Here is a 207,500-nt window from a genome sequence, read left to right as displayed (position 1 = left end):
CATGCTTCAGTTTTTCTTTTCTTTGTACTGTCCACTTGGCTGCTGTAACACTGCAAATTTCCCCACTGTGGGACTAACTGTGGGATTATCTTATCTGTCTTATCATTATTATCAGAACAGCTTAGGGATGTAGTTAACACAAGATTGGCAGCATGAATGTGTAGCTGACAAGGAAATGCAGAAATGATGTGATGTAATTATGTCAACATGGAGCAGAATCTGAAAGGAAAGTTTCCAACATCTTGTTGAATCCATGACATGAAGAATGGAGGCTGTTTGAGAGCAAAAGGAGGAAATACCCAGCGTTAGTATGGTGTTCCTAATAAAGTGTTCAGTGAGTGTATATCAGTTACTGATAATAGTTCTTGATCGAGTACATTTAACTCATAATAGTTCTGTATTTTTACTTATATATGATTTTGAATACAGGTATTTACTAATACACTGGTACTTTTACTTTAGAAAAAAGTTGCTGGATCCTTCTTCCATCACTGAAACTACATGAGAATAAGCAAATACAAGTACCACATTCAGCACTCAAGACTCGCTCGGGTGGGCGGACTCAACAACTCAATGTTAAGCCCATGCATGTACTCCCCCATGCACTGGTTGACCTGCTCCAAACTGAAGGTCAAGTAAGTTTCTACCTCATTCATCCCCAGAGAAACAAACAGCAATGCTTTAAAGGAACACTGAACATGGACTTGCTGCAAAATGAATTGCAACAAAACATTCTTCAACTATGTTGTCCATGTTTTACTATTCAATGCATGGTTTTCTGCACGCCTGTGGTTGTTGTGAAGTATGTAATCCTCTGCTACTAAAGCCACCACAGTGACAGAGAAGGGGTGGGGTGGGGCAAAGCTGTTGAATGGAGGGGGGATCCAACCAATGAAAGTAGGGTGGGTTCATGAATGTCATCCAATCAGAGACAAGTCACCTTTCACCTCAAAACCTGCAGTGTGCACCATACATTCATGCCTGATTCCTACAGGCATCTTATACACTCCGTGTTCACTTGCCTGACGTCTCTTACGCATAATAACTGTGTATCTGAAAATAATCAATATTATTTTATCTAATAACTGCTTACCACAACACACATACACGCACAATAACCAGCCACCGGAGTGCAGGTGTGTGAAGAGCTGGTCGTTAATCTATAACACCTCACTAACAGACTTTAAACTCTAAGATGGACATTGAACATTATTGTACTACAGATTCTTTCATCTCAAAACTTCCTCTTTCCACGCGCTCCAATAAAACACGTCTGACATGAGTGACTGTACCTACGTTACGTTACGCTACGTAAAGTTAGTGGCAAACCCCCTTCAAAGTTTTCTCAGTGACAAACAAGTGGACACATTAATAGAAAATGCGTTAACTTGGCTGGAGCCATTTTCACGTAACATCAGTCACTCCTGTATCAATTAAATGTCAACTATTACAACTGTGTTAGCCGTGCAGTCTCCACGGTGAACTGTAGTGACTGAAGACTAGAGAGAAACAGTAAAGGTACGGTCTTAAAGAACCAGCCATTTAATGTATTAATTAATGTTGCAAGTGCGTAGGACAAAATAAAAATGTCCCAGACTTTTCTTCTGTGTTTTTGCAAGATACCATTAAACTGACCGATCTTTGAATGGAATTCTGCCTGACCTTTCGCTCAGTATCAGTTCAGTAGTATTTGTACATTTTGTTTCACATGCATAACAAAAACTATTATTTGGTTCAATATTAATAAACCAAAAATGACTAACTTGTAAACCTCCCACCTGTTAGCGGCAGTTCTCCCCGGCTTCTTGTTGCTGACCACGCTCACTTAATTGTAGTGTTAAAAATACAACTTCCGGATTGAAGATTTCAAAATAAAATCCATGCTATATACATAACATTCTTCGGAATACACAACCCTAATGCTGAATAGTAAAAACACAAAAACAAACAAGTGCACTCTTTCTTTCTGAATAATCTTAACAAAAACAAAACTTTAGTCTTTCCAGATCGTCTTTCGACGGTGTAACGATTTTATGATACTTTTACACTACAATTTGAAGGCAAACTTGCCTGATTTCCGGTCATCATATAGACCGTAGACTGCAACACACGATAGTAAGATTAAAGTGTTCCCAACTGATCTGACACTGATAGCTTCATTAATGACTAAATTTACTTATGGCTCAATATGAAAACTATGTATAAACTTCAGCAGTTACTTTATATATTAGTGCAAGACAGGGTCCAACTCTTGTACAGTCACCTAATCTAGGCCACAGTGTTCTTTTGATCAGCAGTTTTACTGACAGGGTCTTTCAATCCTCCTCAGAGTCTGGTCAGTGTAGTTACTACTTGCTCAAAGTTTTTGAGCTGTTTCTGAGGAAGCGGATCTGTCTCTGGTTTGGAGTTGCTGAGAGGAAAGTAAACGATAATATTTAACCAGGCGTGCCCTGACTTGTGTGCAATCAGTTTTAAACTTTGAAAAATACATGAATTTTTTTTGTGGTAAATTTACAGAATAAACCGACTACTCATGTTTTCACCATAGTTTCACCATTTCGCCAGAAGTGGGTAGCATTTGTTAAGTAATGAAGTAATAATTTTTTTTTCTAAACTTGTTACAAGTACAAGCTGCTTCTTCAGTGTAAAGCTTTATAGCAAGATCTGCTGGATGACAGCAGCAGCAGCAGCAGCAGCAGCAGCAGCAGCAGCAGCAACAGCTATAACTGACAGTGATGTGAATTGTGGGTTTATTGTACATTAATGGACAAAATTGGGAGACTTAAATCCTTGACTCCTAATTTTTATAGAAAAAAAAACAAAACAAAAAAAAGATCACTTACTCACTTTGTATTCATTTCCATTGTATGTACATGTTCATAATAACAACAATAAATTTAAATTGTTAAATAAATCTTCTAAACTCAATAAGAGTCATGCAGGTAGGTGCGTTCATCTCATTCTGCTGCAGACAGACAAACTGGTGTCGATTTAATTCATGACATTTCTTTTAAACTCCTTGGAGAACAGTGTAAAATTCACATTAGAACTGCGTATATTGCTGTTTTTAATCTTTACATCTGATTTGTTTTACAATTAACCCATCCTGGTGTCAGGGAATGATGAACGCAAAGGATGACATTTAAAGCTTCGGCTCAAGAAATACAGCCTAAGTACATGTACATTTTAAAAGTAACCACACAAATGTGTGTGCATCTGCAATGTCATTATTATATACAAACTACATAGAAAATTACACAAATAATCCATGTATTTAAAAATAAAGAACAATTTATGAATAACATTTCATCTTTCACAGCTATTTTGGAAGATCACAGAATAAACAAGTTGCAGATGTAAAAAGAAGAAATAAATAAAAAAAATACCAACGAGACTATTTTGTTTAACAAATTGCATCAGAACTAAAGCCATAAGAGCTGGGTGAGCTCCATGGTTTACTGTAATACTATGAGGACAAAGTGGTATTTGGGGTCCATAATTGTTGGTGTTTAAAATACCTGTAACACATTGGATATCTGGAGAAATCTGCAATGCTGATATTGAATAAAGTTAATAAAAATTGTGAAGATATAGAGTATATGTATGTGTTTGCACATATACACTATGATATGTATGTTCTTTGTTCTTCAAGAAGCACTTTGTGACCAAAAATAGAAATATTAGACCAGATTTCAGTCCCTTTCCGTTTCTTTTCTTTCTTTCTTGTCATGTTTGTAAATCCTTTGCTTTTGCCGTTGCTCTTCTTTTTTTCCAAACAGGATGTACTTTGTGCTCAAAAGTAAGCACTTCACAACAAAAAGTTGCTTTATAGTGCTTTATATTCAGATGTGTGGAGGTCAGCTAGGGCAGAAGGAGCAGTGAATACCCCCCGTCAGGTCAGTGATGGTTCCCTCTCTGACAAGGCTTTTCAACAGTTCAGTCTCTCTGTCCACATTGTGCATGTTCTGCTGCAGCATGGCGCTCATGGGCTGGTTGTCATAGTAGTGCAGTGGCGTCCCCTGTTGGGAGAGGTTGTAGCCGAAGCCTGCCAGGCTGACCTCATCACATAGCAGACTGGCTAAATTCAGTGCAGAGACTCCCAGGGTAGGCACATTCTGCAGACAGAAACAGAGAAAAACATCATTCTCATTCTCAGTTTTTAGTAACATTTTCCATTCTTGAATTGTATCTGTGTGGTTACTCCTGTTTCAACAGAAAACCATCAGTAATAGTCTTATTTTCCAAAATCTCTCTTGCTGTTTCTTGTGTTTTATTACATTGCTGTATTTTCTAAGTAAACACTTTTGTACTTATAATTATAAACTAGCTAAATAATACATTTCCAATTTCAACTTTATAGTTTCCTACACCTAGACAGATCATTAGTCCGGATTTGTCACAGCAATAATTTAGCATACATTACACTAACTGATTGTTATTAAGTTTTTAAATACTAATTTTAGCTCTTTTTCTATCAGTTTAGATCATAAAGAAAAGCTGGTAAAATTTTGAAAAAGGTAATACAACTAATGTCCTGAGCACAGTCTATAAATATGTGGTTGCTTGGTAAAAATACGCATAAGTCATTCTCAGTGAACATGGTATACACTAAACCCTAAGAGACAAATATCCTGTATTAGAGACACACAAATGATTGCAATGTTATTATTCTCGTCCACAAACAGTTCCCCAGAACTTTGCCTTTAAATCTTCAATATGAATACAGATACCATGAAGTAGGGAGGGGGCCGTTACTGATGACAGTATAATTACAATAGCGACTAGAAATGGTAACAGAAAATCATGGTGGGTGCCTCTCCTGCGGGCACAGCTACAGTACATATGATACTGACACACACTACACTTGAAACTGTCAACAGTTTGTTTTGGTACCGCTTAAAAAACAGCCAAAGATGATTTCATGATGTCTTTGTGGCAACCACACACAAACTTTTTCACATTGTCAGAACAGCCCTGTAAAAAGAGATGGATGTGGCCCAGATAATCATCCCTATGACATGTCTTCTTCATGTAAAGGGAGAAGAATTGTAGAGTGCCTCATTAGATAAGAATATAATGTATGTGATACAGTTAATATTTAATACAATTTATTTTGTTTTCATACCAAATATGGTTTCTTTCATTTGGCCATGACAAACACATAAGTCAGTGTATAACTGTTTGTCTGCCTCGTGATTTGAGAAAGCAAACCAAAGCAATCAGTAATCAGTTGATAAATAATATAAGACAAGATGACCCGGGTAAAAATATTATGAATCGCTTCATTTAGTGGTTGCTTAATATTTGTCATTTGAGACAGACAGACAGGTCAGCAGACAGACAGAGAGACAGACAGACTTAATTGCTGGTTTGGGAAATGTGTGTTACCTTGTCCCAGCCCAAGATGCGTGGTCTGGGTGGAGGGTATTTCAGCAGGTCTAATGCAGTCTCTTTAATGACATGTGGATTCAGAAGTCTGAACCTCTGGGGCTCAAGAGGAATTTGATGTGGAACCTTCTGCCAGAAGAAGAGCTTGTCCCACAGAGGCTGCAACACAAAGCACAGATGTGTCATAGCTAGGATCTGACAAAGACTACGTTGGATAATTTGTATCAGAATTAAATGATGAACAGGTCAACATGAAAGAGTTGTGACTACAAATTTGATTACAAAGACTCATTCAGAGAAGGAGTAATATGACATGATCATCCAGAGCGTTACATCTGCATAAACCAAGCGAAGGAGAAATTGTTGGTAAAGGGTGGTTTACCACATCCTCTTGCAGTTTTGCTTCAAATGTTACTTAAAATATGTCCATATGCCAGTTCATTTTTGGCAACACCTGATTATGTGTATTATTCTTATAAACAGTTTAAAACTTTAGCTATATTTATGATTTAAAGATGATTTTTTTTCTTGTTTTGCTCATTTTTTTACATTTTGAATATTTGCTTTCCAGTTAACCTATAAGTGCATTCAATAATTTCTCTCAGTTCTGTGTGTTTTATCATTTTTCATATTATTCCAAACCCAGATCAGAGTTTAAATTTATATTCTTGAACATCATCTTGAACATGATCTTGAACAACATTATATAACGACACCGATAAAATAATTTTAATTCACATTTACAGATTATTTTAATTGTTTTGCCTCTTGGAGATATATATTGACTCTTTTCTGCTGATAATGTAAGAGAAAAACTGAAAGTTCACCCAACTATTGCTATTTTACCTGGATTATTTCTCCATCTTTTCATTGACATTGATGTAAGTTTTTTTTCCTTTACTTTTTTAATGCAACAAACTTGTAGTAAAACAGCTGCTAATTCTCACTTCACGCAAGGGTCCAGCCAATTTACGGTGGGTTTCTGAAGCTCAAAATCAGCTGACATTTCTCGACAAGTTGCTCAACGAGTGTAGTATTGCTGTTATTCAGAACTCATGTTTAAATAAACTGCATCATAATTGGATACCTACTATTTGATAATATAAGACAACATGACACAGCAAATCATTTCAAAACAGGCACACACCACCACCACTACTCACCACAGTGAGCTTGTTGATCATAGCAGACGTCCAGCTGATGTCTACACTTTTATACACCACAGCAACAAACAGAGTGTGTGGGTCTGTGTCGACCCAGTGGAGGGGCGTGCCTTCTGGGTAACTCATCCTGATGCTGGTTCGATTTCCAACGTCAACACTGAACTCTCCCAGAGGACCACTGTTTAATCTGAAGGAGGGACACATAAAGTAATTGACTGACTAGTTTGTAATGTAATAATAATAATTTATTGATGCTACACAGTGGTAAGTGCCAGTGATGATGATGATTAAGTGCATGCATTTCTTAGTCGAGTGGTTTTAGTTTACATGTTCCAGTATCTACAGTCCACTGATCCTTGTTCATCATCATGACAACATACAACAAAAACCATTATGTGTAAACTGAATTAACAGAGTTGTATCATGCATTTGTGCTTCTAACCTGATAATGGTGTCAAAACGGTCTATCAGCGGGCCAAGCTCCAGGCCTCTGAGAATTCCTCCATTTCCCATGACCAGACAGCGCTGACATTTATCTGATGTCTTTTCCAGCTGTGGTTTGAAATCAGAGTCTGGCAGCTTTTCAAGAAAATCCACAGACAAGAATCATTAAGATATATGTCCCAAAAAGTGCTGCACTGAAAGGAACCGAAGGAAACTCATTGTACATTTATGATCTTTTAGTGGGCTGCACAATGTAGACATTAAGCATGAATTTTATTTAAATACACCTTTCAGATACCTAAACGAAGTTACCCTGAACTACCCTCTGCGAATTTCAAGTACAGTTAAATGCTCCACAATTTTCTCAGTCTGTCAGTGCCCAAACATTTGTGGTCATCTCAAACTGGTTTCATGAACATGACAATGAGTTCAGTAAACTTCAGCTGCCTCCCCAGTCACCAGATCTGAATTAAACAAAACACCTTAAGAATGTGATATATTAGGAGATTGGCAGTACGAATGTGCAGCTGACAAATCTGCAGAAATGATGTGATGTTACCATGTCAACATGGAGCAAGATCTCACAGAGCTCCAACATCTTGTGAAATCCATGACATGAAGAACTGAGGTTGTTTTGGCCTAGTACTCGTATAGTGTTCATAATAAAGTGCTTGGTGAGTGTATTAACAACTAAACATAAATATATCAAAAATATTATTCCACTATCTTTAGCTGTAAGAAATTGAAGGTATCTTTAATTGAAATATGACTAAAATTAAATTGAAAATATCTAAAATTTGAGGTCAACATTAGCCAGTCTGTGGGTTAATGGCAAAAGTAAATTGTGCCCTGTTAGTTAGAATGGAATAGGAAATATTATTAATTTTTGTTCTGAATCATACATGAAATTTATCTGTAATGTGAATCCAGTCAAGCTAAATTAATAATGTTTGTACTATGGACTAGTAGTTTGTACTAGTGGAACTGGATCTTGCTTTATCAATAACATTATCATTATTGATGTCAAATATCTTACATTGTCATTCTGAGGAAGATATTACAAATTCATTATTACTAATCAAACTACATTTATGGTAATCATGTTAATCAGGTGTCAAGGTTTTTTTTTTTTCCATAGTTGTACCCAACTGTTGTCATGTACCACTGTGCTATATCTGCAGGTATTATATTTGCAGAGACAGCTTCCAATCAAGGTTAGACTCTTCATATGACACACTAAGCTTTTGGTGTGTTTTACCATTTCCATTTGTTACATGTTCAGGAACATACAACGTGCCATTAAATAAATACGGTTAAGCTGTATACAATTGTCAAATACTAACTTGACTAGACAGAAGAAATAGAATGAAAGAGAAAGAAGTTGTACTCACCAGCTTTAGCAGGTCCTCCACTTTGCCCCGAAGCCCTCTGAAGCCAAATGGAGGTGGACGCAGGAAAAGGTCATCAGGAAGTGGAACATCCTTCCACAAGAAGGGCCTGGCCGCGTAACCGGAAGCAGGGAGTCGAGCTAATAAGCTCTGCCTAGTGCTGCCGCGATGACACTGCCCATCCAGAACTCTGAGCACATGCTCATGCACCAGCTGCAAGCAAAACAGACAAAACATGAAGACAAAATGTTGAACATTCTTTGAAAAGTATCTTTATGTTGCCCGAGATTCATTACCAATTAACAAAAAAATGTTTCCCTATTTGACTAAGTAACTTCTTAAATGGATCAGTTGTTTATATCTTAACGAAAACAGACATAAGAATAAGCAAACTTAAGTACCTAAAAAGCAACAGTTGTTGGCAAATAATCATTCATTCTCAGGAATAAGGGGATAATTCACCTCTTCTTAAATGCTAAATTGTAACTCATAAGTTCAAATCATTTAATTTGTCTTCTCAGATCAATCATTTATATCTTGAAAATATGTGCTTATAGCCCACTGTGTGACTGTGCAACCATCTGTAGCTATTAAGTGCACCAGAAACTTGAAACTGAGACATTAACAATTTCATCACAGTTGTAAGAACATGCGAATATCCTGTTTGATATGTTTAAAGTCAAGCTGAAAAAAAAATATATATCTAAGTGTTTTTCAAACTAAGTTATGTTCTTTTTGGTTACTGTTAAAATTTTTATATATCTGTTGAGATACAAGATAAACTCTCCTTTAGCCCTAACTAATGTTAGCATGGCATTTTGCCCCTGATGCATGTTTGTTTAGTTGCTGGTTATATACTAACCTATTTCAGACAAAGATTTAAAAAAAAAAAAAAAATCATGCTAGCTGCTCTGTGAAACTCTACATAGGCATACTGATGCTTTGAAGTACAGGTTAATGTCAGCATGCTAACATGCTCACAATGACAAGCTGACCATGCTGATGTTTAGGTACATGGTATAATGTTTACTCTGTTCACATCGTAGTTTGGAATGTTAGCATTCCAACATTCACTAATTAGCCCTTAACACGAAGTACAGCTGAGGCTGATGGGAATAAGTTTTGCAGGTGAAGGGGTAACCAAAGTTAATAGAATAGAATTCATCCTGAGGGGAACATGAAATTCTCTACCAAATGTCATGAAAATCCATTCAACAATTGTCAAAATATTTCACACCAAACCCTATCGTGGTTCTAAAGAAGACGTCAGGGGAGGCTCCATAGAGGCTATTAAATTCAGACAAGCGTGTCAGAGGAACAAGGTCAAATATTACATGGCAACTATAATTTAATGTTATGGAATCATTAAAGCTTGGAGGCCTGTCATGAGCAGAATTGCTATTATTATAGATACTGTTCACTTCAGTCCCTCTGTTACACCTTATTGCACATGTCACATAGTTGTTAGTGTTCTGCTAAACTCAACCACACCCAAATAACCACCAATCATTCCATATCTGCAGGATGCCACTATATCCTACACACTGGTCCTTTAAGGGTGTTTGATTAAAGGCATTTATGAAAATATTCAAAAGAACTGGAGATCATACAGTTTTTGTGACAGTGACTCAGGACCTTTGGTTTCTCCAGCTCCACTCTGAATTCTGTTTCCATTTTTCTCTATTGTATTGAAACATCAGGGTACAAATCATGGTTTTATTCCATTATAGATATTCCTTACCACCCTGTCAACTCAACTTTCACCTCTTAATACTGGTAATAAATTTACAGTAAATGTAAAAGCTCTACCTGACTCTCACCTTTTTATGTGCAGGGTTGACGTGCCAGTGCAGAGGTTTGTTTGTCCCTGTTTCGATCAGTGGTAGGGAGACCATCACCAAAACCAGCAAACCTAAAACTGCAACCACTACAAACACACGCCTGGAGACAGACACACACACACACACACACACACACAAATAGTATGAACCATTGTGATTAAATAACACCTACAAAAAACAAATAGGAGACAATGATGAAGAAATCATCATTAGGGCTGGGCGATATGGACCAAAAATCATATCTCGGTATTTTTAGGCTGAATGGCAGTACACAATATATACTGTATCTTGGTACCTTCTACAAAGAGGGCCAAGTGTTCAGTTGTAGGTAAAGCAACACGGGAGATCACAATCACTTTTATTAAAACAGAACATGGTAAAAATAAAATGCAAAGACAGGGTTTAATTCCCTGTTTGAAATCATGCAAATGAAAAATTATATAAAATATACAGCCTATGTTAAATAAAAAAGGCCAATCATCCATTCATCCATCTATCCATTATCTATACCATCAGAGGGCGGACATATACAGACAAACAACCACTTGCGCACACATTCACACCAATGGGCACTTTAGAGTCACCAATTGCCATGTTTTGTGCATGTTTTTTGGACTGTGGGAGGAAGCCAGAGTACCCGGAGAGAAATAGGCCAACCACTGATAATGAAAATAACAATAAAAATATTTTAAATCTGGACCATCTCCAAATAGTTGAACCACTGTCAAAAAGTCAACATACCGCCCAGCCCTACCTGGCTGATATTAACAGAACAGATGGCAGACTGTACTATCAGAGTGAGAATGTCTGTGAAAAGTTTCATTATATAAATCAAAAGTACTGTGACAGTTTTGCAAGTTACAGGCAGGATACACAAAGCCACATGTAAAGCCCGTCTATTGTAATGCTACTGGTTATCACAGTTTGATGTCAAGCTCAAATTAAGAAATAAACAAAAAGCTGTCCAAACACAACAAATCAAATGATTGGAACTGTGTTGAATGAGAATTTTTTTTATGAAGTAAATGTTTAAAAAATATTTCACTGATGTGTGAGAACCTTTTGGATAGCAGAGAGCATTGTTTTGCAAGCTGCATGGTTACCCACCAATGACACACACAAACCACAGTGGGTGCAGAGATGCCGACTTTCAAAGCGATAACATCTCTTTATAGGTAATGACACTTTAATCATACTGTTTCTAGCCAACTGCCGGCTTTTATCTACCAATCTACCAGGCTAACTGCAGTATATGGGGTTGAGCAGCACTGTGTGCCATATCAAGTTGAATTAAGAGCATGACATGTAATACAGTGCATCCTGTACATACAGAGGATGGGTTAAGTAATATCAGCAGTTAAATGCTTACTGCTTGCAGCTTCAGGTTTTAGCCATGTTAAAGGTTAATGCAGCAGAGCATGAAATTTACAAACACAGTTGTGGAAACTTTCAGATATGGCGATATTTTTGCAAATGCTGGAGACAGTGACTTATGAAGAGTTGGCTTACACTTTGAGCAAAATTAAATAACACTGGATTCTGCAGGGAAATGCCATCCTTTTTGTTTTAAAGTTATATGGAAGAGGTTTTTTGTTTTCCAGCAGGTTAGAGACACAAGACAGTTTTTACTGAGCCAATCTTGGGTATGTTGTGAACAGGAAATAACAATAAAGGAAATAACTGCAAGTAGTCATTAAGGGTCAGCGGAAATAGCATCTGAACACATTACCTGAACTTACTCTTGTCAAGAAATATCTCTCAACACAAGCCTGTTCTGTTTAGTGCTGAGGGGATTTCATTTTTGTGTCAATATTGACTAGTTTATGAGTCTTTATTAAGCTACTCCTTGATACTGAAAAAGTCACAGTCTGAACTAAATCAAGACCATCACAGACACACATTACAACATTAAATCATTTGTAGGGTGATAAAGTGTGTGTGTTTCTTCAGTTCCCCACATTTTAATACCTACAATAGGTTCTGTTTGTTCTGAATGCACAAAAGTATAATACAGTGAATATACAGAAAATACAGTGATAAAACAAAGAATGAAAAAATGAGTCATACTAATTTTACTTTCACAGGTTAAAGTGGGGTGACAAGGAAAGAAAAGTATGCATGTGTCAGTAGTGCACTGGCATGCTGAACATGTTGCAGCATTCATACAGGATATAACAAGTCTACATTTAGTATGTTCAGCCAAACAGTCTGTACAGTGTTTTCTCACTGAAAACACAACTGAATGAGGCTGTTTAACGTGACCAGTCAGGTCAGTATAATGGAGGGAATAGAAACTGTTGCCATGCTATGAATGGCTGTTGTAAAACTATTGTACACAAGTCTAGTTAATGGCAATTTTCTCTCGATATAGAGCAATGAGTCATTAAAAAAGATACTCTACACATGCAGACCCTGACCCTGAAAAACTAGAGCTCAGGATTAACAGGCAAACCAAGTTCTGGCTGTCACTGAATGTGACTTACATATAACTGTTATTTAATTTGCATAGTATTCTGGTTAAATCGTTTGTCATTTCCAACTTGAGACGTGGTTCTACAGCTGACCCCTTCAAGCTGCTCAGCTTTATTCATTCCAACAGAAAACGTGTTGTTTCTGGATGAAAGTAAAATTTATATGTGGTTGGGAAAATAGAGCGGTGAGTAAAGCTATCAAGAACACACAGCACTATGCTCACTCCACAACATTCCTGTCATCTGTTAGCAGATGTCATTAAACATAGCTCTTAATCTTGATATACTATGGCCGGTGGATGGGGGGCAACTTTTGGACATTTACATACACATCATTTACTCACCTGCAGTTCTCTTTCCTAACAACATTTATTCTACCTTCAAACTTGAGAATTGAGGCCCAACAGGAAAGGCATATTTAGTGGGTTAAGAGTACACTGCACTCAAAAGAAGGGGAAGTGGTTAAGAAATTGATGTGAAGCATTTTGATTATAGTAGATTTTTAATTCAGGGAAGAATTATTGATAAATCAACAAGAGAGCAGAGAAAAAATTTGTACCTAGATTACTTTGTTGAACAACATCTCATAATATTTATTACAATTGTAATTATTGTTATCATTATTATTATTATTACTACTACATGTTATTAGGTTGTATTTATAGGGATTCACACTTAAATTTCTTGCATTTACAATGATATCTACAGTGGATTTATGATGAGATTCATGTATGCCTCCACTAACCAGACAAGTTGCAGTTTACATCCATGTCTGTCCAGGCTCATGTACAATATGTAGTGAAGACTGTGAAGGAAATTCTTAAAAGGTATAAAGTGTATTTTGTCATTATTAGTGTATGAATTCTTGAGTTATGGCCATAGGTCACAGTAGCCTTGACCTTTGACCGCCAAATTTGAGTCAGTTCATCCTTGAATCCAAGTGAACAGTTATACCAAAATCAAAGAAATTCCCTCAAGGTGTTCCTGAGATATCGCATTCATGACAATGGGACAGGCGGACAAGTGGATGGACAACCAGAAACATAATGACTTACAGTTTTGACGCTAACTCAATTGAAAGCTTTAGCTTTTGTCAGTGTGGTATCTTGAGGTGCTGATGTGAAGAAGTGATCACCGCTGACACGTCTTTACTTGCAATCAAAAAGAAGTTTATTTACAAGAAAGAAACAGTGCCAAAAAATGCCGAATCCTGGAGCATCTCTGCCAATGTGATATCTCTCTTCTACCGTCTCACAAACCCCTCTATCTATCTGTCTCATCCCACCTTTGGGATGTGCCCTTCTTTTAATAGAAGGAGCCTTCACCCAAATGGTCGACCATATCTGGTCGACGACCTCTGGTCTCTGGCCTTTTGAGCTTTTAGGCCAGAAAAAACCCACACATCCTGAGTCTCTTATATCGTAGGAGACGATATAAAAACCGATGGGTAAGCAGGTTTACCCCCTAATGCACATTCCTTAAACTTAACTTATAATGAGTGGTTCAAAGTAACCTTTGACAAAACCTTAGTTGACACCCTTCCTTAACTTATGAATAAAACATACATAAAAGAAGAACATACAACAATTTAGAATGTTGAAATAGGAGGAAATGAAGTGGATAATACACTAAATCAGTTCTTCTTTCTGTTGGTCTGTAGGCACAGTCACCACCCCTTTCAGAATCAGCCGTTAGCCGTTAACTGTAATTGATTCTCCTGTGGCAAACAGGTTTCCCAGAGTAACATAATGCATCACATGACAATGCATCCATATTTTCTCCTTCTTCTTTACCAGCTGCGACAGCCTGGCTAGTATTGTTTTCACCTTGTGAGCTTGTGTGTCGTCTGTGTTTGTGTGTGTGTGTGTGATCGAGTACAATGTGGTCTTGGAAACACCTAATGTAGCGAGAACAACCACAGAGGCAGGTGTTTATATTTTTGAATGTTTGTGTGGTTTTCACAAATGTGCAAGCTACAGTCACTAAACTTGAAATGAAGGCTGAGTTCTTAGATGAATGTGGTCCAAAAGACAATCTTATATTTCTGCTGCCTACAGGAAGCTTTTGCTAGTAAATATTCTATAAGAGACTTACTGTTACATCAGTGTTTGTACTGTAGATTTGTAACATCTGTATTCACTTCAAGTTATTTAAATATTAAAATATCTTTAAAAGAAGAACTGAAAGGCACTTGCACTAAAAACAAACTAGACGTAAGTTTTACAGTAAATGACACTGTTGTTCTCCTTTAAGACCTTAAGGACACTGGAGAGCGAGTTAACTATGTGTATTGAAACACTGTGGTTCACAGAGAACAGCAGAAGTCTTTGTGTTGTGTTGAGTGAATGCCACCTGTGTGCTGCCCAGCGAAAAGGAAGCCTCATGTTGTTCTCATTCGCACTGGACTCTGGGAACTCTTCTGGTGTCTCTGCTGAAGCCTGAAGCCCTGTGGCTCTCAGGGGTCTTGCCCTGGACACAGAGACAGTCAGTTACATTTCACTAGATGTCAGCTAATCATTAGCCCCACTAGTGAACAGTGACTATGAATAACTGCTGTTCTAGTTTTGAGATACCATAAAGCTCAATGACAGGTAATATCTGTTATGTTGCAGCAGTGCAATTTCTAATGTTGGAACATATAAACTATTGCTATTGGGGAATGTACTGTACAGTAAATTACTGTATTGTCATAGGAACATGGCTGCATTACAGCTAATGCCTGCATATCACCATAAAGATTAAGACACATGGGCAAAAGTAAAAAGTGTATTCTAATGGGTTACTTAAATAAATGTTGCAATACCCACAATGTAAAATTACTGTATTACAAATCATAATTGTATTTATGTAAAAGCAAACATGTATTAAAAAAGCAAAATGTACTTAAAGTTTTACTCATTATGCAGAAAGGCTCCTTTCAGGGTGTTTTAATATTGTTATATTACTCAATTTATTATTGATGTCATGCATGCAGCCACTTAATGTTGTGCCTGGTTGAAGTGGTGCTAATTGTAACTTCTTTTTACACTAAGTGGCAACTTAATTAGGTACACATGTACAGTTTAATGGAATCTAACACAACCTTCTGCCATACCATGTTCTTTTATGATGCCATGTATGTTCAGGGTTTTTTTGACAATGTCATGGAGGCTTTAAATATGTTTTAGCACTGAGGTCATAGTGATGGCGTATCCTGGACTGCATTATATTGAGGTGTTTCTAATACACCCCTTTACTACGTTGTACAGTATACTAATGAATACAGTGTAATAACAAATTAACTTTCACTTTCTTAATATATTTTAATAGCTTCCACATCACTCGCTAAAGTGTGTAATAACATGGCCCACATGGACACAACCCTTTCTCGACAATTTAAAACTTAAATTAGAAGACCCTGCTGTATCCAAAATATACGTCTGTCGAATAACTCCCTCTAAAATATACTGGACTAGAAGTAGCATTACATTAAAATACTCGGTACATACAGTAACCTACTTGGAGTAGATGTTGTTAGATTACTTTCACTATTGCCTGTAGGTTGATAAATTAGCTTTCACTAACGTTATTGTAGTCTCACAGGAACTACTCATCCAAATTTTATAATTCTTTATTCATGGCTGTTAGAACATAACAGCTGCTAATCAATATTTTTGGTAGTTTTGGGACCGAAGTGGTCCATTAAAACAACCCTGAGCTAAAGTCTTGTCGACAAATAAATGCCTGCATACCCTTCGCTACTGACCCGCACAGCGGTGAGGTGCAGACGAAGCATTTTAGGATATTCACTCATAATGCGCATTTTCGGTAAAATGCTGCTTGGCAGCTGCTTGATGCAAGACATTGTTACTGGTTAATAATGTATGATTTTCTGCCATGTTTCCACTTTGGTTGATTAGCACAGGGTCACTTAAACAGTTTTCTTAATAACATGGCCTATGGATATAAAAGAAAGTCACGCAACCGGGAGTAGACTGTCAACTCAAATAACGTTGCCGAACCAAACCGTTCCAAATCAGAGAAAACGACGTCCGGTGACTTCGCAGACCCGACAATGAAATATAAAAACGCAGCTCACCTATGTAAAACCGTTACTTCTTCGTACCATTTAACATACTGGCACGGAGGGTTACCGTTAGCTGATTATCTGCTTTAGCGGACCTAACGATAAGCCGTTAACCACAACCGTTAGCCCGTTAACACTGTTTGCACTCAATTCTATTCTTTAAACTCCCACTTCTGCATCATCATTTACGAACTTATTTACTTACCCTTCAGTGGATACGACCGCTGCGCCATTGCGGGGCCTCAAGACAGAATAAACGATGAGCTACTCGGCAACTATTCATCCCCACAGCTTCTTTTTTCCCATCCTTACTGCAGATGACCAGCCAATCAGCAGCCAGCTCCCTCACCATCATTTCCGCTCAATCGTCATAAGACCCCCCCATCACCCCGATATGAACCAAACACGTCTAATGACACTGAGGGAGGGGGAAATTAAGATACAATTTTATAGATATCTTAAAAATTTATTATTAAATACAAAGACAAAAATAACAACTTTTAAATTGTCCGTCCACTAGCTTTTATACTTCTAGAAATTACACCATTGTGTGTATACTGTGTTGACTTTGGTGCTGTAAACTCCTGCAATGCTTCCTTTTACAGTATGATACAGTGCTCAGTGATTTCATTCATCTCAAAAAAACAAACAAAAAACAAACATAAGTCTAGCCATGGATGGGTAACATTTGATGGGAATCTGATGAGAAGACTGTCCACATTTACTAGGAACTGAAATACAAAAATTTATTTATTTATTTGTCAGAAGTTTTAAGTGGGAGGCAACACATCTGAAAAACACTCCCCTCAAACGTTAATCAAATCAGGTCATGTGTGGTTTCTCCTTTCCTACTGTAGAGGTTGTTTGAGTTCAAACAGCCCTGTTCCACCTTTGACAACTTTCCCCACCACCAGGCAGGCTGAGGGTGACACCAGCTGATCGTGTGACCCTAAAAAAGGAAGAAAAACAGCCGTGAACAAAGACACATAGGGCAGCAGTGGCTCTAGGGTTATAGACGAGGACTTGTGACATAAATCCATTCATGCTCCAAACTCCCTGAAGCACTGTCATCAAGTGTATTAACTATTGTCCTGAATAATGACTTTTCACTGCAGGAATTTGACCTGTGTCGAATACATTGCACAGATTAAAATCACAATCATAGCCTTTGCAAACAAACCCCAGAGGGTACCCAAGACTTGAATACAGTGTAATCATCCAAGAAGCGTCAAGTTTTAGTTAAAGGAAATCATTCCCAAAGCAGCCTGAGTGGAATAACAGCAGAACATGTGAGAAGGGCGACATTTCCAAATGAGGATTTATCTATAGTCAGGTTTAATGTTGTCCTGTTTAGCATGAATTAATCATGAAACTCAATAAAAAACCCCACTGATGCACTGGTATCTGACTAGAAAACTTGATACTCTCAAAGCTTTAACCATTAACTACCCTCTCCAAACAGTGCAATTTCCCATCTGCTGAGTAGTGTCAGAGGTTTCCTCTCACCCACAGTCATGGCACTACGCAAGAACTACGAAATCAAATTATATATCATTATTTTTGAATTATTATTGTCACCCTTTTCTCACCCAGCATGGTTGCCTGTTTGAGGAATTTGTAACTGGTCTCGAAGGTCATCTGCTGCAGCGGGGAGGAGTTGGACCTGATGGCATGTCGGTTTAAGGGCTTATATACACCTTCAAAACACATGTAGTCTGCTACAAGAGACAGATGTCTGGGGTCAACCTCGATACCTGGAGAAAGAGGAATACAGATAGAGACCAAATGTAAGTGGTTCAGAAAGCCCTGTTGTCTGTTTATTAATTACGTGTGTGCGTGTATGTATGTACCATAGACAGCAAAGACATCTTTGATCTCCTTCTCTATGACCTTCAGAGCCACTTCAATCCCATAGGTGTTAGCCATGGCATGGACCTCATTGGAGTACAGCCTGTTTATGTCTAAGATCTAGAGAAAACACACAGTCTCAATGTTGGGATTATCACCAAACAATGATCAAAATAAACAATCTCATAACATGCATAAACTTACTAGGGCAATTAACGCCTTGATTATGAAGTAAATGCATTTTTTCAGTATTTAAATCTAAATTCACAGTAATATCTGTTTTGCAACACTTGAACCCACCCCAAAGATTAGCATGAGTCAGATCATGACCACAAATCTAAGTCAGATACCTGACATAAAAAACCTAAACAGTCAAAACGGAATTTGGTGGTGAATTTCTTAAAAAAAAAAAAAAAATGCCCTTAAGTCTTAGTAACTGTCTACGTACATCACTGTACTTGAACAATTCGTGCATGTTGATGCCCTCTGTGTTGAGGACCGTCTCTTTTTCTCCAGTCTTTTTTGTAGTTTCACTCAGCAGGCAGCGAGTCAGGCCTTTGGTTTCCATGATGACGGCGTTCTGGGCCAGTGTTGACAGTACTGAGGTCAGGTCAAAGTGCACCTTGCTGACCGGTAACACAAGATAAACCTATAAACAAGGAACCAAGAGGTGCATGAAGGAATGACTGAATGAATGGGGTAATTAAATTGAGGTCGACTTATTTTAAAAAGAAATGTCAACAATAAACTCATGAAATTATCTATCATTGATCATCTGCCTATGTTGAAGCAAACTGTGTATTATGCAATCAATATTTTTTTTACCATGGCTTCTGGGGGTTTTCAATTTTGACTGGCTGCATTAATATCCTGTATGATGTCTGACATGAGTTTGTTCAATTGCTTTAACACTAGGACCGCCAGCATTCTAGCGCCCCTAAAGCCGCCACAACAGTCTCCCAGACCGTCACGTGTATTTACATTGTTTAGGTTTACAAGCAGCTCTTGAAGTGGAAAAAAGTGAGTGAAAAGTGTTAGTACCTCCTCTTCATGTAATGTTGTGTTGGGGGTCGGGGGTCAGGGGGTGAGGGTGGGGTAGATTACGTTAGAGAATGATTGACTAACAGTGATCGCGCAGCACCGCGTGACGCACCTATGGCACACACCTGCATCTGGAGACGGTGTGTGTGCTCTCATGTCAAGAACCGCTGTCGCTGTTCGCTCTGAGGTTTATTGGATTGTTATTTTTCATTATTGTTTATTATCAACAGCCAGGTTGTTTTTTTTTGTTTTTTTTGGGGTTTTTTTTTTTACAATAGTTCCACCTGGATCTGACCTTGCCTACAAGCTCTCACAGAGACCGGTGTGTACTGGACTGGACAGCCGGCGGCGGCACAGTTAGGATTTATTAGGCTGTATTATAATTCTTTATTCATTATAAATGAGGGTGATTTTAGATGCTTACTGTTTAGAGCCTATAGGCTGACTATAAAATCAAGGTCTAGTTTGTACTCGCAAAATAAAGTTTGCGAAGTGGCTGCGTCATGAGTGGACATGCTGACAGACGTGCCAGCCAACAGCACTTTTCTCATCACTAAACCATCAGCTTCCCCCTCGCTAAGGTCCTGAGAAAGTGACTCTTACTCTCTTTCCAGATCCGCATATAAAAATGTAGGCCTAATGTTAAATGAAAACAATAAGTGAAAAAAAATAGACGCACGAAAACTGTGAAATTGTAATAATTCCTATGGCCACAGCTGGCGGTCTGAGGAATAAATGCTCAGAAATCTTTTGTTTTTTATCTTAATACCTTCTAGGCTTAAGAAAACATCAAAAACATATATTTAGGAAAAGTCATGAAGTGAGAGACCTGACTGTCTTGGCGGTTCTAGTGTTAATGAACCAGTATTGAAGTCTGTTGACCATGCTGATTTGCAGAGCAGCAGAAATAACTTGTAAATAACTAAACCCCTTGTTTTGGATCGCTAGCATTCAACTGTCCCTTTCAGCTCACCTACAGGCCCTGTTCAGATCTGGATTTAACATCTGTCTTGGTTGATCCGATCACAAGTGATCAGCAGTGGTCGGTTTATGTGTGAACGCACCCAGGACGCATTTGAGATCCGATCACTCAGACCACATTCTGAAGCCACGTTTCCACTGCAGGAACTTTCTCCAGGAACCAGGAACCTTTTGAGGAACTATGCGCGTTTCCACCACAGGAACCAGTGACTAAATTTAGTTCTGGGGTAATTGATCACCCCCCAAAAAGGTACCTGGTTAGGGGGTAGTACATTCCAAAGGTTCAGGAACTTTGGGGGGTGTGGTCTGCAGTGCTGAACATTTCTGACTGGTCGAGTCCTCACTGTATTTTATTTCACCCGCAAAGTTTAAAAGTCTGCAGTGAGCGAGCACAGAGTGCTTTTTCCACACCGCGAAACAGGTCCGGGAGAAGGTAAAAAAACTGAAACAGGACTTCAATTAAATAAAGGACCACAACAACCAGAGTGGCCAGAGTTGCCACCCATCACATATAATACGGGATCATCCCGTATTTGAAAATAAAAAGCTGTGTCCTCTATTGAATGTATACGGGACACAATTTGTCCTGTATTTTGGTTCATGTTATGTCCTCAAAGAAAAAAGAAAAGCTTCTTGGTCAAAATGCAGCTTGAGATGCTCTGGGCCACATGTGGCCACATTCTTTTAGCAGTGTGATCGCAAATGCGTCCTGGGCCACACTGAAGGAATGCCGACTCTACAGACGTCCTCTGCCACAGTCTAATTAGTCCCGCCACAGTTTCACAATGAACCGAAAATATTTTACTATTTCAAATGGCTAAAACCTTATTTCATTGTAGAGCTGAGAACCGCATGCACCTCATTTCAAACTTTTTGCTCAAATCAGGACGTCCAATAGAAGAGCAGGAGGAGGAAAGAGACGGCTTTTGGAAAAGCTTCAGCAAAGTAGGTATACTGAAGGTTTGAGGGAACACTACAGGGGGAGGGAAAGAGGACATGTGGCTAAAACTGCACAGAATAAGAAGAGATAAGGAAATGTGGTTATAATTAGAATTAAAGCAAAAATTTCAGTTTTTCGATGAAACATTTATAAACAATTGTAACACTTAAAGTATCTGTGAAGTTTACCACTTTCTGCTATTAGCTGGTTGTTGTTTAGCATGTGCTCAGATATACACGTACATTTGGTTGTGGGTTGAGTGACGTAAGTTATTTTCTGCAGCTACAATTTACAGATGTAAAATGTCTAACACGCAGACTATCAGGAGATGCTACAATTTACCAATGTTACCTCAACACCTCACATGCAGGCTATAGGTATGTTAAAAGGGCATGATTACAGGACATCCATTCCATAAAATCATGGAAAGTAAAATTTGTAACACGCATGAACTCACCTCACACCAGAGTTCATGCTGATGATCGTAGCAGTATTTCTCTATCGCCGGGTTGGACTCTAGAACAGAGTTGACTCTCATCTGACTCAAGGTCGCTTCTCCTTCCCTTCTCTTTGCTCGTTTCTTCTTCCCCTCCGGTCTCACTCCTGCAGACTCTGGCAGGGACTCTTCCTGAGTGTTCTGCTCCTCATTCTTCTCCTCCTCTTCCTCCCCCTGATCTTCTTTATCATCGCCGTCATCACCTCTATCCCCCTCTTCACTCTCATAGTCCACCTGCAGAGGAAAACAAAGATGGGCATTAATTCTATTATAGTGGTGATGGGCATTAACTATCACATTTGTTGTGCCCACAGTTTAATAATTAATAACATCTATTTATTCAAACAAAGCAGTGCATGTAACCTTTTATGAGAGTGGTACTTAACAGTGTTCAGAATGACAAATGTAAAAATGGATTGGCAACTGCTTTAATAATTGATTGTAATTTCTCAAGCAAAAATACCAAACATTTGATGGTTAGAGGTTCACAAATGTGAATATTTCTGGACAAAATGACATTATGGAGTGCAGGAATTAGATCAGCTGTTAATTGTAGCAAAATAATTATAGAGGAAAAGATAGAGAAAAAAGGAAAAAGGTAAGAAAAGAAAAGGTAAAGAAAAAAGCATTTGTAGATCTAATTTTTGGTCAGTTGTAATGCCTTTGCATTCACTTCAGATGGAAATGTTCAGACAAGTCTAAAGCTATGTACTAACTAACAGTTCAGGAGATTCGTTCCAGGAACTAGAATTTAGCTTTAATCACATGTGACCACATAAATCAATATCAAGTATTTTAAAATTTAGAATTGAGGATGCAGCCTTTGTTAGTTACGGCCCAAAACTATGGAACACACTACCTATAGATATCAGAGAGGCCAGGTCACTAAGTATTTTTAAAAGAAAGCTCAAAACTTATTTCTTCACTTTAGTCTTTCACTGGCTCTGATGTTTTGCACTTTGCTCAGCATTTATGCAATGCTTAGCACTTCTTTGAAATGTCTTCTTATTTATGATTTATTGTTTTATTTATTATTTCATCTCATTTTACATTCATGTTTTCAATGTTTTTCATTTTAGTTCAATGCTTTTAACATGTTTTTATGTTCATTTTATGTGTTTTTGCACTTGGGGCATGTAACTTCTTTGTTGTAAAGCACTTTGTGCTATATTTTTTGTATGAGAGGTGCTATACAAATAGAGTTAATATTATTATAATTATCTCTCTTCATACCTCCTCCTCCTGTTTGCCTTTTCTCTTGGCGTCTGAGGCGTCTGCATCTCCTTCGTTCCCCTGGTCATCAACAATCTCTCTCTCCTCTTCTCCTTCCCCGTCATCTAACTGATGAATATCAAGATGACAAAGAATTTCAAACTCGATACTGATACCCAGGAAAACACTCAATACCATTTTCGATATCACGGGGAGAAAAAATGACAAGAAATTAAGATGCATATATTTTTTTTTAAACAAAGATTAGAACAATACAAACAATAACATCAATGACAACACTACTTTTAGGTTGTCTGAGGTAGTGCAAAAAAAACTAAACAAAAAACAGTAACCTTACTGTAAGGTGTATATATATGACATGCAAATGTATTCAGCTATAGCCCTGTTTATTTTCTGTGCTTCTGGTGACTTGGCACCACATTTTTGTTTCTGATCAAATATAGTTGGTAGCGTCGGTTGCTGCTGTTTCTGTCTAGTTGCTGGTCAACTTTTCTCAGCTCAATCTGGGACTTTAAGAGAAAAATAACACTTTTTAGACACAAATATTTATGTTATCCTGTTAAATTAACACTGTCTATTAACATTAAAGATGGGCAGGACTTAAAATGTTTGCTGTCTAGCTCCCAAATTAACGTTAGTCGTTTTAATCATTAGCCATAGCTGCTAGCTTAATCATAACTTAGAAGACGTCTAATGTGGCTACATGGCTAACGTTAATGTGCGCCGCTGGCCAGGTAAAATAATAATGCAAAATAATATTGAATAAATTTTCATTTTCAACTAAAACAGGTTGCGAAGGTCCTTCAGCAGCAGCACTTGCCATGTTAATTTAGTTTTATGTTGGCGATGCCAGCTCTGTGAACGTCAACTAGCGTTCATGTGTTCAGCTGCTAGTGAGGGGAGGGGCTGTGGTGCTGTATGAAGTTGTGTTTCAACTGGAGCAGGCGATGACGGCACGGTTGGTATTGATACTGTTGAAAATGAGTATCTAATCCGATACAAATTTTTAGTATCGATTAGTATCCGAGTAGCGATTTTTTTGACAACCCTATAAGACAAGCCAATTAAAAACATACCCCTGCTGTGTCAGCCGTTCCATCGCCATCGAGGTCTTTATCTCTAGGGGTGGCCCTCCTCGTCTCCACGGCGATGGAGGCCAGCTTGGCGCTGCGCTTTTTGATAGCCTCCAGGAGGAGACGGAAAAACCTGGGAGGACAGAGGTGTGAAGTAGAGAAGATGTGAGGTTGATATCAAGTTATTTCTTACTGGATTTTGGTAGGGGGGGCTAAATGTGGTTATACACACCCACCCAGCCACCCCCACACCCATCCCCGCACACAGACACACACCCACACCCACACACCCCCACACACACACCCCCACGCATACACATACACCCACACACACACACACACACCTTGTTTCCATGTAGTGGAGGATCTGTTGGGGCGACAGTAGCTTATCATCAGAGTAGCGGTCAGGAGGCAGGAAGTGGAAGGCGACCTTGAAAGTCCGCAGCTTTTGGTGATTTTCAATCCTCAGTGATTCTATCACATCCACTTTCTGCAGGACCTACCCACACGCACACACATACGCACACACACACGTACACACACACACATATACACACACACACAGAATTATGGTGAATTCACACAGGTCAGCACATCTCCAACACATTGCCAGAAATGAGGAAATGATATTAAAAGGGGGAAGGACAATGGCAAGTAGACACATGAGAAAACCAAATACACCAAACCAACCAAATAATGAAAATGGTAGACAAGGGAAGGTAAGAGAGACAGGAGATGAAAAGTAAGAAGATAAATTCAATATAAAACACAGGGTTTATCCTTACCTCAGCCAGACACACCCTGGTGAGTTTCTTACGGAGCGTCTTGGCCCTCTTCAAGGCCTTCTTGGTGTTCAGTACTGGAACGCTCATCATGGGAGTTTTAATGTTGGAGCTGGCCACCATCAGGATCTCTCTTAGTCTGTGAGACAAACATATACATATAGAGAGTGTGAGAAATAGAGGGAAAGTATGGTAGAAGGGTTGGATGAATGAAGCAGGGAGAGCGTAAGGTGAGAGGAAATCAATTGAAGGGATAGACATATAGAAGTGGACATAGACTAGGCTGCTCAGAGAGAGACACAGCAGTCTACCGCTGTTTATTGTGACATAAATGTGTAAGTGTATGATCACAAAACAACCACAAAATTAAGCTCAAAGCCCCTTAAAATAATAAATCGTACATAATAATAATAATAATAATAATAATAATAATAATAATAATAATAATAATAATGATAATAATAACAACTAGTAAAGCACTCAGTAGAGCACATACCTCCGTTAAGGCCAAATAATGCAATGTCTTTTGTCCTCAAGTATAACTTTAGTTAATCCTTTAATCCTTATTTATGACAGCTGTGTGGTTTTATTAGCTGCCTATGTTATTTCATTTATTTCATTAGCTGCATGTTGAACTAAATACTGATGTAAGCATACCTAATTCTGCTGGTGGCTTATGCTCTGTTACTATTAATAAGAACTGAATTTTCTTCATCTGCACCAAATTGTACAAATTCATAGATGTCATTTTACATAAAGATTCAAACATTATTTCACATTGAAACGTTAAGGAAAGTGACAAAATAAAATTCCTGGATCCGCCCCTTTAACCAAATCAGCACCTAAATTTCGTGTGTTCTTCCCTGGCCCCTGCCCCATGCCTCCTCAAAGTTTGGTGCAAAACAGTTCAATACTTTTTTGCATAATGCTGCTGACAAATGAGCAAACAAACAAACAAACCAACAGACACAGGAAAAACATAACCTCCTTGGCAGAGATAATAACAATCTAAATCTAAATAATGAAGGATGTTTCATGTCTACTAATCAATGAGCATCATCGAGGACTGCATTTAACTCTGTTGATGAGGAGCTTTAATCAGTGCTGTAGAAAACGGTTGTACAGGACAGGTCACAGCTAGAGAAAATAATGATACATCCTTTCTTTTGTTTCCTCTACATTCCTCTGTATCCTCTCTGTATTCAATCTTCTCATCCAGCAGTCAGACATGTATTTTCTATACCAAACCATTGCTGGGTTGTATCGTGCATTTTGCTATTTGCTTTTTTTGTGGTTTCACTTGACGCTTCAGAACTGCTTCTTTAACACGCAGACTGTGGTGAGTCTGGGAAGCATTTTGCTCTTTATTCCAACCACCTCTTTCATTTCACAAGCTGCTGTGGTTGAGTGAGACAGAAATCCTTTTACATTAACATACAGGGGTTGGACAATGAAAATGAAACACCTGCCAATTTAGTGTTGGAGGTTTCATGGCTAAATTTGACCAGCCATTGATTGCACATTGCACCAGTAAGAGCAGAGTGTGAAGGTTCAATTAGCAGAGTAATAGCAGTTTTGCTCAAAATATTGCAATGCACACAACATTATGGGTGACATATCAGAGTTCAAAAGAGGACAAATTGTTGGTGCATGTCTTGCTGGCGCATCTGTGACCAAGACAGCAAGTCTTTGTGATGTATCAAAAGCCACGGTATCCAGGGTAATGTCAGCATAGCACCAAGAAAGACAAACCACATCCAACAGGAGTAACTGTGGACGCAAGAGGAAGCTCTCTGAAAGGGATGTCCGGGTGCTAACCCAGATTGTATCCAAAAAACATAAAACCACAGCTGCCCAACTCACTGCAGAATTAAATGTGCACCTCAACTCTCCTGTTTCCACCAAAACTGTCCGTCGGGAGCTCCACAGGGTCAATATACACGGCCGGGCTGCTATAGGCAAACCTTTAGTCACTCGTGCCAATGCCAAACGTCGGCTTCAATGGTGCCAGCAGCGCAAATCTTGGGCTGTGGACAATGTGAAACATGTATTGTTCTCTGATGAGTCCACCTTTACTGTCTTTCCCACATCCGGGAGAGTTTGGAGTGTGTGGAGAAGCCCCAAAGAAGCGTACCACCCAGACTGTTGCATGCCCAGAGTGAAGCATTGGGGTGGATCAGTGATGGTTTGGGCTGCAATATCATGGCATTCCCTTGGCCCAATACTTGTGCTAGATGGGCGCATCACTGCCAAGAACTACCGAACCATTCTGGAGGACCATGTGCACCCAATGGTTCAAACATTGTATCCTGAAGGCGGTGCCGTGTATCAGGATGATAATGCACCAATACACACAGCAAGACTGGTGACAGAGTGGTTTGATGAACATGAAAGTGAAGTTGAACATCTCCCATGGCCTGCACAGTCACCAGATCTAAATATTATTGAGCCACTTTGGGGTGTTTTGGAGGAGCGAGTCAGGAAACGTTTTCCTCCACCAGCATCACGTAGTGACCTGGCCACTATTCTGCAAGAAGAATGGCTCAAAATCCCTCTGGCCACTGTGCAGGACTTGTATCTGTCATTCCCAAGACGAATTGATGCTGTATTGGCCGCAAAAGGAGGCCCTACACCATACTAATGAATTATTGTGGTCTAAAACCAGGCGTTTCCGTTTCATTGTCCAACCCCTGTTTATTCAGGGTCTGAAAATAGACTTATGTATTAGAAATGTGGGGAACTACCATCACACACAACGGTGATAGCACCTGTCAGACTTCCTTTTTTTATAGAATGACTGTGTATTCACATCCTTTGTTCAAGGAGGCTCAATTGAGGCTCCTGCTCACTTACCATTTGTCACTGAGTTAGAAGTACATCTACAATATGGACACTGGTTTCTCAGAAAAAAACGTATTCTATTTTCACTAATTTAACTTTAAAAACTTTGTGGAGAATTCGAAAGAGTAGTGCACAATAAAAAGGTGCATCAGAAAATTGTGTTTAGTTAATTGACTTAGACATTAACCAAAGCCCCAAACAATGCAGAGAGAGGTAAAAATATTTCATATTTGTTATGCTTTAACCCAACGCCACTATATGCAGCATGTGTGCTAGTCATGCTTGCCTGAAATATATGCTATATATGCTCACTGCTAATGGGTCAGAAAAGTGCTCTATGTTTATAGTTTTATTAACAGTGAGTTTAATATAATACATAATAATAAAGGCTGAAGTTGAAATTGAATATGTATGCTCTGAATGATCTGTTAATATCCACATAAAAAAGGTAAATAAGGAGGGAGGAGGTGACATTACCGAGGTATTCCCAAAGTGACGTTCATCTCTCCTCTGCCAGCAAAGTGGAAGGTGTTGAGGGTCATCTGCGTGGAGGGCTCACCTATGGACTGAGCTGCCAGCAGACCAACCGCTTCACCTGGATCACACAGTGAACGCTGCCATTTATAGTACAACAGCTGGCGAAGGCTGAGGACACACAGAGAGAGAAGGATGATGAGTAAAATCAACCTCTCAACAAGACACAACAGGTAGAGACACATATATAAATAGGTTTTTTTATTTATCAGGAATCATTATTGTATTGTGATGTTGTCAATTGTCTTGTCACACTGGTTAAAATATTAAAAAACACCTTGTGAATGTTCTGCAAGTGTTGTGTAGTAACGGCACTAAATTACAAGCTTAATTTGTTTCTGGCTTTAGGAAACAAACAGTGCAGCGATCGACTGAATGAGGAAAGAAACGTAATTTTATCTATTGTTATGTTTTCAGCACTACAAGACTGCCGTGTCGAAATTAATCTCATGTATTTATAGAATTGATCATGTGTAAAGGGGATATTTACTCTTGAGTATTTGATGCTACTATTAATTACTTCTATATTTAAAGACAATAAAAGACACCAAACAGTTGGGTATTTGTCATGGAAACTGCAGTGTAAAACTAGCTTAGCTCATGCCACTTACTGTTTGTGTGTAGTACATATTTATCCCCAGCAGCCATGTTTGAGAACAGCGGGGCCCATGAACCACACCTTCACTGTGGCAGCCATTTTGGCCAGTGGCATCCACTGAGGAGGAGGCACTGAATTTGACAAGGCTGCAATCTTTTCAACATCAATTCACCATCAGCTGTGGACTAATCCACATGGGGCTGTTGCTGTTGTCATTCACTTAGCTGTGGATTAGGATTTAAACCTGTCTGTGACAAGAATCATGTGCTCTCTTAAAGCACATTGCTTGTTTTGTTTTTTTAGCTTGGTTCCACAGAAGCTGTGGTTGGATAAAACAAAATAAGGACGGCGATGGTAGGTGTATGATAACTTGTGAAGTGGGGAAAGTGTTGTGTAGCAACTGAACTATATTAAAAGTTGAATTTATGTCTAGCTTTAAGAAACAAATACAGTGCGGTGGTCGACTAAATGAGGATTTTATTTTATTTATCATATTCTTTCAGTTTTGGGAGTTACTGGCCTGTTTTCACATTCAGATGAAGGTGTTGTATCATTATTTTATGTATTGTTACGCTTTCACCACAGGAGGACTACTGAAATTTGTCTCATTTATTTATTTAAGTGGTTCATGTGTAAATGGTAGATTTAAGCCTGCATAAATACATACATATATTTAAGCTGAATTAATGCATCAAATGTAGTAATATCCTCCGTTTAATCCTAAAAACACGCACACCTGCAGTGTCAGACACTATGCCCTGTGGCGATGAACCTTTCCCACAAATTTGAGTTATTTAAAATGAGACCATTTAATGGGCTGGACTGTGAGCAGCAGCTAGTCAAATTAGTCAAATCAAGTAAAAGCCTGAGGCCTTTTTCCATCGATCCCTTGACCTTATTGTCTTGCTGAGGACCAGAAGAGCTCACAAAAGCAGAATACTAAAAATCCTCATATGCAAAGGTAAAGTATTTTCTTTGATTTTCTGGCTTCATAAAATTGCATTAAATGTTACAATGTAGAAATTTCTTTACCCATGTGAAAACGCTCACGTTCAGTACCTGTGGGTGTCTAGCGTGTCTTTACTCATGCTGCCTCTGTTCTGCAGATATTTCTCTGTGATGTCATGAAAGGTTTCAGACACTGATCCGAAGCAGACATCTGGCCTAAACGAGCCGAGCGAGGGCTCAGGGCAGCGAGAGGACTTCCTGCTGTATTTTAATCTGCTAGCTTCATCCAGAGAGTGCCACTGCTGTGCAACCTGCGGAGGGAGCACAGTTTAAGTTACAGTTTGGTTACACTAGGCTGGAGATAAGGACTGTTTGCACTAAGGCTGCAGGAACAGAGTCTGGTGCCAAATCTGACCGATGCTTTGTACACTTTAACTTTTCTGTGCATAAATACCTGCAGCATGACAGCATTTCTGCCATTGACATCTGACTGTGTTGTTTGCTCAGTCTGTTTTAGTTTGGCCAACTTCTTCTGGGAAAACAACAGGAACGCTCCTGACACAGATTAAAACACACAAATACACACAAACATTACATGGTATATATTCACAAAAGCAATGTTAATATGTCTCGTTAACGTTTCACTTAATTGTCCTGATCCAATGATCCTCTAATACAGGTGATGTACTAGAAATCTACTTTGTGTTGGAGGGGGCCACTAATTGTAGTAGTGGAGGAACAAGCCTCCCTCATTTTAAAAATCATGTTTTTGTCGCCCCAAATTTAAGTTTGATTTACTCACTGAAATCTCTCTTCACTGTCCAGCCACTATCATAAAGATAAGAGAAGCCTGGAGAGTTCATAAAATTACTTCATGTAGGTTGTTCTAACCTTCTAACTGGTGATAGTCTGAAAAATCTGCTGACGTTCAAGGCTGAAAAAAATACCACAACTTCTCTTACAGTTTTTCCAGAACAAAAATAAACCATCAAAGATGAGGCAGTAGAAAACAATGTCTATCACTGAAACCTATTTATGTAATTAAAAATATTTAAATTCAAATACTATTTTTCTTCGATTAAAATGATTATGTAGAGCAGAATAACCAGTTTCATCTTATTGTGTTATTTGCTCCTACTTTCCGCACATCATACACTTGATCATACATTCAAGTTAAATTATTTCATGGGCTGTTGATTTTCTGCTGAGCACATCCACGGATTTCTTACATAACTTAAAAAGGCAGTGAAACCACAATCACTCTTGCTCAATACTGAACTCTAACAAGAGGGTTAATGATAAAAATCTTCACCTTTAATATAGCCTCAAACTTTGAAAAAGACTTAAGACAAAAACTATTTAGATTTTAGTCAACAAATGATAATAAATCTGATTAAACTGATTATCAGTGGTTTGAGCAACTGAAGATGTGAGAACATTTCACTGCCTTGACACATGTTGTTATGTACCTCTCCGTGGACCTGCATTCTCTCTCTTTGCTTTCCAGCGCTGGATGGCTGCAAAGTGTTGACTGGCGGTCTGAGGGTCCAAACGTGCCAAAACCTTGTCCAGGCCCTGGGACCTCTGGATGACCTAACAGGCAAAGCACATACATGGTTGTTTCCCTTCGACTGTTCAGCTCTGTGGGGAGCCGTGTGGTTATTAATGTGTTATTCAAACACTAGAGCTTCTAATCTATGTGCTAAAAGAAAAAGCTTCAACTGTGAGAAAGCACAAGGTCAACAGTTTCACCAACACCAAAAACAAACATTGGTTAGGGAGGGAAAGTGGAAAGTGTGTCAGAGTGTGTCACGCTGAAGTGCACAAACAGTGTATCATTGATCCATTCTACTTCTACATAAGATACTTCTTACTGGAAAATAAAAAATGTACAAATATTTTTTGTAATTATGTGACACTATGGGCTTTTCTGAGTAGGAAGATAAAGTAAAATGTGCTTTAACAGAAGGGATACATTCAGCTAAGCCACATTTAAGACACAAAATTGTCAAGATTGGTATTATCAAAGTATGTTCAACATTCTGGGAAATACACTTATCTAGCAAAGAGATTTACATGAATATCACGGTCATGTCTTCATGTTAAGAACGGACTAGAGCCGGCTAATTTACAGAAGCACTTCTAATGCAGACGAATCATCTTGTTTAATCCCTACAAAAAGGCAAAATGTAAAAAGGCTATTTGTAGATTCAGAGGTAGTTACCTGCTGTAACTGTTTCAAGAATCATCAAGTTAATTAGTGAGTTTTAGACCTTCTGGTAGGCATGTTTTTGTTTTTTACTTTGGAGAGAGCTAGGCTAGCTGTTTCCCCCTACTTCCAGTCTTTAGGCACACTGTCACCTGGCTGTAGCTCATGTGTGTAGTACATATTTATCCCCAGCAGCCACGCTGGAGAGCAGCGGGGCCCATGAACCACACTTTCACTGTAGCAGCCATTTTGGCCAGTAGCATCCAATGAGGAGGAGGCACTGAATTTGACAAGGCTGCAATCTTTTAAATGTGAATTCACCATCTTCTGTGGACTAATTGACTAATCCTCATGGGGCTGTTGCTGTTGTCATCAGCAGGCATGCAAACTGGTCAGGGGTGAAAAAGGTGAGAAAGATGCGGTGAGCAGAGAAAAACACAGATCCACTAAGAAAATAAGCTACTAAACGCTAATGTCTAATGGGTTTTTGGATGACTCCTGTGCTGCTGACATGTCATGACAGCCTCGACTCACCACAACTTCCCCCCCAAGTTTTTTCAAGTTGTCAGTTGACTCCATAGTGCTCTGTTTCACATGAACCACTGACTGCCTGATTTACATCATGCATGCAGCACGTCAATCAGCTCGATATGCTGTGGTACAGTGGTCACACAGCGCAGGTCACAGCAAAAGTTGGGGGATCTGCCTGGTAACAGATTATCCGACAAACTGAGAGGACATCATTATCTCAGATGTCCATTGTGAATGAAAATACATAAATCTGCTTAGAAATCATAAAAAAGATGCTGCTTCTAGCTCCAGAACTCCGTTTTATGTTTTAAAGTTTAATTTAGTATCAATGTAATCCAGTGATACTTGTCTGGAAGTACACGAATGCACTGCAAATAGCTAACCAATTTGCCAAAATGTCACCAAATACAGACTAAAAAGACACAATCCTAAAGTTAGCCTCCACATTATGGGAACTCCAGGTCGCTCTTTCCCAAATCAATGATAAAAAAGGGGGTCTCAGATGGGACAGCTCTCTCGACCCTTCCTGAAGAGGGGCCCACGTTGTCAGATGTTGAAAACCCCTGTTATAAATGATAATTTTTCATGTAGCTTCATGTTTTAGACCTCAGTTACACTTCCTAAACCACAGCTAAAATAATCCCAATATGTTCTCCCCATGATTATTTGTTTGAATAACGTGTGGTGCACCTGTGAGGGTGTCAAGGTAAAAAGCCAAAATAAGACAACAACATCAGACATTCAAACAAACTACGTATATACATACAAAATGTATATAATCATTTTCTCACTGCCTAAAGTTCCATCAGCATTATTTATATACACGTAATTATTTACAACATGTTCACGAGGCTATGTTGGTGTTTTACCTCATAGTTGTCCTCTATGAAGGGGAATTGTCTTGGCTGCAGGAACTGAGTCTTGGGGATATCCAGCCCATCTTCACCGTACAGGAACTGGACCACAGATCCATCGCTGTCTCTCACTGTTAGATCGTACTGCACTACCAAACCCTCCAGATGCTTTATGACACATCTGCAGAGGAGAGAATGTGAGGGAGGATAGAAGAAAAAGATAAGTGAGGCTGAGGGTGTATTTTGCACTACTAAAATTTAAATGAACAATTCCACAAATGCCAGAGCCATGTTGAAGCAGAGTTTCCTTCGTGAATCATCTGAATTTTGGTACAAAATATCTTTCTGTACTTAACTTGTCAGTGTGTTTGAGTCAAAAGTAATAATACTTCCAGGAGTTGAGTGGGCTTTACAGGGTTGCTGTGACTAAAATATACCAAGACAACTGCAAATCTTTTCTGGTTCATTGAGCAGTGAAGTTTACACTACCTTTGCAGGTATCCTGATCTAGAGGTTTTCACAGCTGTGTCGACCAGTCCTTCTCTGCCAGCCATACAGTGGAAGAAAAACTCCTGAACACAACAGATTAAACACAGACAAGGAAGAAAAGGTATCATGATGAAACGAGAGTCTTGTAAAACCTCTGAAAGAGCTTAAGTTAAAAAGTCATTCTCATTTAAAAGACTTGCAAGAGTTACTTTGGAAAAGCAGCTTTTAAAACAAATCCTCTACACAACTCAGACACACTCACAGCTCTCTTCATGTACCTGTGGTTTGATGCCTGTGAGGAATCTTCCAGAGACAAAGCCTCCAGCCCCAGGTGCAGGGTCATATGGTTGGAAGCATGGCAAGAATTTCCCAGAGGGCATCAGTGGAGGCCTACGGCCCTCCAACTCGATCTGACCTAGCAGACACGAAATCTGAAACACAGTTAGTGAGTTAGTGAGTTGTGTGTGTGTGTGTGTGGCAGTCTGCATGAGGCTCACATCTCTTTACTGTGAGTGTGTGTGGTAGATTGCATTTTATTGTGTGTATAAAAGTGTGTTTTAGTGTATCTTAAATTGGGCATGTTGGTGTATATGTGTGTGTGTGTGTGTGCGTGTGTGTGGTGATGGGGGGGGGTTTACCTGCATGGTGTTAACAGTAGATCCCTTGGCACCTGACTGGACCATCAGCTGAAGGTTGTTGTCTGGGAAAGATGTGTGGAGTCCGATGGGCATACACACCTATGGACACACAAGACAGTATTTTCATCATGTCTGACCACATGCATTACTTTCGAAAAAATATCAATTTCTATTTCATTCATCTTTGGAAGAAAAGAAAAGAAAGCTGACAGAAAATGAGAAGAAATCACGTGACACAAAAGTTGCAAGCTGCTCTGTAAGTGACCATGACTGATGAAAAGATGTCAGTACAGGAGCCAACAGGACGTTAAAGTACATAGATCAACTGACTTCTTCAATCAGGAACTATGAATCACAGGAACCAAACTCAGGAGCTGGACTAGGAGCTGTAGAGACCGTCTGCATGCATTTTCACCACATGTGAATAATTACGACACACACATCGTTCAAAGTACTTTCCATGGATCAGGGACATTCTTGTTTTTGGAACGGACTGAGTGGAAGTCAGGAACTATACTCATTTCCACAAAAAGTTCATGATCCCCTGTGAAAGCTTCTGTGGTGGAAATGTCTATTCCATTTCACAAAGTGTTCCAACATGAGTAATGTTCACTGTACTGACTGTCAGCAGTTGCAGTAGTGTTGGTACCAGTAGTAATAGTGACCTTGTTGATGTCATTGTTCACTTGGTTGGCCACTTCTTTGAACTTGTGGTCGGCCATGCTGAAGTCTCTCTGGTCTGGGTTGAGGTGAGCGTCCTGCCAGCGGCTCTGAGCCTCAGCTTGATCCACGTTGGAGGGCAGGTTGAAGGCTGCCTGGAGGGCCTGAAAAACAAGGAACAATTAATTTACCCCTTTCCACTGAAGATTATTTCATTTTAGGTTGTTTTTAAAGCCACGATGTGTGGAATTTGAAACAATTAGTGGTAGTTTCGATGAATTCGATGATATTGGGCCTAATGTAAGAATAACTCAAACAAACTCAACAAAAATAATATAACCAAAAGAAACTTAATGCTAAATGTATATTCAGTTCAGCACATTACCATCATCATAGCTTCCTGTATTTGTATTCTCTTGTATTAAACCTCTGCAGCTGTCACATCCCATATTAGCTAAGGACACTTAACTTTAGAAAGATGTTTTTTAGTGTCTAATTTCTTTTTTTATTTCTGTCACAGTAAAGCTGTGCTCTGTTCAAACATCATTGGTAGCTATAGCCTTCTATTAATATTTTCTAATTGTTTTGGAGCATTTGCATCAGAAAACCTCACAAAAAAATAAGAGATTTAGAAAAAGATTTTGCATGAGGCCCACTGTGGCAGAAAGTTTTGAATTGAAAGTTTCTGTTTATTGGAGAGGCTGAAGGTAATATAGTTAAGACTCCAGCAATCAGTCATGACAGCATAATAGTGCTCTTTGACTGTAGCAGTTTATGTCTGTGTGTAGTACATATTTATCCCCAGTGGCGATGTTGAAGCACCGTGGGGCCCATGAACTACACCTTCACTGTGGCAGCCATTTTGGCCAGTGGCATCCACTGAGGAGGAGGCACTGAATTTGACAAGGCTGCAATCTTTCTAAACACTCATTTACTGTGGACTATTCGTCACGTCTTTTATTGATAAACACAAAAATTGTGCCTTAATGAAGGCGCTCTATGTATTTACGTTTAATAGATTTAACGTCAATAATCAAAACAACATCAGGCTTTCAATTTCAGCAGAACGAGCTTGTGCTCAAACTCACTTTGGTGCCGATCGTTAGTGATTTTTGAATGATTTTCTTCCTCTGCTTATTGGCACCCGGTTTCACCAGAATGTCCTCCACACCTACACACGCAGACAAATAGGGCTTAAACATGACACTCATCTTCTATCTTCAGTGAATTACACACAGCAGCTGACAGATTTAAGCTGATTGTGCCTGTCTGTAATATTTCAGTGTCAGGCGTGTGTCTCATATTTACTGTATCTGGGTTCTTACCCAGAGTGAAGCCTCTGTATAGCTGCAAGTAGGCAGTGAAGAGTCGAGCCAGACAGCTGAGCAGTTTGCCGCTGGTCTCTCCTCCGTACAGCTCATAGCAGCAGTGGACCAGACCGTAGGCTGAGGAGCCATAGTGAGCTTTGTCTAAAACCCCCACCAACAGCTCCCCCTGGCGAATCACCACCTGGGAAACAAAGAAAAAGGGGAGAGTTTGGACTTTGCCTGAAATATGAATACTTCTACCCCTTGCTTTACCCAGTTTGCTGTCCATGCTTGTTTCAAAAATCTTTTTTTTTAGTAATTTATTTCATTCTCATGGAGACAAGTTTCAGTATGCCAAACAAAAACAAAATGACGCATGAGTTCGAATCAAGCTGTATCTATGCTGAGACGTCGATTTGGATTGGAAGGGGAAATCCTTGTGTACCTGTGAGTCACACATGCTGTCAGGTTTGTATCCCGGAGCAGCACGTGGGGGGTCCTGGATCCACGCTTTGCTGGGGATTTTTGATTTGCCAACCAGGTTGAGAGGCACTGCTTTCCGTGGGATAACATTCAGCAGGAGCGTAGACACCACCTACGAGATATATCAGATTATTGACACAATAGTATAACTGAGCTTGCAGAGACATTCGTAGCGTACATACCTGGTCTGGCATCAGTCACAAGCCATTAAAATTCATTGTAAGGACTGCAGAGTTATGACCCGAAATTGACACTTTGTTACTCTTCCCACCATCAAACTATCAAATTGATAGGAAGCAGAGACAAAGGACCCTTATCTCACAAACAGACGAGCTGTTAGCATGCCAGAGGGATACACAACCAGACCATGGATCAAATATGGTCAGCTCCAGAGGACACTAGGCAAACTGGAGAATATAGGCAAAATTTCCAGTCCGTAACAATGCAACTCTGTCTATTGATATTTCTTTGTTTCTTATACACAAAAGTAAAACAAAAAGGACTGATTATCACTAAAGGTGTGAATCCTGGCCTCTCTGTGCTGTGCATGAACACACACACACACACACACACAAACTAGTCTTTCCCCCTTTTGTTCTGTGCCTCTTTAGAGTCATAAACTACAACCCACGTTCCAACCCTGGGTAGTGACCAGCAGACCACTCTTCACAGACACAGATCCGAGGAAGAATATATAATTAAATATCTAACTTTTCTGTAAAGCATGTGTTGTTTCTATGTAATAAGTCAATCCCCATATTTCTATCCTAGAATGGTTGAAATGTAACATGCAGAGAAGCCGAGCAGAAATCAAGAGTGCCACGAGACAGAAAGTCTCCTGGCAAACTCCACCAGAGCTGAATCGCTGAGACACCGGCAGAATCCGTCATCGTGATAACGAGACACGGCCTCCAGGAGAATCCACCTAGATCCTGCATCTCTGGGGTTACCACGGCAACCACAGCCACCTGGGTTCCAGCCGAGGGTCTCCAACTACAGCGCAACTCACAGTAGGAACTTAACACTCTGCTCATGACTGGGTTGACGTTGAAATATAGCAATATTTAATCATCAAACCGAATTCGTAGATGTAGTATCATTAGCTGTATAGTCATAGTGTATAGCCATAACATATTCTCTCCCACCATTGCCAACTCATCACACTGCTCATTTCATTATTATTTTCATCTTTATGATTATTACACCTTGCATTTACTCTGTAGATAGTAGTTTAGTTAATAAACTCCTTTATTTACACCCAGTTGTTGTCCTGTTGTATCCTTTTGACGTAGAGACTGGAGATCCATTGAATCGAGAAGTTACGGTTTCTGATATGAGATTGATCACATTAATCAATGAAATAATTCATTGTTGTCCTCCCTGAGGACTGGTGCCCCCTTATCAACGAGAGTAAAATCTAAATTGTGGTGTTCACACTACACATTAAATTCAACGCATTCATGTTTCTGTATCTGAACATAGGGAAATTCTAACTTCAAAATTTGGGCTAAACAGACTTATTATTACTTTTATTTATCTTCAAGCTAAGCCAAGCTAAAGAGTTTTTACTGAAACAGGGACCAAAACGACACAAGTTCATTCACCTGCTTTCCTGTCCACAGCTGCTGTGGTCGGAGTATGGCCGGCGGCAGCAGTTTAACTCTGCCTGGTTTGTCGGTCAGTCCTCTGTACACCAACTCAGTGTACTGGTCTCGGGTGAAGAAACAGCCTCGTATCGTCATTCTCGTCCCTGACACCATATGGTCCTGGATCAGCCCTGCTAAAGGTTTACCATCCTAAACAGAGAGAGGGAGAGAGAAGAAGAAATACTTGAGCGCTCCCTCTGTGAGTGCATGTGAAAGAATATATAAGCTACAAAACTAAAAAAATGGCTTCCCAGTGTGAATTGGACCAGTGCTCAACAATATAGAGAACGAGTACTTAATAATTTTTGATCACCTGTGTGCTGTTTCCTCATGTTTACTGTCACTTACTGGTGAATGTGAACTCTGACAGAGCATTTAAATCACCCTACAGCTTGAGACTGAAATACATATCTGCATTTAATTAAATAGTATAAATGTAACTGCTATATGACTAGACGAACAAATTACACATCTTAAAAAAACTTAAAACTCAACCAACACATTTTGGAAGACAACAAAACAATAAAAAACAACAAAATAAAAACAATAAATCCTCAGTTTTGTAGTAATGTCCGATCGCTAACCGATTACATTAGCTACTGTGCAGTGTCACATGAAAGTCCCGCACCTGCAGTGTGTATATACCCACCTTGGGGACGAGGTACTGCTGGTCGGTGCTGACTAACATGTAGGCCTCCGCTCTGCCCAGCTCACTCTGAGGGAAGTGAGCATTCATCTCGTCTCCATCAAAGTCAGCATTGTATGCCTTGCAGTTGGCATAGTGGAGCCTTAAAACCTGTAACATCAAGCAGAGATAACGTAAAAAAATGTAGTTATCATATATTTAAATACAACTTCCACTGTGCTCATATAATAAATCACAATAAACAAATCAGCCTGGAGCGATGAGCTCTCACCTTCTCTCCTGGGAGGATGCGGGCAGAATGAGCTTGTATGGAGGGTCTGTGCAGAGTTGGTTGTCTGTTGAGTAACAAAACATCTCCATTCTTTATATGACGATTCACCTGGAGACACGAAAAAAAACAGTAGAGTGAAGAGTTATACCACTGACAGTAAAAAGTTAACTCACACTGCAGGGACCACAAGGTTTTGTATCTTTAAGTGTACAACCAGAGTACTGAACTCACTATCTTCATTGGCATCTTATGGGGACCAGGACAGGGCGTCAGCAGTTGCTTGGCAACCGCTTCTCTCTGTGCGAGGCTGGAAGCCGATAAGATGGTTCTCCTACCATCCTCGTTTATCACCATGGAAGCCCCGGGGTGAACGTTCGGTCCATTAAGAACGGCCTGGCGGAGCTCCTTTACATTCCACGGAGTGACGGGCTGAGGGTAGGTCAGCTTGGTGGCAAACACCTGCACAAAAACACAAAAGAGACACAGAGTTTGTTTAATTCTGGCTCAAACTTCAAGCTCTGGTTATTCATGTTCTTCATTCTACAAGAAAGTTAGCCACTCTTTCTCATAGGGAAAAATCCATCAGAGTCAGACGTACCATAGGTATTCCTATCTCGTTGGTCCCTATGTACATGTCTGGACAAATGACAGATCGTGCAGCATAGTCCACTCGTTTGCCCATCATATGTTTCCGGAACAATCCGTCCTTCTTCTCCAAGATCTGGCAGAGGAGAGGAGACAATCAGCCAGGTTAGGTTGATTACACTGTCACATGCTGATCCGCTACACTGTCACAGATTGTTATACTATGGTGAGAGGTATCTGGAAAAACATAGTAACCTAATATTAACAACACAACATGTCACACTGTGTATGATGCGATACCTGTCTGATTCCAGGGTATTTTTCTGTCATCATTTTGTCCATGTCACTGTCAAAGACGATGTTGACGTGGCTCTGCAGTCGGATCCAGATGTTGTAGAGTTTATCTGTCAATGTCTGCCCAGGGATCCCCGACAGGAACGACTGGTCTGTCTGTTCAGCAGCCTGAAAAAGACGATGAGTTCTTTTCAAATGCTGCCTTTCATTTACCTCGCACGTCAGATGTCAGAGCTGGGAATGACGTCACACCTGAGTCAATAGCATTCCAGTTGTAGCTTGCTTGTTGTTGTTATTATTGTTAGCAATACTAGTTAATAATAACGCATTACACATATGTCCAAAAATAGAAGTTGGACAGTACCGTGTGTACGACTGATTTAATGAGACAAAAATAAGCCAGAAGTGTTAATAAACAGTATATTACAACAGCTTTCACTTTTGTTGACGCACAGAGCAGCCATCTTGGATTTTGAGGTCATGGTTGGTCAAGTTATTCCAACTTTCTGAGTCACTAACCCGACTTCAGTGGGCGTTCTAGTTGAAATTTCCAACTGGGATCTTGGAAAATCCAACTATCCAGTTGAAATGTAACACACCGACAATCACCATGTGTCTGACTGTACCACAGAAATAAGACGCTTTGACTGGACTTGTGCAGATATGTCTTTTAATACGTGAATCACAGGTCATCACATTATCTCACCTCTTCTTCTTCCTGAGTGTTTTTCTCGCCGGCTATCAGAGCCAGAAGTTTCCTTATGATTCCACAGTCCTTCATGACAGCCTGCATGTTGACTGTCTGACCGTTAGTGAACATCTGGTCACCCAGTCGATTGACTGGACGATACCTGACAGGCAGAGCATACATTTGGTGTTTGGCTCTATTAGCACAGAAAATAAATTCTACTTACATAGCAATATAAACCAAATTATGTTGTACGCATATGTTTTGCTTCTGATTTCAAACAAAGTATTATATGGACCTTTGCTGTGAAATTTTAACATTTTTAGTTTTACATTAAAAGCTGTACCTGGAAGGTGGGACCACCAACAGCTCCAGGAAGAAGAGGTCAGGATAGAAACCTTTCTCTCCCTCCTTTGATGCCGTGGCCTCCTCAAGCCCAGAGAACAGACACTTCAGGAAGAAACCTGGAAATAAAAGAGGAGAGAGGGATTAGATTTTGAAAACTATTCCTTCTCGTCACCAAAATGGTTTCTTTTCCTATTTTGAATTCTCAAAAATGCCAGGGAAACAAAACTGTGATTATTACATGTTTAAGTGATTATTATGTATATCACATTATTGAAAATGGTTTAAACCACTTCAAAAAAAGGTTAAAAGTAGTAAATCAATAAAAATAATGTAAGAAACAAACATAAGCAATAGTAAAACTAAATCTAGAGGGTATGTCATCAATTACAAATGATTCTGTACAAGATCTTTATTACGTATTCTATCTTTAGATATTTACAACCTATAATTCAGTTTTTAATGATTTTTTAAATGTTACAGTTTATTCATGTGCTTCTTTTCAGATGTGATAGTACTCAAGTCCTGTGAACCATATAATGAGACCACACTTTATTTAAATGTTCATCTTCAGTAAGGGTAAGGAGCCCTCAGAGGACGGTACTGTTGACCTACCTTCTTTCTCCCACAGTTTGCTGGTGTGTTCTCTGGCAGTACTAGCGGTCAGGTAGACTCTCTTCCCAGCCACCAGATCTTCTGCAAAGAGATATGAAGCAGAACAAGGTCAAAATTATTTATTGTATGTACATATGTATAGGCAAGGGTTGCCCTGTTGGTGTAGAGTTACAGGTTATACACCACCTCCACAAAAAGAAACAGGCTCTTTCCTACAAATTACTCCATCACTCAGCAGTTAACAATATGTTATATAATGAATAATTGTTGTCCCAATAATGAATTGCATAGATTACAAGATATTCTCACTTTATTAAAAAAATATATTACTCACCATCAGTACTTTCACTGGTCTGTACTCCTGACGGCATTGTGATAATCAGCTTGGTGTTGTGCTCACGACGCACTGCAAATCTGCCACTCCTACACACACACACACACACACACACACACACACACGACTATTAACAACATCTAGGTATAGAGATACTACACATTATCACTGTGCTACTAAATAATCAATCACTAATCACTAATGGTGATTCCATATTCCATTAGAATCATATATAACACAAATAGAGTGGCAGACATTTTCTGTTAGTTTATGAATGTAGAAAACAAGGCATAGAGGTCAGATTAATTCACCTTGGTCATAGACGCCAATCACTTAGTTCCTAATTTAGTGTTTCATTGTCCAACACATATTCAAACCAAGACCACCACATTTATATACAACTACATATATATTTATTTCATATATATATAATATTATATATAATATTATATAATATATAATATATATAATATAAATATAAATATCTGTGAGTACTGTACGGCCGGCTCCACAAGAGGGTTAAGGTTAAGGTTAAGGGTTAAGAAACTATCTCAGACCTAAATTAAATGAGAATTAAGTTTTGTAATTTTTTATCCAGTTACCTGCACCATGGACATTTCCTAGTTTTCATGTGGATCCTCCAGAAGTCATTTATCAGACTGCTCTTCTTTTCAACGAGATGTTTAATCTGGAAAACACACAAAAACACATTAAGCCTGGTCCGGCTGAAATCAGTGTATATTACAAAATGGTTTAAATCATATTAAAAAGTCAGAGACTGATTTGAGTTGTGTGTATGTGTTTGTATTTGAGTGTCAACGCTTCCGCATGTCTGTGTACTTGTGTGTAGAGTGTGTACTCACTGGTTTGGTGCTCTCTGAATCTTCAGCGTTCACTCCGAGTACTGTGTCTGTAAACTCTTTAAGCACCTGCTCAATCTCATCTCCAGAGGCTTTGGGATTCTCCTCCAAGTACTAACAAACACAGTTCACACACATTCATAAATAAATTATAAGCAAAGAACTGATCACATATTTACACAACACCATTAACCTCCATTAGTCAGTAGAGCAACCCTCCTCAGGTGAAAGGCAATAGGTTACACTTTCACTATGAATAAATACCTAACCTTATTCAACAAATTCACAATATAAGAACGTCACCATTCTCTCGTCCTCCAGATTAATCAATCAAGTATTGAAACGATAAACAGTAGTTTTATTATTGGATAAAGTGTGCTTCTGTCTGTAAGGTCCTGCTAAAATGAGTTTCCACATCAGGTATAAACACACCTGGCTGAGAACTTGCTCTATCTGGTAGACCTCCTGCATGGCACCATGGTCCACTAACTTAAGCTGGTTTAGCAGCAGGTGGATGGCAGCTCGGGGACACGTTAACATGTGACACGCCAGACAGGAACCACGAATCAACAGGTAGAGTTTCTGATGAAGGAGAGGAGAGAGTGATTTAAAAATCAATACTCATTTATCAGACATTAACCCCTCAGGTGGGTCCATGATTGTCATTGTTACGCCCAGTAATAATCCACTGTGAACATGTGTGTATTTTATGTGTATGTACGTGTTTATAGTGTATTTGTGGACATGCTTACATCAAAGAACAATGGGTTGTACACAGGTAGAGGTAGCTCCACATGCCCCAGGTGTCCTGGACAACTGTTGAAGTCCTGACAGCAAGTGGAACACACCTGGAGAAAACAATAACAGATAGTAACATGAAAAAAAAAGACTTTCTGAAACTTAATGCTCACAATCTTAAATACAGAGAATGGTAAACAGAGGTACAACCAGAACTCAGGAACAGACTGGTGTATGGCATGTTACAGATGTGTCATTAGAGTATTGTACAGGTATGTAATACAACTTCAGTAGACATGTACCTCTTTGTTATCTGCTGGTCCCAGTGCCAGATCATACAGGCTGTTTGGGGCCACATTCCCAACTGCATCCAGGAACCTTGAGTTAGTGATCGCCTTCACACTCAACTTCCTGGACAGGAGATAAGACAAAAGCATTATATTATCAACTGCTTCCCAAAACGCATTGGATTCTTTGCAGCTTTACCACTACATAAAATAACTTATAAGGCTTTTTCATTGTGTCAACTTGATGAGGTCCTTGTAGGGTCAATCCAGGGTCCTCAGACCTCAGAATAAATATGTTAGAGAAAGGTTAGAATGACTTCTACTCCTATCAAAAGGGCACTCCCCATATTTTAGCATCCTGATGTGGCTGGATTTATGTGCAAAATTAATGACTACGACACATGACTTAGTTATTACGAACACTTACACAACAACTCCTAGCTACAGTTTGTGTGTAATTTGCAAGAAGACCACTGGAACATAACATTATAGCATGCTACCATGAGCAGGCATGTTGTTTTGAACGCGTGTTTAGCATTAAACCAAAAGCTAACAAGCTGTCTCTCACCTTATCTCTTCGGCAGAGTACATGCCAAACGACATGCCCTCCAAACGCCTCCATGGCACATCTTTTCCAAACAACATGTTGGAGAATTATCTTGACTTTTAACGTTTATTGATTTAAATTCATGGCGTCCACTAACACCACACGCGACACACCAGCTGCCCCACTATTACACGTGGGGCCGTCAGAGGTCAAACCAAACCGAGGGGAGACACAGATAAAGATGAGTAGGCTTTCTATCAACTCGATACATTTTCACATTTAAAATATCATATCTAATGAAAATTGTTAGAGTTTACTTATGGTAAAGTGTGTGAAAATCATAGTGTTTCTCCAAAGGAAAAACTGTTATTATTTTCTTCTCCCCCCTTTTTTTGGCCCGTATGGTTTCTCTCTCCCAGCAGCCTTCAGTGTATGACAACATGGCGGCGTCCGGGAGGCACGTAGGGCATTGCATCCAGAGAAACGGACGATTTGTGATAAATAACTTGGAGCAGTTGTGGGGTTACAGGTAAGAAACGGTTTACAGCTATGTTTTGAACCAGACTGTCATTCAGTCGGCTTTTATATCATTTTATTCGTTTGCTGTACGAGTCTGGCAGCTGCAGCTAGCATCATTTGACAGGAGGTCATTTCTTCATGAAGCTAACTTACATCACTGCTGCAAACTGATATTTAAGTAGATATAGCGCGAGACATTTGAACGGTACCTTACCTCAAATGGTTCATACAGTTTGTATTTATCAATGTGTTGAACACTGGACTTTTTTTAATCAAAGAACGGATGCTGTCTGTCATCATTCTGCTTTTCCACTGTATTGATGTCAACAATGTTGCAGTAATGTTTGTCATTATCTTTTTGTCTTGATCAAGTCCTCCAACAATTGGACCTAACCCTTTCATAGGTTTAATCTTAAACAGTAGATACTAAATGTGCAACAAGGGGATCTATGAAACACTACAGCCAACCAGAGGACTGTCAATCAAGTAGTCTTTTCCAAAATGTAACAACTTCTTCTTCTTTTTAGCTCATTAATGTTTCTTCTTTTTTCAAGGAGCTTTGGTTGGACTCCAGCACTGCGACAGCAAGTTGTCGAGGCTAATAAAGGTAAATTGCAAAGAGAGTTGTGATCAATATTTAAAATTTGGCACTGCCAATGTGAGAAATTTCTAACTGCTTTAAGATATACACACAACCCAGCCACTTCAGGATTTAACAGTGTGTTAAGTTTGCTAATATCCTGCAGAGTATTCTCTATGGAAGACTGATATATCAATGGAACTTCATTGTTGTCCAGAAACTGTTAAAAATACATCAGTGAGCTTCACTTTTGCACCGGTTAACATGTTCCTTCATTACTATAAATATGGTCACTTTAGATCATATTGATTTAATCCCACTTACACTGTCATACTGTCTCTTGTCTACCAAATGTGTATTTATCCACAGCTAAAAATAGTCCCCAACAAATGCACCGTTAACTCCTGTGAAATTATTTAAACAGTTTTTTTTAAATACAATGGTGTATTTGTCTTATTTTTAAAGATTTGTCCTCAATAGGAATGAATGAGCTTGGGAGTGAGAGCCAGTGACAGGGTAGAGAAGTCAGAAAGTGGTGAGAGGTGAACGAGACCATTGTTGGTTTTGGTCTGTTGTGGTATTTGTTGATGATAAGAAAAATACACAATAAAACCAGTCTTGCTGTTTAACAGAGTTTGTCAGAGCAGGAGATACTCTAGATTTTGGATTTGACTTGACCAAATCACATTCTAGTAGCAAAGGATATTTCATCAGAGGTAGAGTGTTATTAATAATGATTGTAATGTAATTTACATTAAAATCATACCTCTTCCTCCATGGTGTTGCAGAATCTACAGAGAATATTGTCATCCCCAGGAAGAAAACATGGTATGTGTCCACATCAGTAATGAAGTTTTAGGTGTCATACAAATCAAATCAAGATAGTGAGTATTTATCTTTGCATGAAGTGTCCTTAAAACAAGTCACTAAATTCATGTTACTTAATGAACAGGAGCAAAGAGGCGGTGCTGGAGGCTCTGGCTTCAACTGTCGGCAGGGTGAGAGCTCTTTCACTTCTGTCAGATAGCTTTTTAACCCTGTGGATATGAAGCTGTATATTAGTTTGTCTGTTTTCTTACTGTCTCTTCTTTTCATCACTAGGATCCTACAGCATATCGCTACCAGTTCCAGGATGACTCTTACCTCTCTCCCAGGACCTCCACTGAGTTTGTACGTCAAAACATATTACATTTTACATTGACCTTGCTCTGCTGTCTTTTCATATTGTTTGTCATTCATTGTTTATATTGACTTCTTTAGGGACCACTGGGTTATTACATAGTTTTAACCACCAGTTTGATTTTATTTTTTTGAAGTCTTTTTGAAATAGCAGTTAATTTTGATGGTACTGTATGAAGACTGGGTCTCAGATCTGGTATCATGTGTAACAGATATGTGATGTGATACATAAAAAAATTTGCCTCCATTTTTCAGGTACTTCTTAATTAACTTGATGTTGTAACTACTTAAATCTTTTGCATCAGAAGACAGAAAGATGAAAGCTAAAATAGGCCCTCTCCATTGTAGACATAGCAAGGAAAGCACATGTGTAATTAATAACATCTCATTTACGTCTACTCTGTTGTAGGTATCATTATCTCCCCTTGTGGTTTCAAGCCTATTCTTTTCCATATATTTCTGTGTTGTTTACAAGTAGCAAAAATAGTTTTGGATTAAAAAAAAAGAAAAAAAAGAAGGTTATATCATTGTTTTAACACCAACTATTTATTAATGATAATAATGAGAACATATAAAGTTCAGATCACTGTTGTATTCATAATTAAAGACTTCCCTCTGTGCTATAGTTGCTGTAAGAAACAATATACAGTCTGTCACTGTGAGATATTTTGTAACTGATGAACTGTTCTCTCTCTCTCTATCTCTTCTCTCTGCAGAAGTTGTACTCAGTGTCTCAGGAGTCCGGCAGGTCTGCAGCCAAATACTTTATCAACAGTAATCCCAAGTTCTTCACTAAAGACTTTGCTGAGCCACACATACCGGTAAGAAACCATCTATACCTGCTAATGAATGTACAGGTGTCTTTAATGAGAGAACTAAAGATCAGAGGCCAGTTGCACAAAACACTGTAAGTTTTCTACTTAAGTATCGCACTAATTTCTCTTCAGCTGAGGGAGTTACTTAAGGGTGTTGCTCAGAATCTCTTAAAAGGTTTTTCTTACTTAAGGAGAAAAGTTAAGGAATCTGCAGCAGTGAAAGAGATTTTACAGCTGTAAAATTCTATTGCATAATTAGAGGTGTCTCCTGGTCGGGGTAACATCATCATCATCATCTTCCTGGGATGAGTTCATTTTCTTCATTTATCACCATAAACTCACCATGTTGCAGTTAAGACAGAGTCAGAAGTACCTTTATTTTTTCCCTTACTGTGGTCACGAGTCTTTTGTGCAGCGGTTTAACTGACTTTTAGTGATTAATCAAGACTAAGATAAGGAGAAATCCTTAAATACTTAAGTGAACGTTTTAAGAAAATCTTAAGAAGACTTGAGGGTGTTTTGTACAACTGTTTTTGTTCTAAGGAAAACTTAACTCAGACTCAGAGGAGAATCTTAACCTAGGTGTTTTGTGCAACTGGTTCCAAATATATAAACACAGCAGGCTTGAACAGCTTAATTCAACACAGTTCAAGCAACATCAATTTTAGCTGTACTCTAAACGTTTGGCTTCATTTTGATGCTTGAAAAATGTGTAAGAAGACTGGATAGTTAATGTATCCATGTAAATTCAAGTCACCAAAGCAGCCTGTAGTGAGCCGAGACCTTCAGTCAGAGCTGTGTGTATGTGATGGCTTGAGTCTTGGACCAAAGTATTTTCGGTTTGGCATTGCGNGTCTTTTGTGCAGCGGTTTAACTGACTTTTAGTGATTAATTAAGTGAGCCGAGACCTTCAGTCAGAGCTGTAGTGATGGTTTGAGTCTTGGACCAAAGTATTTTCGGTTTGGCATTGCATATTTTGTGAACATTATTTTGCATTGCATTATTTTGTTGTTTTGTGTGTGTGTCTGTGTGTCTGTGTGTCTGTGTGTAGTGTCTGATGCCAGAAACAGTGTCACTACAACTTGAGGAGGTGAGCGAGGAGGCACTGAAGGAACGAATCAGCCTAAGGAAAGTTACAGCTGCAGTGGACATGTATGACCAGCTGCTGCAAGCTGGTGAGATCACACACACCACACAACCACACACACANCACACACACACACACACACACACACACACACACACACACACACACACACACACAAACACGCAGCATATGTTCTCTCTCTTACAGATGTTAGAACGTAAACCCTACTACATTAATTTATTTTTTTCAGGCACAGCAATCTCCATGGAAACAACCCATGACCTGTTAGACCTGATCAGTCTCTACGATGACAGAGACCCTGACATGGTGAGTCATCCCTGATCCAAACCTCAGGGTGATGTTCAGTGACAAGAACAGGGTGGGTTTCTGCTGCAGAAAGTGAAACGACCCATCAGCCACATTCATCTGGAGACTTCAAACATCATATTAATACTCCAGTATTATGTATGTTTACTTTTGTTTATCTTTGTTTATTCAGCAGGACTTAGGAGAGGAGGGGAAGCGGAAGAGAGTCAAGTTCCGTCAGGCTTCGGATTTCGTGAACACTACCTGGAAAGAAAACAACAACGCTGAGAGAATCTTTAACCTGCTGCCAGAGAAAGACACACGGTGTTACTCTGCTCTGATCAGAGGCATGGTGAAGGTATGGCCAGATTCATTACTGCTGTTAGTAGTGGTGGAATGGCCTATAGTGTAGCTTGTTCATTGTGTTGTTAGAGAGAGGCTCACATTAGCTACAGTTACCTGCTTAAAATAATTTAGCTGCAGGTATTAAGTGATATCAGTTTTGATGCATGCTTTAATTGCTGTGTCTGTGTCTTCCCAGCATGAAGCCCATGGAAAGGCCTTCAGCATGTACACAGACATGCTCAACAACAAAGTGACTGGTGGGTTGGAAAAAGAAATACAAAAAGAAATGCGCATTGCAATATGCAAACACACTTTTAAAGGCAGTATTTGTAGTAGAAACGGTAGCTTTAAGTGATATATTTGATATGATTGACTGTGAGCATTGATGTTGATCCTTGTTCAAATATCAGTGTATTGGAAGCAGATGACTAATATCCTAACACTCTGTCTACAGCTGACATTCACATCTACCACGCGCTGATCATAGCAGCTCCAAATGTCCAAGAAAAAAGCAGTGAGAAATGGGACCTGATCGCTGTAAGACCCTTCACACTGTTACAGAGCTTTTGTGCTGATCTTAAACACATCTCCAGGTTTCCTCATAAAAACACCTTTTCATGTCAGTAAAAAATGTAATTGTGCTGTTTATTTAAAGTGTAATAATTTTGTATCAGTCAGTCACAGAATGATAATATGATATATTATCATTATTATTATTATTATTATTATTATGTAATTATAGATTACATTATAATATATATAATTATATAATAATGGATCCAGAAAGTTTTCAATATCACATAAATAATAAAAGACATTATGAAATACATAATTTTCAGAAAAAATAATGTGAAATATATAAATCAAATGTGAAATAATTTAAGAAATAATTCATATTTAACCTCAATATTTGAAACATTAATTCCTCATTCTTAGTCTTAGTCATTCTTGCATCTTGAGATAAAAATTTCTGTGAACTTTCAAAAACAAAACTTCCAAACCTCTGTTTCATAAGTGATTAAATAATATGTTTAGTAATTGTTGAATTAAAATGGTTTAACTTAAATTATTATAGTATTTTCACTGTTTATAAAATGAATTTCAGAATTATTGATTTATTTAATATTGACCTCTTTGGGACTCCATATTCCGTATATTGATGATAAAATCTAATTTTGAAGTATGAAAGCCTCTGATGAGATATTATATCATAATTTGGATATTATTCAATCCAATGTGCTTATATATTGATATTAATCTCTTAGAATGACAGATTACAGTTCATTAAAAATTCATGTTTTACTGTATGAATTTTCAAACAGTAGTGTGAAATGTTCAACCATCCGTACATCTTTTTTGCCATGTATGGCAGTAAAAGTTACCAATGTGGCAGTTTCAGAGGTGATAACTCAGACCAGAACTTTACAGTGAAGCCAGCTGTGTGTCATCAGGTGAAATATTTTTACACATCGTCACCCTGTGAAGACTTCAAGTTGTGTGTCTCTCTTTGTTTGCAGGAGTTGTTGACCGAGATGAATCAACAGAAAATAAGGCCCAACCTGACGACCTTCAACTGTGTCCTTAAATCTCTGAGACGCTGTGGCCCTCTGGCCAGAACAAAAGCTCTGCAAACTCTGAATGAGATGAAGGCCTTGGGAATCGGTAACTATTAGCACACACACACATGCACTGTGTTACAGTAAGAGGCTGTAAACCCAAACTGACTTTTAACTTGAAATTTTAATAGAATCCCAAAATGTTTCATCATAATTTAACATTTTTGAGTTTTATGGTGAGCCTTTTCCTGTTTATCTCTACACTGACAGTTTTGTGTGTGTGTGTGTTTTCAGTTCCCAGCCTGGGCTCATACGACCACATCCTGTCAATTGTTTACAAATCAGGTGAACACAGCAGTGGCGTTTAATATTACAACACACTTGATCATTACAGTGCAGTCTTTGATGGAGGTTGAGTTGTGTTTAATATTTTAATGTTTTCTTTCCAGTCTTCTCTGACCAAAGGAACACTGACATCTTACAGGAAATCATGTCAGAGCTGGAAGGTCGCAGCTTCACCTGTCAGGACCCTTGTGATGGTAGGTTTTAGTGTCTCTGTATGTTTAAGAACACCTCAGTTTTTCCAGTTTTTTTATTGAAATTTACATATTTTATCTGAAACCTTGATGTTTAAAATGGATCTAAAAAATGTATGAAAAAAACATGGACAGTTATACTCACCATCACACAGCAGAGAAATGCATCTCTGTATGTGTCTCTATTACTGACTTATTATTCTCTCTCTTCTTCTTCCCAGTTCTGTTCTTTGCTACTGCAATGAAAATAGTAAGTCTTTTTTTATTACTTGTTTTGTGTAAATGTTTGTCTCCGATGTGTTTCTGCAAAGTGCAAGTCCTTTTTTTAGAATCTCAAATGAAGAGTTTATTATCAAGTACTTGTGTTTCTTCGCCTATTTTTAGATTTATACAGCAATTACTGTCAAAACATATTATATTTTAACTATGTTTAGCTGTATTAAATTAGATATAGGCTGGTTTTGATGGTTTTGTTTATTTCACTTGTTACATGAGCCTAAAATTTAGTTTTCAGCAGAAATTAAGTGGTATTTTAAAAGTCTTTAAATTTGTCTTAAAACATGCAGATATGCTCATCCTCTCCCTCTATCCACTGTTACTGTTGAGCTGGTGTAAATCTATTCATTCCCCTCACCTCTTTTCCCCCACAGTGTATCGGCAATAAAGATCTGGAGCTGGGTTATAAAGTACAGAGTCTACTAGAAGTAGGGGAGAACTGGAGGCTGCTGGGAGATCCCTACCAACAGAGTATTTACTAGTGAGTAAAAAAACCTACCACCAACATGAAACACATACCCTGCACGCACATTATTGAGCCACATTATCATAACCCTGGTATAACTGTGTCCTCCAGGGCTGAATCTCTGTTATAAATACATCAGATGAATTTCCACACCTCTGTCCTTTGTAACTGAACCTGTGCTCGCTCCTCTCCAGTGGTCGCTTCTTCACCCTGCTGTGCCTGATGGAGCACATCGATGTAGTGCTGAAGTGGTACAAAAAGCTCATTCCCTCGGTCAGTACATCACTGCACCTCTCTCCCTGTTCACTTCAACCAGATGTTATATGAGGAATCAGTAATACCTCTTTAAGATATTAGAAGCTGCAGCTAGTACCTCACTGTGTGACCAAACCCCAGGTTATCACAACAGGGTGTTAATCTTTTATTTAGTGGGGGTCACATCAACTGTTCTCATAGATGTACAGGTAAGACTGATGTTTCTGTCTACAATTTAAAGGTCCCATATAGTATAAAGGTAGATGTACATGTGTTGTTAGTTTATAAAGCAGGTTTAGGTTCTATATTAACACTGTGAAAGTATCAAAGCCTCAGTCCACAGAGAAATGCACACAGCCTATATTCAGAAACTGAGCCTTAAAACAAGCCGTAAGTACTTCTGTAACTTTGTGATGTCACAACAAAGCAGTCACTGCTCTAAGCCATGCTGCAAGGCACGCCCACCTAGACCCACCATCCAACCTTGAGGGATTTGTTTTTTTTGAGAGTTTTACCTGGAATCTGCTATATTTTTAAGGGATCACTCAGAAAACAGTCAGCCAATCAGAAGAGAGGCTCAGAGCCTCCTCTCTTCTGATTGGCTCACCTACCGGTTGTTACTAGAGCTCCAGAGAGAAGCCTGAGAGAGGAGATGTGAAACTACATTGAGATGGTTTTTGGTTCTTAAACCCACAAATATATCTTCTTAAAACTCAATACTGGGCACTGTAAAGTTGTTATGGCAAGCATGTAAGCAAACAGCTTAGCACATATTTAGCGCTGAAGAAAAATATCAGGCTCTTTAGCTGCTAAATGCTTCACTGTGTTCACCCCCTAAAGAGCCTTAAAAGCTCCATATAGCTGACAGAAACTGTAGAGTCTGGTGATAATTCTGTGTGGGTTCCTCACTACAAGTGACACCATTACACATAGTCCATTTGAGACATTGCTAATATTAAAAAAAAAAAAAAAAAAAAAGATTATTGAGGCTTTAACTCTTGGCCTTCAACACACACATCATTTAACATATTTGAAATCTTTTTCTGTGAATCCATCCAGGAGGAAGTGAGATGATACTTAACTCTGACGTACAATCACCTTTAATTGTGCTTTTCATGATGTTCTCTGTTTTTAGTTGTTCTACCCGAACTCTCAGGGACTTAAGGACCTGCTGCAGGCTCTGGACACAGACAGCCGCCTTGATTTGCTGCCCCATATATGGAAAGGTGAGGTTAAAGCTGATGTATCTAAAATCACTCAGTACATGTCTTGATGTGAATCTGTCCTCCAGTTAATGACTCAGACGATGTTCACGCAGATAGAAACCCTGCCCTCTCCGGCTTCACTCTGCTGGTTTAAACTGGATGAATCATGAGAAGTCATGAAGTCAGGTCATCATTATGTGATTCCAGCTCTGTTTTATAAACCGGGTGTTCTCTGCTTGTTTTCCAGATATCTGCACCGTGGGTCATTATAATAAGTCAGATCTGGTGGAGGAGCTGCTTGCCCTGATGGCCAGAGAGAAACACAGTCCCGAGGTCAGTGAGGGCAACGGGCAGCCTGGTTTTTCATCATGGTGTTCAGTTCTAACACAGTGTGATCTTCCCTCTCTGAGACTGTGGAAATAAATCTATTCATGTCTGCAGGTTCAGCAGTCTTTTGCAGCGTGTGCTCTTGATATAAAGAGGGTGTTTGATGGTGACAGAGGGAGGTCCAGTCTAGAGTGGAGCACCTCCTCTCTCTCAAACATCACCTCCGTGCTGCTGCGAGCCAACTTGACCCAACAGGCCTGGTGAGAGAGACGTCTGTCTGTCTGTCTGTCTGTCTGTCCTTCTCTCTGTCTCTCTGTCCATTTACTGGAGAGCTTGTACTTTAATCTGACTGTAATAATGCTCTAATGTTTAAGTGAAACATCTAACTGCTCCCCTCTATCCTTCTCTCTGCAGGGAGATGCTGCAGCTCTTCAAATCCAACAACAGAGTTCCTTCGTAAGTCTCCACCCAAACTACAACCACAATTTTGACCTTGAAAAACTCCAAAGACACAGAAAATCTATAAGTGACCACAGAGCTCTGATTTATGACATGTTCATCATTTGGGGATATTTTATGATGACATTCTCCAGGTAGTAATTACTTGTGATAAAGTTGGAATCCTTTTGTTTTCTTGGCTCCAATATCTCCAACTTGTCAACACCAGCAGTAAACATGTCACTAGGACAAGGTTATAAAGATGTAATTAGACATATTGGTGCAGTAAGTTGTAGAAATGAAATGTAATGCTTTTTAGAACTTCTTCTGATGACACAAATTTGGCCAAAATGTTCATGTTGACTGAGCAGTTTATGACCGTGTGTTTCCCGCTGTATGATTCTCCAGTGAGCAACTGTTGGAAGACTTCCTGTCGGTGTGTCTCAGCAATGGCTCTCCTCAGAGAGCAGTGGACCTTGTTCAGCTGTCTGCAGCCTTCTGTCTGCCAGAAACACCAAAGCTAGCAAAAAAAGCACTGGCTGAGTTTGATCTGAACGAGGAGCAGAGGTGAGGAGTAGAGAATTGTTGTATTACTGCAGGAAGCATGTTTTCATCTGAGACAGTCGCTGACAAATATATATGTCATGTACACATTTTTTGCACTTTTGGGGAAATCAGCAATCAGACTACATCTGTTGCACACAGCTGTCAAGTTCAGCCATTGAGGAGACACTATAGCTGTGTCCCAATTTTGGGGCCACATCCTTCAGCAGCTGCATTTGAAGACCAATTGCGTCAAAGCAGCGTGACTAGGCTCTCCCATTTCAAAGGCTCCTTCAAATGCAGCCTTTTCTTGGGTAGTCTCATATGGTCAGTATGTGAAACTGAGGACATAGTTGTAAACTGTTGTGGAACCACTAAAAACAAATACTGTTTTACTGTGAAAATTCAGTGAATAGCGTAACAATACAAAAGACTTCAAATCTCAAGTGTGCAGTGTTTTACCTCCACAACTTTCATCAAAATGATATGATGAATTAACAATAGTATGATATTGATAGTGTTTGATTCAGCTCTCAGGGACAAAATTAAGAAGAGCAGTTTTTTTCTTTTAGAAGTTTTCCAGAGAAACTTTCCACAAAGTCTCTGATAGTGGCCTGATAGAAGTAAATCCGATGTGTTTGTTACATTGCTGGGAAATACAAAGAAAAAGGTTTGAGTAGTAGCCTTTGATCTTGATGTCATGTATATGTATGTACATATTTTTACTGAATCCTAATGTTCACACACAGTATCTTGGTTCTCTGTCCCATCCAGAGCCGTTTTATCTGAACTGGAGTCTGCAGGAGAGTCCTCTGACTGAAGGAGACGACACTGGGTGAACCGCTGTGACGCCAATAACTCTCTCAACTAAATAAGAATACATCGATAACAAAATCTGACAAATCCATAGACTCTACTTATTTCTGTATCTGTGTAATAAAATTATGTGACATTGATCAACCTCTCATAATGTCTTCCTTTGGGTGTCAGCTAGAGGCCGCTATTCCTCCCCTTCAGGACATTGTCAAGTAGCTCACGTTACAGGGTTAAAACCATAATATGTCATATTCACAGTTTCTCTCCCACTTTTTATGCTTTTAGGTGACTTTTTTCAACTTGCTTCTATGGAAACCAGACTGTTTATCACTTCAATAAAGCACAATAGATAAAATCAGGAGAGAAAAGCATCTCCAGCTCATAAGGGGAATTTTGCTATCAGTGAATCCATGACTATAAACCCTGTGGCCTAGAGGAGAAGATGCAGACACAAATTTCTCTCTGCGGTCACTGACCAACTTCCTCAAATTACTGATAAGCTGCTTCCTCAACATGCAGCGTATATGTGACATTTAAGGGTCTGGAACGCTGTTTGGACTTTTCAGTGTCTTAGTTGGTCCTCAGCAGGTTTTGAAGAAACCTGCAGTTATAAAGACAGGGGTGCCTGCAGAAACAGGTATGTACTGTGTGACAATTTTATGGACAGCAGGTCTAGACAAGACAGTGCCTGGGGTGTGAGTTTGTGTGTGTGTGTATCCTTAATTAAATGAATCATATAGAATAGTAATTATGTGTATTTCAGTAGTTTAACATCGTTTTTAGCAGCTGTCACACTCAATAAATGAAGAAGAAACATTGGTATTGTATGAGTACAGTATGTGTTTATGTGTGTGTGTACTCAGGAGATGCTGGGAACTAGTGTAAGTGGGTGTGTGTGCAAGCCTGCACAGGTGTGTGTCTACACCAGAAGATTTTTTTCCTCAACCAATCATCAGCCGAGCTGGCAGCATGACCAAATAAGGACAAGTGGGCTAAAGTGAGTGGAAGTAGGGGGGGGGGGGGGGCCCTTAAAGAGGGGGGGGGGGGGGGGGGGGGGGGGGGGGCACTTTAAGATGGGTGTGGTCTGAGGACAGAGTGTATTGTTCTCTAGAGGACCTGCCTAAAACACGCACACAACTATACTCCCTCATACACACACTAGTGTCAGCTTTCAAACAACACACAACTGTACAGGCTGCTACTGTTTTCTCTCCTGACCTGACCCAACACCACATGAAAAAACACACCCACACCACACCATTCATAACTCTACCTGCTCTCACAACAATTTTAAGAAAACATCCTAAATTTGCTCTTTTTTTTTTATTTCTGGACCAAATCTTCAAATTACTCATATATTGTGTGATCACACACAGTCTTACCTGTATGAGAAGTACTATAGGTGTAGTTAAGGAATAGAAAGGAGAGCCTGAAAGACCTGCTATAATGGTACAAGTGTAAAGTTACCAACAACAGTGGGGAGTTTCTTTTGCCTGGATGAAAGGCAAGCACACAAAATAGTTTGTATCCAGCAAGATTGCAAAAAAAAAAAAAAAAACAGTGGATGTGGCTGGTCAAAGGCATTCCTTTCTCCCACTCCTTCATGCAACATGAGTCTACTGTACTGGAGCGGAGGTCAGAAGTCAAACCTCTTCACAAACACAGGATGTGATGGAACATCCTCTAATGCTTCTACTACCTCTCCCACAAGGTGCGTTTTAATTGTCCTTACTTTATGTAAGGTTTAGATAAAACTCTGGTTTCCAGGAGTTTTAGGCTAAAAAGTGGATGTTTTTTTCTCTTCAACGTTGCTTCCTGAAAGGGGAGGAAGAAAGGGAGAATGGGGGAAGAAGATAAACGTGTGGTAGTGGTGGAAGGAAGGAGCAGAGAGAGATGGCAGTGAAAGAAGAGGAAAGGGGCATTAATGAAATTGTAGCAGGGTAACTGTAAATCCCTGTGGAACCTATTCTTTCAGACAAAGTAAACAAGAGGTTGGCAGCTCAGGTCAAACAGCATGCAGTGGCATTAGAAACAACTGACTGACAGCTAGTAATTGGCAGCCAGCTCTGCCAATCCCACACAACTGGAAAGAGCAAAAGATGAAAATATTGTCTTGAGGTCTGACCTCGCAGCATTATTTCATCCCTAAATTGAGTTTTTAGTCTCAATAGCCACTTAAATGCCACTATTATTAACCTTTAATACCACGGTTCTTTCACACCTACCAGCATCATGTTACAGCCACTAAGAAGCCGTGGAGCCATTTACAGCTCGACATGTAAAAAAAAACTCAAGTCTTCAGACAGTTTCTTGCTGAAGGATCGCCCGGCAAATGCACAGAGGACTGGACCCTAGTGCTCTGACTGTGGTAAAAGAGATGACTTCACTAACCACTACGCCAGCTTGCTGTCACTTTATGAGTTTGGTTAAGTTGGCCAACAAATAGTTCCATATATAGGCTCATTCAGAAAGCATGGGGTGAGATTTGAGTGAAGAATTCATCCATGTCAGCTTCTTGAATCTCGGTTTGGGGCTGAACCAGTGAAAAATGTCTTATTTTCCATCATTGAGATGAATGAAGCTGGAGTCACCACCACTGCCTCAGCACAACAACCCGACCACAAAACCACCCGCACTTTGAACTGGTGTGAGATTTACTGCACGGTCGACACTTACCAGAGAGGGTCCCATGCACACCTTATGCTGATTGACTAAAGTTTGTTTCATGTAATAACAGACACAGGGTTTTTGAGACTGATACAAATATTGATATTTGAGAGTTTAAAATATAGGCCAATATTAATTTTCCTTACACAACCCCTCTCATAAACATTTTCGATAAGGTACCCTTAACTTGTTTTATTTTTATTGACCAAGAAATATACTGGGCAGGACATTTTATATATATGCTATACTCTCTCAAGGAGAATCAGACAGTGGGTCAAAAAAGAAATGAAAACAAACAACAAATGCTGCTTTGTGTTAAACATAGTGTACATTATTCCTCCTCTGCTTTATGTGAAAGGCTGTTATAATGTGTCAAAAAATCAGCATCTTTTTTTTTTAATTTTCCAAACAGAAAACATGTATCATGCATGCATCAGTCAGTTAGCCAAACTGTCACACACCGCAGAGCAAAGTTAGCTGTGCCGTTAGCAGACATTTTGACTCGTCAGACACAGGTATAATTAACAACATTAATGATGCCTGCATTTCATTCAGGTGTGTTAAGTGTCAGGGCGCTTATATCATGCATACTGCTGTTTCTGCATGATTTACAATGACACCTAACTGGAAAGGAGTGATTGCTATTGTTATTGATTGATATGTGACAATAGAAAACATTCCTAGGATTTGCAGGTATTTAAGTCCAAACAAATTGGACTTGACCACCAACTCACTCAGACTTAATTGCCATCTTGGATCAAACCACAGAGTGTGATAAGTGATTGTACAGTACAGGCTGTGTTACCACAGTGACTGGTGGCGTGTCATGTGTATTGTACCTTAATGGTTAACAAATGTTTACCCAGGTAAATATGCAATTCCATAAAATATTCAAATTGATGGGACTAACACATTGTGAACAGCATTGGCTTCTGTTCTGCTTTGTGTTCGTGTGTGTTTGTGTGTTTGGTTTATGAGTCATAGAAGCATGTGTTTAAAGCATTCACCGCATCCTGCCAAAACAGCACAATGGTCAGTCTTTCAGTCGGTCTGTCTAACTCTGCCTGTCTCGCTCTCTCTCTGTCTGTCTGTGGCTCTGTCTGTCTCCATTTCCCCCTATCAGTGTCTTTCTCACACACATGGCAGAGGAGCAGCCAACAATAGTGAATTGACCGACCTAATTTATTTGGCTTGCTGACATATCATCAGCGTTATCACATGAGCCAGTTGTCAGCTTGGAGCCACATTTGGGCGACAACAGACAAAATCCAAGGTCCTTGGGTCACTGTATCCACATGGGAGCACAAACCATCAACTGTCTGAATTCAATTCAGCATGTGCTCACATTCCATTAGTCATTTAATTATATGTTTGGGTTATTTTTTTTTCGAAATTGTAGGCTACTAGAAGCAATTTAATATAAATCATTACCCTATGACAGTGTTATAATATAAGTGTATTACCAAAAATAAACAAGAGCACTGCAAACGAAATGATTCAACAAAATCTAAACTTCTACAGGGAAGAACTGATATTTAATCATTACGATTATTCCTGTTGCAACCCTGGGGTCCAAGGATGGTGACCTCTTCTTTTTTATCTTATGTTCTAACTTGACTTGACTTAAATAATTAAAGAGTCCTAAGACAAGCTGCACACCAGTGGTCCACACACACACACACACACACACACACACACACACACACACACACACACACACACACACACACACACACACACACAGGTGTTTCCACTTGTTGCCTGACCTGATTAGACCTCCTCTCAGCGCTCTGTCGGTCTCTGTCTCTCTGACTCTTGGGTTAATTTAGTTCCCTCTGTTAGTGCCAGTTAGACCAGAAAGTGACAGTGACGTTTATTCACTTTGCTAGTTTGCATGCTAGCTAGCTACTACTATATTAGGACAATAAGTCACCATGGTTTGTGTTCTGAAATGGCTTCTGAAAGTTACATAAAACTGGATGCTGCAACACAATTACATCTTCCTCTAGAATCTATAAGTCCACTGAGAGTGATGGCAGCGTGACAGTGAGTCGGCATGCACAAAACCAGGTCTTTGAACTGAAGCAGCTGAATCAAATTCAGCCATACACCTATGTGCTTTGTCCAAAGGCTTCAAAAAGGCCAGCACTGTAGAGACAGTTTGCTACTGGTGCCTCAAATTCACCAAACTTAACCAAAGTTGTGAAAGCTCTTCCTCCACAGGCAAATCCACTGATTGTGACAATTCCACTGAAATTAATTGATTTTGTCCTAGAATTTCTAGTTTACTATAAATGCAGTTCTGACTGCATTACATTATTCCTAACTCTCAGCAAAATTAACCCAAGCAGGCATCTAATCAAGCAGTCTCATCATAGCAGTCTATCTATCTATCTATCTATCTATCTATCTATCTATCTATCTATCTATCTATCTATCTATCTATGACCTTATTTACTCATTAATAATAAAATAAATCCTATGCCATCATATGCAGAGTTGAAACAACAGAATTAATTATACACCTATACTGTTATACTATATACTCAGTTAACAGAATTGATCACAACAATTTTATTACTGAATAAATTGTTGTTTAATTCAAGAAAAATGCTAAGTATTTCCTAAATGTCTTGAATATCATGACTTTCTGTTTTTTATATTTTGGGGTTTTGGACTGTGGGTCAGATAAAACAATACCAGATGTCACCAGGGGTTTTTTGTCCTAACACTTTATAGACAAAAGAATTAATCCAAAAAATGATCAACAGATTAATTGATGAAAAAAATATTGCAGCCCTAAACTTATTGCTTTTAGCTTTTATGGGGGTGTCAATATATTAATAAGAACTTCTGTTCTTCATCTGTTTCTGCCTCTTGACTAACAACAGATGTGGAAAAGCTTTCTGCCATTCAATGACATCATTGTCTAGTCCTCTTTTTAACAGTCAAAAGCAAATTCACGACTTGGCTGAAGAAGAAAACTTGATATACCCAGGGTACGTTAACGGAGCACACTCACATTAAGCTCAACCAAATACTGTTTACTGTTAGTTAGAGCTGTAAAATAGTATCGTACCTCACCTTTTTGGGGGTGAAGTGTGTTTATTCATCACAGTAAGTAGAATAAGTTAAATGAAGTCAACCTTATGTAAATTATGACAGGGTCTTAATGGGTGTGTGTAAAGTCGTGCTTTAAGTAAATATTTTTCTGTCGTTGTTGTTTAGCAGAGTTCCTAATACAGCTGGTCCAATGCAACAAGCAGTGCGAAAAATTAAAGTGAATAAATGACAGTGGGCAAGAGGACATTAACTATGCAGCCCTGAATGACTGTTTCCCATAAAAATGGGTGGCAAACAGGAAAGTCAAAGCCTTCTGGAACGGTCTTCCTGGGTTTCTGCCACAGAGGAGGAATTTACTCTGACAAGATTCAGCACATCACTGCAGACAGAGAGAGAGAGAGAGAGAGAGAGAGAGAGAGAGAAATACAAGTGCAGAGGGAAGAGGGAAAAAAGGGGGGAGTAAAAGGAAGGAAAGGTATGAGATGAGTAGGAATGAGAGGAGGAGGAGGGAGAGAGGAGGAATTCCTGCATGTAGAGACTGGTAGCAGCAGCAGCAGCAGCAGCAGCACTCTGACAGTTCACACACAAAGTTACACTCACTGATAAAGCATGTTTGCAGAATGAATAATCAGTAATCTGCTGCAGATTACAGTTTGAACACAATCTACTTTACAGCGCTTGATCGTGATACATTTTATAATCTTAGTGTTTAACGTGTTACTGTAAATGTCCAGGTAATACATTATCATTTTGCATCCAAACTAAATGGGGTTGGCTAATAATATCAATCAGGTGGCGAATAGGTGTGGTTTGCCCCCGAGGGACAGTGAATGAAACATTGTTCAAAAGAGTTGATAAAGCCAATCTAGCTCTAAATGGTTCGTTTACCTCACAGGGTGAGGTGATTTTTATTTATACCAGTGATAGTGCTACTGTGCTGAGCTCTGTTTATTGCAAAACAAACTAGAAGGGCAGTCAGAGAACACAGAGCTCTGCCAAGACCGGTGCGAAACAACACACACAGAGGAAAGAATTCAAATTAACAGTAAATGATCCGGATCTGCACCAAAAATTGAATGGGTTCTTCCCAGTGCCAAACCCTGTATCTCCACTAAGTTTGGTGCAAATCAGTTCAGTCAAGGGGCAAAGCTCATTCACAAGAAGAAGTTTTAGCTTTTTCTCTGGGCCTAAAAAAATGAAATAAATGAATAAATAAAACTTCCTGTAGCTTTTTCTGTTTTAGTGTCCTCACTTTTCTTACATATAATAACAACTTCAAACAAAAAAGTTTTCTTCCTCAATTCTTTAAAGAAAGAAATATTCATGCCTCCAATTGGTCATGTTTATGAGTCATTAATAGTGTTGTAATCACATTTGTAGGTTAAACATTTTACATTAAACAGCTGAAATTTGTTGGGTTTGTTTTTTTATTATATCACCTTTCAAATACTGGACATTTTTCTCTTTCCTTTTTATATGCTTTAGTGAAAGGTTGGTTGAAACATAAGCTATGTTCCCCCCCGAGCTAAGACAGTATCAGATGCCAGCCTGCCCTGAGGAGTTCGTGCTTTTCTTGCTAAGTGGCCAGACATGACTGCTGATGGAGAGGAGGCGGGGGAGGCTTGGTAAGGGAGGGAGTGGCTCGGAGGGGCGGGGCGGTTCTTCCGACCGGGCGGTGTCAAGCTGAAGAAAACGGGACAGAGGAGCAAAGAGAGGCCGACACAGGGATCCATTTCCCCCGGGTGATCTGTACTGAATTGCACCAGCGGTCTTCAGGTAAGAGGAAGGAGCATTTCAGGGCGTTTTCTCACAGGGTAGCTTTTGTCTCTTTTACTGAGGATCAGAAAAGAAGATTTGTAACTCACTGCGGCACATCTGCTCTGCTTCCATTCAGCAAATTACAGTTCACAGCATACCTCAGGATGTGTTTCAGGATGTGAGTCATAAATGTGCGAGCAATAGCTGAAAATGCGCAGTAGCCTATTTGTTGTTCATGTTGTTTATTACATACATTGGAAAGGTTTGGACATCGGAAATACAGTTTTCGTCCCAGACAAAATTTCCAGTGAAGACTATTAATGTTACTTACATGCATTTTGTATCTTAATACAATACGAATAATAACATTTTAACATTTTAAATGCAAGTTAAACATTTGGCTCGTTGTCTTTTTTTTTTGTCATCGATTTACCTATTTGCAAAACAATGCAAATTGCTTACAGGCTGTAATATTAAATTCCCCATGGCCACTTAAGCTTCAATAACACGTTTTATAGTTGTTTTCAAATACATATAACTGAAGGCCGTTTTTTTTTTCTCAATGAATGTTCGGGATGAATCGCAGGTACGGTGAGAGTGATAGGCAGACATGTGTCAGGATGAATGGTGATATGAAATGCATCGTCATTCTGGACACAGACATGTGTGTGTTTGTGTGAGGGTCCTATAAACACACTCCTCCAGTCATGTGCGCCCAGGCTGGTGTGACTGGATGAATGAATCCTCAGAGTCTAAATCTGGAGGACACACACCATCCAGGCAACACAATGTCACTGAATAGACCAAGGAGGAATTATATAACTTTAACTAGAGGCGTGACTGATGATATTGATCTTTGCTTTTGTTACTATAATTGGTGCTGTAAATATGTTTCATTAATGACTGTTGTTCTATTTTGATTCCATGTCATGTTAATTTGATCAAAAGATGAATTCATTTATTAATTTTAATTTCATTGTTTGTATTTGCCAAGCATGTTGTGTATAACTATGTAATGTAATTTAATGATATTATTAATAACCATTTCTGTGATATTGGTATAAACAGACCTCAATTCTACCTCCACAAAAACTACTCAGAAAACATAGCAAGGACATGCATCAAATGCCTTTAAATGTTCTGTTCCTCCTGGACTAGTGACACCTGGTGGCAGTAAAAGTTTTTTTTTCTGCAATTCAACAGTTCTGCATAGCAGTTATTTCACACTGAAAACACTTAAGTTATAATGATGAACACCAAAGTTCATGTCTTTGAAGGTTAAAAACAGCTCCACTACAATGCATTTTGTGTGCACAGGAAATACATTTAAAAAGGCTTACAAAATGCCTCCACACTATTGTCTCTCCGGTTTGGTGAATCAGTAATCACTGTTTTAAGGTTGTCAGATGTACACTGGTCTTTGTCATGAGGAGGGTGCCACATACAGTATGTTGTGTATATAGGCCTGTTTTGCATTAAGAAAAATAATCTCCATTCATTATTCAAACAACCGTGGGAATAGATAACTGACATTAGGCGATGTGTCATCTGACCACGGCTTTTATTTTCTTAGCAGAGTCTGAAACAAACTGTGTGCTTCAAGTTTTTTTTGGAGACATAGTGGCCCCTGTGATCAGGGAGCTTGTGTGTTTGCATCCTGCGCTGAAGCAAAGCTTATTTGTTTATTTGGCAACACTGTAACACGATCATAGCACACGCGAACATTTGGAAGCCTGATGGAAATGGAGGGAATTTTCTAGCCAAAATCTTTTTGTTTAATGTCTCTTAAAAGTCATTTATGTCTTTCAGTCAGATCTAGATTTCTCATCAAGTTAAACCTCTCTAATGGATGCCATTGTTACCTGAGACTAATAATAGTGAATGGCTTTGGCTTCCGAGGCTTGCATTGATTGCCAGGGAATGTAAATTCATCAAGCTGTCATATCTAGTACGAGCTAGCAGGGCTCAGCTCTCTCTCTCTCTCTCTCTCTCTCTCTCTCTCTCTGGCTAAATCACATACGGTACAGGCTAATCTCACTATCTCTTCCTACTGGGCCTGTATATCTGGGCTGATAGTTTCTATAACATTGTCTGATGTGATGTTGCCAAGCTGCTGCAGAGCTCTGCTTCTTCCTGCTGAAGATCGAATCAGATTTATTGTTACTGAAGGGATCTGTGTGCTAAAACAGATTCATTCAGCTCCCTTATTTCACTAGCTTATTTGGCATGGTTAAGACTCATTTTGCCAAAATTACAAAATAGTTTAAAATAAATAAATAAATACAGGGAAAAAAACATTTCCACTAATCTTTAGTGTGGTACTGATATAGATTCCACCTTTGGGTTGATATAAGTGAGGTTTTGAGACTTCAGCTGCTTCCACCACCCCTGTACACAAGATGTTAACTGAAGTATGGACGGAGATAGAAAGCTGATAGTTATAATTTGGCAGAAAACAAACAGGGAGGTCATGTGGATTGCTTGAAAACCCAGGATGTTGTTTCTGGAAAAATACATTGCTGTTGCTGTTCAAGGATGCTTAAAGTGGCCAAGTGCCTGCATTGTATTTTGGTTGTACAAAGGGTCTCAGTGACATCTGTCTCAAAATGTAAACACAAACTGCCCAAACTGTCTTCATAGCTCGATGCCTCTCTGGGTGTATCCGTAGTTAGTTATTATAGATAAAAGCAGGTGTATGATTCTATATACAAAAAGCTTATGTGGATCATCTGTTTGTTCTGGAGAGAGCAATCATGTATCTAAGTACAGCAGCTGTAATATAAATATCTGTCGACACAAGCTATAATACAAACCGTCTATGCCCTCCATTACAGAATCGTATCACAACGAAGGCAATCTACATGAAACTATTAGATGTTATAATGGTCTTTAGGCTTATGCAGCTGTAAAGCTAAGTGGCTCTTTGTGTAATAGATGAAGCGACTATCTCCTTCTTGGCTGAGTGAACAGAGCTGTGTTGTTTGAGAGCTGCAGTATGGCTCCGGGCTGACCCGAGCAAACACAGGAATAATGAACACAACAAACTGTTGTATCTCAAAAGATGGAGCTGACAGAGCCCGGAGCCATCGTATTTTAACAAATCTGTGTTTGTCGTATACTCAGATGTTTCATCCTCAAAGGAACGATTGTGAATCGGTCTGCTCAGCTTCACTGTGTTCAGCTGAAAATTATCTGCAGGATCTCATATAAAATGATTGGCCGAAGAGAGACAACGTAACATCTTTAAACCTAAACCACATCATCCTGATGACTGGGATGATTTTTCTGACAAAGAATTTATGAGAAATATAAAATATTTAATAATATGATATGAGTAACACTGGTTATAAATATAGCATGAGATCAGGTTTAAGGTGTAGTGTCATTTGTTTGCCTTAATTCAATTCAAATACTGCAGGTAATCTGATGATAACATATCCTTTATGCTTCAGTGTTTAAGTATAGTACGTAAAAACTTTCCAAGGCTGAAGAGAAATCAGCTGTTATCAACGATGAAATTGTATTTCAGTACCTAAATGCAGCATTTGTTTATCTTCTGCTGAACTGTTTTGTAGGTGTCAGTATGTCGCAAAAGGTCAGCGCAGAGGAGATGGAGGAGATCAGGGAAGGCTTCCAGAAAGTGGGTGAGTAAAAATGTGCATGTGTGTGTGCGTGTGTGCGTTTGTGCGTGCGTGCGTGCGTGTGTGGAAGTTTCAGACATCAAAGAAAGACAAATTAGTCAATCATATTTGAAGTGGGTTAAAGCATCTGACAAACATGTGTTCTTATGTACTGCGTGCTCGTGTGTGTGTGCACATCTGACAGACAGGTGTTTTTCTGGAGGAGAGAAATGAAACCTTTGATAAACCCACACCTCACTTATTGCTTAAAGCAGTGGCTCTTAAAGTAAGGGTCCTCGAGGGGGTTCCCAGCAAAAAGAGGAATCATTTGTTTTCAAAAATCTTATCAGATGGGGGCCCTGGGATAAAATCTTATCAAATGGGGGTCCATGGTCTAATTTGTGTCAGTTCAGGGGTCCTCGATGTGACAAAAATTTGAGAACCACTGTTTTAAAGGTGTAGTATTAGATTTTGAAAAATACCCTCTTTGGTAATTTTTTCATTTCTGTTTTTATACAGTTTAAACAAATGAGACATAATGTGTTAATTGGTGAGTTTCAAAGTCTTTGGTAGGTGGATTTTTCTATCTTTGGACGCAGCCATGCTAGCTGTTTCCCCCCGTTTTCAGTCTTTATGCTAAGCTACGCTAACCATTTCCCGGCTGTAGCTTCATATTTAACCGACAGACATTAGAGCGGTATCGATCTTCTCTTCTCGGACTACTCCTTTAAGATATACAGTAAAGTAATTTTCAGGACACTGAGTCTCATTTATTGAGTATCTCTGTCTGGACAGTGCATCACTTATATCAGTGTAACTTCATCTTAATCATCAGTTGTTGTCCTACACTTCCTATAATGCAATCCAAAAGTTAGACCATCCTGATCCTGAGGGTTATTTTTTTAGACTTTAGGAAAACTCCTCCAGAGCCACAAATGTCATCATATAATATCATACATCGTCATGATCATGACATCATACAACTGTTTTCACAGACTGACAAGGAAACTGACTTGTCTCTGTGTAAGATGTGTGGAGGGACCCAGTGATTTGAACTAATCACAGTTATTCCTCTATTGTAAACAATTATGTAAATATGAAACAACAAAAGTACCACTGGTCATGAAAGTACCTGAATCCTCTTGGTGTTGTATCAGTTGGAAAGCGAGAAGAGCAACATGGGCTCTACATCAAAACTTGCTTGAACTGTGCTATTTTCCTTCCTTGTCCCTGTCCCTGTCCTTCCTGCGTCCGCCCCACCTCTGAAGATGTGGATGGTAATGGGTACATCTCCGCCTCTGAACTCGGTGGCCTCTTCCGCGAGGTGGGCTGTCCTTTGCCTGGATACCAGATCAGAGAACTCCTCCAGAAGCTGGACCGAGACAAAGACAGCCGCATCAATCTTGAAGAATTCACGGCTGTAGGTAACACTAACTAACAAACTGACTGACCGACTGACTGACTGACTGACTGACTAACTAACTAAAAGTGTTAAATCAATTATCTTGATCAGTATCCTGACAAATACACAGTAACCACGGTGTGACTGACTCTCAGACTTGGTGTGTGTGTTCTTGTGTGTACGTTCAGATTTTCCAGGACATGAAGGACGACCGCATGGCCCAGGGTTTCAGGAAAGCTCTCAACAAGAAAGAAGGCATCGTAGCCATCGGGGGCACCAGCGAGATCTCCAGTGAAGGAACTCAACACTCAATCTCTGGTTAGTAAAACTAGATTAACTGTCTAATCATTAAGTAACACTAATACTAATAGAGTGCTATATAAGGGTTCACTGGTCACCGAGCCAAGCCCATATCCATGACAGATTTTTACTAGCAAGGGAAGTGACACTTAACTTCTCTGTATTTCAGAGCAGGAGCGCTTTGCCTTTGCCAACTATATCAACTCTTCTTTGGAGAAGGATCCAGACTGTAAACATGTTCTGCCCATCAACCCCAACACTGAAGCTCTGTTTAAAGCAGTGGCAGACGGCATCGTGCTCTGGTAAACCCTAAACTTATACTTTATTATATCTTATATCTGTCTTAAATTTTACCTTTAACTTCAATCTTCTTTTTACTTCTCTGTAAACTTTGCCCAGTTTTCAGTCAGTTTATTTTATTTTATTTTTTTGCATTAAGTCAGTTTTGTGTGCTAAGTGCTGTGATTTTCTACTTTTTTTTGCTGCAGTAAACTCATCAATCTCTCTGTTCCTGACACCATTGATGAGAGAACCATCAATAAGAAGAAACTCACTGCTTTCACCACACAGGTCGGTCAGCTGTTTAACTAATCGGTTGTTTTCGTTATGTTAATTGTGATATATCTTCATAGCATGGATTTGAATTAGAGTTATACGCAGTTTGTTATAGTTTATTTTTAAAAGTGAATTTTATCCACCTTCGCATTTAAAACTGCATCACTTAATATACAAATGCACATTGTATTGAAAGAACCTGGCCTGAACTTTCTCCTCTATCATCAGCACCTGAGGAACTGGGTGCTCAGTTGGTCAGTTTCCTCCTATCTTTGTGTCTTCAACTACTATTTTTTTTCCCTTACAGGAGAATCTGAACTTGGCTTTGAATTCAGCCTCGGCCATCGGCTGCCAGGTCGTCAACATCGGCGCTCAAGACCTGAAGGAGGGAAAACCTCACCTTGTGCTCGGGCTCCTCTGGCAGATTATCAAGATAGGATTGTTTGCCGATATAGAGCTGAGCCGCAATGAAGGTACGCGCAAACACACACAGGTACACAGACTGGTATGTGGGGAAAAAAATTAGTGCTTGGAGTAAAAGTAATGTTCTTACACACACCAAAATTATAAACACAAAACTTTAACATCACAAATGTAATGTAGAAAAAAAGAATTATACACTTGATTCTACATCATTTTGCTTTCAATGCACTTTTGTAATTCTGCCCCCCCCCACAAACCCCCGGGTCGTGCTTGTCTTCGTGTGCGCAGCGATCGCAGCGTTGCTGGAGGAAGGAGAGAGTCTGGAAGAACTGATGAAGCTCAGTCCTGAGGAGCTGCTGCTGCGCTGGGCCAATTTCCATTTAAAGAAAGTCGGCATGACCATATCAAACTTCTCTGGAGATATCAAGGTAACAAAATGTTGCTGTGAGGGCTACCCAACCCACAGGAGAATATGTTTGACATTTGTGGTGGGGAGTCATGATCAGTGTGGTTTTGGTGTTTGAAAATACTTTCATGTAGGTTCACTCATGTGTGTGTGCTTGTGTATCTCTGTCTCTGTGCAGGACTCCAAGGCGTATTTCCACCTGCTCGAGCAGATCGCTCCAGACGGCAGCAAAGAGGACGTTCCTCGGGTTGACATCGATATGACTGGTCTATACGTGAGTTGATGAAGCCGCTATTGCAGTTAGAATATTAAACTTTTTATTGTAAGGCAGCATGCAAATGCAATGCTCACCTTTAGGCAGACGTTACAGTTTAAATCAGTAATGAATCAGGGCCTCACTTAATCTACAGAACTGCATACACTGGCACGTCAGTGAAACTGAGCACCTGTCGACTCACTCAGTGCTTTTCATTTGGCTGTTGGAGGCTGAATGGAAGCTGACTTTCCTGTTGACCTTCTTCCTGCTTCCTGTAGGACTATATTAGGATCACGATACCATCCTGTAGGGTATTATTGTAAGCAGGATTTGAATCTTGTTCCTCTTTCTCCCTCTAGTATTTTTCATACAATGGAACAAGCTGTACACTGTAGTGATGCGTGGATGGCTATGAAATCATCCAGATCTGCATGTATGCATAAATCATCCACCTGCCACCCACCCAAACAAATTATTTTCCACGATTTAGAGATCACGTTGCTATTATTTTCTCAGTGGAATATTATGTGTGATGTGGTGATATATCACATGGAAGTAGGATGATTTTAAATACAGAAACATTTATTTAAACTGAAAGTTCTCCCTTTTTGGTAAAATGAAAATGGTAACAGGCATCTCCACAATAGGCTGAACTCACATTTGGCTGCTGCCCAATATAAATAATGAATCATAACAAGTTCAGCAATCCAAACAGAGTCCAATTCATGCCTGACCAAAAAAAGGACGCATATAATCTGTTCACATTTTAGAGAATTGAATGAATATTTTCCTCATATGTTTTATATTATTTCACCCACCTGCAACCTGTCCGCTGTTTATGGAGAAAACACAGTGTCCGTGGATGTAACTGCGATCTGTGCATCACTAGTACACTGTAAAATAGCAAAACATACAAGCATTGTCTTAGTAAAATGCCAGTTTAATCTTCTAGGAACCTCATGTGCTCATCATCTTGGCAAATCTCATTGGTGTCTTTAAGAAAATGTTTTCTTTCATTCCAGTAACCTGCTTATGAAACTCAGCCAATCACATGCCAGATATTGGCATTTTTTTGGGGGCATTTTTTTGGTTTATAGTTTGATTTTCTGTCGTTCTTTTCTTTGTCTCTTCAGTCATAGTAACATGTATTTGTTCAGAGTAGCAGTGAGACTGACAACATGGAAATGAGGACGATCTCTCAGTGAACCTGTGATTTCTCAGTTCACCCAACATAGATGCTTCAGAGAATTCGAATTTGTCGTCACACATGTTTTGCAGTGTTATTTATGATATTGGAATGAATCCCAAACGTGTGTGTGTGCGTGTCTTACCAGGAAAAGGATCTCACGAAGAGAGCCGAGTGTATGCTCAAACAGGCCGATCGCCTCGGCTGCCGACAGTTTGTAACCGCTACTGATGTCGTGTGTGGAAACGCAAAGCTCAACATGGCCTTCGTGGCCACGCTGTTCAACAAACACCCGGCTCTCACCAAACCCGAGAACCAAGAATGGAATCTGGAGAGTAAGGATGGATGAATAGTTCCTTTTGTCACACAGACCTTCACCCATGTCCTGACATGTAGGAGGTAGCTTTAACCACAAGTAGAAAACCTCCTGGTCCTTGTTTCTGTGAGAAATCACTCTCTCTTTTTGTCTCTCTCAAGGTGAGACCAGAGAGGAGAGAACTTTCAGGAACTGGATGAACTCTCTCGGAGTCAGTCCACATGTTCACCACATCTACGGGTCAGTATCGTTATGTGTGACAGTTTTAATTTCCACTATTTAGTGCCACGTTGATGCAGAATTCACATAGATCACATGTGTGTTAATACAGTGATCTGCAGGACGCCATGGTGATTCTCCAGCTGTATGAAAGGATTAAGGTGCCAGTGGACTGGGACAACAGAGTCAACCTCCCTCCATTCAAAGGGATCGGAGGAGGACATTTAAAAAAGGTAAATATGCAAACTGCTTTCCAAATGATGTATTCTTGACAGAACAGGTTTTCAACCTGAAAAGCACAAGTAAGAATTTAAATAAATAAAAATGAGTCTGTTCTCAAATATTGAAAAGACTTTAATAAGAAAATGACTTCATTTGACACAAAGCTGCATTTTTCATATACATATGTACATATACATTATGCCTGTTCATAGGCATCATACAGTGGGGCTACAGTTACTATTGTTACAGCGACTCCTGTTGCCTAGCAACCTTGACAACACATCATTTTTTTCTCACGAAAACTTGAGGTTTTAAGGCCCTTGGTTTTTTAACAGTTGTACCATTTACTGTTCCACTGAACTGAAACCCAATACTTACATTAAAGGTGTAATCCTCAGGCTCTCTGTCAGTGTTGTTTGCTTTCATTACACAATGAATCTTGGGATAGGTTACTAACAGTTGGAGCCTTAGTGGCCCAGGAAAAGAAGGCTGGACATATCAGTCACCAAATGCTTCCTCTGAAGGATGTGGCCTCTGAATTGGGACACAGCTTGTATTCTGTAATACTACACACTATATATAGGAGCTATGATGAACATATATCTGTTCATACCTGTTTCGTTCTCGAAATCTGGGCCTCAAAACATACTAACTTTGCGTGTGTGTGTGTGTGTGTGTGTGTGTGTGTCCGACAGATAGAAAACTGTAACTACGCTGTGGAGCTGGGTAAGAATAAAGCAGGTTTCTCTCTGGTGGGAATCGGTGGACAGGACCTCTACGACGGAAACGCAACTCTAACCCTGGCACTGGTGTGGCAGCTGATGAGGAGGTGATTTACTCTAAATAGTCAAGCTTTCATTTATTACGTGGTCTTTTTGAAAAATCACCACAAACAAAGGAAAACACGACTGGAGAGAGAGTCAGCATCCACTGGCTTTCAGACTGGATGTTGCTATGCAGCACAGGCGCAGGCAGGGGGTGCTGTAATAGTTCATGGCAACGTCACATCACTTCCAACATGTTCATTGTGAAAGAAGCAACAGTCCCCTGTGTGACTGAAAACACAAAGGGTTTGTAGGAAATGCAGTATTAATTTAATTTGGAAATGATTACAACAGTATTGTGACTCAGAGGCGACGGGGGATCACAACAGAGCTTCAGTTGTTGACAGTGATTACAGACAGGTGTTGCGGTCAAAAGGTACATATACAATTTGATGTGATTTAATGGTTGATGTTCTTACATTTGGTCTTAACGTCTACATGCAGGTACACTTTAAATGTTCTTGAAGACCTTGGACATGGAGAAGTTGCGGGAGATGATTTGATAGTTTCATGGGTCAACAAGACTTTGGCTGAGGCCGGCAAGAGTTCATCCATCAAAAGCTTTAAGGTAAGAGAGTTTCACTTTGTGAGCACTTTTCTGTTATTACTACAGGTAAATGGCAGTTGCGGAATGCTGCAGTGTATACATGTGTGATGTGTGTGTGTGTGTGTGTATCAATCTATTTAAGGACAAAGCAATAGGTACCAGTCTTCCAGTTCTGGAGCTGATTGATGCCATCCAGCCAAACAGTGTGAACTTTGAGCTGGTTACAAAAGGAGAGCTGTCAGACGAAGACAAACTGAACAACGCCAAGTAATGAACCTCCTGCTTCTCTATGACTGTGTCTTTACTTGTAGCTGCTGGGTTATAGTACGTCATTGTATTTGTGTCTAAAACTGAAGCTGAAGCATACTATGAGCTACTTCAGGTAGCCAAGCTCAAGCTCACTGCTACACAAGCATTACTCCTTAGATTACAACCGTGATTCACTGCAACTTTCAAAGACAAAAGCGATATAGCCAAGTCAATGATGATCGAAGAAAATGTCAAACAGAAATCAATGTATAGGCTACATAATGAGAAACTAGATGTTGTGTCATAGATCTATTACGTTGCCATAGTGATCCTAACTGAACCTTATCCTGCACCAGGTATGCCATTTCCATGGCGAGGAAGATCGGAGCGAAGGTCTACGCCCTGCCTGAGGACTTGGTGGAGATCAACCCCAAAATGGTGATGACCATCTTTGCCTGCCTGATGGGAAGAGGCATGAAGAGGGCTTAAAGGAGACACACATCCACACACACACACACACACACACACACACAAACACACACACATACACACAAGTACTGACTGACTGTCTGCCTATTTGAATGAAGGGGGTGAACATAGATATATTGTCTTGTTCTTTTAAGTGATTATTCTGCATTAGCCAAAATGGAAGTGCCACTTTACTCATCTATTCTGCATTAATGGACATTTGTGTACACTGACACAAACAGCCACGATCCTCTGAGTGCTCAAAGGGAATATGAATTTGCTGAATGGTCAGACAGTTTGCAGTAAAGTGGGACTTCTCCAACAGCTACATGAAAAATATTTAGGTTTTTTTTTTTTTTTCTTGATCTCAGATTAGTTTGTGCACAGTACGGCGGATTAGCAGAGTCGCATTTAGAGACACTCAATTTACCAAAATACCCACAGATATAAATATAAGTGTGAATGTGTTTGTCTAGTTCAGGTTGTGCCCAGTGTATTCTGGGATAGGCTCCTTCCTGAATAAACGAGGAAACGTTTTGTTTCTTTAAATGTAAGGGCTGTGATACATGGGAAACATTTAAAGACAAAGATCACTTCACATCTTTCAGCCCTGTTGAAAGCAAAAGTTCATGGTAGTGATTTTTCTACTTTTTTCTCAGCATTTCATTTTTCTTACTTTTACATTCCTGTATTTTTTCCAACATACTTGACATTTTTACAGCTGCGTTGCCTCCAGGTCTCCCATGTGTCCCTGCCTCAAAGCTCTGTTGTATCTTCCTGATGTGCCAGCCTGTTCACAGTATGAGCATTTATTGTACTGAAGCCATAATACTCTGTACTGAATACCTTTTGGCCTTTTTTTTATATACGACCAAAGCTGTGCTAGATTATAGGCAGTTACTGTACAACTGAATACCTTAATGCTTTCTACCTTTAAAGATCAGTAACTTATCCATTAATGCTGATGTAATTAAGGTATTAAGGGGATGATCGGATAGATTGATGGATGTAATATATTTGTACTTTTTAAGGCACAAGTTTAAGTATTTTTAATGGATTATCTTTAAAGGCATTTTAAGGGGTAAATATATTTAATTGACCAAATAACATGAAAACCTTCTTTTAATTTCAATCTCAAAGGTCTTCATTTTTCAATCTTGGTTAACATTTCATGCTGTTTGGTAAATGGTAAACGTGTGTTTTTTACTCCTTAAACTTATCACAGTGTATGTACCATGTAGATAATCCATTAAAACCCATTAATGTAATAAATGAATCTATTAATTGACCCCAATTATAGAATTAAAAAAACCTAAATTTGCATCTTAACGTTAATTGTATACGTAAAAAAGTTAAGGTGCCTTTAAGGTACAAATTAAGGGTTACCTATAAATTAAGAAATGAAAATTCCCTTAATATATTATAAACCATTAAAATATCCACCTTTTAACCACACATCTGGGATTTTAAATCCTTAATAAGAATTCCTCAAAATATCATTAATTTGCACCTGAAGATCCCTAACGTAAACCAAAACCCAACCTTAATAATAACCTAAAATGGATAAGTACAGAGGAATAGAAAACAAAGGTTTTTTGTTGGTCTATGCAGCAGTTTATCTGAAATTTAACATGTCAAAGCTGCTACTGCTTACATGTAACCTCAGCAACACAGAGGGCGATGTATGCCTGTGTTGTGAAAAAAAAGATGTCTCCTTTAGTCAGTGCACTGCTTTCCCCTCTATCATCAAAATGATGCCTGATTCCGACTATTCAGGAACACATCTGAATTTAATGACTAGCTGATTAAACAGCTGTGATTAACACATGAGTTCAGTTGTAAGAAACAACCTGAGACAGATTTCCAGTCCTGTTTAGATCTAAAATATAAAATCCTGTTTGAATGCTGCAGTTGTATATGTGTTTAAAAGTTATCAGGTTTGTTGCTGCTGATGATAAGGTTCCATAGTCATATTTTACTCAAATTGTCTCTCAGTAAAGCACTTTCCAATCAGCTGTTTATTTGTACTGGTCCTTTGAACTGCCACTGTGGGCAGAAAATATTGCTTTACATGCCAGCAATACCTTCAACATCCAGTGTGTACAATCAATAATGAATAAAAGGATTTTTCCATATACTGTCTGATTTTTGATATCTGTTTGCTTTCATTATTCTCAGGTCCTAGATAGAGTCCTGAGTGTGCCACTGGATTCACTAAAGACCATTAACATTTAATTTTGGAATTTGATTAATGAATTGGGAAATAGAACAAATGTATAAAGTGATTTCATTTGCATTTCAATTAGAAACTCAAATTAAAAAAAAAAGATCATTAAAATTGCTAATTAAGAATTCTACACTGAACCAAAATATAAATGCGACATTTTTGTTTTTGCTCCCATTATTCATGAGTTGAATTTAAAGATGTAAAGACTCTTTCCAAACTCACAAAAGGCTTCTTTCTCTCAAACTTTCTTCACAAATGTATTTAAATCCACCAACAGAGCGTTTCTCCTTTGCCATGATAATCTGCACACCTGACACAGGTGTGGCATATCAAGGTGTTGATTACACAGCATGATTATTGCTCAGGTGTGCCTAGGGCTGGTCACAATAAAAGGCCACTTTAAAATGTGCAGTTTTATTTTGCAAAAAAACATTTATCAGGAACTGAATGGTGGATTTGACATGACTTGGGCTACTGTTGTGCTTTTTTTTTTTTATTTATTTGGGTTGGGGGGGGGGGTTGTGGATCAGAAACAAATCAGTATTTGGTGAACAACACATCTCCTTTGTACAGAGCTTCCTTTGTCACTAGGAACAACAGCTTTCACATGTAAAAACATTGTTTATTGCATTGATTCATTATGTAACGGTAAGTGCATACAGGTCAGCTGCTGAGAGGCTGCGATGTCAAGAGTATGGTTAATAGAACATCATGATAATAGTATGGATAGTTGTAATCAGTGTTGAGAGGTGGTTGATGAGCTTTCTGGATGTGTCCTGGCTCTAATTCAACTAATCCTGTGACATTAAATCCCCAAAAAATGCTTAATATTACCCTGCACATGATTTCATCGTGTGTGTGTGTGGTGTGTGTAATGTGTGTGTGTGTGTGTGTGTGTGTGTGTGTGTGTGTGTGTGCGTGTGTGTGTGTGTGTGTGCGCGTGTGTACACCAGAATTTGAAGTAAATTGTGTTTCATTTTGGTAAATTCAGAATGAGTATACTGAATGGCATTTTGGATTAAAATCCATTTCTGAATAAAGGTGAAATAAAATTACGTCTCAGTTCACATGTGCAGGTGTGTGGATGAAAACACTTGTCTCTCAGTAATCAGGAGAATATATGCACACAAAGACACACTTGGAGTTCAGAGGCCACTTCAAACAAGGTTCTTGAATTAAGATGAGCTTGCTGGTGAAAAGGAACACGCACACACACACAATTTGCAATTTAAACGACGCTTTTGTCGGGTACCATGTGATCGTGCCTTTTATCGGTCACATTTGTTCACTCCATCAATCCATCCATCCATCCATCCATCCCTTCATATGAGCATTTGTCAGTCCTTTGTGATAGATAGGATGCAACTGAACTGAAGACGTGAACTGAATTGGATTGATAATCTGAATTGAGGCATCAGCAAATTTATCAGGTTTGTTGACTTTGAGCTTATCATGTCTATCTTTCTGCCGCTCTCTCAGATGATCTGTTGTCATTACTGCTCAATGCTTGTTGCCATGCCATCTGGTTTCCGTGGTGATGCCTCATACAGGGTGACCTCGTATTGGAAGACCTTCCTTTTCTGACTGTGGGTCTATCATTGCATGTGTGTGTGCTGGTTAGTGAGTTAGTGAGTTGTGTGTGTGTGTGTGTGTGTGTGTGTGTATGTGTGTGTCTGCATGAGGCTCACATCTCTTTACTGTGAGTGTGTGTGGTAGATTACATTGTGTGTATAAGTGTGTGTGTTATTGTAGTTTATGACTGTGTGTTTATCTTAAATTGGGTATGTTGGTGTATGTGTGTGTTTGTCTGACTGTGTGTGTGTGTGTGTGTGTGTGTGTGTGTGTGTGTGTGTGTGTGTGTGCATGCAGTATGACGGGTCAAGTGCAGGATTCACACAGGCTGTCTGTGAAAACATGGACAGAGGAGGAGAGTGACCGGGCTGACAGCACACTCAGCAGGTACACAAACACACACACACACACACACACACACACACACACACACACACACACACACACACACACACACACACAATGCTGGTGTACTGTATTCTACATAATGTTACGTAATTGTGAAATTAAAATACTTGAACACATCTTATGAAAATTAAAGCTTTATAAAAACATAACAAGAATAAACTAGTTTGAACCTTTAATTAATCATAGATCATTAGAGCACTGATTACATACTGGCCTGTCTGTAATCTCTGTGACCCAAACAGCCAATCATCATTAAAGAAAGAGGGCTTTGGGTGAATTTGCATGAGGCTCAATCTTTTACGTTTTGTATTGTGCCTTTTCATATGAGAAGATTATAGTTTTCATGTAGTTTGTTACGGTTGACAAAGGCACATAATATATGTATATATTTTTAAAGATGCATCAATCAATAGTTTTACATCGTCAACTGAAAAAAATGATGACATATCATGTGAGAGGTGTCACTTGAGAAATATCAACTTACTTTGCACTTCCACTCAGGGCTGCTGATCTTTTAGTGTCCTTCAGCTTATAGTTTTGGTTTTATGTCCTGCAACTTTAATGTTTTGGTTCAGTCTCACAGCTTGCATCAAACCCAGCAGCCACAAGCAGCTGTTTTCAGTGAAAAACCTCATATAAACCCACTGTATACTCCCAACCCAGTACCAGATAGACAAAGCTATCAACAAGCTAATTGAGCATTTAGGAGCTAGGAAGCCAGATATTTCTCTCATGGACTGGTGTAAACTAACAACTAAAAGAGTTTATTAGACTTACGGTGTATGTGCCAAATCAATGCTAATAGTCAGTGCCTGCTCGATGTGTAAATGAATGTTTTTCTTATTGTCTTCTTATGTATGTTCAGTCCCAGTTTTACTTCAAATAATCTGATGAAGAATGTTGACGCCTTCCGCTGTAAATTAGTTTAGAGCTGTTGTACATATCACTGAATTTTTCTTTCGATATTTATGTGGTTTGTAGAGGACAGTCGATGTGTGATGACACTTCTTCAGAGCTCCAGAGAATGGCAGCCATTGACAGGAGGGATATTAATTCCCAGAATTCTTTTCGTGGACGAGGTGCTCTATCTAGGTATGACAGCTGTATTTCAGAAGTATTTATTCACATCAATTTATTTCCAGAGAGTGATTATGTTAACTGTAGTTGCCTGCTCTTCTGAAGTTTTTGGATCTTAGAGTCAATATAATAGTCAACAGTAGAAGACATTATAATGTGCTTTTTGTCTGCCCACTTGTCTTCAGGTTAGTTAGTATGGTGATGACTCTGAGAGAATGGGCTCAGAAGAGTTTGGCTGAAGAGACGGAGCGACCAGATTCCTTCTTGGAGCGTTTCAGAGGCCCTGCCCACATGGACATACAGGCTCCACCCAGCAGATTTAGCCACAGCCACACTGGCTCAGATGCAGATAATGAAATCAGACGAACCAGACGCACGTAAGAAAAGAAAAAATTCAGACAAAACACAAACATTAAAATGTCATCTGACATTTGCATATACAGTAAATCTCTGTGTCTTTCTGTCTTTTTGTCCCTGTCTGTCAGGAGAAGGAAGTGTAACATCGTGGTCTTATCCCCATCTGATGATGCATACTACCACTGGCTGATGGTGATTGGTGCTGCAGTTTTCTATAACTGGACTCTACTAGTTGTCAGGTTGGTAAATATTGTTGTGACTAACAGTACTATTGGCAGTTCTAGTACTACCTCTTACACCACTATGGACTCCATACTTCTACCATGGATGTAACAGCCACGACAGCTGCAACACTGTAGAAAGAAAAATGGGCACCATGATTGGGATGTCACTCATACGGTATGACTGTCTGAATAAGTGTTCAGACATACATAGCATTAGATTTACCACTCACCATTTTTCTAGAGCCAGAAATTCAATATTTGGGCCTGGGAGACATTGCTGAATCACCTGCCAGTGTCAACAAAACATGCTTATTTTTTAAGCTGCACTAATCAATAATTTTATTGAACTGAACTGAACTGAACACTGTGGAGCATTTAGCTGCCAAAGAGCCGTAGATATTTCTAAGGGGTTGATGGAGACTTAAACAGAGCAAAAGGAGCGTGAATATCATACTTACATTTGCCATACATGACTCCGAATGTGCTCTGAATGAATTATGGGTATCTGCAGAATGTGTACATAGGCCACTGTTACATTTACAATATGTTTGTTGTGTTTACATGGCCACCAAGTGGTAAGAAAATCAATAAATGCAGGCTAATGGAACACAAAAGCTTTTTTTCCCCACATCTTTTTCCTCTTCAATCTGGAATGTCCAGTTTCCTTGTACTTCACTCCTTTTCACTGCTTGTTGGAGACGGATCTAGCTATCTGTTTCCCCTGACACGCATGCTGTCATCAGTTTCTTTGTGGGAAAAATGTTTGACTTTGTATATGAAAAGGGCAATGGACTACTATTGGTAAAGTAACTGCTATTACTACAAAAACATCAAGTGCTACTTCTATTACTATGTCAATTTTTTGGCCAAAAGGGGGCACCATTTTTCTTCAAGACAATATTTGTTGCTGGTGCTTAATCATTTATTCAGCACAGGATGTTGATGTTGTTTTTCTTCATCTGCTTGAGTGTTTGTATGTTTCTTTAGGGCCTGTTTTGATGATCTCCAGATGAGGAATGTATTAGTGTGGCTGGTGCTGGACTATGTCTGTGATGGAGTCTATATCCTGGATATTGCTGTTCGCCTCCACACAGGTACTGACAAAATAAAATCAGAGAAATCAAACTCAAATTTCCATTACTACACAAAAATGTTAGATAAGCACCTAATACAATTGCCATTTGAGACAGCAACTTTCATTTTATTCTTTATGTTTCTTTTGTTTGTGAAGGTTTCTTGGATCAAGGCTTGATGGTGAAAGATGTGCGGCGCCTGAGAGAAACCTACGTTCGAAACCTACAGTGTAAACTTGACATCTGCTCCATCCTTCCAACTGACCTCCTGTACCTCACCGTTGGAATCGGCTACACTCCACTTCTTCGATTCAACCGCCTCCTGCGTCTGACACGTCTGTTTGAGTTCTTTGAGCGTACAGAAACTCGAACGGGCTACCCCAACGCTTTCCGTATCTGTAAACTGGTTCTGTACATACTGGTTATTATCCACTGGAACGCCTGTGGATACTACAGCTTCTCCAAGGTCCTGGGCCTGGGCTCTGATTCTTGGGTTTATCCCAATGCCTCAGACCCAGAGTTTGGCTCCTTGACCAGAAGTTACATATACTGTCTGTACTGGTCAACCCTGACGCTGACAACCATTGGTGAGACACCAGCTCCTGTTAGAGATGAAGAATATCTCTTCTTGATATTTGACTTTCTGGTATGTCCATAGCAACAGTGTAACCTTAGCTGATATTATCTTATCTGGAATGTCCATGAAAGCCAGATTCTGGCTTCAGAACAACTAATACTGTACTCATTTCTGTTCCAGGTTGGTGTCCTGATTTTTGCCTCCATTGTGGGAAATGTCGGATCCATGATCTCCAATATGAATGCCACAAGAGCAACCTTTCAGAGCCGTGTAGATGCACTGAAACACTACATGCACTTCAGACATGTCAGCAAGGTCCTAGAGCAGCGCGTCATTCGCTGGTTTGACTACCTGTGGACCAATCAGAAGACTATAGATGAACAGGAAGTGCTGAGGAGTCTGCCCAATAAACTGAGAGCAGAGATTGCTATTAATGTTCACCTGGACACACTGAAAAAGGTAAAGACACTTAGACAATTTGACCCAACTCCAATCTCCTACATTTGTCATGTCATTCAATGCAGATTATGTTTTTGTAGAGATTATTATCAAAAGTTATATACTTAAATTACTTTATGGTACATAAAGGCATCACTTTTGCAGGTATGGTAATACAACCCTTCCATTTGATGAAACTGCCCAACACACAATGCTGAAAAAGGAATCCATTGTCACATTTCTGATGTAGGATCTAAACATGGTATTACACATTGCATCAGTGATTCTATTGGCCGATCAAGCACACCCACTTGGACTTGATTTAATAAAGGTGAACTCTGACCTGCAAGTCCACAGGAGCTGACTTGAGATTGAAAGAAAACAGGAAATACCACGTTGAATTTGTCCATCATTGGGAAATTCAATAGAAATAAATGAAAGACAGAGCCATTGTCGAAAGATAATGTGATTATAACTTAAGTTGCCAGAATTGTTGCTCATGCTCATATATCATATTTCTGGTTCCTTCTTCTACCACTGTGACTTGCAAGTTCCACAATCATTAACAAACTGTTGTGTTTGTGTATGTGTATGTGTGTATAGGTGCGTATTTTCCAGGACTGTGAGGCCGGCCTCCTGGTAGAGTTGGTGTTAAAACTTCGACCACAGGTTTTTAGTCCTGGAGACTATATCTGTAGAAAGGTCAGTTGTACTACTACTGTTGCTTTAAGTACTGTTGCAGTACACTTCCTGCCATGTCTGTATTAAGTTTTGTATGGATTATGCAGACATTGTAGTATATTATTCCAGTTAAATCTGGTCAGTCAGTACATACACTGAAAAACATCTCCCTGCTTGCTACACATGTGCATTAGGCTACTGTTTTCTCTAGCTCCACTGGACCAACTACCTGCATGAACAATATTTTCTTTGCTGTTGATGAATTTTATTGTTTTTTTTTTTTGTTATTGCTTTTTGTCTTTATGAGATAGCAGATGGTAGAGCAGTGACAGGAAAAGATTGTGTATGACATACAAGAGCGGTCCCCAGCCTAACTCGAACCAGGAATGTTAGTTACATGGTCAGTGTCCTTTAGGCCACCATGACACTCTAGTGGGCTTTTAGATACCGAATGTTCAAATGTGTAGAAATGCCAATTTTGTAAAGGTTGTGTGTGGTAAATTTTCTGTAATGTGACTTGAACATCTGTAAATGAAAATTGGTGCACAGCCTTTGACCTCAAAATTTTGATGGAGACTTTTCCCTTTTTCATCAAGAAGAGTAAGACTTAAAGGATCTATCGCTACGTAGCCAACGTTATCATAAAGAACTGTTTACTTACTAGTCTAGAAGACATGTTGCGAGTTCAGCATCAAACCTCATTCCTTTACTCTTTCTATCACTTTTTCTTCTACTGAAGTTAGCATGCTAACCAGCTAGCTCCAGCTGGTCAGCCTGTTTTGTCACTTTCCCATACGAAGTCACTGTAGCGTCCAGTCTGCCCTGAAGAAGTATTCTAACCTCTTGTGCTGTAAAAGCAACAATCTCTGAAGCGCTTGGCAAGATTTGCAAGTAAACAGTTGTTAATGATAATGTTGGCAATGTAGCCATAGCAAAACTTTAGTTTATTTAGAAGTCAAGAGGTGCTGTGGTTAATTAAAAGTTAATTAATTAAAAGTACTAATGTGTCCATTATGTCCTCCTTTACCAGTGATGTACTGCATTAACATCTTTGCCTACCTATATATTCTGTCTTTTTTTACAAGGGAGATGTGGGTAAGGAGATGTACATAATTAAAGATGGCCGCCTGGCAGTGGTGGGGGAGGATGGAGTCACCCAGTTTGCTGTTCTAACAGCAGGGAGCTGCTTCGGTGAAATCAGTATCCTGAACATCAGCGGCAGCAAGATGGGGAACAGACGAACAGCTAACATTCGGAGTCTGGGATACTCAGACCTGTTCTGCCTTTCCAAACAAGATCTAATGGAAGCACTTCAAGAGTTCCCCCATGCCAGGGCCCAGCTGGAGCAGAGGGGGCGGGACATCCTGCAGAAGGAGGGACTTCTGGAGGAAGTGAATGTGTCTGCAGGGGAGGAGCTCGAGGAGAAAGTGGAGAGGCTGGAAACCAGTCTGGATCGGCTACAGGTCAGCACTATTAGTTCACTGCTGCTGTTGTTACATTCCATGCAGTAATTGCTATATTGATAAAAACTAATGATATCCTTGTTTTCAGACATGCTTGGCCCGTCTGCAGAGTGAATTCAACTCTTCCCAGTTGCGATTGAAACAGCGACTCACATCCCTTGAACACAACATCACCACAGTAGCCACAGGAAGTGGTTTCCTGTCAGATGCCGACGGCAATGAGAGTGTTTCTGGTGGTGATGGTGTCCGCAGTGAAATCAACATCCGGCTCTGATGAAATGGCACACAGCATTTTTACTGTCACAAAATACTATTACTCTTATTCATTCATACAAATTGAAATACAAAAAACACCATGAAGCTCTTATTTGGTTCTCCTCTCATGGTTTGATAATGACCAGTATTTGACAGATTGTTATTATTTTTTTGTTTTACTTTTTAAAACCTTTTCCCTCTCGCAATTTTACACCTGCTGGTGTACTCTGAATTTACAAAAACAGTAATTAATTTCATGTCTAAAGCACCTTGATTAAAATGCAGCTCTGCTTAAAAAGCTTTGCATCTTAGAAAACATTTATACCAATAAACAAATACAAAGGTTGCAGACAAAAAAAAAACAATAAAACTTATAGTTACACAGTAAAATGATTACTTATATTAAAGTTCTGAGAAAGGTTTACTCAGGAATACAGTAATGGCTGCATATCCTAACCAATACACTACCAGTAACACATTATTAGTTGTTCTCATTTTTGGACTTATCCACTAGGGGGCATAAACTCTCCATGAATGCTGGTGATTACCTACCTGCTGTTAGAATTGATGAAGACACCCTACACTACCTGATCAATATTTTCATTAAATCTAAGGGAATAAAACTTGTGCTAATACACTTGATATCCCTCATAACTGAATCACACAGTAACTGAAGTGATGACAGCCAGGGCTGGAAGCATTATGTTTTCAGGTTAACTGTTTGTGCAACCCCCATTCTCATTTCTTCTCAACTCACAAATATTCACTTGGACTCAGGATGAAGACACCCTACACTACTTTTGATGGTCAAAGGTCAAAGTTCAAGGTCATCGTGACCTTATGTTTTTGTGAACACAATGTGTCAGGAACACCCAGAAGGCGGGTTTTGTCTTTGTTGATTGGATTGGACTCCTTCCTCTGTCACAATTTTCACAAGAAAACTTGTTAATGTTCCCTCATCTTCTGCTACGAAGCCAAGATGGCGACCGTTGATGGTGAGAAGTGTCCATTGTACTGCACTCGATTTTTTGACGTTTTTGAGTGCACCGTCCAGTTACTTAGTGCACTGTATGTTGCCACACTCTAATTAGCAAGTGAGAGTATGGAAGAAAGCGAATTGAGACACAGCATGCATGAGTTTCTTCTGTTTGAGTAGAGATGACTTTACCTCCACCTAGAGAACAACCTTCCCTGCCTTAAGAGGGAATTGAAGTTAGAAGTTAGTATTTTAGTTTGACAACACACAAGACACAATGTAACAGTTAGACATTTCACGAATGTCAAACTCCTTTTCTGTCCTATTTCTTTAAACACATTTTCTGTCAGGTTGTTTTTAGAGTTGTCTGCAGTGATGTCTTTTTAAGCGCGGTCAAGATGTTTCTTTTCACTCATCTGCTCTAGTTGAAAAGAATAATGTAGAAGGTTTTTTCCCTTTTGTGTTGGCAGTACTGACTCCTGATGATTAAATGAAGTGAACATGATTTTAAAAAAATGGAAACATTTTCTTCTTTCTCTTTTTTCTCACTTTGAAAATCTGTTTTATCAAAAAAAAAAACTCTCTTCATCGTTCATGAGCAGCTTTATCATTGAAATACTAGATAACCCTAACACTGGCCATTTATTTTGAGCATGATAGATGCTATACTTCTAACAAAACTACTTTATAACCATGAAAGACTGTGGATATGTGTGTGTATGTTAATGACCTTGTTGGACAACTATAATGTGGTCACTGTATGTTCTACAGCGTGTCAGCAAGTGACTTGGGACCAAAGTCCAACATCACATGACTGTAAGATTTCAGGAAGTGACTTTTAAAAAACTCGTGGAGACTCTGAGAAATCACTGTGTGAGAAGGTAGAAACACATTGTTTGTTTCTCTGTAGCTTCCTCTGTGCTCCTCTTACTTTACTCACACTTTTTTGTCTTTCTGTTTTTGATTTTCTCTCTCTTTTGTGCCACTCTGCTTCCAAACTGTGCTCTGTGCTTGTTTCTTTTATTGCATCCAATTTTATTTTCCTTTCTCAGAAGACTGTTTTGTCCCCCTCTTTCTCTTTCTTTTTGTCTTTTATCTTTTCACCTAGAAAAATTGATCACAACAGAAAACACTCAGGCTCTTGAGTGTGATCAATGATATTATCTGAGTTTGTTGACATTTTTGTGTATGGCTGTAAATGTGAGCACACTTGTATGATTGTGTGTGTATGTTAGTGTGTGTTTCAGAGATGGAGATCAGCTGTGTGTTGCTGTGTGTGACACTGGTAGCCAGTGTGACACCAGTGTTGGCTGCAGCAGAGGTAAAACCTGGTTTTGTTACAATTTAAAATTTTTAATGAACTAAATCTATAAATCACTATTTGATTACAAAGATGATATTTTTTTTCCACTTTTAAAATCTTTATTGATGGCCATCACAGTGAACATGTATATTAAAACAAATACTAAAAAAAAGGGAATATAAAATAATTTTGATAACAATCAGCAAAGAGACATTGTGCAAGAACATTGCATTAAACCAATGAATTGATGGACCTACATACAAGAAGGATAACAAAAAAAACAAATTCAGTCAGTCATTAGAGTTCAGAAGCTCAAGTGAGGTCTAAACTCAGGGTCCTACAATTTCAAATGAAGCAAAACATGATACATTCCTTTAATGTTCCCCAGCACAGACTTATAGTCGTACAACAATCATACAATAATTCAAAATGTTGCATGTAGGCAAGACGTTACACACTACAGCAGTGATATCAGAAACTTCTGCTTTCCCAAGCAACAACACCTGTTTCTAGTTTCTTCATTCTCCATGCACCGGCAATACTCATACGCCACCTAGTGCTCAGATATACTGCATAAATGTATATAAATAAACAGATTAAACTGCATCTACAGTCAGCATGCTCCCTCAAAAGTGTTCACTCCACAACAAATAAATAAAATAAATACAGTATATTTTCTCTTATATTCTCACATTGTTGCTTATTCAAATCCTTTCCTAGGTTTTTCTTTCACATGATCATTTTGTGGTGATATTATTATCATACGGGCCATTTGTTGCTTCTGTCTGGCTGCTCAAGACATCTATGTATATTAAAATATATTACTAGATAAAGATGACATATAACAGGTATGTACATGATGTATTTGTATTTGTGTATTTTAGCCTGGTATCATAGAGAGCCTCCTGCTGGCCACCCATCAGCGTCCCTGGCTCTGGAGTATCTATGTCTTCACTGTTGGACTTCCCATCATTCTCTTCATTAGCTTCATGTGGCCTGACAAGGTACAGTGCAGCTTTGTGTGTGAACTGTGTGAACAAACTATACAGCTATAAAAAGACTGTGTGTGACACAGTGTGAGTGTGTGTGTGTGTGTGTGTGTGTGTGTGTGTGTGTGTGTGTGTGTGTGCAGCGGTTTGGGCCTCCTGATCAACAGTATTACTACAAGAAGTCTGATGATGCTCAGCCAGACGATCCTGAGACCTCAGGGCAGACAGACTCACTGGATACCAAAGGTAATGTTTTATTTTTAGATTATCACAGGAAGTTGTAGTATAGGGCAGAAAATCAAGAGCATGTTACTTATGGTAGTAAATATGATGGGATTTACTGGCACCTTTCTTCTCTTCTCTTTTCAGGTGAGGCGGATAAAGCTGTAACCAGGAGGAGAGAGACTCGGGGTAACCAGAAGAAGTCTGACTTAGACTCCTGAAGGTGAGTGGAGGTGATAATGACCGATAATGAAGGTGCAAAAACTCATCTGGAAGTGTTAACGCATCACATTTACATATTGGTGCAGATATGAAGTATGATCTGGTTTCTGAGTACACAGTGTGAATGATGGAAGTGAACAGAGGGGCAGTTCTTTTTTTATAAATAACCCATGACCACATTCTGAGAAATGTTCTGGCTCTGTGCTATCAAGCAAAAACACGGAATCCAGGCACAGTTACAGCGCTGGGCAGAGCAGGATGTTTGGCAGAGAGGTCGTACATCATCTTGCAAAATACTTGAAAATGTTTTAGCATCTGTAGCTGAAATGTCAAAACCATTTTCTTGTGTTGTATTTGCTGCTTTGCCAAATTTGTATGTTGAATTTTCTGTGTGGAAATGTGAAGACCTTTTGGGTCAGCGCTGATTACAATGCCACAACTCTTTTGATAAAACATGAATAAAAACGGCTGCAGGCAGCAGGTCAGTGAAGCAGTGGGTGATTAAAAACTGATTTTGAATGTTTTTTGTTTGTGTGTTTAGGATCATTGATCAGTGCAGTGCACCTTGGGAGAGGAAATCTTCTCAGCTCACAAGAGGATGCTGAATAATCATCATATCTTTGGCCAATGGTACTGATGACTGGATAAAACAGTTTTTAACAGAACAAAGACTGAGGATTGAACTAATTCAATATGTTTCATTATGGCATTTCTTCACTACAAGTATCAGTATAGTCATGTTTCGATGATTTATGAAGCTAAAATAAATATTTCTCCAGTTGGGTATATTACAGTATTATAGTGCACACATTAAGAAGCCACATGGTAATGCACTTCAGGCATTTTTGGCTAATAAAAAGCTCTGACACAAAAATATTGTGTTTAATGTCTTCAGAATCTGATAGTAACCTCCATATATACAACATATCTGAGCTATTAAAAGGAGCTATTTGTAAGTTTTACTATTGCTACATAGCCATGTTAGCAAAAGTTGTTTACTTACCAGTCAAGAAGAAATGTTGAGTTCAGCATCAAACATCATTCCTTTATTCTCCTGTTTCCAGCAGTGGAATGAAACCCTCTTGTTTTGCTTCTATTTCTGTCACGTCTTTTCTTTTACTGAAGTTAGCATGCTAACCAGCTAGCCCCGGCTCATCTCATCAATTTCCAATAGTGACTCACTGTAGCCTCCAGTCTGCCCTGAAGATGTAGCGCTGTTATATTATAACCTCTTGTATTATAAAGACAACGATGGCTGAAGGAAATTTACAAATAGCCCTTTTAAATAGGATTTGATGTTTGAATCTTGTCATTAGTGATTGTATCTGATTTGAATGTTATCCTAGTTTAATTGAAATAACACATCTAGATTCATCATTGAAGTTGAGCAGCATTTTGTATTTTGTTAAACTAATAGTTCAATATTTGGGAAAATAAACATTATTGTTTTCATATGATAGGCTATAAAACCTGCAGTTTAACCATCTAAAACCGTGTCCACGTTGCAAGTAAAACCTGTCTTCCTCTCCTAGTGAGGGATATTTCTGGAATACTGTCTTTTCCATTTTGAATAATCAGTAACAGCCACATTATTCACTCAAGTTCCTTTGTGATCCTTTGAGATGAAATGTCTCCTTTTGCTCTGCCTCTTCCTGCACTGTCCAGAGCTGACCTTTATAGGCATTAAGCTACTCTCAGCATTTATTTGAAATGGCACAATGCAGCTCATCAATAAAATGTCTGCTTGAGTCTCTTAAGGACTCTCACGGAGAACATGAGCTGGATGAGTGGGCATGCAGGGACAGGAAAATCAAAGCGCTGGCAAGAGGAGACCAGAAGAGAGGAAGAAGATAAGACAGACGACAAAACACAGACAAAAGGAGAGAGATTTGGAGATTGTTGAACAACACTTTGACATATTGTCTCCTCTGACCAAATATATATGTTTGGAGAGGAATATGGTTATACTTTTCACATGACCTTCTGTTAACTTGCCTAAGTAATCCTTCTATTCTCTATTCTTGTCTACTCTGTTCTATTAAATAGGACCAGAAAAGAGTTTTTTCCGAAAAGTGCAGCCAATTTTGGCAAGTGTAAATCTGTTGTAGACACTCCCTGCATATTTTCTATATTTTATGACTGTAGAGAATCAGGTATTTCATCGGTTTCTGGTTCTCCTTGGCCACAGCTTTGTTTTGCCCCAGGTGTGGGGAGAATTGAACTCGCTGTTGGGAAATCAAACAGATAAAACTAAACTGTGAGAGGTAGAAGTCGTCTCGTTTCTTGACTTCTGGTCTTTTAGTTTTGTGTTATCTAAAGAAGAAGAGGATGACAGGCTCACTGCAGCTGCTCACAGGACTGATAGTCTTCACAGCTTGGTCTCAGTTTCTCTGTGTAAGTACTCTGCAAAGAGTCAGTCATCAACTTTGCTGTTGTGCATTTAGTTTGGAAATATCAATATTCTAAGCCACAAATCTCTTTGACTTCATTGTTTATAAGCTAATTTCAATGCAAATGTGCTTGTGTATTTTTCACTTGTAGGAATGCAATATCATTCTCTACCTTAATGTGTGGTTGACATTGTATCTGATTACACATCTACATGTGTAGAATTGATGAATTTCAGTAGGTCTTAAAAGCACTCTAAATATATTTAGATATAGAGAAAATGTGGTTTAGAGATGTAGTCTTCAAGGACCAATTCCAACAACAGGGAGAAAAAATGTTCACACATTAACAAATGTTCAAGTTTAGTTTCTTTTTAAGAAGTCTACTCATTCTGATTGAACAGCAGGTAGGAGGATAGATGGCACTCTAATATCTGTACGTTGAATAACGAATTACAGCCAGCTGCTGGCTATCTTAGCTTAGCTTATAGATTGGAAACAGGGGGAAACAGCTAGCTTGACTCTGTCTGAAGATGACTAAAGTAACCTTCTAGCACCTATATAGCTTGTTTGTTTGTGATGCCACTGTAAAGTTCCCAGACTACCAACAGAGACTGACCTCAGCCGAGAAACAGTTTGTCGCAATATTTTATTTTACTCTTTTTTTGTATATAGTAAACGAGTTAATAGTGGTAATTAGTGAGCTTCAGAGGTGCTGGTAGGTGGATTTTGTTACCATTGGACAGAGCACAACCAGGCTAGCTCTTTCCATTATTTATGTCAAGCTAAGCTAGTTGCTGGTTGTAGCCTTATATGTACTGGACTGATAGTGTATGGCTGTGGTATCAATCTTTACATTGAATTTAAAATAACAAGTATATTTCCCAAAATGTCAAAGTATACTTTTAAAGTTAGATCTAGCACTATCTTGGGTTTAAGATCAGATTATTGCCACTTTAGTGCCATTTGATAGTGTAAAGTTAATGTTAAGAAGATAAAAGCTTTTTTACAATAGTGTTCCTGCTGTGTATCCAAATTTTCCACATTTTGTTGGAAAAAGTATAAATATTTTACAGACCAAATAACAGTGAAAAAGAAATACTGATGTTTTCATGCAGATGTGTATGTGTTTTTATTATTACTTTATGTATATGTTTCATTCTGTGCATATTTTATCTCAGAATGGGGTCACGAATATGAATATTGTATTCATATAATATGAATATGAATGAAGCTCCTTACTAATATAGCAGTAAAACTGTCTGTATATAACGTGTGCGTGTGTGTAGGCGTCAGACATTTGCCAGGAGGAGGTGGCTCGTCTGCAGGAACAGGAGAAGCTTCTGAAGGGCCAGCTTCAGAAACAAGAACTCCTCCTACACAGATTACAGTTGCGGAACCAACCTGGCAACAACAAACCAGCACAAGCCGACCAGCCCCAGGACACAGAGTACACAGGTCAGCCAGACCCTCTGCCCCAGGAGTGGGAAACAACATTGAAAACTGAGCTCAAAATACTGCATTTCAGATGTCATATTACAAAAACAGGAACCAGATAATGTACCAAATACAGTGTGTGTGTGTGTGTGTGTGTGTGTGTGTGTGTGTGTGTGTGTGTGTGTGTGTGTGTGTGTGTGTGTGTGTGTATGTCAGACTGCTCCCAGCTCTTCACTTCTGGCTTCAAATCCAGTGGTTTCTACAGAATCAAGACCTTCAGAGCGTACTGTGATATGAGTGAAGGAGGTGGTTGGACTGTCATACAGAGACGGATCAATGGAGCAGAGACATTCAACAGGTGTGTCTGAAGTTTGATACTGCGAGTGTAAAATGATTAAATCATGGGAGAAGTAATCTATCTATCTATCTATCTATCTATCTATCTATCTATCTATCTATCTATCTATCTATCTATCTGTCAGGTCATGGGTGGAGTATAAGGATGGTTTTGGAGACATGAATGCAGACTTAGGAGAGTTTTGGATTGGAAATGACAACATGCATCATATCACTGCACAAGGTCAACACCACTTCTAAAAGCTATTGGTCTATTTTGTTATATTGATAATGCATCAAATGACAAGCACAAAAAAAAGGTATAACCACTTAAATTAATACTGGTGTTAAATATCCTATAGGTTGATTTTTTCTCAAATTCAGAAGACTTTTATTGTTTAACTCTGTCTGTTCCAGGGAATTACTCTCTGAGGATTAACCTGGAGGACTTTGATGGTAACCAGCGCTACGTTGAGTACAAGAACTTCAAAGTGGCTGATGAAAAGGTGTTGACTTACAACTGAAATGTCAAAAAACCTTAGATATTAGACTTTGATAATGTTTAGGAAAGTAACTAATATATAGTAACTACTTGGTGGATCTAATCATCTTGCTTTCATGTGCTGACATTTACATTTTCCATGTTTCTCCTTATGTACAGGCTTAAAGGAATTCATGAGAAATAGCTGGCTCTGTTCAAAGGTTTAAAAAAGTCTGTTAACCAAACCCATAAAGCTCAGTAATGAACAGGTTCTACCTTTTTTTTTTTGTATGTGTAAAAACAAGAAGTTGTGGTTTTACAGGGATTTGTGTGATGAAAGTACTTCTTATTTACAGTGAGAAGGGTACTGATGTTATCATCTTAAACTCTGTAGGACAACAAATTTTCTAAAATGTTTAACTATTCCTTAGATTTTTAGCTTCTGCAAGGTGACCAGCTCCTCTTACACTGTTTCTCTCCCTGTCTGCAGGATCACTACCGACTAACCTTTGGAGCTTATGTAGGCACAGCTGGTGATGCTCTGTCTGGAGGTTATCAGGTTGGTGTGTCAGAGTGGGCCAGTCACCAGGGCATGAAATTCAGCACCTACGACCAGGATAATGATAACTACCAAGGAAACTGCGCCCAGGAAGACAAAGGAGGCTGGTGGTTCAACAAGTATGGTTTCGTGGTTAGACAGAGTGCCATTCCACCAAAAAGCACATAGATCCAAACATACACAGCAAGATGCACAGAGCTATCCATTACTGTAAAAAAAACAAAACAACTAAATATTAGTTCTTCTTCTTCTCTCTCTCTCTCTCTCTCTCTCTCTCTCTCTCTCTCTCTCTCTCTCTCTAGGTGTCACTCAGCCCATCTTAATGGCAAGTACTACTCCAGTGGTCACTACAGTGCGACAACAGATGATGGTGTAGTTTGGTACACTTGGAGAGGATGGTGGTATTCCCTGAAGACCAGCATCATGAAGTTGCGACCCATCGACTTCAATATTGACCCCATTGACGACCCAAATGCTGTCAACCGCAATCCACCTTCCTAGATCAGACATGAGCAGATATTAAATCTTTGTGTTTGTGCAGAAACAGCTTGGCAAGGAGTAAAATCACATTTTACATTTAAAAATATACTAAACATACTATCAATCTAATTTTAAGATCCTCTTAAAGCACATGTGGACTTGTTGATAGATTGTATTTGGATGGAGAAGAGTAGCAGTAACAAAGCAGAGCAAATATAGCCAAGATGAATCAACACCCAAAACTCTGAAGTGGTAAATGTAACTGGACACTGTACAACATAGTGAAACTTTAGGTAGCTTACATAACAACATATGTGTAAGAGGTAGTCTGTAACATCAGGACTTGTGAAACTTTTTGCCTGTTTTAGAGACATGAATGTTGCAATGGGAAGTAGCACATGCACACAGCTTTCTGTTCTGGTGGAAAAAGGGGAAATCTGATGTTGGTGTGTGTTTGGCAGAAACAGACAGAAAGAGACTGAAGATGTTGAAAGGAGACATTTTCGTTTCATTGAAAATGGCTGTAGCGAGAGCTGAAAGGGCTTTAAAAAAAATAAAAAAAATAATAACATGATAAAATCAACATGTCATCATATTCTTCAGGCTACAATAGCATAGAGTAAGCTGAGCTCAGAAATGCTCATTTTCCCATATGTTATTGAGATGAACATAAATTGTCTATGTATCAAAAGTAATTGAAATAAATGAATGCTATTATATTCTTGAAAACAATAGCAAGTCATTTCTGTTGATGCGACAGTTGGCTTTTAGTTATAATCACAAGAAGGATATGGGGACTTGGGCATTGATGTCTTCCAGTTGTTGTGCAGAAAGCAAATATTGGCATGTTTTGCAGCCAATTCATGCATTTAGCAATCCAAATGACAAAAATCTATAATTTATCGGTCATATTGCTATATCCATTGATGAAAAGTCTGCTGCAAATCATTTGTTTGATTATGACATAAATTAAAATGGTTTATTATTCTCTAGGAGTTGCATAGTTTCATTTATGAATATAAGACCTTTAGGGATGAGGAATGGTCTATAATTTAATATTACAAATACCCTTTGACAAAATATGGAACAAAAGTTCCCTACATTGATAATTTATTTATTTATTATCATTATCTACAAAAACAGACATCAGGAGAAAAAAATAAATAATATCCAGTGGATCTCCAGAGCAATGTGTGTGTGAAATAAGCTATGCTTTGTCATTATTGTAAAAACGTAATTTTGTATTTAAACTCATTGACGTTCTTTTATCTCAAAACAGAAAGCGTATTAATTTATAATGTCAGACAGTAATTGTCTGAAAGAAAAATCACTCCTCAGGGAAACGGGGCACGGTCCTTTATCTGCTTGTATGCTTGATTAAGATCCGTAGCTGTCCTGTTGTGCGGTGTTTTTCCCAATTCATCCACAGCAACGTTCAACCAAAACGCCCCCGTCCACTCGTGCTGTCCCGTTCACTTAAACAGGCGCACCGTCCGTGGTTAACACCAGCACTGATTGGCTGAGACTCTTGGACGTTCAGAGAGATTGGCAGTCAGCTGGAGCTCGAGGAAAATAACAGTTGCTTGTTTTTAACTGACGGGGATTTTGGACCGGACATATTTTTGCCACTGTGTTTGTGACACTTTTAAATCACCATCTCAAAGATTCCGATACATTCTTTTACACGGAGGGAGCGCGACAATGTAGTGTTGTCATCGTACACCTATTTTTAACGATAGGTATGTAAGCTAACATTAGCTCATGTTGAATTGGTTACTTAGCAAGAAAGCTAGTTGCTAGCTAGCTGTCGTTATTGCTGTTAGTTTAACTCTGAGTCAGAGCATTCTGCAGTTCGACATTATTTGCTGACTCTTAGTATCATTTTGTGTTCTTTTTTTCGTTGTAAAGCAGGTAGCTTAACAGTAACTTGGCTTCCGAGTTTAGCTTCCTGCTAGCCCAGTTGGTTAGCAACAGTCACTAAGCTACTCTTCCACCTATTTGTCTCCAAGGTGACGGTGGTTGTTGCTCCATCCATCCCATCACCCCGGGTCTCTCTCTGCCTGCTCTCTGGTCAACCCCTGTCGCTTAGTCAAAGACAAACCTAGTGTCCTGTTCTGTTGTCTGGAGTACAGTGTTGTGGATGACTAAGCCGGCGGGGCTCCGTGCCTGTGTCCGCCGGGCGGGCCGATGCTAGGAGCGTGGAAAACATAACGGTGTCGGTCGGTGAGGAGATGTCAAAGCGGGGATGCCTCTTCCTGGAGACAGTGTTGTAGTCGAGGGTATACACGAGTGTACACAGTATACCTACCGCTGTGACTTGCCATATAGACTGGCGGAGCAACTTTTCAGCCTAACCAGCAGTGACACATATATGGATGGTGGGGTCGCAGTATGCCCACCCCCTCAACTACCACTACACCACTGGCTGGAGGGAGTAGCAGCACCGGAGGAGAAGAGGGGCTCATGTCTGCCACCTCCACCTCTTCTGTCGACTCCTCTTTCCGGTTCGTCCCGGCTTTCTGCCTGGGCGTGGTGGCAGCAGTAGTGTTTCAGCTGGCCTGGGGAGGCCTGACCCTGACCTCTTTCTTCTTGAAGCTTTTCATATATGTGTCATTCGCCCTACTGTGTTTCCTGGCTGGGAGCTTTGTTCTGCTAGTCAGGAAGAGTCCTCTAAAAGTCAGCTGCTTTGACAGAAACACAAGGCAGTCAGCTGCATGGCAGGAGTTCTTCAACAAGCTCATGGTAAGACACTGGTATCTCTTAGTTCAAAGAATTTGCTCACGCACAATACACCTTTGGTGACGCACACACTCTCTACCAGCTCCCCATGATATCACAGCAGCATTACGCTATTAATCATGTCATCAGGAAGCATTCTCCATTACTGCTGGAAGTCACTGATAGGCAGAGAAAAAGGTAAATTCTGCTGTTATCTAATGGCACCTCTGGCATGTGTAACCTTAACTTCAACAGCCTGGCATACATGTAACTTTAATTTTGACCCAAATCTCTCCAACAGTGTTGAACACACACATTCTAATTTGATATTTTACATGTTTGCATCCCTAACTATCATCCTCTGCTCCTTGCAGCCTCTTCATCCTTTTCACCCTCAATTGTTTCCCTCCTCTTCCAATCCTTCTCTCCTCTCTCATCTTCTCTGCCTGCCCCCAGATCCTCACTGTGTTGTTTTATAATAGATGAGGCAGCGTCATGCTGCTGGATTTAGACACACTTTAACACACACACAAACATGTACACACACATTTATGGAGATTTATTCTTCAAGGAAAGTGATTGTGTCCTTGCAGTTGGCTTGTGGCTTACCTTAACAGGCAGCTGCAGCCCAGCGGCTGCTGCTGTGTACCTGATGACTTATTGATGTTGACAGTGGAGGGATATGGTCACAAGCAGTCGTCTGGACAACATGTATGCGCTATGACAAATTTGAGCTGCCTTGTTTGTCAGGATTTTAGGCTTATTAGACACAGCTTTCAATCCTCCCTTCCTTCCTTTCCTGTTGTTGCCCAATATTTCTGTCTTTTTCTTTTTTGTAATGTGGTCGTCTACATTTATGCTTGAAGTGAAGCAAAGTGATCTGATGCTCTTGTTGTGTTTTCAGGCTCGCTTTATGGTGCCAGTTCAGGAGTCAAGCCAGAGCAGGAGGGTGGTCGTGTCACACAATGTGGACAAAGCTCTTAAGGAAGGTAATGGATCACCTTGGTGTTTTATGACCACCTTATGTTCACATTATGCAAATACATGTGGACATTTGGCCATTGTATAAACATTAGCTGCGGACATTGAAGCGAACATTGAAACATTAAAATGATAGAAAAACATATACACTTTCCACTGATAGTGTAGAGGCCACCTCAGAGAGCAGCCTTTTGAACAGCTCTTGTCCTTTACAGAGCAAGCACGAAAAACAAAGTCAGGATCCTTAAATTGCATCACATTACAGTTGGATGCCTGAGATCATTTGAGATTCAAATGTGACAGTTTTTTAAAAGCTTTACGTTTACTGCTCACACTATAATGCAAGAAGGACATATTCAAATGTATAAGACATAAACATGCACTTTCACTCTGAGTGTATATGATGATGAATTCGTCATTTTTTATGTTATCTGTTATCACTTTTGTTTGTTTCTGCCATTTAATGAGTGTCTTAAGTGCAAATGTAAAATGTCTCTATTATGAAAATGTCCATAAAAATTCCATCAATGGCTTTGTCTTCCAAGAATATATATAATATAATGATATATTATCATAATATTGCAAGGTATTGTCAGTGCCCTGCTGGCAGCAGCACGAATTTTGCTTTCAGCACAGTTTGCAGTCATAGTGTTCAACATCAGGTCAGAATATGATTAACGTTATGTTACATTAAATCTTTATCACTTTAAAAATTGTACCAATATTATCATGTACAGTGTTTTATGTCACACCCCTGCTTTTTTCTAAAAGTCCCACAATGCAATTCTTGCTTTTTATTTATCTTACCTTATAAATATGTAAATTAAAGTTATGCAACTCTATGTTTGACAGTGGTGATGCAAAAGTGATGACAGTAAAGTGTCCAAAATCTCAATTACTGGAGTACCCAGTTTAGAGAATACATTTTTTTTTCACTTTTTCAAAATGGAGTTTTCACATCCCTCAAAAACCGGCACTATTGGAAAACTTCAACTTCTGTTTTTGAGAAAACTGCTGACTGATGGAGCTCTTTCTCTGTTAGTCACCATGACCTGTCACCGATCCCTCCCACCCATAGTGGATTACAACAGTGTCCTGGTCATAACACACAGATAGACACACATACACAGTCAGTGGAACAATATGTCTGGCTGCCAAGTAACAGATGGCTTCAGGATTTACACCAAGGGTGTGTATTTACACATGCTCCTGTGTGTGTTTTGAAAAGGTCCTTTAGTCGGAGTGTGAGTTAATGATGACATTATTAGGATCACAGTCGAGCCCTACTGTGTCAGTTATTTGATGATTAGTGTTTCTGTATCAGCTTTGTGTTAGTGCTTATTTCTAGGATTTAAATGCAAGCATTTAAGTTCACAGAATTAGCTTCTCATGGATCTTATTGTTTTCTTATCTTTATTGTTGCCAATACTAGCGCGAGAAAATGCATAAAATAACTTGTTAAAAAGTATTCATCACTTTTCTATTTTTTTATTTCCGTGCCAGTGACCTCTAAGTTAAGATTCTTAGAATTGTTTTCCAAAAAAACACAACGGTTTCCACTGATCTTCTAAAAAATATTTGGATAGTGATCTACAAATATGTCACATGCAATACCACTGTTGGCTCCTCTGCTAGCTTTGTGAAGATTCCTTGAGCTGCAAACAGTTGAAAGGCTGAAAAACGTTTTCTTTATTTAACAGATCAGAAAAGAAAAGATTAGATTTGCATCTTTTCACTTTAGTGATGATTCAGATATGGGAAGTACTGCTTTCTTTCCTTCAAAGCAAATCTGAATTATTATGTAGTTATTATAGTTTTAATGTGAATTGAAATTTCACTGTTGAATTTCCTTTTTAATGCATAAATAGTGCTGTTTAGAATACTTCTGGTGGGCTAGTTGCAGTGCCTTTTATAGTAACATCCAAACAGCATGTGTGTCTTACTTTAGTGTAAATGCTGAAGGTGCTATCAGTGAGGTCTGGCTCAGCTGTGTGGACCTCCATTTGCAAACTTTTGTCTTTGTCCACAACCCCCTGTGTATTTATTTTCAAACATATGCTATATTGAGATTTTGCTTCAAGCTTATAACCTGCAAAGATGAAACTGAATATAAATTGAAAGACTACCACCGTGTTTGAACAAGCAGGAAAAGTTTAAAGATGATGCCTCACATTCAAAAGTTCATGTACAGCAGTGTATCCCAAAATTTTTTCCTTGAAGCCCTTTAACATGAAGTAGTGTACTAATGAACAGTTATCACACAATGTCTGTGAGTTGTGAGCAGTTCATTCAAATAGTGACTTTTACCTTCTCAGACTTTTACATTCATCATTTTATAGATTAAAGAGATAAACATATGCTGTATTTAGCAAGAAAAGATCAAACATTAGAGACATTTTTGGAAAAATAAACAATTTTGTGTTGCAGAATAGTAAGTTTTTCTAATTTCTTACTCTGGTAAACATCTTGTGTCCTCTTGAAATGATCCCCACCCTCAGGTCTGAAACCACTAATGTACAGTTCGTATTCAATTCTGTGTAAACAGAAACTTAGCAGTGTCGCCTCACAGCAAGAGAGTCTTAGGTATGAATCCACCATCCAGCTGCGGCCTTTCTGTGTGGAGTTTGCATGTGTTCTGCATGAGTTGTGCATGAATCTCTGTGGGTTTTGTCCAGGGGCTGTCATTTCCTCCCACAGTCTGATGAAATTCAGCTCAGGTCACTTGGTGACTCTAAATTGCCTGTAGGTCTAAATGTGACAGTGGTTGTTTGTCTTTGTATCTGGTGAGTGTCTGTATGTGTCAGTCCTGTGATGGGCTGACAACCTGTCCAGGGAGGGTTAAGATCCAGCCCCCCAGGGTGGGTTGCAGCACTGCACAGAATGGATGAATGAAGCTTCCTCCACTTTCTTAACATTGCACCAGTGTACACCTGGGTTATAGGGAAATGAAACGGGTGTGGGTAGTTCAGGGGTCCTCGGAGATTTAAACATTCACAACAAAATAGAGATCTTGGACAGCTCCTCTTTTTAAGATAGCAGAAAATTCAAAATCCATTTGCACAGACTTAGGGTCGATGGTAATTTTGCTGTCTTAGAAAATGTCTTAGATGTAGGTGCGTTAGAAAGTGTCATTTGAGTCTTGGAAAGAAGAATTATCCCACACACTGCTCTTGCTCAGCAACACAACGTATTGATGATCTTAACGTTTTTGTGTCTCTAGACTTTCCTCAGAAGTAAATATTTAAAGCAAATACTTCTCCTAATTCCTTCTGACTAAGTTCAAGAGAGACCAAAACGTTAGGATGAGCAGTAAATTGTGCTCCTGAGCAAGACCAATATGTGGGATATTCTGTTTTTCTTTAATCCAAAAAGACAGTAAAGTAGTATTGACTGCATCTTTAAAAATGTTAAACATATATTTTCTGTCTTGAAAGGGTTTAAACTGTAATGTAAAAAACTATTCTTTATAAGCTTTATGAAATGTAATTGTTTCTTTCTCTCCAGCTGCTGTGTCTCTTTACACCGTGTCTAAACAGAAGGCATAGTGTGAGTTGCCTAGAAGCAGAGCAACAGCAACAGCCTTGGTGCTCTGTGTCTCTACACAGGAGGGATTCAGGCACAATATTGAGTTTTAGGTTATTAACGTTTTGGAAGTGCTCAGAACCCAACACACAGTCGCTGTAGTTACACAAATAAAACCAGAAAAACTAATTTGGAGCGTAAAAATAAGCTGTTGGCTGTGTTTATGAGCATGTAGCACAAATTAAATGTGAGTTGTTAGACTGCCTCTGTGGAAAGATGGATTGATTAAAATAGAAGCACATCGGTGCTGTCAGACACACGTGTGATGGTCGACTGGAAAATAAGGCTGAAACACTTTCTGTGTAGACATGCCGTAGACTGCATCTTTTGACAAAAAGTATATTCCAATTCTCTCTGTCTGTGTCTCTCCCCAGTGTTTGACTTTGCCTACAGAGACTACATCCTGTCCTGGTACATCCCTCTGAGTCGTGATGAGGGCCAGTTGTACTCCATGCTGTCGGAGGACTGGTGGCAGATGATCGGGCAGTTGAGATCAAGGCTTGCTGACATAGACCTTGTCAACGTGGTGTGTTACGACAGCATCCGAATCCTACACACACACTTCACTGACCTCAAGGCTGCATCTGCAAGGTACACACATATATAGTTGTAAATAGTTAATACATTAGCTTTGTTGCCCCAAGGTATTCATCAACCAGAAATCAAGAAAGCCAGTAAAATAATGTCCTCCTAGTGTTGTAATGTTGGTGCTCGTAAGATTTAACTATCACCTCTGGGTACAGCTTCCTTTGCACAGAGGAAGCTAAGTGTCCATAAGCAGCAGCGTAATTTTATCTACGAAGATGGGGTGAAATTAAAGTAGTTTAATACAGCGTAAATAACATTAGAGTCCTCCAAACTCACTTCCTTTGCCTGTAGGTAGCATCTGCCAGGTACACTTACACACACACACACACACACACACACACACACAGAGAAAACAGACAGTGATGATTCACACATCATCTGGTTTCATTATCTTGGCAAGTCAGGCGAGGCTTATGATTTGATCTCACTACAGAGATGTCTGGCCTCTCTTGCCTTCAATAAGTTAGGAACAATGTAGCGGCACTGTGTCTTGTTCAGTTGAGTTTCAGAAGCAAAGACAGCGTGATGCTACACAGCTGAAGTATGAATAACAATAGCAGTGTTAGGTTTGTGAATGCTGCTGCACCTCATAATGTGATCTGACATGTAGCTCTGTCAAAATAACATTTTAAAATTGTTTGGTCTCGGTCTGTTTATTTCTCACTTTTAATCTGTGTCTCTCTTGTGTGTGTGCGTGCGTGTCCGTGTGCGTGCGTGTCCGTGTGCGTGCGTGTCCGTGTGTGTGTGTGTGCGTGTGTGCGTGTGTGTGTGTGTGTGTGTGTGTGTGTGTGTGTATGCGTGTGTGTGTGTGTGTGTGTGTGTGTGTGTGTGTTTTACGACCGAGGAGTTGTGCTCGGCCGTTTCCCCTCCATCCCTGTTTGGTCAGTCCAGAATCAGAGCTGGCCTTCCTCCGCTGTGTAGCCAGAATACTGCTGCTATGTCTGCTGCCACAAAAGGATGCCAAGTCACATACACTACGCTGCTGCCTCACAGAAGTCATCACTACTAAAGGTACTTTGATTGTGTTTGTATACAGGTATTGTATGTGAACACAAACTCAGACCATGTTTTTGCCTCATTAAAGTCATCAGAACATAAGGAGATACAGTACCATGGTACTTTACTTTCAAGGCATTAGTCATTAGCCAGTGCTGTTCAGTCTTAGGGATTGTTGGCATTACAAGTATGGATATGCCTGAGCTTTCAGCTTTATTTTGGCTCTGCTCCAAGTAGGGCTGGGCAATATGGCCAAAACTGTTATCACGATAAAAATGTCCATATCAGTTGATATTGATATTTATCACGATAAATGCCACATCCTTATGGCTTTCAGGTTTAAAGGCTGATTTTTGCTTCTGAGTGAAAGTGGAAAACACCAGACAGTCAATTGTGGTTTTAAACTGTTCTGTTTAGTCAGAACATGACAAACACTTGCGAAACAGCAGAACATTTAAAAACTCTGAGGTACAAACATTCAAAATATGATAAAATATGCATGATTAAAATCAAAATCCTTTTCAGTCCTTTTTACTCAACAAAGTAAATAGAAAATTAAGTTCTGCAGTGTGATACAGCGCACATGTAACATGGCTCAGACTGCAAAAAGAAAAAAACTAATACTCGTTTGGGCCTGTAATTTCTTACTTTCTGTGTGTTCTAATGGGTGATATCGTTTCAAATGATGAAACAGGTTTGTGGTGTTGCCTGTCTTTGATGGAACGTGTCTCCGGCACAGTTTGCAGTGCACATTGCTCTGTTTTTTGTCGGACTGTGAATAGCCAAAATATCTTCAAACTACTGAAGTTGAGTAGCCTCTCTTGTCGACGATATCTTCGTACTTCGAGTTGTGTTCTGCTTTTTCTGTGGTGTCGCTTATTTCGCCTTAGTTGCTTACTCCAACTTCAAGCCCGTCAGCCACTGTGTGTGTCTTTAAATAATATCACGTGCTGGGCTGTATGTATAACATCCTAACTTGCACAATGCAGACCTCTATTCCTGTGACATGATTGGCTGTTTGTGATTCATTTGTGGGTGTGCTATATGCATGAAAATTAATTATATTGAACATTTAACAAACATTTTTAATGTTTTTATCTAGGAAAATAATTTCACAATAATTATTGCTATCGTTTTATCACCCAGCCCTAGCTCCAAGTTATTTAATGCTAAGTATTTAATACAATTCCACAGTGCAGACATGATAATGTGCTTTACTCCCTTCTCTCCCTGTTGATGCTTGATAATTGCTTTATAGCACACATACTCTGTTGCCATTGTCATAAGTGGGGAAAAAGAAATTAACTGAACTTTATTTAAAATAAAGGAAAATTGAATAGACTTTTTTAATGGCAGACATTTGAAATGACAGCAGGAAAAGCACAGGTGTAATTGATAACATGAATAATGGCTATATTCCATTTATATGTTCCAGTTATAAGGCCTAGGTCTTGTGCATGCTCACCTTCTGGAAAGAAGACATTTATTAAAAATGTCCGTTGTTACCATTAAATCTCTGACAATGATGGATGTAAATGTTGACAACATCATAATGCCTGCAGAGTCTCCAGATATTTCTGATAAAGGTCAAGGCCATTGACAATGTTGTCAAGTACCACTAAATATACCTGTTCTTTAGATAAGAATACAGTATATAATAACACTGTTTACGCTTGTGTTGTCGATGTATTTGTATAGTGTGTTTGTGTGTCTTTTGTCTGTCCTTTTGTCCTGTGTAACAGTATTGTGTCAGTGTAGTAGTAACAGACCTTTTTCACAGCAGACATTTTGACATTTTGAATTTGTCAGAGCAGGAGGAGAACAGCTGCAGCTAATAATACTAATGATGGCTCTGTTTCACTGACAATAAGCCTTGTTAGTGAACTAGCATGCTTTATACTTAGCCCCTGGGAGTGGCACAACTTATATTTTTTATATATATATATATATGTATACCATTATAATTAATGATATTAATTACACCTGTCCTTTTCCAGCTATGAATACTCATTGAGGAATAATACAGCTTCTTAGCTATATTTCTGTATTAGATTATACATGACAAAAATGCATTATCCTATATCTACTAACTAGCTGTTATTCCGTCTCTAGAACTGCATTTCCCACAAATATGGCCCTCTGAAGACTTAAACAATATTGCATGTTTTGTATTAGCATATCTTCAGTATCTTCAGTAGCCTGCAGAAATTGTATATTTTTAGATCAGATTATAAAAGGCTTTTGTCATTTTGTTAACTGCTAAAAATAACCCATTTTGGTTTAGTGGAGGACAAATCTGTTTTGCTGTACTGTATCTATTCCAGTTTGGCTTGGTAGTGGTATGGGCTGAGAGGCAGAGCGACTGCGCCTATCCGTCTGTACATATTGGTATACAGCTAATATACTGGTGTTTGTGTGTAAGCCGTGGCACAAAAACTATGGAACGCTCGCCCCCTATTGCTGCGATCCATAGACTCTTGTGATGGCTTCATGAAGCAGCTGAAGACATTTTTATTCAGACAGGCTTTTGGTCAGTCTGTTTGAATACCCCCTACTTTTATTGCTCTTTATTTATTTTATTGCTTTCATTGCTGTATTTCTTGAACTGTTGTATGTTTTATGATGTAAAGCACTTTGTGATTTTTATCTGTGAAAAGTGCTATATAAGTACATTTTAACTTACTTTACTTAACTTTACTTACTTAAATCAGACTATACACTTACACTATGAGTGTTTTATAACTTCATATCTCAACATTTCAGAGAAGTGGTCAGTGACTTGATTAACAGCATTTAGTTGATTTCTACAGTACATCTACCTGTATAAGCACAATACCATTTATATCTTTGTGTCTATGTGTGTCTGTGTGCTCCAGTGTTGAAGCCTTTGGTAGAGGTTCTCAGTGATCCAGACTCCATAAACAGGATGCTGTTGTCTCAGCTGGAGCAGAGGGAGCAGCAGGCTGAGCAGCAGAAGAAAGCCTACACCTACGCTGCCTCCTACGAAGACTTCATCAAACTGATATCAACTTCTGCTGATGTCAATTTCCTCAAACAACTCAGGCATGACACCAACAGCAGACACACCCACACACTGTACACACCTGCACTGCCCTGTTAAACTGAGACTGGCCTGTACATACATACATTTCATCAAATGAATCATACTGTATATAGACATATAGACAAACATGTTAACCAGACAGTGCTAAATGTTAGTCTGTTTTCTGCTGCATGGTTACCATGGGAACAGACAGTGTCAGCAAAATATGAGATCTAAATACGGGTAGACATGATACTGCTTTATTGTCTTGTTAGTTTGAGAAATATTGGCTCAGCTGCTGAGATATCAATTCTGAAAACTCAATTTTCTATTTCTGTATATGTAATATTTTACCATAGTGATGTGTCACACTGTAGTCAGTATTCTGTTTATCAATCCAAGACAGCCCGTTGTGATTTTGTCAACTGATCACAATACCTGATGTATTTTTTCTCCTCTGTCTCTGTGTTGTAGGTATCAGATAGTGGTAGAAATTATTCATGCCACGACCATCAGCAGCCTGCCTCAGCTCAAGAAGCAGAAAGGTACAGAAACATTTCATTTCACTGTATGACAGCTAGCTGATATGCCGTTAACACACCATGTAAAGAAGCATCAGAACAGTGACTACAACAGTTACAGCATTCCCCACTCCTCTTGTTACTGCAACAACCGTTGTAGAGAGCTGACGGGACATTTGATCTGTGTCAGTTACTTGCTATGTAGCCTATAGGCACTGAGTTCCCCCTCATTTCAAAGTAGGTTGACAATGTAGGTAGACTGACAATGAAAAATGATGATGGAAGTCATGGTTCAGAGCTGCTAGTAGGTTCTGTTAGGCTGTACTTAGGAACTTAGACAGTAGCTTTAGCTAAATACTAATGTGAGAATGTTAATTGTCAACATGCTCGTAATGACAATGTTGTCTTGCTGATGTTTAGCAGGTAATATTAAACATGTTCACAATCTTACATTAATGTGTTACCATGCTAACAATTGCTAATTTGTATTAAACACAAAGTATAGCTTAGGCTGATGGAAATGTTAGTTTTGCAGGTATGGTTTGGTCATAAATGAAATTTTGACCTGTTGATGAGTTCAGGAAAAGTCAGGGGATCACTAAAGTTATTAGAAATTCATTTTGAGGGGGGACATGAATGTCTGTTCAAAATTTTCTCCATCAAGAAGATGTTGTGATATTTAATAGTGGTACTAAAGCAAGATGCAGAGGATTGACAAGGTCATTAGAATTTATCATCTAAACACCATGAATGTCTGGACCTAATTTCATGTCAATTCATCTAATAGTTTAACATATTTAAGTAAAAGCCGAAAATGTAAACCTGCTGGCGGCGCTATAGAAAAAATCAGTAGGATTAATCCTCCAGGAAACATGAAATCTGTATGAAATTTCATGGCAATCCATCCACTTGTTGTTAAGATATTGAAGTTTGGACCAAAGTGTTGGACCAGCCAGAGAAACAACCTTAAGGCCATGCTGCTAACATAGTTAAAAACAAGTTAGAAATGGAATCGGTGTGTAATATCTAGTAAATGTACTAATTTTTACGTTAAAATCCAAACCAGTAATTTTTTGGGAGTTACAAGAATTTTCCCAGATGTAAAAATCTACAACATATAGTGAGATTGGCTTTCACTAGCTAGTATAACACAAGGTTAGCAGGGTCTTGTAGCTTTATCTCGGTGGTTCAGTGGCTCAAAACCAGTTCATTGTTATTGTGTATTGTTCTGTGACCAAAACTGGCTCAAACTCTATGTTAACCACTGCTTCCTTCTCTCTTAGAGCGAAAAGGTAAAGAGTCAGCAGCCATGAAGGCAGACCTGCTGAGGGCCAGAGATATGAAACGATATATTAATCAGCTGACAGTTGCTAAGAAACAGTGTGAGAAACGGATCCGCCTGCTCGGTGGACCAAACTATGAAAACAATGAAGAAGGAGGGGGTGATGACGGTGATGAGCCTCAAAGTCAGAAGGTTAGACTTATTGTGTGTTATGTGTGTGGTATTTGGTTGGAAAAAATTATTTAAATATTGAAATTTTTAAAGAACTTCGCAAACCATGCACCACTTTTCAGATTACTTTTTAATAGTGAATGACATATTCTTATTTGGTTGAGGGTTTGTACTTTGGATTAAAGTATGTGCCATTAACTTTACGTTTTGTTTTTTTCTCTCTCCCCCGAATGCAGATTCTCCAGTTCGATGACATCTTGTGTAATCCAGGTTACAGGGAGCATTTCAGAGTTTACATGGAGAAAGTTGATAAAAGAGCTCTGATTAGCTTCTGGGAACTGGTGGAAACACTGAAAACTGCCAACAAGGTAACCTATATACACATTCCTGAAGGTTTAGCCCAACACTGCTACTAATATATGGTATTAGAGGAAAAATAATATAGTAGTGAGGCTCACTGTTTTCACACAATAATGTAAAACATTGGTCCTGGTTTTCTTTGAACACTTGCAGTATTGTCAGTGAAATGCGAAGTGGATATTTCTGTACTGTGAACTCAGTGGTATAGGGCAGCACATTAATGCAGTGGAAGAAACTAATGAGTAAGTGCTAATTTGTTTGTTAATGTGTGTGTTTGACAGAATGAGGTGCCCCAAATTGTCGGGGAAATCTACCAGAAGTTCTTTGTGGAGAGCAGAGACATTCCAGTGGAAAAGTTTCTTCTCAAGGAGATCCAACAGAGTCTGGTGGGGAACAGAGGAACACAAGTCTTTGTTAGGCTACAGGAACAGGTAACTGCTGCGTTTGTTACTATCTAACTGTAACTATCTCTAGCTATAGTGGATGGCAGCGGATGTCTTCCTCATAAATATCAAAATAACTCATGGGAAAACAGATTCTAAACCCAGAAAAGGGATGTGGAGCTTTGCTCATTAAAGGTGCAAGTAACAACTGTATACTTATGTTTCACAGTTTTCAAGATGTTCTGCAATGACAATAAAGCACTTCTCTTACTCTCATTCATCCTCTAGGTTGCTGAAACGATGAGAGAACGTTATTACCCCTCCTTCCTGGTTTCTGACCTCTACGATAGGCTGATCAGACGAGACGAGACGCACAGCCAATCACAGTGTAGCACAGAAGAAAAGGATGAAGGGGTCAGAAACACATACACAAATAGCACATGTGCATGCACGTCTGAATGTTCATCATCATATTTCTTCACTTTTTTGTGTAGTTTTGTATATGTCTGCAGGCACATGTCTTTATTGTCTTTTTGTATCTTGTATTTGTATCTCTCTGTGTGTAGTGCCAGGGTCTAGACGGAGGAGAGGAAGTGTGTGATGAAGGCAGTAAAGGAATCAATGAGCAGGCCAGCTATGCTGCTACTAAACTCCGACAACTCTACGACAAACTGGAGTACAAGCGACAGGCCTTGGGCTCAATCCAGAATGCACCAAAACCAGACAAAAAGGTAGAATTCACAGCAGGTTGCACCAAACACACAAACACAATATCAAAATGAGGAAAAGTGAGTAAAAATATTCAAATTGCAGCATGACCGCATACCTGCTCTTGCACATTTGTATACCACCTTACATTCATCTTAATGTCATTTCTTCATTTAACTGTGATTTGCATTCTGTTTAAATGTGTCTCTTGTGTGGGTTTATAGATAGTGAGCAAACTAAAGGAGGAAATCGGAGCCATGGAGAAAGAACACAGTGAACTGCAGCAGCATATCACCAGGACAGACTGGTGGTGTGAAAATCTGGGGCACTGGAGAGCTACTATTACTACTGCTGAGGTAACTACAACTTCATTCATCATATGAAAACACTAGCTGGCTTCTTATACTTATGCTGAAGAAACTAGCCAGCCACAAGAAAGGGAGGCACAGGAAGGCTCTGATGACACTTTTTCTTCCACTTGGCATCGAACCTGCTTTTAGGAGGATCAGGCTGCTATCAGACAGAGCACAAAATACATTAAAACACTTCAGATGCAGAAATGTACAGTAATGCATTTGACCTTGTTAACAGTAAAGCATGGTGTGCCTGCAGTCCACACAGAACAACTATACATCTTGTACATGGATAAAATCAGCTTGTGCAAGCAAATCAGACAGAGTCATGCATCTGATATAGTAAAATGAGTGTCCCACACACTGGTTGGTAATTGATAATTAATTTTAACCACTCTCATGTGACTTGCTAACTGAAGATGATTTCATGGCCCCAGCATAAGTGTATGAGTGCTGAATTAAGTATACCAACATGTGCAAACTCACAGCTGTATAGACTATAGACTATCTTGTGAAAGTGTCAAGACATTACTCAAGTCAGTGTGTTGTGGAAAAAAGAACAGAACAACAAATAAATGTAATTTAAATACCACCTAAATTTGAGGTTCTTACACCTTATAAAACTGTTAATCGTGTAGTCACTTAGACACTAATGTGTTTAACTGTGTGTGTGTGTATTTCAGGCAACAGAGGAAGGTGGTGAGACAGTAGCCTGTTACAGTGTGTGTGTTAGCCTGGTAGAAGGAGAAGAGACAGCCAACAGCCGCTGGAATGTCCAGAGGAAACTCACTGAATTCCAGATGCTGCACCGCAAACTCACGGAGGTAACACCACACTGAACATGCATATGTATGCATATGTTTCCTTTCCAAACATCAGTGATCTGTTTTTATTGTACTTTATGCTTATACTGCATTACCACGAGCTGAGAAATTGCTGTTTTAATGACTCACCGCTCTTCCACACTAGGACAATCTGTATGTCACTGTAGCATTGGGGAAGAAACTCCCTATACAGCACTACAGTAGAGAGACTGCTCGCAGTGTTTATTGATTTTATGATGGATTTATTGCAGATTACACGCTACACAAAGCAGACATTGGCGTCTACATCCCTCTGTGATTAAATGATTTCACTGTATCACCACAAATTGGTTTACAGAGTGTTTCAGTTAGTAATTATACTGTTGATGTTCTGTATATTTCCTCATGCAAAATAATGAAGTTTCAAAACCTGTAAACAGTTAGCAGTAATGTGGTATGCCTTTCATTTTTGTAAAATGACATTTTAAACTGTCTGTCCGTCTGTCTCTATTTCTCAGTGTTTTCCCTCATTGAAAAAACTCCAGTTACCATCACTAAGCAAACTTCCCTTCAAATCCATTGACCAGAAGTTCCTAGAAAAGAGCAAAACTCAACTCAATGCCTTTCTCCAGGTAATTTATGTTACTTTTAGCCAACTGCGTATAGATTTCTGTTATGTTGCTAGCTAGTTTTCATACACTCTCAACATAATATTCAACATGCCCAGGTGTTAAAGCTGCCTCAGTTTGATTTTTAATATCAAATTCTAATTTCATTTATTTTTTAATTATTTGAACTACTCCACAATCTCTCCACATTCCCCATGGCAACTGGACCGTTAGGGTCCAAGACTGAAGAACACCGCCCAGCTCTATGCTAATACTGCCTCCCTCTGGTTCATAATAGCAGCTAAACACTGGTGATGGTGACTTCAGCTCTCTGTGTGTGTCTTCGTAGCGTCTGCTGACAGATGAGCGATTGTGCCAGTCAGAGGCTCTCTATGCGTTCCTCAGCCCGTCTCCAGAGCATCTCAAGGTAACTCATATCTCATTCTTGCATTTTAAAGAAGACAAGACATCTAATATATTGCTGTCACAATGTCAAACATACAAATATGTATATTTTAGAAAAAGTTCTTCCTCCTCAAAGCTTGTTGTCATATTCTAATAGAATTTTTAGATTTACCTTACATTTATTACAGTACATACATTTTATAGTGCAGACTGCATCAATAAGCTTTGTTTGTTCATTCAGCTCAGGCCTATCTGAGTGTTGGTATGATTCCATACATATAGTGATGATATCTTGTTCAATGGTTATAGGTGATGTCAATCCAGAAGAAATCGTCTTTCTCTCTGGCCTCCTTCCTGGAGAGGCTACCTGGAGACTTCTTCTCCCATACTGAGGTACACACTCATGGCATCACTGCTGAAGCAACATCACAGTTTGGACACTCTTAGCACTCTCATGGTCTCGCGTCCTCAATTGGATTTCATGTGCTGTGTGTAATTGCTGTCTGTAGGAGGAGGCTGACGATGACAGCGATCTGTCAGACTACGGCGATGAGACAGATGGGAGGAAAGACGCACTGGCTGAACCCTGCTTCATGCTCATCGGAGAGATCTTCGAACTCAGAGGAAGTGAGTAGTATGCTGCTCTCATCTTTTCACAGTTACATTTATATTTTTATACACAACATACAAATAATGAAATGTAACATGAAACAGGCTGAGGCCTATATGAAGAAACTAGAAATGTATCTCTTGTTTTAGGTACAGTTAGCTAGTTTCTGTCTTTTTGGATCAATATCATGAATTTTAATGGAGGGGGTCTGTCTGTCTGTCTGTCTGTCTGTTTGTCTGTCTGTCTTCCTGCTCAGTGTTTAAGTGGGTGAGGAAGACGCTAATTGCACTAGTCCAGGTGACATTTGGACGAACTATCAACAAGTAAGTAGTAACAAGTTATGTTTTGATTTAATAATAACTATACATGTAATTACTTTTTTTTTTTTTCTATTGAATTTGAACCAATTTTTTCAAAGACATTTTTTGGCCATTTTTGGCTTTATTACAATAGGGACAGTGAGAGAGAGACAGGAAAGTTAGGGGAGAGAGGGGATGACATGCAGCAAAGGGCCTGAATCAGATTCGAACCCAGGCTGCTGTGGTAAGGACTGAGCCTAAATGGTATACGCTGTACCAGGTGAGCAACTGGGGTGCCCCCAAGTTTGAATCCATTTGAATGCAACCTACATTAGGAAATCATCACTGTTCCTCTGCCAGCTTATTTGGTGACTATAATAGTTTACCTCAGATTTGTTGTTGTTGTAATACAGACAGGTGCTTTTTAAAAGGCAACAAACCTGGTATTTATTGACAGATTTTAGACTGGACCTCAAGCCAGTATGTTGGTGTGTTTTGTTAACCTTTCTATTGTTCTAGAGATGATAACTGTGTGAACACTTGCACTTCACCGTATGTTCTTCTGAGATCAGCTGTGAGGCTAACATCTTCTATGCTTCATTTTAGACAGATCCGGGACACAGTGAACTGGATATTTTGTGAGCAGATGTTGGTGTGTTACATCAGTGTGTTCAGGGATACCTTCTGGCCCAATGGGAAGTTGGCACCACATGTCAAGGTCCGAACTGACTCTGAACGCAGTGAAACTAAGGAACGGGCTCAACAGAAACTACTTGACAACATCCCAGGTATGAAGATGTGTAAACATGACTTTAAACTGCAGACTGCTGTTTTATTCAGGGGTGTGTTGTATGATGATCACAAACATTAGCAATCAATTTAGCTCTTTACTTTATTTGATCTCTTCTGTCAGATGCACTAGCAAATTTAGTTGGCCAGCAGAACGCCCGCTATGGAATCATCAAGATCTTCAATGCCCTGCAGGAGGCTAGTGCCAACAAACACCTTCTCTATGTAAGAACAACACTTCATATGTTTTATTGTCATTGTCATAAAAACAGATTTCATAATATATAATTGCAGCTGAAATTTTAAATTATTTTTTTTCCTGTGTCTGTTAGGTGTTGATGGAAATGTTACTCAAGGAACTGTGTCCTGAACTCAGCGCAGAGGTGGAAAACATCTGAACACACTCAACACACACAGTCTGGGTGAAACTGAGGCTCTGCTGGTTCATCTGTTAGGCCTCTCTGTAGCTGACCAATCGTACACTGCCAAGCTAGACAGGGAGATGGCCTTTTGGTTAAACCTCAGACAGAAAGCAGCTGTGTTAGTCAGAGCTGAGACACATGCTGATTCTATTGGTAGAACTTTGCTGTGAAATGATGAAAAGCTGGGCTGACACCACACTGAAGAGGGCGGACATTTGACTTTGTTGTGGTACAGATCTAAATTTGTCTGAACGGGGAGAAACCACATGGAGTCTGACTTCTTCCAATTTAGACACCAAGTCTAACAAGACCGATCACATTTGTACCAGAATGATCACATGAACACAAGAACAAATATTTTGGACATTATGTGACCCACGTCTGCAGTTGTCTTTTCTTATTTCATTAGCACTGAAACATCAGATCTATACCACAACAAATGTAATCTTTTGTTCCTGTGTAAATCGTGACAGCCTATAAATTGCAAGGCAGAGTAACAGTTTGTGAGAGTAAACAACTTGATTGTTTGGTCATCATTGTCTAGAGCTGATAATCTACAGACCTTGATTAAAAACAGCAAACAAAGAAAGTTGAAGTTCAGATTCTCTGTTGCCCTCTAAAGTCAACCAGTGTGTGTCATTGCCCACGGACCTCTGAACATTCCTCCTACACACAACCTGAGCAACAACACTTGTGTTTTGTGATTCTTGTTAAGGCTTATAATTGTGCAATATAATGTCATGTAAAAGTCATTGTGATGATTTTATTTATGATTATTATTGATAGATTTTATTTTTACCAAAAATTGTTTAGAGAGAGTTTATATAAGCAATAAATTGCAAACAAAAAGTTGATGTGGCATTTTTTTTTCTTATAGTGGTCAAAGACTAAAATATTAGCCCATGTATTAATATTATAAATATCATACCAGTGAATTTTTTTTAATATATTAACCTATTTTCTACCATTCATGTATAGCATGGAATAAATTTAGTTTTACGTTTAAATTATCTAAAAAAAAAAAGCTTGCTAATACCACTAGAGACTAAATGGATTAATAGGACTAATCCATGACCCAGTTTTGAATGCGGTTGGGGCTTCATTTCTCTCTTCCCACAAACAACATAATGGTGTGACTGCAAAGGTTTTTGGCTTTAACAGTTCACTTGACGTGAATGCAACATGTGTTCCCCAAAGGGTGGGTTGAGTCTAAAGAGGAGGTGGGCTTGAACAACAATTACCTCCGGTAACAAGCAATGTTCACTACTGAGCCGCAATCCGTCTAGTTAGAGAAAGTATGTGGCAAAAGACAGGAAGTACTGGACTATGCTTTCAAAATAAGAGCCTACATTGTGTCACTTAGGGGAAGAACACTTGGCTCTACGCAACATTTCTCCTTCTAACCTTGGAAAAATAACGGTTTGTGGCAGTTACTGAAATTTCTAAAGTTCCAGCATAGTAAGACTAAGATTTGTACTCTCAGCCATGGGAACTTGAAGGTGACAAGATGCATGTGCACACAGAATGGTAAGAAAGAGGCTGCCATGGCAATGTCTTGCACACTAGCAACATGGTAGGTAAACATCGCCATTGGTATAACATCAAAGCTTTGATCAGCTTCACCAAAAAATGTTGATTTGTACTGGCTCTGAAGTATAGATGGGAATCAGTCGACACAATAGTATCATAATATATGAAATTGTCATAATGAAAGTTATACACAAGAGGTGACATATTTCATGACAGCCATCCAAACTGTCACAATATCTGTGAAAATGAAAACTTCTTAAATGGTGTAAAGAGCAGAAACCTGCCTGAATTATGAAATACCTTTTTTTTTTTTTTTTTTAAATTTCAGATTCCAGAAATTCAAAATTGAAAGTGCATGAAACCCATTTAACACCGAAAGCCACATCTCAATGCTCTGACTTACATAAACAGTATAAACAGCTGAATTATAAAACCGTTAACAAGGGTGGACCGAGTAGCACGTTTTCTAGCACGGGCTTTTATTTTGACGGTTGAACCCGGAAGTACTGCAGCATTGTGATGAACTTGTTTGTGGTCTTCGGCTCAAAAGGCACCGCCAACATTTTTAAGCTAGCTAACGTTGCCTTCTTCGGCAACGTCTTAATCAAACCCCGCTGAACGGTAGGTTTTGTTTAATGTTAACTGCAGTAAAACTCATGGTTACTATAGGTAGTTAACGCTAGTTGGGGAGGTACTGGCCATTAGCTAAGGTAAGCTTTACTAGTTTTTGTTATTTGCTATACTTTGGGTTTACCTTTCATTTATCAAGGCTAACAGGCTAGCTAACTGAGTCTATGGTTACTCTTAACTAACTACACAAGTATATTCCGCACAATTTGTTAAAGTTACTATTAGTTGTCATAATTACACAATGGCATTGGTATTATGATAACCGTTAAGTTAACGCTATCAAGGAAAGTGACGCTATCGTGTTCATCATGGTTGCTTAACAACAGAAAATTAAAGAGACAGTATCATTACCAACTTAGCTGTAAATCAATTTGGTTCCCAGGGAAGGATCTATATGTAAAGCCGACTGACGTGTATCTGACCCCATGCAGTAATGTTGTTTTGGCATCAGCTGAATAGGGTCATATTAGCGTCTCTGGTACATGTGGCCACTATTTCTGCCCTGTGCTTCAAAAACATAAAATTCAATGGCACCTAAGACAGTATTGAAAGGCTCAAACCTTTCTTGGATTCATCAGCTCCACAGATAATACACCATACAAGTGAACTGCAAAGTGTACCACACCAGTACAAAATCGATAATATGTTTTCATTCCAGCCTGTAGATGATTGAGTTGATGGTTAGCACTCTGACTTACTTAATTAAAGAGGAGGAGCTAATTAATGAGATGACCTCCCTTAGTGTTTGGCTGAGATAAAGCCTGTATATATTTAGCCCTCCATGGCAAACAGTCGAGCACTCTTAATGAAGCTTTTTGAGGCGTATTAAATAATAATCCGTAATAAAAGTATCAAATTTACATCTTGGAGTCTTTTAACATCTACACTGATTTAAATTAAGCTGTCTTTGCAGTAGTGATGAGTGTAAGCAAGCATGGCGTTTTGTGTTCTCAGCTGGGTTGTACTACTTTGCCAAATGGAGATGGATGATGAGCTGGAGAACTTCATCAGAGAGCGGAAGGCAAGAGTGGCTGAGGATAAAGCCAGTCTAGATCAAGACCCTCCTTACATGGAAATAAAGGTGTGTCTGCATGATGATTGCTAAGTTATCGGTTATGAACTGGTTCACTTCTGATTTATTCTGATAAATTCTTACGTATATGACTACGTTATATTTAAAGCCTTTAGTTGTACTCAATAATATTTATTTATTTATTCATTCATGCCAAACACCAAAACGGTACAAAAACCATAAAACATTCACAAGACATACAACATTAAACAGTACATTAAAGTGTACACGTGAACAAAACAGCAACAATAACTTGAATTTCGAATAAATGAAATAAGAAGACTATATCAAAGCGAAGCCAAAATGAGACAATTAACACAAGGTAAGCAAGAAGGGCTAGAGGTATGATGCACAGCATGTCAGAATTTTGTAGATTTTGTTTTTCCTCTTTTTTCTTTATTTCTTCCTTTCATTCCCTCCCTTTTCCCTTCTCCTTTATTTCTTTCTTTTCCCCATTTTTTTTCTCTCTTTCCCTGCTCTTTTATTGTCTTCTGTCATGTCCTCTGTTGATCTTTTTTCTTTTTCCTTCTTTCTTTTCCTTATTCCATATTTTTAGTAGTGTTTGGGGGGGTACATCGTCTCATTTGTGATGGCGTGGTTGTTGTTTATATTTATTTGTTTGGAAATATAAAATTATAATAGAGTACTGAGATGACCCTTTTGTAGTGATCCCAAATATATATATATATATATATATATATATTTTAATGCATGATCTTCCTCTACTTTTGACTGATAGGCAAAACCCCACAGAGCCTGTGGGTCTACTGTTAAGGAGAACATCCCTCCCAAGTCTATTGCACAGGGGAAAGGTACAGTACATGACCACATTTCCCTCCTTTTAATCCTTATTGTTTTAGACCTTAAGTCTAATAGTAACCTATGAAGTGTCTTGATATGATATGTCATATGAACAGTGTGTGTCAGGTTAGATGTTTGTTTAAAATGGCAGTTTTAGCATGAAACTCTTCACCTTGTGTATCTATTAAATATTAATGGTTGTGTTTTGTCAGAGGAGAGTTGCAGTGTGGGTCTACCGCTTGGCGTGGAGTACGAGAGGAAAAAACAGAGGCTGCAGCATGAGCTCCGTATGGACTACAGGCGCTACATGGCTCAGGTGACTCACAGACTTACCTGTTTACCAATGTATTTGGCTGTAACAGACGAGCTTGGAGGTCAGTTAATTTTTGTTGTTTGTTGTTTATCTGGCAAGTTTTTCATTCCAGTTTTACATTGGGCTAAATTTTTGATACAGATGTTTTGTAACAGTAAAATTCCAAATATTAGGGCGGAAGTACTTGTATTTTTTGCACATATTGTATTATATGCTTTAAATGCAGAGGTCCACTGAAAACATGTTGACTGTAGTGAGAGCTTTGTGTGGTGTTTGCATTTCATTACTGAAACACAAACAGAAGCTGTGATCCAGGGCTGGATCCAATGAAATCAGCATTTCTAGGCTGAGAGTATGTTGTGTCTGGCGAACAGTACTTGTCCTATTTCAAAGACCCCTCCAAATGAGGTCATGAAAAGAAGCAGCCCTTTGTCAGTGTCTTGGGACACAGTTGGTATATCCTTTGTAGCTCTCAGTATCCCTTAATCCATATGGTGTTCAGGTATCTTCAGCAGCTTGTACAGTCTGTAAGTATCACATCACCAAGTTGTGTTTACCAGGTATTTGAATTCAATCAGGTGTCAATCATGAAAAAGCTACTGCAGGATGTAATTAATATGGAAACCCAACATAAACTCCACTCCTTGTTAAGGACATGTTGTTAATCAGTGTTATGGGAGGAAAATAAAGTATAGAAATATAGTATATCTATCATTAAAGGAGCTATTTGTAAGATTTGCTATTGCTACACAGCAAACGTTAGCATTAACAGCTTACTAGTTTACATACCAGTTTAGAAGAAATGTTGCAAGTTCAGCATCAAACTTAATTACTTTACTCACCAAGCGCTGTCTCCAGCAGTGGGAACTGGCACTCTTGTTTGGCTTCGATTTCTATCACTTCTTTTCTTCCACTAGAGTTAGCCCTGGCCTCGTTGGCCTGTCCCTGTAGTGTAGTGCTGCTCAGAGGGCATATTATAACCTTTTGTATTGTAAATGCAAAGATATCTGAAGCTCTTGGCAAGACTGGTAGGTCAACGGCTGTTAATGCTAACGTTGGCTATGTAGAAATAGCACAACAAATAGCTCCTTTAACCTGGAATACTGAATGTGTTAAAGTTGAATAGCACAAATTGCACTGTAATGTTGGGTATCATTTACAGAGATATTTTACAGGAAGGTATAATTGAAGATCCATTCTTTGGGTTGGGGCTCAGCTGTTTGCTTCTTCAGCTTTAGATTCCAGCTGTAACTTGGTGCTGTACCTTGATGATAACGTTTTATTTTACAGAAAAAACACTTTGACCATGCAGAACCCGGACCATTAATTCACTTTGATAACAGGAGGTCTGTAAAGGTAAATATCTCTCTTTATTGACTTAATTATCTCAGTTGATTTGAAAATAATTGTCTTTGGCCAGACGGTATAATTGTTTTTCCAAAAACCTGACTCAGTTGTTGGAATATCACAAATTTAACTAAGAATCTTCACTGTTTTACTAAGAAAATAACTGAGCTTCCTCATTATTACTGGATAGCTGCTAGAATATATGTCAGAACAGACTAAGAAATACAGAATCCTAGCACTAACGTTCTCATTCATTCTTTATGGATTATGATTTAATGAAAGATCTGAAAGGCCTCTATGTTTCCCAGGATGTAGACAAAACACAGTTCAGGAACATTGTGAAAAAGGGTAGTAATAACTATTGTCTGGAGCAGTGACTCTCAACTAGGGGTACTTGAACCCCAGGTGGTTGTTCTGCAGTTGTCAGGGGATAGCAGATCTAGGTCAGGTACAATAAATTGTAGTTTCGATTGCACCCAACTTGATATTCATGCTTGAAACAGTCAATGTGTACCTGATTATAGTAACTTCACACCCTATTTCTTTTATTAAACATGCATTGCCTGTTACAATCATGTTTCCTCTAGCAACACCTGCTTGGAGACCAGACAGGTGTTCTTCCCAAACAGCGACCCTCGTCATGGAGGGATGCAGCCACTCTGACAGAGGACAATAAGGGGCTGCAGAGGGCTCTGCGCCTCGCTGAGGTTAAGACCCTCTATCCTGAGGAGGAAGAGGAGCAGTTATCACTGACTCCTAGGCTTCATGACAGGCTGGGGAGGCCAGTGGACCAGGACTCAGAGGAAGAGGAATACTTCAAGGAGGAACTGGAGCTGATGGAAGGCAGAAGGTGCAGACATATGGGGATAGAGGCCAGTTATCCTAAGAGAAGAACCAATAAGACAGATGGCAGGTTTGTGGGGGAAATTAACCATTGTGTCTTTGTGTGTATGTTAAGCATGTCATAAAATGGCATCATAGCCTTGTTTGTTTTTATTCATTCATTTCTTTCAATCTTTTTTACTTGGCTTTTCCCAGGGAGAAGAGAGAGAATCCTGCAGGTTTTGCCAGAGAAGGCAGGAGATTGAGAGCACTGACCAAAAATGACGATGCTGAGTTTGCTACTGGCCTGATAATAGGTTAAAGGATGTTTTACATTTTGCAACTGTACAGATATCAAAGGTCCAGCATTTGATTAGCATTCATGAATGCACAAATCAATTTATTACTTCTGAAAGAATAGTTCATTAAGTTATTGTCTAGTAAAGACAGAGACTAGTTTTTTTTTTAATCAGTTTTCTGAAATGATGGATTATAATTTTAAAATATTAAAAAAAAAAGCTAGCTAGCTTTTGCCAAACTGTCGAAAGAAATGATAGCCTCTTGTTGTCCCATCATTTCAGGAGCAGTTGATACAGATGAGGCTTTGCAGAGGAGGAAGGAGCGCTACAGACAGGAGCTGCAGGAGCAGATAGCTGAACAGCACAGGAACAAGAAAAGGTAATTTGTCAGTGATCTTTGTCCAGGTGTTACATTGTACATGAAATGACCATGTTACAACCATCTTGGCAACACCTCATGTATCTGTCAAGAATCTTGTATCCTCTTGAAGTGTTATTGAGCAAAACACTGAACCTCTGCTTGCTCATTTCTTAAACACCCCTGTAGATGTCATTAAATGCTTAATATCTGTAACTCATGTAAAACAACAGTATATGTGTGTCCTTGTTGCAGGGAGAAAGATTTGGAGCTGAAAGTTGCTGCGACGGGGGCGAATGATCCTGAGAAACAGGTCAGCTGGCACATGACAACCAACTCTCATTTACTTTGGGTAAAATAATTACTTTTTAAGATCCGTCAGTGGATACAAATTCTCAAATTCACTGACCTTTTATTATTTTACCCTCAGCCATCTTTGAGGAACATAATCTGTGAAGGATGGTCTGCCAGCATGAGTGATATTTTTATTCAAAGAAAACTATCTAGGCACTTTTTAAAATCTAAATAATCAATTGGTTGTTCAGAAAATTTCATTATAATGTAATGGGAATTAATTTTTAGTATACAGTGTTATTATGCTGCTAATGCTACTTCAGTTGATCCTGGAGTATCAGTAAAAGATGTTTGTCTTTACTAATTTATTTATTTTCTGCAATCCACAAACCAGCCAGACCGAATCAGACAGTTTGGACTGAGCAGGAGAAAAGATCCTCAGGTTTTGGAGCCTTCAGCAGCAGGAGAGAGTGAACTATCATCCAGAGGTCCACCTCATAATGAGAAGATTGTAGTTAGAGAAAGAGAGGTCCCTCCTCCTGAGCAGCCTCATGTAGCCTTTCAGTCCCCCCTGCTGGAGTACAGCTCTGCTCTGGGCCTGGGAGGAGGAGGTTTGTCTCCCAGCAGTCAGCCTGCTGCCCCCTCCTTCTCCAGAGCCATGGACACTCCCAGGTATACCTTCACTTTTTAAACCTTGCATATCTTTAGCTGTTATGACTATGAAATGTTCAGCTCAAGATGATCTTATCGTCATACATAACCACAGCCAGAAAAATAACATCTACTGAAAGTTCTGGATTTGCAAATTGTTTTTTGTCTCTAGGATTCCTTTGTTCCATCCACATCCTCCCTCAACACTCAATGAAGCTTACAGGAGCCCGTATGGAGAACCTCATCACTGCTATGGCACTAGAAACCTGCTTGACCCAAACATGGCCTACTGTAAGCACTGGTTTCCTCTGTTAAATGGGATAAATACGGCTTTAGTGAATATATTGGTAATAGGCTATACAAAAAAAATTTACATTCAGCATCATCATACTTTTAATGTGTAATCTTTCTGTACAGATGGTCATTTATCTGTTCCCGGTGCCGGCCTTCCCATGTCCTACTGGAACGTACCACCAGGTGGAGGTGTGCCCAGCCAGTTTGGTAACCATAGCCCTCACAGCCAGCACAGTGGAAGCAGCTTCCCTGAGCCACCGATACAGTAAATATCTCCTCTTCACTTGTATGTTGGCCTGGAAAGCAGGGTGAGAAAATAATTAACAACCAACATCCAGGTGTCAGAAAATTTACCTGCTTTACCAGCACATTGATCATTTGGTGCTCCTGTCAACTCAACACAAGTCGTGTCAGTGAAAGAAATAGTTTTGCAGCATATGCTTGTGAGCAAAATAAAAGAAGACAATTGTGTACCCTCTTGTAATTTGCCAAACAGGATGGACAAGGCATTAGCACATGTTTGTGTCATTAAGGGTGGCATTTTAATGCCCCATAAATTGGAGTAATGTCTAGTAGAAATAATGGACCTGCTAGATGCTGTTTTAGTGAGAGAGGGATGTAATAAGACACAGTAACAGGACATTCTTATTAAAACAGTAAAGCAAACCTCATGGTCAGATGTGAGTGCTGTGATTCTGTATCTTTCTTTACAGGCCCAGCAATGAAGCTGCCACTGTGGACTCGCAGGTCAGGGTTTTCCCCTCAGAGAGATCCAGGGCAACCAGGGAGAGGATACTGAGCTACAGAAATGCTCTCAAAGAACAGGTAAGTTGACTAATTTTGAATCTACATTATTACTATTTTCCTAGATTGGGTTTCTGCCCCTAACCACCATCACCATCCATTAGAAGTACAATTTATCTTTAAAATACAAGAAACTATAGTCCTGATTTATGCATGTATTATGGTAACATATCTAACAAGTTGATCAATGAATGTGCTTTTTGTCAAACTAAGACTAAAGGAGAGCAAAATGTTGTTGTATGTGAATTAAACTGAATTAATCAGAGGGAACATCATTAAAACACCAGACAAGAACCTCCTTGTTCTTTCTTAGCATTTCAGAGGAGCACTGTTGTGAGAATACTGACTGTGGTCTTCATTTTTAGTTGTTCTTTGAAAGTTGATTTTTAAAAGTTTGTAACACATAGACTGAAAGATTGGGCATTTGGGCTTTGATAGTTATCACATTGCAACCTTCATTGTATAGAGTAGGTTGTGTATGACCAGTATCATCTTGGCACAGGTCCTAGGTTGGAAACAGCACTAGCAGGGAGTCAAAGCAAAACTAGTGGCAGATAACTGGCAGAAGAGTTTAATTCACTGCATCCTAGTCTGTGATATGTTGGCAGGACGCTTCCAGGAGAGGGAGCAGCAAGCTTTACAACAAGGTAAAATAGATCTAGTTAAGACCAAAAAGATATTGTGTAAGTTAATTACCTGCTTAGAAAATCATTAATATGCTTAATAATAGAGTTGGCAGTAGAAGTGTTTGTGAGATCCCCCTGTATTCAGGTGTTGCTTCATGTGGCAGTACCACCTCAATCCCATCCCACTCCCTGCTATTTTCCCTCTAAATAAAGCAACAAAAATCCTCTCTGCCTTTCTCCTCCGCTTGTTGGCTTTGCAAAGGAATCACGAAAGACTTGCATAAATCTTTTCCAGCTACTCACTGTTTACTTTGGTTGCCTGTCATGGTGTAGGAACGTAATTCTACTTGAAAACTCACTGTGGTATCCGTTGTACCTTTTTGTTTCAACCGTGTTGTATGTACAAATATGTTTTGGAACTGATGGTTCATGAGCTGCATCTGCAGCCTCCTTTTTTATAACAATGCAATAATAATAATTGAAACAAAAGGTTAAAATGAACTTGCTACATTAAATCTCAAATTTTAACAGTTGTTTTGGCATCATGATCATACCATGTTACTGAAATTCATCTCTGACAGGTTATGACGGTTGGCTTGGTTTTTATATATTTGGATTTACACAGGAAGCATCTTGGAGACTTTTTTTTACAGTAACACAGTTCACTAAAAAGCAATATAATTATTTTTGATCACCAAGGCTTTCTTAATGCATGACTGGGTGAGCTGGAGATGATTTGTATTTATACACAGCAATGAGAAATGCAGATACTGCTGCGAAGAAAATTGGCTACTGATAAAACACTCTGAAAATTTAAGATTTTTATCATCTGAGGATTTTGATGTAGCTGTGAAAATACTGTTCTGCAGATCCAGGAGCAACAGGAAAGGAGGCGTCTGGAGGAGGAGGAGAGGGAGCGTTATGAGGCCCAGATGGAGGCTGACATGAAGAACCACGAGCCGTGGGGTCGAGGTGGAGGAGGAGCCCCTCTCAGAGACAGCACTGGAAATCTCATTGGTAGGTGCCAATGTGTAGTTTCTTTTTTTTTTTTTTTTTTAAGAAAAAACAATGCCTGTACAAAGGATAACTTGCTCTTTCTGTTGCCCAGCCGACCTCAACCAGATGCACAAGCTGAATGAGGAGGCCTACAGCAACCCGGAGCAGTGGCAGAGGAGAGCCACGGCTGCCATGACAGCACGGCAGGCAGAGCACCCTGACCCCAGCGAGAGGGTCTCTGGTACTGTAGCAGAGTGCAGTATCCATGACTCTAGAGACAGGATCTCTGGTACCGTAACCAGATTTATTCTTGATTCATTTAGCAGCGTTCTGCCATTAGAATAGTTTTGGCATCACATTTTAGTTTTTAGCAACTAGGATTATAAAGGTCTTATGGATGCGGCTCTGATAAATGTTTTATTGCTATGGTGACTGCCAAGACATTAACACTGATATTTTGATCATGCTTTCCACACACTCACAAAGCACTGCAAAGGACAAAGAAACAGACTGACACTAAGTGCTACCTCTACGAATGTCTGTAGCTCATTCAGGTCTACATATTTGTTTCTCAACTGAGAAAATAACACTAGCACCATGACACGGTAGTTAAGGTCTGTGCTACATCTTCTAACAGTCACATCATTGGCTACAAGTCAGTGAGGTTCTTTGGTCTGAACTCACAGTTGAATTTCTTCATGTTTTCCTCTTTGTAAAGGGTTCACCCATGTCCAAACCCCCCAGTTTGCCAGAGGCAATGTGTTTGCCAACCAGCCCACCAAGCACCAGCTCCAGGAGCAGGACAAGTACAAAGCTTACCTCAAACAGCAGGTATGGCTTCAAACAGCTGGTGGTACTTCTGCGGGCTGTGTTTGTATGGTAGGCTGTCTTGTCCAGCATCACTCCTGCTGGCAGCCAACCACGTTTTAGGGATTGTGCTCTGTAGAAAACTGAGTTAGCTGCTTGTGGAATAGTGCAAGTAAATTTTGAGTTCACCAGGACAAACCAGAAAGAGTTTTGTTTCCTGCCTTGATAGAAATTTACCCCAGCCTGCAAATAAAAGTAGCATGGGGTTGTTTTAATGGGTTTATGTTGTCTTGTTAATCTGTATTTGTTAACAGATTGAGGAGAAAATGCGTAAAAAGGCAGAGGAGAGGGAGCAGACCAGACTGGAGGAGGAGAAGGAGGAGAAGAGGCTGGCGGAGCAGAGGGCTCGCATCCAGAGGGAGTATGAGGAAGAACAAGAGAGGAAGAAACGAAAGGAAATGGAGGTATGGGGCTAAAGAACAGCGCCATGGGCAGGGTTTGCACCTGCTTTTTATACAAGGCTATAGCAAAATAGTATATATCCATCACTGCCTTCTTTTTTTTCCTTGTATTTCTCTCAGCAAAAGGCCAAGAATGAAGAGCTAATTCAGCTTGCTGAACAGAGGAAGAAGGAAATGGACAGGAAGAAGAAAGAAGCAGAAGAGATGGAGAACGCAGCACTGAGGAGGCAGTATGAGAGGGAGAGGCAGGCTCGGGTGGAGGAGGTTAGTTCAATGATGCCTCCATCACACTACAATTTTAGTAACATTAAAAGTTAGTCTGAATATTATTTGATTATTATTATTATTATTATTGATTATTTAATTAATTACTTTTTTTTTACCATGCTAGTGTAATTGTTATAAACTTATCATATGGTAATCTAACCAGTAGATTTCCACTACAACCTGTGTAATTTTGGTCAATATGAGAGGATAAAACATCTTCTTCATCTCCTCCCTGAGACCAACATTTCATATTCTAGAGTAGAAAAACATCAAGGATGATGATCCATCTGATCAATTGTTGCCTCAGGTCTGGTTTAAGTTTCCTCAGCTTTACATTCTTTATTGATCAAACTGAAGGGAAGTAATCAAGACAAGTTGTTTTCATAAGGATAATTTGTCAGGTGTGTTCATTTGATCTTGGACCTCCTGCTCCCTCAGCAACTACTAGACCAGGCATGGACAATGTAAAATGGAGTGAATAAATGGGTTTTTAATGATCAATCAAACACTAGCTTTTTTTCCCTTCTCAGTTGAATATGTCCCAAAATTATTCTTTGCAGTAGCTTAGTATGAAATAAAACCTTCAGACTGTTCAGTCGATTGGCTACAAATAGTAACAAGGGACATTCTAGTTAACTGTAATGTAGTGAATGGGTGACTGTTTTCTCTAGGTCCACAGGGAGCCTTCGCCTCCAATCCCCACCCTGCAGAAGAAACATGGGCTACATCAGTACACCCCCAGACCCCCTACTGTTGACAGCCAGCATTCTACTGCCCCCCTGTCTGTGAGTCTCACACACACACACACACACACACACACACACACACACACACACACACACACACACACACACACACACACAACATCACAAGCGTCTCCACAGGTATTCCTACACGTCTGCATTGCCTTAAAAGAAATGTGGCTTGTTTTTGTTGTTTTCGAGAACACATTCGACAAAAACTTTCTTTCTCTGTATAACAGAGGATGTTTTCTCAACAACGTCGACATTGGATAAATAAAGGTTAATGATGTGTTCTTTCTCCTGCTGGGTATCTCTCTTTTCATACCTTTGTCACTCATCTCTCTGTGTTTCAGGAGCGCTCTTTGTCTGGTCTCCAGTCCCCTCCTGTCCCTGCTTGTAGGAACCAGCTCCGAGCCGCAGGTACTATATACGTGCACTCACATACACACTTTACTTGGATCAATATGTGTCAATTAAGATGAGTCATTTGAGCAAACAACACAAATCTGCAGTGTCTTAGTTCCGCAGGGGTTGTTGATGGTTCACATCTGTGATATTATGTAGTTGTTGAAGGTTAGTACTGAGAATTGGTATTTTTGTGTGCATGTGTGTTTTCAGGTGATCAGCGTGATGTGTTCAGTGAGCTGTCAGCTTTGCGTCGGCAGCTTCGCAGTGAACAAAAACGGTTGGAGGGTCGTCTGCAGCAGGGCGACTGGGAGGAATTAGACTCTCCTCTGAGTGACAGGTCAGACCTGGCAGATGTATCACTCCGGCTGATTTATCAATGTGATAAATAATATTTATATTTATATGATAAATAATATTTATCACATTGAGTGCAGCATTTTGTTGACATATTTATAGGTCCCTTACCTTCATGCTGATACATGGACCTGACTACAAGTTGGAGATGGTTGTGGATCCACCTCCTGTACATTACATGCTTAGATATTTGCTACCTGTGACAGTGGGGCTGATATTGTTTTCACCTTGTGAATTTTGTGTGTGTGTCATCATGGCAAAATGTTGTCCCGGGAACTACCACAGATGTGGTTTTTCAGTACTGTGGCAGGTGTTTATATGTCTGTCTGTGGACAGGTTTTATCACCAGGATGTGCAAGATTCTGTCACAAAACTTTTAACAGATGTTTAGTTGTGATGAAGGCTGAGTTTGAAGATGGGTGTGGTCTGACCCTTTGACTACTCAGTACACAAATGGGCAAGACCACAACGTGCTGACAGCTGTCGCGGCTGGTGTGATACCATCGCAAAATGGTCTCTAGTTTATTTCACTTCCCAAACAGGAATACTTGTACACCAAAGTAATTGGGGAAAACAACAGAAACTACAATTTTAGTTAAAAATTCAGTCCTCATATTGAGTCAGCTGGAACACTTGAACACCATGTGTGGAGAGTACACGTGAACTAGTAAGCAAGTGAGCAAAGAAGTTAAAACAGTTATTTTAGACGGATAGCTAAGGTAATGAATAAGCAACTCAAATACTTTAAAGTGATGGATTAATGGTTGAAATTGATAAAAGTGATGGATAAATGATGAAAAAGCTGAAACTAATTGTTAAAGATTTAAAGTGGTTTTTACTCTGCTGTGACAGACAAATGCTTACACACAAAACTGAGTCAGTGTGTTTTTGCTTGTCTTAATTTGTCCAGGCTTCGGGAGCGTCCCCAGGTGGATGTGTTTGACATGGCCAGGCTGCGGCTCCAAGCTCCGGTCCGAAGGCCCAACTCCAGAAACATGGAGCCTAGAAACTTAATGCGAATCCACGACTCCCTTCAGCTCAAATACACAGGTAGTTGACCGCTTTTAGAATTCTTAGTTGCACTCCACTACAAGTTAATGTTATCAGCCATAAGTGTTTGCTATGTGCATTTGTGACTCAGAAGGGAAGTCAAGGCTGGGCTCCAGTGAGGTTCCAAAGCTGGAGGATGTAGGTGTGACCATCAAGAGGAGGCACGACTACAGGGATCCATATCACCAGCTCAGCAGCCAGAGGTCCACAGTTCAGGATGGTTAGAGCTCTTTATCCTGTTGCAGTTGTTTCACTGACTATTTTTGTTTACATATGCTTTGCTAGGTTTACATTTGGAGATTTATTTTCTAATGTGGATGTTGAAGATCATTATACCATTTATACCTGGTGACCTGTATCTTGACAGTGAAACCTGATCTACAAATGTTTGCTTCTATACCTTGTATAGTATGAAAACAAAAGAAGGTAAAACAAAAAAAAAATGTCCTTCTTGTGTCACAGATTATTTTGACCTGTCCCCACCACAGCAAAATGATTATCTGGTGAGTTGAAAAGAAATGGTTTGATTTTAATAATTCATTTTTAAATTGTCTACATGGTTTATAAACTGTATCCACTAACTGTAACTATTAGAGATGAGTCATGAAAAGAGTTGTGTGTATTTTGCAGAGGAGTGTGATGGGAGGATCTGCAAGAGGTTCTCTGCTGGAGTCAGAGAGTGCGTTCATTGGTAAGACCACCATTAAATCAAGATGTGCAACTCTTTTTTTTTTTTTTTTTTTTTTTTTTTTTTTTTTTTTTTTTTTTTTTTTTTTCTTTTCTTTTTTTTCCCACCATTTTTATTCGAATGATTCAATACTGATTAAGATTCCAAGACTGATCTTTGCATTTGAGTCTTTTCTCAGTTAACATGTACATCTGTGTTAAATGTTCTGTGTATGCACTGGTTACTTCTTGTAAATGGTTCAGTTAGGACCACATGATGTATAAAATGTCTACTTTGTGGAAATCATGCACAAAAAGATTATTTTAAATCAAAAAGTATCATGGATGATACCTGCTATAGGAACTGCATTGAGTAATGACAGTTTCTGTTTTCATAATGAGATCTTCTGTCAGACCATCCTACACGAACACTGGCTCTTAAATGTCAGTTGTAAAGCTCAAATCATGTTTGTTCATCTAAAACAACCTTATAGGAAATGGTTACTTAAATGTACCTTAAACAAATTTAGATCTATAACATATTTGTTTAACAATGAAGGACAGATAATTCAGCTGTGAATTATTTAAGTATCCAGTATCAACAGGATGACGTAACTATAAAGGAATGGAACCAAGAGGGAAGACATGTACTGTATCTTCTATGTTTGTGTAGAGATGCCTTGGGCTTATTTTTCTTTTGATTGTGTGTGTTGAGACCCCCTAGGCGATGCCTTTCCAGTGCCCCGCACCCCAGAGTTTGAGAAGACCCCCCACCTGTCGGCCAGGGAGAGGAGGAGGCTGGCCAAACAGTCACAGCATCTTCAGGTTCTCTGCTTAACACACCATCACACACCTCGCAGGTTTCTGACATGTGTTATGGTGTAGCCTGTGAGCTTAACAGCTACAATTATGTAAGCTACAACATTAATGATATTTTGAAATCAAAGTCTTATTCTTTTGTCTTGTGGTTGGTTCAGGAACGAGCTGCTTCCGTTGGCCAACATGACGACTACTCCACTCACACAGGTAACAGGCTGCAGCAGGAGGTGGAGCAAAGGAGTGAGGGGAGGAGCCGGGACAGAACAAGTCTTCTAATGGCTCTGAGTCGTCGTGGCAACACTGCAGGTGTGACTGGGGAAAAATTGATTACTGGTGGTTATGTTTTGTGTAATTTATTTAAGTTTCATTGTAGGAAAACAAATATCAGCAAAGCAATTTTTCATGAAAGTAGAAGAGTATTTTTCATAGATGTCTGAATTAAAATTCTACATAAGAGCTTTAATGGGTTTCAAAAGCCCAGAGGTGATTATATTCAGCCACTATTCAAATAGCCGTGGAAACTGTTTATTCTAGTTGGATAAAGAATAACATTACTATTATTATGCAACAAATATTTGTCCACATACCAAACGCAGTGGGTTCTGCTGCAGTTCATGCAGGGTGATGCTGTAATGGAAAACTTGGCTTAATGATGCAGTGTGATACTTTAAGTGTTTGACTCTGTTTGTTTCCCTGCTCCTGTTCTTCAGGACCAGTGGATCTGTCTGATGACGACTCCTTCCCCCCTCAGTTTTCACTTCACAATCTTAACCATCAAAGCTCCGTAGAAACTGTCGCCACTGATCCCTGGATGCGGCCAGGAACATCGGACACACTTAAATGTTTGGACCGTCCATCGAGGAGGGAGCGGTTGGTGACATAGGACCCCGTTCCCTCAAGCCTGAGAGGTCCCAGTTGTAACAGACTCCGAAGTCTTTAAATGATGAGATTATGGTTGGTTTTAACTCATGAATGTCAGTATGAATGTCTGAAAAATGCTACCTACTATGTACTTTTTAAAAAAATCATTGTTTACATCAAACAGTGACACACATGTTCCCTAAATTATGTTTTAAATAAATTATTTTAATTATTAACTATGTATTTAGATTCTTTACATCCTTTGACAAGGCATCATTCATTCAACTTTACAAAAGCTTTACATTACTTACACATTACTTTTATGAAATGTAAGTTTTTACGTAGTTAAACTCTGATGTCTGTATGTTAGATATGACACTATAGCCAGCAGCCAATTGGCTTAGCTTAGCATAAAGACTGGAAATGGGGGAAACTGTTAGCCTGACTCTGTCCAAAAGTAACACAACTTGCTAACCAGCAGCTCCAAAGATGACAGCTTTACATGTTATTTCACTTATGTTTAATCCATACGCAAACTGAAGTGTGAAAATGTCAAGTTGTGGTTTTACATGTGATTTATGTGCTGGACTGTTTCTTGGAAGGACACCGACTTCCTGACAAAATATAGTAAATAGTGTATTTTCCAAAATGTTTAACTCTTCCTTAAGAGTTGGCTTAAAGACTGTGAAACCATTATCCAACAACAAGAGATCACAACATCAAGCAGTGCTTGCCCATTTAAAGCTGTAAATAATAAATAGAATGATACTGAAGTGGAAGCAATATCTCTCCTCTCCATGTAATTTACTGCCTACTAGTGGTGGCAGCAGGCTGGTGTCTCTGAAAGCTAACTTGACTACCAGCCATTGTAATTAGTTCCTATCATTTTTGTGGGCATGAAGGTGTCCCATTGGAAAAGGCTGGGGCTTGTCAAGTGGACAGCAGAATAGGATATTTTTTTGGAGGTTTGTGCATCTGTATTGAGCTGTCCTTGACAGCTACTGTTCTATCAGTTTGGTTATGATGCAGCACGGCTTGTGCACATGCAGATGTGTGTGGAAACTAAACTTGCGCACTGAGCGTTAGGAGACTGTAGTAGCAAGTAAAAGAACTAACTACACAGGGATTTATCATCTCTGTACAAGATGTGCAGTAATATGAAAAGTCTGAGACAGAACATTGTTGCACAAGTATCGCAGCTCCTCTCAGGAAAAGCTCAGTACGTAGGTTGTGTGCATAGTGGCCGAGAGAGAGAGAGAGAGAGAGAGCGGTGTGGTTAGTGACTCCAGCTAGCTTGTAACTTCTGACTTCTCTATGAGAGTTAGAAGTTGGCAATATCACTGTGAACGTATCAGTGCAATGTACTGTATGTGCACTTTAGGCTCTTTTATGCTACAACTCTTCAAGACCCAAACTGCTGCGTCTTCCCTGTGCTTCCCAGCTACAGTCCAGGCGGGCAGGTAAATACAGGATTCTGCATATTGTCACTGGAGTGTGTCATTGTCAGTTGATGGTAAATATTTTGAAGAATACCATAGAAGTGATTTTTGTGGATATTTTTCCTTTTTATAGTGCACAGTTGATATGTATAGTGTCAGTTCAAAGGAATAATCCTAAAACTCCTTCAGCCAGGAAGGAGGAAGGTGAAGATGACCAAGCAGAAGCAGGAGAGAGACTTTCAGCAGAGGAAAGTCAGGCAGCACAAAATCATGAGAAGTCAAGAGATTTACTACTGCTACTGTCACAAAAAGGTATGTTTTAGTTTGGTCCATATTGTTGTTGGATCACTAAGCACAGCGTGGGCTCATTCAGCTAATCATTTACCATTCTTTCCTTTAAAGCATGTGACAAGACCAGCCAGTCTGCCAATGGTGNGGAACATCGGACACACTTAAATGTTTGGACCGTCCATCGAGGAGGGAGCGGTTGGTGACATAGGACCCCGTTCCCTCAAGCCTGAGAGGTCCCAGTTGTAACAGACTCCGAAGTCTTTAAATGATGAGATTATGGTTGGTTTTAACTCATGAATGTCAGTATGAATGTCTGAAAAATGCTACCTACTATGTACTTTTTAAAAAAAATCATTGTTTACATCAAACAGTGACACACATGTTCCCTAAATTATGTTTTAAATAAATTATTTTAATTATTAACTATGTATTTAGATTCTTTACATCCTTTGACAAGGCATCATTCATTCAACTTTACAAAAGCTTTACATTACTTACACATTACTTTTATGAAATGTAAGTTTTTACGTAGTTAAACTCTGATGTCTGTATGTTAGATATGACACTATAGCCAGCAGCCAATTGGCTTAGCTTAGCATAAAGACTGGAAATGGGGGAAACTGTTAGCCTGACTCTGTCCAAAAGTAACACAACTTGCTAACCAGCAGCTCCAAAGATGACAGCTTTACATGTTATTTCACTTATGTTTAATCCATACGCAAACTGAAGTGTGAAAATGTCAAGTTGTGGTTTTACATGTGATTTATGTGCTGGACTGTTTCTTGGAAGGACACCGACTTCCTGACAAAATATAGTAAATAGTGTATTTTCCAAAATGTTTAACTCTTCCTTAAGAGTTGGCTTAAAGACTGTGAAACCATTATCCAACAACAAGAGATCACAACATCAAGCAGTGCTTGCCCATTTAAAGCTGTAAATAATAAATAGAATGATACTGAAGTGGAAGCAATATCTCTCCTCTCCATGTAATTTACTGCCTACTACTGGTGGCAGCAGGCTGGTGTCTCTGAAAGCTAACTTGACTACCAGCCATTGTTAATTAGTTCCTATCATTTGTGGGGCATGAAGGTGTCCCATTGGGAAAGCTGGGGCTTGTCAAAGTGGACAGCAGATAGGATATTTTTTTGGAGTTTGTGGCATCTGTATTGAGCTGTCCTTGACAGCTACTGTTCTATCAGTTTGGTTATGATGCAGCACGGCTTGTGCACATGCAGATGTGTGTGGAAACTAAACTTGCGCACCTGAGCGTTAGGAGACTGTAGTAGCAAGTAAAAGAAACTAACTACCACAGGATTTATCATTACTGTACAAGATGTGCAGTAATATGAAAGTCTGAGACAGAACATTGTTGCACAAGTATCGCAGCTCCTCTCAGGAAAAGCTCAATACGTAGGTGTGTGCATGTGCCGAATAGAGAGAGAGAGAGAGAGAGAGCGGTGTGGTTAGTGACTCCAGCTAGCTTGTAACTTCTGACTTCTCTATGAGAGTTAGAAGTTGGCAATATCACTGTGAACGTATCAGTGCAATGTACTGTATGTGCACTTTAGGCTCTTTTATGCTACAACTCTTCAAGACCCAAACTGCTGCGTCTTCCCTGTGCTTCCCAGCTACAGTCCAGGCGGGCAGGTAAATACAGGATTCTGCATATTGTCACTGGAGTGTGTCATTGTCAGTTGATGGTAAATATTTTGAAGAATACCATAGAAGTGATTTTTGTGGATATTTTTCCTTTTTATAGTGCACAGTTGATATGTATAGTGTCAGTTCAAAGGAATAATCCTAAAACTCCTTCAGCCAGGAAGGAGGAAGGTGAAGATGACCAAGCAGAAGCAGGAGAGAGACTTTCAGCAGAGGAAAGTCAGGCAGCACAAAATCATGAGAAGTCAAGAGATTTACTACTGCTACTGTCACAAAAAGGTATGTTTTAGTTTGGTCCATATTGTTGTTGGATCACTAAGCACAGCGTGGGCTCATTCAGCTAATCATTTACCATTCTTTCCTTTAAAGCATGTGACAAGACCAGCCAGTCTGCCAATGGTGTGACATGGTAACAACTGAAACTTGTTTCATAGACGAGGAGTGATCTCCTTCATTCTGCCTTGTTTCAGATCAGGTGTATTTTGTAGAGGACACGTTTAAATTTACCACAGGCCCATGTTTGGGTTTTAACGTATGAAAGAACCAGGCTTGGGGCTATAAATGAATTCAGGGTTAATTTGCCATCTGTTGGTAGTTTTCAGCAGGTGCTAAAGCAGTGGAGGAGAGGAGAGTTAGCTGGATTGATATCATGGTGGTCTGCTTTGCTGGCAACCGCAGGACTCAGGAGTTTGACACTAAAGAGTGACTCGGATGAGGCTGCGGCCACTAAATCAAAGCTATAACTCAAAAGTGGATTTAGTAATAGCTGAAAGTCTGAACATTATCAGGCATCTTACTGGCCCTAGAGTACTATGAAATTCATAACCGAGAAATGCTTGGATTTATTAATTGCATTGAATTTGTGTTAAGGCCAGGTGTTGTGGAAACCTTCCACTGTTTTCGAAAATCTGATTCAATCTGAATTTATAATGTGGTATTTACAGTGCTATAATCTTAAACTTGCCCCCCTGAACTATGTGCATGTGCACTAAGCATGTTAGCATTTACCTCAGCTGTTCCTAACATAGAGTGCCGCAGAGCTGCTAGCATGACAGTCGGCTTTCATTCATTTGAGTTTTACAGTGTTTGGAGCTTCCAGCTGAATGATTCCAGTTAAATGGCAAATATTCTCATATCCCAGTGAAATCTAGCGAAGTCGGTCTCTAAGCAGTCATCACATTATTCTGTCTGTGGAGCAGCCCCAGGGTTTGTCTCTAAATTACAACCTCAATAATGTCTATTTGGTGAAAGTAAAGACTGACACACATTAAAACTAAACTCTTATGATTATTGAGAGAATAGGTAAAAACCATTTTAGGGTCGTTTTTTTTTTTTTTTTTTTCCCCTCTTTGTGTAGAGAGGCCCTGGGAGCCCATCATCCACCGAACCAAAACAATTGAAAACAATAAAATGAAAAGCTGCAGAGCCTGTAGCTGTTTGTTTATCACTTGCGGGTTTGATTTTCTGATAAAGTACTACATGAAAGCAGAGCTGTTTACCACAGAAGTTCTGGGTGTCAGTTTCTTCCACTGGCACATAAATTCAGCAAAACAGGCAGAGAATTGGATTACCACCTGAAAGAGAGAGTCTCTTATTATCAGTCCATCGAATTCTACCAAAGTCTGCTTCTAGACAAGTGTGACTACTATATGGTCAGGTGACTGAGTCTGGGTTTGATGCAGCGAAGTCACAGACTGGAGTGTTTGTTGGGCCTTAGTGAGGCTTTAGAGCTTTGTAGTTGGCTGAGCTAGTGGCTGACAACAGTCCACACATATAAAACATTTGTCATAGTTGGAGGCCGTAGTTGTGGTTGTAGTATCCCAAAAGAGAGCGTTTTCTTGCATGCTTGAGCACACACACGTTTTCCACCTCTCACTGTCTAACTCCCGTTTCTCATTCTCCCTCCATCGCTCTTCACCCCCTTAGTACCATCGCTCTGTTCTCTGTCTCATTCATGCTCCCTCTCTCACACACACACACACACACACTCACTCGTTCAAACTCTCTCTTTCCTGCCTGGACGCGCACCGTCACTCGCTCACTCTCCTCTCTCTCCTCTCTGTCTGTATGAGTGATGACCTTCTCCGACACTGGATAGGAAGGAGGATAGAAGCCATCTAAACTCTGCTACGCCCCCATTACTCAACCAGACACCCCAGTGTCGATATACCCACACACACACACACACACACACACACACTGCATCCCACTCAGCACTACACTGACTCAGGAAGGCCACAGCAGCATAGGATGGCTAGCAACTTCATCCAAAAATTGATTGTCCAGGCAAAAACCCCTCAGTTGGTTGAAACAATTTATTGCTCCAAACTAATTTTATGGTCTTTAACTTTCCAGCAGCCCAACCCAAAACACAAGAGAAGACCAGGCTAGACCTTCCCCGTTAGCGTCTAGCCTGGGGACAGCCACGCGAAGTGCCCACTTTTCATGCGTGTAGCTTTTATGATGTTGAGAAGCATCTAAAAATTTCAGATTCTAGCTATTGTGGAAGGGGAACCAGTTTTACACATTAAGATCAGTTATGGGGGAGTGCGACTCAGCCTGTGAAAACAGATGTACAATGTCTTGTGTTGCTCTGGGGCAGCATGTGGACTATAACTTTACAACACAAAGCCTGTGATACAAACTATGTGAAATGACTTTGAAAGACACGGGTGTTTATCAAGCAGACGGCTGAGATGAATTTTACTTTTGGAGCTTGACCCAAATGGACTAGAAGTCAGGGTATCTTGGCTTTGCTGGATCTGTTTTTCTTAGTCCTAATGGAATTGGGAATTTTTTTTTTTTTTTTTTCTCGTTGTTGTATTAACAACAGAACAACCTAGAATCAGAATGCACAATTTTGGGAGCCCAAGTGCATTAGCCAAGCTTTTACTGACACTAACAGCCACTTAACTGGTAGTGTGTATCTCAGTTTTTAATATACCACTATTGAATTCTTAAAATTAAATTTCTAAAATTTCTTTTAGCCTGTACTGGCTTATTTTATGTTTCTGTTCCTAATAAACCACCATGGCTGCAGAGAGAGAGACAGGCATTTGTTTTAATAGTCCACTATGTGGACTGTGTTTTATACTTCAGCTGTCTACAGGGGAGTGTTTCATTGAAATTTCCTCACCATTTACCTACTGAAGGAAATATTGCCCTTCCCTCAAATTACCACAGAATGTTCATCTAACCACAATACTGTATCTGAGTGTGTTTATGTGAGTATCAGCATCAGTGGAAAGAAAACACAGCCTAAAGGACTTCAGAGCTTATCTTGGACAGCGTGTAGAGGATCCCATTCAGTTTGGTCAGCGTTATGAATCCCTGATAAGGCTAATGAATGCCATAGCTCACTTATGCTAATCAGTGTCTTGAATTAGCCTGCCACTGGAGTGGCCTATTAGTGGAGATCATACCGTAATGGATGATATTAGGGATGCACTGCCCACTATGGTCTGTGTGTGTGTGTGTGTGTGTGTGTGTGTGTGTGTGTACATAAATGAGTTTGTGTTTCTGAATCTTTGTGTCTTTGTGCAGCTACTGTATATGTGTGTGTTTGAAGAAGTAGTAATGCTAATGTCGCACAGAAAAGGTCTAAAGTTTAAAGAAAAATATTTTATCTTTTCAATTATATGTCACTGAGAAGTTTTTTATTTTTATTTTAAGGTACTGTAAAGAGGCCATTGGACATGGGTAATGCCATTGTCTCACCACAGGATGGCAGTAGTGTATTACACAGGATGTTACTTTTGATACCTTGTTTCAAAAGTCCCTCAGTAATCACACCCCAGACTGTGAGATAACATATTCACACACATGAGCCAGACTGGGCTTGTTTCAGTGGCCACCGTGAGTATGATTAAAAAGAAGAGACAGATTGTATTTAAATGTACTCAGATTGAGACAGTGACCTCTGCTCGCAGTGTGTCACACTCACTGTCTCCTTCAAAAATCCTAAAACTCACTTCTTCACTCACTTTTTCTTCTCCCCACACTCCTTCTACTCCTCTCTGATATTCCTCTCTCTTGTTGTTTGCCCCCCCCCCCAGCGCACACCCTCTCAAGTTCAAGCCGGGAAGCGTCAAACTAAATTTTGAATCAATTGCTTGATCATTCCATACAACATCACCGCTATGCCCAATTTAGCTGACACACTCACACACACACACACACACACACACACTTGTGCGGCCTATCCCTTATCTTACCTCTGGGATGTAGCTGACAAATGACAACCCTACTCGTCTGCCAACCCTGTGTCTCTTGCTCGGCAGGGTTTGCGTGTGTTTGAGCGGTAGTGTGTGTGTGTGTGTGTGTGTGTGCGCGCGCGTGTGTGTGTGTGTGTGTGTGTGTGTGTGTGTGTGTGTGTGTGTGTGTTGGAGGGGGAAAAAAATCGTTGAGGGACATGGGGAGATGTAGGGGAAGCTTTGGCAAGATTCATGCTCTCTGATTGGTGGAAGTGAGCATCCTGCAGAGTTATGGATTTTTGACAGAAAAGATAGTTTGCTTCGACCATGTTGCTCAGCAGACTATGAAAAGCAGGTTATTTTCTTTCCATCCAAGCTTAAACCAAATATTTGTGCTAGTAAAATTTGTTATTTGCCCAATTATGGATTTTTCTCGATGGGGTACACAAAGAGACAAACAGCACATGAAAGGAAAGAAGAAGGAGGTATAAGTAAGAGTAAGAAAGATTAAAGCTGCAAAAGGCTCTTCAGGGTAAATGGCTGATATTTGATTAACTTAAGACATGCAAACATCTACAAGCACTTTTAAGCCCTGTAAAGACACTAACAGTATGTTTTGTACATTTTTGAACACTTTGACATCTCAGGTTGTCTTTGGCCCAGGTTTGAGGACACATCTTGACCTTGTTGTGAGCTGTCGAAGATGCTATGAAAGATTTCAAACATCCATCCACTCATTTCTCATCTGGGTTGCAACAAGAGACTAAGCAAGGGAGCTTTCCTCCTAGCCATGTCCTCTGGCACATCCTGGAGGATCCCCATGCCTTCAGGCCATATGGGGTATGTAATCATAAATAAACTCCTTTATTTTCTGGATCTGCCCCAGCGGGTCTCCTCCCAGTTGGACATGCCCAAAAAGCCTGCATAAGGGGGCATCCAGGAGGCATCCTAATCAAATGTCCAGACCACCGCAACCGGCTCCTTTAGACATGAATGAGCAGCAATTCTACACTGAGCTCCTTCCAGACGTCTGAGATCCTAACGCTGTGATCTTCGGCTGTCAGTCACTACCCATGATTCATGACCATAGGTGAGAAAATAACTAGCTCTGCCTTCAGGCTCAACTCTGTCTTCACTTTGACAGGCCGGTACAACTTGCATATTACTGATGCAGCACCAGTATGACTGCTGTGTTTCGTCTCACCCTGACTCGTGACCCTGAGAGAGGTGACGCTCCACGTCCCTTGAGCCAGTTTTTGCGGCCAGGGGTCAACGTGCTAATGTCCCTGCCTTTACCTGACATCTGATTGGCAACATGGCTGACCCCCTTATGGGTAGCCATGTAGAGCTTTTATTGTAGCCAAAAACAAAATGCACTCGTAGATAGTGGGAGATAGTATGGTAATCATTGGCACTAGTCACAGATCTCTCTAACTGCAATATTCTTGTAATGAGTACACCTTGTCTGAGATCAGCTGTGTAGATTGTGCAGTTCTGAAATGTTAAACGTCTTGTAATGTGCACTAGCTTTTAAGGCTGGAACATGATTCTCCAGGCTGGGCACAGGCTAATGTGAACAGGATTCAATTCTTTTATACACACTAAAAAAGTGTGTTTTTTATGCCTCCGTGCTGGCGACAGCCAGAGCTGGAGGCATAATTGTTTTCGAGGTGGCTGTCTGTCCCTTCAGACGTACCATTCTCGTGGACACGATTTCTCAGAAACACCTTGACAGGGCAGTAATTCTGGTTTTATTCTGTTTCAAACTTGCCACCTGACTGGATTTGAATCAACCAGTCGCAATGCTTGAAGTGCAGGTCTCCACTACGCGCTGAGTTTTTTTTGCGTTAGCTCCTCTGCAAGCCACTGTGACCTACCATTACCCATAACACCCTTCCCTGCAAGCTCCTCGGAGGCGTTTAAACCTATCTTCACAGGAGCATAATCCCAGCTTTTGTTTACAGACTACAAGAATTTCAACCTGCCTCCTGAACTCTAGTCTCACATTCGGAACAATGTCAGCTGCTGCTTAAAAGATGAAATAAAAAAACATGAGGATCACACAAAGATCACATCCTTGTTTTGCCCATGTGGAGCTCAAAAGAAGAAAGACATTGCATGTGATTATGTGCATGTCATTAAAATTTGACAACCTCTTTCATCATATTTCTCCTTTGATTAGCCACGATGGAAAAAAAAAACTGCAAATCACTGGGGCACATTAACGAATGCTGGGGAACCCCTGCTTTTATTGTTCACAATTTTAACAGTAAGTGTATTTATAAGCTCTGCCTGACTTATCTGTCAATTATCACTTTTTAATTTCGTTAATGTCTCATTATAAAGAATTGCTGCCAGTTAAAGGTTTCTATCATCAGAGAGAGTTTCCTGTTCTGCTGAACTGAGATTCACCTTTCTTGCAAAAATGAAACTCTGCTCTCATGAAGTGAGGAATCCAAACTCGACCCGAAATCCCAAAACCGTTCGCTAAACTGAGGCGAGGTACCGCCGGGGTCACTAATGATGGCTGAGCCTCTTCACCAACAGTGGGGGAGAGGAGGGAGGATGACAGGGAAGGTGAAGTGACAGAAGGGAAAGAAGTGGAGAGGTAGGATGACAAATTGCAAGGGAGAGAGAGAGAGAGAGAGAGAGGTGTAAACAGTGCATCTACGAACCTGTACGAACGTGCATCCTGATAGAAAATGCTTATGTTAAATGAAGGCTTCACAGATGGAAGGATGGAGGGGAAGAAGAAAACAGTCAATGCCATATGAGATCAGGTAAAACAGATGCTTTAATTAGCAGACGGGAAAATGCCCGTAGCTCAGCGCGTGCGAGTTTGCGTGTGCGAGTGTTTGATGGGTTTAATTAGTTGGAGTATAAGATGAAAGGCAGGAAAATCAACAAAGTGGCATTTGTATAAAGGTTAACAACCACCCACCTTCTTCTTTCTGCCTCTCCTTCCTGTCCTCCCTCTGATCCTTTCTTCCTGAGAGTTCGTTATGGAGAGAGAGAGAGAGAGAGCGTGAGAGGAGGTGAGAGCGGGACGGAGAACGAGGGAGCAAAGACGCGCAAGACGACAGAGTAACTCTCTTTAATCAAACCAGTAGCTCAAAGTGCCATCAGTTTTATTAGCTCCAAACACAACACACACATACACACATCGTCTGTCTGTTGTTCCAAGGCATACAAATTGAATTCTGCTCTCCAGAAACAAGGGAGAGATTTAGTTTCAAGCCTGTGTCACACTGTACAGATTACAGGTAGAAGCACAGAGATTACTGCGAAACTAAAATTGAGTGTCTACTTTCTGATGTCTTGCCTGCAGCCTGAATCACCAAAGAGATTCTTTTCCCTCTGTACTCCATTCCAAGGGTTTCTTTAAGATTATTTAGAAGGAGGGGGGAAAAAAATAGATTGATGGGACAGGATGATATGCGCCACACGTTTTAGTCTGCTGAGCCTGTAGCCCAGAGACAGGTGACAAGGTGACAGGAATTCAGAATATTTTGTGTGTTTGTGGTTCCCAGGAGCTGTGAGCCATTACACTGTTCGTCACATCACGCCCCATTGTCCCTCCCGATTGGGGGCTGCATCCTCTCTTATGTTTAACTGTCAGGATAATTTGGTTTTCTTTTCTGTGGGTAAAGAGGAGACGAGTCGGTAATGGTTTTCAGTGTTCTTTTTACTCAGAGCCCTCTAAACTAGCTCATTTTAAAAAGGCATTTCATTAAAAAAAAAAAAAAAAAAAAAAAAAACGAATTCAGAGTTGTTCTTACATGCACTCAAGATAACAGAAGCTGTTCAATTTGTTACGTTAAAAACATGGCTTTTCCCATGCTAGTAGTGTGGCCGAGTCATCGTCAGTCAGCCAGGTGGCGCAGGCATTCATGGTCCATGACTTTGTTGATCCTCTGCGTTTGGATCTAGCATCACCAACAGATTACATTTTTCTTTTCTCTTTAAAGATTTCTCAATATCTACTCTGTGGATTGGTACCAAATTTGATTCAGACATCCATGGTTCCCAGATGATGTCACCTAATGAAAAGTACCTATACTTTATACCTTCAGTGCCATTATTAGACCATGTGTCCGCTACTTCACATCAACTGTAGCCTACTTGTGTGTTTGGGGCTGTTTTACCACCCTACACAATGTATGTTCCCCAGTGGGTTAATGGCTGGTGACTTGTTTAAAACGGGGAATCAAATTCACCTCATCACACTAAAGAGACTTGTTATCGGCTTGGATTTGCAGACAATGTGAGAAGTGGGAAATCTTGAATAAATTAATAGCATCTTGGCACTTCTCTCTTTTTAGCCTCTTTCCTCCCACTGTAAATGTTATGTTAGTAAAGATGAATACTATATAGATAAATAATGCAATTATATGCAGTAAACCAACATAACCTGCATAATTTATCCTCTCACTCAGGTGCTCTGAAGTTGATCATTAAAATCCACTTTTTCATTCAAATGTAAACAAATCTTATTTTCAATACAAATGATTTTGTTACAAGAATTTCACTGAATCACATAATCTTTCAGCATGTTAATGCTTGGATTTATGAAAACCCTGCACCTGTGATATGTTTTGAGGTCAGGCTGAAAATTGAATACAGTGTGTACCAAGGACCCGTTAAATGTTAATGGTCACAGTGTACTTTGCTGTATAAATGTGGTGGAGAGGGCAATTCAGGGTAGTGTGGAGGACAGAGGGAGAAACGACCCAGACCGATCCTCAAAACTAACCCCAGGCTATAGCCTCAAAGATGCTTTTATCAGGGCTGGAGGGGTGTGTGTGTGTGTGTGTGTGTGTGTGTGTGTGTTGTCTCCTTCAACATATATTCCTATTTGTATTCTTCTATTCTACTTTCTCGTATTATGGTTATCAACATTTTCTTGCAGACTGAAAAATCACTTTCAAATCAAATTTTACACACTGATAGATGTTATAGAAACACAAGTGGTTCACTCTGTAATACAGTGCAGCGCAACTGTCCAGCTGCATGTTTGTAACAGTTTATCTATCATCATCATTTGATCTATGACAGTCCAAGGCAGCTTTGTGGCAGATAGAGATATGGCTTTTGTGTGTGTGTGTGTCATTTGGCCTGTGAGGGTAAGTGTGTGGATTTTACTGCTGTTTTATAGTCCATTACAAGCCCATTACTGCAGCCTCATGGCTCCATTCTGTTCTTTTTATTCTGTATCTCTTTATGACTTTAAGTAGCTAAATAATGATAGCAGAAGGGGCATCAGTACGAGCAGGGCTGCTGCACACTCAAAGACACAGACGGGCAGTTTTTGGCAGGAAAGACAGCCAACACTACTTGAGCTGAGTGTCCACCCGACTGTTAAGGTGTCCAAACTCTTTTGAAGTGTCTGAATGAGGTTTATTCCAACCCATTTGCTTGATGTAGTTGAATAAGCTTCCTGTATTATGGTACGTCTGACAGAAAATGGAACGGTCAGTTCAGTATTGACAGGTGGAGTTGGTCCTATTTCATGCTGTTAGTTGGAAAAGTTGGAAAAAAAAAAACTTTTTACTTAGCTTGACTTAACATGGAGAACCAGTACACCAGGTGGTGCACACTAACTTTTCACAAGGGTTTACTATATGGAAGCAAAGAAAGGCCAAAATAATTCCAATCGCAAAAGTACTTGCATATATAAGTAAAAATTGTGAAATTTAATCACTAACTACTCATTGTTTAAATATATACCACTACGTTTACAGTACTGAAATATTTTTCTATATTGATTTGTGTTTTTGAACCAGTGAAAATTTCCAAAAGGGGATTACTAAGCTAACAAAACAGCTATAAATTCAGTCATTGTACGTTATTTCAATATTGTAAGTAAAGTTCATTTTTAAAAAAAATCACACTATTATCCATCTATCCATCCATTTTTCTTCCGTTTATCTGAGGTTGGGTCGCAGCGGAAGCAGTTTAAGCGAAATAGTCCAGATGTCCCTCTCCCCAGCCACGTTTTCCAGATTCTCCTCAGGAATCCCGAGACGTTCCCAGGCCAGATGAGACAGGCAATCTCTTCTGGGTCTACCCTGAGGCCTTCTACCAGTTGGACATGCCTGGAAGACCTCCATCGGAAGACACCCAAGAGGCATCGTAACCAGATGTCTGAATCGTGTCAACAGGCTCCGTTAGATGCAAAGGAGCAGTGGCTCTACTCTGAGCTCCCTCTGGATGTCAGAGCCTCTTACCCTGACTCAAAGGCTGAGCCCAGCCACCCTTCAGAAGAAACCCATTTCAGTAGCTTGTATCTGCGATCTCATTCTTTCAGTCACTACCCAAAGCTCATGGCCATAGGTCACCACCATGAAGATTGACTGGTAAATCGAGAGCTTTGCCTTCGGGCTCAGCTTCCTCGTCACCACTATGGTCTGGTACAACACCCGCTCACATCGTGGCCCTTGAAAATCTATATTTAGAGTATGACAAGATTGAAAAACGTCCCGAGAAGAGTTGAAAACAAGCAAAATTGGGTGAAAGCATGTCCGAGGCCAATGCCCTTGGCCTCAACTATTCTACTTCCAAAACTATTCTGTTGGAAGTTGATGTAAATGTTGACTTCTGGCCAACATTATATAGACTTTTCCATTAGGTGCAAACAGACCACACCCAACCAGAGGTGAAACACACCTGTAATCTTCAACCAGAGAGAGCAGTGAAACGCAGTGCGTCAGTCTGGTGCGAAAAACCCCCCAAAATTAGCAATTGTATCAAGCCTATCTAATTATACTACTTGGACTGAAGCCCAGCTACAGTAGTCCCTTATCAAGATGATCCACTCACCGAACTGATCTGTTCTACAGTCACATCACTGAAGGCACAAAATGATATCATTAAATCAACCACTTACAGCATGATACACAGCTGAAAAATGGCCTCCTGAGCAATCCACAACCTTCTGGTTAACAGATCTACCTCGGGGCCGATCTGTAACCTCCAGCTTTTTATGACCAGATGTAGCAGTTGATGGGACGGAAAGAGAGCAGAGAGCCAAGACAGCTGATAGGACAGAGCTAATGTTTTCAAGGTTAGCGGGGGTTATTACTGGTGTAAAAATTCTTCCATCATTCATTTGATTTGCTTTCAAGAAACCTTCATTTTTCTGCATTTAAAAAAATTGTGGCAACAAGTCATCATTTAGGCTGTTTCCTGTTGGTTTTAAATGGAGTGGCTCCAGGTTTTGTCTGTGCGTGTCATTATGAAGCATCTGTTCAACAAACAAGAAACAAGGGGAATAGGAGCTATACTCTGCCCGGCTTGGGTGCAGTCCATCAACACACATCATGAAGTGTGTGTGTGTGTGTGTGTGTGTGTGTGTGTGCGTGTGTGTGTGTGTGTGTGTGCGTGCGTGCGTGCGTGTGCGTGCATTTCACGGTGACGGTGGAGGGTGTGTGTGCGCGCCTCAAAAGTGATTAGGGAGTGTTTTCAGCTCTCAGACATGTCATGAAGGAGAGAAGTCAAACGATGCTCCTTAACACCCACACACACTCGGTGCAGCCCCGCACAGTTTGACCCTAGTCTGTTGTCATCAGGATAGCTCGCTAATTAAGAACAGCTTCGCTCACACTGACACACACACGCACTGACAGCTTGTCTCCCTACCCAGGAGTCTCGTGAGGGGCGTGGGTTTGTATGTGTGTGTGTGTGTGTGTGTGTGTGTGTGTCAGAGTGCTGTTATGTGACAATTTCTGTTCTTCTGTCAAAGAGCTGTCTCCTGCTGTGAAGAGCCAGAGAGGTGATTTGTCTCCCTCAACTGTGCTCTGTGTGTGACAATGTGTCTGTGTGTGTGTTTGTGTGTGTATGTGAAACTTGCATGCTAAAATACAAAACCTCCATTATTAAAATATTAACAATAACACATTTACAGATTTACTGAGAGGTGTTACTAATGTCTAGCATATACTGTCATTGGTATAAATGGAGTGGACCAAACGTCTGAAACACCTCAGTATCATGCAATAAAAATTCAGCGTAGCCACAAAGTGTAGCTCGTAAAGCTGCATCAACTCCTCTACAAGTTTCAAAGAATATATGACTGGCTTTGTATGTTGGTGTGAAGTGGATGCCTGCAGTAGGTTGAGGGAGAGCAGGCATGGACCAAAAGTTCAGATTTGCTGAACTTTGACCCCAGCTGCACTGACCTTTGTCGCTGTTGCTAATAGAGTGCCACACAAATGGGTCCTAAAACCTGTAAATCAGTTAGCATTTTAGCACTTCCTGTTCCCTTGTCCCAAAAGTCTATGTTTTTTTTTTGAATGGGGTTTTGGTTAGATGCCAGAAATAAGGTCTGTCGTTAACACCAGCTCAAGTCATTTTCATGTTTTATTCTACGGCATGAAATACGTCACTTATTTTCTTCTTGTTTTTTTTTGTTTTTTTTCAGAATTTCCCAAAATAACAGATCACCCTCATAGCAAGATCAGATAAAGACACAGCCTGTATCGCTTGGCGAACTATCAGCATGTAGATGCAGCCACCAATACTGACTCTAACTTAGTGATTTACTGCTAGCATTATTAGCATTGTAACTATTGCACTGGCCCCGTGAGTATCAAAGGGGTAAATGTTCCTGATATGTGAATGCGGCTTTAGTTTTGTCTTGTCCATAGTTGGTGAAGATGAAACCAGAGTGAATATTTGACCCACGTTAGGGAGACAGAAACAACACTCCTAATGATGTGCTTCTGTGTAAATAGGCAGGTTTTTGCTAACCTGCTTACCACCACTAGTTTATACAGGTGATTATATTCTAGTGTTGTGTCTGTTCCACTGCCCCCTAGCGGCCATTTGACATGTTGCAGTAGGAAGTGCACAGGTGTAAATAATAAAATACCACTCTCACACTGTCAGGACTTACTTGGATACTTGAACAGAACAGAGCCATTGATTATATTATTACAGACACCTGCACTTTTTATTTTATTATTATTACTTTATATTATTACTTTTTATATTATTTATGTGTTTGTGGCCGTCCTCTTGGTGCCACCAAACAAACAAACAAACAAAATAATAATTAAAAAAAAAATAAAAACAGGAAGAGAGAGGAGACAAGAAGTTAAAAAAACACGGATGAGAAATGAAAAGATAAAGGATGGGGTGATGAAAAGATGATGAATGAGAATCATTAACAAAATCCTACTATCTGTTGCTCCTCCTCCTCTTTTTCTCTTCCTGTCTTTTTGAGCAAATTAATGTCTTCATTGTTGACATAATAAACTGTTGTACAGATGTTAGGGGGCTCCTCATGGGAAAACACAGAGAGAGGAAGAGGGTGGAAAATAATCTGTGAAAGGAACTGAAATAACAAAGAGATGAGGACTGTGTGTGTGTGTGTGTGTGTGAGAGAGACACAATTAGAACTACAGAGAGAGAATGAGCTTCACCCATATTAATAAACTGCAGGTCTCTCACTCCTGGGACCAACAGCTCCTCTCGCTCTGATAGATCATCACACTGCATCTTGGATCATGTGACTTTGTTTGTTTTCATAATTAACTCAAATTCAACTCTGTCTGTGATATTTCAGCTTTATGACATTTGCCTGGCATTTCAACTTAATTATGTCACTGCCTGTCTCCTCTGCTGGTGGACGGCGATGACGGGCCACTCTGTAAATCCCAAACGAATTACATTAATGTTGATTATTGACGTGATTGATGAGTTTTATTTTTTTTGACTCCAATGGGTCTAATTTTATTTCAAAATTTTCTTTAATGATTTTATAATATAACAGCCCTTGAGCTGAATAATGCTACAATGCACATATATTATTACATACAAAGATGCCAGATCAGCCCACCCACCCCTCCCTCCCTCCCTCTCTCCCTCCCTCCCTCCTTCCACCATCACCATCCACCCACCCCTCCAGCTCCGACCACTCATTTCTTCAGAATATGCATCTATTCAAAGAAAAAGGAATAAATCCAAAAAGCACAAAGTGTGAAAAGAACCCTTGAATTAAAAAAAACTGAAACAGCTATGAAACAAACATGTCTGACTCACACATGACAAGTGGATTCAATTTGTTTGAGAAACAGTGATCATGAGATACACCTGGGTTCTGTAATGGAACGAATATACTGTATATTTGTTTATCTCTGGAAAATATATTTGATATAATATTTTGAAGACTGAGATTTAACATATTTACAGCTGCAAATGTTCTCTTTAAATGAAGTGTGAGTTATAAAATGAGCCTGTTGCTTTAAATCATTAATATATCAAAAGAGCAATGTCTGCACTACAGAAGTTTACTGGTTACCTTCCCTTCACCTGGTGACCTCTTGAATGTGGTTAAGGTGTTGTGATAGAGTAGTTCCATACAGTAATGGCTGCTAATATGCTCAAACTTTCAAAACTAGACTGCTGATGATTAGCAAGTATAATGCTTAGCATGTTCAAACTAAATAAAGATATTGTTGAATTTATTTATTCATTTTATCTGTTTATTTATTATAAGTCAAAATTGTGATCTGCAAATGTGCGAGATGAAAAGTCAGGATCACCAAAGTTATTAGAATTCATTCCTGGCAATCCATCTAATGGTTGCTGAAACAAACCTGGTGCTGTTGCTAGAAGAAAAGGCAGGGGCTCACTAAAGTCAGTAGGTCTGATCCTATTTCATGGACGTTACTTCATGTGAGTGTTTATTGCTGTTAACAAGTGTTAATAATATAGTTTTTACTGTGAACTCTTGAAAACGTCACCAATTGCTGTAAATTGTTTCTATGCTGTTTCCTTGGAGAGGAGAGTAGAGTTCAGCAATGGGTGAGCATTTTGTCTAATTAATAGTAAAAGGACAGTATGAATACATATATTTGTTACATACACGTTTTACTATTTGAGCTCTGGGCACACACGCACTCTGTCTGCTGCACAGGTATGTGCCTCTGTCTTTTTTGGGTCTAGTTTTACACCCGTAAGGTAGGACAGCGTTCACCTTTATAATTTTTGTCAGTACATTTTTTTCTCACCCCAGCTCAGCTCAAACCTCACTCCTGAGCAGAGATCCAATCAGCCAGAATAAGTGAAAACACCTGTAAAGTAGCTTCAAGTTTGTACTGAAGTAAAAAAAACGGAGAAGCTCAGTGGCACCAATGAAAGGTACATTGTATGTTGTTTGAATATGCAACAAGACTGCAACAACAAGCTGTCAACAATGGGACAGGTACCTCAAACCAGCAGTGTTTTGAGTTAGTACAAAGAAACAACTCACAGTACAAACTCTAGTTGTCGATGTCAACCTGGTGGAAGAAAAGTCAGTGAATCACCAGCAATTCAGTATCAGCAGTAATTTGGATTCATTCTGTGTGGACGACAAATATCTGCACAAAATTCCAACCAGTAGTTGTCAAACACAGGTGCAGCTTAAAAAAATTAATAATACACGCATTTCAATGAGGAACAAATAACTACAACTGTGACTTTACTGCTGTGAAGGGATTAATTTAGTGGTTGGGTGGTGGGAACAGATGACCATCACCTTGAAGAGCAAGGAAAATCTAACTGTTACTGATCATTAGCTGTCATCCTACTGCAATGGAAATTCTGAAAGTTAGTAAAATCAGTATATACAGTATATACAGTATATATATATATATATTTCAGATGTCACTTGCATCTCAGTTATATAACAGTTCTTTTTTGTATGGGTTTAGCTTGAACTGTGTGTGTCACTTGCTCCTGGATGGTGGCAGGTCATACTGATTGCTGATTGGCCTGCAGCTGCTCTAATTGGTGATTGTTTTCCACCTGGTGCTGAGGGTATATACTGAGGAAAGTCTGTCTGGTGCTGTTATGCTTTCTGAAAGGTCTGTGGTTTGCGTGCGGACTGTGTGCGGAGAAGTTAGTGTCTTACACAGTTCTTTATTTGTTAACACCCTCATAAAGCTGCTCAGCAGGAGTGTACTCTTGTGTAGGAGGGCCCCCCCCCCCTGTTTATTTTTTCTTTTCCTGCCGCAAGCAATGTTAAAGCCATTTCATTGAGCCTTTGTATATCAGTATCATCCTACTACAGAGACCGATTGAAGCACTAAAGCCTTGTAAGCTGTCTTATAAACTATGAAAGTAAGCCTACGTTGATGACCAGCGTTGAGTAACTGCTTGGCATGACTGCGGTTCTTAGGCTTAGTGAAGACAGATATTCTGCGTATGTTGAACTTGGTTGGTAGTACAAGCCTCAGTGTCTCAATTTAACCTCGGACATGCAATGATAATAAACATCAGTGCTACAGTGTCTGATTAAGGTGTTTCTTTTAATATTCAATCAGTCAATACAATAATTCCAGAGGGTTTTTTCTTTCCATTTTGTCACTATAACAGAATATGGGTAAGATTCCCATTGGGACTTCGAGGTTTGCAATGCCATGATTGACAATATGTATTTAATTATCTTCTAGAATTTGTAAAAAAATTCAACAAACTTTTTTTCCTTTTTAAGAGAGATTTATGGCAACTTAAGATCCTTTTGATCAAAACTCCTTATGCTGTATATTCACCCTCTAATTTGTCCTAGAAACATCCCTCTTTCTTTCACTTATAGTGAATGGTGTCTAATCATTTCTTGTTCTTTTAGGAAAGACCGATCTACGCGGCAGTGGACAATTTGCTGTTAGAGAAACACTCGACAGTGGCTCAACACATGACTTTTATATACGAGTATAAAAATGTCATCCTAAGAATGACATAAGTCAGTTAGGTGGCATGTAGTTTGCAGCATGTAGTTTTGCCATTTGCACTGTGCTTATGTTCATATGCTGCTTTGATGCTGATGACATCAGTGTTCTCAGCGCTCCGACACATCCGTCAGTGACTGTGTACTACTACAGTCTGTCAACAACGGCTAAACAAAACTTTTTTTGAGCCAATCAAACATATTGTAGAAATGCTCAATTTAAGCTGAAGTGCCCCACACATGTATTTCACAATGATGCTCAATGTTTATGATGTGGTCATTTCTCTCTAAGATAAAGTGGTGCTGGGTGGTCAACAACAAGAGTCCCCTAAAAATTTTAAACCTTTTTTTATCCGTCAGGATACAGTTTTGTTTTTTTTCTTTTCATTGCAGCTATGTTTTAATCATTTATCAAAGCATTATCCGTTTCAAATACTTAATTACAACCTGTTCCTTGCTGTTGTAATGATGCAGTTTTACCATAAGAATGATTTGCTTCACCCGAGTCATTACAACTTCAGACTCTTTCTCTTGTCTCTAATCTCTCCTCCCCTTTTCCTCTTCCGAAGTCGAGGAGAACAAGGGGTGAGACCCCTGTTGCTATGGTGATGTGTTATACCGATGCCAGTGCCGTGTTGATCTTCTGATGACCCGCACACAATGATTCCATTTCCTACAGAAGGGATGAAGTGGAAATTAATTAGATCTCAAAACAGTTGGCTTACCATAGATCTACTTCAAACCAGGCAGTCATGGTTGACCCTCACCATCAAGTCAATGGGTCGATCCCCGACTCCTTCAGTCTGCGTTTTGAAGAGAGAACCCCAAATTACCCCTGATGGCTGTTCTATTGGTGTGTGAATGTGGCAAGTATTGTAAAGCACTTTGAGTGGTCGATCAGACTAGAAAAGTGCTATGTAAGTGCAGTCAGTTTAAGAATATCAATATGGGATGGATCAAGGGTACCTCAAGAAAATGTGCTGCATTCTAGCTATTATTAAACCCATATTTCACTGCCCTTATAAATGCACATAAAAATAAGTATGTAACATAAATCTTGAAGCTGTTATACAAATCTAATATTTCGTAATTGTTTTCATGCAACAACACACAGACAGGAAAGACTTAATGCATTGAAATAAACACAAATCAGGATGTGCTTCTTTTTTTTTTTTTCAGCATTTCACATATATTCACGCGTCCATTCTGGACTTGTTGCTGTGTTTCAAACACAAGCTGTGCCAGTTTACTTCAGAGACAGCTGTGGTGTGTTCATTGACACGAACCGCTGGGCAAATCTGTCCTCTTGCATGGCCCTCAGGTTCTGCACCTCGCCCCATGTGACCTTGTTGTGTCTCATCCCGCGAGGCACAACAATCCTCTAAAATAGGGTCCCACACCTAGGATGTTCTTGTATTCAGTGAGTTTCCTCCATGTGCGTCAGAGTTGTCTGAGAGTGCAAAGATATGCAAGTTAGGTGAGTTAAAGTACAACACTTTCTGTATGAATATGAGAGCTTAGCTGGTGGCGTTGAAGGGAACCGAGGTAATGACGCCGTCTCACAAAGGCACCAGAACAGCTGTGTATACAGAGCGGGCTGCGTCTTCTCCTCTCCACCCTGCTTCCCCCTTTTTGCACCTATTCCTTAGCCTTGGAGGACTGATTGTGAAGCTTGAGCTGCTCTCTGACTCCAGGAGTTTTGGGCTGATTTATCCCCTATTCAGCCCTCCCCTAAAGGACAAATCTGGTCTGGGGCCTTGGTGGGTACCAATGTTCAGCCCAGATTATGTGGTAATGTGAGGGGTTTATGGATCCAGTCTTTAACCTCACTAACTGCTTGCAGACATCATCAGTCCCGGAGCAGCTGACAGTGTTGCCAAGCAACGTTAAACATTCTAGCACTTGAGGCTCATGTTAGCTAACATACCACTGTTGCTATAAAAACTGACCTCACCTCTAGTCAGACTAGTCTGTGTTGACCGCACTTCCCAAACTATTTTCTCATTCAGATTTATTCATTTATTTTTGTTTTCTCTCACTTTAAAATTTTACTAATGTTAGAACAAATTGTTGCACCACAGTTTCAATTTTTTACATCTGCATTTGGCAGTTGTCTGTCTGTCTGTCTGTCTGTCTGTCTGTCTGTGGGTCTCACCAAGAGGAGTGCAGCACCGGAGGGAGGGCTGTGGTGACTGGGTTGAGAGGAGTTACGAGCTGCTGGCGTGACAAGGGGAATGGGTCGCTGAGGACGATGCAGCCACTGGTACTTTTCTTAGAGTGGTGGTTTCACACCAGGAGGGACAGCACTGGACTTGTAGGGGGAATGTTTTAGTGTTTTTTGTTTTTTTCTTTTGGTTTTAACTCAGCTCACGCCTGATTTTGTAAGAACCTGTTTAAGCCTTTTCTGTGGAGTCCTAGGTCTCTGTTGGACCCAGTGTGGCGTTGTCGGCATCTTAGATTATTTACTTACTCATTATTTATCTACAAAGTGAGTAAGACTCTGATTGGTGCAGTTGTTTCTCCAACTGGGAAGCCGTTCAGACAAAATCAGATCAAAATCAGATGTGGGTCACAGTTAAAAACATCTGGAAGCAGACAAGGAAAACAAGCCTGTGTCATCGGAAATTACACAAATGGGTATGATAAAATGCATCATCAGTCTGTGAGTAAAAGCTGTTAGTTTGGTTAGTTAAACTCTGAATTTGTAAACGGGTGAATCCATTAAAATTTAGTACATTTGAGATGTTTTCAGGTAATTTTTGGGCTTTTGCATGTATTTCATTGGTATTCTGAAACATGTATCTAGCCTCTGAGCCACCGACTTGAAAAATCACAACGCACTTTTGATACTGACTCACACACAAAGTATCGCATACACATTACAGCTTAGTTTGTTGACAGATTTTATTGCAATTTTCAGTCCAATTTTTTTTTTTTTTCCCGCTGCTTCTGTTCTGTGTGTTGATGAAGAGGTCTGAAAATATCTCTTTATTGTTATGGCAATTGCAATAGCAGAGCAACACACAAACATAAACAATGTCATACACCCACACAGGGGCATGTGGGTGATCGCACACACTCACCCAAGTACACACTGGAATTAAGACATAAACACCTGCAGGTGCGCATGCTTGCAGACAAATGTGCACTCTCACCCCTAAGAGCACACATGAAACATATAATCACATGCACAAATAAATATACTGTACACTGGCATTCATCCAAGTGAGAGCATACATGCATACACCCACGTTAAAAACACACACACACACACACACACACACACACACACACACACACACACACACACCAACAGTTGCAGCTATTAAAGCCATTCTCCAAACTGATATTAACCTGAATCAGTGCTTGGTGCGTTTCATTTGTGACAGCGTTCAGTGCGTACAGGAGGGAGAACAAGGGTAGCAATCATCGCGATTAATGGCGAACAGTGGCTTCACAAAAGTGCTTGACACCTGCAGGGCGACATGAGGAGCAGAGGGGTAGACTGTCTCGTCTTGAGTTTCTCTCTGACACACACTATGACACAGTTCTAAAATATTCTCAGCCAGTCGTGAAGGCAGGATGAAGAAACGTGGGAGGGGGGGGTCTCGTTTCACAGTGATGCCATGATGTTTCACCACCTGGTGTGGACAGAGTGAAAAAATTGGGGAAAGAAGTGAGTGGAGAGTGACAGGGAGATGAAGCAGAAAGGGAGGACAGAGAGGAAAAAATAAGGTGAAACTTAAAAATGAGATGATTTACCATTTCTACAACCCCTGACACACACACACACACACACACACACACACAGCTCTGCAGCTGAGTTTGTCATCCTGCTGGTCATCACACGTCTAATTCAGAAGAACAAAACGGGTCAGGTCGCGCACACACTGGCACACTCACCCACAGACACAGCTCAACTTGTCATGCTGTGATGTAAGTCTGCTAATCATAACATAACTAATGCTGAGGAACAAAGCAGGTCAGCACACACACACACACACACACACACACACACACACACACACACACACACACAGACCACAGTCGGCAGTACATCCCTAATATCATCCATTACGGTATGATCTCCACTAATAGGCCACAATAAAAGCACAAATTAAGTAGGATTCTTGATGTTTTATTATCTAACACCACCTTCTTATTTCCTGAAAGTGTAGGGCTTTTTCAGTCATTGAAATGCTTTAACATTGCTAATAGGCTTCAGTATTTAGCTTCAAGTGATACCTAAATGGCCAGGCATCAGATGCTTTACAGGTGTTTGAGATCAGCACGGGGACCATATAAAAACTTTATCAATTAATCTATTCATAAAGAAGTTGTTTTAATGCAGTGTCATGCCAACAATGTCTTTGCCTCTACACAGTGTACACTACCAGTGTTGTTTGCTATAAGCATAATACATAACACTATATTGACATTGATGGATAGTTATGTTTTTTTGTTTTTTTTGTGTTCCCAAAATCACTACGGGTTACAGTGATGACATTTCACACTGCGCCAAATAATAAGTGATGACATTTCCAGGTGGACTGAGGTGAGACTACAGTAGTTTGTTCTAATTCACACCTACAAACACCTGGTAAACAAATTCAGGACAAGCCACCATTTTTCAACCAACACTGAACTGAGCTGTCACAACTCACTTCTCCCTCCATCATTTAGCTGCCTGAAATTACAGCAGCATTAACTGGCAAGTTCCTTGTTAATTCCAGCTCTGCTTCCTTTGTTTTTTGTATTTTGTGGAAAAAATGTGAATTAGAGAAAATCATATATCCCAAGTGTACTGACCTCCATCCGTATGGAGTTATATTAGTGCCAGGCTTGTAGAGTAATGCATTGTAACCCCAGTATATTAAGTTTGCTCCAACAAAAATGAAAATGCCTTTGTACTTGAGAAGTACAAGAAGTTATTTGCATGTTTGCCTGTGTGTGCAGATTTCTGCCTCGGTCTCATAACATCGCTGTTTTATAAAACATTCCTCGCATGTCTGCATTTTTCAGCCGGTCACACATGCGAGGGACACTTGGCTAGCTTGATCACTAATCAGACTGCTTTTCAGATCAGGAAGAGGATGTGGATAGTGTGATGAAAACGTCTGAATGGCGACAGCCAGCCAGCACAACGCAACAATACGTGGGTACTTAATTCATCTTTGATTACATAACTACTTGATGATCCTTCAGGCAGCCTGAGCAGGACTGTTCATCACTGGCTTGGAGTGAAATCTCCTGAGGTTCCCAGTTGCACGCAGCTCAGAAGTGCTTGCACGCAGGAATGAGGCAGTAAGATGTGCCATCAGAATTAGCGTGACTACCATAGCTGGCTACTTTTTTGTCTTTTGTCACTTCAATTACACTGACTTTGTATTTATTTACATCATTTCTATTAATGTTATAACACACAAGTTAACTGCACTGAGCCAGAGTGGCTGATAAAGTTTATCTTCTCCTCACAAAATGGTCTTAGTCCTGCAAAGCACAGGCAGGAGTGAGAAGCTGAATGTAAAACAAAAGGCAGTAAATAAGGAAAGGCTGGCAATGAACCTGGCCTGAGCCTCACTGCTGGAAATGGAAACTAAGCAGTTCTTCCGTGCTTTGTTGTTCACTGTAGACCAGGGGTACTCAAACTTTTTCAGACCAAGGACCACTTCACCATTAAAATAAACCTCACGGACCACTAACATCCCCAAACATCCCCAAAATCAATAAGGCCCACTTCTTCAATAGCATTGAGGAATGTCACCTGGGACACCTGGGAGTTTTAATTATCACCCACCTGCATTAAGTCATTGCACCTTGCCTGTTGTGTCTATTATGTCAGAGGTTACATTTGATTTTTCTTTTAACTGACAGGGTCTTAATCCACCGGTCCATGATCTTGTCTGTTGTCGATTGTGGTCACTCACAGACAGTTTGAGAAACAATTTTTACAAATCTACTCACAAACCACATCGGGTTGTGGTGGTCCACTGAACACTCTTTGAGAGGCGACTATAGACAAAGACTTAAGATGAACTGAGGCCTCAGAAGCAGAGGGACCTTGCGGCAGAGCAGTTTGAATGTGCACATTTACATGGCATATTTACTCTCATCAAATTCAAAGAAAATGTATCTTTAACACAAGCTAATTTGCAGTTTGTTTGACAACGAGAAAAATTCGCAGTAAAATTCTTTGGCTTCCTCTCCTTTTTAGGGTGACATCTTGGCTGTAGGTTCAGCTGACGTTAGACGAGCAGCGGAGGCTGGCACCAGGACACTGCGGCTGCTTCAGTCCCCAGATATATGAAAATAAAAGTATGGAGGGATTGAATGTGGTGCCTTTATGTAGAAAAGTTGTTTTATTTCATGACTTATTTCTGTAGAAAGTAATGTTTTTTTCTAAAAAAAATTATTTTCAGCTTTTTGGAGTTGAATTTCAGTTTAGATTATTACATTGTGCACTTCCTTGCCAAAATTGCCAACCCCCATCCCTCCAAAACCTTCCTCACACTGGGGTGGGACAGTAGCTGCAGCTGCATCTTCTTCAGTGAGGTTCTGGCTGATGGATGCTCCTTCTCCTGTCACCAAACTCTTTATTGCTCTTTATTGCTGGCTCTCCATCTTACATCATTAAATCTCTCTCTGCATTGGGCTACAGTTCTTGAGAGGCCAGACCAACTATTCACCAAATTGGTTACGTCCTTCCAAGTTAACATCCTTTGGCCTTGGTGACGTGTTTGCAGTGCCATATATTGGCTCAGTGATTCTGCACTTCCTGCACAAAATTGACAGTGCCGCTGCGCAGCACATTTTCTTATAGGAGAGGAAAAGAGGCCGTTTGATTGGTGAGTGTGAAACCATCCTGACACCAACACTGGGCTACCCACTACATCTGTATTTGTGGTATCAATTAGATATTCAGATATCTTGATTTTTCAACAATTAATCAAGACCATGGTCTTCCATATCCATAACCAAGTGTTTTAATTGCGCAACCTTAAAGACCAATGTAATACCCCAACTTAATATTTCTCAAAAAATACAGTTAAACAGAGACACTCATCCCTCGCCCTTCCAGTTACCCTATGAACACTGACCACCTCCATCACATCACATCACTTCTTCAGTGTCCCTTTAACTTACCACACTGTAAAAACAACTTATATTATTTGGTATGAATAGAAATTAGAGGTTGTTAACACTTAGAAACTTAATGGCATTTAAAGTGTAAATTGAAATTTTGCAAACGCATTAATTATTCATTTTGAATCTTAATCTTTGATTAATCCACTTGTTAGCAACTGGCGAGATGTAAAAACTTAAAGAAATGAGGACTAGGGTATTTGCTGTAGTATTTTATGTCATAGAATAAAATGTGAAAATGTCTTGAGCTTGTGTTCACCACAGAGCTTATTTCAATCGTCTAACAGTGCAAGTGACTGGTTGATCATCCAGAAGTCACACACCTATATACAGTATAACTCTCCTTTTATATTGAAAGCAGTGACAAGGAATTTATTTTTTCCCCAACTCGTATCTTTAGCGAGCCTTCAGCCAGTGAAGCTGAGGCGATAGAGTGTTTGGGGCAAATGTACATCCTCACAATCATCATTCACAGTCCCTATACTGCCACTCTCTATCACCTATCAACTCTGTAGCTGCTACTACTACTATTACTGCTGCTCCTACAACAACAACTGTGCAGATGGACGAGACATCACCTTGTGCTGGGATACTGAGGCAGCGCCACAGAGTTTTTTCATAATCCTTTTGTGGGTCTACAGGACAGAATAACTGGATTTTCTCTAGTAAAAGGCAAAGAGCTAGAACTTAATTGATTGTAATATAAAATGACTGTACACAGTCTTACAAATCCAACTCTGAAAGAGGTATTTAGTTTATTACATTGTACTTAAAGTCACATTTTCATACAAACGTCAATTTTACTATTTTCATTCATTTTTTACTGTTTCACATAATAGTGATGCAGTAAATGGGTGTTGCTCTGAATGCATGATGCCTGGCAGGAGCAGCACAGTATTGTGATGGTTTTAAAGTTTCTAACAGTGCTTTGTTTGGAATCACAAGCTCAAGAAAACTTCAGCAGAAAAGCCAATAAAAGAGACAACGCACTACTGGCCATGCTGTTTGATTGATGAGGATGTAGCTGAGAAACGCCACAGCAACGAGCTCTTGAAACACGAAATGGAGACAAAACGAACAAAAATGGAAAATCTCATGGATTTTTCCCTGTTATAGAGAAAGAGTGGAGTCAGTAAAAAAGAGTTCAGTTTCGTTGTTGGTTGTCCCACTTTGAAACACAATGTTTAGTCACAGAGTGATGATTTTCTCTCCAATTAAAGTCAGTGAAAAATGTGATATCCTTCGCTTTCTGTCTTATTTCCTCTCTTCACTCTTTCCTCCTCTCATTTTCCTCCAACTTTCTTTCCCCCTCGTCCTCCTCTCCAAACTAATTATCTCTGTCTATCGGACACTCACAGATCGGGGGGGGGGGGGTAAAAACTGAAAATGAAGTAAGGAAAAAACAAGACAACAGACTGAACGAGTAGAGGGAAGAGAAAGTAAAGAGGGAGTAAAGTGGAGAAGTCAGAAAAGTGACAGATCGTGAATCCACATGCAGCTGGCTTCTGCAAATCTCAGCTCCTCCTATCTGTCTCCAATGTGATAATTATGTCTGTCTATGCACCTCTGCATCCACTCATTTTCTTTCCTTCCTTCACTCCCGCTCCCTCACAAGTCTACTTAACAATGATTATCTATCTCTTAACATGTCGGTCCTGGTTCATCCCTCTTAAGCTTTTTCTGTCTTTCATTCCTCCCTCCATTTTTCCACCATGTGCCAGTCTTCCTTTGTTTTTGTCGTCGTCCTTTTTTTCTTCGTTTAAGTGAGGCGCAGAGAACAAGACACCCTGTACTCTTCGTCCTAGATGCCGTGATGAAATTTTCATCCGCTGTGTTTGTTTAAGTGCAGATTCAGGTGTAAGAAGGATGTCAGCAAAATGTATTCTCTGCCCTCAGGGTTGCTATACCGGGGGAGGTGGGGGTGTGGGGGGGGGCTCGCACAGTTTACATCAAAGCTGGGATGTAACTATCCCACACAAGCTGCTGAATTCAGAGACAACAACTTCTGGTTGGATTTACAGTAAATTGGATGTTCCGTGAGGCAACGAGGAGTCTGAGAAATCCCATTTCTTTCAAGCATGTTTGATTTTCTCTGCATAAGATCTGCACGAGTTCCCTGGTGTTGAGAGTCACCACCTGTGAAACACCAGGCAACTGTGTTTAGAAATTGCTGGTTTGCTTTATTTTTATTGCACAAACATTCCCCAACCTCGGGGAACATACAATCCATAATACTTGTGTTTCTCCAGAAATACGTACCTCCAAATTTGTTTAGTGGCCCTCGCTGTCAGGTGACAGCTGTGGCCGGAGGCATTATGTGTTTGGGTTGTTCGTCCGTGACATTTTGTCCTCAAATTTGGTACAAACATTCACTTTGACCAAAATCTAATCAGTTCATCTTTGAATCAAAGGTCAAAGTCACTGTGACTTCACACTCCTGTGAACGTGATATATCAGGCCTGAAGGGAATTTTATCACATCTGGCACGAAGATCCAGTTGGACTCAAGGACGAACTGATTAGAATTTGGTCCTTGACCTTTGACCTTGTGGCCATAACTCAAGAATTCATACACTAATTATGACAAAATATATTTAATACCTTTTAAGAAATTCCTTCAAAGTCTTCATTACAGTATATTATTAGTCTGCAACTTGACTGGTTAGTGGAGGCATACAACCAGGAGGCGGTAATTCTAGTCTTAAAAAATAACAAGCTGTTACTTCATGTCATGCTCCTCTTGTGAAGTCACATCAGAAACCCAAAAGCAGAGTCCTGCTGTGTTTAACCCTCACATAAAGCCTCATTCATTATGAATTCATCCACAGATTTTATTTTCCCCTGAGGCGACTATTTGAAATGAAAATTATGAGCCTCTCAATTGTTGACCTTATAGAAGGTTTTCACCACAATTTATCTACATAGAAGGAGCAGGGGAGAACAGCTAGTGCCTCCAGCACATCTACAGCTGCCAGCTGTGACTTTATGGAGAGTAACAACACATAACAAGGTACGATATGTTTAATGAAGCCGCAAGGGGCACTTTGCGGGTGCTAACCTTTTTTGCGCTCAACAGAAGGAAGCAGGTCAGTCGCCCAAACTTTTAAAGCAGCAACGAGCCGGTTTCAGGGTTGACAAAGCAGAGCAAAATCCCTTCAGCTGGCCATAACTCAAAAATTCATACACTAATTATGACAAAATATATTTAATACCTTTTAAGAAACTCCTTCAAACCAATGGGACCAATCATTTGTTTCATCATCACAATGTGTGCAGAAAAAAAAAATCTAAATTCAACAAAGTGTCCCCTTAGAAAATAACATCTTGTCTACCATATAGTAAATGCATTGGGTAGCCCAATGATGAAGAAAATCTACTTCAGTGCTGTTTATTAATATTTATTAGTATTGACATTTTCCTGTAAAAATAATCAGCAAAAGTAAATTCTTGACAGGCTTATGAAAAGATGAAAATGCTAAAGAAATGGAAAGTGTTTTTTTTTATCCTTTTTCAGCTATAATTGATCCATCTTGTGCAGTATATTTAATTTATTTTATTTTATATAACTTAATTATTACGGATTGGTGTGTGTTCTGGACACAGTGCTGAATGTTCCCATTGAGTTTAATCACGGTTGTGAAAGACAACTTTGGCAAAATTTGGCAAATTTCCAGCTAAGCCCTGCCCCTGGCGATGTGTTTTGAATGATGCCCTCCAAAAAGTAAATGACGCTTTACTGTATTTCACGAATCAATCATGGCGGCTGTTATTTTTTGTAGAGAATATTGAGTTGCAGAGTTGCGTCAAATTTGAAGTTGATAGGACTTGTGGTGTCAGGCTTTTCAAATTTCCTGTTAACAGTCTTTCTTGACTGTTTATTACAGCGCCACCATCAGGCCGATTGAAATCATATTTTTTGTTACGCATCGGCACATCATTTCCAGTTTCTCTAGTTTCTCAAACACGTTCCAGCTCACAGCAAACTGAGCAAAAATATGAAATGGCAGACGATGGTGAATAGACCATGTCTACATGGTTTGAAACCATAGTTAGGAAACCATAGTTACAAGGTGCTTTACAGAATCTTATGAATACCTTTATGTTACAGGTGTCTCAAAGAATAATTTTGTATTTTTCTAAACAACAGGGTATGAATTTTGAAATGTACTTCTATGTTGATGATGATGAGTTTGTAAAGCTGCTTAAGGTCCAGCTTTAGCAGACTGTGATTGCAGCAGACAGCTCCAGCTGTGAATGTGTGTAATCATGTGAGTGTGAAGCAAGGCGTCGGTGAAGAAGGGGAGCTGTATGCTCGGTGAGCCTTCTCTGGAGGAGGGAAGCTTATTAAGTCAAACTCTCAATCCTGTTTTGTCTGAAATCTTCCCCCGAAGGCTGGTGGGTGTGTGAATGATACTATTACCTCCTTTTTTCCTCTTTAGATTTAATCTCCTGTCTGGACTTGTTGCATTCGGTTTTTGATTTGTGATTTGCATTTCAATCAATATTCTATTATTTTATCTGAGTGTAATAATACTAGAGGCAGGAAAGTAGTTGCTATGGCAGCAGAGATAAAAAGGCAAGATTTTCCGACTTGTGGTTTGGACTGATTTTACACGTCAGGATGTTATTGCAGACATCAGGGTGCATTTCATTATTTATAATGCATTCTGCTATATTGTGAGACTCATTTTGAAGTTCAAACATTATGAGATCACTGTGGTTAAACTCCAGACATACAACTGTTTGGCACAGTTAGCTTTGAAGCCTTGGATGATAGCTGTGATGTTAACTAAGGAGTAATAGTTGTTTACTGACCAGACTAGAAGAAACGTTGCATCAAACTTCATTCCTTTACTCACCAAGAGCTGTCTCAAGAGGTGGAAAGAAAGCATCTTGTTTTGCTTCCATTTCTATCACTTCTTTTCTTTTACTGAAGTTAGCATGCTAACCAGCTAGCTCTGGCCCAGTTGGACTTTCTCGTCACTTTCAGATACCGAGTCACTGTAACATCCAGGCTGCCCTGAAGATGTAGCGATAATCAGAGGACGTAATCTAACCTCTTGTCTTGTAAACGCAAACAATGGCTGAAGCTCTTGCCAAGACTGGCAAGTAAACAGCTGTTAATGCTAACATTGGCTATGTAGCAATATTAAAACTTACAAATAACTCCTTTAAGCTCAACTTGATTGAGGAATCACTTGTACTGTATGCTGGCTGTTTGACTTTGTGATGTTAGTCTGTACATTATTCATGTCAAAAGCTGTTTGCAAAATCAGTGGATAAAAGTTTTGAGAGTCGGCTGTGATTTGATTTATCTTACTCTGTATTTGCTGTATTAATTGGGCCACTACACCCTTGGTGGCATTGTACATGGACTAAAGGCAAAACTTGCAGACTTTTTACTTTATTTTAATTTCTCTAACTTACAATGACATTTAAATCAAAAGTTTAACAATGTGTTTCAACTTAAACTTGTAGCAGGAGTTCAACAAGGTCAAAAAACAGAGAGATGAAGACCTTTAATATTTAGAGTAAGTTACATAACAATCAGGCCCTTCACACTGCATATAAAATATGACAGCTGTGTGGCACACTCCCCAGCTGAGGAGGGAAATGTGGTCTGCTGCTTTATTGTCAGGATGTGAGAGGAAGCAGCCCCTGACCTGACTCCTCCTGACCACCAGGCAGCTGCTTCTACCCAGAGTCAAAACCTGTTTTTATACTGTATCTCTACATTTATAGAAACAATAGAGTGTGTGGATGGTGAAGAGATACTATGGCCAAACACACTTTAACATCACAACTTCAGTAGAGGCATAACTAAACTTAAGGTCAAACTTTAAGATGCTAATATGTCAAAATTATATCACATCCTCCACATCCTGTTATAATCCACGTTTGAAAACAGTGGGGGTTTCATTTACAGAAAATAACTTGCTATAAAACAGACAGCAGTCAAAGAACAAATGTTGATCTTGCTTCTCATATGTTAAGCTTCTAAACTAAATGTAAATCTGAATTCACTCACCTGTTCACTCATGCACTTCTTATATAACAGACAGTCAGTAGTTTAGGTGAACCGTAACCTTATCCTCAATTAGTATAATCACAGGTATAAAGTTCCACAAAACATCTGTGCATCTGTAAAATGTGATGGATTCCAATGTGGGACTGTTAGCAGAAGGTCCATGCAAGTGAAACTACTTTTTCTGTCCATAGGCCTTTTTCTTTTAGACCTTTAGATTCCAACTTGTCATAGTAGGAAAGGACACAGGGATGGCTCGTAATGTTGTAGGAGATGGAATTCTCACCATCAACAGATATCACAGTAGTTAGGGTTTGTTTATCTAACATTATTCAATAAACTAGTCATTCTCAAATCTAGGGGCACTGTTGCCAGTGGGACTTTTGTTGTTACTGCTGCTGTGTGAGCAGAAGCAGCATTGATTGCACATGGTGCCAGCAGAGTGCGCGCCAGCCATGGCAAAAGAAGGCTGCAGAGGACTGACTGAGCTTGTATAGAGGACGTTTCCCAGCCCCACCCACTCCCTCATCTCCCTACATCCACACACAGGTCAGGAATTATAGATTTTTTTTCTTCTGTCAGATTTGGGGCTGGTTAAAAACATTCCTGGCTAAAATCCCAGAAGTCCGACACTGACGACGCTGATGGGCGTGAGTGACAACAGCAGTGAGTGACTAAACTGAGGGGTACGCCCCTTTACAAGAGGCTGTTAGTTTGGAGGTTTTAGAGGATTTTAAATTAGCATTGGTATTTATTTTTGATTTTTTTTGGAGGTAAACAAGCCAGACATCACCTTATTCACTGGCAGCTGACATTAGCATTCATGCTTTGTTTCTGTCCATTTGGCAAATTATGTCATGACAATGGTAGTTTGGAAGGCACTCACTGAAAATTACAATATTGCACAGCTTCACAGCTGTTCTCTTTTACCCCTGTATGTCATTTTTAAGCTTTTTAAAAAAAAAAGAAATTTCAGGTTAATTGCAATAAAACAGTAAAACTGTCTGAAGGCAGGACATGTACAAAAGGGATTTTATTTATAATATGTTGATGAAATGGCACTGAATGCACATTTGCAGTTAATGTTTATTCTAGATTACTTCATTTAGGTAAATACAATATCCTTTAAAGAGAACAATCTGCTTCATTTCATGTGACATGGAGTCTTACAATTTTGTGCTTCTGGGGAGAGTTAATTCCCCATCTTTTAATACAAATATACTTATGAATGAAACTTTTTTACAAGAAACGAAGCAGTGCACCTTAAAAATAAAATAAGGTTTAAACTTTAACTTTAATGGGGCTATTTGTACGTTTTTTCTTCCAGTGAACGCAGTTTCTTGCCAGGAGCAGGTTGTGGTGATTGTCGTTTAAGAAGAGCTTTGGCAATTTTTGCTTTTACAAGACAAGAGGTTATAAGACGCCCTCAGTAGCAGCGCTACTATCGGAAAGTGATGATACGGGCCGGGGCTAGATGGTTAGTGTGCTAACTTTAGTAGAGGAAAAGACGTGACAGACAATAGTTAACTTCATCGTCATGGGTTCGTCATTCAAAAGAACCCCTTTCACATTACACAATCTCATTGTTGATGTAAAAATATGAATTAGTGCAGCTTTAACTTTAGCTCATCTCTTTTGTAGATTCCATACAGTTCAAAAATATATCAATTTTATCTTGGCTGTATTCATATTTTCTGAACATGTTGTATAACCTGTAATCACCGGATCTGTCTCTGCTGCTGACTGTAAAATAGACACACATATTTTTGCATCCCAAAGAAGCTTGGTTTCATAGCGCCTCTAAAAGCTGTCTAACACGAATGTGCTCATATCCCTGTAAAATAACACAAGGAGCTGTCACACTGTCTGTAAATCAGTCCACTAATCAATATTAATGAGCCAGCTCCGGGATTTGTCTCTTTATAAAGTCACCTGAGAGTCTCGGCTGTCGGGTTTCTAGCTTTGGAAAAGCTGGGAACAGACTTGAGGAGTTTAAAAATTCTACCCAACTGCGCTCGGGCCCACCATCGAACATTTAACAACTGACGTTTGTAGATTAGAGGAGTGTCTTTTCAGGTCAGATTTGTACCATTCACCAGCTCGGTGTAACCTTATTTGTCCCAATCAAAGATGATAACCTTTTATAGCAAAGATGTTAAAATCTGTAATCCCTGCACGCTGTAGGGAGCTCGTGTGGTTCCAGCTCCAGGAAATCCAAACAATTCAAAACCAAAACAATGGCACTATCTCCAGAGCACCACTGCATGAATAGGGTCAAATCTGGACGAGGACACATCAGCAAACATCAGACCTTGTGGACTTTTGCAAACTTTGTTCCGCCTGAAATGTTACCTCCTCCTGAGATAGATATTAGATTTTGGCAACAGGCGCTGTTTCCCCCTTCATTCCACAGAGATAATGTAATCGACCGACCTATTGATCACTATCTTCAAAGCTTTCATTGGTTACCTTTGAACTAAACCCCTTCGCTGATAGGACACGCCTCATGTATTGCCTCTCCTCGAGATCTGATTGGCTACACTGAAACTCAAACCTCTCCCTAACTATAAAATATATCTTTCCCTTGTTGGTATATTTCTTCATGCGTGACGTGTGCTATATGTGTGAATGGTGTTTGAGTTTGTCTCTCTTGTGTGTTTGTGCAGTTTGTCCTCTTTCCTGGCCTCCATGGTGGAGAAGAGGCTGTGTTGGTCTTTGGAATTTGCTTGAGGTCGTCTCAGGTCATATTCTTCAAATATGTTTACAATCTAGCTCTAATTTATTCATCTTGATTGTTGATTCATCTTGAGTGTTAATTTACTTTGTTCCTATATTCTGTATACACAACATCTTTTGCATGTCTGTGCGTCTTGGAAGAGGAATCTCAAATTAAGAGGTTCAGCTGTAAAATAAGTATATAAAATATAACCAGTCTTTCACTACCCTTAACGAAATACTGTTGTTTCCTAAACCTAACCGCATGTTGGACTCTGGATGTGAACCCCGATCTCTGGTGTCCTGCACTTTGTACTTTTCACCTTACTTGTACCTTGTACCAGTGGTGTAGTGCAGGTTATACACAGGGATACAGTGTATACCCACTGCAGAACAATCCACATGCATTCCCTTTTGTAATGTGGCAGACAGCACATGCAGGTAGACTCTTTTCCAGTGCTTTACTGGATTAATGGGATAATAGTATTAATATTTCCTTTCCTTGTCTTAGTTTCACAGCTGATCCAGGAATTCACATTTGCAGCATTAAGGTCTCACGTCTCAGTCATCTTCAAATCAAAACGTGGGGAACTTGCACTTTAAAAGCCCCTCAGTTTCATGAAATCCCAAATCATTCCTTGTGTAAGACGATACAGCCACAAAGTCTTTTTAGTCATACTGAAATAATGCCCAGCACTGTGTTTTGGTACATGCAATTTTTGCTCCAACGTGTTAGCGTACATGCAAACACCACACACCTTTTGGTCTCGCATCGTTTGCTTGTATGTACAGGTGTCAGCTTGTATGCAGCAACGTGGGTGTGTGTGTCTGTGTGTTAATGTGTTGCCTGTGCTCTCTGTATGTGCGTTTGTGTGCGGGCCAGGTGATGGACGAGAGAGAGGACAGGCAGCGGCGTGAATAAGCCCTCTGTGTCACTTCAGCTAAACAGTCAAAAAACTCTGCGCAGACTAACAAAGTTAAGTTGGACAGGAGAGGAGAAGAGGGGACAAGAGGGGTAGAGAATGGGGACTGAAGTGAGGGGGCAGTGGGGAAGTTTTGAGAGGAGGAGAAAGGGAGGATAATGAAATGAAGGAGAGGAAGAGAAAAGATAAAACTGGGAAAAAATATATATTTTTGAACAAGGAGATGGTTGTAGAGATTGGGAAGAAGAAAGTAGAGGGAGGAGGTTAATCAGACAGGAGGAGTGTAAAGAGGGGTGAGGAGGAGGGGCAGTAGAAGAGGAACTGAGGACACGAGAAAGGAAGAAAAGATTAAGAGGAAAGGTGAGTGGAGGAGACGAAATAAAAAGGACAAGGCAGGAGGTGTCGCATGCAGCGTTTTGCTTATGTCAAGCCAAGTGTGAGCAGTGTGTGTGTGTATGTGTGTGTGTGTGCGCAGTGTGTATAGTGTGTGTGTGTCATGAGGGGGAAAGGTTGACAAGCTTATGATGTCATCAGGTGACATTTAGTTGACAGGGGCCTTGCAACAGATGGGGCAGGGGGTTTAGAGTGAAGGTGTGCATTTGTATCTGTGTCTTTACCTGCGTGTGTTCATGTCTGTCTGCATCACTGTGTGTGTGTGTGTGTGTGTGTGTGTGTGTGTGTGTGTGTGTGTGCGTGCGTGCGTGCGTGCGTGCATGCGTGCGTGTGTGTGTGTGTTGAGCGCAGGGACACCTTTGCTTTCAGAAGTGATGTGACGCTAATTGGTCCAAAAGGTTACCAGGTTCAAGTTACACGTTCATCATGTGGACGTCACGTCAGCTCCCCATCATGGTTGAAGGTTTTGGGTCCACCGGCCTCTCAGTGATGTGAACTTGTTTCTTTTAGGTGTCGACCCTTAAGTGTTTTTTGCTCTTCAGACAAGAACAGAATGAAGTTCAAAGGACAAAAAGCTTCCATTTTCCTGAAGACTCGCACCATAAGAAACAATTCATGTACTCTGTGTCAGGGGTGCATTTGGAGGACCTCTGCAAACTCAAGCACAGGGTCTCCCCTCATGCCTTATTCTCATGTAATTGAGAATGTTATTAGTATTAAGGAGCTTATTGGTTGTCATGGATACAATCATTTGCTGCTTGTTGCTCATATACTGTAAATACATCTACTCAACACTGTGCTCAAATATCATTTTGTGGTTGTACCTAACCCAAATATTTTCCATTTTCTGCTGCTTCTGCTCCATTTCAGAGGGAATGTTCTACTTTTTATTCCATTTTTAATCGACTAGTTTTAAAAGGAGCCATTCTGCATAATAAGTACTTTTGATACACTGAGTAGATTTTATTGATAATATTTGAGTTTTATTTTTTAGATGTAATATTGTTAAAAGACTGAGGTACACTATAGTGCTACTAGTGGTCAAAAGTCTACAGAGCGGTGTTTTTGCGAGTAGATCCCTGTTTTGTTTTTGCGCACAAGGATACACAGTAGTACACACACACACACACACACATACATATGTATATATATGTGTATATATATCTATATACACACACATACATTGCTGATAGTCTCTTCCTTGCCTTTGCTGTCCAAACTTTTGACTATGTTGTATAATAAACTTGTATATGGTGAGAGATGCTGCATGCACTTATGTTTGTGTGCAAGAAAACAAGCCCAATATGACCCTTTTAATATGAAGAATCTTGTTACTACGTTATTGTTCTGTGACAAGCATGTGGCTGTCTATATACATAAGAGGGGGCAGTGATGTCATCATCTAATGAGTGAATTCTTACAATGGGAAACCAGTATTAAGAGGTTAGTCAGTTTAACTTTATGTGGTGACCTATTTTGAAGCTGAATCTTTCACTAACCTTAACCACATACCCACAAGTGTGCTTACACTTAGCTCTGTCTGACTCAAACAGCTGACCTGTGGCGTAATACAGTGTGCTCTGTAGGTACACTCATAGTAATATGGTAGTTCAATGGTTGAGAAAATGTAGTTCCAAAGCAAAGGGCTGTTTGACTGCATGATAAAGTGGTGAAAATATTCAAAATAAAGCGTACACTTCAACTGATATTGGCTTTTTTGGTGGGCAATTTTTAAGTGACTAAAACATTTATTTCTGCTGATTCTATCCACAGCAGTACATCACTCAGCTTCTGTGCCAGTGCTCTTGTCTGTTTCTCCAAACTGAGAGTGCACCTTTCTGAATCTACTGCAGGTAATACACTATGGATAAGTACCTCACACAGCCCCACGTCAAATAACCTGAACTATCATTTTAAATACTGCTGCAGAGCTCATTTCAACCTCCTTATTTCCAAATCCTTTCCTGCTATTTTTATTTGTTTATCAGCTTTATATGTACTTTTCCTTCCCCTGGAGTTTAATGTACACTTCCATAAGATTTGTTTGCCTAACAAACAAGCACTTCTATTTTATTGTGGTTATATTTAGTAATTTCAATATATGGAACTCCAGGTACATGGGCATAAAGCCTGGAAAAAGTTACTAGAAGGGTTGTTTAAAATGGAATAAATCACACAAATTGCACGTATAACACAGCATCACAGAGGGCACACAGGGCAAACAATCAAGTGCACCTCAAGTCATTAGCAAGGTCATTATGTTCTTAATTGATATCAGTACACAGAATTGCAAAAGTTTCACACAGTGTAACTTCAGAGTAGGACTGAGTCTGCTTCTTCAGTGCCAAACTTAACGAGTTTAATCATCTTGATAGATTCTCATTTCTCAAACACAAGACATTTTCATTGATGGTTCTACAGAGACGGCAGCAGGCTGATTGTCAAAGGACTTTAGCTGCCACTTGGGGTTCAGCAACAAAGAAAGTAGTTATATACTTCTCAATAATTGCAATCACAAAATTATACCAATTATTTTATTGATGTATTTGTTTCAGGATCCCTTCTTCTTTTCACCAAAAATGCTTTTGGAAGGAACACATTCGCCATGGCGTTACAGACTGTTCTGTTCTGTTCAGGATTGATTAAGTGGTTTGTCTCCTCCCTTGTAACATCTCTGGTGTATGGACAGTGGGGACATGCTACCAATGTCAACGTGTTGCTGAAGTGTCCAATCTACTGTATTTATCCATCTCAACAACAACAACAACAATCTTGCCATTTTAACTCCCCTCTCTGTTACCGGTAAGATCTATGCAGCAACTATGTGTTGACAGATTTGTGTGTTTACTGAAAAAATATTGGTTATTGAAGACTGGGATATGAGGGCAACCCTCAACTTCAAACTTCATTGTTGAGCCGCTGTAGCCCAGCAGTTGCAGTGGAGTGAATATTTAAAATTTAAAGGTTTTAAAAGTCAGAGAATTGAAAACATCTTAACTGCTCAACATGGAGATCAGTTGATGAAAATGCCTCCCAAAGTGAATTTGTGTCATCCGTCCAGCTCTGCATCTTAGGTCATTTTTATTTTTAAATTTTGTGGTTTTGTCTTGTCTTTTTATACACTTGATGTTTGATTTTGATATCACTAACTCTCCCTCTTGTTTCAGATTCACTTCCTACCCTCATGTGTTTCCTGCCACTGTGATTGTCTACCCCGCCCTAATGTGCTGCACCTGTGTCTCATTGTCTCTCCTAGTGTATTTAGTCTGTATTCTCCCTTCCCCTGGTTCCAGTTCGTCTTTGTCCTTGTTTCACCCTTATTTCCTAGTGCAGTTAGTTTCTTTGTCTATGACTGAGCCGAGCTCAGTCTTTTGACCTCCACTCAGCCTATTCCCTCGGGATCAGTCTGCCTTGTTTGTGTTTCTCTCCTGTGTCCTGACCTTTGCTAAGTAAAGTGACTTTGATTTCTAGAAACCATCACCTGTGTCTGACTTGTGCTTTTGGGTCTGGCTTTTTATGACAACATCAGGTTCTTTTTAAAGGACATTGAAGTGTAAGTAACGACTGAGCTCAGCTAATAAGATCAATCCAAACTAGTATCTTCCTTGAAATTAGTAGGAGAAATATTTAGTATTTAACCCCCCCCCCTTTCCATTAGGGGGATTGCGAGCAGAGTTCTGATTGAATATGGGTAATTAAGACAGACATTATTCATAAGGTATATTAGAGACAGTTTGTCCAACTGATTTGTTTGTTAATGTCAGGCATCATTTTATTCTGAAAATCCTGTCAGCAGCTGCCTGGCCAACAAAGACGCAACAGACAGATGAGCTGTAGGCTCTCAGATGAGCCCTGATGTCAGACAGACACGTGAGCTGCAGTTTCTACGCTATCTACAGGGTTTTATATATTTATTTTCTTGAAAATCAATTTCGTCGAGGTTTCTGTCATTTCAATAATAGTAAAATATCGGTTTAAAATCAGAGTCAAATCAAAGTCCAGTTTCAGGCAAGTTATACCAGCAAACACATATTCAAGTAAACTCTCTGCATTCTTTATGTGCGTATGTGTGTGCATATGAATGAGAAGAGAGGGACAACGAGTGACTTCCTCCTTTGTTCTCACTCTCAAAATATTTCAGATCTGTTGTGTAAAATCTGTCTGACTGTCTGATCTCTCACTTGTCTTCCTCCATCAGACTTTTTGTAGCAATGGCGCCAATGTTTTGCAGATGTCAGATATTGTATTGGTGAATACAATGAATACAACAGAATAAAAATATTGACCAAAACTACAAAATAAGACCCAGTTATAATAGACCAAAATCATGCTTTAAGGCATAATACTGTGTCTCCACAATTTTCCCAGATTTGGAAACTGTCCTAAAAACATTGATTTTATTCAATACTGAGGTAGAGTAAATCCAACAGAAAGGCTTTTCATCACAACACAAAAATACAGCAAAATCAGTGTGAACAGATTCTCTCATTTGAAAGGATAAAGTTCTACTGGAGAGTGAAACATTTTATTATATTTAGTGTGATGTGAAGCAAAGATTTCATGATCTGTTTTCAGATTTCATGCTCTGTTTTAGTTTGAGTTTTCACTCGCGGCACAGATTTATTAATAGATAGTATTGTCTATATGTACAAGTGAGTTTGTATCCTTTTTTAAATTCAGATCTTATTTGACTTTACAAGATACCTTCTTATAATAAATGAATATCTTTTTAAATAAATGACAGAAGCTGTGATAAACATGCTCACATGTACAGCACAGGAGAACGTGTGACAATACATTCGGTCTGCGGCTCTCTTCCAGATGCTACCTAACATATTCACATCTTTGGGGTATTAAAAAAAAACAGTCATGCTTCCTTGTTTCTTTCCTCAGTCCCAGTATTTCTGCTTGCTGTGAGGAGGAGACAGCTCAGTGGTTTGGAAACAGGCTTAAATGATCCCCCAGGGTGATTAGAGGATAAAATACTAGAAAATACTGTAATGTAGCCAACTGGGGGGACACATTTTGAAATGCATAGAGTTGCAGATTTATTCTTCGAATAACTGTAATAAAAGTCCATCTCAAAATAAATGTGCTTCGCAGTGGAACACATTTTTAATGAAACCATACAGTACAGCCCTCCACGCATACATTTGTGTCTGTTTTTTCTTGGAAAGAAGTTAAGCACCAACTACAGATACATTTTTCTGAATAACATGAATCTAATTGCTATTTTCATTCAGTATTTCAGAGCTAAAATAAAATGAGTGGTTTAAGGTTTCATGTGTAGAGGCTTCACAGTGTGTAATCACAGAAAGGTCCTGACATGCAACAAATCCAACAGTCAGACCTCTGACAGAGATCAACCTGTGCTGAGTGTTGGCTGTTGTTGTTGCTTTAATGCGCTGCTTTTGACTCAAACCACAGTTTATTTTCTGTGTCGGGCCACAGAAGCACTAACTGTGCTAATACCATTTACTGAAGGCAAATAATTAAAAAAAAAAGGCAGGCTTAAACATTAAAAAGTACATTTCCATGGTTACCTGCAGTTTAATATACTTTGTGCATTGATTTATGTCGGTGGTTAAACTGTTGAGTGGAACCATGTTTGTCCTAATGTGCAGTTTTAATGGACACCCTGGCAACCAATCAAAAACCATTATTTTATGTGGACATAGTATAATTGTAAGCTAATTATTAGCTGTAGAGCAGCCACTACAAGCTTTTATCAGTTACGTATGTGTGTATTGTTAAATTAGTCAGATCAAAAAAAAACAAAACAACTTGTTAATACAACACATATGTCACTTTTTAAGCTGATATGGTGAACTTGTTACCAAATATACATTCAGTGGACAAGGAGCAAAATGTGGAGTGCCAAAAACTGCAGTTCCTCGAATGGCCACTTTAGAGTGGCTCTAAAAGTGAGTCAATCCCCATAGACTCATCTTAAAATGTCCAACTTTAAAAAAGAAAAAAGCATGTTTACAGTCTGGTACAAAATCAGTTTTGGTCTCTACAGCCGATTTCCTCCTGAATTGTTATATAAGTCACCAGTTTAGATTTTATTAAGGCTTAAAGTTCTGCATAATTGAGGGCTTGACGCTTTGAGTGACAGATGGGTGAGCGCATTCTTGCCACAAACCGGCATACACCGAAGTCTCAGCTCCACACAAGCCACACCTCTTTTCCCCTTTTTGGATAAGCTGGGAGTTAGCGTTGGAGTCAGGCACTGCCAAGATGGCAATGGCATCTTGGCAATGGCAATGGCAATGGCAATTTGAGCTTCAAAGCTACTCTTCAGAAACCTGTGGGTGATGTCACTGAGGCTAAGTCCATCTTTATATACAGTCTATGCCAAATATTTGTCCCTTTAGCTGCTAAACACTCTGTCTTCAACAGAAGTAATTTTTGAAACAGCATGGTCTTCAATTTCAAACAATAGTAAATAAAATCGGGCTTTGACTGTTTCTTGCCAATCACTGAAAATTTATTGGGTAATGTGACTATTTCTGACAAATTGTATCTGCTGCAGCTAGCTAATGTTAGCTAATGCTAACACAAAAACTCTAAACTCTTTTGATTGTATAAAGACCATAAACAAACAGACAAACAAACAAATCACTGGAAAAGGGTTTACTGTTAGAAATGACAACCTTTTTACACATATAGTAATTTCGTCCATTTGCAAACAAAAGATATTCATTGTAGCAGCTTTAAATGCATTCATTTAATTAACTGAGCAATTAAAATTTTCTCTTTCTAACCAGACTAACATGACCTGACTGGGTAATTATAATCCATTGATAATTGCTTGGTTTCTGTCTAAAGTGCACCGCCCATGTGGGAAAATCAACTGTTTATTTCCTGGAAAGCTGCTTGTGTGGAGACGTGAAGGTTCGGTTTCAGTAGAGATGGCTCTGTCCGAGGTGGAGAAACAAACTGTCTTCTTTGTGTTGTCACAGTCATTCACTGGGATAGAAATGTGAGATGACACATACACACATACACACACTGAATGTAGCGATGTTAGGATGGAAATGTGTCGTGGCATGTAGATCAGCTGTGATTCCCTTAGTACTTTGGCACCTGTCAGTTTCTTTCTTTTATTCTTTCTTTCATTCATTCTTTCTTTTTTTGCAATAGTTGTCCCATTGTCTCTGCTTCCTATTTATAGTCGTCTTTCCCCTGTTTTATGTTCTCCATCTTTCAAGAGACACCTGTCACTATCCTGTCCTTAGCTGTCCCTTCAGCCTGTAAAACGTGTCTGCTTGCCTTACTGTCACTGCGTGTGTTGATGTGTGTGATGCAAGGGACAAGAGTGTGTGTCCGGCTGCACTGGAGCATGTGTGCGAGGGTGTGTTTGTGTGTGTCCGGTTGTGTCAGCCACCCTGTCAGTTGAAAATCATGTGTAAGTCACTGAAAACTGCAGAGTAACTTCCTAACACGGGATCTGCGGGCTAGTCACTTCAGCGGTGTCTCTCACTCCCTCGCTTTGTAGACATGTCCGTCTCGCGTGGTTGAGTCTGACCGGCTCACGGTATGTCTCTTCTTCTCTGTGCCTTTCTACGACCTTCTGCCTTTGTCGTAATGTCTTTAAAGCTCAGTCTGAGTAGCCGGTGAAGAAAAAAACATTTAGCAGCTAAAGGCCACATATTTTTCTCCTGAGTTGGTGGAGACCAAATCAGAGCTAAAAGGAGAGTGATTGTTGGGAAAACATTTGCCTGTTCACCATAAACTCTAAATGAAACCTAATGTTGCTTTGTTGGCTAACATGTCAGCTGTGACATGAGCTAAGTACGGTGGCCCTGAGAGCTCAATGCACTACAACTTAAGAAAAAAACAACACAAGCAAACTCAGAAAAAATCTTCATCAATTTGACAAAACATGCGCTGAAAATACTCACAACACAACCAAGCACAGACAACAGTGTTAGTGTCGGGGATACAGAAAATAATGGACCCAGCTGGGACGCACTTGTGCCCAATCCCAAAGTCCCCCCTGCGGCCTAAGCCCTGAACCCTCACAGACTTAATTGACGTCACCTGATAAGTGATTGAGAGGCTGCAGGGGCTCAAAGCTGTATACAGAGGGATCAGACAGCACTTTGTGACCTTACCTTGACCACGCCAAAACATGTTGCATGCAGTTGTGGGTTTGCGACTTTTGATAATATGCTTTTCATTTCTTCCCTTCGCTCCCGCTTTGTGAACAAAAAGATGACACAGATTTGGAATTTGTCATCATGTCATCATAGGACAGAACGACACACAGCTGGGGCTCTGAATCCCCACTGAGCTCTGTGTTTATATTCACATGTAAACTTCTCTCTTGTAACGTTAACCTCTAGGGTTCATTCCTTTCATATATGTTTATTTACCTTTCTTCTATCTTATCCCATTTTCCGTTTTATTGTGGCTGTTTACTGTTTTTCTTTATGTTTCCATGCGTCCCCTGATAGCCATGGCAACCCAGTGTTTAATGGCACAACTCTATGAACTCTTTCTGAATTTGCTTGTGTTTTTTGTCTATTTGCGTGTGTTTTCTTAAGTTGCGGTGTGTTGAGCTCTCAAGGTCACCGTAGCCATGTAATGTAGTGCAATATATTTCCATCATTATTTATATACTTTGTTCATATTTACAGATGAAGTTTGTTTCTTGTTTTTTCAGCTTACACAGGCCTCCCTCTCGCTCTCTCTCTCTCTCTCTCCCTTTTTTTAAAACCCTCTGTCTGTCTGTGGTAGTCTCGCTGTAGCTCACAGTCATGTCACAAACTATCCAGCCCTTGTGTCTTTCTTGTTCTGTGACACCCAGTCACCTCAACCCAGTTTTCAGCATGTCCACCTCGCACTTATGTCTGTCTGCCTTTGTTTGTCTTGTTGTTCTTTCTCACCACTTGAAGTTTGGAAGCTGTGATTCCCTTTATTTGGTGTCCACGCCTGACGTGCTCTGTCCGCCTACTATTCATTTTCTTTTTCTTCCCATCTTACACTCTCTCTCAAACCCTTCATCAAAGTCACAGTATACAGAAACTAAAGCTGTGAGGCAGATGCTTCTTCTGCATTATCAGATACTGTAGTTTGGTGGGATCAGAAAAATGTAAAGTGTAAGTCTCTCCATGCCTTGTGCTTTTTCTTTTACAAATGAAATGAAATTCTACGACAAGTCAGTGTTAATCTGTTACAGTGCCATCAGATAGAAATGCTGCAAAAGGTGGTGATGATTGAGGGCATGCCCCCAAAGGACTAAGTCCACAAGTCTGGCTAAAGTCCTGGCAGATTATTCAGATAATAAAGGAGACTGTGGCTGTGCTTGACTGATGCACAAACACTCACTGTCGTCTATCTACAGTAAGCTAGCAGGATTAAGCATGGTATGTTGGAGAACATTTGTGCATTTGTGTTTAATTCAGCAACAAGCTGAACACGTGGTACATTTTTTCATTTAATTCAAGATAAGCCACGGTCCAATTTCCCAGTGCACAGATTTGTCTCTCCTCAAAAATATAACTTGAAGTTTAAATACTGAATGTTTCCTGTGACACGTGCTGATGACTGATCCCTGATCTGCTTATTACCGTAATTTGTGGGGAACAATACTGATCTGGTGTGTTTGTCTCGTGTGTCCAAATTACTGTATAGTGCATAGAGTTTTCAAGTTTGACACTGTGGGTCCTCAGACGAAAGACAGCACAATCATGCTCTAACTGATTTAGTTTGATCCTGAGGAAAACTTGATGGTTCTGGAGTTAAAAAGAGCATATTTTTTTAATGACTTATAGAGGATTTATAGACACTTATTCATGAATGAGCATTGTAGATAAATATGTCTTTGGTCCTGCTGAAAAACCTTAGGTGTATATGTCTATATTATGCAACCAATGTGTGTTGCCCTAAATGGAGAATCTTGAATGCAAACTAAATTAATTCTTGTTGAGGGTTAAAATTTGATTAGCAGGTTGGGAGCATTGTGCATGCAAACTCAGTAAACTCAGTAAAACCTTTTCCACAGTATCTGGGAAAATACTGCAGAATGAATGTACCCCTCTAGTGGGTGCAAGGTGCTCACAGCTTGCAGTAAATAGTTTCAGTCTTCAGGAAGCATTTGCCATTTAATGGGAATGTTTAGCGATCTTCCAGTGCTGTGCGTGCATGCATTTTTCTACCAGGCCCCTGAGGGAAATGAAGCCCTGACCCTGGCAGAGTTTGTGTCTTGCCCTACATGCTGAGCCATGAAAAACCATCTACTTTCATGATGTTAATGCGATGTATTTGTTATAGATTGATTGATTGTCTTGACATTTGAGTAAAGTCTCCAGGCAGGTAAGAACCGCCGAATTAGGATCTGTGAGAGCAGCATGCGGCAAATATTAATTTCCTTTAACCTGGATATGTCTGAGTTAACTTGATTAGAGGTGGACTGTGGCCTCTCTCTCTCGCTCTGTCTTCATTGCAGGTGCAGAGCTGTGTGTGTATGTCTGTGTGTGTGTCAGTGATGGATGTATTGCAGATGGTCTCAGCTCCATCTAATTATGCAGTGGACACTGGAGGAAGTCCCGCACAGAGGTCGCTTAGGACACATACACACAGAGAGAAAATCAGAGAGTGAATGTGCTCGAGGTGCTTCTGTTAAATTTACTTTTTCTTAAACAGTCTGCTGTAGTTGGAAATGTCAGCGCGATCTACACACATATACCGAGGCAAGGTTACTGCACACACACACCACACTCCTCCATGTTATCATGAGCTCCGTCTGCACTGTATCCGTGTTTTAAAGGTCCATATTTTACACTTCTCCAGTGTTTTATTTGAAGTGTTGATCCATTGGAAGCTATATTTGTGGTTTTAAGAATCAAAAACCATCTCAGTATAGTTTCACGTCTCCTCTGTCAGGCTTCGCTCTGGAGCTCTAGTAACAACAGGTTGGTGAGCCAATCAAAAGGGAGGATGCTCTGAGCCTCTCTTCTGATTGGCTGTCTGTTTTCTGAGAGATCCAATAAAAATGTACCAGATTTCAGGTAAACACTCAGAGAAACCAAATCCTGCAAGGTTGGATGGTGGGCCCAGGTGGGCGGGGCTTGGGGCATGGCTGAGAGCAGTGACTGCTTTGTTGTGACATCATAAAGCTATAGGAAGTCCTGACAGCTCGTTGCACAGTTTCTGAATACAGGCTGTGTGCATTTCTCTGTGGACTGAGTGCTAGACCTGCTTCATCATCAAAAGGACATGGACATGAAAACATGAAACAGACATGGAAATCTACCTATATAGCATATGTGACCTTTAACATTTTATAAAGCGTTATCAACAGCTTCGGAGGCCTAAAGTCAACGCAACTACATGTTGACACAGCACAGTTGCAATTGTTGAGTGTTTCTTGTAATATGAGAGTGTACAACTTCACTGCTCAGCACAAACATAAGAATATCCTCAAACACATTACACAACATGCTGTAAATGTCTAGGCTTTATATCTAAGTTAAGTAGGATGCATCATCATAACATCATCCATTCCTGAGGTCCAAATGTGGTGAAAATGACTTTTTATGAGAATGTTCTCTTCAGTTACAGTGAACCATCTGTTCAATAGCCCCAAGCTCTACTAAATGGACTAAATGTTGTTGTACAGTGGAGAGTTGCCGGAAGTCTGAGTTAAATGATTCTCAACCATAACAGAAAAGTAATGAGCCTGTATCTTCAGTTTACCGCCTTCAGTGCTATGACTTCATCAGAAACAAAATTACCGGCTGTAACAGGAAAATGCAGAAAAGACTTTCGTAATAGGCGCAATAGAGTGTGTTCATGTGGACTGTCCAGTTGTACTCATTACAACTTGTTTTAGAGAGCATTAGTTCTCAGTGTGATATAGTCCAGAGTACGAAAAGACAGATCAAGGGAATGTTTGGTGTAGCCAAAGTCACACATAGTGTCAATGAGCCTCACGGACACACATCAATGATGGTTCATTACAAGCTCTGTGAAAGGAAAAGAAACAAAGGACTCCTCAGGACAGGAGCTTCAGAGCTCCCCCTCCTCTTTTGGCTCAGGTTGACATAGGAGCTGCATGTGGGGGGAAACGAACAGAGAACTGTCAGACGAAGCTGGTGGAAATGACAAATTACAAAATGGAAATTTCATGAAATATAACAGGCCCTGATGTAATGAATTCAATATGACCTCTTTGTAGCCGTCTAGCAACATGGCTGGAGTTGGTGTTGATGGTATGTGTCAGTGTCGGTCAGCCCACCACTTTGGTCCAGACTGAAATATCTCAACAACTGTCAGATGGATTTCCATTAAATTTTGTTCAGATATAGTCACCTGAGGATGACTGTGACTGTTGACTTTGGTGATCCCCTGAGTTTTCATCTCATGTCACCAGAAGATCAAAATTTCAATTTATAAAATGAAATAACTTTAAATATACTTTTAAAAAACATTCATAGTTCGTTCATGATGCAACCTCATGACTGTTGTGATTCGCTTTTCCTCCAACCCAACCAAGAGCTTGACATTTGTGGTTCTGAGTGAATTGTTTCACCACTTTTACAAACATTTATGTTCCCTCAGGATGAAATGTAATCACTTTGGTTTTTTAGCTAGCTCCTTCATAAGGTCAAACTTTTAAATTCTCCAAAACTGTTGTTTATGGCTGAATACTGGCAGAACTAATGACATCATTGCTGCAGTTGGGCTTTGTCTTAATTAGCAAATGCATTGCAATTTAGCACGTTAGCATGCTGACATTAGCATTTCGCTCAAAGCACTGCTGTGCTTAAGAGCAGCCTTACAGAGCTACTAACATTGCTGTAAACTCTAGCTGGGTTTACAAGGCCACCTCCTCCTATGCTTTTTCTTTTTACTGAACCTTTTAAAAACAGTCATTTAGATTGATGTTGCACTGTGTATACATCCAGCAGCCACAAGATAAAGGAGCTAATCAGATCTCAGTGGTGTATTTTGGGAAGTGACACAGTGGGACCTCAGGTATTGAAAAAACCTATTGGAAATCAGATTCCAGGTCCTGCAGCCTGCGAGACACACTGGTGCAAACAGACACCTTTGAATTTTGAAGACTCTCAGTGGCTTGATAATAATTTTTCAAGATAACAGATACTTCCTGTTTTCTGAGTAGGAGGGAATCAGCGGCTCAGTGGTGGACACACAAGTTGTTTTCTGAGTGATCCAATAAAAATATACCAGATTTCAGGTAAACACTCAGAGATGCTTGGATGGTGGGTCCAGGTGGGCAGGGCTTTGGACATGGCTGAGGGTGGTGACTGCTTTGTTGTGACATCACAAAGTTACAGAAGTCCTGACGGCTCGTTTTATAGGCTCAGTTTCTGAATACAGGCTGTGTGCATTTCTCTGTAGACTGGGTGTTTTGATACTTTCACAGTATTAATACAGAACCTAGACCTGCTTTATAATCAACGAAGACATGGAAATCTACCTTTATACAATATGGGACCTTTAACCTGTGATATGGTTCAGAAGACCCGTACATGCTGTTCATTATTGTTATCTAACTCAATCTTCTTAAGTACTGTAATGAGCACTGTAAGTACTCATTACAGCTCCCTGTCTTTTGTGCTAGTCTGTAATATTGCACGGCACGGTTGTCACACTAGGCTGATATGATTTAGCAGTATGGATAATTTTTTAAAGAACATCCTCAATACCACAATTTTAAATTACTCCCTTGAAAGTAAGAGCCCTGCATTCACAAATTTACGAAAGTAAAAGTACAGAAGTATCTTTTACTTTAGATACTGAAAGTACATTTTGTCAAAGTACTACACAAAGAAATGACCTCCATATGTGTCATATCATTATATATTATATTAGTGGGTAAATATTAGTGATGTGTTAACATTTTAATGCTGTAGTTCAGTTGGAGTTAATTCAACAATTTTATATACAACTTGGTTCTTTATTCTACAATAGTGAACCATATTTCATGTTAAATAAAGGGCAGTATTTGAATAAATGTACTTAGCCCCCCCCCCCCGTGGCATGTGTTCAATGAACACACTATATCTTGGTTTTTGTTTCACGGTTGGCCGAGGAAGGGCAGCAGAATTCAAGGAGACACATATGAGAGCAGAAGAAGATAAACGGAAGAATAGAGTTCCTCTTAAAGGTCAGAGGTGTATATGGAGCAGGCTGAACCTTCAGAGGTTCCAGGAAACTCGAAAAAACAGATTTTCCCCCTAAACTGATTGACACAAGGTGCAGTGTTAGGTGACCCTTGTGTCAAAGTAATAGCAGGTGTCAGTCAGTGTGTCAGTAAAAATACCCTGTAGAAAGGCATCAATCCTGCAGGTTTCATCTTACAATCTCAACAGTAGTGACATTTCCTTCATGCATGGCTGCATCCACATCCAGCTTCTTGAAAATAACACCCATTTTCATTTGAGATGAGACATAATCTCACCCCTGTGAAGATGTGTTCACTTAGAAACAAGACAAATGAGTTGTTAGGACGGGTAGTTGCACTTTGTCTGCTTAATTTGCTTTAATATGGAAGGTTTTGCCCCTGTGGGTTAACACCTGCTGTTCCCTCTGAGTAAAAGTACTTCATATCCAAGTATATTTACAGCTTAAACTCTCCAAGAACATTGGGGATTAGATGGTCATAAGAAATACAAATTCAGCTCTCCAACTTTTAACTTCAAGTTAAGTGATTCTCAAGCGTAGCCTAGAGAGCAGTTGCCCTAATTTTTCCAGTGAAGAAAAAGCCAAGCTATTAATGGCTTAGCACAGATAAGCCCAAACGGTGTTAATAAAAGATTGGATAATGATTTTTAAAGAAGGGAGAGGGGACAGCACATAGGGCAGAAATAATTAATCACCTTGAATGGATGGAGAGACAGAGAAAAGAGATGCCGAGCAAAGAGAGGGAGAGAGAGAGGGCAAGATACAGGAGAGGAAATGAGAGTAGAGGAAAAGATGAAAATGACACGAGAGGAGGGGAAGGGAGGGAGGGCAAGAGGTTAGGGGAAGAGAGCTATGAGTGGGAGGAAAGATAATGCTAATATTATAAAAAGAGAGTGACACCACGCAGCAATAATTAATCACCGGGAGTGGATGGAAAGATGAGGACAAGAGTGAGAAGACAGAAAAAAGATGCTGGAGCAGAGGTGAGGAAATTGGTGGAAGAAGATGAGGAAAAAGGTACTTTGGACACTTTTCGTCAAGAGAGTGTGAGTGTAAAGTTCAACATCACCAAAATTACTAGTAACCAAAAATAAATGGGAAATAGTCTGGACCTCAGTGCCCAGACAGTGATCCTGTAATCATATGATCATGGTAATTAGACTCGGGGAGGGTGATTCACAGGGGAGAAGGTGAAACCACTTATTTTTAAAAAAGTACATCAAAACAGAAATTGCATCGACTCTGCTGTTCTGGCTCAAGTGGAAATGTCATTCCAGCAGAGTTGAGACGGGGAGTGGACTATGATCTGGAGCAGTGGGTTCCATGAACCCTCCACTTTTCTCTGATGTACCACAGCTATAATCAGAGGAGCTAAGACACACCCTCTTACGTACAGGTACCCTCACTGTGACTCTCTCGAAAAGGTCATCAATGTGCTTCTAGTGGTTGTTAAAAATTCCCTGTTTGTACATCAGAGGAAAGAAAAAGTCCAGCAGTAGCTTCTCACGGCTGCTCTGAGCCGTGTTCAGTCAGTCTCCCCTTTGTATCCTGACGCTCCACGTCACACACCATGTAGCCAGAGGGCCGCACCCCCGACAGTACAGCCGCTCCTTCACGTTGCATTTTTTAAAAATATGCTGGGAGTATAGTTACACTTTCATTTGAACAGATTACTATTATATAAAAGTGAATTTTGTCACAGCATTTTTTCCTACTAGACATAGTTATTTAGAAAATGTCTTGTTCTACTTTTTCTCTCTTTCTTTTTTTTTTCTTTTTTTTCATTACTTGTTCTTTCAACTATATATTTTTAGTTATATATTTGACTGATCATGTGCAAACTACTTTGCATGCACTCTGAGGTGCACACTGGTGAGTGAGAGCACTGTTGTTGGCTCAGCTGTTACTCAGAATGTTGAAGCTCACTGAACGACCACAAAAAGCTACAGAAACAATGATAATGTAATAACTCTGTTACAAATAGGTAGTTGCTGAACTTTTGACCTTATGAACAGAGCTTGTGTTGGCCTAGTTTTGTACCAGGCCAACACACGAATCAGCAACGGAGTGAACGTCCTACTGAACTGGAGACAGTCAATTAGTGCTGAATAGTGATGTGTTCACTTACTGAAGTGCATCGAATGGTGATGTGATCACCCAGCTTAGAAAGAAAGTGAACAAACTACATAGTCAGAGAGTCAGTCATTGCAGCACATAGTGTTAAGGTGTTAGTGTGGCAGGCAGTGTTGTGCACGCTTACACCTCACAAGAGCTCAAAGTTCAGTTCACAGATTAAAAATGAGCTAGTTCACGTTCATTCCTTCCATTTTTTTTTTTTGGTTTTTGTTTTGTTTTTGTTTGTTGTTTGGTTGTTGTTGTTTTTGCAGTTGTTTTTCTCTTTGTCAGTCCTCCTGCCCATCCATCCCCAGCATCCATCATTGCCGCATTACTGTATACTACACAGTCACATGCAGAATTTACTTTTAAAAGCCAAATAACAATGTTTGAACAACGTTTGAACTTTGCAGCTGTTGTCTTATGAATGATTCCTTATGATCATCTTTCACTTGCAGATATTTGACAAGACGTTCCCGATGTGTCTGATGTGACCCGTTGGACACAGTTTGGATTTTTTTCGGTTGGAGTCTAAACCGATTTGTTCATAAAAGTCTTTCACATGTTCATACAACCTGGCCTCAGCTGCACCAGCAGCTGTGTTGTGTGAATTGCCGTGCGTCCTTGGATGCCGGTCTTCTTCTCCTCATGTTTTTGGGTGGTTGGCAAACAGCTTTTTGATGCATTACTGCCACCTTCTGCTACGTGAGCATCATCAACCCTCGTCAGAGTGAATGGCGCTCACAGTCATTAGTTGCTCGTCCATGCACATCACTGGTGGGAGGCGTGTGGCCTGTTGTAGGTGGTAGTTTATTTATTAGGCCGGGTAGATACTTGACACATGGAGTTAAATGGAGTCCTGCTGTTGGTTTCTCCTGCTGACAGAACCACCACAAAACCAGACAGATGTATAGTAAATGATCAGCTCACGGCCTCAGTAACTATGTTTACATCCTTTCATTTACTTTGTGATATGCACAACAGTGGGAGGGTTTGTCTTCTATCATTACTGAATATGAGACTATGAATAAACAGAGAGCAGTGATCAGATGTCTGTCCACTGCGAACTTTTCTTTGCTAAATGTCTGTTGCTGAAAAGGAAAACATCACTGAGCCCTTTTATCTTGCTTCTTGTCACTCTCAGTGATCTCCAGAAACTTGCAAGAGAAAACCACAGACTGTAAATAAAGATGGAGAGTGAGCTGCTCAGTACCTGACTCCACCTTATGTGTGTGCAGCTGAGACTTCGGAGCATGCACTCGCCCACCTTTTCGTAGCAGGCTGTAAACATGTTTACTTCTGCTGTAAAGTTGGCCATTTTAACATGTGGATTGACTCTTTTTTGGGAGTCAGACTGAAGTGGCCATTTGAGGAAATGCAGTATTTGTCACTTCATTTCCAGCCCGAGATTGCCGCTTGGAGAAAACACATGCAGCTGTTGCTCACCGCTCACAGTTCTTGTTGTCCTCCTGTGATATCTTTGTTACTGCTGTAGCTATAGTTACAGTTTTGAGGTGGTGCATGTCAGCTACAGTGGAACATTTTGTGTAGCCACAGTGGGGGTGTGTCAGCTTTGAAGCTACTGTGTAACCCCTAAACCTAGAACTTTCAACTACCACCACTGTTGCGAAATTAAATATACTAAAGATGAGTCTCACAGCAATTTGTAATCCTTTATGTTTTCATTTGTTTTTTTTATTTATCCTCTTACACACCAATACAAAGATATTTATACATTTTTACAGAGCTGGGCCAAGCTCCACACTCCTTCCTTCTGCAGTGTTCTGGGTTGGGAATTACTGGTCTAATAGTGCAACATGGCTGCAGTTGCGATATGAAGTCTGGATACTGTTGACTCAGTACTGTAGTAAAACAGTATGGGTAGACAGAGTTACGGATCTTTTACTCTTTAGATATATGATAGAATGGGAGCTATATGCAGAATAGACTATTTCAGTTTACGACAAAGATTTACACATGGATCATTATGCTATTTCAATATGGAATAAAAGCATGAAAAAGTGCTTGCTTGTTCGTGGCGTGGGGCTTTATGTATTCTTCTTGATATGCATGTATACGCATGTTGTTTTCTATTCAGAGTCCCACTGTGGCAGAAACAAACAAAGTATTGCTCCTGCTGCTTTCCTGCTCTGTGCCACATCTTTAAACAAATAGATGTTGGAAAATGAGGTTTTATGTAGCAATCATTTATTTATACAAATACACACACAATCACACAGACACACAGACACTGTTGGAAGAAATCTTGCTTGCTTTTTATATGATAAATGTTGTCAGTAACTACTGTACATCTGTACTGTACATCTGAGAGCACAGAGGCAGCACAGTGGCCTATAGCGATTAGAGTGTCAGCCCTGTTACCGGAGGGTTAAAGGTTCAGCCCTTCAATGACCTCCCCGGTCTGCAGAAATATCTTAGGCCGTCTAATAAACAGTAACAGTGGCTGTCTGCGAATTGCCAGAAGAGCGAGCTTCCTGCTGGCTGAGAAAATCTCTATGGTAGAAGTAGACAGTGCTTTAGTAGCTGTAAAAGATCAAGGTTGTACTGGGCAGATTTATGTGTAGGGTAATAATTAATGGCCAAGGTAACCATTTACAAAAGTCTGAGTCTAATGTTTGTTTCTGATTGAATGATAATGTATGAGAATATTAATGTTGATGTCAATGTACTCTGCATTTTATGATCGAAAGCTTTTGTTTTTTTTGGGGAGAAATAATCTGACTCTAATTGTCATGATGGATTTACCTGTTAAACCTCAGGCTGTTGTCACTTAGGCAGACTGATGCGCTGCCTCTGTGGTTCTCAACTTGGGGGTCAGGAAAAAAAAAACCCAAAAAGAGGTCACTGGAGGATTGATATGATACAAAAGCTGCACACAAATATCGTAGCCTTTTCAAACTTTTATCACTTACATTGGTCGGTGCAGTTTCAACACAGTGTTAACCAGATAGCTGGCTGCCGGCTTGCAGTGATTGAAAGTAACTAACTATTTACTCAGGTACTGTAATTAAGTACGATTTTGAGGCACTATACTTTAGTATTTTCATTTTATGCTTCTTTATACTTCAACTCCACCGTATTTCAGAAATAGAGAGAGAGAGACACATTGTACTTCCTACTCCACTACATTTATTTGACAGCTTTAGTTTATAGTTACTTTTAAGATGAATATTTTACACATTGGATAATATAACAAGCTTTGAAAACACAACACATTGTTCCAGTGGTTTCCAACCTTTTTCTCTTTTGACATCTTACAAAAAGCACTGTGTTTTTTGAGTTGTTAACAGTTCCACCAAAGACTGATTTTTCCCCTCTAAGCTTCTCACATGGTTTCATTTCAATAAATGTTCAAATGATCCAGTGTCTCACCAAACATCAAAGATTAGAGAAAAAGTCCAAAAACTGAAAACAGATTTGTGTTTCAGAACTTCTTCAGAACTTTCTTCTTTCCTCTCCCATTAATAATCTCAAAACCCTGCAGCTTTATCTGGTGTCCCTGCATGTACAACTGTATATAAAGTAGTTCAAACTAGCTCCACCTCCTGCAGCTACAACAATAACATGTTGCTTACATGCTAATCATTTAATATTGATTATCTAATGATGTATATGAATAATAATATATCAGTCAGAGGGACCAAACCAGTACTTTAACTTAAACTACATTTTACACTTGTGTGCAGGATTTTTCATCCAGTTATACATATTATACATATTATTATTATTATTATTATTATTACTATTATTATTATTATTATTATTATTATTGTTGTTATTTGCATTTGCATTTCTGATTTACTGAAAGACAGAGAAAAAGAAAATAACCTTCACAGTAAAGGTGGTATTGCATTGACACCAGAACATAGCAAATATGAAGGGAATATTGCTTACATTGGATGGCCAGATATGCAAATCAAATTAACATTAATATTGAGTTTATTTTATGTCTGTTGGATGTGAAAGATATTTTTTCTGCTCCCATGTGTCGCGGAAATTTACCAGAAAGGAAAATGAGGGTGGTTCTGGATCTTGATCCAACCAAGTTTGAGGGTGAAATAAAAAACATGCACCACTTGAGACTGTCCTGTCTCACATCTTGTATAATTTTCTTTCATATGCAGTAACTTTTTACATTAAAAGGAGCTTCTGCAGGTAACTTCCATCCAATCCTGGAAAAGCAGCAGCAGCAACAGCAGCAGCAGCAGCTTACAGTCTCCTAAAATATAAAGTTTTGGCCATTTTTCTGACAATGCAGACTGCAATTCTATTAACATGAACCATATTAGAGTGAATCTTACTTTTCCACTCACACTTTTCCACTGCTAACATTTCCAGAAGGCTGCAGAATCTTAGCCCCTGGAGTCTAACCTTTTGGAGGCTAAGAAGTAAAATTTTAAATTGTATGAGCCTTATCCTTCAATATTTTCAGAAGCTGCTGCAGATTTTACCCATTCCTGTTTATCAAGTGAAACACATCTGTCTTTGCCCAACACATGTAAGTGCTGCAGGCCCATATTCCAACAGCACTCTGTAATATTCACATCCTTCTCCAAGAACCTCAAGGTTTTTACTTCACTCATCTGCTAATTATGGGGCCACACCAAAAAATCACCTCAAAATCTTTTGCAATTGAGGTCAGTTATTGTTTCATGTATAACCAAATGATTTATGTGTCTACATTTGCTTTGATAAATTTATTGAGAGTTAATTCTTGACCTTGGGAACATAGATGACAAAACAATCTCACCACAATGTCCACTCATTAAAGGGAACTATTCGTAAGTTTTCTCTGCCATCGAACATGGTTTCTTGTCGCAAGCAGGTGATGGTGATTGTTGCTTGACAAGAGCTTTGGCCATCGATGCGTTTACAAGACAAGAAGTTATAATACTATAATAGTAATAATAATATAATTTTCCTTCAGTACTGAGATATTTTTATTCCAATTCAACTATCACTCTAGTTAAATAACACGGTAGAGATAAAAAGTATTTAACACAATATGAGCTTAAACAACAAAGTAGAATCATTTCTCTGTCTGTTTCAACCTTGTATAAGAACACAGCTCTCTGTGAATTCATTGTAGGAATGAGGTATTCACCTTAATCTTTGTATATAATTAAAATGAATTAAAGCTAAGTGAGTTATACAATTGTACNTACATTTGCTTTGATAAATTTATTGAGAGTTAATTCTTGACCTTGGGAACATAGATGACAAAACAATCTCACCACAATGTCCACTCATTAAAGGGAACTATTCGTAAGTTTTCTCTGCCATCGAACATGGTTTCTTGTCGCAAGCAGGTGATGGTGATTGTTGCTTGACAAGAGCTTTGGCCATCGATGCGTTTACAAGACAAGAAGTTATAATACTATAATAGTAATAATAATATAATAGCAGTGCTACATCTTCAGGGCAGATTAGAGGCTACAGTGAGCTGCCATCAGTACATCAACATTAACATCATTAACAGTGTACCATCCGACTGCTACTGGTGTGTGTTTGTGCTGATGTATTAAAAACTTTTTGGTNGTATTCACCTTAATCTTTGTATATAATTAAAATGAATTAAAGCTAAGTGAGTTATACAATTGTACTTGGAATCACTGCACTTGACTTGTATAAAGCTAATCATAGTATTATTTTACTGTGCATGCCAGGGTGTACTACCACATCTGAAAAATAGCCAGTTGCTCCGGGGCCATCAGCCTGATTTATACCTCATGTCACAGCCTTTATTGTTTTTAAGAGAAGCCCTGTGCCGAGATCTAGTTTGAATATCTTTAATATTTTTGTTTGTATTGGGCTCCTTAGAGTGTTCAGATGATCACAATCAAACTAACACACAGGAAACCTGGAGTCTGACAGTGTTGGTTCAGTATCGGAGGACTGGTTGGTGTGAGGGCAAATAATGAACCGCTGTGTGTTCTCTGCTCTTAAAGGGGAGTTGAAAGCACCGGGTTTGTGAACATGCACACAGGGCAGGAAGTGGGCAGGATATGGTCAATTTGGGTCTTGTCAGTAAACCTTTGCCTCGGGGCCCTCAGCAGGGTAATTAAATCTTCAAATTAATGACATTTCAATCAGCTAAGGAAATTCACTTTTCCTTTAACAGTTACGACCCCTATTTGTAAGCTGTGTTTGTATCGGTCCTCCACCACCTGTGGCCGCAGGAGAACAAAACATTGCAGTAGAGTAAAAATATATGTATATATATATATATATATATATATAGATATTTATGGACCTCCTGACCAGTGATAGACTGGTGAACCCCATTTCTCACCCAGTGTCAGCCTGGATTGGCTCCAGTCCTTCTGTGGACCTCAAAGGATAAGCACAGTATAGCTGATGGATGGATGGATGAGAGCAGGTGCAGTTGATCAATTATTTTAGCAGAAGAAAGCTTTAATGACTTTTATATCTGCAGACCTATTGGTCCTTTGCCTTGTTAAAGAGTGTAAGTCGGTCATTAAAAAGGTCATGACTCTCTCACTTTGCAAAGATTCTTTCACTGCAGACATTTAGATGTGTCATAGTAGGAAAAGCATAGGGTTCACTAAACACATTAACAATAGCTGTGTTGTATTCAAGTGTCCTAGTAAGTCATGACAATGTCTTGTCCAATTCATCACATCAAAATGGCTGTGTAAAAGGCTTATCGAGTCTCTTGTCTCCATTCTCCAGTTCTCTACTCTCTCTGTTTTCTGCAGGTAAGTGGACGAACTGTTCATTGAAGGGGTCTTTTTTAATAAACTGAGGTAAAATCACAAGTTACGCTGTAGTGCTGCCGGCCTTGTTTTTTTTTTTATTTTATTTTTTTTATATGGCAGCTAGAAAGAGTGACAACTTACCTGCAGCTGTAATTACACACAGATCGACTACATGAAATGAGCTCTTGCAGGTGATGAGAGAAATGACCCGTGTGTCCCATCACGGTGCAGCACAGAAAACCCTGTCACACTTGATATTAGTAGAATTAGCATGTATGAAATCCCACCTTTTTTTTTTTTTTTTCCAGCAAACTATACCAGATGTCTAAAGTTATTTCAAAAACTTTTTTAATCAAAATGCATAAAGGCAACGCTTGACTTATGCAGAATTGTGTCATTTATCAGCTGTAAGGGACCACGATAGGAGACTCTTTATACTGTACCTGTGGAGCACTGATTACATTATACCTGTTTTCTTTTTTTTCATCCAAAGCCGTCTGCCACCAATAGGCCTGATTTTAGTCAGTTATAAAATCAAAAGACCCCGGGTCAGAACTACAGTATACTGCAGACAACCTCACGGCCTATCACAACAACAAACCCAGGGTGACTTTACAGTGTGAAGGTAAATGCCAGCAATAGACTGTCTGTCTGTTTGAGCAAGATGAGTTTTTATCACGCTGAACAACTACAGCACTGATCTTATTAGTAACACCCGTTTTTTTAACTATTATTAAAGCTAAAGTGTCTGCTGTGAAAAACAAGTCAGATGGTGACTGAGGAATCTTATTTTAATATGTAAATATTTCTATTACTGTTATATTTGAACAGTCTTATAACAGATCTGGGGATCCCGAGGGGCCACAGTCCTCTGATATATGAAATCATATGTGAAATTTTTTGCTCTTGTCAGTGTTTTGGTATCTGTTACACTTCTGGATTTGGAGTTTTCCTTTAACGTTTGAGCTTTGACTCTTGTATGTGCTTTGTCCTTTGTCTGGTCCAGCATAACAGGCAGCGAATCAGAGGGAAAAATAACAGAAAAGACTTGGACATGGCAGAAAAATCATTGTTCCCTGACTTCTACTTGTTACAATTGTCTACACTGACACTGCTGACTGCACCTGATCTCACAAAGCCTGTGAAACCTTCTGCTCCACGCTGAAACAGCTCATCTGCAGATACACATCTGTCAGTCTTGGTCATCTCTGATGTTCTTATGTTTTGGTGTTCCTGATAATCAACCACACAGAAAGATGATAAAAATGGGTTAAATAATAGGGAGAATTAGATGATATGCAGCAGTATCACAACATTATCAGATCAGATCCTTAGAAGGACAAACAGCGTTATTTTAAGAAAACCAATGACTGCTCTGTGAGATACCTTTTCTTATTCCACGTTAGCCCTGTGGTAAACAAGATCATATAAAAGTAACACGACCTGATAAATAAGCACTAATGTACGTGTAAAAAGGAAGAATGATTATTCACTGGTTTTGTTAGGAGCTGACAAATAATCTGGAAAGATTAACTGAGAAAGCGTCAGTATGTCGATTAACATGATTCACAGTGTTCACAGTGCACATTATCTTTATTACTATAAAGTCCCAGTTTGAGAGTTACTTTGTTATAATTAATTAACACTCAGTACTACGGCATTTTGGGGCCTTATTGTAAAGTCTCACTTGGGGTAATAATTAAACAACTGACTCTTTGGAGTCCCAAAGCTCTGCACCAACACAAAGATGGTTATTGAAAACAAGCCCTGCGGACAACTCCTAACAGACACAACTCATAATACTAAAAGAAACTCTCAGTGTTTCAAGAATTACCAGTGAAGGTTTAAAATATATATAAAATTCATATTAAACTGCTGCATGCTGTTATGCGATAAGCCTCAGTGAATCAGTGTGAAAGTGAACGCACATCCTCAGTCAGAATGAATGAAGCGGTCAGTCAACAGAATACACAGGGCTCTGAATATTTTCTCAAAATAATTTATGAACTTCATTACAAATACAGTCAGATCAGACGTATCAGAGATTTAAACAAGAGTAATTATGCACGATTTAAAAAAAAAAAAAAAAGTTCTTTAAAACAGACACCAAATCAAATTCAGCTTTCCTTCTGTGAAGTCAAGGTTGTCTGTGGTTAAAATGCCTCAGGCTGAGCAGGTTTATTGATGTGTCTTCATAAATGTTGTACAGTTGTTTTGGTTAAGGTCAGAGTTAAGAGCAGCAGCACCTGCCGTTGATTGGCTCTTGATAGATCCTGACAGCTTTGTGCTCCGTTGTGTTATTTATTTATTTGTTCATTTTAAAGCTATTACATATCAATACTTCACTGCCCTACATTTGCACGTGAGAGTGGTTAATTTCAGTTGAGTTATACTGTTATACTAAATTTACACTGCTGAAGATACATAGAGCCAGGGGTGGACTGAAACAATAATTCAGGCCAGGAATCTGACTCCGTCCCAGGTCACCCCCCCGACAAACCATCAGACTGCTGTTGTAGACTAACCCTTTTTATTGATTCAACAGGCAACAGACTAGTTATAAATTTGGACACTATGTTCGTCTGGGAGGAAAAAAATGTAGTGACTGATCAACAAATATAAAAAAAAAAAACTCAATGTAGACGGACAGCTGGCAGTAGCAGCTCCACAGCAGTGACGGTGTGGACACACACTGCAGCCACAGCAGTTCAGTGAGGTGATGCAGGAAGTCTGTCAGCTCATTCCTGCTTGTTATGTTATGGCTGGTCAAGTTGACTGTCCGTGGCACGGGCCAAAACGACCCCTCAGGTCACCTGACCCAGCGCTCACAACGGACTGTCCTACACTGCATACAGCACCTTTTCCTAAAACATCGCTTAACCTCATGACTTCATGAGGTGTCAGAACAGTCAATATTGCATGTTTTCACGTGTCATATTGTTTGATTAGAAACCAAATCCGATGGATAAAAATATATAAACGCAACAATCCTTTTTTCATGAGTTGAAATTAAAGATCCAAGACTTTTTCAAAGCTCACAAAAAGCTTCTTTCTCTCCAATTTTCCACACAAATGTGCTTAAATCCATGTTAGTGAGCGTTTCTCCTTTGTCAAGATAATCCATCCACCTGACGCAGGTGTGGCCTATCAAGAGGCTGATTACACAGCATGATTACTGCACAGGTGTGGCTTGGGCTGGTCCCAATAAAATGCCACTTTAAAAATATGCTGATTAGAACACACAGGCTTCTGGGAAATCAGGAATTATATTTATACATCGCTAATTTATTACTATATTATTACTAATTCTTTTTTCTTTGTTTTGAATGAAGGAAGCACTATACTAATGAAGTGCACTGTGTTTGCTAAGAGGCAGTCATGATGGATGGCTGGTACACAACGCACACAACTGTCAGAGGCTGGAGTTCACATTCACACTAATTAACAACATTTCCTCACACAAACAAATGTTTGGAAATTCATTAAAAGGTTACTGAGAGATTTCTGCACCAAAGTGGTGGAACAACCAACATCCAGCATTTCCATCTCCAGACCCACTCCACTAGCAGAGCTATAAATGTGTATTGATGGTCACGTTTGGGCATCAAACCTGGGGAGGACATGAGACATGGCATATGACAAAAGGATCATATGAATCCATTTGAAGCTGAATTAATGCAATTTTCGTTAAACCCACTCACAGATGATTTGCAATGATAAGAAATAACAGTCTTTTAGAGGTTTGTAATGTTACTGATTCTCATTCTTTGGGGGAGATGGTTTTGCAATACTTGTCAATGTACAGTGGTAAAATTTAGAGATGACTCTATTTTCAATAGATGTCAATTCTCATGTCAGCAAACCCCATTAAATAGTGCACAACACAGTAAACTAATGCAAAATCATTAGTGACAAACTGCAAAATTCAACTAAACTGTCTTGTTCGTTAAATTTCAAGAAATCATCCATGAGTGACATGCAGTGGATGTGACATCTTTTTTAGTTCACCCGGGGATTTAATGTTAAGCATGTCCTTAATTGTCCCAGTCTTCACTTGCAATAGATGTTACTCGCTTTAAACTGTAACGTCTCCTTTATACACTGAAGTACTTACAGAGGCATCTCATTTAATACTGCAGAGTTTTTCTTGATCCGTCAGTCATTGGTAAGCCAGCTCTGCTGCTCTGTAGGATCCTGTTTGGATTTCTCAGCACTAAAAAAATGATTTGCTGATTTAGACGTAAATTTGAGCTGAAACAAAATATCCAGCGTATTGTCTTTTTGAAATTACTCAAGAGTAACAAGTGGCAGAGAGTGCTGCAGTCTTAGTCTAAGGTCTTCCTGTATGGAATAAGCCTATCATTGTACATTTAGAGATGAAAAACAAACAGAAGTACCAGGTACCACACGTAAAAATATCAATTTACATCATTACATAAAAAGCCATAACCACCCTCACTATGTGTGACTGTCTCAGGTGCAGACTGATAAACGAACTTCATTCGTATTGTCATTTAAATGTGTTTAAAAAATAAATAAATACAAAAAATGGATTCATATTTGGAGTTTTATTTGTTTAATCAATTTATGTATTAATGTTGTTTCTTATTTGGACTTGGTAACCTTGTTTTTTATTGTGTCAGCTGTATAGAGTTAATCAAGAGAGGAGAGAAACATTATTACTCACACCTATGCTCAGTCACATTCTGCCCCAGCGCTGACTGGTCGTTACACACCACAGGCACACCTGTGGACTCACCTGTGCAGGTAGCAAACTTACCCGAGTGCAACCATTTCTCTTGACTGCACACTGTTACTGACTCGCTAAGAGGAATGTATCTCAACCACCACTGCTTCTAAACTCTGCTGCACATGTGTTGACTAAGACCCGAAAGAGAGCCCACATTACACCCATTTTAAAGTCTCTTCACTGATTACCTGCGTCTGCTTGAATATTGATTTTTAAGATCCTTTTACTGGTTTAAAAAGCTCTTAATGGTGTTGATCGTACCTGTTTTTAAAATTAAACTCAAGACCTCCCTTTTTTAGTCTGGCTTTTAATTGAATTTTATTTATGTCATTCATTTATTTGCCTTGTGTGTTTCCTGCCACTGTGATTGTCTGCCCCACCCTAATGTGCCGCACCTGTGTCTCATTGCCTCCCCCCCTCTCCCAGTGCACTTAGTTTGGTCCTCCTGTTGCAGTTCGTCTTGGTTCCTTTGTGACAAGACTTCCAGCATCATTCCCTGGTGTTTGGCCTCTACTGTGTGACTTTTGCTCAGTTTTGACCTCAGCCGTCTCCTTTTGTACCAGCCTGCCTTGTGTGTTTTGCTCCTGTGTACCGCACCTTTTGCTAAGTGACTTTGATTTTTGAGAACCCTTGTCTGAGTTGTGCGTTTGAGTCTTTTCATTGCGGTTTTCAGTTCTTGACATCACTTCAGTACATCCCCTCTGTTTCACAATTTTATTATTTTATCTTTATTTTTATTTATTTATTTATTTTTTATCTTCATTTTCCTGTTATTTCTCTGCATTGCATTTCCAGTTATACTCACCTCAATATGTCTCTTCTTTTAATATTTTATTCTTATTTTTATCTTCTGTGGTGTTTCGTCATTGCAAACTTGAGATTCACACAATCTTTCTTCAATTCAATTATTGTTTAATTTGTTTTTTAATCTATTATATAGTTGTTTACTGCTCTTTGTGTATTTGTTTGTATGAAAAGTACTACACAAATAAAGTCTTGATAAGTGTGTTGAGCGTGTGTGTGTGTGCAGGTGATGAGGGGGGTAGTTGAGGCCTGTGAAGCCTTCTGTGTGCTGGATATTGATATAATTGTTATCTGTTTTAATATTTGCTGATAGATGTATATTGTCCTAGCCTTCACTTCCATTGTTACAACTTTCATGTCATGTATTTCTTCAGCAACAAATCCAATTGTGCTCCCATAAAAGCTTATTTAAACTTCAGAAAAGTCTATAATGCAGATAAGAGCTGTATATGTATTGCATTTGTTGGATTATTTTCTTTATGCATTAAACCATGTTGCTTGGCTGGGGGTTGTTTGTGGGATTTTCCTCACAATGTAATCTTTATCCTTTGTGTTTGTGCATAAACTGTATCTTCAGTTTGTTTGTTTTCTTGTGATTTCTTTAATGGGTTCTATTTATGGTCTTTTTGTTGTATTCATATCTATAGCCTGTTCTCTGCAGTTGCAATGAATGGTTGTAGTTATACCAAAAGTTTAGTTTCGAGGTATCTAGGTACCAAGGGCTCACAGACTGTAGTCGTTGCCACTGCAGGTGGCAGCCATGCAAAAAAAAGTAAAGTTTAATTGGTCAGCTGTAAGAAGGCAGTAACCTCTGTGTATGACTCTTTCTGCAGGGACGGACATGAGCATGAAATTAGACCCGAGTGTCCTCGCTGTGACATTAAGGGAAAATGCTCTGTAACTACTTCACGTGTTTCACTTTTTCTTAGAGGATTAGATGACATGGAAGGACAAGCTCGAACCTCACCAGCTGGCTGTCAACCCATAAATACACCTCTGACGTGTCCTCCTGTCAAGACCTGCCCACAGGAGAGCCTGAAGCTGTCACAGTGGAGCTGAATGTATCTCACCGACGGAATTTTACTGTAGGTATGTGACGTTACAGGAGATGAAACTTTAATGATACCTGCGGGGATATTGCACAAAAACAATTGGGCGAATCGAATCTCAGCTTCCCGCATGACAAGTGAAGATACTTTTCAGCATGAAATGATCAAATGTTCTGCGGAGTTGCTTCTGGAAACGTTTGTCGAGAGTCAGAGCGGCTGATGAAAACCTGCTTTAACCTTAATGGCAGAGCCAAAGAACTACAGTTTGTTACAGTTCAATACACATAAAATATGGTAAATTTAAAAACAGAAAGACCTCATTAAAACATGAAAAGAAATATATTCTAGGTAGGTAGGTAGGTAGGTAGGTATGGTAGAAAATAAAAAAATGTAAAACATAAATAATGTATTTAAATGTTTGAAAACGCAATGTTTGTTTTTGCCTTCTCTTATTAAGGCCTATCACTGTGATAAGCCAGTGATAAGAACTTTTATGTGGCTGCCGGACCACATCTTATACTTGTTTGCTATCGCAGTCTGATTGTGTACTAAGAGATTACATGACTAAAACTGGATAGCTGGTTAGCAACAGGAAGAATTAAAAAGAAAGAGAGTCAAGAGACAGATGGTGAATCAACAACTGATCTCTCCGCCATCAAGCAAACAAAGAAAAACTGAGCTTCCTACGTGCTTTCTGCTCAGTCCTGAATGTTCCATCATCGAAATTAGAAGTGATCTGAGAAGACATTATTTGGCCTCCATATTGTTACGGGGTCAGATGTGAGCCACCAACATCATTGAGATTTTCAAGCAGGCCATGAGTTGTAAAAAGGATAAGAACCACTGCTTTAATGCATTGCCATGTACTACAGCTGTCTTTAGCACAGATGTGCTGCACAAAGAAAAGAAAATACACACACTAACCAACAAACACAACCATACGAAGTGGGCACGGACGCATGTGTACATAAATGTCAATAAATTAGTTTACGTGCTCTAGCTTACTGTAAACTCTACTGTACAATCCACTGACTGTGAGGAAATGAGTCATCAGTATTGCGCACATCTTATCTCATTGACTCAGACTGCAGGCTACAAACCAGTCAGCTAACATGCTTCTGAAAAAAATACATCTGACCTTAGAGGCAAAGGCTCCTGACACAGAGCTGTCATATCCCCTTACTCTCTGTCTCCCACACACACCCACACACACACACACGCACACACACACACACACACACACACACATACAAAGTGACGTTCATCTACCCACCGGTGTGAATGCTGTAGCACCACTGAATGATTAATCACACCTGAGTTGAGGCGTGTGCGTGTGTGTGTGCGTGTGTGCGTGTGTGTGTGTGTGTGTGTACGTGTGTGTGTGTTTGTGTGTGTGTGTGTGTGTCTGTGACAGTGAGCAAGACCAGATGAGATCAGATGAGGAAGAAAGAGAAATGTGTGGCCTGCAGCCCTTCTGACAGACAAACAAGACCCAACAGAAACACACACACACCCACACACACACCTCCCATGTAACTAACTTGACCCAATGGTGAAAAGCTCTGGGCCACATTGTGCTACAGGCATTGTGTTGCTTCTCTTTGTGAATGCAGTGACGTGTGACAGTTTTGGACAGGACGTTGCTGATGGGCGACGTTTATGCATGTTGTTGTCTCAGCATTATTGTTTAACTGACATGAGACCATCCTGAAAACATCAGAGCAGAGATCAACTCAGGTACAGATATTCTTTACGAGACCTCAGCTGATAAACATAATGTCAGCAGCTACATGTGTTGTGTGGCAAATCAACACAAATGAAAAGCTGGTTACTCTCTTTCTGGACGATGTTTGAAAACTATAAGAATGGAATAAAAACGGTATGATTTACAATCCAAACAAGGTGCATTTCTAAACACTGATGCATTTTCATTTTACCTCACGTGGTTAAACAGTTCTATGGATGGTTAAATGAGGGCGTGAGTTTTGATCCTGTTGACTAAGTTGTCCATAAAAATGGGAACTTCACTGTCATATTGTCAGCAGAGGTGTATGAGAGTTGGGATCTGCTGGAAATCCCTGCAGCTAAAAATGTTGCGTTCAAGAGCAAGCTGCAGTATTATGGTGCCGCTGACTGTCAGATCAAGTCAAGACAGGTCTATAAGGGAACACACTACTCCACAGGATACACTTGTTTCTAATGTTTGGTATGTTCAAATTTTTTTTATTTTTTATTTTTTTTTACAGAAGACATTTTATCATGTAAGAGTAGTAAAAGCACTAGTCTAAAAACTAAATGAATGATGGCTGATTGCTATTTAGCTGCTTCAGTTTCAGGGTGCTGGTGTTGCGCATGCTGGCTCACTGTCACTCTGTCATGGCTTACTGGGACAGATGAACAGAGCAGAGCCATCATCATTCATGACAAGTCAAAATGTCTGTGAAATGTGAAAAAAAAAAGCCTTAAGTCTTATTTTATTCTACCCAGTACTTCCTGAGTTGCTGAATTGATACTGAGTGGATTGTGCTGGTGAAATCCCACAAGAGAATTGAATTTTCAGTTTTGAAGCTGCACTAATCAATATTATTATAATACGAAAGGTTAAAAGACTGATGGTGAGAGAGGTTTTGTTCATAGAGACTCTGCAGTTTCCCTCAGTTCCAAAGAGTGTTGGCATCTTTCTGATTATTATTATTTTGGTTTTACTGTTTGTTTGCAACAAGTCCTACAAATGAAATATATAGAATATATAGTTTTTCCATACAGAACGACACATATAGATGTTTTCTCGTCTGATGCCACGATCAGCTCCCATCCTCAAGGCAAGTGTGTGCCATGGTTAGGGTTAGGCAGAAACAAACAAACAAACAAACAAACACTTAATAAGGTTTAAGAAAGATCTGTTGTTATGGTTACAAAAACAGGAAACAAACAGTGCTCTCCTATTATAATCTATAACAGCAACATTCCCTCCTTTGCTCCTAAAAGACAAGAGTTATGATTCCTATGGCCACTAGAGGGTAGCTGGTGAGCACAGTGGAGCGTTTAGCAGCTAAAGCGCCAAGTTTTTCACCAGGGGTTGGTGGAGACCAAAAACAGAGCTAAAAGGCGAAAGTGGTTTCTTGCTGACAGCGGGTGGTTCTTATAGTTTCTTGAGGTTATGATACGTCCTCTAAGCATTGCTACGCTTTCAGGGCAGATTTGACGCTGCAATGCGTTGCTGTCGGAAAACGACGACACGGGCCGGAGCTAGCTGGTTAGCATGTTAACTTGAGTAGAAGAAAAGACGTGATCGAGAAAAGAGTTAACATTGGTCTTGCTTTCCACCCCTGGAGACAGCTCTTGATTATACTCGACTGGGAAGTAAACAAGTGTTAATGCTCACTCTAGCTGTGTAGCAATAGCAAAATCTACAAATAGCTCCTTTCTTTTGTTGACACACTAGAATATCAATATCTTGCACAAATCCAGCACAAGTTGAAGTCTAAACAAGTTACATGAATTGACTCATAGTATAAAAATGGGTCGCTATTCTATGTTGTTCTCATCTAGTGCACCTAGAGACAAAACACATTATCCCTAAGCTTCATTTTATAAATACCCCGACCTGACACTAAAGCATTTTCACTGGCAAATTTGTTTTATTTTGTAAAAGTCAGAGGTAAAAGACAAGTGCTTGCTAAAATATTGCCAGTACAGCATTCACTGCCTCAGTCTGACCCATGCAGTCAACAGTCTGTCAGACAGTCACAGATTCGAGGGGGAGGAGAGCTTGGGTTCTTGTCTGAACGGACCATTTTTTTCATATAGTCATGTGTCCTCTCTCACTTTGTGCCACAGCCTCGGTTTTTGTCACATTCCCTTGGACTTTGATCACTTTGCACTTCATATTCTGCATGCTGCATATTTAAGCCTTTAGTATAATTTTTATTTCATACACTTTGTACATCAGTGTTTTGTTCAACAGCTGTTCAACAGCTGAATTTAACACAAGGGTATTCTGAAGATGACACATCCTTTTTAAAGTTTTAAATTGACTTTTATGTGGGTCATTAGGCTCCAGTGTGCTAAAGTGTGTGTGTGTGTGTGTGTGTGTGTGTGTGTTTGCATCTGCTTTATAATTCAGTATTAATGTGCTTTAAAACATTTGAATCATTCATTCATATGTATCTGAAAAGCATTACGAGGATGTGCAGGTTCACACATACGCACAGCTGAAGTAAGAGAAGAGCTACAGATGCTGCACACACTGCTGTGGGCTACACACACACACACACACACACACACACACTCCTAGTGGCTTTAACAGTCAAAGTGAATCAAATGAATAAATTATCTTCTTATCCACTCAGTGTGGATAAGGAAATTCATTCTGTGTAATGGCTCTGGCTGTAAGGACAGTACCAAACGATTACTCCATGTCTAATAGCTGTTGGTGGCCGTAGTAGTTTAGAGTCACTGACACTGTTATCATATTCCTAATGAATATGCTTTATACTGTAGCGCTCGAGTGGTGAATGCATATTTAAAAGCAGCTACTCTTTCTGCTTTTTCTCATCTGTATTGTATGGTAGATACTCTCTTACCTCCTCTCATCTCTGTACATTTATGAAGTAGATTCATTAAGCCTCAGGTTAAGTGCAGATTTCTTGCTTAAATTGCAAATCCACTGGTGTTACACTTTAAGGGATCCATTTTCACAGTCCAAAAGCGCATGGTGCAATGGCGTGTCCATATCCACTTCAGCTAGGTTAACAGCAAAAAAAAAAAAAAAAAAAACAGTCACTGCAGCAGGCGAATGGTTCAAAAGGGTTGAACTCTTGATTAATCACAGGTGTGTGAGCACAAACACTTGCACCTTGACAGATTGCTAATATGATGGCGCAGTGTTTCACACAGAAATGGCTTCTATTCGTGGCAAGTTGATTACATATTCTGTTTTTAAACGTGCTATATATATTAAATTATTATTCATATATAGTATAGCACACGTCCCTCTGTGCACCTGGAGAGTGTGTGCACCCGCTTTTGTAGGCACATATTACTCTCTTGACAATTCGCCCTTAGAACCACAGTGAAATACTGCGCCATTGGCTTCTGTGCCTGACCCCACCTCATTTTAAGACCAACACACCCATGGGTGCTCAGATGGGTGCAAGTTAATTTGCTATTTAAACATGTGAGAGTTGGATGGGAAAATGCATCAGTCTGACACTAGCAAAGACACTTGTGTTTTGCTGAGAGCTCTAAGTGTGTTTGCAGGTCTTGGGGGCTCTACCGCAGTCGTGAAAAACGTTGTATGAAGCCTTTAAGTGTGTCCAGATGGAGCTGCATGAAGTCTGATAAATGTCCTCAAGTGTGGAGCCGAGGACTACCAGAAATGATATCTCTGGTTCTTCTGAATTGGTGTAGTGCTCTTAAAAATTCTGAGCCCACATGAATACTTCTTTGTCTGAGTCTGCAGCTCCATGCTAATTCACATCTGTTCTCACCTACTTGTATCTTCATCAAAAACTGACTTTGCTTTGTGTTTAAAGACAGTGCTCTTTTTATACTAGCGCTTGATCTCTTTTCATATTTGATGCTAAAATAAAGGTCATCTCACAAAGCTGTTCTAGAGGAAAATATACAGAAGATCACTTTACGCTTTTAATAGGAAATATAACAATGGCTCCATCTGTACTAATACATGGATGTGAGACACATGTACAGTGGAATATGGTACTTATGATCACCACTAAATACAGCACATGCATGTACATGATGTGTCATAATGTTTGCATTAATTACTTCGACGTACCGTGCAAAAATAGGACTGGTTACCAGTAGCTGCAGATTTCAAGTCAGCTGCTGATCACATGTAAAAATAACACAGAGGTAGAGCACAGGCTGTACTAAACTCAATTAAGTGAAGCGCTTTCAGAGAATCGACTGTCTGATTATGAGGCATTCCCTTGCTGCACTACTTACAATACAGAGAGAATAGTTATTTGATTGTATTACAGTGTGTATTTCTCAAGATTAACACCCCGTAAACCCACACGTAGAGAATGTTTCTGATTTCGTAATTCAGTAGGGTGAAAAGTGAGTGTGTGACACGTGGAGAGGTACGTCAAAGGCAACTATAACATATCCTGTTATGACAACCTCCCTGGGAAATTAGTGTTTCAAGTCCCTGAGCCGAGGCACTTCTCAGCTGTTGTTCTTTTTTTTTTTTTTTTCACAACAGTAGCATAACAAATGGTAACAGCAGCACTGTTACAAAATCTGTTTAAAGAGACACAGCAGCTGGAGTCAAAAGGTGGTGTTAAGCAGGCTATGGAACATTACAGCTAATTGATCTCATACCTCAGTTTGTCACTCTGAACCCACACACCACTCTTTCTGGATCCCTCCTCTGTGGTAGACGGCATGTTGGACATTGCGTTTCAGGTCAGACCCTCTGACAGAGTTTTCTATTAAGCAAAAGCATTGCGAGCTACATGGAGTCACTGTCCAATCAGGTGTTGGTTTAACTTTTTGTTCACATATTTTCATACCTTGGGGGAGGTGATAAGCTGTAAACACAAGGCATCATAAAGATGTTCAGTTATCCATCTACTCCTCCAGCAGATAAAGAGCAAGATTGTCATTCACTTATCTTCATTAGGTGCCAGGCAAAAGGAGAGTGACTCTTGGACTTATAGTCATTTTTCTGTTTTTTTTTTTTTTTTTTTGTCTCCACAAACTCCTAAGAGAAATATCTGGCTCTTTAGCTGCCACATGTTAATCGCTAACTAAACAGCTGCATATTATGATTAGAAACAATGAGCTGAAAGATGCTAAAAAGCTCTGTAGGGCTGAGGGGAACTTCAGAGTTGGGTGATAAGCAATACCTTTCACATTACACAAAGTCATTTGATCTATTGTTAGTATAAAAATATTGACCACTGCAGCTTTTATACTGTGTTTTTCCTCTTTAGCAACATAGCTCTTAAGATATTACCAATATATTATCAGTGGATAAATGCATTTTTTCCTCACTATCCTTTCCGTCATTATCCCTCCTCATATCTCATCTTTGTAGCTTTGTTGTGCTGTAGAGATCCTTGTATTCCCTGTTTGTGAGAAGATTTAAAAACTGTGAGGCATCACATCCTCCGTGATCAAACTCACTGTCACTTTAGTGACAGTACATGTGCTGTCAAAATTTTGTGGTAATTCTTTTATTTTTCTTACCAAAAATTCGACCACACATTTTCAACATTTCATCACCATGGCTTGAACCATGAAATGAGAGGGGGAAACATTTTCAGCTCTCATTCTTCTCAATAATCAAACCAGAGATTAGAGCTTACTGCAGAATACCAGCAATCTGCTCAGCCTTTATATTTCCAGTGATGCACCAGTGACTCACCCCAAAGCTCAATAGGCCTGGAGATGGAGCTGCACCAACCAGCCTATGGAGTGACTCACACTCAACCCTGCTAGGTCTACTCTTAGACAGGGCTGACTGTCTTGAGCCAATATGCTTTTCTTCGAGAGAAAACATTAATGACAGAGATTTGCCAAAGCTGGCAGGATCTTGTAAAGCCCGGAAAAGAGCAGGAGGGAACATTTTATGTAATCTCCACAAGAAAGAAGATGCATGTATAACGGATTCTCCTCTCTCTCTTAGTCATCATCACTCTCCTTCCTCTCTGTTTCCTGCTTCTTCAGTAAACTATAGATGCCCAAATGTCCTATCCTGACTTGGCTGCTTCATTGACTGAGGAGAGATTTCTTCATGTGTTTGTGTGCAGTATGCATGCAAGACAGAGAGGAGAGCTATTATATAAATGTTAATGCTGCAGGGTCCAAATGTTCATTGGAGAGAAATAAAGCCAGGACACTTTGATACACACAACACATTATGAGGAAGAAAGTTATTTGAGGCATACAGTTAAAGGGTTACTTGACCAATTTTACACATGATGATCAGTTTTACTCGTCATACTCAGCCTATGATTTCTCGTTCAACAATTTGTCTTCTCAGCTCTGGAGGTAACTTTTGACCAGAAACTCTGAGAAAAGGAAGTGAAAGACACTATTTGGTTAAATCATGGGAAACGTAGGATCAGGCATTTTTTTTAAGTTTGAGCCATATTGAGGACTCAAGCAGTGGTTCTCAAACTTTTTCAGATCAAGGACCCCTAAACTGACATAAATTAGATCACATTTGCTTTTAGATGTTCTATTATAGAAAGTATTTGAAACCCATGACCAATATAAACTGCCAAACCCCACTTTGAGAACCACTGGACTAAAAGACAGGATGTTTTGCCCTCTGATGCTTCAATTTTATAAAAAGTCTGTGTCTTGTGAGTCAATTCAGAGAAGTACAATATGTATGTGTGTGTATGTAAATATATATATATATATATATATATATATATATGTACGTCTGAGGGTTGAGAAAACAGGACATGTGTTTGGCAGTAAAGGTTTGGTATTCCATAGCATCCCTATTCATGCCAAAATAGCACCTCACTATATCAATGGCTTTATATATTCATGAAGGCGAAAGGTGACCTTGGATAACAGCCAATCACTTTTCCATCTTGGCTGTCAATAATGGTTTGTTGACTTCAGACCTACTATATGTCAGCAGCTTTCCAATGCCTCAGGAGGGCACAGGCTGTAGCCACTGTCAACTTACACACAGTCAAAAGACATCGCTTTGTCTGATACAATAAACAGGTACCATCGAATGTGTATATATATATATCAAGTATTCAAAGGAAATCTGCACAACATACAATGAGTAGTGCATAAATAACTGTCTGAACCTGTCATTGGGGTAAAAAGTAGCTAAAGGCTCAGTGTAATCCTGCAAAAGCCTGAAAGATAACAGATGGATTGGTAAACCTTAAAGGCAAATTTGTTGTCAGCATTTTCTT

At 39.6% G+C, this 207,500-nt stretch overlaps 9 protein-coding genes across 14 annotated transcripts; 7 read left to right on the top strand and 2 right to left on the bottom strand.

The window, feature by feature from the left end:
• Nucleotides 1–2,787: 2,787 nt before the first annotated feature.
• Nucleotides 2,788–17,063, bottom strand: st3gal5 (ST3 beta-galactoside alpha-2,3-sialyltransferase 5). 3 transcript variants are annotated; one of them, XM_022751949.1, is made up of 8 exons: nucleotides 16,967–17,063; nucleotides 15,048–15,164; nucleotides 10,204–10,324; nucleotides 8,387–8,596; nucleotides 6,994–7,130; nucleotides 6,552–6,738; nucleotides 5,389–5,547; nucleotides 2,788–4,115 (listed from the first exon to the last, which is right to left on the bottom strand). In XM_022751949.1, the coding sequence occupies exons 2-8, from the start codon at nucleotides 15,077–15,079 to the stop codon at nucleotides 3,858–3,860; spliced, it is 1,104 nt and encodes a 367-aa protein (XP_022607670.1). In that variant the 5' UTR covers nucleotides 15,080–15,164; nucleotides 16,967–17,063; the 3' UTR covers nucleotides 2,788–3,857. The 3 variants fall into 3 exon arrangements, with proteins under 3 accessions (XP_022607670.1, XP_022607671.1, XP_022607672.1); XM_022751950.1 differs by lacking the exon at nucleotides 15,048–15,164; XM_022751951.1 differs by lacking the exons at nucleotides 6,994–7,130; nucleotides 10,204–10,324; nucleotides 15,048–15,164; nucleotides 16,967–17,063 and having other exon boundaries at nucleotides 8,387–8,476.
• A 210-nt stretch (nucleotides 17,064–17,273) lies between these two features.
• Nucleotides 17,274–45,288, bottom strand: polr1a (RNA polymerase I subunit A). Of its 3 annotated transcripts, none has more exons than XM_022751754.1 (37): nucleotides 45,125–45,288; nucleotides 44,572–44,680; nucleotides 44,284–44,379; nucleotides 43,964–44,113; nucleotides 43,535–43,645; nucleotides 43,274–43,359; nucleotides 42,672–42,760; nucleotides 42,338–42,418; nucleotides 41,724–41,841; nucleotides 41,396–41,540; nucleotides 40,696–40,857; nucleotides 40,409–40,531; nucleotides 40,042–40,269; nucleotides 39,811–39,918; nucleotides 39,543–39,689; nucleotides 38,852–39,043; nucleotides 37,210–37,359; nucleotides 36,783–36,966; nucleotides 36,546–36,628; nucleotides 35,463–35,621; nucleotides 34,798–34,896; nucleotides 34,438–34,590; nucleotides 34,160–34,242; nucleotides 33,686–33,851; nucleotides 31,546–31,669; nucleotides 30,531–30,631; nucleotides 30,188–30,387; nucleotides 28,474–28,641; nucleotides 25,159–25,294; nucleotides 24,718–24,872; nucleotides 24,377–24,506; nucleotides 23,301–23,408; nucleotides 22,029–22,301; nucleotides 19,058–19,258; nucleotides 18,612–18,729; nucleotides 18,351–18,515; nucleotides 17,274–17,710 (listed from the first exon to the last, which is right to left on the bottom strand). In XM_022751754.1, exons 1-37 carry the CDS (start codon nucleotides 45,199–45,201, stop codon nucleotides 17,610–17,612), a joined length of 5,079 nt encoding a protein of 1,692 aa, XP_022607475.1. In that variant the 5' UTR covers nucleotides 45,202–45,288; the 3' UTR covers nucleotides 17,274–17,609. The 3 variants fall into 3 exon arrangements, with proteins under 3 accessions (XP_022607475.1, XP_022607476.1, XP_022607477.1); XM_022751755.1 differs by having other exon boundaries at nucleotides 24,718–24,863; XM_022751756.1 differs by lacking the exons at nucleotides 17,274–17,710; nucleotides 18,351–18,515; nucleotides 18,612–18,729 and having other exon boundaries at nucleotides 19,131–19,235.
• Nucleotides 45,289–45,525: 237 nt separating this feature from the next.
• Nucleotides 45,526–56,492, top strand: ptcd3 (pentatricopeptide repeat domain 3). Of its 2 annotated transcripts, none has more exons than XM_022751753.1 (23): nucleotides 45,526–45,632; nucleotides 46,177–46,229; nucleotides 46,991–47,030; nucleotides 47,155–47,200; nucleotides 47,304–47,372; nucleotides 48,098–48,202; nucleotides 49,248–49,371; nucleotides 49,534–49,610; nucleotides 49,786–49,947; nucleotides 50,131–50,191; nucleotides 50,389–50,471; nucleotides 51,452–51,596; nucleotides 51,785–51,835; nucleotides 51,940–52,029; nucleotides 52,248–52,276; nucleotides 52,677–52,783; nucleotides 52,963–53,041; nucleotides 54,159–54,249; nucleotides 54,476–54,561; nucleotides 54,670–54,815; nucleotides 54,970–55,011; nucleotides 55,402–55,560; nucleotides 56,311–56,492. In XM_022751753.1, exons 1-23 carry the CDS (start codon nucleotides 45,544–45,546, stop codon nucleotides 56,354–56,356), a joined length of 1,980 nt encoding a protein of 659 aa, XP_022607474.1. In that variant the 5' UTR covers nucleotides 45,526–45,543; the 3' UTR covers nucleotides 56,357–56,492. The 2 variants fall into 2 exon arrangements, with proteins under 2 accessions (XP_022607474.1, XP_022607473.1); XM_022751752.1 differs by having other exon boundaries at nucleotides 49,783–49,947.
• Nucleotides 56,493–63,792: 7,300 nt separating this feature from the next.
• On the top strand, nucleotides 63,793–76,968 carry LOC111226571 (plastin-3-like). The gene is made up of 16 exons (XM_022751787.1): nucleotides 63,793–63,858; nucleotides 67,416–67,484; nucleotides 68,729–68,880; nucleotides 69,051–69,180; nucleotides 69,332–69,464; nucleotides 69,651–69,732; nucleotides 70,025–70,190; nucleotides 70,429–70,568; nucleotides 70,725–70,820; nucleotides 72,137–72,323; nucleotides 72,466–72,544; nucleotides 72,636–72,756; nucleotides 73,441–73,574; nucleotides 74,014–74,137; nucleotides 74,259–74,383; nucleotides 74,722–76,968. The coding sequence occupies exons 2-16, from the start codon at nucleotides 67,424–67,426 to the stop codon at nucleotides 74,852–74,854; spliced, it is 1,863 nt and encodes a 620-aa protein (XP_022607508.1). The 5' UTR covers nucleotides 63,793–63,858; nucleotides 67,416–67,423; the 3' UTR covers nucleotides 74,855–76,968.
• Nucleotides 76,969–78,930: 1,962 nt separating this feature from the next.
• On the top strand, nucleotides 78,931–85,220 carry LOC111226785 (cyclic nucleotide-gated cation channel-like). The gene is made up of 10 exons (XM_022752097.1): nucleotides 78,931–79,019; nucleotides 80,022–80,132; nucleotides 80,303–80,494; nucleotides 80,603–80,713; nucleotides 81,686–81,792; nucleotides 81,930–82,417; nucleotides 82,529–82,807; nucleotides 83,390–83,488; nucleotides 84,553–84,930; nucleotides 85,019–85,220. Exons 1-10 carry the CDS (start codon nucleotides 78,931–78,933, stop codon nucleotides 85,202–85,204), a joined length of 2,040 nt encoding a protein of 679 aa, XP_022607818.1. The 3' UTR covers nucleotides 85,205–85,220.
• A 1,791-nt stretch (nucleotides 85,221–87,011) lies between these two features.
• Nucleotides 87,012–89,898, top strand: LOC111226720 (calnexin-like). The gene is made up of 6 exons (XM_022752012.1): nucleotides 87,012–87,042; nucleotides 87,397–87,482; nucleotides 88,349–88,468; nucleotides 88,597–88,699; nucleotides 88,823–88,898; nucleotides 89,439–89,898. The coding sequence occupies exons 2-5, from the start codon at nucleotides 87,411–87,413 to the stop codon at nucleotides 88,894–88,896; spliced, it is 369 nt and encodes a 122-aa protein (XP_022607733.1). The 5' UTR covers nucleotides 87,012–87,042; nucleotides 87,397–87,410; the 3' UTR covers nucleotides 88,897–88,898; nucleotides 89,439–89,898.
• A 1,182-nt stretch (nucleotides 89,899–91,080) lies between these two features.
• On the top strand, nucleotides 91,081–95,234 carry LOC111226644 (fibrinogen-like protein 1). The gene is made up of 7 exons (XM_022751906.1): nucleotides 91,081–91,291; nucleotides 92,574–92,742; nucleotides 92,938–93,079; nucleotides 93,204–93,301; nucleotides 93,475–93,563; nucleotides 94,029–94,216; nucleotides 94,400–95,234. Exons 1-7 carry the CDS (start codon nucleotides 91,226–91,228, stop codon nucleotides 94,596–94,598), a joined length of 951 nt encoding a protein of 316 aa, XP_022607627.1. The 5' UTR covers nucleotides 91,081–91,225; the 3' UTR covers nucleotides 94,599–95,234.
• Nucleotides 95,235–96,139: 905 nt separating this feature from the next.
• snx25 (sorting nexin 25) lies at nucleotides 96,140–115,035 on the top strand. Its single transcript, XM_022752017.1, has 22 exons — nucleotides 96,140–96,316; nucleotides 96,587–97,319; nucleotides 98,200–98,284; nucleotides 102,233–102,464; nucleotides 103,294–103,457; nucleotides 106,319–106,505; nucleotides 106,960–107,030; nucleotides 108,290–108,480; nucleotides 108,696–108,827; nucleotides 109,101–109,250; nucleotides 109,491–109,616; nucleotides 109,769–109,933; nucleotides 110,135–110,266; nucleotides 110,947–111,087; nucleotides 111,585–111,698; nucleotides 112,024–112,101; nucleotides 112,389–112,472; nucleotides 112,589–112,706; nucleotides 112,946–113,012; nucleotides 113,595–113,776; nucleotides 113,902–114,002; nucleotides 114,110–115,035. The coding sequence occupies exons 2-22, from the start codon at nucleotides 96,969–96,971 to the stop codon at nucleotides 114,173–114,175; spliced, it is 2,937 nt and encodes a 978-aa protein (XP_022607738.1). The 5' UTR covers nucleotides 96,140–96,316; nucleotides 96,587–96,968; the 3' UTR covers nucleotides 114,176–115,035.
• A 1,319-nt stretch (nucleotides 115,036–116,354) lies between these two features.
• Nucleotides 116,355–131,666, top strand: cspp1 (centrosome and spindle pole associated protein 1). The gene is made up of 28 exons (XM_022752096.1): nucleotides 116,355–116,439; nucleotides 117,314–117,440; nucleotides 118,171–118,243; nucleotides 118,445–118,548; nucleotides 119,836–119,901; nucleotides 120,480–120,805; nucleotides 120,931–121,031; nucleotides 121,296–121,392; nucleotides 121,627–121,684; nucleotides 122,060–122,337; nucleotides 122,489–122,607; nucleotides 122,734–122,875; nucleotides 123,324–123,435; nucleotides 124,910–125,057; nucleotides 125,149–125,325; nucleotides 125,755–125,867; nucleotides 126,158–126,307; nucleotides 126,425–126,568; nucleotides 127,243–127,356; nucleotides 127,668–127,734; nucleotides 127,933–128,059; nucleotides 128,987–129,126; nucleotides 129,218–129,346; nucleotides 129,589–129,629; nucleotides 129,757–129,817; nucleotides 130,508–130,617; nucleotides 130,770–130,917; nucleotides 131,322–131,666. Exons 2-28 carry the CDS (start codon nucleotides 117,336–117,338, stop codon nucleotides 131,492–131,494), a joined length of 3,423 nt encoding a protein of 1,140 aa, XP_022607817.1. The 5' UTR covers nucleotides 116,355–116,439; nucleotides 117,314–117,335; the 3' UTR covers nucleotides 131,495–131,666.
• The last annotated feature ends 75,834 nt before the right edge of the window (nucleotides 131,667–207,500 follow it).

Source organism: Seriola dumerili, unplaced genomic scaffold (genome assembly GCF_002260705.1).
Source record: "Seriola dumerili isolate Sdu_G_001 unplaced genomic scaffold, Sdu_1.0 BDQW01000161.1, whole genome shotgun sequence".
Lineage (NCBI taxonomy): Eukaryota > Metazoa > Chordata > Actinopteri > Carangiformes > Carangidae > Seriola > Seriola dumerili.
Note: the sequence above shows the minus strand (reverse complement) of the source record. Positions and strands in the feature narration are given on the sequence as shown.

Coding starts and splice junctions, on each gene's coding strand:
- st3gal5 (XM_022751949.1), bottom strand. CDS start 15,079: ATGAGGCTTCCTTTTCGCTGGGCAGCACACAG. Junction 8,597..10,203: donor TCAACCCTGCACATAAAAAG/GTGAGAGTCAGG, acceptor TTTTGCTTGCAG/CTGGTGCATGAGCATGTGCT. Junction 7,131..8,386: donor TGGAGGACCTGCTAAAGCTG/GTGAGTACAACT, acceptor TTTCTTGAAAAG/CTGCCAGACTCTGATTTCAA.
- polr1a (XM_022751754.1), bottom strand. CDS start 45,201: ATGTTGTTTGGAAAAGATGTGCCATGGAGGCGTTTGGAGGGCATGTCG. Junction 41,541..41,723: donor TTGGTGGTCCCACCTTCCAG/GTACAGCTTTTA, acceptor TCTGCCTGTCAG/GTATCGTCCAGTCAATCGAC. Junction 35,622..36,545: donor CACTAACGATCGGCACCAAA/GTGAGTTTGAGC, acceptor CTTGTTTTTCAG/GCCCTCCAGGCAGCCTTCAA.
- ptcd3 (XM_022751752.1), top strand. CDS start 45,544: ATGGCGGCGTCCGGGAGGCACGTAGGGCATTGCATCCAGAGAAACGGA. Junction 51,597..51,784: donor GATGAAGGCCTTGGGAATCG/GTAACTATTAGC, acceptor GTGTGTTTTCAG/TTCCCAGCCTGGGCTCATAC. Junction 54,250..54,475: donor GCTGCCCCATATATGGAAAG/GTGAGGTTAAAG, acceptor CTTGTTTTCCAG/ATATCTGCACCGTGGGTCAT.
- LOC111226571 (XM_022751787.1), top strand. CDS start 67,424: ATGTCGCAAAAGGTCAGCGCAGAGGAGATGGAGGAGATCAGGGAAGGC. Junction 70,191..70,428: donor AGAGCTGAGCCGCAATGAAG/GTACGCGCAAAC, acceptor TCGTGTGCGCAG/CGATCGCAGCGTTGCTGGAG. Junction 74,384..74,721: donor GACAAACTGAACAACGCCAA/GTAATGAACCTC, acceptor ATCCTGCACCAG/GTATGCCATTTCCATGGCGA.
- LOC111226785 (XM_022752097.1), top strand. CDS start 78,931: ATGACGGGTCAAGTGCAGGATTCACACAGGCTGTCTGTGAAAACATGG. Junction 80,495..80,602: donor ATCAGACGAACCAGACGCAC/GTAAGAAAAGAA, acceptor CCTGTCTGTCAG/GAGAAGGAAGTGTAACATCG. Junction 81,793..81,929: donor TGCTGTTCGCCTCCACACAG/GTACTGACAAAA, acceptor TTGTTTGTGAAG/GTTTCTTGGATCAAGGCTTG.
- LOC111226720 (XM_022752012.1), top strand. CDS start 87,411: ATGGAGATCAGCTGTGTGTTGCTGTGTGTGACACTGGTAGCCAGTGTG. Junction 87,483..88,348: donor CAGTGTTGGCTGCAGCAGAG/GTAAAACCTGGT, acceptor TGTGTATTTTAG/CCTGGTATCATAGAGAGCCT. Junction 88,700..88,822: donor AGACTCACTGGATACCAAAG/GTAATGTTTTAT, acceptor TTCTCTTTTCAG/GTGAGGCGGATAAAGCTGTA.
- LOC111226644 (XM_022751906.1), top strand. CDS start 91,226: ATGACAGGCTCACTGCAGCTGCTCACAGGACTGATAGTCTTCACAGCT. Junction 91,292..92,573: donor CTTGGTCTCAGTTTCTCTGT/GTAAGTACTCTG, acceptor GCGTGTGTGTAG/GCGTCAGACATTTGCCAGGA. Junction 92,743..92,937: donor CCAGGACACAGAGTACACAG/GTCAGCCAGACC, acceptor TGTGTATGTCAG/ACTGCTCCCAGCTCTTCACT.
- snx25 (XM_022752017.1), top strand. CDS start 96,969: ATGCCCACCCCCTCAACTACCACTACACCACTGGCTGGAGGGAGTAGC. Junction 109,251..109,490: donor TTGTTAGGCTACAGGAACAG/GTAACTGCTGCG, acceptor TTCATCCTCTAG/GTTGCTGAAACGATGAGAGA. Junction 114,003..114,109: donor CCAACAAACACCTTCTCTAT/GTAAGAACAACA, acceptor TGTGTCTGTTAG/GTGTTGATGGAAATGTTACT.
- cspp1 (XM_022752096.1), top strand. CDS start 117,336: ATGGAGATGGATGATGAGCTGGAGAACTTCATCAGAGAGCGGAAGGCA. Junction 119,902..120,479: donor ATAACAGGAGGTCTGTAAAG/GTAAATATCTCT, acceptor TGTTTCCTCTAG/CAACACCTGCTTGGAGACCA. Junction 122,338..122,488: donor AGAGCCATGGACACTCCCAG/GTATACCTTCAC, acceptor TTTTGTCTCTAG/GATTCCTTTGTTCCATCCAC.